Below are 280,348 nucleotides of genomic sequence, written 5' to 3' on the forward strand. Positions count from 1 at the left end.
CTGAAGTGACGCTGTAATCCAATTATAGAGGTCTCATGATTTGGGCACTAAATTTCTGTTTCCATATTTGGCCCAGAGCACTGGGGGATGGTGAGGGCTGGGCTGGGACTAGAGCTGTGTCCGTACTGGGGACACAACTTGCCTTTCGAGGCCCCCCTTGTGGCCTGGCCACCCCTTCTGCCCCCTTGGCCATTGCTACCCTCACCCCTGGCCCGGCCGCACCCCTGCCGCCCTCAGCTTGGCCTGCGCTGCTGGGCCTGGGGAGCCTGTCTGTTTTAGCCGTGGCACCCTTTCCGTCGGAACCAGCACCTTCAAGAGGCCTCGACCCTGCTCTCTGAGGGGTCCCGTCCCAGCTCTAGCAGCACTCCTCCTTGGGAGCCAGGACAGGCGGGTCACAGTGCTGGGGGGTGTGGGCTTTGGGAGCAGTCATCTGTCCATTCCTTCAGCGGGGGCCAGGCCTGGGGTGGGTGCTGGGTGAGGGCGAGAGTGGGCATGCGTCCATCCCAGAGGGGCGCAGGCTGTGGGCTCCACATTCCCCAGCCTCTCCCCCGCTGCTCTCGCCTGCCCAGCAAGGGCTAATCATCAGTCACGTTGGCAAGGGGATGCAGAGGTCACTGGAGACACTGCTCCGAGGGAGAATCGGTGCCTTTCAGGCCCCCTCGGCTGCTCGGGATGTGAGTGGGGCAGGCCCTGTGCTATCCTCAGGCCCTGCAGCTCCAGGGCTGCCCGGTGGCCTCTGAGCTCTGCTCACTATCCCAGACCCCTCAGCCCGCAGTAAGCACCCCTTCTCTCCGGTCCAGTGCAGACAGCCAGACTCTTGGCACTCCACAGCCAAAGTGAGTCTCCAGAAAGAGGGCCCATCCCCGGGGTGGAACTGGAAGGGAGCAGCAGGGTGCCTCCAGAGTGGCTTGTCGGAAGCACAAGCCCTGGTCACCTCGCACCCCGACTTCAGCAAGGGGCAACTGTGGAGCCCTGTGCTTCCACACCGGGTCAGTGGCCCCATCACCGCCCTCCCCAAGGGCCCTGGGAAGAGGCTGCACAGGTCAGAGCCTCCTCTCCCAGCCGCTTGCACGCCGTGTGCTCCGTGCCTTCCTGGTGCTTCTTTCTGGCTATAACCAGCTTTCTCCAAAAACGATCTTGAGATAGCTTGGCAAAAACGTGGAGTATAGGGTATGTCGAGCATAGGTAAGTCAGCAGTGGGAAAAGGCAGGGTAAGATGAGTTCATGTGGGATGGCAGCTGACAGTGATGGGGGAACTCAGACCACCTCAGGTGTGGGCTTGGGGGACCCTTCCTAAACCTAAGCATCTGGTAAAGCCAACCCAAGCCTCAGAAGGAGCCCATGCGCTCCACAAGCAGAACCTGGAGCCCTTGGCGGGGGCGGGGGCGGTCAGAGGGGTAGAGTGAGGGATGAGTGCTCAGGATGCTGTGGTGGTGCAAATTGAGCACACTGTGGGGTGCTCCCTGGCAGGATGCTGTGAATGAACTCAGAGGATGCTGTGGGGTGCTCCTTGACAGGATGCTGTGGGTGTGCTTACTCAGAGGATGCTGTGGGGTGCTCCTTGAGGACGCTGTGGAATGCTCCTTGACAGGATGCTGTGGGTGTGCTCACTCAGAGGATGCTGTGGGGTGCTCCCTGAGGATGCTGTGGGGTGCTCACTGAGAGGATGCTGTGCAGTGCTCTATTAGGATTCTGTAGGGAAACAGAGCAGGTGAGAAATATCTGCAAATACAAGATTTTATAAAATTGTCTCATGCAACTTGGGGATGCATGAGTCCAAATTCCGTAGGGCAGGTTTCAAGCTGAGAACTCCAGTGAAGGTTCTCTATGAATTCCCCAGAAGCTGGTCGGCTGAAGTAGAGATGGAAATTCTCTCTTCTGGCTGTTGAAGTCATCACTTCTCCTTTTAAAGCCTTCAGCTGATTGGATGAAACATCTCTCATTGCTGAAGACATTCTCCTTAGTTGTTAGACATCAACTAAGATGTCATCAGCCATAGATATAATCAACTGGCTGATGATTTAAATCCACAAAATGTCCTCACAATAACAGGTCAGTGCTTGCTTGACCAGACAATCGGGCTCCATCACCTGGCCAAATTGACACACGAACCTAACCATCACAGTCCACCCCTTGTCAACTTGACAGCCATACACATCACCTTAAACTATACTTAATCTCTAAATAAAAAGAATAATAACAGACATATTTTTGCCTAAACATAACCAACTGTTCTGCATACAACCAGAAACGCACTAAATCTTTCCAGAATACGGTGTAAGTCCTTGGGTAATATTCACTCTGGAACTTTATATGCTGTAACTTAAAGAGTACAACATGAAGTAATACAACTTACGTCATAAGATAATGGGATAAGATAGGGAAGAAAACTGAGGTATTTGCTTTATGTACATATGCAAACATATAACAAAACAAGGAAGAAATATGCCATCATGGCTGTCCTTTCTTTTAACTGGTCATGTGCTTGTAGTTCATATTTATCACCACCTTCTTCCACTACCCATTCCATGTTCCCTTTACCCTCAGCAAGCACTTCAGCTGGCCGTGGTTCTTTGCCTGATGGGGTGACCCAGACCTTCATTCCTGAAGTTTCTTGGCCATTGGTAGTCCTGCCTGGATTGGGTTGTTGTAGTTTTCCATTGACTTTAATCACAGGGCATGGTAGTACTAAGAGATGCCCTAGGGGATCTCCTGTATCCCAGGAAAACTCTTCTTTATCTCCACTATGTAGTTGCAGTGCTACAGGATCAATCACCCCAGCCAGTACAGTAATCCCCTTCCTTGCCTGTTGATTCAGAGGCATGAGAAACCCGAAGTGCCCAGGTGGCAGTCTTAACTTCCAGTTCAATGGGATTATTGTTGTTTCTCCTGGTGGGAGCACTCCTCCTTTTGGAACTAAGACTTGGAGACCAGCGGAGCTGAAGGTTGCAGGGATAGAAAGCAAAAATTTTCCTAGTGGATCACTAGGAGTGATAATGAGTGGTGCCACTCCTGTTTCCACCCCTTGATTCCTGGACCCATGAATCCTGGCTATGGGAGAAACAGCACCATAGAGTGGACGCTGATTCAGAGCATACACAGCCTCCTGGAGAACACTGCCCCAACCCTGCAAGGTATTGCCACCTAGTTGGCGCTGTAACTGAGTCTTCAACAGGCCATTCCACCGTTCTATCAACCCAGCTGCCTCTGGATGATGGGGAACATGGTAAGACCACAGAATTCCATGAGCATGTGCCCATCCCCTCACTTCATTTGCTGTGAAGTGTGTTCCTTGGTCTGAAGCAATGCTGTGTGGAATACCATGACGGTGGATGAGGCATTCTGTAAGTCCACGAATGGTAGTTTTGGCAGACGCATGTCGTGCAGGGAAGGCATACGCATATCCGGAGTATGTGTTTATTTCAGTAAGAACAAATCGCTGCCCCTTCCATGATGGAAGTGGTCCAGTGTAATCAACCTGCCACCAGGTAGCAGGCTGATCACCTTGGGGAATGGCGCCATATTGGGGACTGAGTGTGGGTCTTTGCTGCTGGCAGATTGGACACTCAGCAGTGGCTGTGGCCAGGTCAGCCTTGGTGAGTGGAAGTCCATGTTGCTGAGCCCATGCATAACCTCCATCCCTACCACCATGACCACTTTGTTCATGAGCCCATTGGGCAATGACAGGAGTGGCTGGGGAAAGAGGCAGATTGGTATCCACCAAACGGGTCATTTTATCCACTTGGTTATTAAAACCTTCTTCTGCTGAAGTCACCCTCTGGTGAGCATTCACATGGGACACAAATATCTTCATGTTTTTTGCTCACTCAGAAAGGTCTATCCACATACCCCTTCCCCAGACTTCTTTGTCACCAATTTTCCAATCATGTTCCTTCCAAGTCCCTGACCACCGAGCCAAACCATTAGCAACAGCCCATAAATCAGTATTCAAATGCACCTCTGGCCAGTTCTCCTTCCAAGCAAAGTGAACAACCAGGTGCACTGCTCGAAGTTCCGCCCACTGGGAGGATTTCCCCTCACCACTGCCCTTCAGGGACATCCCAGAAAGGGGCTGCAGTGCTGCAGCTGTCCACTTTCAGGTGGTGCCTGCATATCGTGCAGAACCATCTGTAAACCAGACCCGAGTTTTCTCTTCCTCAGTCAACTGATTGTAAGGAACTCCCCAAGACACCATAGCTGTGGGCTGGGAAAGAAAAGGTAAGGTGGAAGGAGTGCGGGCCATGGGCATTTGGGCCACTTCCTCACGTAACTTACTTGTACCTTCAGGACCTGCTTGAGCTCTATCTCGTATATACCATTTCCATTTTATGATGGAGTGCTGCTGTGCACGCCCAACTTTATGGCTTGGTGGGTCAGATAACACCCAGCTCATGATAGGTAACTCAGGTCTCATGGTAACTTGGTGGCCCATGGTTAAGCGTTCTGTCTCTACTAAGGCCCAGTAGCAGGCCAACAGCTGTTTCTCAAATGGATAGTTGTCTGCAGAGGATGGTAAAGCTTTACTCCAAAATCCTAAGGGCCTGCATTGTGATTCTCCTATAGGAGCCTGCCAAAGGCTCCAAACAGCATCTCTATTTGCCACTGACACTTCCAGCACCATTGGATCAGCTGGATCATATGGTCCAAGTGGCAGAGCAGCTTGTACAGCAGCCTGGACCTGTCACAGAGCCTCATCTTGTTCTTATCCCCACTCAAAACTAGAAGCTTTTCTAGTCACTTGGTAAATGGGCCGGAGTAGCACACCCAAATGAGGAATATGTTGTCTCCAAAATCCAAAGAGGCCAACTAAGTGTTGTGCCTCTTTTATGGTCATAGGAGGGGCCAGATGCAACAGTTTATCCTTCACCTTAGAAGGGATATCTCGACAGGCCCCACACGACTGGCCACATAGAAATTTTACTGAGGTGGAAGGCCCCTGTATTTTTGTTGGATTTATCTCCCATCCTCTGCCACGCAAATACTCCTACCAACAAATCTAGAATAGTTGCTACTTCTTGCCCACTAGGTCCAATCAACATGATATCATCGATATAATGGACCAGTGTGATGTCTTGTGGGAGGGAGAAACGATCAAGATCCCTGTGGACAATATTATGACACAGGGCTGGAGAGTTGATATAACCCTGAGATAGCACAGTGAATGTAAACTGCTGGCCTTGCCAGCTGAATGCAAACTGTTTCTGGTGGTCCTTACTAATAGCTATTGAGAAAAAAGCATTTTACAGATCAATAACTGCAAACCAGATACCAGGGGATGTGTTGATTTGCTCAAGCAATGATACCACATCTGGAACAGCAGCTGCAATTGGAGTCACCCCCTGGTTAAGCTTACGATAATCCACTGTCATCCTCCAAGACCCGTCTGTTTTCTGCACAGGCCAAATAGGAGAGTTGAATGGGGATGTGGTGGGAATCACCACCCCTGCATCCTTCAAGTACTGAAGAGTGGCATTAATCTCTGCAATCCCTCCAGGAATCTGATATTGCTTCTGTTTACTATTTTGCCTGGGAGGGGCAGTTCTAGTGGCTTCCACTTGGCCTTTCCCACCATAATAACCCTCACTCCATGAGTCAGGGAACCAATGTGAGGATTCTGCCAGTTGCTGAGTGTGTCTATTCCAATTATGCATTCCAGAACTGGGGAAATAACCACAGAATGGGTCTGGGGACCCACTGGAGCCACTGTGAGACAGACCTGAGTTAAAATTCCATTGATCACCTGACCTCCATAAGCCCCAACTCTGATGGACCAGAGTGATGTTTTGGGTCTCCTGGAACTAATGTCACTACTGAACCAGTGTCTAATAATCCACGAAATATCTGATCATTTCTTTTTCCCCAGTGCACAGTCACCCTGGTAAAAGGCCGTAGGTCCCCCTGGGGAAGGCTGGGAGGAAGATTAACAGTATACATTTTTGGCAGTGTAACAGGGTCCTTCCCCAAGGGTACCTGGCCTTCCCCTCATTCAAGGGGCTCTGGATCTGTAAACTGTCTCAAGTCTGGGAATTGATTGAGGGGCCATGACTCTCTGATTTTGTAATTCAAGGGAGACTTTTGTTCACTTGACCTAGAATTCTTCTGCCTATATAGTTCAAATGAGAATTTAGTCGATTGCCCATCTATTTTACCACCTGGTACTCCATGATCCACTAGCCAACGCCATAAGCCTCTGCGAGTCATATTATTTTGATTGCTGCTTTGAGCCTGTTTTCCATTATGGTAGCCATGCCCACCTTGTCTGTGGCGATTAACTGCAGCCACTTGGCTTCTACCGACTCGGGACCCGATTATCCCCATTGTGTTTAAGGATTCCAGCTCAGTGACAGCAGTTCCTACAGTAATATCTGACCTACAGAGAAGGGCGACTACAGAGCTCTTCAGGGATGATGGAGCTAGTGTCACAAATTTATTCCTTACAGTCCTGGTAAAAGGTGTGTCCTCTGGACATTCCAGGGCTGTGTGAGCAGGTCTTCCATGATAAATCCACTCTAACATTCCAATCTCTCTAAGCCTTTGAATCCCCTCTTCCACATTGTACCAGGGCAGTTCTGGCATTTCAACCTCTGGTAATGCCGGCCACCTTTTGATCCATGTTTCAGCCAGCCACCCAAACAAACTGTTAACACCCTTTCTAAACCCTCGAGCTACAACATTGAATGCAGAATCTCTGCCTAGTGGGCCCATATCAGTAAATTCAGCCTGATCCAACCTTATATTCCTTCCACCATTATCCCACACTCTCAATATCCATTCCCACACATATTCCCCTGGTTTCTGTCTGTATCAGTTGGAAAACTCATACAGTTCCTTTGGAGTATAGCGTACCTCCTCATGGGTCACACTTCGGATCTCACCCTTTGGGGCTTGTTGGGACTTGAGCCTAGTTATAGGTCTTGAAGCAAAGGCTGGTGGTGGGGGTGGGTCATGAAAAGAGTTAGAATTATCCCTCAAGCCATTTACCTCAGGACATTCTGTTGCATTTTCATCTCTTAAAACAGGATTAATCTCTCCAGACAGAGGAGTGAGGGCTGCTTCCTCAGGGGAGGTGATTACAGGGTTAGCAGGCACTGAAGGGTTTATCTCCTTAGGTGGGGGTTGGGTGACAGGCTCCTTAGGGCAGACTGGAGGTGGGGAAGCTGTTTCCTCAGGACAGCCCTCTACAGGTAAATCTAACAATGACCCAGCAGAATCCAGGGTTCCAATGTCCTCACTGCCATTATTATCAATCCATATGTCCCCATCCCAAGTTTTGGGATCCCATTCTTTTCCAATCAATGCCTTTACTTTAACAGCAGACACCCTGAGAGGTTGAGATTTTAGTTTACGTTGTAAATTTGCTACTCGCGCAATGAGAGACTCTGTCTGGTTTTCAGAAATCTCAAGTCTGCGGGCATAGGAAATAAGATTTTCTTTCAAGGCACACAGAAACCTTTACGTCTGTCATACAGTGTTTAAGTTTTAAATTTGAAGCCTTTAGCTTGTCCCTTTCTCTTACAACTTTACCCAGTGTATCTAAGAGCAGCCAGCCAACATCATTATACCTCTTAATTCTGCAAAACTCTGTGAAAGTGTCGAAAACACTGTCACCCAGAGTCTTGCTTCATACAAGAATAGGATTAGGAGAATCAAATGGTGCTATTTTGCATATCTCCTTTGCCAACTCATGCCATGGACTGTCAGTGCCCTCTTGATTATTGGAAATAGAGTCATTAGTGCCTCTGGATCAAATCAGAGTAGAAAACAAATTGTAAAAGCCCATTTTAAGATTCTGTTTCTCAAGAACCACTCCCGGTACCAAGTTGTATTGGTTAGGGTCTCCCCCAGGGCCCCTGACCTGCCCCTCTCCCCTGCAGGTGCTGCCCGGCCCGGGGCCTCTGCCCAGAAGCCCGCAGCCCCTGAGGATCCCGGCACGCCACGCAGCTGTGCCAAGGTAGGGAGCCCCTCCCCGCCCCTTGGCCTGGCTGCTCCTTCCTCATCCTTCGAGCCTCTGACGACGGCGCCTCCAGCCTCCTGGCACTTCCCTGACCCTGACTGCCCAGACGTGCTGCCTGGAGGGTGGGCCCAGGGGAGCCCCTGCCGGCCTGGGCTCTGCTGACTGGTGGGACCAGTGGCAGCAGCCTCAGAGGCACGGGCCTGGCTGCCCTGGGGTCTCCCAGCTTTTCTTGGCGATGTGCCATGTCCTGCCCTCTCTGACATCTCAGAGGATTCGTGGGGTTGGGGGCGGGGAGGGGAGAGGCCCCTAGGAAGTCCCACGGCGTCCCCTCCCTTCCACACCCCCTGCCGGCCAGCCCCAGCCTGGTCAGCTCCTAGTTCCCCACCCAGGTGCTGCTGTCCCACCACAGAGAGGGGGAAACTGAGGCCTGGCAGTGGCCATGCCGAGTCAGCAGAGCCAAGATGCAAAGCCCGGCTGCCTGGACCCCAAGCTGTGCCGTGGCCCGGCCTGGCCTCTCCCCTGCTCTAACCACCTCTTCCTTACAAGGCCCCAGGCCATCCCTGTGAGCTGGGGACATGTCGAGGGAGCCCAGCCTCTGCCCCTGGAGGTGGCGAGTGGGAGAGGGCGGTCAGGCACCCAGCTGAGCCCCGGGGTGCAGGTGGGGCAGAGTCAGCACTGCAGGCTCTTAGCCTGAGGAGCCGGGAGGGCTTCCTGGAGGAGGTGAGCCTTCCAGTCTCTCATTGGTTACACAAGCACCTGGCCCAGTGTGAGCACAGACGGAGTGTGGGTGGCACAGCAGCCATGAGCTTCCCTGGGGCCAGGAAGTGGGGACCCTGAGGCCTGAGAGGAAGGGCTTGGCCAGGGCTCTGCCCAGCCCAGGATCCTGCCCGGCCTCCCTTCTGGAAGCCTGGCAAGCTCCTCTCTCGTCCAGGGCACTCAGTGCCCCAGCCTTGCCCTCCCTCTCCTTCCACTGAGGGCCCGGACCCCACAGCCTTCGCTGGCATAGCAGGAGCCGAGCAGGCCCCCTCTGCACCCCTGCTCAGGGGTCACGTTCAGGCCCTACAGGGTTGCCAGGGGCTGCTGTGCAGAGACTCACCACCCAGTTCCTGACTGCAGACCCCAGCTCAGTGCCTCCCACCCTGGGGTGGCCCGGGAGGGCTGCGGGTGCCTTGCAGCTGCCCGTTGACCGAGTGATTGCAGCCTGGGCACCAGGGGCGACTTTGTCAGTCCTGCCCGATGCTTCAGGGGCGTGTGGCCGGAAGCCTGCGGGACGGAGCTCTGACAGGTGCACAGGGCCGTGGCTGCCAGGGCCAGCTCCTGGGGACAGGGCAGGGCAGCGCTCGTCGCGTCCATCTCGGCGGCCCAATGCAGGCCCGCTGGCAACAGCGTTTGGTTTTTGTCTTTCACGTTGAATCCTGATCCCTTTGGCGGGCACTTTCTCTCCACAGACCCCCAGGCTCCACCAATTCCAGCCCCCAGCCCCACAGCCAATTCCCCTGTGAGACCCTGGCCATCCCGGTGGGCGTTTCAGGCTGTCGCCACAGGGGCAGAGCGGTCAGCAGCCACGCCAGCCTGGGCCTCACGCCCCTTCCCGCTCTCTCCTGCCGCCCCCGCACGCTGCAGGCTGGCCTGGCCTGCTCCCTCGAGGGGAGGCCGTCCCCTCCCCGCTCACCTGGCCGAGGCTCCTCTCCTGCGTCCGCCTCCTGGCACGGCGTCCTCCTTGGTCTCTGGCACTGCCCCGGCCCGAGCAGGCTGGGAGGCCAGCATCTGTGTACTCCCTGCCTGCACCAGGGCAGGGCCCAGCGTCCAGCAAGGCAGGGAGGGGCGAGGCACCCCAGGGACCCCAGGGCACAGTAGGGCAGGCCGCCAGATGCACAGCAGTTTGCCCTGGGGACCTAGTGCAACCCAGCCCATGTGAGCCCGTGTGAGCCCAGCCCATGTGTGCCCAGCTCCTGTGAGCCCCGTGAGCCCGTGTGCCTGGTCTGAAGGAGTGGCCTTCACAGGAGCCTCCCACGTAAGCTTGTTCAGGGCAGTGCAGACAGAGGGGGTGACCAAGGCACCCCAGGTACCCCCAGTGACCCCACGGCCCCTTCCTCCCTGGCAGCCTTGCCTCCAAGAGCCTCCTTTCTCGCCTGTTGAACAACAGCCGTGCCGACCCCCCAGGGCAGTGGGGGGGCTCAGGAGGGCACACGCGTGTTCAGAGCCGTGCCAGGCCCTGGGGGCAGGTCTGGGCGCAGACGTGGGGCTGCAGTGGGGCTCCCCCGGGGGGCATCAGGCCCCTTCCAGGAGGGCAGCCTGGAGACTTGGCCAGGCCAGGGGTGTGCTCCGGGGCCAGAGCCCGGCCCCCGAGCCTGGAGGCTTGTGTGCCTGGATTTCTCATGAAGTGTGACACGTTCGTTGGCTGCGGAAGGCATCATGGTGACCGTGTGTGCGTCGTGTGCACTGGGGCCCCAGGGGCGAGTGTCAGCCTGTGCGTGTGCCCCTGTGGGGACCTGGAGTGTCCTGGTCGCCCCTCTCTCTGCCTCTGCCCTCACATCTGTCCTCTGTCTGTCCGTTCTCCCCTCGCAGTCTCCCTCGGCCTTCCCCTCTGTCCCCCTCTCTCCACAATGCCTCCCACCCCAGCTCCCTGTCTCGGGCCCTCTGTGGGCCTCAGGCCTGAGGGATTGGTGTGGGGTTGAGACCCCCGTCCGGGAGCCAGGCGAGCCCCGCGTGGGTGCCCCCGGCCTGGCTGGGCAGCTGGGTGGGCGGCATGGCCAGGGGGCCACGAGGGCCCCAGGCCACGGGGTCCAGGCCGGCTGTGCTCCCTGTGGGGCTGACGCCCGTCAGGGCTGCCCTGATTTCTGCGCTTTCAGTTAAAAGGTTTCTGTTGTTGTAGCTTATGCAGTTGCTCCGTTGCTATGGCAACATGACATCAAAATGACGTTTCCCGTTTAAAAGCTTTTAACTAAATTCCTGCCTGTCAGATGTAGGCCCCATTTTGAGCGTGGAGCTGCCTTCGAGCCGAGCCGGCCGCCCATGGTGAGCAGAGCCGGCGGTCGGGGCTGGGCCTTGGCCTCGCCTCAGTGACCCCCGGGCCCCGCAGGTGCCCCCGCCATGGCCGCGGCCGAGATGCCCGGCTACCTGGTGTCTGCGCCGACGGAGAAGCACCGGCGGGCCCGCAACTGGACGGACGCCGAGATGCGCGGCCTCATGCTCGTCTGGGAGGAGTTCTTTGACGAGCTCAAGCAGACCAAGCGCAACGCCAAGGTGTACGAGAAGATGGCGAGCAAGCTCTTCGAGATGACCGGCGAGCGCCGGCTGGGCGAGGAGATCAAGATCAAGATCACCAACATGACCTTCCAGTACAGGTGGGCGGCGCGCGGGCCGGGAGGGGTGTGCCGGGGGTGCCCCCAGGAGGGCACGTGCCGTGAGTGTGTGTGCCACGAGGGTGTGAGCCAGGAGAGCAGCCCCCCTGAGAACACCCCCGGCGAGGAGGCCCCCGTGAGGTCACTGCTGTGGGCCCAGCACTGCCCACCACACTGGGCAACCACACGGTCTGAGGTCCGGTAAGCCCTGGGCTGGCAGCCGCCCGCATGGCCATGGGGCCCCACTGAGGACGGACTGGAGCCTGAGGGCAGCTGGGCGGCTCCTGGTCTTCCATGAGCTCTGGATCGGGAATTGTGTGCTGCCCGGGAAGAGCTGGTCCCCCGCCCGTCCGCTGCGGTCACCTGCGGGGCCACCCGTGGGCAGGTGCGGAGGCCGAGGCCAGGGCAGGAACCTGAGCCAGGAGCAGGGCCGGCTCTCGGGGGCTTGGACCTGGGTCTCGCCCTCCCGGCCCCAACCCCAGTCCTGGTGTTGCCCCCCTGGACAGGTGGGGAGGCCGAGGCCCGACGCGAGGAGGAGCTTGGCCCCGGGCCCGGCCCTGGACACACCAGAGGCCCCGGGTTCCGCCGTCAGCTGTGTGGACTCGCCGTGGCCTGACCTCCGAGGGAGAGACCCAGGCCCGGTCCTGAGCGGAAGCCCCTTCTGAAACCCCCACTCCTGGGGCCCTGGGCCTGCCTGGGGAGCTGGACCTGAGGCGGCCGCTGGTGTTGATGGAGCCGCCGGCTTGTCTGGGTACCTCCGGAGGTTCGGTGCCCATGCCCTTGGCGCCCGGCAGGAAGGGGCTGCGGGAGGTGGTGGGCGGCAGCGCCTGGGGGTCGCCTCCCAGCCGCCCCTGGGACTCGGTATTTCGCAGGAGGGGCCTTCCTGGCTGGCTCCCATCGGTGTCCGCCCAGGTTATTCATTATTTACCCTGAAAGCCTTCTTCAGTCCCGGGGGAGGAGTTTCATTTCCATTCTTGGAGACGGGGTGCAGCAGAGCAGGGGCTGGGCCTCTCGGGGTGTCTCCACGGCAGCTGCCCCAATCTTGGGGTGGCCCGAGGGCTGTGGGGAAACCGAGGCTCAGGGCAGCAGAGGGGCTGGCCCACGGCCTCACAGTCCTCGGCCGGCTGGGCTGGTGCCTTCTCCCCCAACGGCAGAGGGTATTCTTCATGTTTTGCAAGGGCTCTTTATATAGTCAGGCCTCTGAGGATGTCCCCCCAGGGAGACCCACCCTGGCCTCCGGGCGTTTCCTCCTGGCCGAGGCAGGCAGTGCCGCGGGGCCTCGGCAGAGCCTCCTGGCAGCGTCCACACCCGCTGGAGCTGGGGCCGCCCCATGGGGCACGGGGACAGGCCACCCTTGCTCTCTCCAACATCAGCGTCCCCAGCCGCCCTGGCCCCTGCGGGCGGATCCACAGCGTAGTTTGCAGCTGGGGGCTGCAGTCTGTGCCTGGTGGCCGGGCCCCGGGCCCCTGCGGCATCGAGCAGCAGCCCCTCCCCACTGTCTGGCTGTGCCTCTTTGCTGGGAGAAATGAGAGGCTGCACCCCGACAGGGACCCCCAGACTGCTGGCTGCTGGCCGCTCTGTAGCTCAGAGCCCCCCAGAGTGGGCAGGGGGATTGCGCAGGAACGTGGGGTGGGGGGAGCAGGCCGAGGCTGGGGTCTGGTCCATGCAAGGGACAGGCTCAAGGGCAGGCCTGGTGTGTCAGGAGGGGCTGGCCGGGTCGGGGGAGCTGGCTGGGGTAGGGGCCGCCAGGCAGCAGCGGGAGGGGGCCAGGGCCTGGGTCCTGTTGTCTTAAATTCTCCTGACAGCCATGGGAGGGGCTTACTTTGCTTCTCGCCCTTTTACTCATGTGGAAACTGAGGCTCAGAGAGGTTCCTGAACTTGCCCAAGGTCACACAGTAAAGTGATGGCAATGAGATTCAGACTCAGATCTGCCGGACGCTAAAGCCCAAGGTCCTCTTTAGAAAATATGCCTACTGTGATGATATTTTTGTCACATTTGCATTATGGTATATAATTTATTATACTATTTTATTATCGCTGTTTAACCTATTAGAAATACAGAATTTGTTCCTTGCAGAGAGTTTAGAAATGCAGATAAGCAGAGAGAAACACAGTGAGACCCCCCTCCGGGAGCTCCCCCATGAGAGACGGGCACCTCGGGAGCCCAGACCCCAGAGCTCTTCTTTCTCAGGGCAGTGTCGCCTTGGCCCCGAGCCTGGCCAGCTTTTCTGGGGGGGCCGGCGCTGCCCGAGAGCGGGAGGCAGTGCCAGGGTGGGCCCGGCCCCCAGGGGCGCCGAGCAGCTGTTCTCACCCTTGGCTCTTGTGTCTCTCGTTTCAGGAAATTAAAATGCCTGACAGATAGCGAGTCCGTCCCTCCCGACTGGCCCTATTACCCGGCCATTGATAGGATCCTGGGCAGGGTCCCCGACTCCGGTGACGGGAAGCTGCCGGACGGCCAGCAGCCGGGGCCCTCCACGTCCCAGACCGAGGCGTCCCTGTCGCCGTCGGCTAAGTCGGCCCCCCTGTACTTACCGTACAACCAGTTCTCCTACGAAGGCCGCTACGAGGACCGCCGCTCCGACAGCTCCTCCAGTTTCCTGTCCCTTAAGTTCAGGTAGAGTGGGCCCCTCTCCTGGGGCCGCGGGCGGGCGGGCGGGGTCCCGTGTCAGCGCAGGGGCCTGGCTCCGGCTCCTTCACTCCCAGCTGTATGGAAAGTTCCTTGACCTCTCTGGGCCTCAGTCTTCCCCCCTGAGATACGGGGTGAACCAGCATCTTCCTCAGGGCTGCTGGGGACATGATGGGGAGAACAACAGAGCAGGGGACAGCTGGGGTCTCCGGGACCACCCTGCACCCTCCCTGGCCTGCCCGCCCCTCAGCTTCCGGCCTCCAGGTGCCCCCTCCCCACCGCAGACCCACCCTGGGCTCCCCGACTCCCCTGCCCTTGCGGGACGAGCTGGTTCTCTCGGCCCTGGGGAGGGGGTGTTGGGCTGAGCGTCCTCCCCAGGCCCCTCTGCCGTCCAGCGCACACTTCGCCCCAGGCCTGTCAGGGCCTCACAGAGAGACAGCCATTGTGGTGTGGCAGGAGGGGACATCTGGGGCAGGCTTTCCAGGGTGAATAGGAGTTGGCCAGCTGGCAGTGAGGAAACAAATAACGAGGATTTGAGTCTCGGCTCTGACTCTCTGACCACTTTGCACAGGCCTCGCCCATCTGTGCCTCAGTTTCCAAGTCTGTCAGAGGGGAGGTGGGGTGAGGAAGGCATCTCTGAGGGGGGTCCCTCCAACTCCCCCTGATGGGGCCCCTGTGCTGGGGGCTGTTGCTTGATTAATCCGGCGCCCCCTTCCCCAGAGGGATTTCACAGCAAAGACAGCGGCGGGAAGTGTGTCTGCTGGCCGGGAGAGCGAATGCGCAGGGCCTGGGTTGAGGCCCCTTGTGCCCGTGGACCAAGCTCGGTCCCCAGGTCCCAGGGCCTTGCACTGCGGGGGTGCGGGGCCCACCCTGTCTGCTCGGGGCCCAGGGTGGGGGTCCGGCAGGCCCTGGGGTCCGCACTCGGGGTTCTGCTGCCAGCACAGCCTTCACTGCTCTGTGGGAGCCAGTGGGGGACAGGATGGACCAGGGATGTCTGCCCTCCAGTAACAGAGCACCTCGAGGCCTCAGGGTGGGAGCCCAGGCCCCCCGCCGGCCCCTGTACCTGGAGGAGCACCCCCCGCCCAAGGCAGGGTGGCCATCGGGGCTCAGGTTCCCCATCAGCCCGAGGCTGGCTGGGACTGGGTGGTCTCTGGCTTCCTTGTGGGATCATATGCTGCCCAGCCCCTGCCCCCAGCATTCCTGGATCCTGGGGGTCAGGGCCTGAGACCCCCACTGGGGCTGGGTGTGAGCTGGGGCTGCCTTCCTCGAGCCCCTGCCCCTGCCCCTCTGGGGCCCAGTCCACCCCACAGGGCTGGGCGCTGTCTTGCCACCAGGCCCCTCGATACCGGGGCAGCTGCCCATCGCTATCTCACTGTCTTGGGTGTACAGGCCCTGGGCCCAGCCGCTCCTCACGCCACGGCCTGTAAACCCTGAGTGTGACTCACCTCCCCGGAGCCTCAGTGTCCCCATTTGCCCAGCAGGAGGGCCAGAAGGAGTGGATGGGGCCTGTGTTCTCGCCACCATGCCCTTCCCGTGAGCCTCGGCCCCTCACCCTCGCCCCCACCCTGTGCCCCCCTGGCGCCCACATGTGCCCTTGTGCCTTATGCGTGCCCTCCTCCGCACCGTGGGCCCCCGCCCTCCTCTCTCCGCACCTCACGCCCCGCATGCCATTGCAGGTCGGAGGAGCGGCCGGTGAAGAAGCGCAAGGTGCAGAGCTGCCACCTGCAGAAGAAGAAGCTGCGGCTGCTGGAGGCCACGCTGGAGGAGCAGCGCCGGCTGAGCCGCGCCGTGGAGGAGGCCTGCCGCGAGGTGCGCCGCGTGCTGGACCAGCAGAACCTGCTGCAGGTGCAGAGCCTGCAGCTGCAGGAGCGCATGATGAGCCTGCTGGAGAAGCTCGTTGCCAAGCCCAGCGCCTAGGCCTGTGTGGGTGGGGACTCGGCGCGGCTGCGGAGACTGGCATGGCTGTGGGGACTCGGCACGGGCACAAGAGCTCGGCACGGCTGTAGGGACTGGCACAACTCGGCACGAGCTCAGGGACTCAGCTAGGCTGCAGGGACTTGGCACGACTCGGCGCAGGTGTGGGGACTCGGCACGGCCTTGGGGACTCGGCACGGCCGCAGGGACTCAGCACAGCTTCATGGTGACCCAGCCCTGCTAGCAAGTGTCCCCGGGAGGGGGGTGGCCGGGAGTCCGGCCTCTGCCAGGGAAAGCCCTTCTGAGGGGCTGTTCGGTGACCCCACGGGCCCTGGGACCCCCATGGCTCCAGCATTAAAGCCCGTCCTTGGACACCAGGCTGGGGACCCCCTGGCCGCTCCCGGGCAATTTCACAGCGAGGTCACTGTGCCCGTCCCCTGAAACGGCTTTGGTGTGGACAGCGCCATTTCCCCGTGGCCACCCAGAGCCTGGTTCACTGCGGGGCTGGGTGGGCATCCGGCAGGCTCTTCTGCTCCGAACGCAAGGAGGTGGAAACCGGCCCGGGGGGCTCGTGCCAGGAGGACCCCTCTTCCGAAGGGGGAGCTGCCGTCCCCTTCCCAGGTCTGCCTTGTGGGCCCGAAAGTGACCCCTGAGAGGGCTCGGGGCTGCCCGGCCTTCCACGACGTTGGGTGTTTGGACGGCACCCCCGGTAATTGCTCTAATAAAAGGGTAACACCTGCTCACGAGCCGCACTTTTCAGTTTTCCAGGCCGAGGGGACATCGCGGTGAGGGGAACAGGGCACAGAGCCCCTGCCCTCCAGGCTCCCTCCCCCGGGGCACCAGACAGACGACCGAGAACGGCCCGGAGCAGGTTGTGGTGGCAGGAGCCAGGGCGGGTGCCGAGGAGGAGCTGGGGAGGGGGCCATGCAGGGACACTGGGGGCACGGATCCTGGGGGGCCGGGCGAGGCAGGGGCAGGGGGTGTCCCAGAAGGACAAGAGAGAGACACAGGGAGCAGAGAAAGTGCTTGGAGAAATAACGGCCCCAAACTTCCTGCATCTGATGAAGGCCGCGGAAGTGAGACCCAGGAGTCCTGTGAGCCCCAGGCAGGACGGCCCCGGACCCTTCGGGAGGACTCACCGCGAACTAGGGGGGTCGGTCAGGGCACCTTCGGCTGGGGTCACCGTTGGCTCAGGGCTTGCCGGTGGGTAGAGGCCGTCCATGGTGTTTGGAGCGGCTGGTACCCCAGAAAGACATGTTCCTAAACCCAATGCCTCCCTGCGGGTGGGGCCCAGCCCAAGCGGGACAGGTCCTTCCCTATTCCCGAAGGCCTCAGAGGGAAGGTCAGAGAGAAAGAAGGAGTCACCAAGGAGCAGCCGGAAGCTGAAGGTCAACGGAGCCCGGACGAGACGGGAGAGCCCGGGAGAGCCGGCCTCGCGCCTCGCGTGTGACAGAGGAGCCGGGACCCGGGACCGCCGGCAGCCAGCCCCGAAGGCCAGTTTGGGAAGACGCCTTGATGGCACCTTCGCACGGACTTCTCCTTAGCCTCCAGACCACGAGCCAGCACGTTCCCGTTCCCGCCGACCCACCGCACGCGTCTGCTCGCGCACCGAGGAAACGAAACCACGTCCCGCTCAGAGGCTCCGGGGGAGAGACACGCGGCGCAGCTGCTCCTAGGGTGACTCGCCTTCCCTCCGTGCCCAGCCCCTGCCGACCGCCAGCGGCCACCACGAGCCGGCAGCCTGGCCTGGGCGCCCCAGCTGCCCCCGCGGGGACACGGCGGCAGGACGTGCCCAGCGGCCACTGTTCCCCGTGCGCCCCGACTCAGCCCACAGCCGCGTCAGGGCCGAGTCGGGATGAACGGCCTGTGCTCGTAATCTCGCCGTGGCCCCGCTTTCCTGACGGAGCCCCAAGGGACGGGTAACTCACCCCACATCCCATCCCAGAGACCCCACCCAACAGCCCCCTTCAGTCACCTGCTCAGGGCCAGCCTCCGGGTGCTGCGTCCCTGCTGCCAAGTTGCTTAGAGCATCCCATAATTTATCCAAATCTGTCATTCAGTGTTCAGGTGGTTTGCACCAAAAGTTGTGCCTCGTGGCAGGGCCTGCTGGAGGCCTAACAATGCCCATTCTTTCCCTCCTTAGTAAGGCAGTGCTTGTTTTTTGCTGGGCAGCAATGTTCCAAACTTAAGTTTGACCGATATCGTTGCAGTTTAGGGTGACAGGTGAGCTGCCTGAGGATGTCGGGTGCACCTTCTGGGAAAGCTGCTTAAGAAAGGGACAAGCAGGTATGCTTTTTTTCCTTGCCATTTCTCCACTTTGTCCAGCTTCCTGCCCATAAAATGGAGGAGAGGGAGATGGCTGGCTCTCCAACAGCCTTCCAGGGCCATGAGGCAGCCTTGAGGAGGAAAGCCGCAAGCCCACCAGAGCAGGCCTGGGGCCGATTTTCCCACAGGGCTGCCGTATGAGCCTGGGACTGCCGAGCCCCTGACTTCTTTTATGTGGGAGAGAAATAAAGTTCACCCCATGCAGGTATCACTTTCTACCAAATGGAATTTTTAACAGAGAATTTAGTGCCAGAAGAGGCTTGCCGAAAACAACAGCTCCTTACACATGCATCAGCCATGGGGGCACCTGAGCGGGGCTGGTGGCTGGTGGGGTCCACCCCTGCAAGCAGGGAAGTCAGTGGCCTGCGTGACGCTGGGGAGACATGCGGTCAGCTGCCTTCCACACAGGCCCCACACAGACCCAGGCTGATGCCTTGGGTGAAAGGGCCAGAAAAGCACTAAGCACTCGGGTGACCCTTGGCCCCTTCTCCCTGCTTTCAGCAAAGTTCTACAAGGAGAAGAGCAGGATGGAGCCAGCCGGGTGCCTGCAGGGACCGTGCCCCTCGAGCTGCAGCAATTCAGGAGGACTCAGTCCTCGGTACTTGCTGTCCATTTATTTCACAAAGCCCCACTGAGCGCCAGCGCAGGGACCCCCGGGGGACATGTGTCAAGCTCCAGCCATTCAGAGCCTGTCCTCCCTGGGCCTCCCAGCTGTGGGCGCCTGCCGGGGGAGCTGGACCTCGGAGGACGAGAGGGGCAGTGGGAGGGCAGGAAAGGGCATCACAGCCAGGCGGACCAGCACCTGTGGCTCCCCGAGCTGCATGAGTACAGGGCACATCGGGCACCAGGGACGCTGGGCACTGAGGATGCCAGGTGCTGAGGAGGCCAGGGATGAGGGACACTGGGCGCTGGGGACACCGGGCACTGAGAACGCTGGGCACCGAGGATGCTGAGCACCGAGGAGGCCAGGCAGGAGGAGGCCAAGCGAAGGGGACACTGGGCGCTAAGGACGCCTGTGCAGTGGCCCCAGTGAGCACGTGAGGGGCCTGAAGGCTGCGGGAGGGAGGCTGTGGCCAGACGCGCCCATGCAGCCAAGGGCCGGCTCTGAGCCCTGAGCCACAGGGTGGTGGGACCAGGTCAGGGTCCAACGTGGAAGGGGAAGCAGGGTCCGGGCACAGCCCCCCATGCCTCATGCCAGGAGAGGCAGCTGGGGGTGCGGAGAAGCCTGGTGGAGGCCCCGGGGCTCCGTACTTGAGCTGCGAGCTGGGGCGCTGGGCACAGAGGCCACACCGGCTGTTAGGCCCCCCCCCACAATCCATGGGAACAAGGGGCACCCCCCTGGGCTCAACTGCTCACCTGGAAAGGGGAGCCTCATGGCATGGAGGTTGCGGGCAGACCCCTTCTATTCCTCCTGCCCCCGCTGCAATCTCTCTCACTTCCAAAAGTCCCCCCAAGGCAGGTCACCCCCAAAAGGGGTCCCCCAAGTAGCCATGTCTCTATCCTGTCCCTCAATCCGCCGCGGGGTAGATTCCTTGTTTACTGAATGGTTTAGTCCTCCTGAGACCACCGGCCAGGCTGGATGACGTCAGGACCCCAGCTTTCCCCTCAGAGCCCCCCGCCCAGGCTGGATGATGTCGGGACCCCAGCCCCCCACCCTGGAGCCCCCCGCCTGCCCGGAGCTGGGCTGCCCGCAGAAGCGCGAGTTCCCAAAAGCCCGTTCACGGTCAAAATTTTCATTCCAACCAAGTGCCTGGCCCCCCACCCCATCATTTTCCAAAACCTCTTCCCCTTTTCCTGTTCAAAGAACTTTCAAGACACTTTCCAAGTTCTGCTCGGGAACAAAGCGGCTCTCCGGGGCGCCATCTGGCATCCCGTGCAATTATCCTTAAATTACAGGGACGATTTTAATTTCACAATAATTAGAAATATCAACTGCAGCTCCAGTCTTCGAAACTAATGGAATTTTAATCGGCAGCTGCTTGGGCTGCAGCTCAGAATGGAAATGCTCCATGGAGAGGGGGAGCTGGGAGCTGGGGCTCAGGGTCCGGAACCAACCGAGGGGGCCCGAGGAGGCCCCCAGCCCCCACCCCACCAGGTGGAAAGTTGAGTGAGGCTCAGAGGGGACGCAAGGCGTCGGGTCAGGTGGGGCGAGACCTCTCTCCCAGACTTTGCACCCCAAGTCCGGTGTATGCCGCCACCTCGAAAACCAGCCCTGCCCAGGTCCCCCGGCCCCGTGGCCTCGATCCTTAGCTCTGAGCTTCTTTCTGCCTGGGGGTGCTGTTTTCACCCCAGCCCCAGGCTTGCTTCTCCTTGGGGGTCTGCGTGATCCAAGATGTGCCCACCAGTTCCAACTGGGGCAGGAAGATCCCCGAGGCTCGTCTCGCAGCCCTTGTAGGAGAGTGACAGTCCTATGTCTGGAAACAGTTGCTTTGTGTATTTTGTCCAGTTTTCCAGTTGTTTAAAGCGAGGGGCTAACTCCAGATCTCAGCCGATGGTGCCTTTGACGAGCATAAGATCAAAATGATCTCTTCTCGTGTGCGTTTGTGTTTTGGCGAGAGCTCTTGGTGTCCTAAGAAATCTTCACCCAGTCCATCTGGAATTTTCTAGACTTAGCTGTTATGTCTGGATCCCTGGTCCATCTCAAATTAGTTGTGTCTATGTGAGTTTGATGTCGGGGGCTTTCCGTCCCACGCGGTGACCCAGCTATTCCAGCAACATTTGTTAGTCTTTCCTGTCCCCCTCGACTATTTCTGGTGCCTTTGTCAAAAATCTGAACGAGAGAGGCTGTTTTTAGACTCGTCACCCACTTCCATTGATCTGCATATCCGCTACATTGTCTTGATTATTTATAGAAAGTTTTCAGGCCACATAGTGGCGTTCTTTTTAAAAACTCCTGTGGCTCTTCTAGATCCTTTTAATTTCCTCACAAATTTTAAATCAGCCAATTTCTACAAAACCAAAAACAAAAATGCTGCTGAAAGTTCGATGAGGATGACCTTGAATCTAGAGATCAACTTGAAGACAATTGAAATGTTTAACATTATCAAATCTTACAATTTGTGGACACGATACTCTCTCCCCTTGGAGAGACCTAGTGTATCTTTTATTAATTTTATTCATCAGTTTATTAATTTCCCAATTGTTTGTTGCTAGTATTTAGATAGGTAATTGATTTTTGTATCTGTAGGCTGCAACTACTTATTAATTCTACCAGCTATTTTTTTGGAGCTCCCATAGGATTTTCTGTGTTCACAATCACATCTTCTGTAAGGACAGCTTGCTTCTTTCTCTCTAATCTGTATGATCATTATGTCTTTTTCTGGCCTTTTTCCTCTGACTAGGAGCTCCAGTGCAAGGTCAAAAAGAAGTTCTGATAGCAGCGTCATTGCCTTATTCTTGATCTTAAGGGGAAAATATTCTGTCTTTTGCCAATGAGTATGATGTTAGCTGCAGGCTTTTCATAGATGCCCGTTGTCACATTAAGGAAGCTCCCTTTTATTTTTAGTTTGCTTAAAGTTGTTATCATAAATGGATGTTGAATTTTGACAAATGCTTCCTCTGCATTGATTGAAATGATCACAAGATTTTTCTCCTTTCTTTTGTTAATGTGGAGAATTACACGGTTTGCTTTCACATGTTAAACTGACCTCACATCCTTTGGATAAACTACACTGGTTCACAGTATGTTATTCAATGTACTAATATTTTGCTGGGGATTTATGTGTCTATGTTCACAAGGGACATTGTTCTGTAATTTCATTTTCTCATGAAGTCCCTTCTCAGGTTTTGGTATCAGGATTTTTCAGGCCTCATAAAATGAGTTCAAGAGAATTCCGTCTTTCTCCGTTTCCCACATTTGTGCTAATGCTCCTTATATGTTTGAGAGTTTTCACTCCAACACTGTTGGTTCTGGAGTTTTATTCATGGGTAGGCTTTTTTGGGTGCAAATGCTGCTTTTTTCCCCTAAAATGTTATCATGAAAAATTTCAACCACTTAGAAAAACTGAAAAATTGTATAATGAACAATTACGCCCATTTCCTAGATTAACATTTTATTTTACTTTCTAAAAATCTTTGGGTGTTCTTTTTTTACTTTTATTTTTTCACTCTTATTCTGATTCTTTCTGATGTAAGGAAAATGTTCAGAAATAGATTGTGGTGATGAACACATAACTATATGATCGTACTGTGAACAGTTGATTGTATACCATGGATGATTGTATGGTATGTGAATATATTTCAATAAAACTGAATTTAAAAAAAATATATATTGGGAAACATTGCCCCAGATCAAAATGACCTCTTAAAAAAAAAATCACGTGTCTATCTATGTATCTATCTATCTATCCATCATTTCACCTTATTTTTTATGCATTTCTAAACAATTTGCAGACATCAGCACACTTCTTCCTAAAGATTTTAAATTATTAACGCAATTTCTTTAACCAATGCAGAGCTATTTAGACTTCCCTCTTCTGTAATTTTTAAGTTGTATTTTTAAAGGAATTTTTCTGTTTCACGTCATCAAATTTTTGTCATAAAATTGTTCAAACTATTCTCTTACTATCTGTGGTACTTTGAAGCTGTGTGTACCCCGGGAAAGCCATGTTCTTCTAATCCATCCCTGGGGTGCAGAGCTGTCGTGGGTGGGAACTTTCAATTAGGTTATTTCAATTGAGATGTGACCCCGCCCATTCAAGGTGGGTCTTAATCCTCTTACTGGAGTCCTTTTTAATAAAGAGGATAAAAGGCAGAAAAAGAGAAAACAGAGAAGCACAGAGAAAAAAGACGGTGTGGGGACCAGAGCCCAGGCCCCCTGCCCGCCTTAGTGAAAGTGAGCTATTTCACGTCACCCTACTTGATGGGACAGACGTGAAAGGCCATCAGACCTCCCCAGCAGGGAAAGGATGTACAAACGGTGTCGTAAACAAAGCATTAAAACCCCCTCCCAATCACTGTTGATAACAAATCTCCACACCCCTGTATAAGACCCTGCTGAAACTCTGTTCTCACACCCCGATGTCCTGGTCCTAACCCTTATAAACCACCCCTGGCAGGCTCTGTTCTTTGTGCAGCGCTAACTTCCATCTCTCCCAGCCGGCCGCCGCCATGGAACCATCTCCTGTTCGTAAGTCCTACTGAACTCACGTCTCACTCCGTGCCTGGCGCGCTCGTTGCTCTTGGGGCTGGGCTGGGTTGGAACAAATGGAGACAAATGGAGAAGCCAGAAGCTGAAGCAATGAAACCCAGGAGAGAAAGACCAGCAGACGCCACCACGTGTATCAGCACGTGACGGAGAGTGCAGGTATCGTCCGATGATGCCTTGAGTTGGACATTTTACACAGCCTCAGAACCATAAACTTGTAAGTTAATAAATCCCTATTGTAAAACCCAACCCATTTCTCGTATATTGCATTTCGCCAGCTTTAGCAAACCCAAACACTATCCTTTTATATCTTTAGGCTTTCTATAATATTCCTGATATCGGCAATTTGTGTTTTCCCTCTATTTTTCATTAATGTTACATTGATGAAAGATTGATACATTTGATCAGTCTTTAAGAAAAACCAACTTTTGTCTCTCTTGTCTTTTCTGCGGTTTGGCTATTTTCTATTTCATTGATTTCCACTTTTATTTTATTATTTCATTCCTTCTATTTACTTTGGGCTTACTTTCTCTTCATTGTCCAGCTTCGTAAGGTGGAAGCTTAGGTCATTCATTTCAAACCGTTTTCTTTTCTAATATAAGCACTTTCAATTTTAAATTTATCTCTATTACAACTTTAGCTATAACCACAAATTATGACATATTCTTCTTTCTTTACTATTTATTTAGAAATGTTTTTCTAATTTCCCTTGTAATTTGTTCTTTGACTTGTAAATTATGTAGAAGTATGTTACTTAGTTGTCAAATATTGGGTGTTTTCTAGGTAGTTATTGATTTCTATTGTTGTCAGAGAATATATGCTATATGTTTTCAATCTTTCAAAATTTAGTAAGAAGTTTTGCAAAATGTTGCCATTGAGGGAAAGTGGTTAGAGGGTAAGAGGGATGTCTCTGTAATATTTCTTACAATGTAAATCTACAAGGATCTCAATAAAAATTCTAATAAAAATATGATAAATTAAAAAAAAATTAGTAAGATTTATTTTATGACCCTGCATATGTTCTCTCTTGGTAAGTGTTCCACGTGCATTTGAAAAGTATATTACTCAGCAGTTGATGGTTGTAGTGTTCTATAAATGTTGAACTTTTTGATGGTGTTGTGCAAATCTTTGATATTCTTACTGATTATTTTGTCTTGTTTTCCCATCAATTTCTCATAGAACAATGTTAAAATGTCCAACAAGTGTGGTTTGTCAATTTATCCTTTTAATTCTCACAATTTTTGCTTCAAATATTTTGAAACTCTGTTGTGAGGCTCAGAAGAATTTAAGATTTTATGTGTTCTTGATAAATTTTATCATTATGAAACACCTCTATTTATTTTCAGTAATATTCTTTGTTTTGAGTCTGTTTTGTTTCATATTAACAGAGCCACTCCAGCTTCCTTATGGTTGCTTCCCATGGTATATCTTTTTATATCCTTTTACTATAAATATAGATGTATTTTTATATTTAAAGTATCTATGTTAAACAGTATATAGCAAGTTTTTTTTTTTTCCTGTCAGACAATGTCTGCTTTTTAGTTTGAATGTTTTTTACCATTTATATTTAATGTAAATATATATATATAGAGTTGGGTTTAAGTCTACCTTTCATCTTACTATTTATTTTCTATTTGTCCCATCTGTTCGTTGATTTTTGTTCCTCCTTTCCTTACTAATTTTGGATTGACTGGTTTTTAAATATTTTTATCTCCTCCTTTGGACTTTTTCTTTAAACTATTTATTTTGAAATTATTTCAGACTTACAGGACTCTTTGAAAATAATATAAACCCCATATAGAGAACTTGAATATACCTCCCTTGCCCAGGTACCAGATCCAAAACTGTTAACACTTTGCCACATTTGCCATGTCGTTCTATCTATCTAGCTACCATTTATCTATTTTCTAAACATTTTGAGAGTAGGTTGCACATATCATGCTCCTTGGACACTTAGTGCTTCCATGAACATTTCCTAAGAACAAGGATATTCACTTATGCTCCCACCTTAAATACAGGTATCAAGTTCAAGAAATTTAATATTGATGTAAAGCTTACAGTCTAAATACCAATATGTTAATTGTCCCAACAATGTTGTTTGGAGTCTTTTCTTCTCCCTTATTAAATCCCATCCTGGATGATGTATTGCATTTAATTATCATTGTCTCTTTTTTATACTTTCTCTCTCTTCTTTTAATTGTGGAAATATATGTACAACATAAACTTTCCTATCCCAAACACTCCAAGCACACCATTCACTGGGATTAAACATATTCGCAATGTTGTGGTACCTTCATCATCCTCCATTTACTACAACTTTCCCATCTCCCCAACCCCAAACCCTGCACCTCTTACGCATTAACTCCCCATTCCCCTTGCCCCCTGCTCCTGGCAACCTGTACCCTATTTTCTGTCTCTATAAGCTTGTGTATTCTCTGACATTTTCTTTGTAGTTACTGTGGGGCTTAAATTTAACATCCTAAATGTATAACAATCATCTTTGCTTTGATACCAACATAACTTCAATAGCGTACATAAACTATGTTCCTATACCTCGCTATCCCCACACCTTTATGAAGTTCTTGTAATAAATTACATACGTATATATTATGAGTCCCAAAATGCTGATTTACCTTTACATTTTATGCATTTGCCTATTAGATCCTGTGGGAAGTAAAAAGTGGAGTTACCCATTTGGTTACACTGACCAGAGATCTTCATTCTTCATGCAGCTGCAATCTGTTGTAGTGTCCTTTCCTTGGAACCTACAGGACTCTCTTTAGCATCTTTTTTACGGCCGGTCTGGTGGTGACTAACTCCTTCAGTTTTTGTTTATCTGGGAATGTCTTAATCTCTCCTTCCTTTATGAAAGATGGTTTTGCTGGATATAGAATTCTTGGGTGGCTATTTTTGCTTCTATTACTTTAAGTATGTCATCCCACTGCCTTCCGGCCTCCATATTTTTCTGATGAGAAACCAACACTAAATCTTACTGAGGCTCATTTGTACGTGTTGCATTACTTCTCTCTTGTGACTCTCAAAATTCTCTCTTTACCTTTGGCATCAACAGTTTGATTATAATATGTTTTGATGGGTGTCTATTTCATTCATTGAGCTTCTTAGATGTATATATTCATGTTTTATGTTAAATACAGGAAATTTTCAGCTATTATTTCTTTGAATATTCCTTCTGCCCTTTTCTCTCTCTCTTTTCCTCTGAGACTCTGACAGTGGGTTTGTTGGTGCTCTTGGTGGTGTCCCATGGGCTCCTCAGGCTCTGTTGACTTTTCTTCATTTCTGTTTCTTCTCCTCAGTGAATAATTCCAACTGTCTTATCTTCAAGTTCACTAATTCTTTCTGCTGCCAGCTCCAATCTGCTGGTGAGCCCCTCTAGGGAATTGAAAAAAAAAAATTTGTTGCTGTGATCACAGCTCTCTTTGGATCCTTTTAATAATTTCTATCTCTTTATAGATATTCTCTTTTTGTTTATCAATTTCCTAATGTCCTTTAGCTCTTTGTCCATATTTTAATTTGGGTCTTTGAGCATCTTTTTCAAGCCTTTGTCTGGAATATACCAAGTCTTGTCTTATTTGTTAATGGTTTCTAATGCTTTACTCTTTCCTTGGCATGGGCCATCACTTCCTATTTCTTTGTATGTTTCATAATCTTTTGTAGCAACCTGGACATTTTGATATTTTAATGTGTTATTGCTGGAATTTAGACTTTGAGGCGTCTATTTCTTAAACTTGTATCCAGCTAGGGTTATGACAGAGACTTCCTTGAATGCCAGGAGCTAACAAAAAAAAAAAAAAAGGAAAGAAAGAAAGAAAAAAGAAAACACCTTTCCCAGCCTTTGTACATTGGCCTGTGCAAGAGTTCTTCTTCAGAGCTTAGCTGTCCTGATAATGAGTTTAGAGAGTAACCTGAGGCAAAAGCATAGGGTCCTCCCTGGTCTTTTCTCTGTATGCTTCTTGTCCTGGGCATGTGCATGTGGCCCCAGAAATTATCCCCTTTACAGGGATATGAATGTCCTCATTCCCCAAGGAAACAGTGTTTCCTCATGATCCTGGGTGCTTCACTTATGTCCCACAATTGGCACCTCTTTGCACCCAGCAGCTGCAATTTGACTGTTCCCCTATGGTATTCTGGAGGGGAACTCTGCGAGCTGCATCTAGAGCAAGGCAAGCTCTGTGACAGTGAGTCTGTGATGCGTGTCCTGGTTCAGTTCTTCAGGCCACCCCCAGACAGACTGGCACAGGCATACAGGCATCCCAGTATGTGCACAAAGGATGCTCTGCTCCCTCCAGAACCAGGACCAGGGACCAGCACCAGGAGCATGCACTCTGCACAGAGCCAGGGAGGGGGTGGGGGAAGGGCCAGCAAGGGCCCCAGGAGATCCCAACATTTTTAAATTGCCTTTTTCTTGATTCAGTGCTCAATCTGGTATTGCAATCTTTTAACTCTTTCTGTAAGTTCTGTTTGTCGTTCAATGCTTCTTTGGGGGGACAGAGCCCTGGAGCATCTCACTCCACCATCTTGATCAGGGCAGGGCCCTTTGGGTTTTTAACTGCACCTCATTATATTACTTTCTGTAGAGGTTGCTTTAGGGATTCCAACATGTATCCTTAATTTATCTCTGTCTACTTTGAAATCATATTATTCTACCTCATGTATAACGTACAGACCTTTCAACATATAATTCCATTTCCTTCCCATCCTTTGTGCTATTGTTGCATATATATTACATCTATTTATGTTGAAAACCTCATAATACAATGTTATTTTTTATTTAGATGTTCAAGTTTTCTTTAAAGAAATGAAACAAAGGAAAGAGTAGTCTTTATATTTACACACATACTTACCATTTCTGTGCTCTTTCTTTGTGTAGATCCAAGTTTCCATCTGGCATCATTTTTCTTCAGCCTAAAGAACTTCTTTTAGCATTTCTTGCAGTGTGAATCTACTAGCAGTGGATTCACTCAGCTTTTGTTTACCTGAAAATGCCTTTATTTTACCTTTGTTTCTCAAAGACATTTTCTCTGGATATAGAATTCTCAGTGGACATTCCCCCCTCACCAGTCTTTTAAACTCATTGTTCCCTGGTGGTTTGGCCTCCACTGTTTCTGACGGGAACTCAACCATTGCTCTTACACGTGTACTAATGTACGTAACGCATCTCTATTCCCTCTGCCTGCTTCTAAGGTATTAGTTTTTTTTTTAAGCAATTTGTACCTAAGGGTGTTTTCTTTGTGTTTATCCTGCTTGGTATTTGTTGAGCTTTTGGGTTCCATGTATCAAATTTTTTAAATCAAATTTGGAAAAACTGTGGCCACTATTTCTTCAAATATATTTCCCCCATTTTATCTCTCCTCTCTTTCTGGTATTCCAATTACACATACCTCACATCGCTTGATATCATCCCACAGGTCACAGATGCTCTTTTCATTTTATTCAATATTTTTCCTCTGTGATTTAGTTTATATAATTCATATTGATGCATTGTAAAGTTCACTGACTTTTTCTTATGCAATGCCCAGAAAGCTAGCCAATACATTTTATTAAAAATTCAGATATAGTGATATTGTAGTTTTCAGTCCTCAAATTTCTTTTTGATATTTTATTTAAAATTTCCATTTTCTTTCAAAATACCCCATCTCTTTATCTATTATATCCACCTTTATCTTCAAATTACTTAACATATTCCTAATAGTTTTAATTATGTGGAATTACTAGAACATCTGGGATCTCCATCTATTAACTATATTTCCTCTTGATCATGGGTCAAATTTTTCTACTTCTTCACACATCTTGTATTTTTTTCCATTCCAGGTATTCCATGTAAATGGAAAATGGAGACTGATTCGTAAAATTTTGTTTTGGTTTGAGTTTATTTTGTTTGTTTCCCACAGAATGCAAACCTTTTCCTAAGTTTGGGTGAGGGATTTATCACTCAGTTGCTACCAAGATCAAGTCGATTTGAGGCTGGGCCACAAATTATATTGATTTTGCCCCCATTTAGCCTCACCCCACCTCCCATTTCATGTCAGCCTTCTTTGATCTTGTCAGTGTTTGGCTGGAAGGGGACTGGGCTACAGCTTCAGGAATTTGGTTCGCCTTAGATTTAACTCTGGCGGAGCCCTGGGATCCCTGTGGGACTGGGCAGGACTAAGTGGTTTCTCTTTTGGTTCTAACTCCACCTCCTTCCCCACTTTCTTGGAAATATCTGAGCCTGGGTGGGGAGGAGTAGACCCGTTGGCTGAATGACTTGTCCTCTGAGAGTTCATTCCCACCATCTCCCATTCTGGGGCAGGCTGCCCTCGGTCCAGGTGTGTGCCCACCGGCTCCTGCCCCAGCGGGAAGCTCCGCCACTCTCTCTTCTTGGTGAAGAGCTCGTCTTTCTCAGGAACTCGGTTCATCAGCTGCCTTGCATCTGCTTGTCTTTCTTAACCCCATAGAAAAACATAAATTTATTTTCTTCTGAGCTTTTCTTATTGTCACTGAAGGAGTGAAGGTCTTTGGCATCCTTCTGCGCCCTTAGTGGACACAGAAGCCCATTCTCCTGCCTCTGTCATGCTCCTCATTGAAAGTGGTGAGGCAGAAGACAAATTATGGAACTTGTCAAATTTCTCCTCTAAGGGGATGTGAATGTCACAGGTTCTTACGTAATGAAGTGCCATTTTCCAATTGTGCTGATGTCCATTTTTCTTGCTTCTCTTCATCTTTCTGTTTGTGACTGTTTCCAGAGGGTCTCACAAATCAGCAGCATTTTCATGACAATTCTGCATGGCAGCTGAAGAGCAACTCACAATCCTAAGCATTCTTATTACTTTTATTTTTTTACATTTATAGGTGTTTGGAGATGGACCTAACATAGGGTAGCGGGACGCCTCTACATCACATTGGTAACAAAAGGGTTTCAAACCCTAGAGCTGTGAATCATTTTACTTAATAAGATCCAATTAAAATTTCAAAAACCAAATAAAACAATTTTAGCTTTATTTAAATAATTAAGAGATTGTTAAGGGCAAGGCTGTGACGATGATGTCACGATAGGGAAAGGAAAGGCTTACAAGCTAACATTTTGGCTGGAAACCCAGAAGGCTTCTCTGTGCTAAGTACAGCATATAGTATGAATTTGTTACTGGGACATGTGGCTTTGAGGATGCCAACAGTGATGACTGCTTAGGAACAATTCAAAGATTATACTGTAGTTGGTGGTTTTTACATCTGCCCAAAGATGAAACCTCTGGATGAATCAGGTATCATATTTGACCTTATAATCACCCTTAGAACCATAAAAAGAATTCCAATTCAATGTATTAGTAGTTAAGTGAAATAGCAGGATATCCTCAGATTGTTGTCTTCAAAGGAAAATGAAATTAATTTAAATTTGCTCTATTCCAGTCATTTGGATGTTGATTGCACTTGATAATATCAGCAAAAGCTTATGTGAGAGAGAGAGAGAGAGAGAGAGAGAGAGAGAGAGAGAGAGAGGAAGGAAGGAAAGAAGGAGGAAAAAAGAAAAAAAATTGGCTATTATATATTTAAAAAATTAAAAATACATTTTTTATTGGAGAAAAAATGGCTTTTCTCTGTCAAAAATGCATGTGAGATAAACAACAAAAATAGTATTCTAATAAAATATAAGGAAATCAGAAAAAGGAAGTGAAAATATTTGCATGATGGTAGAGGTGATGATTTCCAAAAAATTATTTAGATTATTCTGTACAGATTATTTTCTGCCATTATAGATTAAAATAAATCTCACTTAAATAGAGATTTGAATAACTTGAGTAATATTTGGGTATTTAAAAAATATCTCAGCACTGACAAGTTTGGAAGAACTTTGGAAATGCTGTATGAATTTAGATGTTGCTTTAAGAGATGGTGAGAACCTTGATACAAATCTTTGTGATTTCTATGACGAAATCACTTTGTAATATTTTCTGAGACAACAATAATGGATCATACATAACAATGTTTGAACACGATCCATAAACTTTGGGGTTCATTTCTAAATGCAAATAATTTGTTTTGAGAAGAATTTTGACGGTCAGAATTGCTTCTTCCGCTCTCCAAATTGAAAATAGAATGCAAATTATGTGAAAGTCCATAATTAGCAACATGATTAGAGCTTTTGACAAAATAAATGCAGGAGAACTTGTATTTTGGAATCGATATGTAATAATTCATAAATAGCACGTTTCTCTGCTGACCACTGCCAAGCCCCAGACATAGACAATCATGCATTTTTGATACTTTGCTGTCGTTTGCTCCCATAAAAACCAAAGCTTTAGCTATATTTTTCAATTCTGTTGCTTTAAAGGGACTTTTTTGCTGAGGTGGAAGGAGATAAGCTATACTATTTAATATGTTATCAGCTTCATTTATATGTATTAAATATTTGGACTTTTGGTATGCGTGGCCTCCATTTGCGCGCCTACTCTGGGCTCGTGCGTATTGGGATGCGGTCAGAGAGCCGAAGGCTGGCAGGGATCCCACCCCAGAATGCGGAGCTCTTAGCATCACTGCCTGTGTATGAACTGTTGCTGCAGACAGTCGCACAATCCACCTGGAAGGATATGGGCGAGCAGGAGGGTCCACCCAGCTCAGGACGTGGGCTCTATACCCAAGGCAGGGCTGACCAGCAGCTCTAAGAGGGGCAGGAGGAGACTGGGGGAAAGGAAGGTGAGGCTGGGGGCCCCTTGGGGCATGGGTGAGCATTTTTTCCTCACGGGGAAGGGGGAGGCAAAGGCCTCCTGAGACGGGCATGCTTGGAGACCACAGGGTCCAGGAAGAGAATCCTAGAAGAATGTGAGGCAGGTCATCTGTGGTGGGTGGACGGGGAGGGTGTTTCAAACGGCAAATTCTCCAGGAGGCCAGGTCTCTAGGGCAGACCCCAAATGACTCAGGCCTGAGCACACTCCCTGCTTCAAGGAGAAGCTGTGTGGCGTCTACCCTTGTAACACTGGACATGCAATAGGTGAGAGTTACAAGTTTGCTTATCTTTGTCCAATGGCACACTGTAATTTGTACATGGCATAGGGTGGTAGAAAACTGCAGCCTTACTGGTTTGGGGTGTCAGAGGACAGAGTTTGGGTCTAACAAAAGGAGCTGGAAGGATACAGGGAGAGCTCAGAGTGAAGGCAACTTCAGAGGGGTTGAGCCCTAACATCTCTGAGTAAACTCTGCCTCAATCCCTGGCTGTCAAACCACGTGTGCCTGAGGGAGAGCCCAAAAGTCATGGCAAAAAGGCAGGAACTGGAATATGAGAGAACTGAGCAGAGATCTTAATTGCTGCGATTGTAGGGGATAGAAGTGTTTGGAGCTCAAATCTAGTCAAATTAGCCTCCTTCTAAAATAAAATCTATACTTTTCAGAGGAACATAACAGAATCCAGAAACTCCACAACATATCATTCATTATATCCAGTAAAGAGTAAAAATCATTAGGTATGCGAATCAGCAGGGAAATGTGACTTGTGCCCAAGAGTAAATGCAGACAATAGAAAGTGTCCCCAAGATGTTGCAATTAGCATTCAAGTATTTTAAAGCAGCTGTTATAAATATGTTCAAGGACTTAAAAAGAAAAGAATACTCACAATGAATGAATATATGGGGAACTTAAGTAGAAAAATATAAATAACACAAAGAACCAAATGAGGATTGTGAAAAAATGGAGTAAAAAGCTCTGGGAATCAGTCCCACCACCAAAACTATTGAATAGATAGGAGTTGTCTAAATCAACGTTTTTGGAACTGTGGAGTCTAGTGGGACACTGTGCAGCATCCAGAGAAGCACTGGAGGAAGAGACTGGTAAACTGTAACCAGTGAATTTCACCCTCCACGCATGGTTACCGTCCTCCGTTCCTCAGGGCAGGCTGGCAGTGCGGGGGCTGCAGCTGGGCTCCTGGTGGAACTTGCTGGTGCCAGGGTGGGCTGTAAAGACCTCATCCTCCAAGCCCCGGTGTGTGTGTCCTGATCACAGATTATTGCTCTTGATCAGCTACGTAAGCTCCTGGAGGCCCTGCACTAAGTGCAGCCATTGGTTCAACCCCCTCAAGCAAAATGGGCAGAGGGTCCTAAAGAGGCAGTACCCCCCCCACCTTTTCTCCTTCCACTCACTGGGAGCAAAACCAGTTTGGAAAAGTCACAAATTGAAGACTCTAGTCCTCAATAACAATGATGATGACAACAGCAGCAAAAAACTAGCAACCCCAGAGGAGTGGGAAAATTAGATTTCCAGAGTTACAACAATACAATACCCAAAATGTCTAGTTCTCAACAAAAAATTACAAGACACAAAAATAAACAGGAAAGTATGCTGCATTCACAGGATAAAAAGAGAATTTTCCAGAGACTGTCCTTAAGGAAGCTCAGACATTGAATTATTAATCAGAGACTTTAAATGAAATCAACTGTCAAATATGTTCAATGAGATAAAGGAATCCATATACAAAGAACTAAAGAAAATTAGGAAAATGTTGTCTGAACAAAATAAAGAGATAAACCCACACATCTATGGCCAGTTGATTTTCAACAAGGCCACCAAGTCCATTTAATGGGGAAAAAACAGTTTCTTCAACAAATGGCACAGGGATAACTGGAAATCCACATAGAAAAGAATGAAAGTGGACCCCTGCCTCTCACATATGCAAAAATTAATTCAAAATGGACCAGCAACCTAAATAGAAAAGCTAATACTATAAAATGCTTATAAGAAAACATAGGGAAATATCTTCAGGATCTTGTATTTGGCAATGGAGTTTTATATTTTACATCAAAAGCATAACAAACAATAGAAAAAAATAAATAAAATGGACATCAAAATTTAAAACTCTGCATCAAAAGACATTATTAAGAGTGTGAAAAGGCAGCCTACAGAATGGGAGAAAATATTTGGAAACCACATATCCAATAAGTGTTTATTATCCAGAATATATAAAGAATTCCTACAATCAACAACAAAAAGATAAACAACTTAATTGAAAAATGGGCCAAAGATTTGAATAGACATTTCTCCAAAGAAGATATTCAAACGGCCAATAAACATGTAAAGATGCTGAACATCAAAAGCCATTAGAGAAATGCAAATTAAAATTATAAGATAGCTTTTCACACCCACTAGGATGGCTTATTATTTAAAAAAACACTGAAAATGATGTATTGACAAGGATGTGGAGAAACAGAAACCCTTGTACGTTGTTGGTGGGAATGTACGATGGTGCAGCCACTGTGGGAAAAGTCTGGCAGTTCCTCAGAAAGCTAGACTTAGAATTCGTATGACCTGCAATTCCACTGTTCAGCACATGCCCCAGAGCACTGAGAGCAGGGACTCGGACAGACACTTACACGCTAATGTTCACCGCGGCGTTCTTTGCAATCGCCAGATCGGAAGCAACTCAAGTGCCCATCAACAGAGGAATGGATAAGCAAAATGTGGTTTATCCACGCAGCAGAGTATTATTCAGCTATAAAAAGAAACCAAGTGCTGGTGCATTCTGCGACACGAGTGAACCCCGAAGACATCATAATTAGAGACATAAACTAGAAGACACAAAAGGATAAATATATGACTTCTCTTATATAAAATACTTAAGATAAGCGAATTCATAGAGATAGAAAGTAGAATAGTGGTTCCTAGGGGTGCGGGGAGGAAGGAATAGGGTGATTTTGCTTAATAGAGATGAGTTTCTGTTTGGGATGACGTGATGACGTATTCGGGAAACAGGTAGTGGTGAAAGTCACACAACACCGTCAAGGCGGGTAACGTCGTGGGATTGTTCACTTTTGGCCTGGGAGCTTGTGTGTGGGGGGGTGTCCGCTCCCTCAGTGTCCCTCCCTCGTTCTTCTCCCCTCTGCCCCACACTCGCCCAGCCTGGTGGCCGTCTCTGAGTTGGAGTGTGTGCGTATGCGTGCGTGTGTGTGCAGGTGTGTGCATGGGTGTCTGTGCATGTTTATGTGGACCAGGGTCCTGCCCGAGGCTGCGGGGAGCTGGTGTCCTGCTGGCTGGGCCTGGCCGGGGTCAGGGGTCGTCCCTCTGTGGACACTTTCACGGGTCCTGGGACAGCCCAGTGCCCCTCAGAGCTGGGTCCACCCTGGTCCTTGCTGTGGCCTCTGCCCTTGGGGAGGCCAGGGGGAAGGACAATGGCGCCCCGCGTGCTGGCCTCTGCCTGGGCAGCGTCCACACACGCCCCCACAGCACCCCAGCACCCCTCGGCCCCACAGACCCCGGAGCACCGGCCCCTCCCGCCGCAGCCCCTTCCCCGCCCAGGGTGCCCCGTTTGCCAGGAGCTGGCCAGTGCCCTGTGTCCCACCACGGAGATGCCCGACACATCGGAGTGACACCCTGGACTGGCACGGGGCCCTGCTGCAGGATGCCCCGAAGGGTCGCTTGCCAAGTCCTCCCCCGCCTCCCTCCGTGGCCCTCGTTTGTTCTGAAGCCAGGACTTTGCTTTATCGGGACGTGGCCTGCAGGGCCAGATCACACGGAGCCGGGTTCGAATCCTGGCTCTGTCCCTGCTGCTGGCGGGGGGCACGTCACCTCTGGAGCCTCACTTTCCTCACGCTCATGACGCCCCTTTCCTGAGGCTGGGGGACAAGGACGCCACCCACGGAGTCCCCCACCCAGCACCCTTGGGGAGGGGGCGCAGGCGGTGCCCTCCCTGGGCTTGGTCTTCCCGCAGGCTGTCGGTGGGCTGGGGCCCGGGGAGACCGAGTGAGGGGCTGGGGCGCAGTCTGCCCCCCTGGGGCTCCCCCGCGGGAGGGCCCGGGCCGGGCAGGGCGGAGCAAGGGGGAAGCAGAATGGATCCGAGGCAGAGCATGGCGTGTCGGGGCAGGCGGCCTGGGGAGAAGCCCCTGTCACCTGCAGCGCTGGGGGCCTTTACTGGTGTGGGGCTGAGGGGCTCTGGGCCCTTCCATCACCCCTGCCAGCCCCTCCGCCAGCCCCTTCTCTCTCCATCCTGCTCCGGCCCCAGCCTCCTGCTGCTCAAGCCAGGGCTGCGGCTGCCCAGCTCACCCCTGCAGTCCTCCGGGGCCAGTGCACGCTGATGCAACCTGGGGCTCACCTGCCTGCTAAACTGCAGCGGCTCCGCTGCCTTGCCAGGGTGCCGACCGCCCTCAAGCAGCGTGGAAGGCGCTGGACCAGCCTCTCCGGCCACATCCCCTCCTCTGCTCACCCTGGCAGTCACCATGGCCATGAACGTCTCCCCCACTGGACGCGGAGTTCACCTGGGCACAGCTTGGGCCTCAGTGATTTTGGGGTCCTCAGACAGAGGAGCAGACAACAGATGTGCATTGGCTGCAGTGGCTCCATCTGCCGGCCACATGCTGCCCGCAAGCCCTCCAGGACAGCCACGCACACACCGCAGCTCTGACCAGACGCTCCACTCCTGGGGCGCCCGTGGGGCTGAAGCGCACCCTGGAAGCTCAGAGCCCGTGTGGGAGATAATGGTGAGCCCACTGAGGCCAGGCTGGCCTGGGCACCGCACACCTGGAGGCCTCTCCTTTCCCTGCACCTCGGTTTCCACATCTGTAAACGCAGGATGGTGAGGATTAAAAATGCCGAGCTGCATAAAGCCCCTGGTGCCCACGTGGAGCTGGCGGGCACCTAATCCACTGGTCCTGGCCCTGCTACACGGGATCCTGCCCAGGACTGGGGGACCCCTCTTTTTGGGGAGAAGGGTGGGGGCCTCCTGAGGATGTGACTTCAATCTGGGATTTGGTGGGTTCAGCTTTGTGCACACATCAAGGAATTATTAAGAAACAGGAACATCCAGCATTTTAAAGGAAGGAATACTTAGTTATAGTTTGAAACTCTCTTCTAAAGGGTGAGTCTGAGTGCCGCTGGCTCTCCAGCTAGCAGGACAAGTGAAGGGGCTGCCGACAGCGGCCCGCAGCCCGGGAGCAGCCCAGGGCAGGGCACCTGCTCGGGAAGGGCAGTCAGGGGTCGGGGGGTCAAGGAGGGTTCCGAGAGCAGCACGTGACAACATGTGCTGTCCCAACACCCCCTCTGTCTGGCTGGCTTCTGCCCCTGGAGACTCCATCCTCCCTCTCTGGGGGCTGTGCCCTCAAGCCCAGTGAGGCACCCGGGCCTGAGGGGCTCAGGAGTGTTTGATGAGTGACTAAACAATGGTGAGTCTCTGGGTCAGAGTCCTCCATGTCAAGGAGCCAGGGGAGGGTGTCGGGTGTGGACAAACATACACCTGACACCTTTCATTTGATGGGACAGGGATGGGGGTGCATGGGGTCTTGTGCCTGCATGGGAGGGGCTCACTTTCCCCTGGTACAGGGGTGGGGGGACCAGCTCTGGCTCCACAGAGGAGGTGACACCTGAGCTGGGTGTTGGCAGGTGAGGGGGTGGCTGACAGCTGAGGAGGTGACTGAAGGAGTGGCTGATGGGGTGGGGGCAGCATTCCGGGCAGGGGCAGGGGCAGCCAAGGAGGAAGGAGGTGTCCGGCGTGTGGGCAGAGCCTGTTCTCAGGGAGCAGGACTCGCAGGCCCTGACTGGCCCCAGCTGGACCACAAGTCTCCCAGTTGTGGTCTGTCCCCTCAGCGGGCCCCAAGGACCCGACTCTGAGGCCTGAAGGGCCCTTCGCCTTGACTTCCCTGAAAGCAGAGGATCTGGGGCAGCGCCCGGGGCAGGGCTGAGCCAGTGCGAGCCACAGGGGGTAGTGCGGTGGGTTGAGCAGAGGATGCAGGATGGGGCTCACTCTCACCCCGTCCTGCCGCTGTCTTCAGCCAGGCTCAACTCTGCACGGCCATTTGCCGGCATTCGTCCCCTGCTCCCGGAGGTGGGCCAGGTGTTTGGGGAGAGGCAACTGGCAGCGTGTGGGTGGTGGCTGGGCGTGGGCTGGGGTATCGGGGGGCACCCCCTCCCGGGTGATGGGCAGGGTGCGGGAAGGCAGGGCTGCTGGAGGGGCTGCGGCCGGCTTTGGGCTCCCTGGAGAATCGCCCGCCCCGGGCAGATCCCTTCCGTGGGCCCCCGTCGCTCCTGTGCAAAGCGGGGTTGATGGTGGCCGTGCCTTCCCCGAGGGCCAGGAGCCCCTGCCTGCGATGCAGGGCTGCGTGTGGCGCCCGGAGAGCCCCTTAGTGGTGGCTGGTGGCCTGGGGAAGACGTGCCAGAGGCCCCACGTGGAGACGGGTGCTGGAGGGTGACGAGGGTGAGGTGAGCGGAGGTGACGGCAAGCTGGAGTCCAGGAGGGTGTGCCCCGGGGAAGCCCTGGGACGGTCAGCGAGGATGTGCTGTGGGAATCACCTAGATCGAGGGCAGAACACCCCTGTCTCGGGGCGGAGGGGAAGCCCAGCCTCGACGGAGGGCTCAGACCACCCACGGGGACTGCCAGGACACGGCCTGTGGAAGGACAACAGGGAGGCGAGCCCCCTGGGGAGCAGCTGGTGGGCCAGAGGGGCCCCGGAGACCTGCTGCAGCAGTCACCTGGGGACCCCGACCAGTACAGCAGGGGTCCCCGAGCTGTGCCATCTGGGGATCTTGACAGAGAACTGACGTCTGTCTGCCACCCTGGACGCCCCACGGGGTTGGTCAGGGTGTGACCTGGGCACTGCAGTTTCTGCAAGCTTCCAGGGGGCTCTGACGTGAGGCCCGTGTTTTGGAGGTCAAGGGGGGAGTCACCCCACCAACACCGTTCCATCCCAGCTCGACGTCAGGTCCCACTGTGCTCCGGGAGCAGGGGACGAATGCCGGCGAGAGGCCTGGCTGAAGACAGCGGCAGGACGGGGTGCTCTGCTCTCTTCTCTTGGCTTGGCCGAGGCACTGCCTGACTCCAGGGAAGGAGCCCGGCATCAAGCAGCAGCCGGCAGTGTGGACCCCGGAGCAGCAGGCCTGAGAGTGAGCCCGAGTTCCACTGCTCCCGGGCTCCGTGGCCTTGGCAGGTGGCTTCTGCTGGGCTGGAAAAATACCGCTAGTGGTGGCTCACCCTCGTGCAGTGCCTGCTACGCGCCAGGCGGCGTTCTAGCATTTTCTATCATCCAAGGGATCTGAGCTCCATGACAGCCCCACAACTTAAGGGTACTCTTATGACCCCCGTTTACGGAGGAGGAAACCGAGGCACGGAGAGAATACACCCCGCCCAGGGCTAAATCTCCACCTGGTGTCAGTGCTTTGGGGGGACACCTGACCCTCACCATTTGTGGATTCCATCTCTGCAAATTTGCCTCCTTGCTAAGATTTATTCATAACCCCAGATCAGTACTCAGGGCACTTTTGTGGTCAACGCAGAATGGGAAAAAATTTTGAGTTGTCCGACTCCCACGTTCCCAGCCGATGATTGAGCGAGGCGATGATCCTCTGCCTTCTTGTTGCAGCTCTCACAGTGTCCTTTTTGTGGTATATTTAGCACCACGTTTTCTGCGTTTTGGTATTTTTGTAGGTGATTCTGCTGTTTAGAGTGACCCCGAAGTGTGTTGTGAAGCACTGTCCTGTGTTCCTAAGTGCAAGACAGCTGCGGTGTGCCTTATGGAGAAAACACGCGTGTTGGATAAGCTTCATCCAGGTCGGTCCACGTTCCAGGGCTGTTGGCCGACAGTGGACGAATCAACAGTGTAGATGAATGAGGTGTCTCAAGAGAAACACATCACACAAGGTTGTGCATTGATGAGGTGATGAAACGGGACCTGCAGCTTGTGGGAACTGAGCCCTGAATCTCCGGGGGAGATTTTTCCCATTCTGCTTCAGTATCTGCTAATTCAGTGTTTGCGATGCTTTACAGAACGGAACCACGGCGAATAAGGTGCGCCGACGGCATGTCTAAAGCCCACCAACCTGAGAGCCGAGGCCCCGACACAAACCTGCAGCTGTCCGTGCGTGTCACCTCCACTGAAGAGACGCAGGCGGAAGGCGATGTGGGACGGGGCTGGTCCCTGGGGCAGGGGGAGGCCCCAGCATCCGTGCCAAGAGCAGGTTCCGGCGGGGATGGACCTGTGAGGCCATGGCTGGGTGAGGCCACGGAGCCAGGTGACCCGGCTCCCCGAGCCCCAGGCTGACGGCCCCTGAGCTACCCTTTGTCCCCCTGACCCGTGTGAACAAAGCAAGCTCTGGGTTCATCCAACCAGACGACAGGCCCCCGTGCCTCACCCGCTGGCCCGGAGCGGGTTGCAGAGAAGGGAAGCCACGCAGGCTGCTATTGTAGGAAGGGGTTTCTTTTTCTAATTAGCAGGCATTAGGTGAGCTGTAGAATTTCTGGATAGAGCAGAAACTCTCCCTTGGGAGGCAGCACACGTGGGAATTATGAAGCTGGGGGCAACGCAGTCAGATCTGGGGCAGCTCTTGCTGGGGCGCCTCCACCTGGGACCCAGGTGTGCTTCTGACAGACTGTTATACCCAGGGGCTCTCCCACCGTGGGGGGGGGGGTCCTGCCAGCGGCCGAGTCACGTCCCCAGAGGGGGCTCCGCAGGGCCACTCCTGCCCCAGGAGGACTTGGCCAAACTCCATCTCTGACCCATTTGAACCAGACACAGGGTGAGGCGTGGGTTATCCAGGTACCCTAAAACTGGCAACTCTCAGAGAGCGTGGCGACTCCCCCTTCCAGGGCTGCGTTACCCGGCAAACTGCCTGAGATGCCTTGGGAGGAAGAGTGAGGTACTCAGGCATTTATTATACATCCTGAGTGGCATTCCAGGGTCCTGGGTCCAAAGGACAATCTCGCCAAGGGGCTGTGGGCCTTGGAACTAACGGAGATCTGGACACTGGGTGGGGGGTGGGGACAGCTGACAGCAGCCTCCTGCTCCCCAGCTCCCCTGTTTGTTTAGTTGTGGAAAACGACCAGCGCCCAGTGACCGGCTCATTGGCCTCACCCCGAGGAACACGTCGCCCCAGTCCCCGAGGGTTGAGGCCCCTGGCTGCCTTCCCACCACGTGGCTGCCCCTCAGCAACTCTGCCTGCCTTCTCCTGCAGTGGACACGCATGCCCCCCACTTCTGCTCTTCTGGAACCCCCATCCCCACAGCCACTGGGAAGCCCGTTCGTGGCCCCTTCCCCGGGGGAGGCCGGCCCAGCCCGGCTGCAGAGTGGTGTCCAGCAGGCTCCGAGCTGCTTCTTACCCCAATGACCTTTCCAGAACCAGGACCAGGCTTCCCTCTCCGTATTCTCAGCTTGACTCAGGGCATCTCTCCCTCGCTTTCCCTTTCTCCCTCCCTTTCTCTCTCTCTTTGCCACTCAACTGTTTCCAGGGCCCTGAAGTATGTGAGAAGCACATGCTCAGCCCAGAGAAGGCCGCTCCTTCCTCTTCCCGAATTGCCGAGAGTCCCCAAGCCCCACCTCCTACGCCCTAGGTCCTCGTCCTCTGAGGTGTCTCACGGGGATGCCCTCGTGTGTGGCCTCCCTGCAGCAGCTCCGCAGACCCACCTGCGGCCTCCGTCCTCTCCTGCCCCAGGGTCTGCTGACTTCCAGCCACACCCTCAGATGCGCTCGTGTCCCTCCTCTCCCACCCGTGAGGTCCACGATGAGGTACACGGAGGCTGGGCAGTGCGGAGGGAAGAGGGAACGACAAGACCGGAGGGTGCTTCCGTCTGCTCCGAGACCCCCTTTCCCCCCTTCCCTGCTCTGGCGCCCTGGGAGCTGGGCTAGACGGTTGGCTTCTCCCTGCAGATGACAGGGTGACAGGGACGAGAGCGGGAGGGGGGGTTTCTGTCCTGGCTCCTGCTCCGTGGGGCCGTCAGGCCGGCCCATCCCCGTAACCCCTCTCTGCCCTGGCTCCTTGGCCCTGGAGGTGGGAACAGGTCCCCTGCCTGCGGTCACCTGCCCCGGGTTCCTGGCTTCCCTGCTGTTTCCCTACTCCCTGAGCTTACCGATCTCTCCTCAGATTACCCCAGGTGAGGGTGCCATCTGCTTCCCCCTGGGACCTGAACCCATCATCCGAGACCTAACGCTGAGGTGCAAGGAGAGCACTGGGGAGAGAGCCCAACAAGGACGGCGACACAGTTGAAAGGAGACAACTGGAGAGGGGCCCCGTGAGTCTCTAGGGAGCTGGGGCTGGGAGACTTGTCTGGGTTGGGGGGAGACGGGGGAAGCGGGCGGGTGCGGGCAGCGGTCTCCCGGGCAGGAGGCTCCACCCGCCGTGGCAGGCACTCGGGCACTCACACTCACCCGCCCAGGCAGGGTTCAGCCCACAGGGCATCAGCGGCCTGTGTCGGCAAAGAAGATGCGGACTAAGGACACGCCAGGCAGTTAAGGAGCTGCCCTTCACCGCCGTGTCCGCATCGCTGGAGGGAACACGAGGCATCACTCACAGCCCGACTGTTTTTATACAACCAGTGGCGGCCCCGGAACGCTGGCGCTGGTGGATTCCCCGGGTCTGGCTTTCGCCTGCGGAAACCGGTGACTTTCAGACTTGGAGAGCGCGCAGGTGCCCCGGGCGGTCGGGGCGGCGCGGGGACGGAGCTTCCCGAGGAACCGGCGGCCGAGGAGGAGGACAGCTGCAGGCGGGAGCGGGAGCCCCCGGCGCGGACGGAGGGCGGAGCGAGGGCGGACGCGGGCCGGGCAGGCGGCGTCTCCTCCTGGCGGCCCCGGGAGGCGCACGGCGGCACCTGCGACCCAGGGCCCGGGCTGCGGGCGGGGAGGGACCGAGGCGGCTGCACGGCCGCGACGGCAGGAGGCACCCCCGGCGCGGGCAGGACCCGGGAGCCCCGAAGGGCCGCCACGCCAGCCCGACCCGCGGCGCGCGCGGAGGAAGTCCCGCCCCCGGACGCCACGAGGAGCGGCCCCGCCCCGGGCGCCCGAGGCCCCGCCCACCTGGAGGCCACGCCCCGCCCCGTTCGGGCACAGGAGGCCCCGAGCCTGCTTCCCCGGCAGCCCGGCCCCGCCCGCCCCTGGAGCCCCGCCCCGAGCCCCGCCCCGCCCCTTCAGGCCCCGCCCCCGCCCGCTGCCGCCCGCCCCGGCCCGCCCCGACCCCGGAGCCCCGCCCGAGCCCCGCCCCGCCCCGCCCCCTCAGGCCCCGCCCCCGCCCGCTGCCGCCCGCCCCGGCCCGCCCCGACCCCGGAGCCCCGCCCCGAGCCCCGCCCCGCCCCCTCAGGCCCCGCCCCCTCAGGCCCCGCCCCCGCCCGCTGCCGCCCGCCCCGGCCCGCCCCGACCCCGGAGGCGCTGGCGGCTGCCGAGGAGACCGTTGGCGCCGGCGGCGGGGCGCGGGGCGCGGGGCGCGGAGCCGGCGGCCGGGCGAGGCGGGGCAGCGGCGCGGGCCGGTAGGTGCGGGGCCGGGGGCGCGGGGGGCCGCCCCGCCCGGTCCTCTCTTTCTTCTGGGGGCGCGTGCTCGCGCGCGGCGGGGCCCCGGCGGGGCGGGCGGGGGGCGCTCGGCGTCTGGGGTCCCCCTGCCCTCCCCGCGCGCGAGGCCCCCGGGCCGCCCCGCCCCGCGCTTCCCTTTTGTTCCCAACTCCGGGAACTTGTCCGGGACGCTGCGGCCGCCGGGGTCGCCGCGGGGCGCGGGCCTTCCGGGCGGGCCGGGGCCTGGGGACCCCCGTTGTGGACCCCTCCTCCCCACGGCCCGCGCCCCGGGTTGTGCCGGGACGCGGCGGATGTGGGCCTTGCTCCTGTTGTCGGGGAGCGGGGAGGAGAAGCCGAGCCTCGGGGGGGCGGGAAGGGCCGGGGCGGGGGTCGGAGGGAGGCCGCGGAGGGGCGAGGGGCTGCCCGCGGGCTCCGGCCGAGCTCAGTGGCTCCTAGGGCCCGGCTGCCGCAGGGTTTGGGGGGCGCCGAGCCGGACTGCCCCGGGTGGGGAGCCCCGGCGTGGGGAGCCCCTGGCGGTGGGCCCTCCTCGGGCGCCCTGGTGCTCCAAGCTGGAAACGCCTGGAAGCTGGTCCCGACCGCGGTGGGGGTGGGGGCTGGGTTCTGACTTTCTCGGGGGGTCTTAAGCCGCGCCGTTGGCAGAGGCGGCCTCCGGGGTTGGCGCCCGCAGGAGGAGCTGCAGCGCCCGGCCCGCTCGGTGCCCGGTGCCAGGCACCTGCCTGGGCTGTGCGGTGCCCAGAGCCGGCCCAGCGGGGGGCTGGCCCCTCCCTGCCGGCCGCTTGGGGGGTGTGACCTCGGGTTTCCTCACCTGGGACCCTGGGCCTGTCAGACCCACCCAGCACCTGCCAGGTAAGGGGAGGGGGTGTGGGAGCCTGGAGGGGACAGGGAGGTCCTGCAGGAGGGCCTGGGGCAGGGGGCAGAGGGCAGGGCAGCACCCACAGTTCCCAGAGAGGGGCAACCAGGGCAAGCAGGGGGCTTGGCCTAGAGGGGGTGGGAAGGGAGAATTGTCCCCAAACCCTTAGCCCGGACTTAGAAACTGGAGCCTGGGATAGGCAACGTGGGGAGGGCAGAATAGGTTTGGGGTGGGAGAGGATTGTGTGGATGGCAGTCGTGCTTTCAAAGTTCCGGGCCCTGAAACTCCGTCCCACTTTTGGAAGTTTGCAAAAGCCATATGTGGCTCCTGCAGCCCCTGGCACAGGAATCGGGTTCAGAGGCCTCTGCAGAAGGGAGCAGCGAGGGCAGGGGATGGGCAGTGGCCGTGGACGGACAGGGTCTGCAGGAGAGCAACCCACAGGTGTCAGTGCCAGGACTGGGCCCCTGGGGGAGGGAGCTGGGGATGGGGTCCTGCCCCGGGGAGGCTAGACTGTCTCTGTCCTTCAAAGCTGCATGTCCAGCCTTTTCTGTGTAATCTCTTGAGGCTGGACGCTGCCTTCAGGCTGTGATAAGATTTCAGCCTAGGTGACCGCTGAGTGACTGACCGCTGAGTGACCAGGGGACACCCCTGTGATGGGCGGGGCAGAGGGGAGGGGAGACAGGTAGATCTGCTTCTGTCCATCCCCGGGCCTGCCCTCTGGGCTAGCAAGGCCCGGAGAGGTTGAAGCACGGGCCCAGGCCACCCAGATCGGTGGCCGAGCTGGGGCCTCGTCCCTGCAGCTGCCCTCGGCTTCTGCCGGCACTGTTCTGTCACCCTCCTGTCTGTTTTTCACGCAGCAGCAGTGAGTTTTGCAAAGCAGAACTGGGTGGTGCTTCTCCCTGCCCAAAGCCCTCCAGGGATGCCCTGGTGTGGGAGTGAGCCCCCCGTCCCTGAGGGGCTGCAGCCTTCCATGGCCCTTTGTGTGTGGGACGCCCATCTGTCCTCTTCATGGCCTTCACCACTCTGGCCCGTGTCCGCGCTCTGCCCCCGTTCTCCTCTGCCTCCCCGCGAGGGGGCCTCCCACCCTCCCTCTGGGCACTGCCTCTCGCTCACGAGGCGGTGGGCTCCATGAGGTCAGAGGCCCTGGCTGTTTGGCTCCCTGTGGGGTCCTGGACATGGAGGGCAGCCCAGCCGGAGGGGCGACGTGGTCCTGGGCAGCACCTGGCAGCTGACCGCAGGCCCGGGCCCGTAGCTGGGGACAAGGCAGGGGAGTGCCAGGTGGCTTGTGAGTCTGGGGGTGAATCTGGGGGGTGAGTGTGGACTGAGGGGAGGGGGAGATGCCTGCTCAAGAAGGGGGTCACAGGGAACACTGCGGGCAGGAGGTGGTTAAAGAGAGATGGCTGAGGGGGTCAGCACTGAGGATGGGGCCCTGGACGTGCACCTGCAGTGCCCTGGTGACCACGGAGGGAGCCGGGGAGAAGGGCCCATGGCGGGCGGGGGGGCAGCCAGGGGTGGGTTCCCGTAACGTTTTACCTTCTGATTAGCGTTCATATGAACTTCCTCTGGGTTCTATAACAAAGTTCGAAGTGTCAAACAACAGAAACTTAATCTCTTGGGCTTCTGGAGGACGGAAATCCAAGTCACTGGGAGTGCCCAGGAGTTGCCTGGACTGTGCCCCCTCGGGGGGCTGGGAGTCTGCGTGTCCTCACCTGTTGCAGCTTCTGGGGGCTTCTGGGGCCAGTCTTCTGTCTGCAGGCCGATCTCTGCCCCCTCTTCTGAGCACACTTGGTGATGGCGTGGAGCCTACCCGGGACCCCCCTTCGAGAGCGTAGTGGACTCACCTGCAGGGACTCCGTTAGGTGCAGGTAGCAGCCACAGCTCCTGGGGTGCCACCCGGCAGCTCTGGGGCAGCCGTCGAGCCTTCCAGCGGCTACCCCTCTGGGTCCTGCCCCACTGCCCTGGGAGGGGCCCTGTGGCGCCACTGCCCGCCCTCGTGGGGGTGCCCTGGGGAAGGGCGCGAGCCTCGCTTTGGGGACTGGGTCTGAAGCACGAGGGGTTGAGGTAGATCAGCAGGTCTTTAGTTTTTGTGGGGGTTGGGGGGTGGGGTGACCACTGTCCCTGACACTGTCTCCAGAAATATACGTTACACATGCCACACACAGTTATAGCATACTCACAATTTTAGATACGATTTTCAGGAGGGTCACAGTTTCAGAAGTTCACCAGGTTCATCCATGAATGAAAGAACTTTATTTTTTAATTTTAATTTCTTCTCAGATGGGGACCCAGGTATTCTTTAGGGTTTTGGGGACTACTGTTGACTTGGGCTTCTTTCTCATACTGTGGTCATTTGGCATATCTAGCTGAAGCTTGCATAGGAGTAACCTCCAGACAGCTTCTTGACTCTATTTGAATTCTCTTAGCCACTGAAACCTTATTTTGTTGCCTTTCTTTTCCTTCTTTTGGTCAAAAAGGCATTCTCATCCCCTCGATGCCAGGGTCAGGCTCATTCCCAGGATCCAAGTCCTACGTTGCCAGGAAGCCTCATTCATCTTGGGGGTCCTGTCCCACATTAGGGGGAGGGTGATGGATTTATTTGCAGAGTTGGGCTTAGAGAGAGAAAGGCCATATTTGAGCAACAAAAGAGATTCTCTGGAGCTGACTCCTAGGCATAATTATAGGTGGGCTTAGCTTCCCCTTTACAACCATAAGTTTCACAAGAGCAAGCCTCAAGATTGAGGGCTTGACTTACAAAGCAGGGAGTTCCTAAGGTCACATAGCATATGCTCTGTCCGTGGTAATCCATCACTATCTCACATCATCATCACTTAGTTGTACAATCCTCATCACTCTCCATTATAAACAATCCTCATGATCCAAAAAACCTCATAACTCTTGTCATCCCTTAATTATCTGTCCCTAGTATTTGTGTGGTCCCAGTGAGTTATTCCTGTTAATTATAACCCCTAGTATGCATAGGTGAAGAACTCTTTTTTTTTTTTTTTTTTAATCTTCATTTTATTGAGATATATTCACATACCACGCAGTCATACAAAACAAATCGTACTTTCGATTGTTTACAGTTCCATTACATAGTGGTACATTCATCACCCAAATCAATCCCTGACACCTTCATTAGCACACACACAAAAATAACAAGAATAATAATTAGAGTGAAAAAGAGCAATTGAAGTAAAAAAGAACACTGGGTACCTTTGTCTGTTTGTTTCCTTCCCCTATTTTTCTACTCATCCATCCATAAACTAGACAAAGTGGAGTGTGGTCCTTATGGCTTTCCCAATCACATTGTCACCCCTCATAAGCTACATTTTTATACAACTGTCTTCGAGATTCATGGGTTCTGGGTTGTAGTTTGATAGTTTCAGGTATCCACCACCAGCTACCCCAATTCTTTAGAACCTAAAAAGGGTTATCTAAAGTGTGCGTAAGAGTGCCCACCAGAGTGACCTCTCGGCTCCTTTTGGAATCTCTCTGCCACTGAAGCTTATTTCATTTCCTTTCACATCCCCCTTTTGGTCAAGAAGATGTTCTCCATCCCACGATGCCAGGTCTACATTCCTCCCCGGGAGTCGTATTCCACGTTGCCAGGGAGATTCACTCCCCTGGGTGTCTGATCCCACGTAGGGGGGAGGGCAGTGATTAGGTGAAGAACTCTTAAGGTCTTGAATGCAATGGAAGCAAAAAGACAACATGAGTTAGTGCTTTCGGTCTTTCTCGCTCGCTCCCTCCCCATGGCCTTGCGGTCCCCACCCTGTGACAGCCGTGCTCCCCGTGTGCACCTGCTGTCGTTTTCCTTGCTCCCGCAGCCGTCTGCAGATATTCACACACACACCTCACTCTACTTGCATATAATTTTCCTGTATCATATTTTTGTCCCTTCACCAGAGGTTCTGGTTATCTTCACAGAACAACGGACGACAAGCCAGTGCTATTGATTGAGAAATCACGTAGCAGGTGTTCTCCTGCCCTGCTCAGCCCCCTCGTCGCCACCCTAAAGGTGCCCTCCTCTTGTCCTCTTAGGTACTTACGGCTGCATAAGCTGCTCCTTTACAGTTTCCTCACATTCACATCTTAACTGTTTTTTTTTTTTTTTTGGAGTAACCAAGTGTTTTATTATTATTTGTTATTATTGTACAAAATTCAAAAACTAAGTGTGAACAGGCTCACATGTGTGATATAACACAAAAGCCACATTACAAATGATAGTCATTCAAAATTAAGCATTTGCACAATCCAAAAGTATGATTAATCTTATAAGCAATCTATTTCCATCTTTTTTATTCAATTTTGTTGAGATATATTCACACACCATACAATCATCCAAAGTATACAATCAATTGTTCACAGTGCCATCATTCATTCATTACCCCAGTCTATTTTTTGAACATTTTCCTTGTAGCAGAAAAAGTGAAAATAAGAATAAAAAATAAAAGTGAAAAAGAAGACCCAAATCATCCCCCCACCCTATTTTTCATTTAGTTTTTTGTCCCCATTTTTCTACTCATCCATCCATAGACTGGATAAAGGGAGTGTGAGCCACAAGGTTTTCACAATCACACTGTCACCCCTTGTAAGCTACATTGTTATGTAATTGTCTTCAGGAGTCAAGGCTACTGGGTTGGAGTTTGACAGTTTCAGGTATTTACTTCTAGCTATTCCAATACATTAAAACCTAAAAAGCATTATCTATATAGTGCATAAGAATGTCCACCAGAGTGACCTCCCAACTCCATTTGGAATCTCCCAGCCACTGAAGCTGTATTTCGTTTCATTTCACATCCCTCTTTTGGTCAAAGATGTTCTCCATCCTGTGATGCCGGGTCCAGGTTCATCCCCAGGAGTCATATCCTGCATTGCCAGGGAGATTTACACCCCTGGGAGTCAGGTCCCACGTAGGGGGGAGGACAGTGAGATCACCTGCCGAGGTGGCTTAGCTGGAGAGAGAGGGCCACATCTGAGCAACAAAGAGGCACTCAGGGGGAGGCTCTTAGGCACAGTTATAAGCAGGTTTAGCCTCTTCTTGGAGTGACGAGCTTCATAAGGGCAAGTCCTGTGATAGAGGGCTCGGCACACCAAGCTGTCAGTCCTCGATGTTTTCCTCACCCCTTAGCTTTTGATTTCTTACTGAGGTAGAGGGGAGGCCTTAGCTCCCCCCTCTCCCCCCAATTACATTACCTTTCTTTTGTTGTTAAATCATTGGTCTTTCCTTTCTTTTTTTCCCGGTAACCTTTTTTTTTTTTAATTTTTTTAAATTTTATTTATTTATTTTAATTTAGAGAAGCTGTAGGTTTACAGAAAAATCACGTGTAGAATACAGAGTTCCCGTGTCATGCCTATTATTAACACCTTGTGTTAGTGTGGTACATTTCTTACAATTCATGAAAGATCATTTTTGTGATTGTGCTGTTAACTGTGGCCTCTCGTTTACATTGCTGTGACCCTCTAGGGGTGTTTGTTGTGAGACCGCCTGGCTCACCAGCACCCCACTTGCTCTCCCAGTCCTGCGGTTTCACTTGCCCGTCACTCCATCAAAAACACCCACTCCCACACCTCGAGCGCCTGAGTCCCAGGGCCCCCCCCGGCTGGCAGTGGGAGACGGCAGTCTGTTGTTTGCCAGGGAGCCCAGTGGCACGGCTGCCAACCGGAAGTCCCCGTGCCATTCTCTGCCTCGTGTGGTTGAAGTTTGTGCTTGTTTGGTACCCAAAGACCGTGGATTTTGAAGACATCTTTATTTCATGTCACAGTTAAGGTTTAGTTTAGCTGGGTATATGTTCTCGTTTGCTAATGCTGCCATTATGCAATGTACTAGAAATACATTGGCTTTTGTAAAGGGGGTTTATTTGTTTACACAGTCCTGAGGCCATAAAAATGTCCAAACAAAGGCATCAACAAGAGGATACCTTCACTGAAGAAAGGCTGATGGCATCCAGAAAACCTCTGTCAACTGGGAAGGCATGTGGCTGGCATCTGCTCCGGGGTTCTGGTTGCAAAATGGATTTCTCCTGGGACGTTTCTCTGTAGGCGTCTGGGGGTGTTCCCTTAGTTTCTCCCAGGCAAATGCTGGAGTAGCAAAAGTCTGCTTTCAAGGGCAGTCTCCAAAATGTCTCTCTGGGCTGTAGCACTGAGCTCCTTCTGTCTGAGCTCTTATAGGGCTCCAGTGATTTAGTTAAGACCCACACCTCCATGGAAATAATCCAATCAGAGATGTTTCGCACAGTTGATTGAGTCACATCTCCATGGAAACAGCGTAATCCAAAGATTCCAGCCCAATCAACACTAATACGTATGCCCCCACAAGATTGCACTGAAGCATGGTGGCATTTTGGGGGACATAATCCATACAAACTGGCACATATAGAACCCCACCCTGAACTTCATTTTCCCAGAATTCTGAAGATGGTGCCTCAGGGCCTTTCCGTGTCGGTGCTTGAGGAGTCTGGAGCAGTTCTGATCTGGGTTCTGTCTCATGAGTGCGGCCCCTCCCGCCACCCGGCCGCCCGTGGGAGCATCTCTTCACCCCGTGTTCTGCAGTGGCGGGCTCCTTGGCTTTGGGATCGAAGATTTTGTATTTCTTACCAAGATAGTTTTCTTTCTTTCGCTTTTGCTGTCGACACTTTCTGTAACTCCTTTAATTTGGAGGTTGGACCTCCTGGGCCGATCCTCTAATGCTCTTATCTTCTTTCTTCTCCTGTTGATCTCTTAGATGTTTTCTTCTGCTTTTTGGAGATTGCCTTGCTTTATCTTCCATCCCTTCCATTCATTCTTTTATCTTTTTTTTTTCCAAGAGTTCTCTTGTATTTCAATTTTCCTTTTTTATTTTTAAAAATAACATCTTGTTCTTCATTTAGGGATGCAAGATCTTAACTCTGGGAAGGTAGAATTCAGGATATTTTGAATTTTTATTCTATTGTTTTTTTGTTCTTCTTATTTTCGCTAGACTAAATCCTCCATGAGACCAGGGATTTTTTTCATTATTCTTCACGACTAAATTCAAATACTCAATGTAGTACCTGACACATAGAAGGAACACGATATAGTTATTTAGCTATTCTGTATTCTGTATTATTACTGGGTTTATTTACTTATTTTTTTGTCTCGTGTTCCAGCAATTATGGAGAGAGGAGCGTTGAAATCTCCAACTGTGATCATAGGCTTGTCTGTCTCCTTTCTTCAGTTCTTGCAGTTTTTGCTTCATGTATTTTGAAACTCCGTTACTAGGTTCCCACACAATTATGATTATAGTGTCTTCCTGATGAACTGAGCTTTTATCTTGAAGTCTCTTTTGCCCAATATTAAGACAGCTACTCCAGCTTTCTCATGTTTGCTGTTTGCATGGTGGAACTTTTTCCATTCATTTAATCTCAACTTACTAACTTATTGTGCCCTTATAGTTAAATGGCTTCTTATAGACACATGTAGTTGGGGCCTGCATTTTTGTTCAGTCTGATAATTTCTGCTTTTTAATGTGAATGTTTTATCCATTTACATGTTTCAGTGTTTAAATACCTCCCCAATCGGAAGGAAACAAACAGACAAAGGTACCCAGTGTTCTTTTTTACTTCAATTGCTCTTTTTCACTCTAATTATTATTCTTGTTATTTTTGTGTGTGTGCTAATGAAGGTGTCAGGGATTGATTTAGGTGATGAATGTACAACTATGTAATGGTACTGTAAACAATCGAAAGTACAATTTGTTTTGTATGACTGCGTGGTATGTGAATATATCTCAATAAAATGATGACTAAAAAAAAAAAAAAAATAAATACCTCCCCAATCAAAATCCTCTTTATTAGCTAATGAAAAACCAGTAAACACAAATTCTTCCAAAGTATCTTAGGGGTGAGGGTGTTGTATAAATACGACTTGGAATACTCTTAAATCCAGTTTTTAAAAAATGTTCGTTGTGGGAATTTTTGAATATATACAAAGTAAACAAAAATGTAATGTTTACATGGAACCCACATGCACCTTTCATGGAGATCAGTCATTACTAATGTCCTATCATTTTTGTTTCCTCTTTATTCCACCTGCTTTTTACCCTATTTTGTAGTTCTTTAAGTTGTTTATATATAATGTGAATATTAATATAGTTGATTTATGTCTACCGCTTTGTTTTCTGTTTGTCCTTTTTTGTTGTTTTTGCAGTTCTTCAGTTTTTCCTTTCCTGTCTTGAGGGTTAAATGAACGGGTGTGTGTCCTTATAATTCCTTATATGTGTTTATTATATGTAAATATATGTTTATATCTCTGTGTGTATGTAAGTGTGTGAATATGTGTACACATATATATATTCAGTGTTCCATCTTAATTACTCTCTTGGCTTTTCTATTATGCCTCTTTATGTTATTTTAGTAGTCTAAAATGTGTATCTTAACTTACCAGGGTCTATTTAGAATTAATTTTGTAACACTTCACATAACCCGGCAGAATTTGTAATAGTAAGTCCCATTTACCACCAGCCCACTTACTGAGCTGTCCTTGTGTACATATCACATCTAAATATGCTGTAAAACCACACAGCACAGTGTTACAATTTTTGCTTCAAAGAGTCAGATGTATTTTAAATAATTTGAGAGAAGCGGAGCAATGGTGTTTTGTATTTACCCATACGTTTAGTATTTCTGGTACAGTTCATTCCTTCCCGGGGGAGTGCATTTCCAGCTGGTGTCATCTCGGCTTGAAAAACTCCCATTATGATTCCTAATGACACGGTCTCCCAGGCCTCACTTATCTGAAGTGTCTTTATTTCACCTTCCTTTTTTTTTTTCAAATGGTGGAATACAACATATTTACATGGAAGTGATAGCTTTCCAAGTGCAATTTAACAAATAGCGAATTTCAATGAATGTTATGGGTTACATTTCCACAGTTTCAGTTATTTCCTTATTGTGAAATATGTAGGCAAAAAGGTGATAACTTTCAAAGTACAATTTAACGGGTAGTTATATAGGAAATTTCCAAGAATGTTACAGATGTCGGTACTATAGTTTCAGTTCTTTCCTTATTGTGAAATATAAGATATATACAGAAAGGTGACAACTTTCAAATTACAATTTAACAGGTAGCTATAGAACAAATTTCAAAGAGTGTTACGAGTTACAGTTCTACCATTTCAGTTCTTTCCTTCTAGCTATTCTAATACCCTAGCAACTAAGAAAAAGAAAATATATAGAGATTCAGTATTCACAATCCTTTGTTAAATTCCATCTTGTCTGTTGCTGCCCCTTCCTCTAGTTTAATCACTTTCCCGATCTTCAGGGATGTCCAGGCAGTGACCACCCTAACCTGCTCATGTTGGAAAGGGGGGTCAACTTTATGGGAAAAGGGCACACATCAGGTTGATGTTCCTGAAGAGGCTGTTGCCTCTGGGTTTTGGGACTTAGCTGACATAGGAGCTCTCTGGAGGATTTCAGTTTCTGAAGGATAATCTTAGTGAAACTTTTATAGAGTCTCAGATGGGGACCCAGGTATTCTTTAGGGTTTGGGGACTACTGTTGACTTGGGCTTCTTTCTCATAGTGTGGCCATTTCGCGTATCTAGGTGAAGCTTGCATAGGAGTAACCTTCAGGACAGCCTCTTGCCTTCCATTTTTAATATAATTTTTTATTATAAAAGTTATAAGTTTACAGAAAAATCATGCAGAAAATACAGAGTTCCCATATACACTCCCCACCCATTATTTACAGTTTACAATATGGTACCTTTGTTACAAATGGTGAAAGAACATTAATATAGTTGTACTGTTAACAATAGTCTGTAATTTATGAGCATTCATGTTTGTGCTGTACTGTCCTGTGTTTTTTTTTTGAAAAACTTTTAATTCTAGTAACATATATACATATATACGTGTTTTCCCCTTTTAACCGTAATTGAGTGCTGTTCATTGCATTCACAGTACTGTGCTACCGTCACCACCATCTGTTACCAGAGCTTTTCCAAACACCCCAAATAGAATTCTGAAACAGCTAAGCAGTCACTCGTGTTCCCTGTCCCCATCCTGGCCCCTGGTAACCGGTAGTCTGGTTCCTGGCTCTGTGAGTTTGCTTATTCTAATTATTTCATATCGGTGAGATCATACAATATTTGTCCTTTTCCATCTGGCTTATTTCACTCAGCTGATGTCCTCAAGGTTCATCCATGTTGTAGCGTGTATCAGAAAATCATTCCTTTTTATGGCTGAATAATATTCTATTGTATGTGTATACCACAGTTGTTTATTCATCGGCGGATGGACACTTGAGTTGCTTCCGTCTTTTGGCAATTGTGAACAATGCCACTGTGAACATCGGTGTGCAAAGGTCTCTTTAGGTCCCTGCTTTCAGTTCTTTTGGGTGTATTCCTAGAAGGGGGATTGTCGGGTCATAGGGTGATCCTATGTTTATCTTTCTGAGGAAATGCCAAACTGTCCTCTACAGTGGCTGCACTCCGTTACATTCCCACCAGCAATGAGTGAGTGTTCCTACTTCTCTATAGCCTTAGCAACAGTTATTTTCCATTTCTTGAATAGTGTACATTGTAGCATGTGTGAAATGGCATCTCATTGTGGTGCTGATCGCATTTCTTGAATGGCTACTGATGTTGAGCATCTTTTCAAGTGCCTTTCGGTCATTTGTATATCTTTGGAGTTGTATCTGTTCAAAACTTTTGACCATTTTTAAATGGGGTTGTCTTTTATTGTTCTTTATATTTTCTGGATAATAAACCCTTATCGTTTGTGATTTCCAAGTATTTTCTCCCATTCTGTTTGTTGTCTTTTTACTTTTAAGATGAAGTCCTTTGATGCATGTTGTTTTAGATTTTGATGAGGTCACGTTTACCTATTTTATCATTTTTTTGCTCAGGCTCTTGGTATAAAGTCTAAGAAACCATTGCCCAACACAAGGTCCTGAAGAGGTTTTCCTATGTTTTCTTCTAAGGGTTTTATATTTTTGGTTCTCCTGTTTAGGTCTTTCAGCGATTTTGAGTTAATTTTTATGTATGGTGTGAGATAGGGTCCACCTTCATTCTTTTGCATATGGACATCCAGCTTTCCCAGCACCATTCATCGAAAGAACTTTACCAATTGAGAGCACTTGGCACCCTTGTCAAAAATCAGTTGGCCATAGAAGTGAAGGTTTGTTTCTGAACTCACAACTCCATTCCATTCGTCTGTATATCTGTCCTTGTGCCAGTACCATGCTGTTTAGATTGCTGTGGCTTTGTAATATACTTTAGGAACGGGAGGTGTGAGTCCTCCATCTTCATTCTTTTTCAAGGTGGCTTTGGCTCTTTGGGGCCTCTTACCCTTGCATATCAGTCTGATGATTTGGCTTTTCCATTTCTACAAAGAAGGCTGTTGGAATTTTGATTGAGGTTGCACTGAATCTGTAAATCACTTTGGATAGAATTGACATCTTAACAATATTTAGTCTTCCAGTCCATGAACATGGAATGTCCTTCCGTTTATTTAGGTCATCTTTGATTTCTTTTAGCAATGTTTTGTAGTTTTCTGTGTACAAGTCTTTAACTTCCGTGGTTAGATTTATTCCTAGATACTTAATTCTTTTTAGTTATTGTAAATAGATTATTTTTCTTGATTTCCTCTTCTGATTTTCACTACTAGTGTATAGAAACACTACTTATTTTGTACGATGATCTTGTACCATCTTGTGCCAATTTGCTAAATTTGTTTATAAGTTCTATAGCTTTGTTATGGATTTTTCAGGATTTTCTGTAATAGGAGCATGTCATTTGCAAACAGGGAGAGGTTTACTACTTCCTTTCCAATTGGATGCCGTCTGTATCTTTTTCTTGCCTAATTGCTCTGCCTGGGACCTCCAGTACAATGTTGAATGACAGTGGTGACGGTGGGCACCCTTGTCTTGTCTTGTTCCTGATCTTAGACTGATTCAGACACCCCCTTTACTGCCCATGAAGTGTTCTGTAAGCCCCTCCTGGGGGCTCTGTTGTGTGACTTACTGTAGGTAATCCCTGCCCCAGGCCGCTCTCACACCTCTTATTTCCTCAACTGCCTTAGCCGTCTGCAAGGCGCTTCCTCCCACAGGGCACGTTCTTGGAGGGCGAGCCTGGGTCGAGTTTCCTTGTTCAGTCTCAGTTACCTCGGTCTCGCTCACCCTCGGTCAGCCCCCCAGTCTGACCCCCTCGGCCTCCCTCCCTCCCAGCAGGACCCCCCGGGTAATCCAGGGCCGTCTCCCCTCCTGCCTCCCACCCACGCCGGCCTGGGACTGGGGGAGGTGAGGAGCCGTGGGCTTGCGGGGGGACGGGCCCCTGCAGAGGGCCTCCCTGCTGGCCACCCCTCCTCTGCTGCCCGTCCCCCACCTTGCTGGGGCTGCCGCCGCCCACGGCGCTCCATAAGGGTTAAAGACTTTATTGCACCTGAGCTAACCGAGAAGGGCACAGAGAGCAGATGATGCCCTTCGGCCTGAGGACGACACGGGAACAGCAGACAATGACAGAGTGCCCCACCTGCCCATCCTCAGCTCCCGCAGGTGAAGCCGCGCGGGAGGCCTGGAGTGAGACGTGTTTACTGACACCAACCAGGACACTTGTCTCAGCTTTTCCTGGCGTTTTGGGGTGAGGAGAGGAGGCAAGCTCGGGCCAGGGGCTGGGATTGGTGGGGTCCGGAGGCTGAAGAGGGGGCCCTCGGAGCCTTACCTGTCCCCGCCTGCCCTCGTCCTGGCCCGTGAGCTTCCTGCAGGGAGGCCGGTGTGAGTGGCGGCGAGTGGAGGTGACGCTTCCAGACGGGGGCTTGGGGGAAAGGCGTGCAGGGGTCGGCAAGTCAGGGATTTCCGCAGTTGTTAAAAAATATATATATACGGTGAATATGTATCCTTAGGTTTATTGGAATTTCATCAGGTGTTAAACACAGTCTCATGTCTTTACAGTTAATGTTGCCAGATAAAATATAGACGCCCATTAAATTTGAATTTCAGGTAAATAATGAATAATTTTTTAGCATAAGTGTGTCTCAAATATTGCATGGGACATACTGATACTAGAAATGTATCTGCTAAATCTAGCAACACTATTTATAGTCACATTTTGCATAGGTGTAAAAACCACCCACAGAAATAAATATCAAATGTGGATCAACGCGAAAGAAGTTGGGGCACACTGCGTTTATTTGGCCGTCAGTATTTCAAGGATTCCTGAGTTAGTGCTTGTTTCCAGAACCAAGGCTGGCCCCAGGGTTCCATCGGCTGCAGAGCAGGGCGTGTCCTGCGGGCCGGGGCTTCCTCTCCCTCAGCTTCTCCCCGATCCGGCCGCCAGCTGAGCGGCTGCAGGGCAGGCCTGGCCGCCAGGCCGCCGGGGTGGGTCGGCCCCGTGCGCTCTGCTCTGGCCTGGGGTGGCCTGGGTGGTCTGGGTGGGGGCTTGGCCCCTCCAGCCTCGTCTGAGTGTCTGGTTTGGTGTGGGGCTTCTGCACAGTTGGAGTTTCTGTGGTCAGTTAGGGTTCTTCAGAGAAAGAGAACCGACAGAGTGTGTATGAATGTGTATATGTATATGCATGTGTATGTGTGTCCGGCTTGCTAATGCTGCTGTTACGCAAAACACCAGAAAAGGATGGGCTTTTATAAGGAGGTTTATTTGGTTACACAGTTACAATCTTAAGGCCATAAAGCGTCCAAGGTAACACATCAGCAATCAGGTACCTTCACTGGAGGATGGCCAATGGCGTCCAGAAAACCTCTGTTAGCTGGGAAGGCTTGTGGCTGGTGTCTGCTCTGGAGTTCTGGTTTCAAAATGGCTTTCTCCCAGGACGTTCCTCTCCAGACTGCAGCAGTTCTCCAAAATGTCACTCTTAGCTGCTCTCAGGTTGTGTTTCAAAATGGCGCTCTCCAAAATGTCTCTGTGTCAGGTTCTCTGGGCAAACTCTGGGCTAGTACCTCCAAAGCATCAGCAAAACTCTGCTTTCAACGGCGTCTTCAAGATGTCTCTGTAAGTTGCAGCCACAGGCTCCTTCTGTCTGAGCTCTTTTTAAAGTACTCCAGTGAACTAATAAAGACCCATCCTGAATGGGTGGGTAACACCTCCATGGAAGTTATCCAATCAGAGGTCTCGCCCAGTTGATAGAGTCACATCTCCATGGAACCAATCAATAGGTTCCAACCTAGTCAACACTAATACATCTGCCCCTACAAGCTTGTATCAAAGAACATGGCGTTTTGGGGGACATAACACATCCAAACCAGTACACTGTGTATGTGTTTGTGTATATGCCTAAGTGTATATATAAGTACGTGTGTATCTATGTGCATGTTCATGTGTACGCGTACATATGTATATGCTTATTCACGTGTATGTGTGTTACGTATGTGCATATGTATGTATAAATGCATAAGTATACGTGTATAGGTATATGCATATTCATGTATATGTGTATGTGTATATGTGTGTAAATATTAAGAGATTTACTCTAGGAATTGGCTCAGCGTGACCACGTGTATGGCACTTCCAAATTCCGTAGGGCAGGCTGAATGTTAGGAACTCCAGGAGAAGTGACAGTGAATTCCCCAGGAGCAGCTGGCTGGCTGAAGTAGAGATAGAAGATCAGCTCTCCTTCAAGGTCCCCAGCTGATTGGGTGAGATATCTCATTGCTGAAGGCAGTCTCCTCTGTTGACAGTAGATGCAATCAGCCCTAGACGCAATCAACTGACCAATGATTCCAATCCATGAAATACTCTCATAGCAGTCAGGCCAGTGCTTACCTGACAAGACAACTGGACACCGTCACCCAGCCAGGTGGACTCAGCCATTGCGTGTGGCAGTCGTTCCATGCTGGACCAGGCTTTGTGGCTGACAGCCCCATCTGATGCGGCTCTCACACCTGACAGCCCCCCTCCCGCCGTCTCCTCCCCTGCTGCCCACTGTATACCCGGGGGCCGCATCAGGACCTGCGGGATCTGGGGGTGGGGGTGTGAGGTGGTGTCCCTGAATGAGGAGTACGTGGGCCAACATGGCAGCAGCACAGCCCCCCTGGAGAGCCAGAGCTGTGCAGAGTGGGTGCAGCTGGGAGGGCTTCTGGGGCTCCCAGGGAGGAGGTGGGGCTTGGGCTGAGCTGGAGCTGGGGTGGGGGGAGTGGGGGAGGCTGCATTCAGGAGGGGCTGCTTAGGCGGAGTCAGGGCTGTGGCCCCGGGAGGTCGGGAGGTCGGAGGCCAGCCTGGGCTGCCTCGTACAGGTTGTCTACCTGGTGCAGGTAGAGAAGCCACTCACCAGTGAGTGAACGAATGAGTGACTGGCAGGAAAAGACAGGGTGGTGAGGAGGTGGCTCTGGCTGGGGTGGACGTTGAGGTTTGTGGGGGCAGTGAGGGAGGCCCTGGGGGCGAGGTGCTGGTTGAGGAAGACCAGGGTGGTGGCGGTTTGCCAGGAGGAAGCTGAGGGCGGGGCCAGGGGCAGGTGTGGTCCAGCCAGGTGGAGCCGGGCAGGTGGCCGAGCGCTGGACTGCGGCCTCCCCGAACCCTCACGGGGGCTGGGCCTGTGCATCGGCCACCTGCTGTCTGCCCGGCGGCTTCTCTTCAAGCCCGCTGTATGAAACCGTGCCACCTACCTTGGTGACACGGGATGGTGTCCTCAGTGCCTGGGGTGACCCCACGAGGCGGTCAGTCATTGGTGGTTCTCTTTTGGATTTCTAAGCAACCGTTTGAGGTGTTCTGCATTTTACCTTTTAGGGTGGGGAGCACGTGCACACTTGTTCAGCCTGCGAATTTTGTTGGCTGTAAACTTTACCTTATAAAGGGCTAGAATCACTCAGATTTGTGATACATTGGTATTTGAACAGTACAGTGGACCTTGGTAACTTAAAGTCTCTCTCCTACTAAACCTAGAGCTTGTTCTCTGTGTATTAAAAAAAAGACAAAGCCCTGGGTGAGACGTGCTGCTTGGTGCCAGCCTTTTCCTTTAGGCTGAGGACGGCAGGCCCCGGTGGCAGCTGGTGGAGCAGGTGGGGCCCTGCCTGGGGGGTGGGGTGTGTGTGTGTGTACACCTGGGGGATCCCGGCTCCCCGTCCCCTGCGCAGCCTCTGCAGTGTGAGCTCGTGCTCCAGGGGCAGGGAGAGGGGCAGGGGGCTGCTTTCCTCCCCGGGACCGGGATTCTAACCCCCCGGTGGTGCCTCCCTGTTGTAAAAACACTTCTGTAGTGTAGGCTCTGAAAGGAACAAAGAGCTAGATGAAGTGTGAGACCAGGTTATGTAATAAAGTTGGCATTAGCATAACTGTGCTTCAACTTTCAATTATTTTCTGAATTCCATTCCCTTTTAACACAATTGTGTAATAATTGTGTATACATTTTGCTTGAGTGTTCTAGGAAATGAATGTTTTTAAAGTTATCAGTCTTGAATTTATTTTCTACCCCTCTTATCTCTTTCTCCTCTTTCCTAATTATTGGTATTTTCCACACTTCCTGATTCCAAGAACGGCTTTACTCTCCGAGTTGCATTGAGTTGGTTCTTCCCAGTAGATCGACAGGGAAACGGAAGGAGGGAACGAGCTCCTCGAGGCCGGAGCTTGGCGTGCAGGACGTGTGTCCCTCGTGGCTGGCCTCGGTGTCCGTGAGCCCAGTGAAAACTTCCACGCGGCGTCTGCGCGGCAACCAAGTGCTGCTCTCCGGTGTGTCCTCGGTTCTGCTCTTCTGTTGAGCCCATTGCGAATGAGTCAAAGACTATGGATACTAACAATTTTGGCGGCTGCTGACCTGTCTCCTAAAGTTAGGTTATTAATGTCCAAATGTGGGAGATGGAGGTCCCCTGGAATTTAGACGGACTCTTTGGGAAGCAGAGCCGCGGTCCTCCAAGGGAGGCTGTTTCCCACGGGCGTGTGCTGCGGCCGGGCCGGGCGCGGTTCTGCTCCACCTTTAGGGTCGTGTGGTCCTGGGGAGGGGCCTGTGAAGTGGGGCAGTTGTCCTTGGCTCGTGAGGTCGCTGTGAGTAGGTGGTCCTCCAGTGCTGCTCAGCTTTCCAACGCGTTTCCTATTGCACAGTCAGTGGATTTCTTCTGGAATCTGTGACAGGAATTCCTTCCCCGCCTCGTGACGGATTAGATTTGGGGGAGATACCTAAGCCCCCTGCAGTGCTGTCTCAGCGCGACTTCTGCGTATTTATAGTAGATGGTAGCATTCAGGTTCTGCACGATGTGGTGCACTTGTTTTTTGCTGCTGGGTAACAAATTGCCACCACCACGTGGTAGCTCAGAACAACAAACATTAATGTCCCCAGGCCCTGGGGCCGGAAATCCCAGGGGGGTGTCCCCAAGGTGTGACCTCGCGGCCAGCCGGGTGGGGCGCACGCCCAGGCCCCCGGAAGTGCCCCCTGCCAGTGTCAGCGACGTGGCTGCTGTGGGTCCTCGCTGGCTCTCGGCCAGAGCCCTCAGTTCCTCGTCACATGAGCTTCCTGGGGCCCAAAGTGAGCGAGTCGGGGGGAGCCAGCAGGACGAGCCGCTGAATTTCTGTGGCCTCGTCTCGGAAGAGACTGATAGTCGCTTTTGCGTAGTCTGTTCGTCAGAAGTGAGTCACTGTCCAGCCTGCGCCCAGGGAGGGGACCGGAGCACCAGGGGCCGGGGTCCTCGGGGACATCTCGGAGGCTGGGTCTCGCCGTCCGCCCGGTACAGACCGCGTCCTCCCTTCCCCTAGGCCTGGCAGCCCCGAGCCCAAGATCCCAGGCCTGCGTCAGGTCAGGGTGGCCGAGGCTCCTCGGGTCCCTCCCCAGCCCCGACAGTGCTGGAGCAGACACAGGGCGACCGCGGGACACAGCTGTCCTGGGGAGGAGCCGCCGTCTGCTCGGTTCCGAAAGCCGGCCTGGCGGGTGTGGGCGCTTCCGGAGTGGCTCCCGAGGTCTGGGAATCATGGTGCTCGCTCCAGCCCTCTGGGACGGGTCCCCTCTCCAAGTCACCTTCCACTGCATGAACGATGGCTTGTGTTTGCAGTTTCCTTCGCCTGCCTCCTGCCGGAATTTGGAGGGTCCAGTGGCCTCTTCTTTTCAGACGGTTCCTGATCCTTCGAGTCCAGGCCGGCAGTGTTTCCTGTGACGTCGTGTTCTCATTTGGTCGGTCAGACGGGGGCTCCCCTCGGTTCCCTCTGCACTGAGCCCTCTCCACCTGGGGCTCCTGCAGGTTGACCAGCTCCCTGAGGCCGGCTTGTTCCATGGGGGGCTGCAGAGGCACCACTGGTCTCCCCGAGGGGCTCCACCCCCTCGTTAGTGGCTCTGACTGCCTGTCACGGCGCCCAGGGCTGCTCCTGGGTTTTGCGTGGCGGCCGCCTTGCTTGTAAACCTGAGGCACCCTCTGCCCCTGGCCCCGTTACTGGACTTACTGCTGGGAGGCTCTTGGTGCCTTTTTTCTTCCTTAAGTATAAATAGATGTCAGTCTAGATGGGTTTTTACTTTTGTCCACATGGGCCCTAAAGCCCCTCAGATACTTGGAAATGTGTTGGCACTGGTGCAGCCGCAGCCGGCGTTTGTGGGCCCACCTGTGCCAGGCTTTTCACGCCACCCACACAGTCCTCAAGGCCTCAGGAAACACGTCCTGCTGTCTGCTCTGGTGCCTGTGTGGAAATGTGGCTTGGATGTCCCTTGACCAGGGTCACACAAGTGGCAGAGCTGGGCTCCAGCTGTCGGCGTCGCAGTGCAAGGGCCGTGCCGAGAGCTGCTCAGCACCCAGTGGGCTCCGGAGGGCTGCAGGCCCCCAGGCGGGCTCCCCAGGGCACGTCCCCCCAGGCGGTCCCTGCAGTCCCTGTTTCCTTGTGTCTAGAACAGCTCCCGGCACACAGAAGGCACTCGGTGGAGACCTGTGGAATGGATGTGGCCGAACAACCATTTGTGGTTTGCATCAGCAAAACTCTTCTAAGTGCCTCTGGGATTTCGGGGACAGTGTTAAATGCTGTGCCCAGGAGGAGTGCCTGCCCGGAAGCCCTGCAGAGAGGGCACTTGTGCCTACGTAATTCCCAGTGTTCGAAAGGAGGAGCAGGGAGTCTATCCTCCCTGGTGTTTCGTGTTCCCTGCTCATTCTGCTGGGATGTGAGGGAGAGGATGGGGGTGCCCTGTCCAGCCCCCTCACCCTCACCTGAGCTAACCGCAGCTGGGGGCGGTGTGCAGACAGCTGCAGCACTGCTGCCCCCTCGCTGCAGCTGAGCCGTGCCCCCGAGATGGCAGAACTGGAAGTGCCGCCTGGCCTGGCCCCCCTCACCTGGCGTTGCCTCGGTGTCCAAGCTCTGGGGATGGGGTTTCGGAACACGGACTGACGCATACAGGAAAGTGGAGTGTGCAGGGCGCCGGCCGAGTCGTGGCTGGTGCTTTGGGGGTGCAGAAGGGGACCCTGCTGCATTCCCCCACCCCCCGTTGGCATGTCCGTCGGGGTCGGAGCTTGCCCCCTGCATCCTCTCCCGACTGGGGATTCGGTTCCTGGGGGTGCTGGTCCCCGAGCCGACCTGGAAGCAGCCTCGGTGGGGTGAGGAGGCCCAGGTGGTCCCTTCCTGGGTCCCTGTTACAGCCTCGTGGTGACTCTGACCCTTTCTCGGGGTCACTCCCGGATCCCCAATGGCCGTGGGGGGCTCCGTGCTGTCTCCCTGGCGGAGGCTGTGGGGGGCGCGCCCGAGGTGGCCGTGTCACAGGAGGAGCCGCCGGCACCGGGAGAGGCTGCTGGCTTGGCCACGAGCCCCCTAGGGTCCCCTGAGAGTGGGAGGGCGCGGCGAAGGGGCCGCCCGGGCCATGGGGTGGGACTCTCCGGCCTCCTTCCAGTGCTGGGGTCTTCGGGGAAGAGCCTCGGGCAGGGGGTGCTCGGCGGGGGAAGCCCGTGGGCGCAGGAGAGGTTTCCCGGGGCCCCTGGGGCTGCGAGGGGCTTCCGGAAGTTGCCAGCGTGGCCTGGAGGGGCAGGGCTGGGGGGGGCAGGCAGAGGCGAGGGTGGCGAGGCGGGGCCTGGTGGGTGAGGCGGGGGTCTCCGGCGGGGGTGCTGCCCCGGGGGCGGGTGCTGGGAGGGCGGTGCCTGGCGGGGGTCCGCGGTCGGAGGCTCGGAGGGGGGCGGAGCAGCTGCTGGGGGCTCAGCTCCCCGGGCCGCTGCCTGCCGCCCGCGTGGGGGCCGCCGTCACGCGTTGCCCCCCCACCCCCCACCCCCTGCTTTATCCTTGGTGGCGGCCGCTCCCGCGCCCCCTTCCCCCTTGCCCCGCGACCCCGTGCTGGGCGCCCCAGATCGTTTCGTGCCCCAGGGTGGTCTCCGTCCCGTCTGTCCGGAGCGCCCGAGTTGGGGGCCGCTGCGAGGTCTGCCTGCCCGCCGGCCTTGCCCCCCCGGCCCCGGCTGCCCAGGGCAGCGTCCACTCCCCGCCCGGCCCGCAGAGCAAGCAGCACGCCATTGCGTTTAGGCCAAATGTAAATTTCGCGAAGGACGGGGTGTCGGGCCTGCCTGCCCATTGCCGAGGGTCCTGGTTCCAGATGACGGCGAGGAGCAGAGGACCGAGTACTTGGGTGGGCTCTCGGGGGTCTTCTCTGCAGGCCGCGGTGGTGGGGGTGCTGGCAAGTGGGTGGGCAGCGGGGTACCCCCTCTTGGTCCTGTCTGGGCCAGTGGGAGCTTGGTGACTGCTCTCTGGGGCCTCCTTACTTTTCCACAAAAAGAGGGGGTGGGTTGGGGGTCTCACCTCAGTGCTCCACGAGTCACGCAGGCGGAGAGGGGGCTGGTAAAACGGCAGGTTCTGCGCCTCTCCCCAGACCTGCTCGGTGGAGCCTCGGGAAGTGAGGAGGGGGCCCAGGGCCCGGCCTTTTAACCAGGAGCCCAAAGTTATGCAAATCCGGTGGGAAAGCAGCACCTGAATTTCTGCATTTAGTATTAATTGCTCTAATTTAAGGAAAAGTTAACTGATAGGATGAAATTATAAGACATGATGATGTGCGCTGAGATATTACTTATATGAATTAGGAGCAGTTTGCTTCTGATTTCCTGCAGAAGGTGACACTGAGCCTGGCTGAGTGTTGGGGGAACCACACAGAAGACGGCTTTGGTGCTGTGGCACTTCGTGCCGTGGCTCCGTGGTGGGCAGGTGATGTCCCAACTGATTCTGCACATCACGCTAGGAAATCATTTCTTCCGTGGGGCCGCTCCTGTTGCTGTTTGGAAGCGAGAGCTGGCAGTGTTTCTGACCCTGGGGCAGCCGAGCGGGCATCACTGACCTGCCCGGCACAGCCCACGGCAGTGGCTGGCACATGTGGGGACGTTGGTGACAGCAGCAGCTGGGACGGGCTGTGCCTGCCATGGCAGAGACCTTCTGAGCAAACCCCACCAACGTGGTGCCTCAAAACAATCTGATTCTCCCCAGCTCTGCAGGCCAGGAGTCCGAGTCAGTTTCACAGGGTGTCTCGGTTGCAGGCTGCTGACAGTGCCACACGGTGGGTCGGCTGGAACGACAGGCATTTATCGGCTCACAGTCCCGGATCCTGGCAGGCTGGCTTCCTCCCGGGGCCGGCTGTTGTCGGGGTTCACTGGCTCCCCCATCACATGCGATGTCCCCTCCTTTCTCTTCCGGGCTCCCCTGACTCCCACCTTCCGGCTTTCCCTCCTGCTCTGTCTGAATTTCTTCTGCTTGTAGAGGACCCCAGTGACCAGGTCCAGGCCCCTCACCCAGCTGGGCCACCCCTAACGAAACAAGGTCGTCGGGAGGTGCTGTGTGCAGTGGGTGCCCACCCGCAGGGAGCAGATCAGGACGAGTGAGTGTAAACTGGGAACACGGTTCCCCCACCGGCCAGGGCTGAAGCTGCGTCCTGCTGGAGGCTCCAGGGCGGTCCGTTCCTGCCTGTCCAGCTGCAGGGCCGCTGCCTGCCCCCCGTGGTACGCGGCCCCTTCCTCCACCTTCCAAGCATGGCCCCCCGCCCCTGCCTTCAGGTTGCCTCTTCCTCCTCCTGCTTCTCCCCGTGAGGACCTCGTGGTTTCTGTGGCCCCCGCATGGTCCAGGATGATCCGCGAAGTCGCCGTGACACAAACGTTGCATTCACGGGTCCGGGACGAGCCCCCACCCCCGTAGGCAGAGCCAGTGAGAAGATCCAGAGACGGGCATCTGGGCTAGTGTTAGTTTATACGTTTTTAAGGGTAGACGATAAATAAATGTCCTGTCGTAACATTTAAAGTATCGATTGAGCACCCCTTGGATATGAAATAACATTGCAATTTAGAAATAAATTGGTCTTTTATCACTCTTGCATATCAAAAATAAAAATAATTCACACAAATCTTCGCCCTGAGCAGTCTCCATCATTCCTGAAGCTGCCCTGGGAGTGACGTGAGAACGTCCTTCCCAGCTTGTCCACGTCTTCAGATTTTTTTTTTTGCATTTAAATTACTTTGAATCTATTTATGATTCTGTTACTGGAAATTTTGTGCCAAGACATGAGAATTTCTTCTAATAACTTTAGAACAATTATTTTAAAAGTGCATCCTCTTTAAAAAACATACTCGCTGCATTTGGGATCATCACAGCAAAATCACTTCCTGTGCTGCTTTATAAAGTGAATTTTAAAGGTTTCACGTAGAAAGGAGTTGGCACGGCCTGCCTGTCACCCAAGGAAGGCCTGCTTGCCAGCGGCCCTTGGCCAGTGTCTGGGGCCCTGGGTTTGGGGTCTCCCTTGTCCCTAATGGGTAAGGCCCCCGTGTGCCAAGACTCTGGCCCTCAGTGGGGTTTGTGCCCACACCTGCTGTCCTCTGGCGGCTGGAACTCAGCACGTGCCAGGCAGAGGGTCCTGGGTCTGACGAGCTTCCCCGGGAGATGGCAGCTGACACGTGGGACACTCGCTGCTGGGGGACGTCGGCACGTCCTGCCTGGCTGCGTGGAGAGAGCCCTGGGGACTCGGGCCTGGTTCCCCAGACTTGGCCCTGGGAGCCTTTTCCCTCCTGTGACATCTCAGCCAGGAGGACAGGTGTCAGCTGTGCCCCGTGAGCCCTCCAGCCAGCCGCTGACCCTGGGGTGGTCTTGGGGGGCCCCGACACGAGTGTGTTTCTAACGACGCCCAGTACTCCCCAGCATCGTGAGTGCGCGTTAACTGTCTTGACTTTCTCTTCGTTTCTCTTGGGCGGCCTCGACAGCGTCGCTGGAGCTTGGTTTCGGAGGCTCGGGTCTCCCTCACACCACGTTGTTCCCAGTAAATAGAGGGGGGAAAAGCTTTTGAGGAGGGGCTTTGGGACCACCTGAGGGGTTGGCGGGTGGCCCTTCGGGGGCCTGTCAGCCCACTGCCACCGTGCTCTGCGCCTTTTGGGCTGCCCTGGGGCCTGAGTCTGTGTTCCCATCGGTCCTGGGCCAGGCCCCCGGCTGGTCTGGGGGCCCCACTCGGAGACGGCATGGCGGCAGTGCTGGGAAGCAGATGGCGGGGGTCCTGTGCCCCCTAAGCCCCAGGGCCGCTTCGCCGGTGGGACGGAGGCGCGGCTGGGCGCCGTCCTGGGAAATGTTTCCTACTTGGACAGGAGTGTCTTGGCACGACTTGAAGATCTGTTGTGTCCGGGTACTGCCTCCTTCACTGCGACGTGCGGGGGTAGCGGGAGGCTCCTTCTGTGGTGGATTTTACTAGGGACGATCTTGGTACGTCGGGTTGTGTGAGTAAGCCCTAGAGTCCACACTCCTGAATGGTGAGCTTGTCCTCTTTCCTCCCCAGGCCGCTGCTTCCGGAGAGAGCGTGGTGTGTCCGCATCCGGAGCTGCAGCCTGCTGGCATGACTGAGCACGTCCCTGGGCTCGCCAGCGCGTCGCCATGCACCGGGTGGCCGAGGCGGGGAAGCGTGCGCCCCGCGTGCGCAGCGTGGAGGTGGCCAGGGGCCGCGCGGGCTACGGGTTCACCCTCGCGGGGCAGGCGCCCTGCGTGCTCAGCGGCGTCCTGCGCGGGAGCCCGGCCGACCTCGTGGGCCTGCGCGCCGGCGACCAGCTCCTTGCGGTCAACGAGATCAACGTGAGGACGGCGGCGCACGAGGACGTGGTGAAGCTGGTCGGGAGGTGCTCCGGCATCCTGCGCATGGTGGTGGGCGACGGCCTTGGCCACGGGGAGCCCTGCTCCAGCGACGACGAAGGGGGGCTCCACGAAGGCAGAGGCTGGCGGAGGCCCAGGCTCGATTCCAAAGCCTTGGGCATAAACCGGGCGGAGCGGGTCGTGGAGGACATGCAGTCGGGGGGGATCTTCAACATGATTTTTGAAAATCCCAGTCTCTGCGCAGGGGGTTCGGAGCCCCTGAAATTGAAACAAAGATCCCTTTCGGAGTCAGCTGCGTCTAGATTTGACGTGGGACACGAAAGCCCGAGCGGTGGGAACCCCAGCGTGCTTTCTAAGGAGGAGACATCGAACGCGCTGAGCAATGGCTCGGTGTTCGGCGCCGGACTGGAGGAGGACGCGGACTTCGCAGTCGACGCGAGCATCCTGAACGTCGCCATGGTCGTTGGCTACCTGGGCTCCATCGAGCTCCCTTCCACAAGCGCCAGCCTCGAGTCTGACAGCCTGCAGGCCATCCGCGGCTGCATGCGGCGCCTGCGGGCCGAGCAGAAGATCCACTCGCTGGTGGCCATGAAGGTCATGCACGACTGCGTGCAGCTGTGCGCCGACAGGGCGGGCGTCGTGGCCGAGTACCCCTCGGAGAAGCTTGCCTTCAGCGCCGTGTGCCCCGACGACAGGAGGTTCTTTGGGCTCGTGACCATGCAGGCCGGCGATGACGGCAGCCTGGCCGGGGATGACGAGGGGGCCCTGCGGACGTCCTGCCACGTCTTCATGGTGGACCCGGACCTGTTCCACCACAGGATCCACCAGGGCATCGCCAGGCGGTTCGGGTTCGAGTGCACGGCGGACCCCGACACCAGCGGCTGCCTGGAGTTCCCCGCGTCCTCCCTGCCCGTGCTGCAGTTCGTGTCCGTCCTGTACCGGGACATGGGCGAGCTCATCGAGGGTGTGCGGGCCCGGGCCTTCCTGGACGGCGAGGCGGACGCCCACCACACCAGCACCAGCAGCACCAGCGACAGTGGCATCGGCAACTTCAGCCAGGAGGACCGGGGCGGCCGGGTCCTGGTGGTGGACCTGGGCGGGGGCGCGGGCGGGAGGGGCCCGCATCCCCGGGGCGCCCCCCGCAATGGCACCCGCTGTCCCGGGCCGGAGGGGAGCCCCCCGCGTGCGGCCGCCCCGCCGGCCGACAGTCTCCGCGACTGGAGCGCGCACTCGGGCCCGACCTCGCACGCCGAGGGGCCCCCGGCGTCCTCCCCGTGGGGCTCTGTGCCTCCTCCCACCAGGGGCGCCCTGGGCGCCGGCTGCGGCCCCGGTCAGAGGTGGCTCCCGGGCCGTGTGCTGCAGGAGTGGCCGTGCGGGCTCGCCAGTGACCAGGAGTCGCACACGGACTCCACCGACGGCTGGTCCAGCGTCAACTGCGGCACGCTGCCGCCACCCATGAGCAAGATCCCTGCCGACCGCTACCGGGTGGAGGGCCCCTTCGCACAGCCCCCGCTGGGCGCCCCCAAGGGCGAGTGGGCCAGGAAGGCGTTCGGAATGCACAGCTTTTTTGGGCCTCATCGCACTGTAAGAAAGACTAAAGAAGACAAAAAGGTAAGCGTCTCATGGGTAGTTAAAGATAAACTTGGTTTCGCAGCTTAGCCGGTTACTGAGGAACTGCTGCAGCCTGGTTACCTCGTCCCCGGGCGTCCGCTCTGCCTCTGGGCCGGTCCCGGGCAGGGCGTCGAGCGACGGCTGGGGGAAGGGAGCTGGCTTCCCGCTGCCCGCGTGGGGCCGTCCGCCTCCTTCGGGCTCCTTCCGACCGCCGGGGGCCGGGGCGGTGCTTCCTCCCAGCCCCTTAGCCCAGTTCTGACCCACAGTCTTCACCCTTGTGCCCTCATCCTTTTGAGGAGAGAGAGTTCTAGAAGCACAGAGGGCTGGGCTGCTCGGGGGTCCTTCAGGAGGAGGGTTTGCACCTTTGCAGTTTCCTTCGCGAGGAAGTCCTGCAGGGGGACGGTGCAGCGGGGGCAACGGCGGGCGTGGTGGCCGGGCTCCTGCCCTGGGGGTGGCCCCGCTCGGAGCGGCCCTGCCCCGAGAACCCGGTCTGGTCCACCAAGGTCCCTGCGGGCCTCTGCCTTCCACACAGGGGCTGAGTTTGGAAAAGGAGGAAAAGAAGAACCAACAGTAGAGGCCATCGTAAAGGACTTTGTTTAGGCAAAGGAGGGCCCAGGATGCGAGGCCGGGGCTGTGGGTGGGGACAGGGATGCATTGGCCGTGGGGTGAGGTGAGAGTTGGCACTTGGCGAACTTGCCTCAGAGAAACTTCTCTCAGGGGACGTTTAAAATGTTAAAACGCTCTGTGTGTGTTCATGTTCTTGTTTTTGAAAATAATATCTTGAGAAAACCCTCGAAGGACCTCTGGAGGGTGGGGCAGGGCCGCAGGGCATGAGCAGAGGCTTTGTTCCACGTTCCCCGTCCTAATGTTCGTTATTTTTCATCGTAAGACACGTTAAAGAAAATTAAAAGCTGGAGGAAAGGGCAGGTCTCCCCAAATACCACTGAGAACATGTTCACGTATCTAACTGCATTTCTGCTTCTTCAAACCTGTTGTCATCGTACAGGTTTCAACCAAACTCTCACAGTGGAGGCTGCAGCAGGAGCTGGGCTGGGGCCTGGGCTGCCCGTCTTGTCGGGGTGCCCGTGTCTGTACCCGGCAAGCCCTCCTGTGGCGCAGTCGGGACCCCTGCTGGCTGTGGAGCCCTGGGAGCTCGTCGCAGCCTCTGCTTTCATTATCGGGGTGTGTGTGGGGTGCTTCCACTTTGCTAATGCTGCCGTTTTGCAAAACACCAGAGATGGATTGGCTTTTATAAAAGGGGGTTTATTTGGTTACACAGTTACAGTCTTAAGGCCATAAAGCATCCAAGGTAATGCATCAGCAATTGGGTACCTTCCCTGGAGGATGGCCAATGGTGTCCGGGAAACCTCTGTTAGCTGGGAAGGCACGTGGCTGGCGTCTGCTGATCCCAGGTTGTGTTCTAGCTCCTCTGTCAGCTCCTGTGCGTTCTTCCAAGTGTCCCTCTTGGCTGTAGCACCTCCTTCTGCTTGTGAACACTTTTATAGGACTCCGGTGATTCAATTAAGACCCACCCTGGATGGGTGGGGTAACACCTCCATGGAAATTATCCAGTCAAAGGTCTTGCCCATGGTTGATTGAGTCACATCTCCATGGAAACAATCAAAGGATTCCAACCTAATCAATACTAACACGTCTACCCCCACAAGATTGCATCAAAGAGCATGGCGTTTTGGGGGACATAATGCATCCAAACTGGCACAGGGGTGCAGGAGGGGGATTGTCTGGAGGCCAAGGGCCCTGGAAAGTTGCTAAAATGTTATTTGAAATTGGGAAATTGACCATCTCCTTGCCTGTGTATTTTAAAGGCTTGTTTTACCCATTGCGGCTGGTAAGTGAATAACTGAGTTGATGGGACTGAAGTGTCTGCAGGGCGCTTATGGATACGGTGCACCTGCCCACGCTCATCCAGGTTGAAGGTGATTGTGGACTGTGGAGCTCATCCTGCTCAGATGGCTAACAGTGGGTTCTGATCCTCACAAAGCCCCGAGGCAGATGATGTGACGGTGGTCACGGTCGGTCAGAGGAGACGCCCAAAGCTGTCAGTGCCTCGGGACAGGTGTTGGTCACCAGCCAAAGCCTGATCCCAAGCTCGGATGGAAAGACGTGCTACTCCCGAGAGGACAGACCGAGCAGGCCAGCGGCACCGGGGGGCTCAGCTCCATTGAGGCCAGGACCAGGGGATGTTCTGCCCCCGGCCCCCCTCCCTCCACCAGGGACAGATGGACCACCCGGTGTGGGCGGGCACCCTAAAACCTCCCGCCGGGGTCAGGTGGTTGCTGGTGAAGGTTCTGTATGCCTGGGAGATGGGGAAGATCTGCACCGTGTCCCCTTAACCTCCCAGGCCAGCCGACACCCTGGCCTGAGCCCAGGGCGTGTCTGCGGGTCCCAGGGAAAGGCAGCAGGCCGCGCCAGAACTGACGACCACAGCCTTGTGGGTGGGGTCTTCGGGGAACCCCGAGACGGGTCAAAGGAGACCCTCTTCTGGGTTCCGGGCAGGGGCCTTTGACAGAGCTCTGGCCGTGCCTTCTGCGGGCTGCCAGCTCTGGGTCTCGGGCCTCCGTGGGCTGGGGTGCAGGGAGCACCAGGCTCCAGCTCCTTTCCTGGAACAAACACCCGTGGGGCTGCCGGAGCCTCTGGTTGACTCCGAGTCCTGGAAAAGTGGATTCTGATCGTCTCTGCCCGTGTTCTCATTGCTTTTGTGGAGGAGAGAATTTTGGAGGTCCGTAGCCCACCCGTGGATGGGACCTTATTTGGAAATGGGGTCTTTGAAGATGGAGTCAAGTTAAGACGAGGCCGCACTGGATGGGGGGCCTGAGTTCAGTGACCATTGTCTCTCTGAGAGAAAGGAGGGGGATTTGGACGCAGAGCGACAGAGCGCGGGGCACACACGGAGGGGCGGCCTGTGAGGACAGGGGCAGAGAGCGGGCGAGGCAGTGCCAGCCGGGGTGCCCAGGATGGCCGTCACTGCTGGTGCCGGGACCGCCGAGCGCAGTCCTCCCCCAGCCTGCGAGGGAGCAGGCCCTGGCGGCACCGGGAGCCAGTGTGCGTACCTTTTACGACAGTCCCAGGAAAGTAGTGTAATCCCTAGCAAACTTCTACAAAGGTAATAAGAGGAAGGAGGCGAGAGAAGAATTAATAGTTAAGTACATACGCATAACCAACGAGGAGGGAAGACGAAAGCCACCGTGGTCCAGGTTCTCTAATGAGCAGCGACACCACTCGCACCACTTCGCCCCCCACGGGACCTCAGCTTCTCGGGGTTCTCAGTACGGTGACCTGAACGTTCTTTCTGGAAGGGCCCAAGTCTTTAGTGGTCCTGACATTTTTGTTTGCTGCAGTTCTCCATTGGTCTTTGCTGTTGATCATGGAATCACCAAGAGGCGCTCCAGGGAGGCCCCCGGGGTCCGGATAAAGCCCCCTCCCCCCATCGTGTGGCAGCCGCCCAATTTCTCTTTGGTAGAGCGACCCCCCTTCCTGCCTTTGGTTCGGTGGCCAGAGGAGCCCACGGTGGCCGGATAGCCGTATCGTCACCAGTTCGGAGAAGCTGTCACTGGGTCCCCCGGTGGGAACGAAGACCTGCAAACCAGCAGAGCTCGAAGCTGCCACTTCTGCAGGTGGGTTCCCAGGTGGACGAGTGAGGGGAGCTGGCCCTTTCCCACCCCTCGATTCCGAGACCCACACGTTCTAGCTGCGAGAGGGGCAGCACCCGATGGAGATCTTTTGACTCAAATCATATAGAATCCTCTAGGACACAACCCCGTTCTGGCAGGGTGCCGTCTGCCCCCCGGTGCTGTAACCGAGTCTCCCAGAGGCTGTCTGCTTTTATTTGAGGCCAGCAGTTTTTGGTTTTGGGGGTATGTGGTGGGACCGGTTACTCCCATAGGCCTGAGGGAGGCCTTCGCTGCCCGTCTGTGCTGGGAAATGGCTTCTCGATCGGAAGCCACGCTGTGCAGAAAGCCGTGATGGTGGGTGAGCTGTTCCGCAAGTCTGTGGACGGTGAGCTGGCAGAGCATTCCAGGCAGGGAAGGCCAACTCCTTCCCTGAGGCTGCATCTCTGCTCCCTCCTGGTGGCAAAGGTCCAAAGCAATCAGCCTGCCCCCAGAGGCCGGCCGTGCCCCTGCAGCCGTCTGAAGGAATGGGGCCACACCGGGGTTCAGGGTGGGTCTCTGCGGCTGGCAGGTTGGGCACGAGCAGTCGTGGTGGCTGGGGCAGGACTGGGAGGCAGACGTCCGCGTCGGCGGGTCAGTGCCTGGCCTCCGTCCACAGCGTCACGTCCACGTGGCTCACAGGCCCGTGGAGCAGACAGTGCGGTTGCTGGGGTGAGAGACCGATGACCTCCATGCGCACCAGGTGCCGTCTGGTTCACCCGACTACTGAGAATCTTCTCTGCAGGTAGGTGCTCTTTAGTGAGCAGTCACAGGGCACTCACGTGTCTCCACGTTTCCCAGGAGGCCATCCACGTGCGTCTTCCCCAGACTTTCTCGTCCCCAGACTTCCAGTCGTGTTTCTTCCAAGTCTCTGATCGTCCAGCCAAACCACCAGCAACCACCAGGAACCAGGGTAGAGCCACACTTCTGTTCTCTCAGAGCAGACGAAGGGGACAGCCAGCCGTACTGCTGGCAGGGTTTTCCTTCACCGCTGCCCTGCAGGGCCCCACCCGAGTGGAGCGTTGCAGCTGCAGCTGTGCAGTTTCAGATAGTGCAGCACATTGTGTGGAACCATCTGTAATCCAGAGCCCAGGTTTTTCCTCTGTCAGCCAGCGGATTGAAAGAACTCCCTGTGGGCCCACAGGTGAGGACTGAGTGAGGAGGCCACGCGGTAGGATTTGGTTTGGAAGGAGTCTTGGCCTTCCCCTCCTGGGCTTGCCTGAGGCTGGTTTCTGATTTACCCGTTCTCACTCGAGGACAGACAGCTGCTGCACGTGCTCAGCCTTAAGGCTCGGTGGATCAGATTATTGTTGAACTCTTGGTTCATTGTGGGAACTCAGCCCCCACGGTCCCCTGATGTCCCATAGCTGTGGATTCTGTCTCTACCAAGGCCTGGGAGCAGCCAGAAAGTGTTTCTTAAAAGGAGAGTAGTTGTCTGTAGAAGAGGGCACAGATTTACCACAAACCCTACTGCTTTGCACTGTGAGTCTCCAGTTGGTGCTGGCTGGAAGCTTCATACGGCACCCCAAAATAGCCGTAGACCCTTCAAGTGTCATTAGATCCGCCAGATTATGCTAGCCCGGTGCCAAGCAGCCCGGACTCGCCACAGAGCCTTCCCTGTCTCTGGTCTCACTTGGCTTTGGCAGGCTTTTAGGTGACTTAGCAGATGGTTGAAGTAACATACTCAAATTTTGCTTCCAAAATCCAGAAAGTCCTACCAAGTTTGGTGCCTCTTTCTTCTAGTAAGGTGGTGTGACGCGGAGCCTCCTGTCTGTCACCTTAGAGGGAACACGCTCAGAATCATCGGGCCTCTGGAGACTTTGCTGGGCTGGTGGATCCCAAAGTTCTGGGGGGTTTTTCTCCCACTGTCTGGTTGGCTTATGTCTTATGAGGCATTTAAGAGCTCTTGATGTTTCCCGCATGTCAGATCAGATCAGGGTGGTGTTATCGACGTGGCGGGCCAGTGTGATGTCTTCTGGAATGTCGAGATGATAAGATCTCTCTGGACTTCGCAATGGCAGAGAGCAGCGGGGAGAGTGGACGTGGCCTCGAGGCAGGACTGAGACCCGTCTGCTTCTGAATGAGCCGAACTGGCGGGACGAGTGGGCAGGGGTGGGTCTTTGCCTAGGGAGCTGCGCTCCGATTCCTTTAGGGATGAGGACTTGCTTCCAGTTGAGGCTCTCGGCAGGGGGCGTGCCGGGGCTTCCACTCCACGTGGAGCCCGAGTGTGCCGGGCACTCTCTGCTGGTCATGGGTCCAGGAGTGCGGAAGGAACCAGATGGGTCTGAGCGCCACCCGGGCCCTCTGTGAGTCGAACTTGGGCTGATCCCACCTGTGACATGACCCCAGCTGGCTGGTGGAACACGGTGGTGTTTGGATCTCTAGGAACTGGCATCCATTCAGAGTGAATGTTTGATAACCCCCCGAAAGTTTTGGTATTTCTAGTAAACGCATAGGTTCCTGTGGGGGGGGCATTGAGTGTATGCTTGTGCCAGTTCTGTATCAAGGGTTCTGGCTTTGTCTTCAGTGCAGGGAGTCTGGATCTGTGAACTGGCTTACGTGTGGGCACTGGGTGAGAGGCTCTTCCCCATCGTGACAGCTCAGGTCGGGTGTTTGGCCTCTGACCCGTCAGTCTTTCTGTGACATGATCATTACGCGGGAGGCTGGGATCGATGTCACTCCCAGAGACATGCACCCAGCAGTCACGGCAGAGGCTGCCGCTGGCCACGCGTTCCGATGGAGGGCACAGCCCTCCGGCCCCTTGTGGTGAGCTGACCACCTCGTCCTCAGCAGTTAAGTGCTGCCATTTGTCTTTCGCTTTTCAGGGGTCTTGGGATTCGGGTTCCCGTTACCAGTCCCAGAGGCACCCTCCATCGCCGGCTCCTGACGCCTTCTTACAGTGAGCCCCCATGAAGCTGTCAGTGGAGGGCGCCGCAGGGGACATGGGCTGGCCGCTCCCAGAGGCCGCTGCTGGCGGGTCCTTCCTTCCCCCTTCCCGAAGGCTGCTAGCTGTCCCGTGGAGAACACCCAGCGGCACTTCTCTCAGTCCTCGGCGAGTGTCCAGCTTAGTGCCTCGGCCAGCTGGCAGCCTCAGCCCCAGCCTAGTGGCCACGTGGCTGGGACCCAGGCCTCTCACTGGCGAGGGGGCTCCTGAAGCCCAGTTCCCACTGAGCGCCCCAGAGGCTGCCCCCTGAGGCCCCCCGACACTGACACCGTGTGCCAGGCCTGTCCTGCCCTGCGGCAGGTGGACACCCCACCCTCGGGCCCCTGCAGGCCCATCTGCCAGCCATGGCTCAGCGCACAGGGAGGGTGTTTCCTGGCGTGGAGCAGCTCTGGCCGGGGACACGCGAAGTGCCTGCCTCCCTTGCGTGGGCTGCACGTGCTCCTGCTCCGGAGAGGCGAGTCCTGGGCTTGGGGAGGGTCTCCCAGACAAGGCCCCCGTGTCCTCAGGTGCTGCTCTAAGCCCCAGGGTCCTCTCAGAGCTCTTTACACACTTTAGTAATTACGTCCACATTTCTCTCAACTCTTTATACTGAGCGTTCCCTTTTCACGCTACTGGCACAGCCTTCCTTCATCCGGCATGCAGAAGAGAAAGCCGGCTGTTGGCAGAGCATTTTGCTGAATTTAGCCACTGTTGGTCTCTGCGTCCAATCAGTTCTGTGTCCAAACCAGCAATGGGCTCGCCCTTTCTTTACTTTTCTTTACCAGTGTTTTTGTCACTGCCTCGTTGACCCCTGTGTGCCCCAAGCTCAATCCAGCTCTTGGCTTTCTGTATCCGGGGAGCGGGCCAAGGAGGATCCACAAACACAGGGAGGAGGGAGGGAAACAGAACTCAAGAGGGCCTTAGTGTGGACTGGTGGAATTATTAAAGGGCAGACTGGACTGAGAAATCAGTTAATTTGACTTTATTTGTAAATACTGGGTTAAGTTTCTGCATCAGATGGAATTCAGGCTTAGGTTAGAGAATGAAATTGGGTTGTATAAAATCAGAGTACATTTTAAAGTTAAATTTCCTGCATATCTGAGTTTATGAACGTAAGCATTGCATTTCTGACATTTAGTTGAGGAAAGAGTAAGAATGTTTGTTTCCTTGCCTCTTTTTTTTTTTTAATTCCCCTTGAAAGAACGCAAATGATAGGGTTGTTAAGTCAGTTTCCTGAGAATTGAAGACCCTGCTGAGGAGAAGGATGTGGGAAGATGACGCGGTAGAAGCTCGCGGAATCTCCCCCCCGCCAGAACCACTGCTGAACCTCAGGAACTGTCCGAATCGAGTATTTTGAAACTGGAGTCCAGTGGTCTGTAACTTTCTTTTCTTGTAGGACCTTCATCTGGCTTTGGTGTTAAGGTGATGCTGGCCTCATAGAATGAGTAGGGAGCGTTCCCTCCTGTTTGATTTTTTTGGAAGAGTTGGAGCAGGATTGGTGTTAATTCTTCTTGGAATGTGTGGTAGAATTCACCTGTGAAGCCATCTGGTCCTGGGCTTTTATTTGTTGGGAGGTTTTCGATGACTGAGTCAATCTCTTTACTTACAATTGGTGTGTTGAGATCATCTGTTTCTTCTTGAGTCAGTGTAGCTGTTCGTGTTTTCTAGGAATTTGCCCAATTCATCTAGGTTGTCTAATTTGTTGGCAGGCAGTTGTTCATAGTATCCTCTTATGATCCTTTTTATTTCTCCGGGGTCAGTAGTAATGCGCTCCCCCACCCCGCCTTTCTGATTTTATTTATTTACATCTCTCTTTTTTTTGTCATTCTAGCTTAAGGTTTCTCAATTTTATTGATCTTCTCAAAGAACCAAATTTTGGTTTTGTGAATGCTCTCTATTTTTTTAATTCTCAATTTCATTTATTTGCTCTAATCTTTGTTATTTCTTTCTGCTTGCTTTCAGTTTAGTTTGCTATTCTTTTTCTATTTCCTCCAAGTGTGCAGTTAGGTCTTTGATTTTGGAGCTTTCTTCTTTTTTAGTGTAAGCATTTAAGGCTATAAATTTCCCTCTTAGCACTGCCGTTGCTGCATCCCATTGGTTTTGGTCTGTTGTGTTCTCGTTTTTGTCTGTCTCATAATATTTACTGATTTCCCCTGTGATTTCCTCTTTGATACATTGATTGTTTAAGAGTGTATTATTTAACTTCTATATATTTGTGGATTTTTCAGTTCTGCACCTGTTATTGATTTCCAGCTTCATTCCATTATGGTAAGAGAAGATGCTTTGTATAATTTCACCCTCTTTAAATTTATTGAGACTTGTTTTGTGACCCAACATGTGGTCTATCCTGGAGAGTGGTCCATGTGCACTTGAGAAGAATGTATATCTGCCATATTATGTCTTTTAGGTCTAGTTCATTTATCATATTATTCAAGGTCTCTGTTTCCTGTTTGATATTCTGTCTAGGTGTTCTGTGTTCTATCTATTGACGGGAGGGGTGTATTGAAGTTTTCAGCTATTATTATAGAGGTTTCTTTTCCTTCCTTCAGTTTCGCCAGTGTTTGTTTCATGTATTTTGGGGCCCTGTGGTTAGCAGCATAAATATTTATGATTGTTATTTCTTCCTGATTGATATTTCTTTCTTCCTTGGCTCTTTTATTACTATATAGTGTCTCTTGTAACAGCTTGTGACTTAAAGTTTATTTTGTCTGATGTCAGTAAAACTATCCCAGCTTACTTTTGGTTATTATTTGCATGGATTATCTTTTCCATCCTTTCGCTTTCAATCTATTTGTGTCTTTGGGTCTAAGGTGAGTCTCTTGTAAACAATGTATTGTTGGCTCACACTTTTTTATACATTGTAACTCCCTGTGTCTTTTCATTGGGGAGTTTAGTCTATTAACATTCAGTGCTGTTACGGTAAAGGCAGTACTTGCCTTAGCCATTCTGTCCTTTCTTTTTTGTATGTCGTATCTTTTTTTGCCTCTCTTTTCCTTTATTGCAACCTCCTTTTCTTTATAGTTGACCTATTTTGATGTATCTGATTGATCCCTTTCTCATTTCTGTTTCTGTGTATTTTAAAGTACGTTCTTTTTGTTTATCCTGGTGTTTGTATAACATAACCTACATCTATAATCTACTAATATGGAATGATATCAACTTAGCTTCAATAGCGTACGCATTCTCTGCTCCCATATCGCTGTTTTCCCTCTCTATGTTGTTTTTGTCCCAATTACCTTTTTATATTTTGTGTGTCCATCATCAGGAAATATGCCTTTTTCTTGTTCAATTGTATTCTGACTCTTAGAGGAATTACAGACTAGAGTTGTATATTGAGGATATGGTACTATTGGGTTTTGCATTTCCCTTTTTAGTTACCTTTACTGACAGCAATCTTCACGTCTTCACACTGTTCCAAGCCTCTCTCTCCCGTCTTTTCCTTCCAACCTGCAGAACTGCCTTTAGTAATTCTTGTAGGGCAGGCCTTTTGTTGACAGACTCTCAGTTTCTATTGATCTGTGAATATTTTACACTCTTCCTCATTTTTTAAGGAGAGTTTTGGCTAGCAGTTTTTCTTTTTCAGCACCTTAAGTACATCGTATGACTGCCTTCTTGCCTCCCTGCCTTCTGTTGAGAAGTTGGCACTTAGTCTTATTGTGTGTCACTTGAATGTGACGAATCACTTTTCTCTTGCTGTTTTCAGGATACTCTCTGTCTTTGGTATTTGACTTTCTTTGTGTGTGTCTTGGATTAGGTCTATTAAGGTTTATTCTATTAGGAGTGCATTGCCCTTCTTTACATGTATATTTATGTCTTTCATGAGAGTTTGTAAATTTTTGGCCACTATTTCCTCAAATATTCTTTCTTTCCTTTGCTCTTCCTTTGTCTTTTGAGAAACCCACGAAGGTGGGTATGTGTGTTTGTGCGCTTCATGCTGTCACACAAATTTCTTAGATACTGCTCAATATTTGCTTTTCTCTTTTCTATCTGTTGTGATTCATGATTTCGATTTGCCTTGTCTTCCAGTTCACTGGTTCTGTCTTCTGCCCATTCAAATCTGCTGTTGTGTGCCTCTAGTGTATTTTAAATCTCCATTATTGTACCTTTCATACTCATAATTTCTGTTATATTTCTTTTTAACTTTCAAATTCTTCTTTATGGTTACACATTGTCTTCTATCTGTTCCAGTTTGCTAAAGCTGCTGGAAATGCAATATACCAGAAATAGGTTGGCTTTTATAATGGGGGTTTATTTTCACAAATTTACAGTTCTAAGGCCATGAAAATGTCCAGATTAAGGCATCAAGAGGTAGATATCTTCTCTGAGGAAAAGGCTGACGGCATCTGGATGCCTCTGTCAGCTGGGAAGGCAGGTGGCTGGCATCTGCTGGTCCTTTGCTCCCGGGTGGCATTGCTTTCAGCCTCTGATTCCAGTGGCTTTCTCTCTAAGCATCTGTGTGTTCTCAGCTTCTCTGGGGCAAACTCTGGGCTTCATCTCTTAGCTTAGATTTAAACCAGCACACTGTCCTTTAGCTCTATATCCATATTTTCCTTCAATTCCTTGAAGTGATTTAGGAGATTTGTTTGATTAGTTATTCCAAATTCTGTGTCTCCTCCGAAGTTTTAATTTATTCCCTTGCCTGAGCCATAGCTTCCTTTTTCTTAGTATGGCTTGTAAGTTTTTGCTGATGTCTGGGCATCTGATTATTTTCATTTGCTAACTCTGAAGGTCAGTTTCTCCCTCTTGTCTAGGGTTTTATTAATGGTTGGCTTTGTGTAAAGGCTCTTCTGTGATTCTTGGTCCAATTTATTCCAGACCTTTAGAACAATCCATGCTTAACTGTTTGAATTTTCTTGTCTCTTCTTCGTCTGTTGTTTGCCTTGGATATGCAGTATAATTTTTAAGATAGCACGTTTTGTGCAATTGCTTCACCTCCAGGAGAAAGCTTCCTTTCCTCTCTTCCTTTTCTGGGAATCTTGATCTGTTTGGTTTGTTTTTGTGCAGATTTTTCTCCCCAGGCCCTACGATTTGTTTAACTTCTCCCCCCTCACCCAGTGCCCCCCTTCCTGGCACTTTTCAGTTCTGGGACCCTCCTGTCTTGCAGCAGTTCAGTTTAAACCCCTCCCTCACCCCTTTTTCTTTCTGGAGGCTTTTCTGCCTCCAGTTTCTTCCCTGTTAGGGTCTCCCGCTCCGGGAGCCAGATGGGGTCAATCCACAGAAGGTGGTCCAGCCAGCAGAGACCGGGTTTAAGCAGCGCATCTCTTACCAACAGTTCTCCAGTTTCCCTCCCCCCTCCACCCGCCTGTGCTCTCTTTGTATAGGGCACTGCTCGGTGATTTGTGGTATGCCTGGGGTCTCCGTGGACCTGGGTCCCTGTGCGGGACGAGCATGGGGTTCTGACTTGCTGCTGTGAGTGGCTCCAGGGTCTTGCGTCTGTGCAGGAGGGTCCTGGGCCATTGCCTCTGTGCGACGATCAGGCTGCGCAGGACGAGTGAGGGGAGGGGTCTCAGGAGGGCAGAAATGGAGTAACGGGGGAGAAAAAAACATATAAGTCATACAGAAAACAAATAGCTAAAAGGCAGAAGTAGGTCCGTCCTTCTCATTTATGACCTTAAATGTCAATGGATTAAACTCCCCTATTAAAAGGCAGGGATTGGTGGTTTGGATGACAAAACCTGATCCATCTGTACACTGTCTACAGGAGACACACTTCAGCCACAGAGACACAAAGAGGTTGAAAAGAAAAGGGTGGACAAAGATATTCCATGCAAAAAGTAATGAAATGAGATCTGGAGTTGTCTATATTTTTATCACCCAAAATAGAATTTGAATTAAAAAAAGATTACAGGAGACAAAGAATGATATTATGTATTGATAAAACCCAGCAAGAAGATACAATGATTATAAACATATATGTAACTCACAACAGATCCCCAAATATATGAAGCAAAAATTGACAGAATTGGAGGGAGAAATAGTTCAACAATCAAAATTAGAGACTTCAATACACCACTTTCAGTAGTTGATTGAACATGTAAACAGAAGATCAATGAGGAAATAGGGGACTTGAACAATACTATTAACCAATAGGACCTAAGTAGGCATATTTGAACACTACACCCAACAAGAGCAGAATACACATTCTTCTCAGGTGCACAGAGAACATTTTCCAGGATAGACCATATGTTAGGCCACAAATTGACACTAAATAAATGTTAAAATATTGAAATTATCTGCTCAGATCACAGTGGAATAAAGCTAGAAATCAATAACAGAAGGAAAAGTGGAAAATTTGAAATATGTGTGTGTCGGTTTGAATGTATTGTGTCCCCCAAATGCCATTATCTTTGATGTAATCTTGTGTGGGCAGATGTTATCAGTGTTGATTAGATTGTATTTCTTTGAGTGTTTCTTTGGAATGCGACCCACCCAGCTGTGGGTGATGACTCTGATTGGATGATTTCCATGGAGGTGTTGCTCCGCCCATTTGGGGTGGGTCTAAGTTGAGTCACTGGAGCCATATAAATGAGCTGATGGACAGAAGGAACTCAGTGCAGCTGAGACTGACGTTTTGAAGAGGAGCCAGAGTCAAGAGGGACACTTTGAAGAAAGCACAGGAGCTGCAGATGAGAGACAGTTTGAAGATGGCCGTTGAAAGCAGACTCTTGCTCCGGAGAAGCTGATAGAGGGCAAATATCCCAAGTGCAACTAAGAGTGACATTTTTGAAGAACTGTAGCCTAGAGAGGAACATCCTGGGAGAAAGCCATTTTGAAACCAGAACTTTGGAGCAGACGCCAGCCACGTGCCTTCCCAGCTAACAGAGGTTTAGTGGGCACCATTGGCCATTCTCCAGTGAAGGTACCCGATTGCTGATGTATTACCTTGGACACTTTATGGCCTTAAGACTGTAACTGTGTAACCAAATAAACCACCTTTTATAAAAGCCAATCCTTGGCTGGTGTTTGCATTCCTGCAGCATTAGCAAACTAGAACAATGTGGAAATTAAACAATGCACTATTAAAGAACCAGTGAGTCAAAGAAGAAACCACAAGGGAAATTAAGAAATATTTTGAGATGAATGCAAATGAAAAACACAACATACCAACACTTATAGGGTGCAGTAAAGGTGGTGCTTACAAGAAAATTTACAGCTCTAATTACCTATATGTTCTGGTTTGCTAATGCAGCCGGGATGCAAAACACGAGAAATGGATTGGCTTTTATAAAGGGGGGTTATTTGGTTATACAGTTACAGTCTTAAGGCCATAAAATGTCCAAGGTTAACACATCAGCAATCGGATACCTTCACTGGAGGATGGCCAATGGTGTCCAGAAAACCTCTGTTAGCTGGGAAGACACATGGCTAGTGTCTGCTTGCTCCCAGGTTGCATTTCAAAGTGGCATTCTCCAAAATGTCAGTGTCAGCTTTCAATGGTTGTCTTCAAAAGGTGTCCCTCAGCTGCAGCTAGCAGTGTGCTCCTTCTGTCTGAGCGTTTCTAGGGCTCCAGTGAACTAATCAAGGACCACACTGAATGGGCAGGGCTACACCTCCATGGAAACATTCAATCAGAGGTCACACCCTAATCAAAAGTGTCACTCACAGTTGGGTGGGTCACATCTCCATGGAAACAACCTAATCCAAAGGTTCCAACCTAATCAACACTAATACATCTGCCCCCAACAAGATTGCATCAGAGAACATGGAATTTTGGGGGATATAAACCATCCAAACAGGCACACTATATTAAAAAAGAAGAAAGATCACAAATCAGTAAGCTGACTTCACACCTAAAGAAACTAGAACAAGAAGGGCAAACTGAACCAAAGTTAGTAGACGGAAGGAAATAGGAAAGAGCAGAACAGAGAACAATGAAATAAAGAATAGAAAAACAATAAAGAGTATCAACAAAACCCAAAGTTGGAATTTTGACAAGTTTGATAAAATCAACAAACCTTTAGCCAAACAAAGAAGAAGAGAGAGAGAGCAGAAATAACTGAAGTCAGGTAGTGGGGACATTACTACTGACCTTATTCAATAACCAGGATTATAAGGGGGTACTATGAACAATTATATGCCAAGAAATTAGAAAGTCTAGATGAAATGGACAAATACAAATTACCTAATCTGATGCAAGAAAAAATAGAAACTTTCCACAGACCTATAACAAGCAAAGAGAATGATTTAGTATATAAAAACTTCCCAACAAATAGAAGTCCAAGACTGCCTGGCTTCATTGCTGAATTCTGCCAAACATTCAAAGAAGGTTTAACACCAAACCTTCTCAAATGTTTCCAGAAAACAGGAGAGGAGGGATTACTTCTTAATTTGTTCTGTGAGGCAAGCATTACCCTGTACCAGAGCAAGATAAAGGCAGCGCAAGAAAAGAACACGATAGGCCAATATCCCTTATGAATATAGATGCAACAATTTTCAACAGAATACAAACTGAATCCAACGGTAAATGAGAAGGATTATACACCAAGAGCAAGTGGGTCTATTCCAGGAATGCAAGGTGGTTCAGCATAAGAAAATCAATTTAATTTACTACATTAGCAGGATGGAGGAAAATACCATGTGATCATCTCAATTGATACAGAAATGGCATTTGACAACATCCTTTCATGATAAAAAAAATTCAGAAAACTGGGAATAGAAGGGAACTTTGTCAACATGATAAAGGGCATTTATGAACAACCCACAGCAAATATCATTCTCAGCTGTGAAAGACTGAAAGCTTCCCCCTGAAGGACAAGGAGGGCACTGTCGCCACTCTCCTTCGACATTGTGCTGGAAGTGGTGTCCAGGGCGAGCAGGCAGGAGAGAAAGGAAAGGCGTCTGAATTGGAATGGAGAAGTCGGATCATCCCAGTCTGCATATGACATGATCCTAGGTGTAGTAAATCCCAAAGAATCTGCAAGATAGGTCCTAGAACTCATCCATGAATTCAGAAAAGTTGCAGCATATAAGATAAACACACAGAAGTCAGCTGGGTTTCTACCAGTCACGAATGATCTAAATAGGAGATCAAGAAAGAATTCCATTTATAGTAGTATCTAAAAGAAGAAAATACCTGGGAATAAATTTAACTAAGGAGGTGAAATACTTGTATCCTGAAAACTACAAAATATTGCTGAAAGAAATTAAGGAAGACCTACATAAATAGACATCTCATGTTCATGGAATGGAAGACTTAATATTGTTAAGATGTCAATACTGCCAGAAGTGATGTACAGATTCAGTGCAATCCCTCTCAAAACTCCAGTCGTCTTTTTTTTCCAGAACTGGAAAAACTGATCTTCAAATTTATATGGGATTGCAAAGGGCCCAGAATAGCTGAAACAATCTTGAAGAAGTAGGATGAATTTTGAGGACTCTCACTTCTGATTTCAAAACTCAGTATAAAGCTACAGTAATTAAAACAGTAGTTTAATACAGGAATTTAATTACAGTAATTAAAACAGTGTGGTACTGGCAAAAGAATATATATACACAGACCGTATTAGTCAGAGTTCTCTAGGGAAACAGAACCTACAGGAGATGTCTGTAAATATTATGAGATTTTTATTAAAAATGTCTCGTACAGCTGTGGGGATGCAGAAGTCCAAACTCTGTAGGGCAGGCTGCAAGCTGGGAACGTCGATGAAGATTTTGGATGATTTCCCCAGCAGAGGCTGGCTGGCTGAAGTTGAGATGGAAATTCTCCCTTCTGACTGCTGAAGCCATCACTTCTCCTTTTAAAGCCTTCAACTGACTGGATGAGAGGTCTCTCATTGCTGAAGGCCATCTCCTTGGTTGACTGTAGGCATCATCAGCCATAGATGCAATCAGTTGATAATTTAAGTCCATGAAATGTCCTCACAGCAACAGTCAGGCCAGTGCTTGCTTGACCAGACAACTGGACACCATCACCTGGCTAAGTTGACACATGAACCGAACCATTACACAGACCAATGGAATAGAATTGAGATTCAGGGATAAACCCACAGATCTATGGCCAGTTGAGTTTTGACAAGGGTGTCATATTCTGTTATATGGAGAAATAATGGTCTTTTCAACAAATGGTGCAGGGACAACTGAAAAGCCACGTGGAAAAGAATGAGTGTGGGCTCCTACCTCCTGCCATATAATTCACAGTGGATCAGTGACCTAAAAATAATGGCCAATATCATAAAACTCTTACAAGGAATCATAGGGAAATATCCTTAGGACCTTGTATTTGGCATTGGAGTTTTAAATTTTACCCCAAAAGCACAAGCGATAAAATGGACTTCATCAAAATTAAAAACTTTGCGCATCAAAGTACATCATTAAGAAAGTGAAAAGACAGCCTTCAGATTTGGAGAAAATGTTTATCCAGAGAATATAAAGAAAAGATAAAGAAACTACAACTCAACCACAAAGAGACAGAAAATAATAAGTGTTGGCGAGGATGTGGAGAAATAAGACGCATTGTGCCTTGTAGATGGAGTGTGCCATGGTGCAGCCAATGCGGAAAACAGTTCGGTGGTTTCTCAGAAAGTTAAACATAGAATTACCATAACCCAGCAATTCCACTCCTAGGCATGTATCCCAAAGAATTGCAAGCAAGGAATTGGACTGGTATTTGTATCCCCATGTTCACCACAGCTTTATTTACAGCTGCCACCAGGTGGAAGCAACCAGGTGCCCATCAGCAGATGAGTGGGTAAACAATTGCGGTCTAGCCATACAGTGGAATATTATTCAGCTGTGAAAAAAAGTGACCTGTTGGTACTTGCTACAACGGGGATGAACCTTAAGGAACCATGTTTGCTGACATATTCCAGACAGAAAAGGACAAATATCATATGCTTTCTCTTCTATGAAATACTTATAAGTAAATTCATATAGACAGAAAGCAGGTAGTGGTTACCAGGAGTGAGGGGAGTGGGGAGTGGGGAGTTATTGCTAAATGAGTTTGGGTTTTGGTTTGGCATGATGAAAATAGTCTGAAAATAGGTGGTAGAGACTGTCCACAGTATTGCCAATGCACTCAGTGTCAAAGAATTGTCCACCTAAAATGGTAAAAGTGATTTTTATGTGATGTATATTTTACTGCAATTTAAAGTAAGCTAATTATTTCAAAAGATCTATTGAGGATCAAGCTTTCCTAAAAATGTGTAGGAACCGCGAGGCCCTGCAGAAGCAGGGAGAGGTCCACTTTGGCCCCGGTTCCCTCTTGCCGCGCTTGGATGTGCCGCGGCCCAGGTTTAGCAAGGGAGGTCTCGAGGTGGGGTGGGTGCTCCCGTCACTCATGTCAGCGAGCCCCGTGGGTTGTGAAGCATTTCCATTTTATACCTGCCATTGTCAAGGGTGCATATCCCATAAATGTCAAGATTCCAGGCTTATTTCCCGGAAGCAGTCCTAGACACGCCAGAGAGGCCCTGCGGAAAGCGTTCCATAGGGCAGCGCTCGCCCTCGGGCAGTTTCCGTCATTGTGCTCGCCGGGAGGTCTGTCGTTAGCAAGGTCCCGTGCACATTTCCTCAGCTCAACTTTGGTTTCTGTGGCAACTTAGGGGGATTAAGGGAGAGAGTGGGTTTCAGGGGACCCCAGACTCCCCTGCCCTCCCTTCTGCTCAGCGGCTCTGCTCTTCTAGATGTCAATCCCAGAGAGTCCAGACTCACGATAAAGGGTATTTAGTGGAGCTTCGTTTGCAATAAGAGCACTTAGAACAGTGCTTGGCATTTAGCAGGCTTTAGTACATGTTTCTTGAGTGAATATATAATTGTTATTGACAATTGAGTGAAAAAACAAAAGGTATTTCCACGCTATAGCATACATGTACTCATTAAAAGGTGATGAGTTTCGATGCTGTGTTAGCTTCCCAGCTGCTAGAACAAACACCATGCAGCGGGGTGGCATCAGGGCAGGGATTTGGGGGCTTGCTGTTTCAGGGGTTAGAGGCTGGCTTCCTCCCGGGTTGGTGTCCTCTTGCCGCCCAGCGTCCTTGGGGTTCCTGGGCCTCCCCATCACCTGGTGATGCGCCTGGTGGCGCACATGGTGCATCGTCTCCCTTCTCTGCCGGGTTCTGTTGTCTCCAGCTCCTGGCTGCTCCCTGGGGCCTCTCCTTCTGGGTCCAGTTTCCTCTGCTCATAAGGGCTTCAGCCCTCGGACTCATTCATTTGGGCCACGTGGGCACTGAAGTAACCTCACCAAAAGGTCCTGTTTATAAGGGCTCACGCCCACAGGCATGGCTCCAGATGGGGCACGTGCTTTTCTGGGGTACGCAACTCCGAGCCACTCACGTGCTTTAGCAGCATGGCCTGAACAAGATAGAGGTAACTTTCTTGCTCACATAAGAGTTTGGGGAGGCCATCCAGTGTCACGTGCACGGGGAAGCCAGGCTCCTCCCTTTGGGTCATGGCATCCTCTTTTCTAGCCGCCCTCACTGCCACATTCCAGCTGGCAGAATGTGCGCATCCCATTGGCCACAACCCGTCATGTGGCTGCACCTCGCTGCAAGGGAGGCTGGGAAATGTAGTCTTTAGCTGGACAGCCATGTGCTAGGTAAAAATTCTAGATTCAAAGGGGAGAGTGGTTACTGCACACTGAGGCCGGCCAATATGTTACTGATGAGGAAAGTTCCCCAGGCATGTTAAGTGCAAAGAGCAGGTCATGATCCTGTTTTCAACACCCTCAAATAAACCCATCCAATGTAAAGTGTACATATGTTTCTCTGCAAATACATAGCAAAAATACAAATAGTTACTGACAGTTACCACAGGAGTGGGAAGTGAAGACTGGGAAGGAGGCAGGACATTTTTGTTTTGTTTTCTTTTCATTTGTTACCATGGGAATATGAATGTATTTTATTTACTAAAAGTTAAAATTCTTTTGGAGAAAAAAATAAAAACATTAAAAGGCTGCAGTGAGTGAGGCATAGCGTTGGAAACCGTGGGCTGAGTTTGGCACGGCGAGTTAGCCGTGCATTGCGTCAAGCCAGGAGAGTTCTGGATTCAACAGACATATTTTGTGCAGTTTTTCCAGTACAATGAGGGGAAGTTTTAAAATAGATTATGAAACAAACCCCAAACATCTGAAGAATTCTGAAAGGCCACAATTAACGTCCCGTGATTTAAATCCCTCTCTAGGAACGGCTGCGTGTTGCCCTGTGTCGACCGCGCCGCCCACTGCCCCAGGTAAGAAGGAAAGGAAGCAGACAGAAGGCTGGGGTCACGCTGGCACACGAAGACAAGCACCTGCCAGTTAGGGGCCTCGCCAGGGTCATGACCTCACCGGGAAATGCCGGGCACAGGCGTGCGGAGCCCTTGGGGGGCGGAGGGCAGCCACGGGGCAGAGGCACGGGCTTGGCAGAGGTCATGCCGGTTTGAATGTATTATGTCCCCCAGAAAAAGCCATATTCTTTGATGCAAACTTGTGGGGCAGACATATTAGTGGGGATTAACTTGAAACATTTGGATTAGGTTGTTTCCATGGAGATGCGCCCCACCCAACTGTGGGTGATGACTCTAATTGGATAATTTCCATGGAAGTGTGGCCCCGCTCGTTCAGGGTGGGCCTTGATGAGTTCACTGGAGCACTGTATAAGCTCAGACAGAAGGAGCGAGCTTGCTACAGCCAAGAGGGACACTTTGAAGAATGCACAGGAGCTGAGAGAGGAGCTTCAGCTTACAGAGACATTTTGGAGATGGCCTTTGAAAGCAGACTCTTGCTCTGGAGAAGCTAAGAGAGGAAAAACACCCCAAGAGCAACTAAGAGTGACATTTTTGAGGAACTGCAGCTTAGAGAGGAACGTCCTGGGAGAAAGCCATTTTGAAACCAGAACTCTGGAGCAGACACCAGCCACGTGCCTTCCCAGCTAACAGAGGTTTTCCGGACGCCATTGGCCATCCTCCAGTGAAGGTACCCGATTGCTGATGCGTTACCTTGGACACTTTATGGCTTTAAGACTGTAACTGTGTAACCAAATAAACCCCCTTTATAAAAGCCAATCCATTTCTGGTGTTTTGCATTCCGGCAGCATTGGCAAACTAAAAGAGAGGTCTTGTTCTTTTTTTGCCTCGTTTTGTTTCTAGAAAAAGTGGGAGTCTTCAGGGCTAAGCCGCCCCCATGTTCCTGCCAGAACCAGAAGTGTGTGAAGTGTTTCAATCCAATAACATTATATTGGTTAGTTTGCTTTGTTTTTAGCTTTATAAAAGTGGCTTTGTAGCTCCATCATCTGCAACTTGTTTTTTAATCATTCAACATGAAAAGAAAAGTCATTTCGAAGATTTATCCATGATGTTATGTGTAGTTGTTGCAGTTCATTTAAACTGTGTCTACTATTCCATTGTGTGAACACACCACTAGATACACGGCTGTCTATTATCTACCTACCTGTCTACCTGTTTGTCTGTCTATCATCTATCTGTCCATCATCATCTCACTCTCTCTCCCCACCCCCCTCTTTAGCTGTCTCCACTTTAGAAAGGGTTAGTCATATTCTGGTGAACATTCTTGTGTATGTCTTCACACGTGTGCAGGAAAGAATTTCTCTATGGGCATCACCAAGAAGTGGGATGGCTGGTGTGTAGCTGTATTCAGCTTTACAGGTAATGACGAGGGTTCAGTTTTTAGTGTCCTGAAAGCAGACCCAAGGCCGGGGGGCACGGAGAGATTTCATGATTGCTCACTTATAACAGCCACCCCGGTTTCCCACGCCGCAGCTCCCCCCCCGGGGTGCTGCCGTGAGAGGGAGGTCACCTGTCACCCTGTGTGAATGTACAGGAGGAGCCGTGAACTGGGATTCTGGGAGCTGGTACACATGCCGTGCCCCCCCCCCCCCGAGACGGGGAGAAGCTTTCGCTCTTGGGACAGAAGGGGAGGCCCCGGCTCCGCTCGCGCCCTGCTGCACACACACGTGCCTCTGGGACGGGCCTGCCAGGGGTGCCCAGCACCTGGGTCTCACCCCCCCCCACAGAATGTGAAATCACATCCCCTCGGGTTTTCACTTCTGTTCAGACGTTTTACATTAAACCTGCTCAGAATGCCCCAACTGTGCAGAAACAAACATTTTCTTTAGTCCCATACTAGGCATGAGTTCAGATTGTTCCTCATTCTTGCCCGAGCTTGGTATTGTCAGACTTCTTTATCTTTTGCTAATCCGATAGTTGAAATATGCTGTTTCATCGTGACTTTAATTTGCATTCCCTTGCTTTTTGAGATGCCCACTCAAACCTTCTGCTCGTTCCCCTGCTGGGTTGTCTTTTTCTCATTGGTTTGTAGGAATTATAGACACTGGCTCTTATTTCTTTGCTGATTATTTGTAATGCACGTATTTCTCTTCCCAGTTTGTGTCTTGATTTTTCATTTTCTTTCTGATGTCTTTTGACAAACAGAAGTTCTTAACCTAAGTGTCGTCAAGCCTGTCATTCTTTCATGGTTTCTGTTTCTGTGTCTTAGGTAATAAATCCGTATTACTGTGAGGTCAGAAATTTTTTCTCCTTTTTCTTTTTCTAAAAGTTGTTTGGAGTTGCTGTTTACGACTGGAGTAGAGTGGGACGCATGGTAACTTTTTCTGCGTGTGACCAGCTGTTCTGCCACTGGTGACTCAGTTCATCCTTCCCCGTGGTGGCCTCCCTTAGCACGGCAGCTGCTGTGCACTGATGGATTCGGGTCGATGGTATTTGTGTGGAATTATTGAATCTGTACCCATGGGTGAGACTTGTGTCGTTTTCCCTGCTCTAATTGTCTTTGTCTGGTTTTGGTATCAAGGTTATGCTAGCCTCATAAAATTATAAAATTAATGTGAGCTTTCCTCCCTTCCTCTTCCACTTCTCCCTTTTCTTCTTTTCTTTCTAGTATATTGAATCTAATACACACACACACATATGCACACATACGCGCACACATGCACACATACACACGCACACACATACGCGCACACATGCACACATATGTGCACACACATACACATGCACACACACATACACACACGCACACGCATGCACACACGCACACATGCATACACACATGCACACACACGCACACACATGCATGCACACGTGCACACACGCACGCACACACACGCGTGCTTTTTAGGGATACATTCATTTTGTTTTGTTTGTTACTGATACAGCTATACCAGCTTTCTGAGTCAGCGTTTTCCATCTTTTTATTTAACTTTTCCACATCTCTGTGCTTTAGGATTGTTTCTATAAGTGGCAGAAAGTTGGATTTTTTTCCCTAATCCAGTCTGACATTCTTCGTACAGCTCAAGCATAAGATCAGAATAAATTTACAGATTTAGTCTGTTTATATTTATTGGGATTGCTGGTATATTGAGTATTCGTTCCACGATATTACTTTGCACTCTTTGTAAACTTACTTTTTCTAGTCATTTTCTCCCTGCTTTCTTGCCTTGGTTTGTTTTTTGTTTCTTTTTGAGGCTATTTCTTGGTTGGATTCCTTGCTTCATTTCCATCCTTTATTGGTTTGGAAGCTGTGTGATTTGTTTTCACCTTAGAAAGGTTCTAGTCATAGCTGATTGCCTGGCTCTTGGGTATTTGTTGAGTAAAAATGTTTTCCTTGATTTTTCTGTCTCTTCTTACATGGCCTTTACTGCATATTCACTTCTCCTTCCTTTAATAGGAGACCCCATACGTGTGCGCATGTTTCTCTGGGGACCCCAGAAGGTGATTCGCTCTGCCCCGGAAACCCTTCTGCAGCTCCTCACACATCTCCCCCATGGCCATCTTGGCAAATTTGCTGTTTTATGTTTGAAATAGAGTTTTGTTGATTCTGAAATCATTTATATTTGGGGCTGAGAATTCCTCCTGGTGTGGAGGATTTAACCAGGCGTGCGTTCTTCGGCCTGTCCCTCTGTGCGGCGGTGCTGGGCCCCTTCCCGCGGCTCGTGTTCAGCCGCGGTTGGGAATTCTTATTTCTCAGTGGACTTTCTGCCCGTCGTGGGCCTCGAGGCACAGAAGCGACCCTCCCCTTGCCCGCTCCCTGCTCCCCGCGTGTCCCCGCGAGCGCCTCACCCCGGCAGAGGCAGGGCCTTCCCTCGCGGCCCTGGAGTCCAGTTTGCAGCTGTCCTGACCTGGCGGGGCCGGCCCAGGCCCCCGCAGGACCCAGTGCTTCGGCCCAGCACCCCAGGGCGCGCCTCCAGCTACGAAGGCTTTACAGTTGCAGCTTCCTCGTTGTGTCCTTCCGACTGCTGGGTGACGGCTCCTCGAAGTGGCTGCCTGTGCGCCACCTCAGAGTTTGTTTTTGTCTTTTCAGTTCTCCAATTCCTGGTGTCTCAGTTCCTAAAGCTTCCGGAATGCAACATGCCAGAAATGGACTGGCTTTTACAGTGGGGATTTATTAGCTTACAATTACAGTTCTAAGGCCACGAAAATGTCCAGCGCAGGCACCAGTGGGACGACACCTGGACTCTGGAGACAGGCTGCCGGCGTCCGGGCTCCTCTGTCGCGTGGGAAGGCTCAGGGCGGCGTCTGCTGGGCCTTCGCTCCCGGGTTCCGTTGCTGCCAGCTTCCGGCTTCCGTGGCCTCTTCTCTCAGCGTCTGTGGGTGTGTCCTCGTCTCTCAGCTTCTCAGGGCTTCTCTGGGCTGTTTCCTTCTGTCCTTTATCCTCTCATAGAGGGCTCCAGTGAAGGATTAAGACCCGCCTTGAATGGGTGGGTCACATCTCAACTGACACAACCTAATCAGAAGGTCCCACCCGCACTAGGTCTGCCCCAACAAGAGTGGATTAAAAGAACATGGATTCTGTGGGGTACATACAGCTTCAAACCACCACCTGGTCAATAATTCTTTACACGAAATTCTCTCTGTTACAACAAGCGATGTGGTTTTGGTTTCTGAGCAGACCCTGCCTGGTGCCCCAGGAGAAGCGTGTGTCAGCTAGAAATCTTCCTCATGGCTCTGCCAGCTCTCCTTGGAAAACCCTTCCGATGATCTGGTCTGTTTGACACTAAGTGTCTCTCTGCTCAGTGTTTGCGTGCACCGTCAGCATTTACTGAGCATCTGCTACATGCAGCACTGCGGTGGGTGGGGCAGCGGAGGAGAAGGCCCCGGCCCAGCCCACCGGGGTTTATTGGCTCGTGTTCAGGCTGAGGGTTGGGAATTCTTGGTTCTAAGTGGACTTTCAAGAGTTGCAGAGCAGTAGGAGAGCTGCGTCCCGTCCTAGGCCTGCCGCCAGCTGTGTGACCTTGGGAAGTCCTCTGCCGGCTTCACTGTTCTCATCTGTAATCGAGGCGATCAGACGGGCAGGTTTCCAGGTCACATCTTGGGCTAAAATTAGTCGTGTCCCTGGGCTGGGGTGGGGGGTGGCACAGCGTTGGCGCAGAGGGGAGCCAGGCGGCCGGATGCAGGGGGCGGCGGGGGGGCGGGGGTGGCAGACCTGGGTCTCACCCCCGCCCCATTGCAGAGAACCCGGAGCCCCTCTGGGCCCGCTCCGTGGACGGATAACACCAGGGCTGCTTGAAGGCAGTGGCCCCCCCACCCCCACGAGCCGGGGTTACGGCACCAGGTGGGCTGGTTCTCCTGGTCCTGCAGGGCCATGGCATGGGAGGGCCTGTTTCTCGCTAGAGCCCCCCAGCCCCCGCCAAGGTGAAATCATGGACGTTGAGGCCAGCAGTCAGGCCGTGCGGTCCGAGCCTGAGCAGGGCTTTGCGGGGGGAAGGTTGGTGGGGCAGTGACAGCCAAGTGCTGGGGACGCTGCGGCCTGGAGGGGGCCTGCAGACCCCTCACCTTCTGCAGCAGTTGTGATGCGTCACTTTCAGTTTTAAAAACTGGAGTTGGCTTTGACGAAAGGAGTGTGTGGTTCTGCCACGTCTGTTGTCCACCCGTGGCGCGTCTTTGTCAGGGGCAGTGGCCAGCGGTGATTTTCTAGCAGGGTGAAAAGCTTTCCTTTCCTTCTGATGCTGGGTGGCAGTGGGCTGTCAGCCCCAGAAAGACGAACTTGCCGAAGTTTCTCTGCTGGTGAGGTGTGGCCTTAGCCATTTGTGTTCATTGCACTGAACTGCTATAGTTCTTTGTGGGGACTTTTTCTGCCTGATGCTTGTTCAAGTTTTCCTTTCTCCTTCAAATTTCGAAATCTCACCACAATATTTGTCATAGCTCGGTGTTGAGCTAGGTGTTAGGCTTGGTCCTGTATTTGCCTGTGATGGGCCACGCGTCACAAAGCTAATTGTGTAGGAGTGTTTAAGGTGATCCGTGACGTGCCCATCTTCTCCAGATCTTTCTGTCGCCGCCTGAGTTCTAAACATAGGTCTTTTTTCTTATCACAAAGCCATGTGCTCATGACCTCCCCCCCAAGTAGAAATATAGAATGACAAAGCTATCAAGTAGCCCCATTTGTACATATTTTGTGTCCTTCTTTGGTTGAGCAATAGACTGTGAACGATTTCCATTTGATTGATTGCGCCGCAACAAAAGCCCGAGGGTGGAGGGTCCCCGAGCGCCCTCCTGCCGTGCGTCTGTCCTTCGCCCTCACCGAGGCCGTCCCTGTTCTTCCGGGAAATGGTCACTGGCTTCTGCGCTGGCCGCGGGGGGCGTGCCCCGAGGAGGAGGGAAAGGACGCGGAGCTGGCAGAGGGGGCCCCGGGGAGTGGGGGCGCTCTTGGGAAGGGGGACACTGAGGCTGCGGCTGAGGCCCGGCGAGGACGAAGGCAGCGCGGCGGGCAAGGCCGGGGGCGCGGCAGGGACAGCGGGGAGGGCGGCCGTGGGGGGCCTGGAGGGACATCGCTGCCCCCAGGTCCAGGTACGGGTAGAGCCAGCTCTGGGCCAGCAGCCGCCCGCTGCACCCCGCTTCTGTGCACCCCACATAGCGCCCCGCTGGCAGGCCAGCCCCCCAGCACACACCTGTCCCTGCAGGTATTCGGGAAGGGAGATTGGAAGAGCGAGAAACGTTTACCACGATGTTATTTGAACAGCTTTGTCTTGGAATTCTTGTTGGGATGTTAGGGTTTGATGAGCCTGAGTGTGATGTTTCTTCATTGTTCCCAAGGCCCCATTTCTGTTTGTGACAATGCTGTTCTGTGATGACAAACCTTGATTTATGTCTTTTTCTTCCAATGTACTGTTTATTCTCCCATTATCCCTCCCTCCCTCCTTCTGTCTTCCTTCTTCCCTCCCTCCCTCCCTCCCTTCCTTTCCTCCCTCCCTCCCTTCCTTCCTTCCCTCCCTCCCTCCCTTCCTTCCTTCCCTCCTTCCTTCCCTCTGTGCCCTCTTTTTACTGCTCTGCGGTTCTGGTTCTGTTGCTCACGGCTCCCTAACGTGGTCCCGTTCACTCCGGCTTGCACACTGTATTTCTGGTGACTTTCTAGAACAGCACAGACTCTTTATTATTTGTTACCATGGCAAACGCAGGCTCCCCCTGGCTCCCAGCAGCCTCTGCAGGTGGCCTCGCATCCACTCTCCTGCTGAGCGTGTGGAGGGCCAGTGCCCTTGGTGCCGTGGGCTGGAGCAGCCCTCCCTGAGCAGGGGACGCCGGGACGAGAAGTGGGGGCAGGAGAAGTGGGGGGTTTGCTTTGGGGTGTGGTGAGTCTGAATTGTCTACTAGACACCTGGCTTCTGGGTTGAGATGGGAACCTGGAGCTCAGGGGCAAACTCAGGGCTGGTGACAGAAATTCAGGGGTTGCTGGTGTACAGGAGGGGCTGGGAGGGTCCCCAGGAGAGAGCACAGGTGGAAAAAAGAAGTGCAAGGCCACGTCCTCCAGCAAGGAGAGGGGCAGGAGTGTGGGGTGGGGTGGCCAGTGGGGCCACCTGAGGACTGAGCCCCACCTCTGGAGGTCACTCGGGGAGGATGGGGGTTGGGGGTGAGGTGGGTCTGAGGGAGCTGGGAGGGGGCAAGTGGGGACCCTGGGCCAGCCCCTCTTTGAGGGATTACTTTGCTCTTTCGAGGGGTGGAGAAGTGGCCCTGGAGAGTGGATCCTCAGGAGGGAGTGCCCTCCTCCCTCCCTGGGGGTGTCACAGCCTCCCCATGCTATTGGGGTACTCCCAGGGAGGGTGAACCCGCTGGCACCGTGCTCCTGGGCAGGTGTTGGGTGAGGGGCCCTAATGGGGGACAATGTGAGGGTCTTTTCCTGAGGAGGAGTAGGGGGGCTTTGGAGGGGGCAGGGGGATGGGGTGAAATGGCCCCATGGGTTGGGAGAGAAGGGGTGGTGGGACCACGCCAGGGCCTGTGACAGGAACTTACGGCAAGACCTGGGCCAGGCCCGTCTTTCCCCGCAGACTCTGGGGAGGCTTGGGCAGGTGGTGAGTGGGTGCTGAGTGAGTGCCGCGGGGGTGGCGAGTGGGTGCCACGTGGGTGGCGAGTGGAGGCTGAGTGAGTGCTGAGGGGATGCCAAGTGGGTGCCGAGCTGGCTGAGGGCAGGAGGACGAGGGGCTTAAGGGCCGGAGGTGCTGTGCAGGGCAATGTTAACCACAGCCCCTGGCTCCCAGGCCACTGAGGACAGTGGAGGGGACTGTGACGCTGGGTTGGAGCAGGGGATCCTCGCGGCAGTAGGGTGGGGGTGAGGGGAGGTGTGTGGAGAGGATGGAGGGGCCCAGGCCCTGAGGAGGGCTGGGGAATGACGGGGCCCTGGGCTAATGGGGGGCAGAAGGAAAGAAGGTTGAAGTTGAGATGGTCAGAGAAATGACAGGCCCAGGGCTGGGCTGGGGGCTGTGCCAAGGCCACGGAGCCAGGAGGAACGCAGGAAGACGGCAGGGAGGGGCTGGTGACCTGCCCGAGGGCAGTGAGCAGGCCCAGCCATTCCTTCCGCCGTGACCCTGAAGGGCAGTCATGTTCTTGAACGGTGAGCCGGCAGGGCAAGTTGGTGGAGCATCACCTGTGTCCAGGTGTGGGGTGGCCGGGCCTCTCCGTGAGGGTCGGCATTGGCTCCCCTGGTGCAGGTGGAGGCGGGGGCATGTCCTGGAGGGGAGAGCAACCTGCAGCTGAAAACGTCCCGGCAGAGCTTTGACAACAAACTGCACCGTCTTCTCTTCGTACACGGTGCACATATGCCTGCACAGTGGGGGGACAGGAAACTCTGAAGAGCCTCAATGTCTTTACCAAAAAATGTGAACTTCCTTTATGCCAGAAACTGGTCCCTCAGGATTCAAGGCATCCGGGAAACCAGCTGGCACCCACATCACATCCGGGCACGTGTCCGGCCTGACGGTGGCCCGGGAAGGGCTCGCTGAGCCGGTGGGTCCTGCGGTTCCCGAGGGAGCCTGCGTGGCTGGAGAGCGCCGCGTTCCTGCACCTGCTGCACCAGCAGAGTCCAGGGCTCTTAAATCCCGCAGTGACTAGAAGATCAAGTGGGAGCGTGACCTGGCTGAAAGCCAGCCTTTTATGGACTTCACGCTTTACAGAGCGCTCACGCGTTCTTCCACTGATTTCGCCTTTTTTTTTTTCCATTTAAACCATTTTAAGGTAGATGGTTTAGGATGACACTGAGAACCCTGACAACGCTGTGCAACTTCCACCACTATCTATTTCCAGGCTGTTCTATCATCGTAAAGCAAAGCTCATGCCCATTTAGCAGTAACTCCCCTTCCCTCTCCTGCCACCCTGGGGAGCCCCTATTTCTGTTTGTGCCTCTGTGTGTGGCTTCTGTCACTCTGCATGAAGGCTTCGGGCCCCTGCGTCTAGTGGCGGGAAGCACCTTCTCCTGACGGCTGGGCCCTGTTCCCTCCCCTGGACACACCGTCCTCTGTCACTGGACACGTGGGTGCTGCCACCTTTGGCGGCTCTGAATAATCCTGCGGTGACACTGGTGTTCAGATCTCTGCCCGAGTCCTTTTTCGATTCTTCTGGGCATACACTTCGGAGTGGAATTGCCAGGTCCTACGGTAATTCCATGTTTAATTTCCCGAGGAAACGCCAAACGGGTCTCCACAGCGGCTGCACCGCCTGCGTTCCCCCAACAACTAGGAAGGTTCCTGTCTCCACACCCTCACCTACGCTTGTTATTCTCAGGTTTCTTTTTAAATAACAGCCGTCCTAGTGGGTGTGAAGTGGTTTTAATTTGCATTTCTATAATGGCTAGTGATATTGAACATCTTTTCATGTGCTTATTGGCCATTTCTGTGTCTTCTTTGAGGGAATGTCTATTCAAGTTCTTTGCCCATTTCCTAATTGGGTTGTTTGTCCTTTCATTGTTGAGTTGTAGGAGTTCTTTCTGGATTCTGAGTATTAAACCTTTATCAGACATGTGGTTTCCAAATATTTTTTCCCATTTTGTAGGTTGTCTTTTCACTTTCATGCTAATGTCCTTTGATGCACAAAGTTGTTAATTTTGATGAAGTCCCATTGATGTGTTTTTTCTTTTGTTGCTCATGCTTTTGATACTAAATCTAAAAATCCACAGCCAAATTTGAGGCCCTGAAGATATTTCCCTATGATTTCTTGTAAGACTTTTATCGTATTAGCTCTTATATTTAGGTCTTTGATCCATTTTGAATTAAATTTTGTTTATGGTGAGAGGTAGGGGTCCATATTCATTCTTTTGCTTGGGGGTTTCCAGTTGTCCCAGTACCATCCGTTGAAGAGACCAGTCCTTCCCCACTGAATGGACTTGGGGGAAAAATATCAGCTTCTCACACGTATGTGGATTTGTCTCAATTCTATTCCACTGAGCTCTATGTCTATCCTTATGCCAGGACCATGCTGTTTTAATGACTATAGCTTTGTTTTGAAATCAAGAAGTGTGAGTCTGCCAACTTTGTTCTTTTTTCAAAATTGTTTTGGCTATTTTGGGCCACGTGCAATTCTATATAATTTTGAGAATAAGCTTTTCCGTTTCTGCAAAAAAAGGCTCCTGGAATTTTAATAGAGATTGCACTGAATTTGTAGATCACTTCAGGCAGTGTTGACATCTTAACAATATTAAGTCTTTCAATCCATGAACAAAAGGAATGTGTTTCCATTTATTTAGGTCTTCTTTAATTTCTTTCAGCAATGTTTTGTGGTTTTCAGGGTACAGGTTTTTAACCTCCTTGATTAAATTTATTCCCAGGTATTCTAGTTTGCTAGAGCTGCCATTATGCAAAATACCAGAAATGGATTGGCTTTTATGAAGGGGTTTTTGTTAGGTTACAAATTACAGTTCAAAGTCCATGAAAGTGTCCAAACTAAGGCATCAAAAAAGAGGCTACCTTCACTGAAGAAAGGCCGATGGCATCCAGAACACCTCTGTCAGCTGGGAAGGCTCGTGGCTTGTGTCTGCTAGTCCTTTGTTCCTGGGTTCTAGTTTCCAAATGGCTTTCTCCAAATTGTCTCTGGGTTCTGTCTCTCTTAGCTTCTCTCTCAACTCCTGTGCATCCTTGCTTGTTCTCCCAGGGTGTTTCTCTCTAATCATCTGGGGGCCCTCTCTTAGCTTTTCCAGGGCAAACTCTGGGCTTGTGTCTATTAGCTTAGCATCTTCAAACATCCTTCTGTCTGCTTCTCCAAGCATCTCCAAGTGTCAACATCTGTGACAGCTCTTGAGCTCTCTTAAGTACTCCAGTGAACCAATCAAGACCTACCCTAAATGGGTGGGGTCCACACCTCATGGAAATAACCCCATTGAAGATCTCACCCACAGTTGGGTGAGTCATATCTCCATGGAAACACTCAATCAAAAGGTTCTGCCCTAATCAAAAGATTAATAAGTCTGCCCCCACAAGATGGCATCAAAAAACATGACTTTTTTGGGGGACACAATATATTCAAACCAACACACCAAGTATTTTATTCATTTAGAAGCTACTGTAAATGGAATTGTTTTCTTGATTTCCTTTTAAAATTGTGCTTTACTGGTGAAACCAACTGACTTCCGCGTGTTTATCTTATATCCTGCAAGTTTGCTGAATTATTTTATTAGTTCTAATAGCTTTCATGTGGATTCTTTGGGATTTTCTATATATGGGATCACATCATCTGCAAATAGGGAGATTTTACTTTTTCCTTTCCTGTTTGGATGCCTTTTATTTATTTTTCTTGGTAATTTCTCAGATTAGAACTTCTAGTGCCACCGTGAATAACAGTGGTGACAGTGGTCATCCTTGTCTTGTTCCTGATCTTAGATGGAAAGCTTTCAGTCTTTCACCATTGAGTATGGTGTTAGATGTGGGTTGTTCATAAATGCTCTTTACCATGTTGAGAAAGTTCCCTTCTATTCCTAGTTTTCTGAGGGTTTTTATCATGAAAGGATGGTGGATTTTGTCTAATACCTTTTCTGCATCATGTGTTTTTTTTTTTCTTTCATTATATTAATGTTTTGTATGACATTGATTTTCTTATGTTGAACCATAACTGTATTCCTGGAATAAATTCCCACTTGGTCATGGATTCAGTTTGCCAGTATTTCGTTGTGGAGTTTTGCATCTATATTCATAAGGGATATTGGTCTAAATTTTTTCTCCTGTCCTTTTTTTATCTGGTTTTGGTATCAGGGTAATGCCGGTCTCATAGAATGAGTTAGGAAGTAATCCTTCCCCTTGTCTTTTTTGGAAGAGTTTGAGAAGGACTGGTATTAAATCTTCTTTAAATGTTTGGTAGAAGTCAACGGTGAAATCTCCTGCTTCTGAACTTTTCTTTATTGGGAAGTTATTGTTTATGGATTCAATCTCTACTTTTTATAGGTCTGTTGAGATTTTCTAATTCTTCTTGCATCAGATTAGATGATTGGTATGTCTCTAAGAATTTGTCCATTTCATCTAGGTTTTCTAATTTCTTGGCATATAATTGTTCATTGTACCCTCTTATAATCCTTTTTATTGATTAGATCAGTCCCCACTTACATTACTCATTTTAGTCGTGTTCCCTCTCTCTTCTTTGTTAGTCTGTCTAAGAGTTTGTTGGTTTTATTGATCTTCTCAAAAAACCAACTTTTGGTTTTGTGGTTACTCTATTGTTTTTCTGTTGTGTATATCATTTTTCTCTGTCTACTCTTTCTTATTTCCTTCATTCTACTAACTTTGGGTTTAGTTTGCTTTTCTTGTTCTAGTTTCTTTAGGTGTGAAGTTAGCTTATTGATTTGTGATCTTTCTTCTTTTTAATGTAGGCACTTAGAGCTGCAAATTTCTCTGCGAGCACTGTCTTCTCTGCAGCCCATATGCTTTGGTATGTTGTGTTTTCATTCACATTCATTTCTAGATATTTCCTAATTTCCCTTGTGATTTCTTCTTTTACTCATTGGTTGTTTAATAGTGTGTTGTTTAATTTCTACGTATTTGTAAATTTTCCAGTTTTCCTTCTATTATTGATTTCTAGTTTTATTCAGTTGTTCCATTGTGGTCTGAGAAGATACTTTGTATGCTTTCAAATATTTTAAAATTTATTAAGATTTATTTGTGGCCTAACATTATGGTCTATCCTGGAAAAGGTTCCATGTGCACTTGAGAAGAATGTGTCTTCTGCTGCTGTTGGGTGGAGCGTTCTGTATGTCCGTGCCCGTTGGGTCTGATTGCTAATAGTGTTGTCCAAGTCCTCCGTGTCCTTACGGACCTTCTGTTGAGAGGGTCTGTCAGTTATTGAGAGTGGTGTATTGAAGTCTCCAACTGTTACCGTAGAGCTGCTTATTTCTCTCCAGTTCTGTTAGTTTTTGTTTCATATATTCTGGGGCTCTGTTGTGAGTTGCATATATATTTATAATCATTATAACTTCTTGTTGGATTGAATCTTTTATCAATGTTTCATATTCTTTCTTATCTCTTGTAATCTTTTTGACTTAAATCTATTTTCTCTGACAATAATACAGCCACTCCAGCTCTCTTTGATTACTGTTTATATGGAATATCTATCCCACCCTTTTACCTTCAACCTCTCTGTGCCTTTGTAATGAGAGTGAGTCTCTTCTAGGCAGCACACAGCAGATCAGGCTTTGTCACCCAGGCTGCCAGGCCCTGCCTTGTAATAGGGGACTTTAATCCATTGACATTTGAGGTGATCACTGAGAAGAAACAATTTACTTCTGCCGTTCGCTATTTGTCTTCGTGTGGTTTGTAGATTTTGTTACTGCCTTTTTTTGTATTTAGTTGCTTTTTGTAATGTACCATTTTGTTTTCCTTCTTATTTCCTTTTCTCTGTATTTTTTGTTATTTTCTTGGTGGTTACCTTTGTAAATGCAATGAATATCTTAAACTAAAGAAAACCTAGTTCTATGAGTATCGATGTAGTTTCAGTAGCATACAAACACTACTCCTGTATATCTCTGTACCTCCCCCTTCACATTGTTGTCTCAGATTACATCTTTATGTGTTGTCTATATAATGTCAATTAATATTGGTTTATAATGTTACTTTACGCATTTGCTTGTTAAGTAATGTGGGGGAGGGGGGATAGTTTCAAACCAAAAGTACAATAATACAAGATTTTGTATTTTCCTATGTAGTTATCTTTACCAGTGTTCTTTATTTCTCTATGGCTTCGAGTTCCTGTCTATTGTCCTTTAGTTCAGCCCGAAGGACTCCCTTTAGCATTTCTTGTAATGAACCCTTTCAGCTTTTGTTTCTCTGTAAATGTCTTAATTTCGCCTACATTTTGGAAAGATATAACTTTGCCAGATACAGAATTCTTGGATGACAGTCTTTTCCTTTAAGGACGTTGAACGTGCCGCCCTGCTGTCTTCTGGCTCCAGGGTTTCTAATGGGGAGTCCTGTCTGTCTTATTGGGGATCCCCTGGATGGGACGGTTCTCTGCTGCTCTCAGAATCCCGTTTGTCTTTGGACTTGGGCAGTTTCCATCTCAGGTGCCACGGTGTGGCTCTCTTGGAGTTTGTTGAGCTTCCTGGACGTGTATATTCATGTCTTTCCTTGGATCTGCGACACTTCCAGCCGACCTTCCTTCTTTCTCCGTCTCGTCCTTCTGGGACTCCAGTGACGCGTGTGCTGGTTTGCCTGATGGTGTCCCACAGGTCCCTTGGGCTCTGTTCAATTTCCTTCATTATTTTTCCTTCTGCTCCTCATGCTGGATAATTTTTCTTGTTTTATCTTCAGGTTCACTGGTCCTTTCTTCTGACTGTTCAAATCGGCTGTTGAATCATCTAATGAGTTTTTCATTTCAATTACTGTACTCCACAGCTCCAAACTTTCTGTATGATTTCTTTTATGATTTCCATCTCTTTATTTTGTTCTGATGTTGTTTTCCTAATTTCCTTTAGTTTTTTGTACGTGGATTCCTTGGGCTCACAGAGCTTATTTAGGCTGGCTGATTTAACGTCTGTGACTAATGGTTCCAGTGTATGAGCGTCCTTGGGAATAGTTCCTGGCACATTCCTTTTTTTCCTGTGAATAGGCCATAGTTTCCTGTTTCTTTGTGTGTTTTGTGATTTTTGTTGTGATCTGGACATTCTGAGTGTCATGTTGACATGACTGGAAATCTAGCTCCCCCACTCCTCTGGGCCTGCAGTGGTCTTGTTGTGTTACTGAGGACTGGAGCCGTCAACTTGTGACTTTTCCATACTATTCTTGTTTCCAAATAAATGGAGAAGGAAAAAGAAACAGTTACTGTCTCTAGCCTCCTCTGCCGCTTCAGCCCCGCAGAGCCGCCTCCCGCACCTGCAGTGGCTGACCGGGCAGGGATCGGCCGTCGGACCTCACACCCCGGATTTGGAGGCCGAGGTCCTTGTGTCCCAGCCAGCACCAGCCATGCTCCGGGAACCCAGGCTGCAGCCCCCGTGGCTGCCCACCATGCGGCTGGGGACTGGGGTGAGCGCTGCAGGCAGGGGGCACGCAGCTCTTCTCCAGAGCTCCCCCTGCTCCTCCCTGGAGGCTGCACCGTGCTCCACTGGGCTCCAGAACAGCCGACTCAGTCCCTGCAGTACAGTGGGTTTGCTTGTGGAGGGACTGGTTCGCAGAGCTGCCCACGGTCCTGCAGCAGGAACAGCCGTGGAGGGCAGTGAGGCTGGGGCTGTGGAGCAGGCACGTGAGGGCCCAGCCGGCTTCCCTGGCCCCTGCTCCCCCGCTGCCCGGGCAGTGCGTCGGGACAGAACGAAGCCTCTTTTTCCAAGAGGATAACTTGATTCTTTCTGCTTTTCTTTGTGCTTAGGCCTCCAGATTTGGGCGTGGACTTGGCCTCATTCAGACTTCTCAGCGTCCTTCTGCTCGGAGATCATTTGGAAGATCCAGGAGGTTTAGTGTCACTCGCTCGCTCGACGATCTCGAGGTACCTGTATGTCGGGTGTTCTTCAGGTTTTCAGAAGTGCAAATCACCCTTGCAGACCTGTCAGAAGCCTCGTTCCTTCCTTCCCCTCTCCAGCGGCCGCCGGGGCTCCGTCCCTCATCACTTCCCGTCCGTCCTGCCACCCTGGGTATCTGGGAACCACGGTGCCTTTCCGAGTCTCCGTCCGTGTTCTCAGCCCTTCCTGGACGTGACTGTGTGTGGTCTCCAGGCAGCCGCGGAGGGGGCGGCTCACCCCCTTTAAGGACAGGCCACCGATCCGCAGACCGGGGTGGAGGCCCGTTTGCCTCCATTTGTTGGTAAACTTTACATAGATGCAGCCACACTCCCCATGGCTTATTCTGCCACTTCTTTTAAACTTTGCCTGTTTCCACACTGTATCTGTGTAGTTTGGTCGCTCATGTGCCTTGCCGTGAGCCGCTTCTTTACAAACGTGCCTTGTGCTGCTCTCCATTCTCCTGACGTGCTCAGGGAAGCCTGGGAATGTTTTCCTGTGAAATGAGCTTCTGGGAGCCTCTCATAGGAGCCCCCTGCTGCCCACCCGTGAGTCTGAGAGGCGGCCCCTGGATGTTGAGGGGCTGGGCAGCGGCCACGAGGCTGACCATGGCTCGTTCCCGCGTGCTGTCCCCAGCCGGCACACGTCCCCCTCCTGGATTCCTGTAGGCTGCCTCGACGGAACGGCCTCTGCTCTCAGGGAGGCTGAGCATCTCTTGGTTTCCCCCACTTAAATTAATTGCCTACTCGTATTCTTTTTCTATTGGGTTGTTTCTTTTAGAGATTTTGTAGTGGTTTTTTTATATGTTCTGGATATGAGTCCTTTGTCAGACAAAGATTTTGAAAATATCTTCTTTGTGGCTTATTTCTAACTTTGCTTATGGTGTTGTTAGTAATATTTTTCAAATTAACCCGACATAAGATAACCTCCCTGCTGAACGTGAGTAAACACTTCTTTGTAAGGCAGCTTCCTGGGGGTACAGCACTGTCTGGGTTCGTGCTCAGGCCCAAGAATTAAAAGGGAGGTGTGCCCCCGAGGCAGCAGGAGGGGCCAGTTGTGGTTATGGGGGGCCTTGGGGGAAAGGAGCCACTTCTAGGAGCGTCTCCCTGCAGCGTCCCCCACTGTGGGCCGTGGGCTGAGGGTCCTCTGTGCAGACCCCCCGTCAAGGGCAGCACCGTGAGGGGATGGGGGTGGGGGGGACGGTGACTGACGGGGAGCAAGGCAGGAGTGGGCAGGGCCAGGCCAGTGGAGCCTGACTTCCTGGCTGTGTTAACCAGTGCTAGAAGACACATGTGATGAATCGTCTGTGAGAGTGCATGTGTGTGTGTGTGAGCATGTGTGTGTGAGAATGTATATGTATGTGTGAGCATGAGTGTGAGTGCACATGCAGGTGAGCACATGTGAGCATGTGTGTGCATATGTGAGTGCAAGTGACCGCACAAATGTGTATGAGTGCTGTATGAGCATTGTGTGCATGAGCATTGAGTGTGTATGAGTGCATGTGTGTGTGCATTAGCGTGTGAATGCGAGTGAGTGCATGAGTGTGTGAGCATGTATGCGTGCACGTGAGTGTGCGTGAGAACGTGTGTGAGTGCGTATGGAAGCACGTGTGTGAGCGTGCATGAGTGCACGTGCGTGTCCATGAGCGTGCGTGAGAACATGTGAGCGTGTATGGGAGCGCGTGTGAGCGTGCATGAGTGCACATGTGTGTGCACGAGCATGCGTTAGAACGTGTGTGAGCGCGTATGGGGTCATGTGTGTGTGAGTGCGTATGGGGCATGTGTGTGTGAGTGTGCATGAGTGCACGTGCGTGTGCATGAGCGTGTGTGAGAACGTGTGTGAGCATGTGTGAGAGCATGTGTGTGTGTGTGTGAGCGTGCATGAGTGTTTGCGAGGATGCTGGGAGCCAGCAGCTCTCTCCTGACCTCCCTGTCCCCCTCCTTTTCCTACTGCTAAATCTGCTTGTGGAAGGGAATATCCCCGTGGATTTACATCACATTAAAATGGAAAGGGTGGATGGTAATTAATATGTCCTACTCCCTCCGTCATAATAGAGCTTTAGCTATTTGAAAGAGAAATTATAAGAAAAAATAACTCCAGTGTGAGACTGACCTGTGGTTCTATCCCTTGGCTTATGTCCCAAGAACCTCAGTCCCCAGTCCCCAGGAGCCCTGAGTCTTGGGCGGCCTGACGCCTGGAAGAGCCCCCACGGCAGCAGTGGCAGCCGGCCTGTCGGTGGGAAGATCCACCCGCGGTGCTCCGGAGAGACTGACCTCAGGCCTCAGGGGTGCTGGGGGTCTGCTCCATGTCTGAAGATGTCACCGTCACCTCTGGGCTCGTCCTTCCTGCTTAGAGGGTCCATTGTCATCCAAGCAGACCGGGATGCAGGTCTGGTCCGGTCCAGCTGCTCCTTTGCTTGTGCCGGAGACTTGCCGGCACCCCCTGTGACATGGGTATTGATCAGGCTGCCAGTATTTTTATGCCCTTCCTGCTTTCTGAAAGAGAGAGGGAGAGAGAAAAGAAAGATCTAAGGCAGCACAGGTAAAGCAAGACCCAAACCATTACAAGAACCACCACAACATGTGAGAGCTGCGCTGTGGAGGGAGAGGTGGAGAGCGCGTCTCGGGGAGACCCGGTAGAGGAGAACCCTAACCGGGCGCAGGGCTCGCCCTGAGCTCCACGCCGCCTGGGGGCAAAGCACTCCCACCCCCAACGGCGCCGTCTCAGTGCTGGGTTTAATCACAATTTTGCTCGAATTTCAAATCAGAACAGGATGATTCACTTTTTTGTTGCTGTGTGTTTCTTTGTAGACATTTTCAGTCATTTAGAATCTGTTTTTATATCCGCATACATTTTAGAGCTCACCATCAGGTATTTGGCTAACAGATTTGCTTCCGCTAAGAAAACTTCTGGAAGTTTCACAGAGATGACCGTTGACAACAGGCAGGCCCCTTGGAGCCGTGGAATTGCACACATGTTCTTCGGCAAACATGCAGGGTCTCTAGGTGCACAAGGAGGGGGTTGCTGCCCATCCGTACCCTCCAGGCCCAGGAGGGACCACCCCAAGGCCCAGCCGGGCTTGGCACTCGCACTCAGAGAGGCCGGGGAGGGGGCTGGGGTCACGCGGGTGAAAGGTCCCAACCTCTGGGGACCTGGGGAGACGCACGGCGTGGTGCCCAATGGAGAGCTGGAGGGGCCAGGGTGGGCTGAGGGGAGGGGGTGTCCCGGAAGCCGGGAGAAGGGCCGTGCAGCCTGGGGGACCGCTTCGGGGTGAGGGAAGGGGGCCGCCAGGTGGCAGAGGTGCTCCACCCGGGAAGCTGGGGCAGGCCCTGGAGTCTCAGCTCAGGTTTTGCTTGATCTCGTTGTCCTGGTTTGGAGTGGTGTATTCCCGGATTCTGCTGTGCCTTCGCTGTTTTTGCAGAGAGGGAAGGCCCTGGGAGGGCCAGGAACCCTGCTTTATTGGCGAATTCTCTTGAGGAGCAGGCTGCACTCTGCACCCTCGGTTCAGCCCTGCAGCCGTCTGGAGAGTGTGGGCCCAAGCCCAGGAGCCCACCTGGCACAAGTGCTGCAGGGTTGCTGGGCCTGGGGGCTGTCCTCGGCCCCCGGGGCAATGCCCACTGGGTGTCCGGGTCGCCTCCACTTCACACTCGCCCAAATGAACACACTGGAGACCGCGGGCTGCAGCAGGCACCACATGTCCATCCGGGTCTGAAACCTGGCCCTGCTGTGGTTATAACACAAGGACAACAAGCCCCGTGCGGGAGGCACTGCTCTCGTTCTGATTTACCGAGAGGGAAGCCGAGGCACGAGAGGGTGGGTGTGGGCCCCGGGCTGGTGCAGGATGCACCACTGCACAGACGGCTCCCGGGAGACTCTGGGCTCCGCTCAGGGGGCGTCTGTCCCTCCGACTTCTGTCCCTTGCTGTTCCCCAGAGGGACCCTGGGAAGCCAGGCCAGTGTGGGCGCATCTGGGCTGCGGAGAGCTCCCTGTGGGGGCTCCTGGGGCTGGGCACTCCTGTCTTCCTGCTTCTGGGGCCAGCACTGTGCTGGGCGTGTGGCGAGGAGGGTGATGGGGGTGCCCTGTGTGGCTGCCCCTGGGGAGGGGCCTCACGTTTCCATGCCACATGGTGGGCCGCGGGGCCATCTGGTCAGAGAATTGGGGGCCCTCAGCTTTGGGGGCATGGCTCGGCTGACAGGAGACCTGGGGTCTCGGCGAGGTCTGCCCTCCGTGGGCCCCAGTGCAGGCTGGCACTGGGAGCGGGAGAGTCGCGTCAGCCGTGCAGGGAGCCATGTGCCTGGGGCCGGGGCTCTCGGATCCACTCTTGGATCCCCCCTGGGTCAGGTGAGCCGGGCCGTGGGAGGTGGGAGAGGCCAGCGGGAGAGGGCTCCATGGGATCCGGCAGGGCACCCCCGATGGCAGAGGCCGGTGTGCAGGGTGGTGAGTGGCTGGCTGTGGGGTGGGCTGTGGGGCTGCCTGGGCCCGGGTAAGCCTCCTGGGTGAGCCTCCCAGGGCAGCAGCCATGGGTGCGTCGGCCTCAGCAGGGAGCTCGGCTCGGGGTCGCCCGAATTTCCTTCTCTTATAAGGACCCTGGTAGGAGGATGCAACCTGCCCTGCCTGAGGTGGGCCTCATCCAAAGGTCCCGGGACACTCACCTGGGTGCACAGCAGCAGGACGGCGTGAGACCCGCCCTTCTGGGGTGCACAGCTCCTGACCAACCGCTGCAGGAGAGGGCAGCGGTGTCTGCTAAAGCCGGGCTTGGCCGGGCCCCCTGCTGGCCCCGGGATACAGGGTGTCGGCCCCGCTGCCCCGTCCACGCCCGCCCCCACCCCAGCAGAGACCGCGGCCCTGGGCTGCCAGCCGGCCTGGTGGCGAGGGCGGGCGGACCCGGGGCCTCCCGCGACCGCTCTCTAGAAGGTTCTGTGGACCACGGGTGTCCTTTAGCGCCCGCCTGCCAGCCCTCTGGCCTCTCTCCGAGGGTGGTGAGGCGCCATCCCGGCTTTAAAGAGGAGGAGCAGAGAAGGGGCCCTGGCCGTCGGCCCCTCCAGGGAGAGGGCATGCACGAGTTGCTTTAATCCCCCTCAGGACGGTCCCCGGTTCCGGCTCATCCTGAGACCCTGCCCTCCACCTGTGCCCCGGGGGAGGCGGCCATTGCCCATCTCGGGCGCTCTCGACCCGTGGCCTGGCACGTTCCCGGGGGTCGGAATCCATGCAGACCTTTCTAGACAAGCTTTTTCACCTCAAATATGCTGCTCTGCTGTTTCCAGGGGAGTTGGACATAGACGCTATTGCGTATTTTCGTCTTTTGTACCCTTGTTTAGTCTTTAGACTGTATATTCAGGAAATCATCTTATTAACTCTTAAAGCTCCTGTTAGCTTGGGGACATACACTGGGATTTCTTAGTGCCCTGGGCACTCGCTCATTCCTTCTGTGAATATTGGTCGACCACCCACTACGCACAGGCTTTATTTTGGGTCTGGGGAGACAGCCATGCGAGCCCCCTGGGAGCTGGGCAGCTGGCTGGGGTTCCAGACAGACGCAGGTGGAGACGGTGCTGCGGGGTGGAGAGGGGAGGGGGTGCTCGTGTGCTCCGGGGGCCCCGGTGGGAGGCTGGGCAGGGGCACTGGGAGCCAGCTCCTGCGAGGGGGCCTGGTGAAGGAGACCCGCGGGAGCCCCTGGCCTCGTGGTCCCTGTGGGGTTCTGTCTGGTGGTGGTTGCCCACGGGATGCTGGGTCACGGGAGCAGAGAGCAAGCGGGCAGGCCAGGGTAGGGGCAGAGCAGTGGGGTTCTGTGATCAGATCAGCTCCCCTGGGGAGCCCCCTGCAGGGGTCCTGGCGTGGCCCTGGGCCTGGCGGCTGGAGGATGCTGAGTTCGGGGGCAGGAGAGCCCCAGGGCTGCTCTCCACCTGGATGCAGTGTGGCCGGGGCCACTGGCTACCGGTGTCACCCCCCACGGACCCCTCCTCACCTCCTGCCTTGGACTCTTGCTTCGCAAAGTCTTCAGCGTGCCTGAGTGGGCAGGTGGTCCAACTCTTGCCTGCAAGGAGGCCTGGGGGCTGCTTCACTCTGTTTCACCAGACCTCCTTTCGGTACTGGGGACCGCTTTAGAGGGTGCCCGCCTTGCCCCTGGGCTCAGCCCCTATTCCCACCGGGGACACCGTCCGCTCTCCCTCTCCTCCCTGGGGGTCAGTCTGGAAGCTCCCCTGCCCTCGGCAGCTGGTGCGGTGCCTCCTGAGCCCCTGACCCAGCTGTCGTTCACACGGCGTCGTGCCCGGCCTCTGTAGGCCCTTCCTGCCCAGTGACCCTGCTAGGCACTGAGCACCCAGCAAGCCCCCTGCCGTCCCACCGGCCTAGCATTCCAGGAGCTGCCAGGACCAGAGCGAGGCCAGTGCGTGTTCCTTGGGGCTCGCTGCCGTGTGGCTTCCCCGTCTCGTGGGATCCCAGGGAGCTCACTGGGAGGCTGGGTGGGTGGCCCTGTTGGAGCCGGCAGCCCTCCCGCTTGCTCCGTTGAGCACTGCCTGCGGCTGGCTCTGCCTCGCCCTGCGCGCTGTGCCCTCTTGTCCTCACCTGGCTGCGCTGGGCGTCGTGGCACAGGGTCCGACCCCGACCCTCACGTGGCCCCAGGACACACATCCCTCAACACAAGGAAGGGCAAGTGCAAGGCCGCGGCGCGTCCCCAAGGCCCCTGGTCCTCGGATGTCCGGCCACCCAGTGCCCTCTCCTCTCCTGAGTGCATCCTCTCGGGCCCCGCAGTCCCGGGAGCTCGTCATCTGCCTCCTCGCAGGCTGGCAAGCTCGTTCTTGCCCCGTTCTTCCCCTCCTTGCCCCTCCCGGGAGAGGAGAAGGGCTGAGCGAGGCCAATGAGCTCACAGCCTGATGGCAGCAGAGGAGGCGGGGACAGGTTCTCACAAGCTCGGAGGTGGGAGAAGGGATCCACATCTAAGGCCCCATCAGGGCCAGGTAGACGGACACACGTCAGACGCGTGCACTCCCAGTGAAACTTGGCCACCGCCCCTCCAGGCACAAGCCCTTGGCAGTGGGGAGGGAAGTGACCATCACAGGCTCAACTGACCGTGGAGAGTCAGGCAGTTTTTCCCTGGAAGTGTGTGTGCATGAGCGTGTGTGTTTGTGCATGTACGTGCATGCGTGAGTGCATGCGTAGGTGTGCGAGTGTGCGTGGGTGCATGAGTGTGTAGGTGTGCGAGTGTGTAATGAGTGGGTAAGTGTGTGTGTGTACCATGTGCATGTAGGTGCATGTGTGTGTGTATGGGTATGTGCACGAGCGTGTGTAGGTCCGTGCGTGTTACGCATGTGTGGATGGGTGTGCATTTGTGTGTATGGATATGCATGTGTGTGTAGGTGCACAAGTGTGTGCATGTGTGCATCAGTGGGGGTGACAGCTGGGCCCGAGGGGTGGAGGTGAGGGGAGCTGGTCCGGGCCTCCTTGGAACCGCGCAGCCGCACCGTGATAAGGGAGGTGTGTGGCTGGCTTTGTCTGACCCACAGGGTCAGTCCCAGGAAAGGTGACGCTGCGCGGAGGCCCTGGCATGTACGTGCGGGGGTCTCAGAGACACTCGCCCTACACTGCCGACCGCCAGGTTGACTTGGGCAGACGAGCCCTCGTCTTCTGCTCTGGAGGTGGGTGAAGCGGATGGGGGCAGCATGCGAAGCGGAAGTCAGGCCAGAGGGACGGGGCCTCTAGGCCGTGCCAGGCTGGGGTAATCATGACCCTGTGCAGGTTGCTGGCAGAGCAGAGCCGCCCCCTCCAGCAGAGGGCAGGGTGGGCTGCCCCCGGCGATTCTACCCCAAGTGCCCTAGGGGTGTCTGGTGGAAACCCCCACGGAGCCTCAGAGACTGGAGGGACAGGCGGGCTGTGCTGGCTGCTCCCACCCCTGCCTCTCCACCAGTCTCTGCTCAAATGCCGCTTCCTCCAGGCAGCCCTCCTGGCTGCTGCCCGTGGGGTGAAAAGGTCCCACTCGTGCCTCAGATCTTCCCGAACACCTGCCGGGCTCCATGAGGAGTGAGGATGGTGATGGCGAGCTTCTGCCCATCCCTCTTCTTGCTTTGACATAATTCTACCTTTTATTTTGTGCAGATATTTGAAAAGAGCTGTGTCAGGAAGCTTGAGCGGGCACCTGTTATTTATCTGTACAATTCGCACTGCAGCAGGCAGGCACCATGGTTTGTCATTAAACTCAGTACCAGGAGCCTGGGAAGCAAGAGGCCCCCCCACGTGGACCAGGCCTGACCCCCAAGCCGAGGGTCCTCACCCCAGCCCCACTCGGCCAGTGGGCAGTGAGTTTGCAGTCCCCGGGCAAGGCGCTCCCTGGGGCCAGACCCCGCTCGGGTTAGGCTCCTGATGCCAAATGCTCTGAGATTCACCAGGCAAAGGAGTCCAGGGGCATTGGGGGTGAGCCCTCCACCCCCAGATCCCCAGAAATTTAACAGCGTGAAATGGTAGCCCAGCCCTAGAAGCTGTTTTCTCTTCCTTCCTTTGTTAAACTCAGATTGCTCTGGGTTTACTCACTTTCAGGTTGGGTCAGAGTTTGGAGGGCAGACAAAGCGGCCTGGAGCACGTGAGGGGCACGGCTAGGGTTTTGGGGCGGGCAGAGCCCGCAGGCTGGCGCCAGGCACACCCGCAGAGGGAGGCTGACAATAGCATGGCAGCCGCTGTAATTAGGGCTGCAACTGCACCAGCCACTGCTGTCTCGGCCGAGAAATTATCCCTCAGCTGAAGTTGGATTTGTTAGAGGAAATACTTTAAAAATGATCTCACGGCGTGATGTATGTAAGCGGCTTTTTTTCCCTCCATGAGAGACCATCGAGACACCGCCTGAATCCCTGGCAAACCGCAGCTTCCTGCAGTGTCCGGTTGCCATGGGTTACCGCGGGGAGCAGCGGAACTCCTTCTGAAAGGGCTTTCAACTTTTCCGACATGCACGGGCTCGCCGGGGTGCGAGATGGTGCCGCGTAGCGCCGGCCCTGGCACCGGGCAGGGTTTCCGGCGCTGAGATGGATTTGGGAAAAGGGCTGTCAAATGAAACCCATGTTCTAAACGATCAGCAGGTAAGCGCGTCCGGCTGCATCTTGTCACTTCCAGGGAATCACTGTTGGAGCACTCGGCAGCTGGGCTTCTGCTGCATTTTCAGCCTGTTTTGCAAAAGGGAGCTATGGAACCGGCACATGCTTTAAAGTGTAAACTTTGACGGAGCTTGTCTTGTGCTTGTGCCGCAGAGCACGAAGCGAGTGCCAGGGACGCCAGGCATGCGGGGCCCCCAGCACCAACCGTGCAGACTGGGGCGGGTGGGGGTCCATCGGCGGGCACAGCCTCAGCCTGGGGTCCGAGCCGCTGACGATCTAGTCGGCCCCACAAGAAGCTCTGGATGTTTTCCTTTTCCTAACCATAGCTATTCTAATGGGTTTTTAAGACATGGGTGAATGAATTGTGTTGAAATGTTAAATTTGAAATAGATAAATGTAGTAAACTCTATCCTGCTGTTTCAGTCACTACTTTATATTTTACATTTTAAAATGTGATGAATTGGTTCTGCCATATGTACATTCATCTATAACTACTAGCCATCATTTAGTGATTGATTAGTATATGAGTTTATAAAGTCAAGCTTAGTATAAAATGTTTAAGGTTTGAGATTGAATAGAAAGAATAATTTTTTGTTCCTTTTATGGCTGTGCCACATTGACGTAGAGGTAAAATAAATTTAAATTATGTACAAAAGATTGTCACTAATTACCGGGTACAAATTTTGTATTCATTCTTTTATGGGGATTGTTTCATCTTATAAGTTTCCCCATTGTCTACTTAAATGAAACATTTTGTCAAGAACTGAAGGAAAAACTCTTAGTTTGCAAGGGACTGGTTTGGACTTGGTGTAGGACAGTGAGCTGCACCCTTCCTCTCAGAAATAAAAGGTGAATTGAAATAGGTGTGCTCACAGGCCAGGGTGTCCTTCGGAAGTGAGTGCCAGCCGCCACGTCCGGTTCAAACGTGCCAGCATCTGCCTCGGCAGCTCCCGGGGCCCGCGGGGCCGCGTCTGATCTTTACGGGCGTCATGCCGCGGAGCCGCCTGGCCCTGTGCGGGGGGACGTGCTCCCGGACAGTCCCCGGCTCCCGGCTCCGCCCAGACCCGCCGACCCACCGGCCCCCTGCCCGCGGTGCGTTAAGCTTTAGAAGATTGCATTTTCATTCTGAGTAAGAAGGACGCTGGAGTCCGCCTTGCTCTTGCCAGTAGGATGTTCTGGACTTCATCCAAAATGCACATGCTCAGCCGGGCAAGTGAGCTGTTCACGCGTGTGTTAACAGCCCCGTCTGCAGCGTCGCGGCCGGGCCGTGGGGAGTGGGTGGTCCCGGGTGGAGCGGGGGTCCCAGCCTGCCTGGCTCGGCCCCTGCCGTGGGGGGAGGGCAGTGCGGCCGCGGCAGGTGCCAGGGCCAGCGCCGCGCTCGCCAGTTTGTGCGGCTGTAGGTGAACCCCTTCCCCTCTGAGCTGCAGGTTCTTCGTCTTTGAAGTGGGGGTGTCAGGAGGACGAGACCCCACTTGTCAGGGCTTCGTGCGTAGTCTATACACCTAGAAAAGCTGTGTTTTTAGAGTTTTCAAGCCCGGGTGCTGCGTCTAAGTTTCCTTCCTCCTGACGGGGGCTCGGGAGCCTTTATGGAGAGCTTCCCGGCACGCCGACGCCGGTCACAGCCTCCCCGTCTTCTCAGACGTGACATCTGACACTAGTAGACTGGAAATCTATGTGCTCCTTTAGCAAAACAAGGCCGTCCGTCATATTTAAGCCATGCCATGATTAGATCCGATGGTCTTAGGTGCTGGTAAGACAGTAATTGATAAGACACAAAAGCCCACAGCCTGAGAAGTGTGACTGTCACCAGAAGAAAGCTCGAGTGCGTTAGCAGCGCCGGTGCCTCTCGGCGGCACCCAGGCCGGCCCCGCAGCCACAGAAGCCGGGACGGGGCGGCCGCTGGTGCTCCCAGCGCACCTGTGACGGGAGCTGGCAGGTGCGGCGCAGCCGGGGCCTCTGCCGTGGGGTCCCCGCGGATGGGAAGCCGAGGCAGCCGCCGTTTGCTGAGGCTCCTCTGTGAGGTTTTACTCGGTGAGTCGTCCTGGGAGCCCGTCCCACGCCCCGGGCCAGCCCCCGGGGAGCCGGGCTACGCTGCAGCATGTCCCCTGCTCTCCCTGGGGAGAGTGACGCCGGGAGTTGGTCGCTTTGTGGCTCGCAGGTGTCTCAGAATTGTCCTTCCCTGCCTCGTCCACGGAATCAAGCTGGGCCGTGCGGGTGCGTGGCAGGAGGTTTCGCTCCCAAGGCAAAGCCCTCGGGCCTGCTGGGACCCCCGCCGCCGGGGAGGGCCCTGGAGGAGGGAGGGAGCTGGCCGCTGCCGCACTGGGCTCCGTCTGAGATTTAAAAATAAAGGGGGTTTCATGGTACAAAAGTGAAAGTTGACTGTCCTTTTCTAGGCAGCGTGGCCCCCACATTGTGGTTAGGAAGCCGGTGGGGCACGATTTTGGGGCGCGGCTGCTGGCGAGTGCAGTGGGGGTCGCTGGCCGTCCCCCCCACACGGCTCCCAGGGGCAGAGGATGGGGCCAGTGTGTGCCCCACAGAGGAAGGCCAGTCACGCTCGCCCCGTCTTTGACGGGGGCCCCCACCCAGCCCCTCTGAAGGGGTCTGCCGAGGGTGGGGTGGTGGGGGGCTGCAGGGAGGGAGAGGGGCCAGCAAGGGGCTCAGGGGAGCCTCGGGGGAGTCTGGGGCCAGGTGGCCGGGGTGGCTGGTGGCTGTCCTGGAGCACTGCCGCGTCTCCTCTGGGGCCCAGGGTGGCTGAGCTCTGCTCCTCGTGCGCCCAGCGGCCCTGCCCAGCACTGACCCTCTCCTGACTTGCTCCCCCGGACCCCGGCCCGGCCTCCATGTCCCTTCCAGCCTGCTTGGCCCCGGCTCACCGCCATCCGTGGGGGTTGGCACGTATTGTGCCCTGAGACCTCCTTCGGCCTTAAGAGTGGGCGCCCGTGTTTGGGACGGTCAGGGCATGTCGCCAGCGGGGGGCCGCTCTCCTGCAGCCTCTGATTCTTGTTATCTTACGAGAAGACCCCTCGGCTCTGCCCGAGGGAGACTGACCCCATTCTGATTTTCAACCCCTTCCCCTTCTTCCCATGAAGGGGTCGGACCCCTGCCTGGCCGTGTGCCTTCCGCATTCGAGGCGTGACGGGTCATTCTGTCGTCCTCCTTCCCGTTGGCCGATGGCACCCCGGGGTTTTGAGAGCGGGAGGACAGCTCGCGGGTGTCGCTGCCTTCTACGCCCTCCTCCCGCCCCGACGCCTCTGAGAAGCAGGTGTTCTCCTGCAGCTTTACAGCCGCGAGCTCAGGGCTCCTCCTCGTGCTTCTCGTCCCAGCTCGTGGCCAGCCCTGGTGACAGCTCCCGTCCCTGGCACCTCCCCAGCCGCCTCCTCCCCCGGGTGTCCGGGAGGCGACCTCGAGTCCTGCTCGCCGGCCCCAGCGCAGGAGGGACAGCGCTGTCCTCTCACGCAGCCTGGAGCCCGGGAGGCAGTGGCTACCCCAGGCCGGCCTCTGCCGCCACATCTCCCCCTGCAGACGCCAGCCCCCGGCTCCCAGTGCCTGTCCCTGCCCCCCGGTCTCCCCAGCTTCCGCTCACACCGAGGAAAAACCTGGCCTTGACCGTGGCGCTCACACCCCTCCGGCCCCCGGCCCCCTGCCGCGTGCTGGGCCTGGGGTGCTGGTGCCTGTGCCTCTGCCTGCCGTGGCCTCCTCCCCCTCCCCTTTTGTAGGCTGCCCCTCCACTGCTCGGTGCCCCTTCCCCTGGAGCTGTCCCCACCACCAGCCCGACGTGGCTCCCCTGACCAGCCGAGGAGACCCAGCCTTTCCGGCCCACCTCTCCCTGACCAGCGTCCTGCAGGGGTGGACCCATCGTGGGGCGTCCGGGGCGGCCATCTGGGAGGGCCCGGCCGGGGCAGGAGCTCGGAGAACACGGCATCGGGGACGTGGACGCCTCCTGTCATGGTCCCCTGCACTGTGTGACCCGCCAGGGCCATGCTGCTCCCACACGCCCACCCACCCCGCGAAAGCCCCCCAGGCTGACTTCAGCCCTGGAGGAGAGGCTGGGCCACAAATCCCACTCTCCAGCCAGAGTGGGAGTTACTGTTCATTCCAGAAAAGCCCACCGGCCTGGCTCACACCGTGAGCTCTGCTGGAGCCATTTCCTGCACAGGGGCCTTTTCCGGAAGGTCACCGGTTCTGTTAGCAAATGCCCTGTGACTCGCAGAGGCTGAGTTGTCCTGTTGGGATCTGAGGTTTTTAACACCGGGATGTTCACAGACTCTCGCTTTCCTCAGTCGGGGAGGCCGGTTAGGAAAAAGGACTTGGCAGGTTCCTTTCAGCAGTAAGATCTGAGAACTGTTGTGTAAAGTAGACGTTTAACCGTTTTAAAGTCTTGTGTCTAACTTGAGTGTCTGGTGTTTGTGGAGTTCCTGGTGCCATGTTGGACTTTCAGGTTTTTTTTAATGAATTACGGTGGGATTCGCCGAGGCTGTTCTCTGGAGGAGGTTCTCGTGGCTTTGCCCGACTCGGTTTCTTCTGACTTTATTGAAGGTTGAAAAGCTCGTCTGTTGGGGTTACACACACACACACGTGCGCACAGATGCACACATGCTTTGAAGAGAAGCACAGGGCCTTTTCCACGCTTTGGCCGTTTTCACCTCATCGGCTTTCGCCCACTTGCTTGCTCACAGTTGCCGCCCACTCGGGCTGGGCCGACCCTGCGCAGTGCGGGGAAACACCTCCCCCGGCCTCCCACCCCTCCACCTCCGCCTCATGCCCACCAGCCTCCTGTCTGTGGACGGCCGCATCCTGGGTCCCTCAGGGTGCACTCGAGGTGGTGGCCGGTCCAGCTGGGGCTCTGGGCCTCAGTTTGGAAAAGGCAGGATGGGGTGAGCAGCCCAGGCCGTGCAGCCCCCTCCCCACCCCGCCCCCCACCCTCACTGGGCCTGGGCACTGGGTGGAGTGAGGGGTGGCGCCAGGACCAGTGATGGCTGCGGCCGGGAGGTCTGGGTGAGGGGTGTGGCCTGGGAGAGCTGGGAGAGGGGCTGCAGGGCACGGGCCTTGGGAGCATGAGGGCGGGCGCTCCAGGGTCGGGCAGCTAGGGCTGCAGTGTCCTGGTCGTTCCTGGAGACCCTCGGGCTGCAGAGGACGGGAGCTGCAATCCGGCACGTCCACCAGGAGGGCAGCCGGGAGCCAGGGCCTGAAGGGGCACCTCCCACAATGTGTGCATCTCCTCACTCGCCGTTGCTGGCACGGCTGGGGGGTGGGAGGCCACAGGCAAGGGGGCCAGTGTGCAGGTGAGGCTGCAGGTGAGGCTGCAGGTGAGGCTGCAGGTGAGAGCCAGAGCAGAGCCAGTGCTGCTCCCAGCCCAGAGGTGGAGCTCTCCCACATGGACACGTGCACACACACATGCTCACACATACACGTGTGCACACACACTTAGACATGCACTCACTTCACAGACGCGTGCCACATCACACACCCTGACACACACGCACACGCACTCACACCGCGCAGCTCCGAGACAGGGTTCGGGCCCCGCTCGTGCCCTCCTGACTGAGGTGCACTGGACGTTTTCTTAACTTTGTTATTCTCTTCCAGATTGTTTCACCAAAAATTAACTGCTGGTCGCAAGCCCCCAGGCTGAGGGGGCTGTTCCTAGCAGACCGCGGCTTGCGTTTGCCGTGCCCGGTGCTGGTGGGCAGCACAGGGCCTGGGGGAGTGTGGCAGGCGGGGGCCAGGGCCAGGGCGCTGACGGGCGCTTGCAGACCCCACCCCTTAGGGTGCGTCCTTTGGGGACCACAGCTCCCGGGGGTCCCCGCTGTGTCCTGGGGCCCACAGGGAACTGCCTCAACAGGGACATCATCGTGTTTTAAAAAAAGAGTAAAGTAAATATGTAGTTGGTGCAAATTGGACTGTTAAATTTTAAGGTTTTCCATCATTTGGGTTATTTATCTTTCTTCTTGTCATATTCCAAACAGTACATTTGGGTAACTTTCATGCTTGTGGTCTCTTATGGAGGAATCGTGATTATTTTGTATTTTTTATGTCCAAGGGAGCAAATTTTGTCTGTGGCTCAAAATTGAAACATTATATTACTGTATTTTAGTGTATACGAAAATAATTTGGAAATTATAATCCTTTTGTCTAGTGTTAAGGTTAGAGTCATCATATAATTCTCTTCATGGAAATCATCCAAAGCTTTCAAAATCATTAATTCAAAATAAAATATTCATACAAAGTGTGAAGTCCAGAACAATTTCCTGCCAAGGACAAATCCAAAGAAATTTCCCCATATCAAATTTAAGAGTTCAACTTTTTGAGGAATGAGGATTGTTTACACATATATTACATATCTAAAATGCTTCCTAAGTTTCTTTGAACAGAAATATTTTTACTTTAGTGTAAGTTCCAATCTTGGAGGCTCATTTTAGAAATTTCTAGAGCCGTTTAATTTTATAGTCTTCAGTGTTATGTAGGTTGAAATTGACAGCCCAGAAAAATGCTAACTTGTGAGGACCTTTTTCACTGCCAGCTTTGTTTCTGTGGCTGAACTTTTTTGGAAAGTATAACATGTAGACATGGGAGTTTGACAAGAATCCAAGAATAGGCTAATGAAAACAAGTTATTAACACACACATACACTGTATCAGCTATCAGAAGAAGTTACGAATGTTTAGTTTCAATTTATAAGATTTCTTATAGTGGTCACAGTTTGCCAAGAAATTTGGGCATGCCTAACTGTAAGTCACGTTGGGCTGCGGTACATTCGCTTATCGTTTGTGGCGAGGTGTTTTGGGAATTCTCCAGGGTAGTTCTGAATCCTTCCTTGCTGTCTTGGATGGTTCCTCCACTCTGTCAGTGCACACTCCACAGATGCACACCGAGCTGGGCCGCCTGCATCCCCCAGGTCCCCAGCCTCAGGCAGGTCAGCCCCGCACCCCCTCACCGTGCACCCCGACACCAAATGGTTGCCGCCAGGAAACACGGGACACCCCGCTCCTTCGATCCTTCCCTGGCGGCTGGAGCCAGGGCCCGTGCTGCTCCTCTGCCCTCTCGCCCGTGCCCCCCAGCCTTAGATGAAGTCTCCGTGAGGACGGGCCCCCACCTGGCTTCCACCCTTCTCCAGAGGCCGAGGGGCCCCGGGAGGACGAGCGGCTGGGCCCGCGGGACCCCACACAGAGAACGGACATTAGGATGTGACTTACAGTGGGCCTACACTGCAGGAATGGATCAGGCTTCAGAACCTGCTTTTCTGGGGTCTTTGCAGCTCCAAACCGCCACGCCTCCCGTCTCCTAGGGTTCTGATTAGACGTACATTATTTCTGGTCTTCTGTTCTCTGTCCCTTGGTCTCCACTTCTGATTTTCTGTGTCTGTGTCTCTGTGCTGCAGACAGTGTGACTCTTTCAGCTTTGTCTTCTTATTCCTAAATTCTCTCATCAGGCATCTAATCTGTTTAACCTCTTTATTGAATCTTTAATTTCAACAATTGTATTTTTATTGCCAAACATGCTATATGGCTGTTTTTCAAGTCTACCTGGCAATTTAAATAGTCTCCTATTACTTGCTTGTTTTTATTGCAACTTTTTTAATGATTTTGTAGTTATTGGACATTCCGTGTTAGATTTTTCCAATAGCCAAGATTTTGTTAATTCTTCCTTCTGCCGACTCCCTTGCTCTTGGTGGGTTTTTGATGATTTTTGTTTGTGAACTTACATTGGGGTGGGCTCACTCTTAGGAGCTCCTGAGGGCCTCAGCTGGGACGCTTCTGCCCCAAAGGATCTGGGTTTGCTGCTGCCTGGAGTCAGGGCTTCTCTGGCCCAGGAGCCGTGGCTGCCTCCGGGGAACTTGGCTTGGCCCTGTCTCTGATCTGGGGACCCCCACCACGTCCGGGCTTGGCCTCTGCATTGCAGGGTGACTGCAGATCCCCTCCCCTCCTCTCTGCCCTTCCTCCCTCTCCCCTCCCCTTCCTCTGCCTCCCCTCCCCCCTCCCCCTCCCCCTCCCTTACTTTTTGCAGACCAGCTGTATATTAAAAAACATGTTTGTCTCTGTACTTCCTTTGCCATTTTTCTGTAAATCTAAATCTGTTCTAAACAACAAACGGCACGTTTGTGGGATGGTAACTGTGCCCTGGGTGTCGTCTTGCTGTGTCGAGAGGCCTCCCCGGGGTGGCAGCCCCTCAACCGGCACCCTCCCTGGGCAGCTGACCCGGCCCCCACCCCTCGCCCCCGCAGCCTCTCTGCCCGCTCACTCCCAACGGCCCCTTCTTCTTCACTCTCTTCTTGGCCTATGGCGGGCATCCCTCTCTCTCCTGCTGCCTGAGTTTCGGTTAATTTTGGGGTGTAAATGCTATGTGCATAGAGAGTTTCTATGCGCTTTGCTCAATCTGCTCCATGTTGAGGATTTGGTTTTAATGATTGTAGCATGATGTGAACCACCTCCTTCATCTTTACAAAGGTTACACTTATGATTTATTTTCAGAAATTATTGCTGACAGTATTTCTGATTTTGTGTATGGCTTTGCAGATTTTCTTATAACCTCAAGGGAATAATTTGCCTTGATACTGTTTAGATTTACATGATCATAGATGACATTGTGAGCATGGAGGAGAGCGACGGCTTCCCAAGCTGTCAGCAGCCCCCTCAGCCTCCCGCACGCTGAGCTGCGAGGGCGGGGCCTGGGGTTGTTGGCTCTCTGCCCTGTGACCTTCCTGTCCGCCAACTGGACATACAACTGCTTGTGTTGTCACTACTGAGAAGCGGATTGATGAGGTGGTGCCAGGATGCTCTGAAACTGGAGTTATATTTCTGAACCTGGGACCCACGATGGCTTGAAACAGAGGCAAAGCTCTGTTCTAAATCCGCTGGGGGCTGGCTTCCCAGGGGGTGCATGGTGGGCTCCCCTAGTCCTGCAGGTGGAGGTCACACGAGGTAAGGTTGAGGGCCCTACTGTACACCAAGTCTGCTTGAAGAGCAAGGGGGTCAGGCCAGGAGGCAGGATTTGGGGGGCTCTGGAACTGGGGGACAGGACCATCTGACAGCAAGTACCATATAGCCGCGGACTTGTGCATGTCCACGTTCTTAAACCCCCACTGGTGGGGCCATGAGGTGGCTCTGTCTTGGGAAAGGGGGACTTAAACCAGAAGCCCTGGCTCCTTTCCTCTGGGGAGCTGTTTGGATGGCTTTGGGGGGTCTACCCCTCGGCATCTGCCAGCATGTAGAGAGGCCTCGGGGTGCGGCCGTAAGCTGAAGGGGCACTGCTCTGATTTGAGGTGATTGTGTTTCCCAGCTCTCTTCTTGTTTGCCTTCTTCCTGCCACCTGTGCCTGTGGCAAAGCCTTCTTCAGGTCCCCCCGCCTGGTCTCACCTGTGAGCTCCAGAGAGAGGACAGGTGTGCGAGCCCTTTGTCAGGCCCAGGCCCAAGGGGTCCAAGCAAGGAGAGGGTCCCCAGGAGGCCTCCAGGAAAGGAGCCTTGGCCTGGTGAGGGGACTCCCTGTGCTCGGGGAGGAGGCAGGTTTCTTTTTATTGCGGGGGCTGCCGTCCCCTTACCTCCTGGCCCTGCCGTGTACTGAGGCTTTAAAAGGTAGCACAGGTGCTAGTAAACACCTGTCTGTCCAGTGTGGTGGCAATTTGTCCTTGCAGCGCTCTCGTTCTGCTCCTAAGCCCACTCCCTGGACCTTGGCCTGTCCCAGGATTGGGGACATCCCAAGAGGGTCACATGTGGACACTGGCCGCTGACACACTGCACCCGGAACCCCCAGCCCCCTCCTTGCCCCGCCCCGGTGGGAGGGGCCTTTTCCCTGTCCGTGGCCCTGGCTGTCCCCCACACCTGCCGTGGGTGTCTCCTCTGAGCTCACCTCTACCTTCCTGACATCCTGGGGGCCACGTCCTCCCAAGCCCTCCCCGGTGCTTCTCGGATCCCAGAAGTCACTCGGTCCAGGACCCCGGTCAACCCGCTGTCCCCTCCTCGGGGTCAGTGCCCTGCACCCCTGGACCAGTCCACCCTCCCCAGTGCCTTCAGACAGCTGCTGCCGTCCACCAACTGCTGCCCTCTCCCAAGCGTCCTCCTTGGAAGTGGCCTGGCGGGTGGTCCCGGTTGGGGGTCTCTGCTGCCTACCAGCTGGGCCCTCTTGGGGAGGGTCTCAGCTCCCTGAGCCCCAGGTTCTGCCTCTGTGAAATGGGGGTGACAGCAGTAAACCTGGCTCCCCCGGGTGTGAGTGTGTGGGGAGGGGAGGGGGATGGTGAGGGCCTGGGAGGGGGCGTGGGGGAGGGGGAGGGGCGCTGGGAGGGGCGTGGGTGCCGCGGTGGGGTCGCAGCCCCCTCCTGCGGGGCCGGGGCGGGCCGGGGCGGGCCGGGGCGGGGCTCGGGGCAGGTGGGGCGGCCCTGCGCTCACCGGCCTGGCCCCGCCCGTGCTCACCTGGGGAGCCTTCCAGCCTGGCCGAGCAGGGACGCGCCTTCTCCGGGCTCTGCCATGAGGCCTCGTTAACCCATGTCTCTCTCTCTTTTCTTGCAGTCTGCCACCGTGTCCGACGGAGGTGAGTCTCGACCCCCGACGGCCCCTTTCCTCTTGGCGGCAGCGTTCCCAGGGGACCCGGGCTGGGCCAGCTCACTGGAGGGGACGGCGCGGCCCGAGCCCCGGGCGCCTCCCCCTGTCCTCCTGTCCCCCTGTCCCCCTGTCCTCTTGTCCCCCTGTCCCCCTGTCCCCGGGCGGCCGCGGCGCTGGCCTGGGGGTGCTCACCCTAGAAGGGCACCGACGCGGCGCCAGCACCAGACGCCTCTGCGGCTCTGTGACGGGGCGTGGCTGCTCCAGCTCCCACCTGGGCTTACCTGGGCTTGGCGAGCCCGGGCGTGTCCCTGCGCCCCGCTGCTGTAAAACCAGCTTCTGAAGCAGCCGGCGAGGAGTGACTTCAGAGTTCCTGCTCATTTGAGCAATTCTGGAAATTTGGATGAGCCTTTCAGTTGTTAAATGTCCTTTTCTCAGGGAAGGCAGAGCAGGTGAATTGATTTGTTGAGAATCGGAGGTGAATCAAAACTTCTTGCCTTTAATGAGCTGATGAGCTGAATTCTTTTCATGGGCCTGATCCAGAAGGGAAACAACAGAGGTATCTGATTTCACCTTGGAGTCCTCCGATGCACTCCTTACTTCAGCTGTGGGATTTTTTTAAACTAGGAAAGTGTTGCTTCTAGGTTCTTTGTTTCTATACTCACAAGACTTTTATGTGTCTTTAACTGGTTTTTCTGTCTATGAGAGCTGAGTTATACAATTTGTCAAACGGCCCCATTTAGCACTTTTTTTTTTTTCATTTAATATCTGGACGATGAAAGCAGGGGATGCTGGAACGGGGCAGGTGGCGGGCAGCCCCCTCATGGTTGCAGAGGAACTGAGTGTAGCTTCTTGGAACTTTCTGTAGTCCCACACCTGCTGACGCTGGTCGCTGGCCTCAGAAGGGGCTGTTTTTAAGTGGAGGGGGACACTTAGAGACCCCCTCCAGGATGGGAGGCCACGGTTCATCGTCTGCCCACGGCGGGGGGGCCAGGAGAGATGCTTCTCCAGTTACACGCTGCTCCCACAAGAACGCACAGATCCCCAAGTCTGTATGCTTCGGGTTTATTTCTTTAAATAAAGGGAATTATGTTACCTACTTTATATACAATACTGATCATGTCATCTAATCAGTCTTAATCTGGGAGTGGGAAAAATGTTCCTTTTTGAAAAGAAATAGGACCTGTAACGAAATCCAGGTAGAAGCCAGTGGTTTGTATAATACTCTCTTCATGCTTACCATTTCTTCTGTGCTCTAACTGATCTTTTCTGGCAGAAGCCACTCATTTTGGCAGGAAATTGGTGAATTTGAGAGACTTATTTAGTATATTCATGTAACCATGAATATTAATAATGTATTCATCTCTAAAATGTTTTTAACTGTCAGCAATAGATGGAGGAACTCCAGGGGCTTCCTCGTATGGGTCATTCTGTGACTTTTTAAAAGCCAAACGTCCCAAGTGTGGGCACTCCTGACAGCCCCACCCACCCCTTGAGTGTCCTTTCTGGAAGAAGTGGTGTCTTGCTGGGGGCAGTGGATTTCCCTCCCCTGTGGGGGTTTCCCGCCCCCCCCGGGTTCCCCTTCTCTGTCTCCACTTCAGACCCTGGTGCCAGCGGGGCTGCCCCCTCCTCTCAAGGGGAAGGAGGGAGGGAAAAGAGAGGCTGGCTATTTCACGGGCACCCCCTGAAATTCAGGAACTGCGCCAGGCAGCTCACATGTGTTTTACTTATTCACATTTCTAGGCTTTTTATTACTTTTCTGTCTTGAATGTCTTTTCTGATTATGAGCCTAAAACGAGTTAAGAAATTTGCATCTTCATTCTAAGAGGTGCGTATTATTTTCTGCTGTTTTTTACAGGGAAGGCACTGAAGCAGCGGAGGGTAAACAGCTCAAGGTTGTGTAGATACTAGATACTAAGTTCAGTATGTGGGGTCCCGGCCCAGCTGTCTGCCTGCCCCAGAGCCCAGGGCAGGGCGGCTGCTGGCCACTGATGCTACACCCCCCACCCACCCCCGCTCCCTGCTCTCTTATCCTTCTAGCCCCGTCTTACTCAAGAACCCCAGCTTCTGCCCTGGCCCCACATTCCTGGCCCCACCCCAACTCTTCTGGCCTCCCCACTTGCCCCGTGAGGGCTGGAGCTCCCGCTGCCTCTGACCAAAGGAGGAGGACTTCCCTGCCTGTCCCCCATGGCAGCGGCCAGGAGCTTGGCTGAGAGCATCCAGCTGGAAACTCTGAAAGTGTTTCCACACCGAGATGGTTTTATATTCTTGGTGAGGCCCTGTGGCGCTCTCAGGACCGTATTCAGGGTTGCCGAGGGTGGCCTGGGAACTCAGCGCCATCCTGTGTCTGTGGGAAAATTGTGTTCCGAGCTCTGAGCAATGGCTTAGAAGCCAAGCTGGGGTAGCAGCCTGTCCACACTTTGGGGGCTGACCCTACCTAGCTGTCCAGTCACATTCTAGTGGCTAATAATTCACTCATATTTTGTGTCCACTCAGCCACATCACTGAGATAATTTGGACTCTAACCTCTTTGGTCCGCGTCACGTATTATCCATTCGTTGTATATACTCCCATTGTGTGGTTTTGTGGCTTTCTTTTCATGGCGGTTGGGCGGTGCTATTTCTGATTGTTTGTCAACTTGAAGCATAGTTTTTCAGTTTCTCAGAATGAGAGCGGCCTGAGCGGCTGCTCTCCATGGCCAGAGATGATCATGTGCAAGAAGGATGAGAGGTTTGTCACTGGGGAGAGTTCTGGGGAGACTGGCTCTGGCTCAGGTAAAGGAGGAACCTTCTAGCAGTTACAGAGAGGCTGAAAACTGTCACACTCTGCTTGTGGGAAACTATCCACATGGCTGTTTACACGGAAGCCTGAGGTTGGCCTGGAAAGGGATTATAGCATCAGTTGGGGAGGTGACTTTCCAGTCGTTGATGGAAGAAAGAACCTTCCGTTTCTCTGCTTCTGGGGTTTCGCACAGTGCTGCTTCATTGTAATACAAGCTTATTCCCACATGTTACTTCTTTGTGTTTTCACTCTACCAAGCAGCTTTGCCAGAACCTTCCACCCCAATGCAGACACCCTCGAAGGGTGGACTGCTTTTTGCCAGTCTTCTGAAGTTGAGAAATTAAGATTATCAACAAGAAGGGTTCCTGGAACGTTCCACATGTACGTGCTATCTTGGTCTGGGATCGCGGACCAGTGAAAGAGAGGGCTCTGGCTTTGGGGGGATCTCGCACTTAGATGTGACACCTCCAGCTTGGCTGCTTCATAAACGCCCCAAATTTAACTCGGGTTTCCCCTCCAAGCATGCTCGTCCCCCAGTCTTCTGTAAAGGCCCTTGTGAAGCCACACTTGCAGCTCCAACCCTTGCACCCCAAAACTGAGCTCAGTCTGCGCCTTTCTGCCTCCCCACTGGCTCCACCCCCTCCTGCTGGTCCTGCCCCTTTCTGCCAGGCCCACCCCCTGCTGGCCCCGCCCACAGCCTGTCAGTTCCTCCCACAGCTCTGGTGGTCCCGCCCCCTCCTGCCAGCCCTGCCTCTTTCTGCCAGGCCCACCCCTGCTGGCCCCGCCCACAGCCTGTCAGTTCCTCCCACAGCTCTGGTGGCCCCGCCCCCTCCTGCCAGCCCTGCCTCTTTCTGCCAGGCCCACCCCTGCTGGCCCCACCCACAGCCTGTCAGTTCCTCCCACAGCTCTGGTGGTCCCGCCCCCTCCTGCCAGCCCTGCCTCTTTCTGCCAGGCCCACCCCTGCTGGCCCCGCCCACAGCCTGTCAGTTCCTCCCACAGTTCTGGTAGCCCCGCCCCCTCCTGTCAGTCCTGCCCCTTCTTTGGGCTCCGCCCACAGCCTGCCCTGCCTCTACCTGCCTGAACCTGCCCTTTTGCGGAATAGTCCCCGCTCAGCCGCAACAGTGATCTGCTCAGAGCTTTCGGTAGTGTTCTGTGTCCCTCAGAACCAGTCAGATGCTCTCTGGAACCTGGTAGTCTTCCCACTTGGTTTCCAGGGGGCCCTCAGGTGGGTGGTAGCACACGCTGTTCCCGCTGCCCACCCTTGTCCTGTGTCCTTGTACTTCCAACACTATTTTCAGCTGTCCTGGGTTCAGTTATCCACTGTGTCACTGGACTTTGTCTGCCAGCCCCCTAGGCTAGAAAGGGGTCTCCATGTGGGCTAGAAAGGGGCTTCCGTGTTTGCAATGGCTGGTGCTTCTAGAAAGGGCCTCCAGCAGGCAGTGGCTGGTGCTTCTAGGGTGTCCCCTTGTGGGCAATGGCTGGTGCTTCTAGAAAGGGCCTCCAGTAGGCAGTGGCTGGTGCTTCCCGTGTAGCCCTGTCCCCAGCACAGCGCCTAGCCAGCTGAGAAATATTTGTTGACCGGATGATTGCATTATGGCATTTATGATATGTGGGAGACATCAGCCAGAGCAGAGAGTGAGACTTGGGTTAAAAAGATTTTCAAAGGTTTTTCTTTTTACTAATGAAACCCCCTCAAAGAACAATCGAAGTTAGCAGAATCCCATTAAACAAAATGCAAAAGCTGGAATGTCCTGGTTGAAGGTGAGGGTGGGTGGGGACTGAGCTGCGGCCTCCCACAGTCCTGCTGAGGGACCGCAGGGTGTCCCAGGGACCCAGGGTTCCGAAGAACTGGGCTTGGGCAAACCCGAGCCTGGAGATGGTGCTGGGCAGAAACGCAATGTGTGCCCGACCCTCTCCTACAGGGGGGCTCCAGGCTGCCCAGGTCTGTGTGGTGCGTGCGGGCCAGTCCTGCTCCTGAACGGGAAGCCGTGTGACCTGGATCCCCACTGGCCAGTGGGAGGGACGTCCCACAGCCCTGGGTGGTGCCCGGGCCTGGGCTCTTGACCTCCGTCTGCCACATGCTGGTGTGGGGGGGGCTCCCCCAGAAGTGTCTGGTGGGGGGTCCACGTGCTGAGCTTCTCTTGAAGACGTGGCCTCTTGATGTGTTCACAGATACTTCCTGGCAGTAAACCAGAGACTCATCCTATGGAGAGAGAAATTCTGGTTATTTTTATAGGTCCCAAAGCATGGTGATCTTTGCATCAGAATCTCTGGGGCTGGAGTACAAGTTGTGCCCCCCACCCCAAGCTCGCAGTCAGGGTTCTGCATTTTACCTCCATCCCAGGGGCTGCTTCTGCTTCCAGCGTTGGGGCCAGGGCTGGCCTGGGCTGTACCTCCCTCCCAGGGCGACATGTGACCTGTCCAGCCAGGGCTTCACGCGCCTTTGTCCAGAAGCTCCTCTCACTAATTCTCATGCAGCAGAGACGGAGAGTTTTGAAGTAGATTACAAACCCTTTACCATAAACTAATAAGTAGCAATTCCTAATATTTCTGATTATTGTTTTAATTCAGAAACTGGGGCCTTTTTGAAATAAATACTATATGAGATAAAAGATGCATATCCTTTAATTCTTGTTTGTTTTCTGAATGGATCTCTCCTTTATAAAATTTCATTAGTACGCCTTATTTTTTAGAGCAGTTTTAGGTTAACAGAAAAACTGATCAGCAAGTACTGAGCGCTCTCGTATGGCCCCCCTTCCCCGGCACGGTGTCCCCGAGGAGTGACATGTTGCATTAGTGCGGCGCCTGAGTTACAGTTGAACCGGTGTCCGTGTGTTAGTTCCATTAGGGTCCGCACTTGGTGTTATACGGTTCTGGGAGTTCTGACGAATGCATGATGTCATGTTCTCACCGTCACAGTATCCCTCTGAGTGGTTCCCTGCTCCTGAAAGCCCTCTGCGCTCCACCTGTTCATCCCTTGTTCCCCCGAACTCCTGGCCACCTCTGATTTTTATTCTAAAAACATATATACAACTTAACATCCCCCCCCTTAGCCACATTCAGATTTGTAAGTCAGTGGTGTTAATGACACTCACGACACTCGCGATGTGCGTCTGTCAGCATCACCCGGCACCACAGCCGGTCCATTGCCGCCAGCAGAGGCTGGTACCAGTTAAGCTTTAACTCCCACTGATTCTTGAGCCCTCGCCAGCCCCTGGTAACGTGTTCTGGATTCCGACTCTACGGTTTGCTTATTCCGATTGTTTCTTATCAGTGAGATCATATAGTACGTGTCCTTTTGGGTCTGGCTTATTTCAGTCAACACGATGCCTTCAAGGTCTCTCCGTGTTGGAGCACGTATCAGCAGCTCACTCCTGTCTCACCACGTTTTATTTATCCTTTCATCTGTCGGGCACCTGGGCTCCTCCGTCTCTTGGGAATTGGGAATAATGCCACTTTGAACATGCGTGTGCAAATACTTGTTTGAGCCCTGCTTTCGGTGCTTTTGGGTCTATACCTGGTAGGAGGACTGCCGGGTCCTGTGGGATTCTGCGCTTAGCTTCCCGAGGACCCGCCGCACCATCTGGCACAGCAGCCGCGCCGTTTCACATTCCCACCAGCCGCGAGTGAGTGTCCTGTTTCTCTGCATCTTCTGCAGCGCTCGTTATTTTCCGTTTTTAAAATAGTAGCCATTCTAGTGGGTGTGAAATGGTATCTCATTGTAGTTTCACCTTTTATTTCCCTAATGAGTAATGAGGTTGAGCAACTTTTCAAGTGTTCATTGACCATTTTTATATTTTCTCTGGAGAAATATCTATTCAAGTCTTTTGCCCAGTTTTAAACTGGGTTGTCTTTCGGTTGTTGAGTTGGAGGATTTCTTTACATATTCTGGATATTAAACCCTTTGGATATGTGGTTCCCAAATATTTCCCCCTATTCTGTAGGTTGTCTTTTTACTCTCATGGTAAGGTCCTTTGATGCAAAATGGTTTTTAATTTTGTTGCGGTCCCTTTTATTTATTTTTAGTTTTGCTTATCCTGCTTCTTTGTTTTTTATAGGGTTTTTGTAGTTTTGGTTCTTATATTTAGATTTTTGATTCATTTTGAGTTAATTTGTGTGTCCTTTGTGAGATAGGGGTCCACCTCCATTCTTTTGCATATGAATACCCAGTTTTCGCAGCACGTTTTGTTGAAGAGACTATTGAGTGGACTTGGCCCGCTGGTCCAAAATCAATTGGTCATAAATTTGAGGGTTTATTTCCAAACTCTCCATTTGATTCCATTGGTCTCTGTGTCTGTCCTTGTTCTAGTTCCATGCTGTTTTGATTACTGTAGCTTTGTAATAAGTTTCAAAATCGGGAAGCATGAGTTCTCCAACTTTTTCTTCTTTTTCAAGATGTTTTTGGCTATTTGGGGTCCCTTATCCACCCATGTAAATTTGATGATTGGTATTTCCATTTTTGAAAAGAAAGCTGCTGGAATTTTTATTAAGATCGTGTTAAATCTGTAAATCATTTTGGGTAGACTTGACATCCTAACATTATTTGGTCTTCCCATCCACAAACATGGAATGTATAGCAATTTATTTATGTTTTCTTTATGTTCTTTCAGCAATGTTTTGTATTTTTCTGTGTACAAGACCTTCATATCTTTGATGAAATATTTTCCTGTTAAATATTTTGAAGTTAAATATTTTCTTTCACATGTTATGATTTATGGATTTTTTTTTCCTGATTTCCTCTTCAGATTGTCCATTCCTAATATACAGAAACACCACTGATTTTTGTGTGTTGACTTGTACCCTACCCCTTTGCTGGCTTCTTCTATTAGTTCTGGTAGGTTTTTGTGGATTTCTCAGGATTTTCTCTATATGGAATTGTTTCTGTTTGCTAATGCTGCTGTTATGCAAAATACCAGAAGTGGATTGGCTTTTATAAAGGGGGTTTATTTGGCTACAGATTTACAGTCCTAAGTGTCCAAACTATAAGGCATCAGCAAGGTGACACCTTCACTGAAGAGCGGCCGATGGTGTCCAGAACACCTCTGTCAGCTGGGAAGGCACGTGGCTGGCGACTGCTTGTCTTTTGCTCCCACATGGTATTTCAAAATGGCTTTTTCCAGAATATCTCTGGAATTCTGTCTTCACTTAGCTTCTCCAAACGTCCTTCTGTCTGTACCCCCAAGCGTCTCCAAGCATCAGCAAGCATCTGGGTCTTGGTTTAGCATATCCCAGGGTGTTTTCATCTCTCTGCTTTCTGTGTGAGCTCCCTTTAAAGGTACTCCAGTTATTTTATTAGGACCCACCCTGAAAGGGCTGGGTCCATATCTCCATGAAGATCATTTAATCAAAGGTCTAGCCCACAGTTGATTGAGTCACATCTCCATGGAAACACTCAATCAAAAGATTAATGTCTGCCCTCGCAAGATTGCATTAGGGAGACATAATATATCCACACCAGCACAAGGATCATGTCATATGCAAGCAGGGAAAATTCTATTCTTCTTTCCCAATTTGGATGCCTTTTATTTCTTTTTCTTGCCTTATTGCTCCAGCTAGAACTTCCAGAGCAATGTTGGATAACAGTGGTTATGGTGGGCACCCTTGTCTTGTTTCAGGTCTTTGAGGGAAAGCTTTCAGTCCTTCACAATTGAGTATGACGTTAGCTCTGGGTTTTTCATATATGCTCTTTGTCATGTTGAGAAGGTGTCCTATGCCTAGTTTTATAGGTGTTTTTATCAAAAGGAGTGTTGGATTTTGTCATATCTTTTCTGCATCAATTGAGATGATCATGTGATTTTTTCCTTTGTTTTGTTAATGTGGTGTATGCAACTGATTGATTTTCTTGTGTTGAACCCCCCTTGCATACCTGGGATAAATCTCACTTGATCATGGTGTGTAATTCTTTTCAAGTGTTGTTGGATTCAGTTTACTAGTATTTTGTTGAGGATTTTTATGTATGCTCAAAGGGTGTGTGATTTTCTTCCTTCTGATATCTTTATCTGGCTTTGGAATTTTTGCTAGTGTTTGAGCAGGATTAGAAGTCAATTTTCTTTTACTGTTTGGTGAAATTCACCAGTGAGGACATCTGGTCCTGAGCTTTTCTTTGTTCGGATTTATACTACTACTAATAATAATAACAACAACAACAACAACAACAATAATAATAACAACAACAGCAACAACAACTTTACTTGTTACTTTACTTGTTATTGGTCAGTTAAGATCTTCTGTGTCCTCTTCAGGAAGTGTAAGTGGTTTGTGTGCTTCTAGGGATTTGTCCCCTTCTTTTTGATCTTCTAATTTGTTGGCATACAATTGTTCCTAATATCATCCTATAGCCCTTTTTATTTCTGTGGGGTTGGTAGTAATAAACCCTTTTCATTTTTTATTTTTTTTATATATTTTCTCATCCTTTTTTTTCTTAGTCTAGCTGAAGATTTATCAATTTATTTTCTCAAAAAATCAACTTTTGAGTTCATTGCTTCGCTTTATTGTTTTCTTCTTTTAAATTCTCTATTTCATTTATTTCCACTCTAATCTTGATTATTTCCTTCCTTCTGCTCACTTTTGGTTTAGCTTGATATTCTTTCTATAAATCTTCCAGTTTTGAGGTTAGGTCTTTTTTAATATAAGCATTTAGAGCTATACATTTCTCTCTCACCACTGCCTTTTCCGCAGCCCATAAATTTTGATATGTTGTCCCTTGAAATATTTCCTCATTTCCCTTCTGATTTCTTCTTTTACCCATTGGTTGTTTAATAGTGTTATTTAATTTCCACATATTTGTGAATTTTCCAGTTTTCCCACTGTGTATTAATCTCTAGCTTCATTCTGTTATGGTCAGAGAAGATACATTGTATGATTTCAAATATTTTCAAATTTATTGATCTTGTTTTGTTTCTAACATATGGTCTATCCTGTAAAATGACCCGTGTGCGCTAGAGAAGAGTGTGTACTGTTCTATTGTTGGGGAGCACGTTCTATATAAGTTCGTTGGTCTAGTTGATTTACAAATATTATTCAGGTTTTCTATTTCCTTATTGATCTACTGTGTCAATGTTCTATCCATTATCGAAAGTGGTGTAATGATGTCTCCTATATTGATATAGAAGCATCTATCTATCCCTTCAGTTCTGTCAATATCTTTATGTATGTTGGGGCTCTGTCTTTAGGTGCATATATATTTATAACTGTTGTATCTTGTTGAATTGACCCCTTTATTGCTGTATGATGGTCTTCTTTGTCCTTCATAACAGTTGTTGACTTCAAGTCTATTCTATCTTATACTAGTCTAGCTAGGACTCAACTAACTTGTATCTTTGAATTTAAGGGAAATCTCTTTTAAACAGCATGTAGTTAGGCTATGCTTTTTTATGCATTCTGCCAATCTCTGCCTTTCAGCTGGAGAGTTTAATTCATGTACCTTTAAAGAAAGTAACTACTTCTACCAGTTTGCTCTTTGGCCTTTGTAAGTCTTACACCCTTTCTGCCCCTCAGTTCTACCATTGCTGCCTCTTTTCATATTTGGTTCTGTAGTATACCAATTTGAATCATGTCCCATTTATTTCTGTGTATATTTTTTAGATATTCTCTTTGTGGTTATCATAAGGCTTAATTTTATCACCCTAATTCTGTAACAATCATGTTTGACTTGATGCCAACTTAACCGCAGTAGCATGTGCAGTGTTCCTGTACCCCATGCATCTCCCTCCCTTTTTGTTGTACTTGCTATAAATTACATCTTTATTCATTGTATGTCAAAACCATAGATATATCATGACTTTTTATGCATTTGCATTTTAGTAGCTGTAAGAAGTAAAACAGGGGTTACATACCAAAAAATACAATATAGAATTACTGGCATTTATAATTACCCATATGGTTATCTTTGTTTCTTTATGCTTCCTTGCTCCCCTGTCCAGTGTCCTTTCCTTGCAGTCTGAGGAACTCCATTTAGTGTTGCCTGTCGGGCAGCTCTAGTGGTCGCAAGCTCCCTTGGCTTTCGTTTGTCTGGGAATTTGCTAAGCTCTCCCTAATTTTTTTTATTTTTTTTTATTTTGCCATTTTAATTCCTTTTGAATACAAGTCACTTTTTGCAGGCTAGGAAACAGAATCACACTAAGCCAGTTTAGTCCTCTAGTGCTCTAGACCCAGTCTTTCCATCTTCAGCAGAAGCCCATAATAGTACAAGGGACTAACAATGGGGTTGAAAAACTCAAAGTAACCACTTTTCTACATTTTTCATTAGGAAACAACCAAAATTCCAGTCCTTAAAAGCATGATATAAATATCTTGATTTACAAAAGGACAGAATGACCCAAATTATATGTGGCCACCCTTTTGGTAAACCGTATCAGAACTGCTCAAGGACTGGTGGAGAGGGAAAGCGTTTACGTTTTGAAAACCTGCTCTGAGGTTTTAAAATTTCCCGGCTGCTGTCAATAAGAAATTAAGTAAATATGCTACAGATGCACCCACATTAATATTTGATTTTACCAAGGTCTTTCTTGGAATACAAAGTTAAAGATAAGTGTAGGGGATAATAAATTACTTAGTAATAAGAAATTATACATACTGTGATTTTCCATTTGTCACAAGAACAATTTGAGAATGAGGACTATTTAAAAGAAACACTCAGCTCTAAAAAGGGTGGTGGTGGTAACACTTTCCACTACAGAATAACTTCCTGCGTCCCTGTACAGTTAGCACTGCTGTTCAAGTGGAAAAACTCATCAGGAGCTTTTGCCAGTGCCAGGAGATGGAAAATAAAGCATGCCCTAGTTAGCTAATTGTAAAGCTCAGTTAACATCTTTGGGATGGACCCATAAAATCTGGCCAGAGTTTTGTTAAACATCTGCACACTGCAGAATTCCTTAGCCCATCGCCAGTTTCTGCCCATCGTCTATAAGCTGGGCTCAGTCCCATCAGTGACTCTTCTGTGGGCTGAGATGGGTGCTAGTCATCAGTGTCTGGAATGTCATCACGGGAGTAACCCTGGTAGCCTTTGGATGTGCATTTGGTTAAAAACCCGGCAGGAACACCAGATGCCAGTGATCAGGACGGAAACGGCCCACTCTGCCCCCCCTTTGCTGATGTCTCCAGCCAGCAGGAGGGAGCCTATGATAATGAGAAAGCTGCCAATCAAAAACAGCACGATGGCAAGTGCAATGGCCTTATAAGACACTTAGGAGGGTGCGGTCGCAGTTGACTCGTCTGGGGGGGGGGTGGCGGCCGGTTGCTAAATCCTAGGCTCCCAGGCTTGCTCTGAGGGTACCGGCGGCGGGGGCTCTTTCCCGGAGGCGAAGGCGAGGCGGGGGACTTGGCCAGGTCCCCGGCGGGGGGGCGTGCAAGGTGTGGAGGGCGGCGAAAAAGAACAGGCAGGACACGGTTCTTTTAGGGTAATAGAAGAAAACTAAGAGAGCTTTATTAGGCGAGAGCACAAGCTTATATTGGGCGATTAGAGGGCGGGGTAGCTGTAGAGGTCGAAGGCTTGGATTGGTTCGGAGAGGGCGCGGAGGTTGATAGACAAGGGGCGGGAGTTGTTCTGGTAACTGCGCATGCGCACTGACGGTGGGGGGAGTTGCTCTGGCAATGGGGAGTGTCAGGGGCAAGATAAGGGGGTGGGGAAAAGGCGGTTCCCTCCGGCAAGCCTCCCCTAATGGTGGTATTTTGGGTGAGGAAATGGGGCCTGCCTCCGGCTCCACTTTCCCAGGCCCGGGGGGCTGTGGAGGGCGCTGTCGCCCGTGCCCACCACCCTCCCCAGGGGCTGATCAGGTCCCCCAGCCCAGGCCCGCCAAGTCGAAGCACGTGATCAGTATCCCGCAGGAGGGCTTTTCTTAAACTGAAGGTCAGTGTAGCCATCGTCGGTGCTGGAGAGCCTTGAGTATTTCACTTCACTCCTGGGGATTCCAGTAGCCAGGTTGGTACGAGACAGCATCATAACAAGCTGACACAGCTCCAGTCGGAGCGCTGTGCCAGGCCCCCACGCGGAGATCTCGCCCACGGTTGGCAGCCGAGGCCTCCGAGGCTGCATGGCACGCTCCACCTAACTGCCGTCCAGCCCATCCCCTCCCTAATTTTTGAAAGGCAGTCTCGCCAGATAAATTCTTAGTGGACAATTATTTTCTTTCAGCACCTTAAATATTTTGTCCCACTGCCTGCCTGCCTCCCTGGCTTCCGATGAGAAATGGCCCCGAGGCCCCCTGTGTATGACACGTTCCTTTAATCTTGCAGCTTCCAGAGTTCTCTTTGTCCTTGGCATTTGACAGTTTCACTGCTATTTGCCTGGGCATGTTTCTCTTCGAGTTTATCCTGTTTGAGGTTCATTGGGCTTCTTGAATGTACATATCTGTGTCTTTCGTTAATTGGGGGAGTTCACTGCCATTATTTCTTTGAGTTCATCTTCTACCCCTTTCTCTCTTTCTTCTCCTTTTGGGACTCCTGTAGCACATATGTGGGTGTGCTGGATGGTGTCCCACAGGTCTCTTAGGCTGTTTCCCCTTTTTTTCCCATTCTTTTTCATTTCTGTTCCTCGGCCTGAATCATTTCAATTGTCTTGTCTTTGAGTTCACTGATTCTTTCTTTGCCAGCTCCAACCTGCTATTGAAACCCTCTAGGAAATTTTTCATTCATTTTTATTGTCTTAAACTCCAGTATTTCTGTTTGGTCCTTTTTAAATTTTCTCTCTCTTCATTGAGAGTCTCATATTGTTCATTCATTGTTTTCCTGATATCCTTTTCCGTGTTTCCCTTTGTCTCTCTGAGCATTTTGAAGATCATTTTTTAAGAGTCTTTGTCCATTATGTCAAAAGTCAGCTCTTCTTCATTGATGATTTCTGGATTTTTATCTTCTTCCTTTGGATTGGCCATCACTTCCTGTTTCTTTGTTTGCCTTGTAATCTTTTGTTACACACTCTTCCTTTTAATATTTTAATATGCTAATTCTGGGAATTGTTCCTGAAGTTTGTATCCAGCTACTGACATGACCGAGATTTCCTTGAGGGCCAGGAGCTAACACAACCACCCAGTGCAAGCAATACCTTTCACAGCCTTTGCAAACTGGCTCTGCGTTGGCTCGTGGTCTCCCTCGGAGCTTAGCCCTTCTATCAAGAAGATTATCCTGATGCAGAAGTGAAATTCAGGGTCCTCCCTGTCTTTTTGGAGCCTGTGTCTTGTCCTGGGCTTATGCTTGCTTGTGTCCTTAGGAGATCCCCCCCTTACAGGATTCCTGATGTCTGCTGTCCAACCTGTGGAATGGGCCCCCTGCCTCTGGTCTAAGGTACATCTCAAAGCTGGTGATCCTGTGCCCCTGGCCGCTTTTACTTGTTTCTTGCGTGCTTTAGCCGGCCACAAGCTGCCTCTGCCTGAGGGCAAGTTCTGGGAGGGTGAGTCGTAGACAAGCATCCCGGTTTGGTCTTTCAGGCTGGCACCTGACAGACTAGCGCTGACACAGAGGCACCCGCTATGCGCGTGGGGGTGACTCTGCTCCCTCTGGAACGGGGCCCACGATGGGCTGCAGGACGGCTCCACTCCATGCTGGGGAGGGGCAGGGGGGCAGCCAGTGCACCATGAGCCTCTCCTACCATTTTTAAAGCTCTGTTTTCTTGATTTGCTACTTACCCAATTACTGTAGTCCTTTAACTGTTTTCTGGAATTTTGAGGAAGTTGGATTGGGCAGTATCTGCTAGTTGTTCAAAGATTCTGTGGGGAATGGGCACCCTGCGGCATCCTGTGCCGCCATCTTGGCCCTGGGTTTCCTCATCCGGTTGCTCTTGTTGAGGTTTGGCCCCACGTTCAGTGCCCGCCCCCGCCACACCCCCACCCCGCCCCACCACCCACGCCCCGGCGGCACACCCCTCCCCAACCATACACGCCCCGGAACCCCTCCCCACTCCTCCCACACCCCACCCCCCACCCAGCCCCATCACACCCCCTCCCCCCCTACCACGCCCCCGGCACGCCCTACCACGCCCCCGCACACCCTCCCCCCCCCACCACCCCTCCGCCCCCCAGCACACCACCTCCCACCCTCCCCCCCCCGCACACCCCCCCACCCTACCACGCCCCCCGCACACCCCTCCCCACCCCCCCCACCCTCCCCCCCACCCCTCCACGCCCCCAGCCCACCCCCTCCCCACCCTACCACGCCCCTGCCACCCCTACATGCCCCCGCTGCACCCCTCTCCCACCTATACCACACCCCGCCACGCCCATACCATGCCCCGCTGCCACCCCCTCCCCTACCCTCTACCAGCCCCGGCACACCCCTCACCACCTACACACCCCCAGCACCCACCTCCACCCTAACGCCCCCGGCACACCCCTCCCCACCCTACCACGCCCCCGGCACACCACCTCCCAACCCTACCACGCCCCCGGCACACCCCTCCCCACCCTACCACGCCCCCGGCACACCCCTCCCCACCCTACCACACCCCACCACGCCCTACCACGCCCCCCGCACACCCCCCCCCCACTCTACACACCCCCTCCCCCTCCCGTACTACCACACCCCCTCCCCACTCTACCACGCCCCACCACGCCCTACCACGCCCCCAGCACACCCCCTCCCTGCCCTACCACGCCCCCAGCACACCCACTCCCCACCCTACCACGCCCCACCACGCCCCCAGCAACCCCCTCCCCACCCTACCACGCCCCCAGCACACCCCTCCCCACCTGCCACGCCCCCACCACGCCCTACCACGCCCCCAGCACACCCCCTCCCCACCCTACCACGCCCCCAGCACACCCCCTCCCCACCCTGCCACGCCCCCACCACTATGTCCCCGCCACACCCCCACCCCACCCCACCACCCACGCCCCCGGCACACCCCTCCCCACCTGCCACACCCCCGCCACGCCCTACCATGCCCCCGCTGCACCCCCTCCCCACCCTACCACGCCCCCGGCACACCCCTCCCCACCCTACCACGCCCCCCGCCACGCCCCCGCCTGATTGGGCATTGGGAAGGGGAGTTGGTGGCCCGTCTTCACTTGCCTGTGTCACCTGTGCAGGCTGCTTTGTTTTAAAATAGAACTTTTATCCTGCAAGGAAAGAAGAAAACGACAGGCATCTCCGAGAGGCCAGACCATGGATTTTCAATCCTCACTTTAACTTGGTCGGCCGGGCGCTGGGTGATGCGCACGCTCTGGTCCAGCTGCCCCTCTCCAAGCCCAGCACAGCGCTCGGCTCCCCAGGGCTCGGACTCGCCTGGCCGGGAATGAGCACAGCTGCCCTCCTGGGGGCTGCCCACTTCAGGTGTCTGCCCCCTCTTAACCCCAACCGGACGGTGGCCGCGCTGTAAGATCAGCTGTGGTGGGAAACCCTCATCCCTGCTTCCAGGCTTGGGGCCCTCCCTCCTGAATCCAGTCCACAGCTCTAGGCCTGGCTCTGCCCTGGGCTCTCTTTCCATGCACCTTACATTTCATATTAAATTTTGGTTTTTAGAAGTGATTCTTATTATTTCAGGTGCTCTTCTTTAGCCTCCATCTGAGTATGCAAAAGGAAATTCAAATTACGAGGAAACTCATTGCTCCTTTTGGGTGTGCATTAGAGATTAATCTTCTGTACAGGTTCACACTCGTCACTGTTCCTTAACTGCTTTTACACCTGGGCTCATGTTTACCTGGCCAGGCAGTGAAAAGAGTCAGGTTCCGACTCCCAACTCCACAGCTGACCCACTGGCCTCCCTGGGCGAGTGGATTTCTCCTTCTCCGTCTGGGTCGGGCGTCTTCCCACCCATCGGACAGCAGCTGCTCGTTCTGCAGGGGCCGGTGAGGGTGCGAGGCCCCGAGTGCTCCCTTGGGGGGTGTCCTGATGAGGGGCTGCTGTTCTCGTTAGAGTGACGGGGGCTGGACTGCATTCCTCTTCAGAATATAAGGTACTAGAAGCATCGATGGTTTTGGCCAGTGTGTTTGCATTTTGTAAAATTCTGAAGGAGAAGAGGAAATGTAAAAACTCGAGACCATCCCTGGGTATTTATAGAGAATTATTTAGTGAATTCACATTTTCCTCATCAGAACAACAGAACAGCCTTGTTGCACATTTTTCAAAACCGTTTGCTGAATACCTGAAATGGAATGTTCATTTATTATTTACTGCGTGAGAGGGATTGTTTTAACCAAAGCCCAGTTATTTAGGTTTAATGCATTGCATTCTTTATGATTTGCTTTTGGGATTTAAAAATTATGCCCAGAATACCCTAGTACATTTATGGGGTATGAAGTACGAAGCATTTGAAGCACTGGGCAGACTGTAGTGTTAGTTTTTGGAAGCAGGGTTGCCTGGGGACTTGTGCCAGGAGGCCGTCCAGCGTACTTCTTCTCTTTAGTTCTTACAAGCTATGTGGAGAGATCTTTATTAGTAATGATTTACATTCTGAATCCAGCAGTTGTTCAAAAGTGATAAAACCAGTGCCTACGAACCTCCCTCCCAGAAGTGCCGCACGTTGACATTTGGGCGTGTTCGCTCCAGACCCCTTTTTTAAGAAGACTAAAGCGATGTGGCGGGACCAGAAGTCCCCTTCGCCTCCTCTGAATCTTCCCCGAGACCCAGCTTGGAGGGAGTTTAGAGGCTGATTCTTGGAAAACGTCCCTCCGCTGGCCTGGGAGCTGCCCGCTTGCGAGACCCGTCGCCACACTCGGGAGGTGAGCGTGCTCCCAAAAGCAAAGTTTCCCAGAATGATTAATCCTGTTTATACGTTCGATCCTTTTCACTTAAGGACTTTCAAAATGGTCTGAAAACGTTACTAGATTCCCTCTCAGCAGAATGCGTGTAACACTGCTGAAAGAAAGCGTTACAGAGATTGGGGTGAAAATCTGGTTGCCCAAAATAATTTAGGGAGAGGAGTAATTTAGACACAGCTCCCGAGGGTCGGAGGGAGGGCGGCTTTCTCGAGGCTCCCTCAGCGGCTTTGGCGTAAGCTGGAGGACCTGTGAAAAGGTGTCCCCTCTAGGAGGAGGGCCTTTCGGGGTCCGTCCTGAGTTTCCAGGACTTGATTGTGGTGGCTCAGGTTGGTTTTCTGTGGGCCCCATTGGGGTGTGTTGAGGTTCAGATATTTTTTCACCCCTCCTTGCATTTGGAACTTGGATTACAAGTCCCACAGACCACGGAGGCTTGTTCATTTTTAGTCTTTTCTCTCTGTTTGCTTCATTTTTCATAGTTTCCTCTGCTTTGTCGTTAAGTTCACTGATGTGTTCTTCACTATGCCCGTGGATTTTCATTTCAGAGGCTGTACTTTTTATCTCTAGCACTCCCTTTTCTTTCTTTCTTTAGTATCTTTCATTTTTCTCCTTGTTGTAGTCCCGGTTTCCTGTAAACTCTTGACTGTGTTTATTTATTCATTGTTTCAAAGTCCTTGTCTGCCGATTCCATCATCTCTGTCATATCTGGGTGTTTCCATTGACAGATTTTTCCTGGTTATGGATCACATTTTCTGTGTCTTCATGTGTCCAGCCATTAAGTTAAAAAATAAGCAAAAGTACCCGAGGCCAGCGATCACCTGTGGGTGCAGTGGCTGGAAGGGGGCATGAGGGGGTTCCTGTGTCATCTTCAGCTTCTTTTCTGCAGCACCAGGCTGTGCACTTGCACGTGCGTGTGTCACCAGCTGCTGAGTCATTGCCGTGAGCTACTCCCCTGGACAAACGTGTTAGTATGGATTTATCTGATACTGCAGATGACGCTGCCGGGCCTGCTTGCGCAGGCCTTTTGGTGCACATCGCGTGCGTTTCTGTTGTGATGTACCCAGGAGAGGGGTGCCTGGGCCGTGACCCCCACCCATCGTGGTGTGAGGGGTCTGGCTGCCCCCACCCAGTGCACCGCGTCGTCCGTCTTCACTGGCGCCGACAGCTGGCTGTCAGGGGTTGAGGTTTTGACTTGCAGCCTTACCATGACTAACAGATCAACCTTTTCATGTTTATTGGCTGTTTGAACATCTTCTTTTATGAGGTGCCTGCTCCAGTGTTTTGCTCATTTTTCTATTAGATCATCTGCCTTTTCCTTATGGATTTGTAGGAATTTTTAAGAATATATTCTGGAAATGGTTCTTTTGTTGGATTTATGTATGCGAATACCTTTTCCCTCTCTGCAGCTTATTTCTTCATTCTCCTAAGACAGTTTTTTGATGACCAGAAACTTATTGTTAATATAATCCCGTTATCATCATTTCCTTTATGGTGACACTCTTCGTGTCCTTTTAGGGACTCTTTGCCCTTCCTGAGACCACGACAGCAAAGCTGTTACTGTTCAGGTTTTCACATTTGCGTCTCTGATCTGCCTGGAATTGTTTTTTGTGCTCCTGATGTGAGGTGGGGTCAAGGTTCGCTTTCCCCAGATGATCTTCCGTTGGCCCAGCTCCGTCGGCCGGAACGACGATCCTTTTCCCATGGAACGGGAGCAGTACGTCTGTCGGGCCATCCTGTGTTTGCGCATCTGTTTCTGGCCTCTGTTCTCTGCCCCTCTGGTCGGTCTGTCTGTCCTCCGCCAGGGCTCGCATCGTGATTACTGTGGCTTTGCAGTGCGCGTGGATGGCTGGTGGCTTAAGTTCTCCAGCTTTGTCCTCGGCTACCCCTGGCCCTTTGCGTTTCCTACACATTTTAGAGCCAACTCTTAAGGCATCAGCAGTTCTCCAGAGTCATCGTCACTTGGTCTAAACTCGTTGAGAAATAGCACCTTGGGGATCTGTGTGAGGTTCCACTGGAAATGTTACCGCCAGCCACAAATAGCTGCTGGCATTCCAGGAGGGCAGTCGGGTGTTAAAAATTGTTCTGTGATGTACATTTGTGATCTCCATTACATAACCCCCAGAAATAAACACTAAATCTTGGTTAGTTTGTTTGCTTTTTAAAAAATCATTTCTTTTCTGTAATTGTCTAAAACCAGCATTAATTGAGGTTAATTCAGGCTAATGTCTCCCTAACATAGGCTGTTTTCTGAGGAGGTGAGAGGGAAGCCTGTAACGTACGAGGCTTTCAAGGGTTGTGTGTGAGGTGACATGCTGCGTCCGAGAGCAGCCAGTGGGCAAGGCCTCGCCTGACTCTGGGGAAGTGGGGTGAGCTGCCCGCTGTGGTGGAGAAATAAGGGCTGTAGGAGAGTACAGCCGGGCCTGATCTGGCCCAGGGATCAGGGTGGCAGAGGAAAGCTGAGGCCTGAGGCATGGGTCAGGTGGACACCAACGTGGAACCAGGAAAACCTGGGCAGGAGCGGCCAGCGGGTAGCAGCAGGCCCGAGGGAGAGTGGCCAAGCCTGTGTGTGCACACGGGAGAGCAGCTGGAGCGAGGGTCAGAGAGGACCCCAAGCCGACTCGGGTGATTGGCTGGAGCAGCAGGGGACGGTCATGGCGTTTGCGGAGGTGGAGAAGTCCAGGGTGGGAGAAGAGCCAGCGGTGCAGTAAGGAGACTTCTGCCTCGGGCGCGTTGCTTCTGAGATGCTTGCTCCTTGTGCAAGAGGAGATGTGTACATGGTTGGGTAAATGAGCATGGAGTGCAGGAGGGTGGTGGGGCTGGAGGTTTAAATGTGGGAGTCATCAATGTAATCTGATGCCCTGGTAAATTTGAATGATTAGGGGTCATGCAGAAAAGGTGACTCCCAAAGAAGACTGAGCGGGAGTGACCTGTGAGATAAGTGGGAAACCAGAAGCCATCCTGGCTGGAGATACTGACTCGCGAGGGAATAGGACATGTGTTAGGTGAGGGAAGGACGCTGGGGCCAGACTGGATTGATTTAGGTCACCTGTAAATGGGCACAGTAATAGGACCCTCTGGTTGAGTTACGTGAGAGTGAAAGATGAATCTGCACGTGCGATGCACTTAGAACGATGCCCGGCACGTGATGGCGGCCGTTATGGGGTTGCTGCCGCTGTTCTAACTGCATTACCAGCGTGCATGGGACTGGCAGAGCTGCCTCATGGACTGCGTAGAGATGACGAGATCAGGGAAGGGGACAAACTCGTAGTTTAGTTTGATGAAGATCCAACTTTAAAGCAAAGCAACACAGGAAGGTTGAAATAATTAAATGAAAGAAGCTCTATCAGGCAGATACTAAGAAAAGAGAAAGCTGGCATAGCAATATTAATAGCAGACAAAATAATTCAAAGTTAAAAGGCAATAAAGAATGAAGAAAGAGGGTGACATTCACCAAAAATATAGTATCACATTTATAAAGCAAAATGATATGGATAAGTACTAGTGGAGACTATGATATATATTTTTCAGAAACTGAGAGATCAAGCTAATAAAAAATTAGTAAGAGGATTTGAATGACAAAATAAATTAAATCTAACACACACACACACACACACACACACACACGTATATATACGTATATATTGAGAGAGAGCGAGAACTTTATACCAGCAGAGAACACACTTTATCTCAAAGGGACATGGAATACTTACAAAACTTGACTATATCCTGGCCCACAAGTGTGGTTGCTACAAATTAAAATATTTGTTGTATACAGATCACATCTTCTGCCCACCAATCACAAAAGAAACCAAAAAAAATTCATACGTTTGAAAATTTAACATCATACTTCAAAGTAATCCATGGGTCAAGGAAAAAATTCAAATGGAAATTATAATACAATATAGAACTACTTGGCAATTATTGTACTGCACATCAATACCAGTTGTATATAGCCACAGATGTTTCTGGAGGAAAATGTGTAGCATTAAATGTATATATTAGAAAAAAGAAAAGTTTGAAAATGTAAGAAATAAGCTTTCAACATAATAGGAAGGAAAAATCCCAACAAAATAAATGCAAATTAAGATTCAGGAAATAATAAGGGTAAAGGCAGAAATTAACAAAATAGAAAACAAAATAAATGGTGTATAACTGACTAATAAAACGAAAGTAAATATTTGGGGAGAATAATCAAGAAAAGGAGGGAGAAGACAAAAATAACATCAAGAATGAAAAAGGGATGCTAACTACAGTTAGAGGATAAAAAAAGTTATAGGAAAATTCTGTGATGAACTTTAATATAATACACTTGATTACCCATATCAGTTGGACAAATTTTAGGAAAATATAAATCATCAAAGTTGCCCTTAGAAGAAGTAAAAATTTTGATGAGATAAATCAACACAGCAGAAATGATTTAGGATTCAAAGATCTACCTCTCAAAAGGCACTATGCCCAAACCAATTTATAGATGAATATAGCAGTCAGCTCAGGTAAAGTAATGTTAAGACAATGAATGACCCCAAAATCTTAGTGGTTTTTAAAAAGCCAAACTTTATTGCTTACCTTACATGTCTATTGCAATTAAGTGTTTTCACTCTAGGAGTTGGGATGTTGGAACAGTTCCTATATGGTACGGTTCCTATAAGTATCACTTTTTTAAAAACTGGATGTGTACTGAATTTTAAAGATACTTATTTGGCCTCTATTGTGATAACCATTTGGTTTCACTTTTTTAATCTATTAATGTAACATAATCTGTTTATGTGACTGTAATATTCCTCCACTGAAATGTAAATTCCGTGAAGGCAAGGACTTTGCTTTGTTCACCAATATATCCCCATTGCCGGGAACAGTGTTTGGAATAAAGTAGATTAAAACATTGAGGTAGACTTGTCCAGTAAGTTGGCAGAGTGAGGGGCTCTAGGGCGAATGCCAAATCAAGAAAAAGGCAATGTAAAATGGTAGGAAAACCACATGGCACCTCCACCGGCCCTCCCCGACCCGGAGCAGTGCCAGCCCACCCTCCCGGGGTAGGTTCTTGGACTGGGTTCTGGAGGGAGCAGAACAACCCTCATGCACATATTGGGGTTCTATCTGCCTATCATTCCGTTGGCTGACAGCCTGGAGGGCTGATTCAGGATGCTCGTCTTTGACTTGCTGGCCCCAGAACTTGCCCTAGATAGTAGAAGTGGCTGCTAAAGCTAAAACATTCTTAAAAAACAAGCAACCACAGCTGCCGGGGGCAAAAGATTACTGATTGGGACATTAAGTAGCACCCAGGACCAGGAGATGGGAGGAAAGACTGTAAATTTTCTGGATGCAACTGGGGAAGTATCTGTGTAAATGAGGGAATTGCTAAGGCCACCAGTGCATACCCAGGTGCATGCTCAGACACAAGCTCAGAAGACATGTGAGAGGACCCGGTGATTTTACCTTGGGCTGTTCTTTAGGTCCACTCTAAGGCTGGCTAGATGCTGAAGGAGAGTGTTCTCTTTTGGGTGTTTGTAGTTGTTCTCATTAGCTCTTGGCATTCGAGGAAGTCTCTGTCATTACACAAGCTGAATACGAGCTGGAGGAACAGAGGCTTCAGTAAACAAATGGACCACCAAAGCCTTCAATGATGAGAACAGAGAGAATAAAAACACAGCAAATCCTGGGTGATCTCTGATTTCCAAAAAGGGGAGAATCTAATTTCCGGGGTTAACTCAAATGTCCAGATATCAACTAAAACCACAAGGCATACAAAGAAACAGGAGAAGACGGCCCATTCAAAGGAAGAAAACCAAGCAACAGAAACAATCAGTGAGGAGTAATAGACATTGGACTTTAAAAAACTGTCTTAAATATGCTCAAGGAACTAAAGGAAACCATGGACAAAGAGCTCAAGAAAATCAGGAAATATATTTGAACAAAATAAGAATTTCAATATAGAGACAGAAATTATAAAAAGAAACTAAATAGAAATTCTAAAACTGAAAGTATAGCAGCTAACATAAAAAAAAAAAATCCCCTAGAGGGGTTCAATGGCAGAATTGGAGCTGGCAGAAGAAAGAATTAGCAAACTTCTAATAGCACAGGTGAAATTATCCAGTCTCAGAAGTGGAAAGAAAAAAGAATGAAAAGAAGAGAACCTAAGAGACCTGTGGGACACCACTAAGTATACCAACAGATGCATTATTGGAGTCCCAGAAGAAGAGAGGAAGGAGCAGAAAGAATATTGGAGGAAATATTGGCTGAAAACTTCCCAAACTTAACAAAAGACATGAATATACAAACTCAAGAAGTTCAAATAACTCCAAATAGGATAAACTCAAAGAGATTCGTACCAAGACACATAATCAAACTGTTGAATGTCAAAGACAAAGACAAAGTCCTGAAAGCAGCAAAAGAGAAGTGGCTCGCCATGTAGAAGGGAGCCTCCATAAGATTAAGTGCTGATTTATCAGCAGAAACCATGAAGGCAAGACAGCACTATTTAAAGTGCCAAAAAAAAAAAAATCTTATCAATTGAGAGTGTTTTATATCCTGCAAAACTGTCCTTCAAAAATGAGGGAGAGATTAAGACATTCCTGGATAAGTAAGAGCTGAGAGAGTTCGTCACCACTACACCCTCCCTACAAGCGGTGCTAGAGGAAGTTCTCCAGAGAGAAAGGAAGGACAGTATACAGCAGCTCGAAGCCATACAGAGGAATAAAGACCTCCGGGAAAGGTACCTACAAGTGTAAATGTAATTGCCAGTATTTTTGGATTGTAACTCCTGTACTTCTTACAGGATGTAAAGTTCAGATGTATAAAAAGTAATTATAAAACTATGATGTTGGGCACACACAGTATAAAGATGTAATTTGTGACAAAAACAACATAAAGAGAGGAAGTTGGAGGGGTACAGGAGAATAGTTTGTGCATGCTATGGAAGTTAAGTTGTTATCAAATCAAAGGAGATTGTTACAGGTTTAGGAAGATAACCACAAAGAAAATATCTAAAAATATATACAAAAAATGAAGATGAGAAGAGATTTTAAATGAGTCATTACAAAAGGTTAGCTAAACACAAAAGTAGGCAGTAATGGAAGAATTAAGAGATGAAAAAAGTATAAGACTTAGAAAAGCCAAATAGAATGGCACAAGTAAGTCCTGCGATATTAGTAGTTACTTTAAATGTAAGTGGATTAAACTCCAATCAAAAGGCAGAGATTGGCAGAATGGATTTTTTTTAAAAAGCATGACCCAACTAACTATATACTGTTTACAAGAGACTTACTTTAAATTCAAAGACTCAAATTAGTTTAAAGAGAAAGTGTGGAAAAGATATTCCATGCCAATGCTAACGAAAAGACAGCTGGGGTGGCTATATGAGTATTAGGTAAAATAGACTTTAAGTCAAAAACTGTTACAAGGGACAGTGATGGATATTATTATATATTGATAAAAGGGTCAATTCAGCAAGAAAAAGTAATGTTTATAAACATATTTGCACCTAACAACAGAGCATCCAAATATATGAAGCAAATATTGACAAAATTGAAAGGAGAAATAGTTCTCCATTGATAGTGGGAGCTGCCATACAGCACTCTCCATAATGGATAAAACATCTAGGCAGAAGGTCCTTAAGGAAGTGGGAGGCTTGAACAAGATTATAAACCAGCTAGATCTTGCAGACATATCTGGAACACGGCGCCGATTCAAATCCCAGTAGTTTAACTCCAAGACCCACCGTACGAACCACCACGTTCTGTGCCAGGTACACTGGGCTGGAGAACCCAGCTCCTAGGACAGAGCTGGCTGTGGGGTAGGCCTTCAGTAAAGATGTGTTGCATAAGTGAGAATGAGGGTTGGTCCCTTTTACCTCTTACTTACCTCAAACTTCCCCACCTGATTTTAGGAAGAAAACGTGGAGAAAGGCCGACCTCCCCCCCGAGTCCTGCCTCGTCTGTTTCTTCCGTGGAGGGGTCCTGGCTTCACGGGGGCCTGAGGCAAGCAGGAGGGGCGGGCACAAGCCCTGGGGCCTTAGCCCACCTGGGCAGGGGGCTCTCCCCTCAGTGTGGCCACACCGCCTGCTGTGGGAGGGGCCAGTGGGGGGTCTTTGCTACTCAAGGATCTCCTTACCTGGGGGTGGGGACCCCAGGACCAAGCATGGGGCCAGATTCGCAGAGCCCCGATTTGGAGAAATGACCTTTTAAACTTGATCATTTCTTGTTGAAAGTCATGAAAGGTGCAAACATTACACGGTGTTTAGTTACGCATCTGACGTATCATTGTTGGTTAAATGATGAGAAATAATGACTGTCCTAGAATATCCAGGTTGTGTGGTCGCCATAGTCGAGAAATTTCATGGTTTATTCCTGGCATATGAAGTAGATCTGTCTTGTGCTTTCTCTCAGTTTTGCCCGTTTTCAACTCTAGGGATGGCCTGGCCTCTGTCATCCCTGACGAAGGGGCACCTTGTCGCCGTGTGTCCTTTGTGATGTGGGGTCCTGGGGTCCCTTGTCCTTTCCCCGGTGTCCCATCGCTGCTGGGGGAGGCACCTCTGCCCGGTCCCCAACCTGCTCTGTCTCGGTTAGTTGCATCTTGACTTTCAGGTGCTGGTGGCCCCACCTGGCTTTGGGGTCCCTGGGACCTTACGTCCTGGCTTTGCACTGACCAGTGCCCTCCAGACTGGGACGGGCCCCAGCAGCAGGATGCGAGCTTCAGGTGTGGCCCTGGGCACTGGGATGAAAGAGAAGAGTGTAAACATTTCATTCATTAAAGTGAAAAAAGAAAAACAAAAAACAGTTTCACAAAGAAGTTAATCAGTAAGTGAATAATGTAATTTACCTTTGAGTTCAAGTCAGCACAATAAACGAATTCTACTAGGACTAATCCTTGAGAAAGTGCTGGGTCCCTCGTGGGGTACGGGGGCTCTCTGGTTGGATGCCACCCCCGGCTGCCAGCACCCCGCTCTGAGCCTAGAATTCCGAACACGCCGCGTGGCTTTCACGCGTCTCCGCGTGTCACCTAACACTTCCCACACTGACCCTGTCCTGCCCACTCCGCCGGCCTCGTGCGACCTCCTAGCGTGTCACCATCTGCCTGGCATTTCACACTCCAGAAGGACCGTGTCATTTCAGACACGGCAGCTGCGTTTTGCTCTGCTCTGCCAGAACATTTAGAAATGAGCCTTTTCTGGTGCTGACGCCCAGCAAGATGAGAGTGAGAGTTCTGTTTGGGCCCCGCATTCCCTCCAGCCTCTGAAGGGCACAGAAGGACGCTGTCCCCTGTGGGCTCCTCAGGCCTGGGGAGGTGTTCTGCCTGCTTTTCAGAGCCACGAGACCCGGCTGTGGAGGATGAAGAACCATGAGCACACGGCAATGCCGAGAAGTAACTGGAAGCCACGTCGGCCGCGCGTCGGCCGTAGAATGGCCTTGCCTCAGCCACTCCCTTTGCAAAACGGGCCGACCGATTAGATCACAGCTTATCATCTCTCTTCTGAGGAGTGTGCCAGGGCCCTGTGACTGGCCAGCGGTGCAGTTTGCCCGAAGGGGCTCTGACTCGGCTCCCCGTGGGCCAGCACTGGGGCAGAGGCTGAGCCACCTGTCACGGTCCTTGTGCCCTCTTCCTTCCAGCCGACCCCGCTGCGTCCCTGGGGTTCCGTGTACGGCTTCCCGGGGGAAAGGCCTCCTGCTTTGAATTTGAAAAAGCACCTCCCGATCAGTAACCGGGGAATGACGCAGGTGCTGTGAGGCCGAGGGGGCTGAGTGTGTGCAGCGGATGATGGGGAGGCCCGGAGTGGCTGGTGAGGACGGAGCCGGTGGGAAGAGAAGGTGCTGGGCTGCGGGCCAGGGGCCAGCCCTCCCTGCACGGCCACGTTTCAGGGCAAACTCGGACAGGTTCCAGTTTTCTAAATTCAAGCCTGGCCTTCCAGGCTGTGTGTAGTGGGAGGACAGAACATATTTCATTTAACAGACATAAGGTAGAGATCCTTCCTTCGTACTCCCGCCCCAGGCCCTGCAGATGTTAGCTTCTCCCCAATGAGAAAACGGAGGCGCAAGGGAGATTCACGCCCATGTGGCTTGTCACATCACTTTGGACCCAGAACCAGGACGACTGTCATGGGGTGCACGGTGTCCACCTGAGCTTTGCCCCAGAGCTGAATGTTTCCATGACAGTGACCTTAAGGCAGGTGTGTTCACACCTGGTTGCTTTTAAGGGAAGAGATATTGGTGGACAAATACAGACTTTTTAAAGAAAGAGGATATGGATTTCACTTCATGTAAACTACCCAAAACAAGAAGTGTGATAAATATTAATAGTAATAAAATATTAGTGTAATAAAAATAGTTCTTGGTTTGCTTTTTGCTGTTGTAAACAACTCATACTGATACTACCTTCTGTGGATTCTAGGCTTCAGCAAATGAGTTAACCCGTTAAGGAAAATGGGAGCCGAGTCCTCCTCTGGTGGAACAAATATGGGAGAGGAGAAGACTCTGGGGGTGGCCTTGGGGTGTTGGATTGAAGTTGAAGGGATCACTATGAAGTCCAATGTATAGATGTGAAATCAATGAAGAGATGTGTGTGTATGTATTCACATGTGCATATGGTTAATGTGAATGCATGTACCCCAGCAAGGTCCACTGAGAAGCCAGGACGCAGTGAAACCCCGTGGCAGTGAGCACAGCTCATGACCAGCTCTCGGTTTCTAAACTCCATTCCTTACTAAAAGGAATCAAGGCTTCTTGGAGCAGGGACATGGAAGATGAGCATGCATCCCTTTTCTTAAACACTAGAAAATAAGGCAGTGCTCTATCCATGGTGAGGACACATCAGGAAGACACCTGCCAGCTTGAAGGGGCTGAGCATTAAAAAAAGATACCATGATTATAAGTCATTGAATGAAATAAATATCCATTGAGTCCACTCAGATATAAATAAATGAATTAATATTCAATAGGGAAGAGAAAGCACTTTCTTACAGTAGAATGTCCAATGAAAATAGAAGAGAAATAATGGAGTTAGAAAATCATCGATGGATAAAAGTTTGATGAACAAGATAGCAGTGTGTGACACTCCAGGGTTCTGTTCCCCCACAGAATCTTAGAACAACTAGCAAAAACTGGCAGCACCATCTTCCTTGGAGCTCCAGAAAATAGAAACCAAGAAAAAGACAATTCTAAAGCAATAGGGAAAGCTTGTGGAGCCTGTGCTGGCCCCTCCCTGGCCCCCTTCCTGGCTGTGTATGGCTGGTATGGAGCCAGTCTGTGCTCTCAGTCCAGGTCCCTGGCCCCATTCCAGAGGGAGCAGAGTAACCCCTATATGCACGCTGGGGCGCACGTATGCCGTTGCCAGGCTACCTGGTGGCAGCCTGAAGGACTGAACCAGGACACTCATCTCTGGCTTTAAGACATACAATAGAGCACCCATGATGGGGAAAGATGGCTTCAGAGGGAGAAGAGGGGCCACTCAGATCCCTGTAAATAGGGAGAATTCCTAAACCGACAGCGCATGCCCAGGAAAAGACATGTGTTCAGAAAAGACCAGAGAGGACCATGCGCTTTGCCTCAGACTGATCTTCAGGTTCATTGGTAGGAGGGCTGAGCTCCAAAGGAGAGCACCAGCCAACACGAACTCAATTTGCAAACTCTGTATCAGGTGATTTTTGGTACTTGATTGTTTGTTTTTGATAGCAACGCATATTCAAATAAATCTCTGTCATATGGCTGTATGGCTACAGACTGAAGGAACAAACAGCCCAGGGACTAAATTCCAGAGTTAACAAATTAAATATGAAAATTTACAGTGTGCAATAAATGAGTACAAGGTTCAAGATAAGACATCAGAAACCATCAATGAAAAACACCAGAATTTTGACATACCAGATAAAGACTTTTAAAAAATGTCTTAAATATGGTCAAAGAGCTAAGAAAAACAAACGACAAAGAACTAAAGTTCATCAAGGAAACAATAGATGAATACAGAGAAAATATCAGCAAAGAGAGAGAAATGTTGAAAAGGAACCAAACAGAGGTGAACACCATAGTAACAGAATTTTTTTTAATTCTCTAAAAGAGTTCAAAAGCAGATTGGAGCTGACAGAAGAAAAAAATCAGTGAACTCAAAGATAAGACTATTGAAATAATTCAGGCTGAGGAGCAAAAATAAGAAAGATGGAGAAAAATGAACAGAGCCTTAGAGACCTGTGGGACACCATCAGGCGTACCAAGATGTGCATAATGGGAGTCCTGGAAGAAGAAGAAAGAGAAAGGGGCAGAAGGAATATTTGAAGAAATAATGGCTGAAAACTACCCAAATTTACTAAAAGACATGAATATGCACATCCAAGATATGGCTTCATTCAAAGAGATTCACGCCCAGACACATTATGCTCAAAATGTCAAATACCAGAGACAAAGAGAGGATCCTGAAAGCTGCACGACATGAGCAGCCTGTCACGTACAAGGTCACGTACAAGGTCGCCTTGGTGAGATCACGTGCCAATTTCTCGTCAGCAACCATGGCAGCAAGAAAGCAGCGGGATAACATTTTTAAAGTACTGAAGAAAATAATTGCCCACCAGAAATTTTATTTCTGGCAATACTTTTTTTTTTTTTTTTTTTCCAAAAATGAAGGAGCAGTTAAGATGTCCCCAGATGTTCCTGCCTTAGAAGCGATGCTAAAGGGATTTCTTCAGAGTGAAGGGAAAGGCCCTCTGGTGACGGTAGCCACGTGCCAATACTGGTGTGTTATGTTTTCGGTGTGTCACTACACTTTTCACTATTTGGGGGATCTAAAATGCAAGGGCATAAAAAGCAATGATGAATCTGGGTTTGGACACCATGTATAAAGGTATAATTTTTTGTGATAAGAACAACAAAATGGGGGAACAAAGGAGTTCAGGAACATAGTTGGTGTATGCTACTCAAGTTGATTTCAAATCAAAGGAGATTGTTACAAGTTTAGGATGTTAAGTTTAAGCCCCCATGATATCCACAAAGAACTGTCTGAAATACTTACTTAGAGGAAAGTGAGAAAGGACTCAAAATGGTTCACTTACATATGATCAAATAAATATGAAAGTAGGAAGCAATGGAAGAATTGAGTGACAAAAAAGAAAAAAGCCTTCCAAAAACCAAACAGCAGAATGGCAGAAGCAAATCCAACATTATCAGTAGTTACTTATATGTAAATGGATTAAACTGTCCAATCAGTAGTTATTTTTATGTAAATGGATTAAACTGTCCAATCAAAATGCAGAGATTGGCATAATGGATAAAAATGCATGACCAATTATATGCTGTTTATGAGAAACTCACCTTAAATTCAAAGACACAAGCAGATAGAAAGTGACAAGAGGGAAAAAATAGTCCATGCAAATAGTAACCAAAAGAGTGCTGGTGTGGCTATGTTAATATCAGATAAAATAGTCTCTAAGTCAAAAAACTATTACAAGGTCAAAGAAGGACTCTATATACGGAAAATGGGTCAATTAACCAAGAAAATCTAGCAGTGTTATTAATATAGATAAATCTTACAGCAGAGCCCCAAATTATAAGAAGCAAATATGGACAGATTTGAATGGAGGAACAGACAATTCTCATTAATATAGGAGATTTCATTACAACACTTTCAATAAAGGACAGAACATTATTCAGAAGACCAGTAAGGAAACAGGACTGCAATAATACTCTAAACCAACCAGACCCAACAGACATATACAGAACACTCAACCGAACGGCACCAGAGCACATGTTCTCTACTGCACGTGGATAATTCTCCAGGATAGGCCATTTGATAAGTTACAAAACACGGCACAATAAATTTCAAAAGACTGGACTCTTGCATTGTATATTCTCCAACCACAGTGGAATGAAGCTAGAAATCAGTAACCTGAGGGAGAACTGGAAAATTCACAGATATGTAGAAATTAAACAGTACATTCCTAAACAACCAGTGGTTGTAGAGGAAATCACACAGGAAATTAGGAAATATCTAGAGGTAAATGAAAATGAAAACACCACATATCAAAACTTACGGGATGCAGTAGAGGTGGTGGTGAGGGGGGAGTTTACAGCTCTAAATGTTTACATTAACAAAGAAGAAAGCTGTCATACATGACTGAGCCTCACACCTGGAGGAGCTGGAAAAAGAAGAGCAAACTAAATGCAAAGTGTGTAGAAGGAAGGAAATGAAGAGTACAGCCATGATAAATGAAATAAAGAATATAAAACAATAGGGGGAATCAATGGAAACAAAAGTTGGTTCTTTGAAAAAGATGAATAAAATTGGCAAACCTTTAGCTAGACTAAGAGAAAAAGAGAAGATTCAAAAAACACAAAAATCAGAAATGAAGGGGGGGGGACATTACTGCTGACCGCGCAGAAATAAAATGATCATAAGAGGTACTGTGAACATCTGTTGCCAACAGAGTACACAACCTAGATGAAATGGACAAATTCCTAGAAACATGCAAACCTACACTGACTGAAGAGAGAATAGAAGATCTCAACCAACCAATAACAGGTAAAGAGATTGACTCAGTCATCAAAAATCTCCCAAGAAAGAAAAGTCCAGGACCAGAAGGCTTCACGGGTGAATTCTGCTGATCATTCCAAGAACAGTTAACACCCATCCTGCTCAAACTCTTCCAAAATATTGAAGAGGAGGGAACACTTCTAAGTCATTCTATGAGGCCAGCATCACACTAATTCCAATGCCAGATAAAAATGTCAGAAAAAAAGAAAATTGGAGGACAATATTCCTTTTGAATATAGATGCAAAAATCCTCAACAAAATCGTAGGAAACTGAATCTAACAGCATACTAAATGGATTATACACCATAAGCAGATGGGATTGTTCCCAGGAGTGCAAGGGCCATTCCACATAAGAAAGTCCATAAATGTAACATACTACATTCATAGAACAAAGGAAAAACACACATGGTCGTTTCATTTGAAGCAGAAAAGCTATCTGACAAATTCCAGCCCTGCTTCTGGATAAAAAACACTCAGCTCAGAAAGCTAGTAATGGATGTAATCTTCCTCAACATGAGAAAGGACATATATGGAAAACCCAGAGCTAACTATTCTCAATGGCGAAAGATTGAATGCTTTCCCTCAGGTCTAGAACAAAACAAGCATGCCCACTGTCACCACTGTTTTTCAGTATTGTACTGGAAGTTCTAATCAGAGAAATTAGGAAGAAAAAGAAAGACAAGACATCCAAACTGGAAAGGAAGAAGGAAAACTTTTCCTATTTGCAGATCACGTGATCCTATATGTAAGAAATCCCCCTCAAAATCCTCAACAAAGCTACTAGAGCTAGTCAAGGCATCCAGTGAAGTGTGGGGTAAGAGATCGACATGCAAAAATCAGTGGTGTTTCTATACCTTAGTAATGAGCAATCTGAAAAGGAAATCAGGATACCAATTCCATTGACCATAACAAGTAAAAAAATAAAAGATCTAGGAATACATTTAGCCAAGGTAAAGGTCTTATACAAAACATGGCTGAAAAAAATTAAAGCCCTAAGTAGATGGCAAGATGTTCTATGTTAATGGATTGTAATACTTAATATTGTTAAGAGGTCAATCCTACACAAAGCAGTCCCAACCAAAATTCCAGTAGGCTTAACTGTGGAAATGAAAACGCCAATCGTCAGGTGCATATGGAAGGGTCAGGCGGCCCAAAAAAACAAAAACATCTTGAAAAAGAAGAACAGAGTTGGAGGATTCCCACTTCCCAACTTTAAAACTTATTACAAATCTACAGTAATCAAAGCAACATGGATCTGGCCCAAGGACAGACATATAGACCAATGGAATCGAATTAAGAGTTCAGAAATAAATTCTCACATTTGGCCAACTGATTTTCTATCATGGTGCCAACTCCACTTAATGGGGAAAGAAGAGCCTCTTCAACAAATGGTACTGGAGAAAACTGTATAGCCACAGGCAAAAGAATGACAGTGGACCCCTACCTCACACCACATACCAAAATTAACTCAAAATGGATCAAATAAATAAATATAAGGACTAAAACCATGAAACTCCTAGAAGAAAACATAGGGAAATATCTTCAGGTCATTGTATCCGGAACTGGTTTCTTAGACCTTACTCCAAAAGCACGAGCAACAAAAGAAAAAATAAATAAATGGGACTTCATCAAAATTAAAAAGTTTTTTTTGTTTTTTGTTTTTTTTTTGCATCAAAGGATGCTATCAAGAAATTGAATGGGAGAAATTATTTGGAAACCATATATCTGATAAGGGTTTACTGTCCATAATTATATGTGCAAAGAAATCATACAACTGAGCAAGACAAAGACAATCCAATTTAAAAATTGGTAAAGGACAACTTGAATATACATCTCTCCAGAAAGATAAAGAAATGGTCAAAAAGCACGTGTAAAGAGGCTCAAAATCATTTGTCATTTTTTTTATTAAATTCAGTTTTATTGAAATACATTCACACACCAATCATCCATGATATACAATCCACTGTCCACAGTATGATAACATAGTTATGCATTCATCACCACAATCTATCTCTGAACATTTTCCTTATATCAGAAAGAACCAGAACAAGAATAAAAAATAAAAGTGAAAAAAGAACACCCAAATCATCCCCCCATCCCACCCCATTTGTCCTTTAGTTTTTATCCCCATTCCTCCACTCATCCATACACTAGATAAAGGGGGTGTGAGCCACAAGGTCTTCACAGTCACACTGTCACCCCTTGTAATCTACATTATTATATAATTGTCTTCAGGAGTCCGGACTGCTGGGTTGGAGTTTGGTAGTTTCAGGTATTTACTTCTAGCTATTCCAATACATTAAAGCCTAAGAGGTGTTATGCGGTCGCAGTTGACTCGTCTGGGGGGGGGAGGTGGCGGCCGGTTACCAAATCCTAGGCTCTCAGGATTGCTCCGAGGGTACCGGCGGCGGGGGCTCTTTCCCGGAGGCGAGGGCAAGGCGGGGGACTGGGCCCGGTCCCCGGCGTAGGCGTGCAAAGTATGGAGGGCGGCGAGAAAGGAACAGGCGGGACACGGTTCTTTTAGGGTGAAGAAGCCAAGAGAGTTTATTAGGGGAGAGTACAAGCTTATATCGGGCGTTTAGAGGGCGGGGTAGCTGTAGAGGTTAAAGGCTTGGATTGGTTCTGAGAGGGCGCGGAGGTTGATTGAAAAGGGGCGAGAGTTGCTCCGGTAACGGTGTCTGGCAACAATGTATGCGCACTGGTGGTGATGGGAGTTGCACTGGCAACGGGGAGTGTCCGGGCAAGATAAGGGGGTGGGGAAAAGGCGGTTCCCTCCGGCAAGCCTCCCCTAACAGTGGTATTTTGGGTGAGGAAATGGGGCCTGCCTCCGGCCTCACTTTCCCAGGCCCGGGGGGCTGCGGAGGGCGCTGTCGCCCGTGCCCACCACCCTCCCCAGGGGCTGATCAGGTCCCCCAGCCCAGGCCCGCCAAGTTGAAGCACGTAATCAGTGTCCCGCATTTCCCCCTTCTTTTCTAATTAAAGGAAGAAGCTTACTGGAGAGGCCCGCTAAGGGATGAGGGAAGGGGGAGGCCGGGGAGGGGAAAAAGGGGTTGACGGTGGCTCAGCGAGGCTGGAGCTCGGCGTTGGTGTGGCGCCCGGGCGCTCGACAGGGGTCTTGCTGCTTGCGGGATGGACGAGGGTGGGGGGTTTAAAGTTGGAGGTTCAGAGAAGCTGGAGCTCGAGGTTGGTGCGATGTTCAGGCGATCGAGAAGGGCCTCGCGGTCGGCGGGTTGACCGGTGGCGGTGAGGTCGCGGAGGGTTGGTTGTCATCTCGGAGTAGGGAGTGTCAGAGGTGGCGAGTCGCTGGTACTGGACTTGCACGAACGAGGAGAAAATAGCATCCGTTTGTTTCCTTACAAGCTGGACAATTCTGCGGATAATGCAGGGTCCTAAGGTGAGAGCTAGAATAATCATTAGTAGGGGGCCGAGGAGAGGGAGGAGGTAAGGGAGGAGGGGGGTAAAGATGTGGGACCAATAGCTGGTGGCTTCACGGTCCCTTTTGCGTTGTTCTAGTCCTTCCCGGACCTTCTTTAGGCTGTCTTCGGCGAGACCTGTGGAATTGGCATATACACAGCACTCTTCTCCTAGGGCGGCGCAGAGGCCTCCTTCTTTGAGGAGGAGAAGGTCGAGACCTCGGCGGTTTTGGAGCACTACCTCAGAGAGGGAATTGACAGAATTTTTAAGATGGGAAATAGCGTCTTGTAGGTGACGAATGTCCTCGTCAACAGCCGCCCGGAGGTGAGTTAGGGCGGAGCCTTGACTGGCTAATGCAGCGATTCCGGTGCCAGCGCCTGCAAGACCTAGGAGGGAGGCAATCGTGAGGGCGGTGATGGGCTCTCGCTTTTGCAGTGGGGCAGAAGCTGCAGTTGTTTCCAGGCGGAGGAAGAAGTCTTCCTCGCTGTGGTATAGGACCCTAGGGATGAGGACAATTAGGAGGCAAGTTTCATTAGTTGTATTGAGGGTTTGCACGTTAAGGCAGGGGGTAAGCCCTGTAGAGGAGCAGAGCCATTGGGAGGAGTTATGAGGGATGAGAAATTTTGTAGAGCTGCTGGGAGATGAGTAGTCGGCGCAAGCTGTGAGGTTGGGAGAGTTACTTGAGCGAGGGCGGATGTACTTTCCTGTAAAGGAGACTGAATGAAAGGTTAGGGGGACGGCAGAGGTATTCCAATTGCATTCCGAGGGGCTGTCCTCTGTGTTTTCTGAAAAGGAGAGGTTGGAGGCAACTGGCTCATACAGGGGGGAGGAAGTGGAGAGGCAAAGCCAACAAGAGGAGGTAAGATTGGGATAGGAGACATTTAGTGAGGTGAAGGTTGCTTGGATAAGGCTGAAGAGGGGAGAGGAGTAATGAGAGGGGGGTAGAAAAGGTTGGGGTGGTGGGGTTGGCGATGCGCTGTTTGTAGCTGAGGTGCGGTTTCCGGATGCGCTGCTTGTACTTGAAGTGCGGCTGGAGGGCTTTCGAGCGCAGGTTTCTTCGACTCTGGAGACAAAGGTGGCGAAAGGCTTACTCGGCTCCTGGAAGAGCTTGGTGAATTTATTAGGCCGACAGGCAGAGCAGTTGGCAAACGCTCGTAAGGCGATTCCCCAAAGGATAGGCCAAAAGGTGGCAGGTGCATTAATATAAGCAGACGCATTTAGAAACGCTCCCGTGCCTAGATAGGCTTCGGGGTGATGATAGACTCCAGTGGCTGCGTCTTGCTCACTTTGCTTAGCTGCTTCCGCCTGGAAGTGAGCACGCCAATCAACAAACTGGCCGGGGTTAAGAATGGAACGGGCAAGCGAGGCCCAGTCTTGGGGGAGGCAAAAGTCCATGGCGAGATCCTGCAGTATTTGGGAAGCGTATGGGCTACCTAACCCGTCCTCCTTGACGGCCCTGCGAAGCTGCTTAATAGTATCTGAGTCAATGGGATACCAGTCATACGGTTTCTGTGGGGTGGGGGCAAGGTTAAGAGGAAAGCAGCGAAAAGCACGAGAGAAAGGAGGACGCGCTTGCAGAGGGCTTGGCGCGGGAGTGGGGGTAGGGGGAGCGTTGCCCCAAGGGTTGCCTTGAGGTGCAGAAGGCAGCCAGGGGTTGTTAGTCGGCAGGGTGGGAGGAGCGGCGGCAGCTGCCGGTAGCGGCTCCGAGGGGGAGCTCGCCAGAGGGGGAGGCGGGAGTGGGAGGCCCCAAGCGTCGCAAGACGGCGGCGCGGTGGGCGTGGCTAAGGCATAGGATGGTGGACTAGCTCCGCCCTGTGAAAGGGCGGGGCCCAAGGCGTAAGATGGCGGACTAGCTCCGCCCTGTGAAAGGGCGGGGTAAAGCGCTTGCGGTTTCCGGCCCAGCTTAGGGCTGACATCATCGCCGGAGCACTTCCTCCCCTCGATGGAAGAAGAAGGAGGAAGTTAGCCATCTTGGCGAGGCTCAGTGTTATTTTGTTTTTTGGGAGTCACTTCGAGCGCGTTGTTAATCTGCTCGACTAAGGACTCTGTGTCCGAATCGTGGTCTACATTAGTATCGCTATCTGAATCTGTTGACTGGGTTGATAGGGCCTCCTTGGATTTAATGGGGCCTCGATTAGGGGGGAGGGAGCCTTGAAGGCAGGAGCGGACGGTTATTAAGGTGGGGAGCAAGCCGGGAGGGAAGCGCTTGCTCTCATGTTCCATGGCGTTGGTGACCCGATCAATAAGGCGATCATAAGTAACAGGGTCCCAAAGATGGCAAGTGGTGAGCCATGGGTTAAAGGGCAGCAGGAGGTCCCAGTATACTTGCAGCTGCCGGACGACACCTTACAGCGATGTGTGTCTAGGAGACCAGCCAGAGCACGAACTTGGGGTGCTTGGCATGCAGATAGACGATTACCCATAGCGGAGTGAGAAAAGAAAAAAGGGGGGTTGATTATTGAGTAAAGAAAATGAGGTAAACCGTGGTCGCGAGGCCGAAGGAGACGGCGAGAATAGAAGGCAGGAGCCTCTAGTAGCGAGAGCAGTTTGGGGGGGCGGTCGCAAAGAGGCACACCGCGCGAAACAAAGAAACAAAGACACAAAGGACCACAGCAAAGTAATGGAGGGGAAGAGGGAAAGCTACTGGAGGAAGAGTGTTAGGAGGAATGGGGGGACATAGGAAGAGAAGACGAAAGGTAATCGGGGGTAAGAGTTAGGTTAACGCGGGAAAGGAAGAGCGGCCCGGGCGCGGAGCGGCGTGGGAGAGGCGGCTCCGGACGTGGAGCGGCGAGGGAGAGGCGGCTCCGCGGGGCGGCGAGGGAGAGGCGGCCCTTACTTTGCAGGCGAGGAGAAGGGGAGCTGGAGAGGCGTCCGGGCGAGCGGGTGGTTTTACTGGACCGCTGCGTGGAGAGGACTTTTAATTCCAGGGGCCCCACGTTGGGCACCAGTTGCGGTCACAGTTGACTCGTCTGGGGGGGGAGGTGGCGGCCGGTTACCAAATCCTAGGCTCTCAGGATTGCTTGGAGGGTACCGGCGGCGGGGGCTCTTTCCCGGAGGCGAGGGCGAGGCGGGGGACTGGGCCTGGTCCCCGGCGTAGGCGTGCAAAGTATGGAGGGCGGCGAGAAAGGAACAGGCGGGACACGGTTCTTTTAGGGTGAAGAAGCCAAGAGAGTTTATTAGGGGAGAGTACAAGCTTATATCGGGCGTTTAGAGGGCGGGGTAGCTGTAGAGGTTAAAGGCTTGGATTGGTTCTGAGAGGGCGCGGAGGTTGATTGAAAAGGGGCGAGAGTTGCTCCCGTAACGGTGTCTGGCAACAATGTATGCGCACTGGTGGTGATGGGAGTTGCACTGGCAACGGGGAGTGTCCGGGCAAGATAAGGGGGTGGGGAAAAGGCGGTTCCCTCCGGCAAGCCTCCCCTAACAGTGTTATTTTGGGTGAGGAAATGGGGCCTGCCTCCGGCCTCACTTTCCCAGGCCCGGGGGGCTGCGGAGGGCGCTGTCGCCCGTGCCCACCACCCTCCCCAGGGGCTGATCAGGTCCCCCAGCCCAGGCCCGCCAAGTTGAAGCACGTAATCAGTGTCCCGCAGTGTTATCTATATAGTGCATAAGAATGTCCACCAGAGTGACCTCTCGACTCCATTTGGAATCTCTCAGCCACTGAAACTATTTCGTCTCATTTTGCAGCCCCCTTTTGGTCAAGAAGATACTCTGAGTCCCACGATGTCGGGTCCACATTCATCCCCGGGAGTCATATTCTGCATTGCCAGGGAGATTTGCACCCCTGGGAGTCGGGTCCCACGTAGGGGGGAGGGCAGCGAGTTCACCTGTCGAGATGGCTCAGTTAGAGAGAGAGAGGGCCACATCTGAGCAACCAAGAGGTACTCGGGGGGAGACTCTTAGGCAAAATCATTTGTCATTAAGGAAATAAAATCAAAACCATAATGAGATACCACTTCATGCCCACTCGAATGGCTCCTATTTTAAAAATGAAAAATAACGTGTTGGCAAGGGTGTGGAGAAATGAAACCTTTGCACGTTGTTGGTGGGAATGTAACATAGGGGCAGCTGCTGTGGGAAAGTTTTTCAGTTTCCCAGAAAGTTACGTTAGAATTACCACATGACCCAACAATCCCACTTTAAGGTATATACCCCCCAAAATTGAGAGTAGGGACTTGACAGACATTCGCACACTGATGTCCATAGCAGCATTGTTCACAATTGCCAAAAAGATGGAACAACCCGAGTGTCACTGACAGATAAATGGATAAACAAAATGCGGTTTATGCATACAATGGAATATTATTCAGCCATGAAAAGGAGCAAGTTTCTGATACATGTGACAACAAGGATGAACCTTGGAGCCTCATGTTGAGTGAAATAAACCAGACACAAAAGGACAAGTATTGTGTGATCTCACTTCCATGAAGTGATTAGAGAATACGGATTCATCGGGTTGGAACTGGGGTGATGGAGAGGCTTTGGTAACGGCTGGTGTTGGTAGGAGCCTGGCATTGTGAGTGTACGCAACACCCCCAAACTGTATACTTGAGAGTGGTTCAAATGGGAAATTTTAGGTTGTATATATGTCACCAGAATGAATTTTCTAAAAAAAAAATCACAGAACTGTACAACTCGGTGAATGTGCCCTGAGGTAAACTAGTGACTGTTTAGTGCCACACTTGTGATAACGCTGTTTCATCAGTTGTAACGATGGTGCCGCACTAATGCAAAGTGTGAATAGGGAAAAATGGGGGTGGGGGTGGGGGACTTGGGAACTCTACCTTCTACCTGACTTTTCTGTAAACCTAAAACTGCTGTAATTTAACACAAAAAAGAACTTTGATGAGGAACAGGCTAAGATACCTGGTCTCAAAGTCCCTCCCCACAGATCTTAGCACCGAGGGGCAGGTGCGGCTCTAACCCCGTCCACAGGCTCAGAGCGCACATCGCTGCCCTCAGGTGACTCCCATGCGCCTCTCACATGCCCCCCGCCCTGTGCTTCTGAAACCTTCCTCCTGATCATGAGGAAGCTTCAGGCTGGCCCAAGGTCTGGGGACCCCGAGGCAGGGTGGAGATATTCCAGGGTGAAGGGGACTGGAGAGATGTGGCCCGTGTCCCCGTGTGGGTCCATGGAAGGGGAGGCTCATCTCAGTCCTTCACAGGCACTTTTTCCTGGAAAATGTTGGGGTGAACCGAATGCCTTGTGAACCCCGCCCAGGAGGCTATCGGGGTTCCACAGCGGCCCGGCTGCCCCCAGCGTCCACTAGCTTCGGAAAAGGAGGTTCACTGGCTCGCGGGTGCCCCTCCTTCGCCATGGCCCCCGCTGTCCTGTGCCACGTGGCCACCGGGTCGTGGACACGACAGCAGTGACCCCAGAGCCGAAACGCACAGGTCACCCCGGAGGGGAGAACAGGCGGCCCCTCTCCCGGGTGGGGAGGGCGAGCTCGACTGGCTCCTGCCCAGGACCCCAAAGGCTCCAGGATTCAAAGTGGTGCCGTCGCTTATTTCCTGGTGAAATATGTTCTCCGATACCAGCCGGTTTTGGTGATGAGCTTCTCATCTGAAAAATAGTTTTTCATTTATGTGGTTTTTGAAAATTTGGAAAGAAGAGCTCAGCAACCACATAATTATAATTAAAAGCCCCAAGTATTTCTTTTTTCCCAGCCCTGCTGCTAGTTTAATAAAAAGTCAAATTGTTGCTCTTGAGTGCAGCGGGCTTCTCCTGGCGCTCCCTGCCTGGGCCCCGCCTGGCCTAAATAATTCACGTTCCTTTAGCAGCGCGGCCCACAGGTCCCGTGAATTATGCATGCGGCCTCCGAGGAGCTCGGTGGCAGACGCCCGCTCTCCTCTCCCTGGGACCGGGGAGAAGCCGTGGGCAGCCTGTGTGCCCGGGTCGCTGGCCAGCCGCAGTGTCTGCCTGCTGGGGAGCATGAGCTCGGGAGCGATGCCACCCGCCACGGCCAGGGCCTGTCCCCGGGGTGCCCCTGGCCAGGCCGGCTGACCTGGGCATGGGCTCGGAGGGGTGGCTGGCAGCAAGTGCTTGGCGGTACCTGGCCAGGTGGCACCACAGCGGCTCTTACCAGCTCTGCCCAGGTAAGGCCCGTGCTGGCCCTTGGACCTCGCTGCAGCTGTCAGGAGCACTGCCCTGCACAGCGCTGGGGTGTGGGTTCCTCGGGAGCCACCTGCTGCCGGGAGGCTCTTGGGCGTTTCTGGGGGTAATTGGCTTCATGACTGACTCTGAGTTGTGGTTTAAATATTTAAAGTACACCAGGTTATGGTTTGGGGGGTTATGCTGGTGATCTAATGTTGGCATGAGCCCATGTTTTGCGGAATTATCTGCAGATGTGTCATGGCACAGTGGCACATGTGGGCTCTTTGTAGCACGTAACCTGCATGTTTAACCAGCCAGTGTTGGGCAAATCCGAAACGGACTCTAAAATCATTCTCGCCAGGGAAGCATTTCCTTGACTCCAACCGGTCGATCACCGACCTCCATCATGCAGCAAAATCTAGAGAGTGTCCGCAAGCGGCGACGCGGTGTGGGGTGTGGCCGTGCCGGGAGCACGTGCTCTCACCCGGTCCCCGGGAACCGGCCGGCAGCTCGGAGCAGGCGGGGGGCCCCGCGCCCGAGTCCTCCGTCTTTTGTTCTGCCGCGAAGCCGGGGTGAGAAGTGGGACATTTGCAGGGAGTTTCATTTCTGGCAAGTGCTGCTGAACCGCTCGAGGTGGACTCTTCTGTGAGCGTGCACCAGTCCCGCTGAGACTAGGGCAGTTCCGGAGCAAGTCGGGAGGTGCTGTGAACGATGGGCTCCATCACTCGGAAGCGGCCCTCGGAGAGGGGGTGGCTCTCCGGGCCAGCGGGCCACGCGTGGAAGAACGGGACTCGGGTTTGGGGTTGCGTCGGCGTCTCCTGATCGGGCTTGGCCGGGCAGGGGTCTGCGCTCCCCACGTGCGGACCCTTGGCGGGGCTTCTGCAAGTCTTGTGTGTGTGTTTTGTCCACATAGAATCGTGGCAGTTCACCCGGGGGGCTGCTGATCGAGAGACTTCTGTGTCGACGTGGTGTGAGGCGTCGTGGGAGCCTGTGTGTGTCTCTTAAAGTGAGGTGGGTGGGGTCAGATGGAGGGAGGCGCGGGCACCCCAGGCTCCCTGGGATCCCGGACCGGGCCCACGCTCCCTGCTCGCTCGGGGGTCACATCTCAGTGACGGGGCACCTGGTTGTAGAATCGAGAGGGGCCTGAGCTTTCTGCCCGTCTTCCTGGGGCAGCTTGGAGCTGTCGCCCGGGGCATCCTCTTGCCATCCCCTTCTGTGTCTTCTCCCGTTGGCTCTTCCCACCCCACAGTGCTGGGGTTGGCACCCAGCCGTGGGTGGTCTCCTGTCAGCAGACAGGGGTTCCCGGCACCGTACCCTGGGTCGTTCGAGTCTAAACCCGACAGCCTGCTGCGGTGTTGCCTTTTCTTGTGCACCGACTTAAGGAAACGAAGCCGCCCCCGCCTCCAGCAGGCAGAGGGCCGGCGAGGTGACTTCCCGTTCAGGGAGAGCCCATGTCTCCGGGGTGGGGCCGCGGCAGGGACCCAGGGCCTCCCGTCCTTTCGGCCTCCTGCGTGGAGATGGGCTGTGTGCTGCTGGAGTCACCCGAGTGTCTCACCTGAGCGTCTCACCTGGGCTGGGGTGAGGCGGGTGCCTGCTGCCCCCCAGGCCCTCCCGGGGTCTGCTTTCTGCTGGCTCCTCGCCACGCGTAGCAGCACCTTCACGGACTTCAATCAAAGTTGGTGAGACTCGAAGGGGCCGATAGGCACTGGGGGATGAGCGTGGACCGCAGCGTGCGCAGCCTCCATTCGAGACGATGCAGCGTGACACACAGGGCAGGGCGTCAATATTTTCCTCTTTTTTTGTATTGTATAGTTTCCTTCTGAATTAGAAATTTTAAGCATCATTTGTTGATTTATGAGCCCTAGAAATTAATTTGTATTTGCTGACTCTTCTAAAAATGAGTTTGTCCATATATGGGTCACCTTTCACTTCCAATAACATTCCTCTGGCATTCGTTCACTCATTCCACAAATAAACAGCCCCTTGGACTTGCCTGGCACTGGGGGAGCAGCCGGGCCCCTCTGCCCTTGGGGGGCCTTTCAGTGAAGCCAGGCCGACTGGGCACAGTGAGTACGGAAGGTTCTGGAGGGCCGTGGTGGGAAAGAGAAGGTGGCAAGAAGGATGGTAATAGTGGGGGTGGGCAGCTAGGAGGGGAGGGTTGCAGCTGTGAAACAGGGCGGCCCGGGTCTCCTCTGGGTGGTTGGTGGGCACGGGCAGCAAGGGGGTCAGATGTCTTTTGGTTGCTCTGCCTGGGACAGTGCTGAACCCCAAACCCCGTTCCCTGAGGAATAAAAGCCCAGCGCCCCTGATCAGTTTTCCTGCCTGGTCTTCCAGCCAAGCTCACCAGACCACGTGAAGCCCTCTGCAGTTTGCAGGCAGACCCCCTCCTCTTTGCCTCCTGCCCTCCTCCCCCAGCCCACCAGCACCCCGGAGCTGGGCCCCCTCTGAACTGGCCTTGGGGACCTCCACCCTGCATCCAGTGGGACCCTAAAGTCCTGTCAGTCCCATCTTGTTGCTGTCCCCTAGGATAAGCCATAAATGCTCGGGTGGCCCACCAGGCCCAGCCCCCCGGCCCCGAGGTGGGCCAGCTTCTGTTCATCCTTCACTTCTCAGTGGACACATCATTCCTTCAAGGAAAAATAGCTGGAGGAAAAGTCTTACGGTGTTTGTACTTTACAGAGCATTTAAAAACACCTGGTTTCATTTGGTGAAGATTGTCTCATCAAAATCAAAGTCAAATTTATTAAGATTGGTGGTGCCATCACCCCTATTTTACACGGGGAGAAACTGTACTGCCGAAGGCCACCCACCCGGGAAAAACCAGATGGTTTAATCTCCGGTCCTCGGCTCTGGACTCTGCTCCCATCCTCCACCACTGCCTCCCTCCCGGGGGCTCTCCTCCGGCCGAGCCCTAGTCTTCCTTTAGTCTCTTGCATCTTTGTATTTTTGATAGTTGGGAGTCGGTTACGAGGGGTCTCTCCTGGATTAGCTGCAGAAACAAGGGCCAGACGCAGTGGGGTAACGTGATCAAGTGCTCAAAACGTTTACCCACACACCCCCAAAATACCTGTCAACTACTGCTCAAAAAAGAAGGCAAAATGCAGACTTTCCCAGGTACACAAAAAACGGGGAGCGTTTGTTGCTAGCAGACCAGTTCTAGTTCCCTGGCTGCTCAGGCAGATGCTGTGAAGTGGGTGGAGGTTGACGGTGGGCTCTGCCCGGCTCAGGGTTCCCAGGCTCGGGAGAAGTCCACATCGAGGCGTCAGCGCGGCGTCAGGGCGATCGATCGTGAAGGCTGGGTGCCGGGGCTGCCGCGGGTCCGGCTGGGCTCCTCCGCCACACGGGCACGTGCCCACCGGCCGCCCGGGCCTCTCCGCTCCCTGCTGGGTTCTGCTGCCCTTCGGCTCCTGGCGTCTGGGGCTTTCTCTCTGAACTTCCTTCTCTTATAAAGGACCCGGGTAGGAGGATGCGACCCGCCCTGCCTGAGGTAACTCCTTAAAGTGAATTTTAACTTCGGATCATCCTAACTGAAACTGCTCTCATTTCCAAACCAGGCTGGAACTAGCATTTTTCCCCCTTTGGGAAAACTTGAAGCAGGGTGGTGTTTGGTGTCACTCTGTTACCTGGGCTTCCACTCTGTTCCTCATTCCTTTCTTACTGACTTACTGCTTTAAAGGAAAACAGAAACCATAGAAGCCCAGCATTATCAAGGTCTCTGCACTTGGGAGTGGGGGACACTTCTAAATTAAGCCTGTAACTTTTGCAGTAGTTTCTTAACTTTCCTTTGATTGAAATGTAACTAAATTGTGCAAGCGAATAATCAGGCTGCACCAGTGGTGAAACTTTGACTTTGTCCCTAATACAATTTTGCATTGAAACACTTTGAAATAAAACAGTTCTGACCAAACCTGTTAGCACATTTCCCTGAGCAAAACCATCACACTGACGCTTCTGAGTTGCTCACGGGGCTGAAGGACCCCAAGTTTTCTTCAGCTAAAAGCGTTTTGTCCCTGTTAAAGCTCTGTGTGTAAGGTCCTGCCACGCTGTGGTCCAAACTGGATGGAAAGATGGAAAATTGTCCATCCATATCCGGGAAACACCACCTGGAGCGGAAGATGAGATCCGAGCTTCCCCGAGTCACACCAATCAATCAAGGGCCAAACAGCAGGGAAAAGAAATCCGCAGATCTCTGATTCTTGTCTCAAAATGAGGTGAAAACAAAAATCCCTCCACAGGCTTCATAACCGCCTCCTCAGCTACTAAATGAAATAGTAGACTCATTTGCCTCAGAGGAAATGAAGGTATAGATCAGAAATGGAATCTGTCTTAAAACTTTTACTAATGATCACATTTCACAAGAACGCTGCTGGATGTAGCGCTCTGGACGTTTTGTTCAGCCCACATTTCCGTGTTGCCTGCGCCGTGTGGAAGGTGGTAGATCTCCGGTCCTCGGGCTTCCTAAAGCAGTGCAGTCCTGCTGCGTGCAGCTCACCGTGTACACTCACTCGGTGCCGCCGGGGTCTCGGGATATGGACTCCGCTTGGGATGTATTTGATTTCCTTTCAGAGTCTCCCGACCGTCACCCCAGGAAGAATAAAAACAAATGGGACCCCCTGGGGCTGTCGCCTCACCAGCCAGTGTCGCGGCTGTGGAGCACGCCAGGTCTCTCTGCCGTGTTCCAGAACACTGTAATGCTCCTGCACTGACCCGGGAAAGGTTTAAATGTCCAAGTCACTTCAGTTGTGGAATCTCGATTTGCATGATAGTGGTAGTAGACTCCAAGGTGTAGAAAAACTTGTGTCTTGGATAGTGCACCGTTTCATCCTCAGACTTGTAGGAGTACGTTTCTCAGTCTTGAGACCAGTATTTTTTAGTTATGTGTTCAACTGCCTTTATTACACCTGGTTATCACAATTCAATGCTCAGGTGCTTCAGAAGAATCTACCTCTTTTAGACAGTAGATGGAAAAACTGTAAAAAAAAAACAAAATAGACGCAGATGTCTTCTAGTTTGTGCTAAACACAACGCTTTATTTTTACAGTCCACATCTTTCATGAGGATACAAATTGTTAAGAGACAATTCAAAGAAATTTTGCAGAGATTTTTCACTGATGTGAACTTGATTTTATCTATTCAATTCTGCATAGATTAAGTAAATATGTATGATTTAAAAAAGCAATAGGTAAGTAATGTATGGTAGGCCTGTAGCTTCTAAAAAGGGAACGTGTTTGCTAGGAACATCCCAAAGGAGGTGGGTGGAGAAAATCTTTACTTGGCTACAGAAATGGCTACAGATGGTGAAGTAATGATTATAATAATGTGTTGTTGGGCCGACAGCATTAATAGATGTGATATGCAGAACAATCATAACACAAAACGGGGACGAGGGAGTGGAGCCACGTAGGAGTAACATTTCTGTATATCACTGGTATGAAGCTAGTATAGATCTGAACCCAATTTTGTTAAGAGGTATATGGTAAATCATAGAGCAGTAACTAAAAAAAACTGAAAAATATAGTGAAATTGAAACAACACATTAGAAAATATTCACATGATATGAAAGAAAGCAGAAAAGGTGGAAGAACAAAAAAGACACGAGACACATAGAAAACAAAAAATGAAATGGCCGATGTAAATCCAACTACCTCAATAATATTAAAAGTCGATTGACTAAACCTTCGAGTTGGAAGGCAGGGATTGCCAAACTGGATAAAATGAAAAAACACAGAAAACATGCTCCAACTACATGCTTTCTATAGGAGATGGTCTTTGGCTTCAAAGACACAAATAATGAAAAACAAACAAATGGAAAAAGATGTACCATGCAAACAGCAAAAACAAAAACAAAGCAAAGCCAGGAAGGGTGGAGGGGCCATACTCACATCAGACAAAATACAAGTTATAAATATACGTGTGCCTGAGAGCACAGCACATGAAGAACAAGCTGGTGGCAGTGAAGGGAGAACTGGCCAGTGCAGCTGTGGTAGCTGGAGACTGAGCAACCCACTCACGGTAACGTACAGAGCCGCTCGACCGGAGACCAGCCGGGGGATGGGGGCCCCCGCTATCAACCGACTGGGGGGATGGGGGCCCCCGCTATCAACCAACCGGGGGGATGGGGCCCCCACTATCAACTGATGGGGGCCCCGCTATCAACCGACCAGGGGGATGGGGCCCCCGCTACCTGAACAGCCCTATCAGATGGTGTGGAACATGTCTGTGGTCAGGCCACAGAGGGGCCAGGAATGGGTGGACAGCGGTGACTGCTGAGGACACGGGGTTTCAGGGTTTCTTTTTGAGATGACGAAAATGTTCTAAAGTTGTCCGATGTGATGTTTGCATGTACCTGGGAATCTACCAGAAACCATTGAATGGTACTTTTAAATTGGTGAGTTATATGTGCCATTTTGGATGTACTATATCCCCCAAAATGCCATTATCTTTAATGCTATCTTGTAGGGGCAGACATATTAGTGTTGATTAGATTGGAACCTATTGGTTCAGTGTTTCCATGGAGATGTGACTCAATCAGCTGTGGGCAAGACCTTTCATTGGATAATTTCCATGGAAGTGTGGCCCCACCCATTCAGGGTGGGTCTTTATTGGATCACTGGAGTCCTTTAAAAGAGCCACATGGGCCCAGATGCAGAGCAGCTGTGAGTGACATCTTGGAGAGCAACTAACAGTGACATTTTGGAGGAGCTGCAGCTGAAAGACACATTTGGAAGACAGCCATTGGAAGCTGATGCAGACATTTTGGAGAACGCCATTTTGAAACACAACCTGGGAGTAAGTAGACACCAGCCACGTCCTTCCCAGCTAACAGAGGTTTTCCGGACACCACTGGCCATCCTCCAGTGAAGGTACCTTGGACACTTTATGGTCTTAAGACTGTAACTTTGTAACCAAATAAACCCCCTTTATAAAAGCCAATCCATTTCTGGTGTTTTGCAAAAGGGCAGCATTAGCAAAACAGAACATATGGTATGTGAATTTTATCCCAATAAAGCTGTTTAAAAAAAGTACGTACTCCCAGACCGGAGTTCAGACGGGGCAGGCAGAGCTGTGGCGCGTGCTTCGGGGCGGGCTCCCAGGGCACGGGCCACCGCGGCGTGTGCAGCCGTCAGGAGGCCCAGGAGGGCTGGCCCTGGGCGTCGGTGTCCGGCTGCGCAGTCCTGGGCAGCCCTGGCCCGTCCCCCCTGCCCACAGGCCCGCACGCCTCGGGGTGAGCGGCTGGGACTGGCGGGGGGCTCAGGGTTGGTCCCGTGCTGCTGCCCTCGCCCCCTCCTCCAGGCAGTCCGGGCGCAGGGAGGTGGGCGGGAGGCCGCCCCATGGCCAGACCCGCACGGATCCGACTGCGGGTGAAGGGGGACGTGTCCTCTCGGGGCACGGGCTGTTGACCACAGTTTCTTGGTGACTGGCCGTGCGTGCCCCTTTCCTGTTTTCCTTTCGGCTCGTCGCACTCTTTGCTCGTGCGGGGTGGCCGCTCTTACGTGGGAACACGGTGAGTCCCTCGTCTTTGCGACGCGGCGTCTTCCTGCGGCTTGTGCTGACTCCTGCAGGTGGAGGGCTCAAAAGTCTCCGTGTTGTCCGGCCCGTCAGTCTTGTCTCGGACGGATCTGGGCTTCATATCCTCCTTTAAAGGCTTTCCTTACTCGGGTATCTTTAAAAATGTGGCCCGTGTTTTCTCTAATTTAACTTTTTACACTTTAATTGTGGGTCCATGTGGGGTTTATTTTAGTGTCTGTTGGAAGGAAGGGATCCAGCTTGGTTATGTTGGAGTTGATGATCCGATTTCCCTCTTCCATTCCTTGACTGGTCCGTGCCTAGCCCCCAGATGGAACCCTCGGAATCACGAGGTGGGGGCGCTGGCCCTGTGTCTGGGCTCTTCTTCTGTGCCCTGAGGAGTCTGGCTGTGTCTCCACCAGCACCCCCACCCAGCACCCCCACCCGGGACTGTGGGTTTCTCACGTGCGCCAAGCTAGTGCTGAATCACTGCTCTTTTCTGTTTCCTTCTTCAGAATTTTCATGTTTATTTTACACCAGAACTTTTAAACTTGGATTGTCTGGTTCTAATAAATACTCTGTTGGGAAGTATATTGGGATTAAATATTTTTAAGGAGAACTGTTGTGTTTATAATACATCCCCCTCCTCGCTCCCACTGCTGGACACAAGTCAAGCATAAAGACCCCAGCCCCAGGCAGGGAGAATGTGTGCGTGTGTTTGTGTGTGTCTGTGTGTGTGCACGTGTGCGTGTGTGTGTGTGTCCTCCGTGTACACATAAAATGGAAATGGGAATGGAGAGGAGAGTCCTCTGGGTTGGAACATTAGCTGTGTGGGAGTTCTTTTCTTTTCTTTTCTTTTTTTGTTACAATGTAGTCTTTTACTCAGCTTTTCCGTAATGGCAGAGTAGAGGAAATTTTGCCTACAAACAGGCAGAAAAAAGTAATATCTAACTTTTCAAAGTAAGAATGAGGAAGACGTCAGGTCTACAACTTGGAGTTCAGAGTTTGAGAGATTTATTTTTTCATTTACACTGTTCAGGAAGTTCACATTAGTGGTAACATACAATCTCTCTCCTTTTGCGTCTGAGTTATTTCGCTCAGCATTATGTCCTCAGGGTTCATCCATGTTGACGTGTGTTTCATGACCTCGTTCCCTCTCACGGCCGCGTAGTATTCCATCGTGTGTATGTACCACATTTTCTTTATCCACTCATCTGTTGAAGGACATTTGGGTTGTTTCCATCTCTTGGCAATTGTGAACAATGCTGCTATGAACATTGGCGTGCAAATGTCTATTCGTGTCACTGCTTTCCGATCTTCCAGATATATACTGACAAGTGAAATTGCTGAATCATAGGGTAACTCGAGATCTAGTTTTCTGAGGAGCTGCCAAGCTGTTTTCCACAGAGGCTGTACCGTTACACAGTCCCACCAGCAATGAATAAGAGTTCCAATTTCTCCACATCCCCTCCAGCATTTGTAGTTTCCTGTATGTTTAATGGCAGCCACTCTAATTGGTGTGAGATGATATCTCGTTGTGGTCTTGATCTGCATCTCTAGTGAAGATGAACATTTTATCATGTGTTTTTTAGCCATTTGTATTTCCTTTTTGGAAAAATGCCTTTTCATATCTTTTGCCCATTTTATAATTGAGCTGTTTGTATTACTGTTGTTGAGTTGTAAGATTTCTTTATATATGCAAGATATCAGTCTCTTATCAGATATATGGTTTCCAAATATTTTCTCCCACTGAGTTGGCTGCCTCTTCACCTTTTTGACAAAGCCTTTTGAAGCACAGAAGCTTTGATTTTGAGGAGTTTCCATTTATGTATTTTTTCTTTCATTGCTTGTGCTTTGGGTGTAAGGTCTAAGAAGTGACCTCCTAATTCAAGGTCTTGAAGATGTTTCCCTAAAGTATCTTCTAGGAGTTGTATTGTGCTTTCTCTTATATTGAGGTCTTTGATCCACTTTGACTTAATTTTTGTGTAGAGTGTGTGGTGGGGGTCCTCTTTCATTCTTATGAATATGGATATCCTGTTCTCCCAGCACCATTTGTTGAAGAGACTGTTCTGTCCCAGTTCAGTGGATTTGGGGGCCTTACAAAAAATCAGTTGACCGTAGATCTGGGGGTCTATTTCTGAATTCTCAATTTGATTCTACTGATCAATATGTCTGTCTTTATGCCAATACCATGCTTTTTGACCCCTGTAGCTTTTAGTTTCAAAGTCAGGAAGTGTAAGTCTTCTCACTTTTTTCTTCTTTTTTTAGGATGTTTTTGGCAATTCGAGACCCCTTTCCCTTCCAAATAAATATGATAACTACCTTTCCAAGTCTGCTAAGTAGATTGTTAGAATTTGGGGTGGAATTAGATCAGTTTGGGTAGAATTGGCATCTTAATGATGTTTAGCCTTCCTATCCATGGGAACAGAATGTTTTCCCACCTACATTTCTTTTAGAAAAGTTTTGTGATTTTCTGTGAAGAGGTCTTTTACGTCCTTGGTTAAGTTTATTCCGATGTACTTGATTTTTTTAGTTGCTATTGTGAATGGAATTTTTATTTCAGTTGCCTCTTCAATTAGGTCATTACTAGTATATAGGAACATTACTGACTTCTGTGCATTAATCTTATATCCAGCTACTCTGCTGAATTTGTTATTAGCTCAAGTAGCTTTGTGGTTGAATTCTCAGGAGTTTCCAAATATAAGATCATATCATCTGCAAATAATGAACAGTTCTATTTCTTCTTTCCAATTTGGGCACCTTTTATTTCTTTGTCTTGGGGAATTGCTCTGGCCAGAACTTCTAGCACATGTTGAGTAAGAAGCGGGCGCCCTTGTCTCATTCCTGACCTTAGAGGGAGGGCTTTCAGCCTCTCGCCACTGCATACTATGCTGGCTGTGGGTTTTTCATACGCGCCCTTTATCGTTTGGAGGAAGGATCCCTCAACTCTTACCTTTTGAAGTGTTTTTATGAAAAAGGGATGTTGAGTTTCGTCAGATGCTTCTTCAGCGTCTGTCGAGATGGTATGTTGGGGTTCTTTAAGCGAGGCGTTTCCGGGCGCCTCTGCGTGGCTTACTTGCTGGGGCACTGCTGCTGTACCTGCCTGGCTTGGGGTGAGCTCCTTACGGGGGGCCTGTGTCTTCCAGCAAAGGGTGGGGAGCTGCCGTGCAGTGTCTTCTCCCAAAAGCAGCATTTACGCCCTGGTGGCTTCCAACGACCCCAAAGGAAAACTAAAACTGTCCTTTTCTGGTCTTATCATGCAACTTCTCTTGACTCTTGTTTTAATATTTTTGTAGGTCCTAAGTTATTTGATGACTCCTTGCTCTGCTATATTCTAATCTCTTTTCTACTCTAAATGCTTGTTGAGCTTTTAGTCTTTCACCCTAAGCTGAAAGGAGCCTTAGGGAAGGATGTTGGCTTGGATTCCTGGGCCCCAAAATCTCCTCCATGGCCCCCGGCTCCGGATCAGCTCAGCACAGGGTCGCGGGCCGAGGGGACACAGCGAGGCCTCCGCCTGCCGTCCTCGGCACGTCACCCTGCCCCGTTGGCACTGCCGCCAGTCCTCTCCCACCAAATCGATAGATGGTTTTATCATATTCAGTGGGTGACCTAGAGCTGGAGCAAAGTGGACCCGTCCACTGGGAATCATCCTGTGCCTTGACCTTCCACGTGACCTGCCCAAGGCCAAGCGGGCAGAGTTAGGTCCACTCAGGGCTCGGACAGGGTTACAGAGCAGCAGAGGAACCTAAAATATCAGTAGTGTTCTGTTGGACTGTTTCAGTATTGAAACCCTGCTGTTGAACTGGAAACACTACGGAGTTCTTGCATTCGCCTTCCTTACCTAAAGCTGGGGTAACCCTGGTCTCAGCGGCTTCTCCTCAAAATACTTGCAAAAAATATCTGTGTTGTTACATGTGGGAGTCATGGTTCATTCACATGCACCGATGGCTCCAGGTGTGTGGACGTTGTGTGTACACCGATGACTCCATGTGTGAGGGTGTGTTTTGTGCACTGACAGCTCCGTGTGTGCGCACTTTGTTTTTGCATCAGTGGCTCTGCTTGTATCTTGTTTGTGCACTGATGGCTCCATGTGTGTATCTTGTTTGTGCACTGACAGCTCTGCGTGTGAGGATGTTGTTTGTACACTGACAACTCTGCTTGTGTGGACATTGTGCACTGACAGCTCCGCGTATGTGCACATTGTTTGTGCATCGACGGCTCTGTGTGTATCTTGTGGTGCACTGATGGCCCCACATGTGTGGATGTTGTTTGTGCACTGAAGCCTCCGTGTGTGTGTATCTCGTTTGTGCACTCACAGCCTCATGTGTGTGGATTTGTTTGTGCAGTGACGGCTTCACATGTGTGGACCTTGTGCGCTGACGGCTCCATGTGTGTGTATCTTGTTTGTGCACTGACAGCCTCGTGTGTGTTGACGTTTATGCACTGATGGCTCCACACATGTGGATGTTGTTTGTGCACTGATAGCTCTGCATGTATGGGCATAGTTTGTGCATTGAAGGCTCCATGTGGGTGTATCTTGTTTATGCACAGACAGCTCCAGTGTGTGGACATTGTGCACCAACAGCTCCACGTGTGTGAATGTTGTTTATGCACAGACAGCTCCAGTGTGTGGACATTGTGCACCAACAGCTCCACGTGTGTGGACATTGTGTATTGATGGCTCCATGTGTGTCTCTCGTTTGTGAACTGACGGCCTCGTGTGTGTGGACATTGTTTGTGCACCGATGGCTCCACATGTGTGGATGTTGTTTGTGCATTGACGGCCCCATGTGTGTGGATGTTGTTTATGCAGTGATGGCTCCATGTGTGTCTCTCGTTTGTGAACTGACGGCCTCGTGTGTGTGGACATTGTTTGTGCACCGAGGGCTCCACGTGTGTGGATGTTGTTTATGCACTGATGGCTCCGCATTTGTGGAAATTTGGGCATTGATGTCTCCACATGTGTGGACATGGTGCACTGACAGCTCCGTGTGTATCTCGTTTGTGCACTGACAGCCCCACGTGTGTGGATGTTTGTGCACTGACAGCTCAGAGTATGTGTATCTTGTTTGTGCACTAACAGCTCCGCATGTGTGGACATTGTACACTGATGGCTCCGTGTGTGTATCTTGTTTGTACACTGACAGCCTCACGTGTGTGGATATTGTTTATGAACCGACGGCTCCGTGTGTGTGGATGTTGTTTGTGCACCGATGGCTCCCTGTGTGGACGTTGTTTGTTTATCGACGGCCCCGTGTTGTATATGTGGTTTGTTGAAGGTCAGTTGCTTCTGTCCATTGCTGTGACTCTGGCTTGTTACTGGAGTGTGCAGGGGTGCTCTGCATGCACATGTGCGTGTGTGTGGCCACATTAGATGGCACTCGTGCACACAGTGTGTGTGGTGTTCACTGCTGAGCTTGTACCTGGAACAGCACCTGGCTTCAGAGGCTCAGTACGTTTGGTGGTGGTGGTGGTTTAAAATAATTATTTATTTTTAGTTGTGCTAAAATAGACATAAAAATCATTTCAGCCATTTTAAGTGGAGAATTCTTTGACATTAAGTACATTGACAATACTGTGTAGCTTCCACTATTTATTTCCAGACTCATCTCATCGTTCCAAACCAACACTCCCACTCATTTAGCAGTATCTCCCCCTTTCCCCCTCCCGGAGCCCTGATAATCACTGTTCTGCCTTCTGCCTCTAAGAATTTGCTTATTCGGAGTATTTCGTGTGAGAGGAATCACACGTTTGTCCTTTGGTGTCCGACTTGCGTCACCCCACATGACGTCTTCAGGGTCACGGTGCTGCAGCGTGTGCCGGGCTCCCCCTCCCCGGCTGAGCGGTTCATCCGTCATCTGCCCGTGGACACCTGGGTTGCTTCCGCCTCTCGGCGACTGAGGATAGCGCTGCGGTGACACTGGTGTGCACGTGTCTGTCCGAGTCCTGCGCGCGGTTCTCTGGGGGTGTGCCGGGAGGGGACTTGCCGGGTCACGCGGTAAATGTGCGTTTACCTTTCTGAGGAGCCGCCACGCTGATGTCCACGGCAGCTGCTTACCCTGCATCCCCGCCAGCCTGCTCCCGTTTCCCCGCGTCCTCACCCACACTGCTGTTTTCAGTTTTCTGAACAATAGCCGTCCTAGAGGGTGTGCAGTGGTGTCTCATAGCTTCAATTCGCATTTCTCAAATGGCTAATGATGTCGAACATCTTTTCATGTACTTATTGGCCATCTGAATATCTTCTTTGGAGAGATGTCTGTTTAAATCCTTGGCCCTTTTCCAATTGGATTGTTTGCCTTTTTGTTGTTGAGTTGTAGGAGTTCATTCTGTATTCTGGATATTAAACCCTTATCAGATTTATGGTTTCCAAATATTTTCTCCCATTCTGTAGGTTGTCTTTTCACTTTCTTCCTGTGTCCTTTGATGCACAAACGTTTATAATTTTGATGAAGTCCCATTTTATCTGTTTTTTTTCTTTTGTTGCTTGTTCTTTTGGTGTCAAATCTAAAAATCCATTGCCTGCCACAAGGCCCTGAAGAGATTTATCTGTGTTTTCTTATAAGAGTCATCTGTTAGCTCTTATATTTAGGTCCTTGGTCCATGTTGAATTGATTTTTGTGTATGGCATGAGGTAGGGGTCCTCTTTCATTCTTTTGCATGTGGGTTTCCCATTTTCCTAGCACCAGTTATTTGAAGAGACTATTCTTTTCCTCACTGAATGGACTTGGTGCCCTTGTCGAAAATCAACTGTCTTTAGATGTGTGAACTTATCTCTGGGCTCTCAACTATATTCCGTTTGTCTGTATGTCTTTCCTTATGCCACTGCCACACTGTTTTAATTACTTTAGCTTTGTAGTAAGTTTTTAAATGAGGAAGTGTGGACCCACCAATTTTGTTCTTCTTTTTCAAGGTTATTTTGGCTATTCGGTGCTCCTTGTAGTTCCATATGAATTTGAGGACCAGCTTTTCCGTTTCTGCAAAAAATGTCTGCTGGAATTTTAATAGAGATTGCACTGAATTTTTGATCACTTTAGGGGGTATTGCCATCTTAACAATATACAGTCTTCCAATCAATAAACATGGGGTGTCTTTCCATTTATTTAGGTCTTCTTTAATTTCTTTCAGCAGTGTTTCACAGTTTTCAGTGTAAACGTTTTTTACCTCCTTGGTTAAGTGTATCCCTAGGTATATTATTTTATTTTATTATTTTTAGATGTTATTATAAATGAATTTGTTTTGTTGATTTCCTTTCCAGATTGTTGAATATTGATGCGTAAACACCCAACTGACTTCTGCATGTTTACCTTGGTATCCTGAACATTTGCTGAATGTATTTATTAGTTTTAGTAGCTTTCTTGTATATACCTTGGTACTTTCTGTATATAGGATCATGCCGTCTGCTAATAGGGGTAATTTGACTTCTTCCTATCCACTTTGGATACATTTTATTTCCTTCTCTTGCCCGGTTGCTCTTGCTATGGTGTTGAATAACAGTGGTAGCCGTAGGCATCTTTTCTTGTTCCTGAGCTTGGGGGAAAGCTTTCACTTTCATCATTAAGTGTGATATTTGCTGTGGGAGTCTCATAAATGCCCTTTGTCATGTTGAGAAATTTCCATTCTATTCTGAGTTTTCTGAGTGTTTTTATGATTAAAAAATGTTGGATTTTTCATATGTTTTTACTGCATGAGTTGAGATGATCATGTGGTTTTTCCCCTCAATTCTACTAATGTGGTATACGCATCAATTGATTTTCTCATTGAGCCGTTCTTGCCTTCCTGGAATAAATCCCACTTGGTCATGGTAAATAATCCTTTTAAAATCCTATTGGATTCAATTTTCCAGTATTTTGTTGAGGATTTTTACATCTATATTCATGAGGGATATTGGTCTGTAATTTTCTGTTCTGGTGCTGTCTTTACCTGGCTTTGGTATCAGGGTAATGCTAGCCATAAGGGTTTAGGAAATAATCCTTCCTATTTTGGGACGAGTTTGAGAAGGATTGGTGTTAAATCATCTTTAAATGTTCGTAAATCCAGTAATGAAACCATCTCATCTTGGACTTTTCTTTATTGGGAGGGTTTACTGATTCAATCTCTTTACTTGTTATAGGTATGTTGAGATTTTCTATATCTTCTTGCATCAGATAAGGTAATTTGTATATTTTTAGGAATTCTCCATTTCATCTAGGTTTTCTAATTTATTGGCATATAATTGTTCACAATACACTCTCATAATTCTGTCTTTCTCTGTAAGGTCGGTAGTCATGTCTCCCACTTTCATCTCTGATTTTAGTTGTGTCTTTTCTCTGTTATTCTTTGTTAGTGGAAAGGTTTGTCAGTTATATTTATCTCTTCAAAACCCAACTTTTGGTTTTGTTGATTCTTTTGCTTGTTTTTCTGTTCTCTATTTCATTTATCTCTGCTCTAATATTTGTGATCTCCTTCCTTTTACTAACTTTTGGTGTAGTTTGCTCTTCTTGTTGTAATTTCTTTAGGTGTGAAATTAGGTTACTGATTTGTGATATTTTTTCTTTTTTACTTTTGGCATTTAGAGATATAAATTTCCCTGTGAATACTGCTTTCACTGCATCCCGTAAGTTTTGGTATGTTCTGTTTTCATTTTCATTTGTCTGAAGATATTTCCTAATTTCCCTTGTGATTCCTTCTTTGAACAACTGGTTGTTCAATACTGCAATGTTTGATTTCCACATATTTGTAAATTTTCCAATTATCCTTCTCTTATTGATTTCTAGCTTCATAACATTGCAGTCCAAGAGAATATTTTGTATCATTTCCATCTTTTAAAATTTATTGAGATCTGAATTGTGGCCGGACATATGGTCTATCCTAGAAAATGTTCCATGTGCACTTGAGAAGAATGTTATTCTGCTCCTGTTGAAAGGAGTTTTCTATATGTGTCCATTAGGTCTGATTGGTTAATAGTGTTGTTCAAGTCCTCTGTTTCCTTACTGATCTTCTACTGAGATGTTCTGGCAGTTATTGAAAGTGGTGTATTGAAAACTCCCATTATTATTTTAGAACTGGTTATTTCTCTGTTCAATTCTGTCATATTTTGCTTCATATATTTTGGGCTCTGTTGTGAGGTGGATATATGTATGTTATTGTTATTCTTTGGCTGGATTGAAACTTTTATCAATATATAATATCCTTCTTTGTCTCTTTTAGTCATTTTTTACTTAAACTCTATTGTGTCTGGCTCTCTTTTGATTACTGTTTGCATGGAATTTTGTGCTCCACCCTTTGACGTTCAGCCTCTTTGTATCTTTGTTCCTGAAGTGAGTCTCTTGTAGACACAATATGGACGGATCAGGCTTTTATATCCAGTTGGCCAGTCTCTGCCTTTTAATAGGGAGCTTGATTCCTTGACACTTAAGGTCATCACTGAGAAAGGAGGATTTACTTCTTCCATTTAGCTATTTGTTTTCTTTATGTCTTGGATTTTTTTTCTCAATTACTCCATTACTGCCTTTTTAAAGTTTTTTATTGCTTCTTTTGCAATGTATACCAATTTGATTCCCCTTCTTCTTTCCTTTTCTCTGTATTTTTAGTTATATCCTTAGGGGTTACCAGTGTAATTACATCTTAAATTAATAACAATCTAGTTCAACTTGTACCAACCTATACAAACTCTCTCCTCCTATATATCTCCATTCCTTCCCCTTTTATTCTTATTGTCTCAGATTACATCTTTATACATCATGTGCCCATTCACACAGATTTACATGTTATTTTACATATTTGCCTAAGTCATATAAAGAGGAAAAAGTAGTTACAAACCAAAATTGTAACAATGCAGGATTTTATATGTACCTATGTAGTTACCTTTATCCGTGTTCTGTATTTCTTCTTATGGCTTCAAGTTACTGTCTAGTTTCCTTTTATTTCAGCCTGGTCTTCTAGTAATGAACCCTTTCAGTTTTGTTTATCTGTAAATGTCTTAATTTCTCCCTCATTTATGAAATATAATTTTCCCAGAGAAACGATTCTTGGTTGACAGTTTTGTTTTGTTTTTTCTTCATAGTTGACAGTTTTTTCCTTTAAGGACTTTAAATACGCCATCCCACTGCCTTCTGGCCTCCAAGGTTTCTGATGAGGAATCCACCACTGATCTTATCGGGGATCCATATATGCTGCGAGTCTCTTTTCTCTTGATGCTTTCAAATTGCTCTCTTTGTCTTGGATTTTGACCGTTGGACTCTCATGTGTCCTGGTGTGGATCTCTTTGAGTCTGTCTCTGCTTGTGTTCGCAGAGCTTCCTGGATGTGAATATTCACGTCTTCCATAGATCGGGGAAATTTCAGCCGTTATTTCTTCAAACACTTTTTCCACCCCTTTCTTTCTTCTCTTGTTCTTCTGGGATTCAACTGTGCATTTGTCGAGACTTGCTGGTGTCCCACAGCCCGCGGGCTCTGTTAATTTCCCCTCATTTCTTTTCCCTACTGCTCCTCACATTGGATAAACTCAGTTGTCTTGACCTTTTGTTCGTTAATCTTTTCTTTTGCCTGTTGAAATCTGCTGTTGAATCTGTCTAATGAATTTTCATTTCAATTATTGTATTTGCAGCACCCAAATTTCTATTTAGTTCCTTTTTATAATTGGCATCTTTTTATTTTGTTCAGATGGCATTTTCCTAATTTCCTTTAATTCTTTGTATGTGGATTCCTTTAACTCATTGAACATATATAAGGCGGTTGATTCAAAGTCTCTGACTAATAGTTCCAGTGTTTGAGCTTCCTCAGGGACGGTTTCTGGCAAATTCTTCTCTCCTGTGAATTTGCCGTACTTTCCTGTTTCTTTGTGTGCTTTGTAAATTTTTTGTTGAGAGCTGGAGATTCTGAGTATTGTGTTGTTATAACTCTGGAATTCTAGCTTACTACTGCTTTGGGATTGCTAGGGTGTTTGTTGTGGCTGTTTTTGTGAGCTGGAGCTGTCAATTTGTGACTTTTCCAAACTGGTTTTGCTCCCAAATAGAGAACGGAAAGAGAAAAGAGGGAAGAAGGGAGGGGGTGTCCCACCTCTTTCAGGCTCCTTGGCTGCTTTTCCCTGGGGGTGGGGGGGGCTGGGCCTGTGGCTGCCCTCGGAGCCGGCCCCCACCCATCTGAAGTGGTTCCCACGGCAGGGGTCAGACCACACCCCTGGATTTGGAGGATGGGGTCCCGAGGAGCCCAGGTGGGGGCCCCTGTGGGGGATGAAATTCCCCAGCCCTTCCTCCTGCCACTCGCCGGATGCGGCACCGTGTCCCTCTTGAGCCCCGAGTTCCGGGATGGTTGGTCTGCAGCCCCAGCCGGCCAGTCGTTGTCTGGGTGAGGGTCAGACTCCCGGGTGTCCTTCCTGCGCTCTCCCCGGCCTCTCCTGGCTGCGTCTGGTCAGAGGAAGGTGTGTTTGGAGGAAGTAGAGTGGAGGCCCTCTCGGGCTGCAGGCCCTCCTCCCCGGGGCCGGGCGAGGGCCGTGTGTGACTGCATGTGGGGCGAGGCCCGTGGTGAGAGTGCCTGTCGGCCCACAGAGCTCAACGGCGCCGACCTACAGGACGGCGCGAGTAGCAACAGCCTGAGCAGCAACGCCAGCCTCCCGAGCGTGCAGAGCTGCCGGCGCCTCCGCGAGCGGAGGGTGGCCAGCTGGGCCGTGTCCTTTGAGCGCCTGCTGCAGGATCCCGTTGGCGTTAAGTACTTCTCTGTGAGTAAGCGGCTGGCTCAGCCGGCAGTGCCACCTGCCCCTGTGCAAAGAGGGTCCTGGGCTGGGAGATGCCGCCCGTTCCTCGGATCCTGGAGTGGGCCCAGGACCAGCTCCCTGCCCCCGTGTCCAGAAAGCTTCGGCCACCGTGCCCGGAGACAGGGCCCCCGGCAGCCCCCTGTGCGGCGCCCCTTCTCCAGGCTCCACACCCTGGGCCGTGCCACCCACACCCCACCCCTCTCCCCGAGCTCGCAGCCTTGCCTCCCACCCTCGCTGCCGGACGTTCCACCGCACAGAGCATCCCCAGAGCCTCTCGTAAATGCTGGTGCCACAGAGGTGGCCACGTACGGCCACTAAAGAGGGTGCTTGAAATCCCAGGCGGTGGAACTTAAAGATTGGGGAGCTGTGAAGTACATCCTTCAAGGCCCCAGGATAAATTATAGGGAGGCTGTCACTCCAGTTTCTGTAAAAGGTAAATCTAAGACAAAAGCAGGAGTGAAGAAAATAATCAGAGCTCAAGCTGAGGACAGATGACTTTAGCAACTACCCCCTCACCATTATGTGCATGTTAATTGATGATATTTTTCTTAGGATTTTCTAAGGAAGGAATTCAGTGAAGAAAACATTTTATTCTGGCAGGCCTGCGAATATTTTAATCATGTTCCTGCACATGACAAAAAAGAGGTAAATTTCTTTGCCCCCAGGGAGTGGAAATTACTAGAGAGCATGTGGTTGCATTCTGGGTGAGTTTAGCAGACTGCTAATGTCTAGTTCATTTTGAGAAGTTGATTTAAAAATATTTCCACACGATTTTTAAAAATCACATCTCTTACAGAACAAATTTCTTAATATGCCTGGTATTTAACTTGGCTCAGACACACTTGTGCGAAGGCCTCGAGCCGTAAACTGCGGGCCAGCAGGTGCAGGGCCATCGAGTGGGTTTATGTAAGGGGGAAACTGTGCTGCAAAGGGCATTGAGAGGAGCCCGTAGGTGGGAGAGCAGCCTGAGAATGTCGCTTTTCACAGCTCAGCGCCTCGGGGCTGTGTGCACATCTGAAAAGGATCCTCCCACCGCCCAGCCAGGAGCCGGGTGCAGGGACACCGGGAGGGGCCCAAGGCTGGAAGGCTTCACTGCGCCCTCCTCCTCCAGGCAGCCCAGCCCCCTCGACCACCGCACTGAGGGGGTCACAGGTCCCGGCTGGCACCTCCCCAGCCTGCTGGGCAAACTCGGGGCGCCTGTGTCCAGTGTTCCCCCTTTCCCGAGAACACGCCGGGACAAACCCCTGCCCCGGGTGCCTTGCAGCAGTGGTAGAAGCACCGCGTCTTGGGAACACTTCAGTTGGCCCTTTACAGATTTCAGTGACACTTTTAGGACGGGCCGGCCGTTTGATGTGTGTTGGGCCCCGTGAAAATGCATCCCTGGTGCCCGGCGCTGTGCTGACCCCCGATTCCCGTGCGTTTTCCCTGCAGCTCTCCTCCAGGGCCCGGGAGATCTTCAGCAGGTTTCTGTGCAGCAAAGCCACCACCCCCGTCAACATCGACAGCCAGGCCCAGCTGGCGGACGACATCCTCAGTGCCCCGCACCCCGACATGTTCAAGGAGCAGCAGCTGCAGGTGACGGTCTCGCGGCGCCGGCCGGGCCCCGGGCTCCGCGTCTGAGAGCTGGCTTGGGAGGACCCGGGCCGACGGGGAGGCAGCGGGTCCGTAGGATTCAGGGGGGCCGGGAAGTGGGGAGCCCTCGCACCACCGCAGGTTAATCCAGAGGTGGCGCTGCCCGTGCCACGAATTCGTGGGCGATGGTCCGTGTGTGCTTGGATTTATTATTTTAGTTTTAGGGCACCACAGTGATGAAAAAAGTACATCAGAATGAACCTTAGCCCCAGCACCTGTTTGAAAAGGCTCCCCCCACCTGGTCAGAGCCCCACTCTGTTGCTAAGTCAGGTGAATAATGTACAAAAAACAAAACGGAGGAAGACGTTTTCAAGGCAGTTCCCTCTTCCTCCGGATCTCTGGCGGTTTTGGTTTCGGTCTCCCTTAGCGAAGTTGAGGACCTCGAAGAGCGCACGCACGTGGGTTGTCCCCAGGCTGCTCCACGGCGTCATGTGGATCACCAGGGTGCTGATTTCAGAGGCGACACCCGAAAGGCTGGCTCGCTGGGGGAGTCGGGCAGCGAGCAGCAGGAGCGGGGGGCTGCGGGGGGCAGGCTGCACCCCACCACCGGCCCCTGCAGGCGGCCCCTGCAGTCCCTCTGTGCCGTGTCCCCCCCAGATCTTCAACCTGATGAAGTTCGACAGCTACACGCGCTTCCTGAAGTCACCGCTGTACCAGGCGTGCGTCCTGGCGGAGGTGGAGGGCCGCTCTCTGCCCGACTCCCAGCGCGTGCCCAGCAGCCCGGCTTCCAAGCACAGCGTCGGCTCCGACCACTCCAGCGTCTCCACGCCCAAGAAGGTGCCCCCCGGCGGGAAGCGGGGCTCGGGCCCGGGTCGCGGCTGCTCCCGCCGAGGCCACGGGAGGGGCACCGAGGCCGCGGGGAACAGCTTCTCGGCCGCTGCCCCATGGCCGCCAGGGCTGCCGTCTGGGGAGGACGTCCAGGCTCAGTTCCTGGGAATGTGCTCAGTCCAAGGGAGCACTCAAGTCATTCCACATTATTTTAACACAGTTTTCCTTTTGATGACAGTTAAGTGGAAAATCAAAATCTGGACGGTCCCTGAACGAGGAGCTGGGAGAAGAGGACAGTGAGAAGAAGCGGAAAGGGGCGTTTTTCTCCTGGTCGAGGAGCAGGAGCACTGGGCGGTCCCAGAAGAAGAAGGACCACGGCGAGCGTGCCCATGGTGGGTGCGGGCAGGCCGACGGGCCGCGGTGGGGACGGGGCCGCTGCTGTGCCCTGCGGCCGTGGGAGGCAGCTCCGCGTGAGCCAACAGGAGATGCGATGACTGTCGGGGAGCCCGGCCCCCGAAAGGTGGGCCTGCTGGCGTGAGACAGAAGGCTTTAGACTCTTCCAGAGGAAGGAGTGAGGGTGCGCTCCGACCCCCTCCCCAGCCCGTCAGGCCACGGCACCCCCAGGGGTGGACCGAAGCGTCTGTTTTCTTCTGCTTTTTTTTCTTGTTATAAAAATAATAGGTGCTTATTGAGGGAAACTTGGAAAGTACAAGCAAATAAAAAGAAGAAAACAAACTTTTTTTTACAATTTCTCATCCAATTAGGATCTTGTTTTTCAGGCCAGGCTTTTTTCTAGGCGTGTGTAGGTTTGATAAAATGCAGTTTCTCTGAGCGTTTTCCAGATTGCAGCTTTCGTTACCGTGAATCTTTCAGGCTGCCCGGTCCCCCGGTCCTGTCTCACACATAACGGAGATGTCCTGTGACAAAAGCGAGTGCCCCTGGCAGCGGGGGGCTGGAGCGGGGCCCCCATGGTCCCGGGCGGGCAGGTGCTCGGACACCTGTGGCCACGCAGGGCCCGAGGCCGTGGATGCCCCTTCCCTGTGCAGGGGACGAGCAGGCAGCTCAGACCAGGGACCAGGTCAGGGAGGGCGGGGCCTGGGGTGTCCTCTCTGGAGATTTCCAAGGAAGGAACGAAAATCCTTTACTTTCTGGGGAATGAAGGTCCTGCTGGAGGGCTCTGCCTGTGGTCCCCCGGCTGAAGTAGGGAGGCGACTGGAATCGGAAGGTCACAGGTCCCGCCGGCTGCTTTCAGAGAGCGACGGGCCGCCTGGGGGCAGCTGGGGGTGCCGACTGCCCACCCAGCCTGTCCCTGTGGGCAGGCACCCCTGAGGCCAGGGCCCCAAATCCGGCACATCTTCAGGAAGGACTTGGAGAGCTGAGGCCAGGCCTCCTGCCCGCACCCCGGAAACTGCCGGGTCAGCTTGGGGAGCGGCCTAGGAAGTCCCAAGGTCACAGGGTTGGGGCTCTGCTGGCTGATGCCCCCACCCCTGACGTCCCCCAGAGCCCACAGTTTGGAAGTGGGCCCTGCTCTGAAAGTCTCCATGTCCGAGTCTTCATGGGTTTCAGATGAGCCTGAGACTAGTTAGGCCGGGTTAGTGGCACTCGCTGGTGTGCTGGCCGGCTTGCCCCAGGACCTCTCGGGAGAAAGCTGTGGAAGGCCATTCGCAAGGACGCAGCTCCAGGCGGGAGCGCGGCCCGCTGCCCACAGGGGCTCGCCTTGGGCCCAGAAACCCCATGTTGATGAGAAAGCCCAGGTTAGATGGCGGGAAGTAGACGCCATCTGTCAGTGAGGCCCTGGGCAGGCATTGACCGGAGCTCTTGCTCTGTCCCTCGAGCCACGAGTGGGTTCTGCGGCCGGGGCACAGTGAGCTGAGCAGGGGCCAGCGGGCACCCAGGGACCCAGAGCCCACGGCGGGGGACACCCTTGCCACTCCCTCCAGCAGCTGGTGCCTGGGGGGGGCTTCTGACAAACCCTCTGCCCTTTACATATGTCTGTCCCCTGAAAGAGGGGATGTGGGAGGTGTGGTTAATTAGTGGGGTTCTATATTACTTGAGGCGGCAGTGCTGTCACTTTTCGATCCCTCTGAGCCTCACTGTGTTTCCCCTAAAGACGCCGTCGCTGCCAACGGAGGCCTGCGCCGCAGGGAGTCCCAGGGCTCCGCGTCCTCGGCAGGGAGCCTGGACCTGGTGAGTGGCGCTGACCGGCTCACACAGAAACCACCTCGCGGGGTGTCCAGTCACGACAAACCCGAGTCCGCAGAAACCGACCTTCTGTAGAAAACCGCAAGGGGCGTGACGTGTGCGCTCGGTGCAGGTAGCACGGCTTCGCTGTTACGTGCTCGTGCCTGCAGCTCCCGCCTGCGAGCGGCCTCCAGGCTGCCCCTCAGCCACCACGGGGAGCAGCGGGTGGCGGGCAGGACTCCCGTTGGGGGCCAGTCCCGAGGTGACTTAGCGGCCACGGCCACGCAGGGTCAAGTGGTGGCATCAGAGCCCAGAGGCCGGCCCGTGCGTGTCCTGCTGGGCTGCCCGCCCGCGCAGCCTGCTGGGGGACGGGAGGGGGCAAGAGCTGGGCTGGGGGGCGCTGGGCTGGGTGGTCGCTGGGCTGGACTCAGTGGTGAGAGCGACAGGACTGAGGGTGGGCGGAGTGTTCCGGAAGGTGAGTCACCTGGAGAAGGCTGGAAGGTGGGCCTCGCCGAGATGGCCGAGGCGCTCGGCTGGCGACTCAGAGGCAGAGGGGCACCGCAGGTCCTTGCCGGGAGGGATGTGCCCCAGCGTTGCCCCAGCGTGGCTCCGTTGACAGCTGCATTCAGAGGAGGGAGGAGGATGCAGAGGGAAGTGACCGCATGGGGAAGCGGGGACAGCCCGAGTGTCCAGGGAGTGGGAAGGAAGAGGGGGCGTGGGTGGGCCTGCACCCCCCGTGGACACCCTTAGAAGGAGGGGAGGCGAGGGGCCTGGTGCGTGTGGGGGGCCCTGAAGGAGGGAGGATGGGCAGGGCACGGGCCGCGGAGGCTGAGCTGGCCCAGGGCCCGGTGACGGCCGCCAAGGGCAGGGCTGAGGCGCCCGCCCGGCCAGTGGCAGCCCAGGGCCCCTGAGCCGGCGGGAGAGGCGCTCTGACATCTGGTGGGCGAGGCGGCGTTCCTTCAGGACTAAAAATATGTCTTTCCTCAAATGACATGAATTTATTGTGCAAGGCTTTTTGTTCTTTGTTAACGTTTTTGGAACTCCCACTAAGCGCAAACAAAATGATTCGCAGCCAGGTGCTTTCCCTTTGTCTCTCCACCTGGATCTCCCTTTAACTCAAGCCCCCGGTGTCTGTGCGCCTCCCCCCGGAGCCCCCAGCCTGGGAGCCGGGCCACGGGCCTTGCAGCTCGGTTCTCTCCCTCGCACCCAGCTCCGAGCGTGTCCGGTTCCTCGTTCTGACTCCGGTTTCCAGAAGGTGGCGGGAGAAGGCGAGGCTCTGGGTGGCCCTGGCTAGCGGATGTGGCTTCCAGAAGACCTCACCGATTCAGCTTCCTGGTGGTTGGACAGTGTGGGGCAGCAGTGTTAGCGCGGAATAGTATTTCTTCATCAATTATACCAAGTAGCACTTTTAAGGATTTGCCACAGTCAGTGAGCTACCATCGCCTAGCAGAGCACCCCGGGCCCCACAGGTTGTAAGCAAGGCTGTCACTGCTCTAGGGTCCAGGGCCGGGCTGGCCTCGGCGGGCCAGGGGCGGGGGCGGCTGGACCATGAGGGTGCAGCCAGCCGTGCAGCTGGGCTCGTTCCCGCAGCGTCGGAGTCCACAAGAGCGCGGTGGACCTGCCACACGGCCACTTCCGCCTCGTCCTGCTGGTGCGGAGATGGACCCCTCCTCCCTGGGCAGGGGCTGAGGAGCTTCACCGGGAGGGGCACAGAGATGGGCTCCGCCGGGCATCAGGCCCCCAGCCTGCCGCCAAAGGCCCTTGAGCACAGCCACGGTGCACCGTCGCCCCTCGGCGGGCAGAGCCCCCACACTCAGCTTGCCTTCCTCCCCCCTGTCCCCAGGCGGAGCCCTGCCGGACCCCAGTGCCTGAGAAGGAGAAGGCATCCAAGCACTGCTGCGTCCACCTGCCTGATGGCACGTCCTGCGTGGTGGCTGTGAAGGCGGGCTTCTCCGTCAAGGAGATCCTGTCGGGGCTCTGCGAGAGACACGGCATCAACGGGGCAGCTGTTGACCTCTTCCTGGTGGGCGGGGACAAGGTGCGAGCCGCGCTGCATCCCGGGCATCCCAGGGCCCTGTGGCCCCTCCCCGGGGCTGCCAGACCTGCCATTGCGGCAGCATCCCCATGCATCCCTGTGTGTTCAGCACAGCCACGCGTCCCTGTGCGTTCCCAAGAGTCCCCATCCGTGCAGCACAGCCATGCGTCCCTGTGTGTCCCCGTGCATCCAGCACAGCCACACATCCCTGTGCGTTCCTGTGTGTCCAGCACAGCCGTGCATCCCTGTGCGTTCCTGTGTGTCCAGCACAGCCGTGCATCCCTGTGCGTTCCTGTGTGTCCAGCATAGCCGCGCGTCCCTGTGCGTTCCTGCACATCCCCATCCATCCAGCACAGCCGCGCGTCCCTATGTGTCCCTGTGCATCCAGCACAGCTACACGTCCCTGTGCGTTCCTGTATGTCCAGCACAGCCGTGCATCCCTGTGCGTTCCTGCACATCCCCATCCGTCCAGCACAGCCGCGCGTCCCTATGTGTCCCTGTGCATCCAGCACAGCTACGCGTCCCTGTGCGTTCCTGTGTGTCCCTGCACGTCCCCATCCGTCCAGCACAGCCGTGCGTCCCTGTGTGTCCCTGTGCGTCCCCGCACTGCCACTCAGCCCGTCCTCTGCTCCACGTTTACTTTGCTCTCTGTGTCCCTCTCCCGTGTTCTGAAGCCTTTAGTGCTGCACCAGGACAGCAGCATCTTGGAGTCCAGGGACCTGCGCCTGGAGAAGCGGACTTTGTTTCGGTAAGAGAAAGAGAAAGGTGCTGTCGCCCGTTGTGGGAGGACCCCCGAAGCCATGTGCTGGGCGACTCCTGGCTTCCCCGTGCCCCCAGCACCCTGCGGTCACCTCTGCTTTTTCCAGGCAGACATGCGCGCCCCACGAGCGGTTAAAGGACTGCCAGAGGTGCCCCGGATGAGCTGGGCAGTGGGGTGGGGGAGGGCAGCCCCCCGGAGTCCCCCAGAGCCTGCAGGCTGGAGTGGTGCTCCTCTCGGCCTCAGGCACAGGGCCCCCCTGGCGGCTGCGTGGAAACCACCCCCAAACCACAGTCGGCCCCGAGGGGGCTCAGGCAGGAGGAGCCGCTCAGCCCTTTTGTGGATAGTAGGAAAGCCGCTTCCAGGCGTGCCCCTCCGCCCAGAAGAAGAGGTTCAGCATTCAGAGATGGCACCAGGGGGCAAAGGGTCCCCCTTGCTCCTGTGGATATGTCAGCAAAGACCGACATGTTTGTGGTGAATGTCAGTGTCCCCTTCCCCACCCAGGCTGGACCTCGTCCCGATTAACCGCTCGGTGGGACTCAAGGCCAAACCCACCAAGCCCGTCACGGAGGTTCTGCGGCCCGTGGTGGCCAAGTACGGGCTGGACCTGAGCGAGCTGGTGGTGAGACTGGTGAGTGGCTGCATCCCTCCCCGGGCACCCTCCTGGGGCGCGTCCTCCCCGGGAAGCTGACTGCCCACTGGACGTTTCCGAGGGGTTCCTGGTCGTGTGGCCTCTGTCCCCCTCTGACAAGGCTGTGTTGTACCCCGCGGTCCGGCCAGGAAGAGGCGCTTGTGCCGCTAGTTTTCCTCCTTAAGTTAGTGCCCTCGGTCAGGAGGTGCCGGCTGCTTCCCCACTTTTCATTCTACTGCCTGAAAATGGTTATTATTTATTTACACTTGGTCATTCCAGAAAGGATTTGGAGTTGGCAGTTGAGATGAGGTTTTAGTCCAGGAAAACAAAAATGAGAAAAACTTATCAAATAAGAACCCACGTGGCCAGGTGACAGGTGGCTCTCGCAGGTGCCACCACGTGGTCACGTCCCTTGCCGTCTGCCTTCATCATCGTTGCTCGAGTTTTTGTAACTCCCGTCCACACTTCCCGGACTTAGCACAGCTCCCTGGCACTTCCAGGCTGGGCAGCCCCATTAGCACAGGGGACGGGAATAAAGGGGTAAAGCCCCGTGTGGGGCAGGGGGAGACAGAGCCCAGGGGCAGGCGGTTTTGTGAGCAGATGTCTTGGGCCGGCGAGCTGGGGACACGAGCCCTGGTTGAGGTGGACACGGCTGCTGACCCCGCCCTGCCCTGTGTCTTTTCTTTGAAATTCGGCGAGGGGTGCTACACTGTTCGCCGTGTGTTTTCCTTTCTTTGTAAACCTTATCAGAGCTGTGATTCCAAGTATGTTAGGGTTTTAATTTTCTCTGAAAGCAGCCCCTGAGTTGTTCCTGAGCTGGGAGGGGGACGAGAGGACGGTGTGGCCCGCGGGGCCCCTGCAGCTCTCTTCCCACACGGAGCCCCTGCCGGCCGGGCCCCGCTGAGACCAGGCCCCCTGCCCTCACGATGTTGCCACCCCAGACTCGCTGCACCCCGCTGGGCCTCAGTTTCCCACCTGTGAAGTAGGGAAGTCGTGGTCACCTGCTCAGTCTGCTACTGAAGGATGGCGGGGTCAGCGCCCTCACGGGTGGGCTGCTCCTCGCTCGGGGGGAGCCGTCGAGCATGTGAAATGGGCGTTGGGGCAGGGTGGCTTTCCCGTGGGCGAGCCCTCCTGGCCCTCCGCCATGAATCGGGGTCCGGCCGAGCCAGGTGTATCGGGAACCAGGGAGGCCCCACAGCGGTTCGTTTCCTCCCTCGGCCGGGGCTGGCCACCCCTGCCAGGGCCCAGCTCGGACAGAGTGTCGGGGCAGGCGCAACCCACCGACCCTCCCTGAGGGGCCCACGGTCACGCCAAGGGCGAGGGCTCCGGTTTTGTGGCCCCTAGACCTGCTCCTAGAATTGTCTGTCTGTCCTTCTTGGCTGAGAAAACGAGAACATCCTGCTTTCAACACTGGCCTCATACAAACGTCTGAGGGTCAGTGAAGGGGCTTGTGTTTAGGCCACGAGACAGGTTACAAGCCGCACGGAGCTCTCTGCCAACTTCAGTGACTGTTTAGCAGTATGTTTGCATACACGTCACAGCATTAAACGTGTGGATTAGTAGTTCTCGGTGCTTACCAAGTGCTGGCCGTCCACCCGTAAGACCGTCCAGCCAGCCTGCAGCTGTCACTCAGGCACCTGATGGAGCAACGCTGCCCACACCGGTCCCCTCGTGCCCTCAGAGCCTGCGGACTGAGGCCCCCCACGCCCATGGGTGGCCTGCTGCGGAGACCCCGGGGTGGCGGGACCTGGGGCCCCAAGCCTGGGGTGGCCCTGCTGTCAGAGTCCAGTCCCAGGCGCTGTTGGGGTGCCCTGACCCGGGGCTTACCGCAGCCCCATCTGACCCTAGAGTGGAGAGAAGCAGCTCCTGGACCTCGGCGTCCCCATTGCGAGCCTCGACGGACAGCGGGTCGTCCTGGAGGAGAAGGACCGCCCCAAGGGAAAAGGTGAGTGTGTCCTGCCTCCCCCCGGCCCCCCATACGCTCGGGGGCCTCTTGTTCTGATGCATGGCTGCTGCTGGTGCCCCCAGCCTCCTGCCCCTCGTGGCACCGAGGCCAGCGGTGCTTGCTGCAGGCTCACCTGTGTGCAGGTGAGTTTCCCAGGGGGGCTTTAGGTAGGCGGGGGCTGTGGTAGAAAGTCTTGTCACACACACACACATACACACCACGTTGTGTCTGTGCCAGCGAAGTGGCTTTTAGAGCCTTGACGCCCAGTGGGAGGTGAGCCTGTGGCTCTGCTTTGTGACAAAGGCTATATTTGAAAATAAATATGCCATAAACATAAGACGCTTCTGTCTAAAAAACAGTCACCCCAAAGAGCCCGAGTTAAGCTTTTCATCTTCACTCCCTCTGAAGGCCCCCAGCTGGTGGGGAGCGGGTGCCCGTCCTGCTCAGCACTGTGGGAAGGGACGTACATTTGGGCCCAGACTCGTGTTTTAGATAAGGATGGTTCATAGTTTTTGGCTTCTCCAAGCTTTGCTCTCAGAAACAACATGCACACGATCGCGTTGAAACGTTGGCATGAAGTCGCGAGTCACCACAAGGCTCGTCTCGTTATGTTTAGTACCCGCAGATAAACAGAAGGGTGCCGCAGCCAAGCAGCATGTAGCTGGGAAGCCCACTTCCAGAAGTCACGCGGCTACGGTAATGCCCCCACGCCTGCCCGCGCGGTGCCCGCTCGAGGGGGTGCGGCCCGGACCCGCTGCGTGCCGAGGTGACGCCGCGTCCCCCGTGCCTGCTGGGCTCCCTCGGGCGTCTTCTTCCCCGGGTGGAGGGTCGCACCCACCTGCCTTCTCTGCAGGGTGGTGGGGAGGCTGTGTTCTGCAGTCCTTATCGTCACACTTGCTTTTTTCTGCAACTCCTGTAATTGTGAACTGATGTGATCTGTGTTTCACACATTCTGTTTATCTGAAAATTGGTTGATTATGTGTTGTCGTGTGCCTGCTCTGTGAGTAGAACTTTGACTTTCCTTCTGATACAGGGAGAGGAAAGAACGCTAGGCAAGTCTAATTCTATTAAAATAAAAGGAGAAAATGGAAAAAATGCTAGGGAGCCCCGGCTTTCAAAGAGAGAAGAATCTATTGCAAAGATTGGGAAAAAAAAATATCAGAAAATTAATTTGGACGAAGCAGAGGGTATGTGCACTTTTTAAAACTTCCACGGTTTTTAGTAAATGCAATTTCAGTTTTTAAGCACAGTCCTTAAAACGTATCCTGCTGTGCCCGTCACACCAAGAGGGGCGTCCCCCGTGTTCCCTGGGTGGGCAGCTGGCGAGGAGCCAGGTGCCGTCCCCTTGTTCTGTCTCAGCCCCCACGGCCCTGCCCCCCGACACGGCCCCGAGTCCCCAGCTCAGTGGCACAGGGTCCAGGAGGAGGGCGAGGCCCCGAGGAGAGGCTGGGGGACCCCTGGGGGCCGGAACACTGTCCCCCGTCCAGCTTCCAGGAGAGGTGTGGGGTGCTCCGAGCAGACCCGGGTGGGGGGAGGCCTTCTTTGTGGGGCTCCTTTTTCCCCTGAGAGCTGATGACAAGGAGAGGCCTCACACACGGATCACAGCCAGCAGCTGCTCCTGGGGCCCGAGTCTGAGTCGGGGTGGGGGGCCACCGCCGGCCAGCTGGCTCGTGGCAGCTCAGGCCCTGCCCTGCGGTACAGCTCTGGGGGCCGCTGGGAGCAGAGTCAGCCAGGCCCTCCGGCAAGTCTGAGGGCACCTTTCTGGGAACCGTCAGAAGGGGAGACCGTAGACTCCTAGTAGTTCTGTAAAAGTGGCAAGATTTTAATTTAAATGCTGGTGAAAACCCAGTTCAGGGGCATTCGCTGTGAACTTGCGTTTCAGTTGAAAATCCAGCCCGGGTAGGAAAAGGGAGGGCCTGGAGCAGCCCCCCGAGAGGCTGGGGGTCCCGCAGGCTGTCCGAGGAGGCCCTGGGAAGTGGGGAGGCCTGGGGGGGTCCCTTGCTGCCGAGTGGGGTAGAGGGCCAGATGGTGCTGGCCACGGGTGCTCACGGCGTGCAGAGACAGGACCCGAGTGGCAGGTGGACCGAGAGGCCGCGACCAAGGCCTCCCCACAGGCACCCCGCTTCGGGGCCTTCTCCCCAGCCCCAGCACCAGCTTGCACCTGCCGGGCTCTGCGGGGAGGGGTGGAGAGGGAGGGCTGGGGCCCTGCGGCCACACCTCCGGGCACTGCTGCCTGCTCCTGAGGGCGTCTGCCCATCCGGGGCCCTGACGCCAGTGGGGAGCCAGCCCTCGCCTGCCTAAGAGCACCCAGGGTTTCAATAGAAAACAGGCCGCAGTTTACAGCTGCACCTTCCTGACTCAGCATCAGAGCATGGCTGGGTGAAGTTGAGGCGTTCCATTTTCTCAAGTCAGGACTTCACAAAATTCCATTTTCAGGTTGATTTATAGCTGTTAGAGCCTCTGGGGAAAATTGGTTGTGCTAGCAGCCCTGAGGCGTTCACCCCAGCTCTGTGCAGGAAATGTAGTGCAGGGTGCACGTGCCCACCGAGCTCCAGCCTAGCGCCGGGCACAGGTCAGCCCTCGCCCAGAGCCGCTCGGACGGTAAACGTGCTGCTGGGTCCGCGTCCGTGCGAGACCCTCAGACGTGGCCCCTGTGCCTTTTCTTCCTCTAGAGTTTTTTGAGCTCATTTCCAAAGCTCAGAGCAGCAGAGCCGACGACCAGCGGGGCCTGCTGAGGAAGGAAGACCTGGTGCTCCCCGAGTTTCTCCGCTTACCTGCCGGCTCCTCGGGGCTCGCCGCCACCCCAGCCTCAGCCAAGGGACTCGCGAAGAACAGCGGCAAGGAGAGAGCGCCCCAGCTCCATGAAAAGCGGGGCTCGGCCCAGGACTCTGTCGAAAGCCCAGCGGCCAGCTCCAGCTCGGCCGACAGCCAGCCCTGGTCCCCGGCCACCACCCCGCCCGGGCCTCCTGCGCAGGAAGGAGCCGCGCCGATGGGGGCCGGGGCCGCGGGCATCGAGATGGAGGAGGACGGTCCCACGGCCGACCTGACCTTGGTGGGGGAGGGGGACATCAGCAGCCCCAACAGCACCCTGCTGCCGTCGCCCCCCGGCCCGCGAGCTGAAGCCCACCGCCCGCCCCCAGCCCCTCTGCCGGACGCGCAGGACACACCAGGACCTCCGAGACCAGGTACCTGCAGCTTCTGACCCCTCCACCCCTGAGCTCTTTTCTGCTGAACCCCCCATCCGTGCTGCCACCCGGTTTTCAATAAAACACAGACACAGGTCCGGTAAGTCACCTCCAGCCCAGTGGCGCCGTGTCACCAGGCGCTCAGCGTGATGTTCCGGTCACTCGTTTGGGGTTGTGCGCTCCCCCTGCCTTCCCCGAACATCAGAGCGGTCTGCAGCCGAGGCCGGAGTCGGGTAAAGGTGGACCCTGGAGAGCCGGCACACGGACCGGTGTCGGCGACGGTTCTGGAACGGCGTCTCTGGGCGCCATCCCCGGCCTGCAGCGTCCACTTCCCTCACCTGCCTCTTTCCACAGGTCCTAGTTTCAGTCACGCACTGGCACGGCCTGGGGATTCCCCAAAAGTGAACGTCACCTTTGAAATTCAGACACTAGCATGTTCAGTGTTTCGGTCTCAGACTAAAAAACAAAAGGTCTCTCACTGGGACAATGAAGTATGAATACGAAATACAGTCACATGTGGTTTGGGGCAAGAGTGGCCTGTGCCCCACCCTTGCCAGGAGCCCCTTGGCCGCGAGAGGTTCAGCTCTGTGTGTCCAGCGGCGAGCGTGGTGGCCCCTGTGTGCCCGGCAGCGTCCTGAGGGTTAGGGACCCGAGAGGTGGGAGCGTGTCCCTGGCCTCCGATGAGCTGCTGGACGCAGTGTGGGGTGTGCGCGGTGCAGACTCCCCCCAGAGACTTGCTGCAAGTGCCAGGCCCTGGAGCGGGGCTCGTGGACCCCGTGGTCTGGTGCGTCCCTCAGGCCGTGGCCCGTCCACCTCCCCTGACCCTTCCACGCTTGCCGTTCCTTTGAGTGGACAAGGAGGTGCCCCCTTGCCGTGGGTTTTGCTGGAGCACCTGGGGGCTGGTGAAGCGGGGTGCCCCTGGTGAGGATCTGCCTTCTGGGGTGCGCGGAGGCCACCCCGTCTGCCCCGGCCCAGCTGCCGACGGGGGGCTCCGCGCTCTGCCCGGGAGCCAAGGGAGGGTGTTTCTGTGCTCCCTGGCTCACATGTGCGTTCCCGGGCGCTCTCCCAGTGGAAAACGCAAACATGGAGCCTCGAAAGCCACAGCCCCCCGTGCACGTCCTGCCTGAAGCCTGGAGCTTTCTGCCTGCTCTCCCTGTCGCTTGTAGACGCCTGTATGTAGCCTGCACTGCACTGTCTTTCCAAGAGTAATAAACTCTGCAGCTTGGCACTGGACTGGCCTAAAACTCTTTTCTTTCTCCTTTAAATACTTGTCTCCATTTCTGAAAACTATAGATCTATTTTAATTCAGGAAAAACCGGGACGTATTTTGAGGGAACACTCTGGATTTAGTGTAGTGGACTCACTCTAAACCTCAACCATCCACTCCGTGGCCAGCTTCGAGCACTCCGGTGCACCTGGCCGCAGGACCCCCATGCACCCCGACTCCGTGCTCATGGTCTCCCCTCCCCTGGCCACACCCACCCCCGGCCACTGCCTGTTCTCTGGCTCCCACTGCTCTGAGAAGAGCTGGGGGTCCCACCGGGGTTGGGGGGAAAAGAAAGGCAGCCGTGTGTCTCTCTCTGTCCTTCCCACAGGGCCCATGGGGGCGTTTGCACCCTCGCTGACGGCCCAGGTGCCCTGCAGGAGGCCCTCACCTGGCCGGACACGTCCCTGGGAGCCCAGGCCTCAGCGCCAGGCCTCACCCTTCCTGCCAGGCTGTGGGGTCCCGGCTTGATCATCAGTTCCTGGGGTCTCCCTTGTCCACCTCCCTCTGACCCAGGTCAGCCTGCCCCCAAGTCCTCCACTCAGCCTGAGTGGGTCCCCAGGATGCCACTGCTGTAGAGCCCTTCCTGGCATCTGCTGTCTGCCCCCTGCCCTTCCAGGGACAGGCTCCGGGCCCCTGTTCACCCAGCCGCTCGCTCAGCCAGGCCACCACCACGCAGGCCTGCCCTCCCCTCCTCTCTCACCTCTCCCTTCCCCTTTCTCCCCTCTTTCCCTGTCTGCTCACCCCTTCCTTCCCCTCCTCCCCACTCCTGCTCCTCCTCAGGGTTGGGGGAGGTTCTCCTCAAGCAGCCTGTACCCGCTTTGTGCCTCCCCCCATGCCGCCACAGCCCTCTGCCCCAGCCCAGGTGCTTCCCCAGGTATGCCCCCCCCCCACCCCGCCAGGCCTGGAGCCCTGGGAGCCCCCTCCCCTCAGGGCGGAAGCAGCAGGCCTGGAGAGAGGCCCGTGGAGGGGAGGGGGCTTGGGGAGGGTCCCGGGCCGCAGAGCCAGGCGTGTTCCCTCTGGGGTGCACTGGGCGCGGGGGTCTCAGCCACCCCAGAAAGCAATTACTCGGTGGAGTAGGGGCGAGGAGGGGCGCTGCCATAGGGGGTGTGGGGTGAGGCTGGCGCGTGGGACCCGCAGGGTCGGGGAGGGCGGCGGGGCGCCTGGGGGCTGTGCCGTGGGTGGGGCTGCGCGGGTCTCGGGGGCGGCGGGAGGGTCCTGCCCGCCCCCACCTCCCGGCCCGGGGAGGCCACGGCCACGGGGCGCCTGCTCTGGGGTCAGCAGCGGCACCCCGAGTGAGCCCCGGGGGTGGAGATGCAGAGGCCGGAGGTGCCTGCAGCCGAGGGGACGGGGCGGGCGTGGGGCTGTGGGCCACGCTGCAGTCGCACCTCCCCGCTCGTGGTGGCCGTGAGGCGCACAGGAGCAGATGCTCAGGCCCGCTGGACGCACAGACCTGGACATTCTCCCGGACAGACAGACGTGGATATGAGGACAGATACACTGACGCTCACAGCTGCCCAGAAGCGTGCGCACCCGGCGATGGGCGCTGCAGCAGGCCTGGCTCGGGGGTCCCCGCCGGAGCCCCTGCCAGCCCCATCCGGGGACCCCGAGCGTGGCCCTCGGCAACCCGCGTCCTCGCAGGGGTCCCGCCCCGCTCGGCTCCAGGCGCCTCAGGGCCTGGTGAGGCCGCTGCCCGCGGGGTCCTCCAGCCACTGAGCTGGTCCTGGGGCACCCGGGGTCAGGGGCTCCCGACCAGTGGGCGGGCCCTGTCCAGAGGGAGACCCCAGGGGGCCCGGAAGCGGCTTCTGGTCCAGCGCTGGGCTCCGCACCAGGGCTAGGGCTGCCTGGTCTGGACAGACAGACAGACAGATGGCTGGGCCGCTCCCCACGGCAGCTGTGTCACTCAGGGCTCCCCCTCGCTGACAGCACTGGCCTCTCACCCAAAGTGCCCCTCCCTGTCGCCGTCTCCCCGGATGTCTGCGCCCCTCTGCCCTCGGGGCCTCTGGGAGAGGCAGCCAGAGACCCCCGCCCGTACACGTCCCCACCACGGCCTTTTTCCCCTGCCACAGGCCACCCCATACCCGGGGCTCCTGGGGTCTCCTCCATTGGGACCCCCCAACCTGAGGCCTCCCCACCACAGGCTGTGACCCTAACTCTTGCACAAGAGACCAGAGCCCGGGGGGCCTCAGTTTTATCACTTAACCCATGGCTGCCTGGCTGTGCTACCCCCCTCTCCGCCTGGCCTCGCACCCTGAGCTGTCCCCACCCAACTGTCCAAGTGGGGACTTCCCACAGGCCTTACAGTGACGCCAGCGACCCCCTGCACCCCTCACCTCCATCCCCCACTTCCCCCTCACCTCCCCCTTCTGTCCCCTCACCTCCCCCCCTTGTCATCTACTCTCTGTGGCCCCGAGTGCCTGGTGCCCGTTCTCTCAGGGCTGCTGAGGAGGGACTTTTAATCCAGCCCCCGCCCCTGCCCCCACCCCACCCAGCAGCACCGCACAGTGAGGGTCGTGGGCTGGGACTGGGGGGCAGCCACGCGACGGGAGCTGGAGTCTGGCTCGCAGCAGGGGTCCCAGCCTTCCCTACGGGTCTGGACCGGGGCCAGTGGGGCCTGCAGGAGGGGGCAGGGCCCCAGGCCGGGTAGTGACCCCCCTCCCCACCCCCCTTCCTCCCCCCCCCCGCCGCCACCCAGCCACTGCGGGGCCACTTTGAGGGAGGGGGCCGGAGGTGGTGACCCCGGTTCTAGGCCTCCCTGCTGTTGAGCATCTTCAGCCCGGGCTGCTCTAGGCCGGTGGTGGCTCCTGTGCCGGGCAAGTGGGGTGACCGGAGGGTGGCAGGGAAACGTCCCTGAGGGGGGCCAGGTGGCCTCCCCGTCATGCAGGCCCCCTGCCGGCTACCAGCATGGGGGGTGCAGGTGTCACAGCAAAGGGGGCAGGACTCAGGGTACCCGGAGGACAGGAATGGAGTGGAGAGGCCACTGGGGAGGTCCAGCAAGGGGTCTCTGTGTTGTCCCCACCACCACAGGCTTGTGTCCACCGTCCCCACAAAGAGGTCCGGGGGTCCTGGGTCGGGGTGGGGAGGTTTAGCTGGATGGGTTGCAGCCAATGCCAGACAGTGTCCAGCAGAGGAGGAGGGACGGCCTGAGGGACGGACGGCAGGTGCCGGCGAGGGCCAGGCCACTGAGCCGAGGCAGGCCCCCAGGCCCCCGGGAGGACCCCCGTGCAGCTTGCAGGCCCCGGTGGGGTGGGATGGGGGACCCTGGCGGCTGCGGGGCCCTGGAACGGACAGTTGGCAGGAGGCTTGTGGCCCGGGGAGGGGAGACGTCGCGGTGGGCGGGCTTGGGGTCAGCATTTGGGAGCATGGGGAAGGGAAGTGCCGGGAGGCCATGAGCTCTGCCTAGGAGCCAGGCCCAGCAGGGTTCCTGCAGGTGACCCTGGGGCTCCCCTGACCCCCGCGTCGCCGTCCCTGTGAGACGGAGACCCCTGCCTGCCCGTGGCTGTGCCACAGGCCTGGGCGTCACTTACTCAGAAAGCGAGTCTGGGCTGGGCAGGCGAGGGGGACGGGCGGCCACCCGTCTCAGGGCACGCAGGGACCTGGCCGGTGCCCCCCACCCGAGCTGCCCCGGGCCCTGTGGCCAAGGCAGCCCCCTCCTCAGGCCCATTTTCCCATTTGGCCACGTGTGGCTGGACGAGGGGTCAGGATGCCTGGGGCTCCCGTGGGTCACAGATGAACGCTCCAGACCCGAGCCCCGGGGTGGCGGATGGACAGATGATTTGGGAGTGCAAGCACTTCATGGCCCGAGTCCAAGGGGAAGCCGGGCTGCACCCTGACCCCTCCCAGCCCTGCAGCCTGGCTTGTGGAGACACGTGGTCAGGGGCCAAGCAGGGGTGCAGCTGTCCCCTCCTGAGGGGCAGGGCCAGCTCCCAGAGCACCCTCAGGGGTTGCTTGTTGAGCAGCCAAAGGCCTGACTGGGAGAAGCTTCTAGTAATCGCCGCTCCTTGTGGCCCCTGGCTGGCCTGGGTGGGGTCAGTTCAGGAGGCATCAGGAGGGCCCTGGTAGCATGATCTCCTACCCCCAGAGTGGATTTGCCTGCGAGACCCTTGCAGACAGCACTGGGCCCTGGCCTGCACATCTGCCCCCGTGGCCCCTCCACCCTCCGTGGCCCCCACCCTGCCCCTGTCTGCAGATGAGGGCGACGTGCGGCGGGTTGGGGTGGGGGTTGGGGGGGCTGCCCCTCCCTGTGGGTCCCTGGGCTCCCCCCACCCTGGGTTCGGAGCTGACGTGGCCTCGGAGCTGGGCGAGGCCCCCCGCCCACTGCCTGGACTTGTCAGTGGTGAGGATGGCTCGGGCGCCCTGCGGAGGGGACGCTGCCCTCGGTCCCCAGGCTGGGCCTTTCCGGGGGCTGCATGGAGGCCACTCACTGCATCCCGGGGGTGCTTGGGGGCCACAGGGCCAGGGCGCTCTCCCTGCAGACCTCACTCTGACGGCCTCCCTGCTACAGCTGGGGAAACTGAGGCCCAGGGAGGGGCAGTCCAGAGCGGGGCCCCATGTCCGAATGGGCCCTAGCTTGGGGCTCCCTGCTTCCCACTGGCACCTTGGGCCCCTGCTCCAGACTCCCCAAGGCTTCCCTGGCCCGTGGCCCTGGGCACCTCGACCTGAGCTGGCAAGACCTGGGAGCCCCCTCAGGGAGGTCAAGAATGCCCCCCATCTCTCCTTTAATGCTCCCCCCATTTCCCGACGGGGAAAGGGGCTTGCCAGGATCCCCAGTGAGAGGACTCGCCCGCAGAGCCCAGAGGTGGGGGACACCCCAGGGCCACGCCAGGGGAGGGAGTGGAGGCTGCACCTCGTGTGCCCACCCATGCCACCGCCTGCCCCCAAGGGTCCCCCTCCCCCAGCTGGACCACTGGGAGACGTTGGCCTGGGCGAGCAGGCCTCTCGGGGCAGCGGGCAGGGCAGGGAGGGGGCCCTGCATGTCCCAGGGTCCAGAAGCTTCCAGGCAGGTTGGGGATGGCCTGGGAACTCCTTGTGGGTGTGTGTGTTTGGGGGGATTGGAGCCAGACCTGCTCCGAGCAGCCCGGAGAGGATGCTGGGACTGCTGGGGGGTGGGGAGGGCGGGCTCAGGCAAGGGAGGGGTGCAGGCGACTCAAAGACCACAGGCCGAGCTGGTCCAGTGGGGCCACTGCACCTGCCCCCTGCGGGTCCCCTGTGGCTCCTCCTCCCCCTGCAGCCCCCTCTTCACACCCAGCCCTCAGCCTCCCCTCCCCTCCGTGTCCCCCCACCCTCCCCAGTCGGCCCTGGCTGCTCGGGGCCTGTTCTGCGTCCAGGTGTGCAGCGCGGCCCGTGAGTATTGGGGTGTCAGGGCCTAACAGGTGGGTCCACGGCTCGGCTGTTCCACGAGGTTCTGTCGGTGCCTGCACACGGGCCCTGGGGAACGATTCTGGATGTTTCCACTGGCGGCCAGCCCTCCCCGGGGTGCATTTGGTTGTCTGCGCCCCCGTGTCTGGGAGGCCCAGGCCCCGGCAGGCGAGTGACGCTGCTCTCTCCCGCGCAGGTGGGGCCCGTGGCCACCGAGGCCCCCCGGTCAGCAGGACCATTGACGTGGACCGCGTCGCGGGCTCGGCCCCCGGGCTGGACGGCAGCGCCCCAGGGGTGCGGACGGGCCGGGGGAAGTCGCGGGCCGGCGTGCCCCCAACACAGGGTCTCCCCAGCCACTCCCCCGCCCCAGGAGAGCCCGCCAAGGCCGGTCGGCACCGCGCCACCTTCGTCTGAGCTGCCAGCCCTCCGACGGCCAGCACCTCTGACCCGCAGGGCAGCCGCTCCCTGGCCTGGCCTCCTTGTGACAAGTGTGTGGAGGCTGTGGCCTCGGGGGCCGTCCTGGGGTCCCCAGGGAGCACCCTCGAGAGCCCTGCGGAGCCGTCGACACGCCTGGGAGCCACAGCAGGAGGGGATGGCCCGGGGCGGAGTCGACTGTCCACGGACAGAGGGGACGGCCCGGGGAGGAGGACCCGACCCCCGTCGGAGTCATGACCCTGGGGGAGGCCACAGCTTCCGACCCCACAGGGCTGCTGGACACTGCCCACCAGCCCCTTGGCACCCAGCTCTCCTCAATAAAGCATCCTGAGCCCTGCCGAGTGTCAGCCTCTTGCTGGGAGCTGCGGACAGCCCCCCCAGGGGTCCTTCCAGGAGGTGGGGGGCTGGAGGAAGCAGCTCTCAGGGTGGATTGAGGGGGGTTGCTGGGATGGGGCGGGGGGCTTGGCCCGGGAGCACGTGGGGGTCGGAATCCCCCTGCCACCCCAGATGGTGGCGAGCAGAGCACATGCGAGGGCCTTGGGGCTGCTGGAGCCCGAGCAGGTTCCCATCTGCTGCCCTTGGCGCAGCTTGCCCTGGCAGGACCCCCGACACTGGGCCGCTGAGCGCAGCGGGGGTCCCTCCGTGCCCTCTTGTCTCAAAGGCAGGGGCAGGGTGGGGGCGTCCCAGCAGGCTTGTCAGGACAAGGGAGCCCAGGGTCACACAGCCTCTGACCTGGACCCTGTACAGTGCGAGGAGTTGGGGGCACCAAGAAGGGGTAGCCCACCCTGCCTCAGCCCCCCTCCAAGGCCCAGTCCCACCACTGGGACCCGGGACGGGCCTCTGATAGAGAAGTCCCTCGTGCACCCCAAGAACATAGGGGTGGGGGCTCCTTCCAGGGCCTGGAGCATTTGACCAGCTGGCAGCTGGCAGCGCCGGGAAATCGGACTCTGCTGGAGACCTGGGGTGACCGGACAGGGGGACGTGGGGGCTGGGATGTGCCCCACCAGGATTCTGAGAGCTTCAGGGACAAACGTGGGCCGCACGGGACGGTGGGGTTGTGAGGGGTCCCCTCCAGAGTCCAGGTGGCTGGCAGGGGGCAGGAAGGTGGCCCCTGCCCAGCGGGAACCCCGAGACCCTGTGGGGCTCCCGGGCTCGCCCCTCCTGCTCAGAGCCGAGCTGGAGCAGGACGGGACGCTCCGCTGAATTCCGAGCGTCAGCCAACCCCTCTGGTTTCTAAGCAGAGGCTGTCCCGGCCCAGGGAGTGGGCATCAGCGTCAGGGACCCCGGGGAAGAAGGTGCTGCTGCTGATGGGGGGACGGGGGACGGGGGGGGTGAAAGTGAAGCTGGTCCAGGCCCTGGCCTCAGGCACTCCCCATCCGGGGGCCCAGGCAAGCAAGGGCCCCATGCCGAGGGGGCCCCAGGACGAGAGCACAGAGCAAGGCCGCTGGGGTCATTCTGGAAGCTTCCGGGGAGCCGCCCCAGAGCGCCCATGTGGGTCACTCTGGGCAGGGGCTTGGGGAGGGGTAGGGATGGAAAATGGGGGGGGCACTCAGTCTGCATTCCCTCCCTCCGTGTAGATGGGAAAGCGGGAACCCGAAATGGTGGAGTGCAGGGGTGCCCAGCAAAGTCCCCATGCCCCAGCCCAGGCCCGCACGGAGCCCCCTGTCCCCACGTCCACCCTCCATGTACCGTGGCCGCTGGGGGCTGACGCACGGCCCGGGAGCGCCCCAAGGTGGCTCAGAAACTGCAGGAGCGCTTCCCCCGGCCGCCCTGCCCGCAGCCCCGAGTCACGCCTGGGGGGTGAGCACACGGACTGGGCAGGACCGATCGGGTCTCCATGGCCCAGCAGGTGCCTGTCCCAGGACTGTGCGGGACCAGAGACACCCACAGACAGTGTGACCTGCCAGGGCTCAGCCGGGGGGCGGAGGGGGAACGGCCAGGGCAGGGTTGGTGACAGCAGAGGGGCGTGCAGCTGCAGCGGGGAAAGCCCGGGGCTGGGGAAGGCTTCCCGGTGGGGGCTCCGGGTCTGGGAGAGGCGGGGGAGGGGCCCCGGGTCCTGGAGAGATGGGGGAGGGGCCCCGGGTCGCGGAGAGGCATGTCTCTGTTGGGGGGCGGTTCCTGGATGGAGAAAGCATGCATCCACAGGGTGCTGGGGATCCAGGCACCCTGAGCTAGGACAGGCTGGTGGGGCAGCTCTGGGTACCACCCACCTTTCCCAGCGCCTCCCGAGGGACCCCCACCCCATGCCCAGGGAAGGTTCCGACTGCAGTATTGGGCAGCGAGAGTCCCCACGGGGGGTCACTGTTGGTACCCTTGACCCAGTGCCTGCGCCCTCTCTTATCTGTCCCTAGTCTTTCGCTGACCACAGGGCCACCAAGAGGAGGCACCGCTGCCCCCCGGGAGCCCCAGTTCTGCCCCCACAGCTGGGACCATGGCAGGACACACCAGCTACTCTTGTGATGTGGCCAGGCAGGACTGGAGCATGCATCAGGGAAGGCTTCCTGGAGGAGGCCCTCTAAGGAGGGACAGAGAGAGTGGGCAGGGGCCAGGCCAGCACGGCCAGGGTGGGACAGCTGCCCCCCAGGCAGGGACAGGGGAGCTGGGTCCGGGGTCACCCGGCCTGGGGCAGCCTGGGAGGCAGCGGGTTAATCATTAGCAGGCGGCCCTGACCCCGGCCTGCCCCGGCTGCTCCCGCCTCCCGCCGCCCCGCGCCAGCCCAGGAGCCATGGGGCGCTGGGCCTGGGTCCCCAGCCCCTGCCCCCCGCCGGGGCTGCACCTGCTCCTGCTGCTGCTGCTGTCGGCTCCCCGCGGGGCCCAGCCCCGGGCCGCCAGGGTGAGCCCTCACCCCCACCGCTGCCCCTGCCCGCTCAGGCCAAAGTCCCCACGGGTCCTCGGGCTGCGGCCAGAGGGGGTCCCCATCCAGGCAGGAGTGGGGAGTGGGCTGAGTCCCCAAGTGGGCAGCTCAGGGAGGCACAGCTGGCCTTCTGGGGGGAGGCGGGTGTGCTGGCTGGGGAGAGGGGCCGGGGGCCTGTGGCCTTGCCTGGGCCCGCCGTGGGTGGGGGCCGCTCCCTCTCTCTCAGCCTCCCCTGGGCCGGAATGACTGAAGTGATGGGGTGGGAAGCCCAGAACTGACCCCCAGAATTGGACCCTGGAGGGGCAGTGGTGCCTCTGGCTAGGAGGGACCCTGGGGACATCCAGAGCCCCCGCCCAGGCACAGCCCTCTCGCTCCTCCCAGAACCTTACAGAACCTCCAGGGCCTAACGCCACGGTGGCCCCTGGGGCCCTCTCGACGTCAGTGACCCCTGCGACCCTGGTGACACCTGTGACCCCAGCCACACTCTCTCCAGGGGCCGAGGTGGGGGGTCCTCAGCCCAGGCCGGCTTCCACAGGCAGCCTGGGGGGCCAAGGTGGGCCGGGAGGCTCTCGGGAGGAGGCGGTGAGGTGGTCAGGAGGGCCCAGCATGGGCACCCCCTGACCCCTGCCCCCCGCAGTGCTCACGGAGGATGGGCGGCCCTGCCGGTTCCCCTTCCGCTATGGCGGCCGCATGCGCCACACCTGCACCTCGGACGGGAGCAGCCACAGGAAGTGGTGGGTCCTGGGCCAGGGGACCCCAGCCAGACCCCCACTCCAGACCGAGAGCCTGTGTGTGTGCAGTAAGGAACAGGCCCCTGGGTGGGCGCGCGTGTGTGCACAGAACGGGAGAGAGCGCCAGGGGGTCAGGGGCTCCCCGGGGCTGGGCCCCCCGTCACGGCCCGCGTCGCCCCCATCCCACCCAGGTGCGCCACGACTCACAACTACGACCGGGACAGAGCCTGGGGTTACTGCTCAGCAGTCACCACGCCTCAGGGGGGGCCAGGTGGGTGTCTGGGGTGTGTGGGCCGCCTGTGCCCCAGGTGGGAGGGGTGGGGCCTGGGTACCTGCCTGGACAGCCCGGGGTGAGTGAGCTGGTGGGGGGCTGTCAGGGGAGGCAGACTGGGTGGGGTGGGGGCTGGAGGAGAGAGCAGAGCTGAGCACGTGGGCTGGGGTGGGTGGGGGCTCCAGGTTGACCCACAGCAGGTCCAGGGCCAGTGGGGACCAGAGGAGGGTAGGAGCTGGGAAACCCCCTTCCCCTCCCGGCAGGACCCTACCCTGGGTCCCCGCAGGGCCTCCGTGGGGCCATTGCTGGGCCCCGCGCGCCCCCCGGTGGTCACGCCAGGCCCTGCGGCCACGGTGGAGCCCTGGACAGGGCTGCCCCAGACGGGGTCCCCGAGGGGCCCGGGGCTGAGAGGTGGGTGCCCGCCTGGCCAGGCACGCTGGACCCCTGCGCCTCCGGGCCCTGCCTCCACGGGGGCTCCTGCTCCAACGCCCCGGACCACGGGTCCTACCACTGCGCCTGCCCCGAGGCCTTCACCGGCAAGGACTGCGGCACCGGTGAGTGGGGCCGCGGGTTGCGGGGCGGCGGGGCGCCGTCGGGGGGCGCCCGGAGCCGAGGCCGGGGTGCAGGGGCAGAGGGTCCGGGGTGTCGGGGCGGGGTCTCACTGGGCGTCCCCCAGAGAAATGCTTCGACGAGACGCGCTACGAGTACCTGGAGCGGGGGCGACCGCTGGGCCCGCGTGCACCAGGGCCGCGTGGAGCAGTGCGTCTGCGAGGGCGGCAGGCCCGGTGCCAGAGCGCCCGCCACACAGGTGAGGGCCGCGGGGTGGGGGCGGGGGTCCCCTCGGGCCGCCCCTCCCCCGCGCCTAGCGCCCCGGCCCTCCCCGCAGCCTGCCTGAGCGACCCCTGCCTGCACGGGGGCGCCTGCCACCTGGTCGTGGCCACGGCTCCACCGTCTGCGCCTGTCCGCCGGGCCGCGCCGGGCGCCTCTGCAAACATCGGTGAGTCCGCGGCTCGCGCCCGCCCGCGGGGGACCCCCCGGAGGACCGCGCGGCGCCGGCTCATGGCGCCCCCGCGCCCTCCCGCAGTGCCCGCCGAGCGCTGCTTTCGTGGGGAACGGCTCCGAGTACCGCGGGCGTGGCCCGCACGGCGCCTCGGGCCTGGGCTGCCTGCCCTGGAACTCCGACCTGCTCTACCAGGGCTGCACGTGGACTCGGTGGGCGCCGCCCGCGCTGCTGGCCTGGGCCGCACCCCTACTGCCGGTCAGCCCCCGCGCGCCCCAGCGCCGGGCCGGGAGAGGCCGCCGCAGGACGGGAGGGGCGCGGTCTGCAGGGGGAGCCCCCGGGCTGTGCGCCCCCCTCGGGGTCCCGGTTCCGCCCACCCCCGGGCGTTTGAGCCGGCTCTGCGCCCCACCTCGGGGTCCCGGTTTCCGCCATCCCCGGGACTTGCGCCCCCGTCGGGGGTTCTCTTCTCCCCCCCCCGGGGCTCTGCGCCCCCCTCGGGTCCCGGTTTCCGCCCATCCCCGGACTTGCGCCCCCGTCGGGGGTCCTCTGCTCCGCCACCCCGGGGCTCTGCGCCCCTCCTCGGGGGTCCCAGTTCCACCCACCCCCGGGACTTGCGCCCCTGTCCGGGGTCTCCACTAACCCCCCCGCTTGCTGTAACCCCCTCCGCGAGCTGCGCCCACTGAAGGACACTGGCGACCCCCCGCGCTTCCCTGCCCCCCAGGAACCCCGACAAGGACGAGCGACCGTGGTGCTACGTGGTGAAGGACAACACGCTGTCCTGGGAGTATTGCCGCCTGGCCCCTGCGGTGCGCGGGGTCGGTGGGCGGGTTGCCGGGGGTGGGCGCGGCTGGGGGTTGCCCGGGTGAGCCGGTCCCCAGGCGACCTGACCCAGCGGGACCCACTCATCACCCTAGATGGGGGCAGCGGCGTCCCAGGCGCTGGGCGAGGTGGGCCGGAGGCGCCGGGTGGGCCGGGGCGGGAGGCATATGGGGACCCCGATGGGCCGTCTCTGCCTCTTGGACCCTGGCCCAGCCACGACGGGCTGGGGGGGGGGTGACCGCGCGGCCTTTGCTCCCAGAAACCCTTGCCAGGGCCCATCCCCCGCCCACCGAGGTCCTGCTGGCCCAGGCCGAGCCCACCCCCGTCGTCCCCCGCACCTGCGGCCGGAGACACAAGAAGCGGAGCTTCCTGCGGCCGCGCATCATCGGCGGCTCTCTCCGCCCGGCTCCATCCCTGGCTCGCCGCGCTCTACATCGGGAACAACTTCTGCGCCGGGACCCTCATCCACACTTGCTGGGTGGTGTCTGCCGCCCACTGCTTCTCCAACAGGTGAGCCCGCCCCTCCCTGGCATGCACCCCACCTTTCCTGCCCCCCATCTGCGCATCCCACCACCCACTCACCCGGCCACCTAGCCCTTCCGTCCTCTCTCCGAGGGCACCCCTGCAGCACTGGACCCCCACAAGCCCATCCTCCAGCCACCCACCTCACCCACACACCCAGCCTTCATCTAACCACCCAGACACCCCCCCACCCCCATCCACCTGTCAACTCATCAACCTTCCTCACCTATCCCCCACCCACGTGCTCACAGCCCCCACCCCGTCTGCCCGTCCTCACACATGCTTACTTAACTACTCACCTGTGTGGCTCCCAGATCTGTCCCCCCAACTGTTTAACCCCCCATTTTTTGGTGCCTGTTCACCCCTTCCTGCTCCCCACCCATCCCTCTTTGACCTAGCTGGGGCTCAGCACTCAGCCTGGGGCTCCGTCCTGTCCCTGGGAGCTCACGGCCCTCGGGGATGGGGGGTCGGACGCTCGGACGCTTGGACGCTGGATGCTTGGACGCTGTGCTTGGGCGGGGCTGGGGGAGGGGGCGGTGCCAGGCAGCGGCCATGGGGGCGTTTGACTCGTCCACCCGCCTGACACCTCCCAGCATCCACCGGGACCCTCCCTGCTGGGCACCAGGGCGTAGGGACAAGGCTCGCAGCTTTGGGAGGGGGTTGGCAGAGCCCTGGGGGCTCCTGAGTCCAACTCTCTGCACAGCTGGGGAAACTGAGGCCCAGCCCACAGCCAGGTCCTGCAGGTCAGGGTGTTCACCCTGGTGGGAGGCAGGCTTGGGGTGGCAGCTAAAGGTGGGGGCAGGGTGGGGCGAGACGCTCTGGGCACCCAGTGGAGGAGGAGAGCCCACTGGGGCCCCAGGGGGACGGGGGGTTCTGGGCATCAGGACAGCCCGGGAGAGGTGGGCTGGGGCACCCCAGAGTGTCAGGCCCTGCCCTTGCCAGGCCCACTTCCCTTCTGTGAAGGGACCACCATGCTGGTGGTCCCCAGGGCCTCTCCCAGGGGAGGCTGGGCTCGGAGCAAGGTGGGTGGGTGGGGTGGAGGATGTGGACAGGGTGAGGACGGTGGGGGCCGGGGCAGGCTCCTGGGTGGGCTGGGGCCGGATTCACCCTTCAGCAGGGGAGGCCGGGCACCAGTCACCCCCCACTCCAGGCCGCTGTTTCAGGACTGGGAGGCCCACCCCCTCATACCCACAAGGGCCTGGACAGGTCGGGGGGGTCCCAGACTGCGGTCTCGGGCTGGGGAGCTGAGGGGGGCTGAGGGGGACTGAGGCATGGGGGGGACCCACCCCCAGCAGATGGGAAAATGGAGGCGGATCAGTCCCCAGGAGCTGATCCAGGCAAGTCCTGCCAGGTGCTGGATTTAGGGACCCCAGCAGCCAGAAGGGGCTGGGGCAGGGTCTCCACCCACCATGGCCCAATTTCAGCAGATTCTGCCTGGACCTGGCATGAGGACCCCTGGGGTCCATTAACACGGTGTCATTAGAAAGGTGTCCAGTGTGGCTCCTCCGGGAGCCCCCCCCCCCCCCCCCCCCACCCCTGTGCTGGGTCCCCATCCCCCTCCGGGCTCTGCTCAGGCTGCTTCTCAGGACCGCCCTGCACAGCCCCGGGCCTCCAGGGGCGTCTGTGGGGGGCTCTGCTCCTGGGTGGGCTGCTGGGGGGCAGGAGGAGCACCCCATGGCCCAGGGGAGTCTGGGGTCCTGCTGCTGCCAGCCCCCCTGCTCAGCCCCTCCAGGGAAAGCGTCTTGGTGGTGCTGGGCCAGCACTTCTTCAACCGCACCACGGACGTGACGCAGGCGTTTGGCATCGAGAAGTACATCCCGTACCCCATGTACTCCGTGTACAACCCCCGCAACCACGACCTTGGTGAGCGCAGCCTGTCATGGGGGCATGGAGGGCAGGGCGGCGGGATGTGCTCTGTGCACCCCAAAGCTGAGACGGCTCGGGGCAGGGCAGTGGGCCCAGGCAGGCCCGGCTGAGTCCTCAGACGTGTGGGGCAGGGAGGGAGGGGAAGGCCGGGAGGAGGGACGGAGGGGGCCAGGGCCGGCCGGGCGGGCCTGGTGTGGACAGACAGTCTCCGCTCCCCTGTGGCTCTCCCGGGCCACGGCCCCCTGTCCTCGGGCTGCTCTGCGTGAGGCCTCGGCGGCCCTCCGGCCATCCCGGGCCCAGGACAGCCCCCCCCACCCCCGACTGAGCCCTCCCCCGCTCCCGCCCAGCCCTGATCCGGCTGAAGAAGAAGGGGGAGCGCTGCGCCGTCCGCTCCCAGTTCGTCCAGCCCATCTGCCTGCCCGAGCCGGGCAGCTCCTTCCCCACTGGGCACAAGTGCCAGATTGCAGGCTGGGGCCACATGGACGAGAGTGAGCGGGGGCAGAGCGCGGGGACGGGCGTGAGACGGGGCGCAGGGCCACGGGGACGGCGTGAGGTGGGGGTGGGCTCCCCCGTCACCCCGGGTGGGGCAGTGAGCCGGGCCGGCCGCTCACCCCTCCGGGCGCCCGCAGACGCCGAGGACTACGCCAGCCTCCTGCGCGAGGCGCTGGTGCCACTCGTGGCCGACCACAAGTGCAGCAGCCCCGAGGTGTACGGCGCCGACGTCAGCGCCAACATGCTGTGCGCCGGCTACTTCGACTGCAAGTCGGACGCCTGCCAGGTGAGCCCGCCGGGCCCCACGGGGACCACGCAGGTGCGACCGCTCACCCGGGAATCTCAGAGCTGGAAGGGACCCCCACCCCGGGGCCCATCCAGGGACCCCAGGGCCGAGAGTGCCCCTGCCGCCCTGCAGACCACACCCGGGCCGCTGCCCGGGCCACTGCGGGAGGATCTTCCTCGAAGTTGGGGGGAGAGACCCCTCCTCCCTCAGATGGGGAAACCAAGGCACCGAAAAGGCCCAGTGAGTCCCCCAAGGCCACCCAGCCTAGCAGGAGCCAAGCCAGGTGGCACGATGGGGTGGTCGAGGATGGCCTCCTGGGGGAGTGGCCTTCACATCTGTCCTGAGGGATGGCCAGGTGTTTCCCAGGTGGCAAAGAAGGCTTTTCAGGCGTCAGGAAGAACATGTGCAGAATTGGGGTGTCTGGGTGGTGGGGTGCATGCCGGGAGGGAGGACGGTGGAGCAGGAGAGGTAGCTGTGGGTCGAGAGGGGCTGCTCGGAGCACGCCTTCCCGCTCCTTCCGGGACGGCACCTGGGAACGAGGTGGCATCTGCCCGGTGGCTCTCACTGGCAGCGCCCAGCTCCCTTCCCCAGCCTGTGTCACCGGCCCCCCACGGTCTGACCGTCCACCACCACAGCCATGGAGGACGCCGGGCTAGAGGGGAGCATGGGAATTGCTTCCAGGCTTCTGGCTCCTCTGCGGGTCCTTGTGGGGTTGGGGTGAGGGGGCAGTGAGGGCGGGGAGGGGGTGCAGGAGCCGTTTCCAGGGTGCTGGGCCTCTGGGCACCTGTGGGGCGGCTCTGACTGTGTGTCCCCGCGGCAGGGGGACTCGGGCGGGCCCCTGGCTTGCGAGAAGAACGGCGTGGCTTACCTGTACGGCATCATCAGCTGGGGCGACGGCTGCGGGCGGCTCAACAAGCCGGGCGTCTACACCCGCGTGGCCAACTATGTGGACTGGCTCAACGACCGCATGCGGCTCCCCAAGCGGCTCACAGCCCCCTCCTGAGACCCCGGGGTGGGCAGTGGCTTCCCGCTGTTTCCTCCTTCCTGGCTGTGCCGACAATAAAGTTGTCCCGGGGCCGGGCCGTGCCCGCTCTGTCTGCCGCTCCCTCCCCAGCCGCACCTGGGCCCACGGGTGGGTGATGTGGCCTCAGGCCGGGAGGCCTGGACCCGGCGTCCCAGCCATTTTCTGCGGTGGAGACAGGACCCTGGGACCCCAGGGAGTCGAGCCAGGCGATGGGGTCGGCCTCCCTGTAGCCTGAGCCGTTTCCTGCTCTCACCCCTCCAGGGCTCTGGTCATCACGGCCCGACGTCAGGGGTGGGTGGGAGTCCGGGCACCTGCGCCCCCCAGGGCAGGGAGGAAACCAGGCAGCACCCAGAATATGAGCCCCCAGAGAAGATGGCTGTCAGGGACCCCCACCACATCCTGGGCCTCTTTGCTTCCAAATGGAGCACCCTTCTGTTTTCTAGGAGAGAGAAAACCAGAGGCTTCCTTCACTGGAACTGGGGGAGCAGAGAGCCCGCATGCCGGGTGGGTCGCGGCGGGTGGGCCACTGCTGGTTCTGAGCCCATTGGAGCCATCCCCCTGCATCTAACCAAGCAGAATACATGGGGGCCTCAGAAGGGCCAAGAATTCCAGGCCGAGGGGCGGCGTGTGCTAAAGCCCTGAGGGCAGCAGGAGGGCGGCTTATGGGGGCCAGGGGAAGGTGGAGGGGCTAGAGGCAGAGGGGGAAGGGGAGAGTGGGGGGTGCAGGGTGGGGGTATCGGGGCAGAGCAGGCCTAGAGGCTGCAGTGGGAGCTGGGTGTACCCCAAGGCATGGGAAGGCCTGATGGGTTTCAGAAGGAGAAGGTGCATGGCATTTGTCTCGGGAAAAGAGGCTTCAGTGTGGGGGTGGGGGGTGTTGGGACAGAGAGGGGCCGAGGAGAGAGTCGGGGGCAGGGGTGACGTGGGGAGCCGGACGGGCCAGCAGCAGAGCAGGTGGCAGTGCCAGTGCCGAGGGAGACACCACAGTTCCCACCCCGGGAGCCCGCGGACCCAGGGAGGGCACCTCACCCGGTGCACCCAGACCCAAACCTACCCATCCGGCTCTGCAAAGGGGGTCCCTCCCCGCCACGCAGCCCCGAAGCCTGGGGGTCCTGCCCCATTCGGTCTCTGCCTCCTGCCAGCTCCCCCCCAGCAGACCGCGAGCCTCCCTCCGGCTCTCCATTCTCGCTTGCCAAGGTTGGCGAGGGGCTTTCTCCAAAGGCATCTGCCCACGGTGCCCCATGTTCTCCTGAGAGCCTCCCCCGAACCTCTGAGAGGTCCACCCACCTACCTCCACACTGGGCTCCCTTCGGGTCCTGGAAACCGCCCCAGGGCCTTTGCATGTGTTGTTCCTGCTGTCTGGAAGTTCCCCTCCCCAGGCCTCCCCTCCTCCCGTTCACCATCCTCTGGAGCGTGGCCACCATGGGGAGCTCGGGCCCTCCTCAGTGCCCCTTCCAGGTCTCCCAATCACATGTCTCCATCATCACACGCACCCCAGTTGTGACTTCCTGGTATCGACCGGTCCCTGGTCCTGCTGCCCGCCTCCCCCTGTGAGCCCTGTGAGGACAGGGACTGCTTCTGGTTGGTGCTCACTTCCGTGTCCTGGGGGCTGGCACGGGTGAGCCCACCACCCCTGCTGAATGAGTGCACGCACGGAAGGGCGCAGACTTTGTCCGACACCTCATTGTTGGTCCTGTTTCAGCAGGACTGTGTTCAGAAACCCTTAAACAGTTTTGTTAATAAAACACTTAGGAATACATTTAATAAAAGAAGTGCAAAATTTATGTTTTGAAAGCTACAAAACATTCTTGAAAGAAATTAAAGAAGATCTAAGTAAATGTAAAAACAGCCTGTGTTCATGGATAAAAGACTTAACATTGTTGAGATGGCAACTGCTCCCGCCATTGATCTACAGATTCAACACAGTCTCAATCAAAATTCCAGCAGCCTATCTGCAGAAATGGAAAAGCCTCTTCTCCAATTCATATGGATTACAAGGGACCCAGAATAGCCAAAACCATCTTGAAAAAGAACAAAGGAGGTGGACTCGCCCTGCACGATTTCAAAACTTACTACAAAGCAGTGGCCGTCGGGCAGTGGGCCTGGTGTCAGGACAGATGTGTCAGTCAATGGAATAGAACTGAGAGTCCAGAAACAAACCCATGTATCCATAGTCAACCGATTTTCAACAAGGTGCCAAGACCACTCAATTGGGAAAAAATAGCCTTTTCAACAAACGGTGCTGGGACAACTGGATAGCCACGTGTGATAGAATGAAGCCGGACCCCTACCTCACACCATACACAAACATTAACTCAAAATGGATCAGAAACCTAAATGTAAGAGCTAAAACTCTAAAACCGTTAGGGGAAAATGTTCATGGCTTTGGATTTTGCCAAAAGCATGAGCAGCAAAAGAAAAAATTTGGGCTTTGTCAAAATTAAAAAGTTTTGTGCTTCAAAGAACACTATCTTATATCTGATGAAGGTTTAATATCCAGAGTATATAAAAAACTCTTACAACTCAGTCAGAAATAATGCGGGACACTGATTACGTGCTTCAACTTGGCGGGCCTGGGCTGGGGGACCGGATCCACCCCTGGGGAGGGTAGTGGGCACGGGCGACAGCGCCCTCTACAGCCCCCCGGGCCTGGGAAAGTGAGGCCGGAGGCAGGCCCCATTTCCTCACCCAAAATACACCACTGTTAGGGGAGGCTTGCCGGAGGGAACCGCCTTTTCCCCACCCCCTTATCTTGCCCGGACACTCCCCGTTGCCAGTGCAACTCCCATCACCACCGGTGCGCATACATTGTTGCCAGACACCGTTACCGGAGCAACTCTCGCCCCTTTTCAATCAACCTCCGCGCCCTCTCAAAACCAATCCAAGCCTTTAACCTCTACAGCTACCCCGCCCTCTAAACGCCCGATATAAGCTTGTACTCTCCCCTAATAAACGCTCTCTCTTGGTTTCTTCACCCTAAAAGAACCGTGTCCCGCCTTGTTCCTTTCTCGCCGCCCTCCATACTTTGCACGCCTCCCGCCGGGGACCTGGCCAAGTCCCCCGCCTCGCCCTCGCCTCCGGGAAAGAGCCCCCGCCGCCGGTACCCTCGGAGCAATCCTGAGAGCCTAGGATTTAGCAACCGGCCGCCACCCTCCCCCAGATGAGTCAACTGCGACCGCAAAATAAGACAAATGATCTTATTTAAAAATGGGCCAAGGATCTAAATAGACATATCCAGGAAGATAACAAATGGCCAATAAGCACATGCAGAGAGGCTCAGCATCATCAGTCATCAGGGAAATGCCAATCAGAGGCACAACGAGATCCCACTCACACCCACCACGATGGTGGAAACAAAAGGCCAGATGATAATAGTGTTGACGAGGACGTGGAGAAATCGGACCCCTCGTGCATTGCTGCTGGGAGTGTAAAGTGGTGCAGCCGCTTGGGAGACAGGCTGGCGTTCCCCCGACAATGAAGCACGGAGTTACCAGCTCCGCTTCTAGATATAGGACCAAGAGCAGTGCAGGCGCATTTCCACGCAAAAACTTACACACAGATGTTTACAGCAGCATTATTCATAACGACCAAAAGGTGGAACTAGCTTTTCAGCCAGGAGCAGAGACACCTAGTCCACCCCCAGGGACGGGGTCTCACTGCCCGAGGGTGGCAAGGCGCACACCGAGGGCTGCACCAGGTACGGCAGGCTGGGGTCCCGGCCCACTCCCTGGTTTGCAGGTGTCAGAGTCACCAGCAAAAGCACGACTCCCTCAGGGACCGAGGGATGAGCGTTTCACTCACACAGGGGAGCCAGTCAAGGTCAGCTTCCCCAGGGGCATCGGTCCCGGCATCGGTCCCCCGTGGCCAGCAGGGCTCAATCTGTGGCCGAGGCAGAGCCCCCTCGGGTGTGAGTTTGTGCCACAGTTGAGGAAAACCCTGCTCCCTCCACAGATTTACCACCGGGGGTGAGCCGGGTGTCTAAACTTGCCCACCTGAGCCAGGCTGTCTCCAGCGAATATTAACTGGGCAATTGGGGAAGGAATGTGCCGGCAGCCCGCTGTCTGCTAGGGGACCTGTCTGTCTCTAGGCTCTCCAGGCACTTCTGGTCCCAAGCACAGGATTGATTCGTGGGTCCCAGGGAAAGGCCATCCCAGACCACAGAGCCCAAAGGTCCACCAACTCAGGCATGGATAAACCAAATGTGGAAAAGCCACGCAATGGAATATTATTCAGCCATAAAAAGGGATGAAGTGCTGATACATGCCACAGTATGGACACATCCGGGAGTAGCCTTCAGTCATGGGCTGTGGCCAACCTGGGGTGACCCCACGAGGGGGGAACCGGGGAAATACATAGCAAGCACCCACTCTCCTCCTTCCCTCTGACCTCCTGCTCATCTCCCCAGGGGCCACTGGAAACCCAAAGGGCACAGAAGACCACTGATGAAAACAGGCAGCTCAGCCTCCTGTGGTAGAGCTCACGTGGAGAAAGCGGGTGAATGAATCTGGAGAGGCAAATGGGAGATGCCTGGCTCACGTTCAACTGAACATGGTTCACTGCAGAAATACAAGATTGGCTTGATATTAGACAATCTAAACAGGCCAGCCGTCTCGTTACCGTAGTCAAGGAGAAAATTCATATGCTCACCTCAACAGCTACAGAGAAATCATTTGAAAACATTCAGTATCATGGGGGAGAAGTATTGGGAGTGGGTTGTGGCTGGAGTGAAGCTGACACTGGCTGTGTTTTATGGTTGAGCTGACGCTGACACTGGGCGTGGGTCATGGCTGGATGATGCTCGCACCGGGCATGGGTCGCAGCTGGAGCGAAGCTCTCGCAGGGTGTGATTTATGGCTGACCGGAGCAGGGCAGTTGTCTGATGCCCAGCAAGCAGCCACTCGTCTCCCGAGGCAGGGCGCCAGCCTCTGTCCCCACGATTACTCCCCTGGACTGTGAGCAGCATGGCTGGGGGGCTGTCTTTGGGGGTTTCAGTCAGCCTGAGGGCTCCGATCCTGTCTACAGCATCCTGGACCCCCGGGAGAAGGGCCCGGCACAGCCTGCGGGTTCCCCACCCGGAGCCCAGCTCCCTGTTCGCTGGCTTTGCTTGGACCAGCAGACGCCTGGCCCTGGGTGATGGATCGGGGTTCCTCCCAGACCTCAGGGCAGCCCTGTTCCCGCCCTCCCAGCCTCCTTTGCAGCCAGGACGGCAACGTGAACCATTCAGACCAATCTAGAAAAGAGCGTTCTGGGGGAAACCTTTGCTTTCCTGTTAAAAGGGAGACGATAGAACTGGAGAACCAGTGCAGCAAATACCCAAATCGATGTCGGCAAATGGCTGCTCGCTGGACTTCTTGTTATGTGATAACAGCATGTAACCCTTTTAATACACTGTGGGATTTGGTTTGCTAGTATTTTGTTAAGGATTTTTGCATCCATATTCTCAAGAGGTAGGGTCTGTAGTTTTCTTTTCTGTGAGGCCTTTATCCAGCTTTGGTATTGAGGTAATGCTGTCCTTATAGAATGAGCTAGGAAGTGTTCCCCCTTCTATTTTGGGGGAAGATTTTGAGTAGGATTGGTGTAAATCCTTTAGATGCTTTGTAGATGAGCAGTGAAGCCATCGGGTCCTGGACTTCTCTTCCTTGGGAATTTTTTGACGACTGAGTCAATCTCTTTACCTGTTACAGGTCTATTGAGATTTTCTATTTCTTCTTGAGTCTGTTTAGGTAATTTGTATGCTTCTAGGCATTTCACCTAGAAATTCAAACCATTTCACCTAGGTTTTCTAATTTGTTGACATAATTGTTCATAATACCCTCTTATAATCTTTTTATTTCTGTAAGGTTGGTAGTAAGTACCCACTTTCATTCCTGATTTCACTTGTGTTCTCTCTCTTTTTTTCTTTGTCAGTGTGGCTAAGGGTCAGTAGATTTTCTTGATTTTTTAATCATATTTTTTATTGTAGAATATAACATATACATAAAAGTGATAACTTTCCAAATGCAATTTAATAAGTAGTTGTTCAAAGAATATTATAGATTATAATTCCACAGTTTCAGTTATTTCCTTATTATGAAATATAACATATATACAAAAAGGTAATATCTTTCAAAGTATGATTTAACCGGTAGATGTATAGGATATTTCAAAAGTGATTATGAGTTATAGTACCATAGTTTCAGTCATTTCCTTATTGTGAAATCTAACATACATACACAAAGGTATAGCTTTCAAATTACAATTTAACAAGTAGCTATACAACAAATTTCAAAAGATGCTATGGGTTACAGTTCCACCATTTCAATTTTTACCTTCTATCTATTCTAATATCCTAGCAACTAAGGAAAAGAAAATTATATAAAAATTCAGTATTCATAATCCTTTGATAAATTCCATCTTGTCTGTTGCTACCCCTCCTCTAGTTTAATCACTTTCCCGATCTTCAGGGATGTCTAGGCAGTTTCTTGATCTTTTAAAAAAACCAACTTTCAGTTTTGTTGATTCTCTCAATTGTTCTTATATTCTCTATCTCATTTATCTGTACTCTAATCTTTACTTTTTTTATTCCTTTAGTAGATGTAGGTTTAGTTTGTTCTTTTTCTAATTCCTCTTGATGTGAAGCTAGATTACTGATTTATGATTTCTCTTATTTTTTAATGTAGGCAGTTAGAGCTTTAAACTTCCCTCGAGCACTTCTGCTGCTGCATCCCATAAGTTTTAGTATGTGGTGTTTTTTTTTTTTTTTTTCATTTTTATTGAGATTGTTCAGATACCATACAATTATCCAAAGATCCAAAGTGTACAATCACTTGCCCCTGGGTACCCTCATACAGCTGTGCATCCATCACCACACTTAATTTTTGTTCAATTTTTAGAAACTTTTCATTACTCCAGACAAGAAATAAAGTGAAAGATGAAAAAAGAAAAAAAGAAAAGGAAACTCTAAACCTCCCCTATCCCTAACTAACCCCCCTGAATTGTTGACTCCTAGTATTGATACAGTACGTTTGTTACTGTTTATGAAAAAATGTTGAAATACTACTAACTGTAGTATATAGTTTGTAATAGGTATATAGTTCTTCCCTATATGCCCCTCTATTATTAACTTCTAATTGTATTGTCATACATTTGTTCTGGTTCATGAAGTGATTTCTAGTATTTGTACAGTTGATCATGGACATTGCCCACCATAGGATTCAGTTTTATACATACATTTCCATCTTTTGACCTCCAACTTTCCTTCTGGTGACATATATGACTCTGAGCTTCCCCTTTCCACCTCATTCACACACCATTCGGCGCTGTTAGTTATTCTCACATCTTGCTACCAACACCCCTGTTCATTTCCAAACATTTAAGTTCATCCTAATTGAACATTCGGCTCATATTAAGCAAGAGCATCTACATTTCTTCCACAAGGCAGGAGGGAGAGTCAAAGAAGGTAGAGAGGCAAAAGGAAGAGGAAACAAAAAAAAAATGACAGCTAGGAAGCAGCAAAAGGAAAAATAACCTTAAATCAAAGTAGAATAAAGAATCAGACAATACCACCAATGTCAAGTGTCTAACATGCCTCCCCTATCCCCACCTCTTATCTGCATTCACCTTGGTATATCACCTTTGTTACATTAAAGGAAGCATAATGCAATGATTCTATTAGTTACAGTCTCTAGTTTATGCTGATTGCATCCCTCCCCCAATGCCTCCCCATTTTTAACACCTTGCAAGGTTGACATTTGCTTGCTCTCCCTCGTAAAACAACATATTTGTACATTTTATCACAATTGTTGAATACTCTAGATTTCACCAAGTTACACAGTCCCAGTCGTTATCTTTCCTCCTTTCTTGTGGTGTTTCACATGCTCCCCATCTTTCTCTCCCAACCGTATTCATAGTTACCTTTGTTCAGTGTACTTACATTGCTACCATCTCCCAAAATTGTGTTCCAAACCATGCACTCCTGTCTTCTATCACCCTGTAGTGCTCCCTTTAGTATTTCCTGTAGGGTGGGTGTCTTGTTCACAAAGTCTCTCATTGTCTGTTTGTCAGAAAATATTTTGAGCTCTCCCTCATATTTGAAGGACAGCTTTGCTGGATACAGGATTCTTGGTTGGTGGTTTTTCTCTTTCAGTATCTTAAATATATCACACCACTTCCTTCTTACCTCCATGGTTTCTGCTGAGAGATCCGCACATAGTCTTATTAAGCTTCCTTTGTATGTAATGGATTGCTTTTCTCTTGCTGCTTTCAGGATTCTCTCTTTGTCTTTGACGTTTGATAATCTGATTATTAAGTGTCTTGGCGTAGGCTTATTCATATCTCTTCTGTTTGGAGTACGCTGCGCTTCTTGGATCTGCAATTTTATGTCTTTCATAAGAGATGGGAAATTTTCATTGATTATTTCCTCTATTATTGCTTCTGCCCCCTTTCCCTTCTCTTCTTCTGGGACACCAATGATACGTACATTACTGTACTTTGTTTCATCCTTGAGTTCCCAGAGACGTTGCTCATATTTTTTCATTCTTTTCTCCATCTGCTCCTTTGCATGTAGGCTTTCAGGTGTTTTGTTCTCCAGTTCCTGGGTGTTTTCTTCTGCCTCTTGAGATCTGCTGTTGTATGTTTCCATTGTGTCTTTCATCTCTTGCGTTGTGCCTTTCATTTCCATAGATTCTACTAGTAGGTTTTTTGAACTTTTGATTTCTGCCGTATACATGTCCAGTGCTTCCTTTTCAGCCTCTATCTCTTTTGCGATATCTTCTCTAAACTTTTTGAATTGATTTAGTATTAGTTGTTTAAATTCCTGTACCTCAGTTGAAGTGTATGTTTGTTCCTTTGACTGGGCCATAACTTTGTTTTTCTTAGTGTAGGTTGTAATTTTCTGTTGTCTAGGCATGGTTTCCTTGGTTATCCAAATCAGGTTTTCCCAGACCAGAACAGGCTCAGGTCCCAGAGGGAAGAAATATTCAGTATCTGGTTTCCCTGAGGGTGTGTCTTAGAAAATTGCTCCACCCTGTGATGCCTCAGGTCACTGTGCTTTTCTGCCCAGCAGGTGACGCCTGTTAGCCTATAATTCTTGCCTGGTGTGAGGAGGTATGGCCGTGTTCCCCCAGGCTCTGGGGTCTGGTTCTGAATGGAAAGGGCCCCACCCCTTTCCTCCTAGAGAAGACAGACCCCCCAGGTGGAGGTTATTAGCATTTCAATGGTCTCTCTCTCTGCTTGTGCTGTCTCCGCCCTTCCCCGAGTCACAGCCCTGGAAACTGAAAATGACTGGGGCTTTCTCCACTGAGCCGAAAAAGAAACAGATAGTCCCCTTCAGACCCAGTCAAGGCGACCCTCCGGCTCTCCCAGGTCAGTCATCACCCAAAGCCTCTGTCTGTTTTTTGGGGCTGCGTACCTGTAGTGAGCAGTTCACACTCGCTACTTAAAACCCCAGCTGGAGCTCAGCTGAGCTGTATTCTCTTGCTGGGAGAGAGCTTCTCTCTGGCACCACGTGGCTCTGCAGCTCGGGCTATGGGGGAGGGGGTCTCCCGACCTGGTTCTGCAGGTTTTACTTACAGATTTTATGCTGCGTTCTCGGGCATTCCTCCCAATTCAGGTTGGTGTATGATGAGTGGATGGTCTTGTTTGTCCCCCCGCAGTTATTCTGGATTATTTACTAGTTGTTTCTGGTTTTTTGTAGTTGTTCCAGGGGGACTACTTAGCTTCCACTCCTCTCTATGCCGCCATCTTGCCCGAGTCCCAGTAGGTGGTGTTTTTGTTTTCATTTGTCTCTAGGTATTTTCTAACTTACCTTGTGACTTCTCTTTTGACCCATTGCTTGTTTGAGTGTGTTGTTTAATTTTCACATATTTGTTAATTTACCAGTTTTATTTCTGTTCTTAAATTTTAGTTTCATTTCCTTGTGGTCAGAGAAAATATTTTGTATGATTTCAATATTTTAAAATTTATTGAGATTGTATTTATGCCATGTTACATTGCCTATTCTGGAGAACATTCTTTGTGTTCTTGAGAATGATGTGTGATCTGCTCTCGTTGGTTGAGTGCTCTCTGTATGTCCATTAGGTATAGTTGGTTACTGTAGTGTTGTCCACCTCTTTTTCCCTGTTTTGTCTTCTGTCTGGATGGTCTATCAATTAGTGAAAGTGGCATATTGAAGTCTTCGAATATTGTTGTAGAACCATCTATTTCTCCCTTCAATTCTGTCAGGTTTTCTTCCTATACTTTGGGGCTCTGTTGTGAGATGCATATATGTTTATAATTGTTTCTTCTTACAGGATTGAGCCCTTGGTGAATAAATGCTGTCCTTCCTTGTCTCTTGTAAACCTTTTTGACTCAGAGCCTTTTACTGGACAATGAATGATTTAGCCCCTCCCGTGGCCGAGATCCCCTATCCCGGCAGCAGCCAAGCCAGCAGCACCATGTCTGTGTGGTCAGTGGTGGTGGCAGCCGTGACCCGCAGCCGTGCTGTCCAGCAGTGCAGTGGCCCGGGGCTGGATGACGTCCTGTCTCGGGAACGTGACTCGCTTCCCCGCTGCCCCACCTCCCAAGGCCCCGCTGGCTCTCCAGCTTTCCCCTTGATTCCTCCAGAGGCCTGCCCCTCTTCCAACAAATTCCTCCCTGCTTTAGTGGCCAAGGTCAGTTTCTCCTCCCTGCAACCAGTCACCGTTGCCGTGACAGTTGGGGAGACTGAGGGTCAGAGAAGGCAGGAGCCGACCCAAGGCCCCAGAGTGAGTTCCCAGCCAATCTGCGGTGGAGCCTCCTCCTCCTCCTCCTGGCAGGACACTCCTCGGCCTCTCATCAGTCCTGGCTGCCGCGGGCCACATGGGTGGAGGGGGGGAGGCGTCTGTGCCTTGCAGCCCGCATTTTCCGGGGCCCGCGTGGGAGCAGGTGCAGCTGCCAGGCGTGGCAGGAGCCTGGGCCGGGGCCAGCGCAGGAATGCAGTGGGGCACCGCCCCTCCCCGCAAGGACGGCCAAGTGCCGCCCCCACCGCCGCCCGCCTGCACTCCGGCTGTGCCGGGCCGGCCCGCGGGGCCCGTGGGGGGAAACATGAATGGGGCTGTGTGGGTGGCAGCTGTTGTGCGGAAGGGCCGCTGGCCGTGGCACAGGTGACGGGGAGGAGGGAGGGGCGAGGAGGCACAGCGAGCAGCTCCGGGCCCTGGAGCGACCCTGCTCTACGTCAGCCCCCCGGGAAGGCATCACCCTCCGGCCCTGTCTTGGATCTGCTCTCAGGGATCCTTGGGGACGGGGGGAAGGGGGCTCGCAGAGGGGGCCGATCAAGCATGCCAGTGTGACCCCCGGCCGTGAGCCCCCGCCACCCGGGCTGTGCATGGCCTCCTCCTTCAGGAAGGGGAGTCAGACGTGCCCCGAGGCTCTGGGCTCGTGCTGCATAAACCCCAGCTCTTCCTTCACGCCAGGGGGCTTCAGGGTCCCACGACACTGATTAACCCTTTCCTTTTGTCCCCACCAGAATCACAAGGTCCTTGAAGATGGGACCTGCCTCACGTAGACGGAGCAGAAGTACGTACTGGACGGCCGATAGCACGCGCTTTCCTAGGGCCCTCATTTTGCTGGTTTCAGGCTGCCACCAGCCCCCCGTCGTCGTTTTCTTGTCTCATTGGGTGTACCTAATGGGATGGGTGGTGGAGGCCACTTTACAGAGAGGGGACTGATGCCGGGGAGCAGGCCTGCCAGGTCCCCAAAGCACAGTGGACTCTGGAAGCACCTGGAGCTGGCGTCCGAACCTCAGGCCCCGGGGGGCGGCTGGACTAGAGCCACCGGCTGCAGGGGTGCTCCCTGGGGGGCCAGACAAGGGGGCCCAGGGCCCCCTCCCATCACCTGCAGCACCTGCTCTGGGGCCCCTGCGGCCAGGAGCTCACAGTGTGACAGACATGCAAATAGACAGGTGACCTGGGGCCCCACGGCGTGGACCCCCACAGCCAGGGGGAGCCGCCATTTCTGCGAGTGGAAGAAGCTGGGGGGAGGGGACGGAGGTGTCCTGGGCCGAGGCTGGCCACTGGTCAGTCTGTGACAGGATTGGCCCTGGGATGGCGAGACGGGGCAGAGGCCGGAGACTCAGCCGGGGTGGTGGATGGAAAACCTTAAAACTGGGGAGAGCCCTCCTGCGAGTGCCCCCTCGCTGGGCCGCTCCTTCGCTCTGGGCAGGGCGGCTGCCCCTTCACCCGCCTTAGGGACCCGCGGACTGGGGTGGACGGCAGGGGTGCCAGCCTCGGGGGCCGCAGGTACCCTCGCAGGGCAAGAGGACGCCCCAGCCCCCTCGGGACAGCTGGAGAGGCCCCCGGGGCGCCGGGCCGCGCGCCCTCCCCCACCTCTCCACGACACGGGGCCTCTGGCGACCCCGCCCCCCGCGGCCCGGCGCCCCAGGACAGACGCGCGGTGGCCCCGGGCCCAGCCGCCCCGCCCGCCCCGGGCCCGCCCTCCGCTGGCCCAGCCCCGGCGGCGGCGGCTGAAAGTGACCCTGGGCCCGGGCGCCCGGCGGAGAGGGCGCCGCCCGGCACGATGCCTGAAGATGAGCGAGGCGGCGCTGGTGGAGGGCCAGGCCAAGCTGCGCGACGGCAAGAAGGTCGGGGCGCGCGGCGGGCGGGCCGGGGGCGGCGGGCCGGGGCGCGGCTGACCCCCCTCTCCCCGCAGTGGAAGACTAGGTGGCTGGTGCTGCGCAGGCCGTCGCCGGTGGCAGGTGAGCGCCGCGGGCCGGGGGCGGCCGGGCGGTGGGGGACCGAGCCCCGGGGGCGCCTCCCGCGCGCTGCGCCCCGAGCGCCGCCAGCTCGCCCGAAATAGCCGCGGTCACCCGGCTCCGCGGCCGAAACCCGAGAGGCTGCGGCCGCGCGTCCCGACCCAGGCCTGGGGCGGCCGGGAGAGCGGGGAGCGGGTGCGGGGCCCCCTCGGTGGGAACGGAACCCCAGGAAGTGGGCTCCTGGGCGGCTGGGGGGCTGGGGAGTGTGAATTGTGTTTGTGGGGGCGCTGGGAGGTGGAGCCCAGAACCGGGTGCTGCCCCCGTGGGTGCTGAGCCCGGAGAGCCCTTCCCACCTTCCCCAGGTGGGACACACACTGGGTTGTCAGGTAGCAGTGGGGGGGGCTGCTGCTGGTTTTCTGAGAAAAGGAAATCCACATTGTTCTGGGGGGGACGGTCCTCCAGGAGGAGGGGATGGTACTCTCAAGCCACCACCCCTCCCCAGCTGCTGCCCCCCAGCCCAGGAGCCCCCCGCCAGCAGCCCCGGAAGTCTGGCGCCCAGCGTCAGCTCTCCGGACACACTTGGGAGCCTTGCGCTCGCAGCCCTGCAGCTGTCCCAGACGACAGGTGCCTGGGAGCTGGCCCGGGGCCCCGGGGGTCTGTGTGGGACGTTGGGGTGTGTGTGTGTGTGAGTGTGGGTGCCACCTCACACGTGCGGGGCTGCCTGTGTGTTTTCCAGGTCACCTGGGGTGTCTGTAATTCCCCAGGAATGGGGCGGGGGGGCTGCCTGTGCGTGTCCCCCCAGGTCCTCAGGATCCTCGTCCACCAGGCCCAGGCCCCACGAGTCAGCCCTCGGACCCTTGGGGAGGGTCCTTGTCCTTAGGAACTCAGGGCAGACCCGGGAGAGGAGAAAGGGCCTGGGGAGGTGGGGAGCCCTGGCGAACAGGAAGGGGAGAGGCCCTGACCCGGGGTGGGGGGCAGCAGGGGGATGGGACGTGCAGGAGGGCTGTGGTCTGGTGTGGCTGGAGGCTGGGGTGGGGGTCAGGGTGGGGGTGTCATTTGGCGATTCCCTGGTGAGCTGGAGGCCAGGGGGCCGGGAGAGACGCCTGGGAGGGCACCACCCTCAAGAGCTGCCCTGCTGTGTGCTCTGTGTCCATCTTGGAAGGGCGGAAAGACCGGCCGGTTTTTTGAAGCCCCAGTGACAGGATTTCATCTCAGTGCCACCGAGAACTTCCTGAGGGGCTGAGTGGCCAGCACTGGGTGGGGAGCGGGGCTGGGGCCCCCTGTCCCCGGAGGCTGGCTGAGGAGGGAGTTGGGGATGGGCCTTCGATGCTGCACTCTGAGAATCTGGGCGTCCGCACGTGGACGTGACCGTTATCAAGCGCTGACCAGGTTTTGCCAGGTGCCCCAGGAAGCACCTGGAGAAGGTGGGAGATCTAGGGTTCGCACTCGTCTTTGGGGTAGAGACAGCACTGGGTGAGGGAGTCGGGGGGAGTGGAGCCCCTCCCCAGGCCGGACGCTGGAGCTGGCTTTGGAGAATTGGTGGGGACGAGGTGGTGACAACCCGGAAGGGGCCTTGTATGCGCAAAGCCACGGGGGCAGGGTGGGAGGTGAGCTGGGGGTCTCAGCAGGCGTGCCCACGCCCCCCTGGGGTGGACATCCGCTTGAGCCTGCAGCCACAGCGCTCCCTTCATGCTCCGTCTCACTGTCCCAGTGCCCAACCTTTGGGGACCCCCCCCCCTGCTTTCGGGATGAGCGCTTTAGCCTCTCCAGCCCATTTCCTCCCCCAGCGCTGTGTGGCTGAGCCTGTGGCTGTCCCCCTCCTACAGCCGAGCTCGGCCGCCGTGTCCAGTCCCGGAGCCTCCACTCCTGCCCCCGCGCTCCCCACACTCCCCACGCTTGTTGGGGACCAGGTTGGCAGGTGGGGCTCCTGCTGGGGGCTCAGCTGAGCTTCTCCGTCGCCCCAGCGCCTCCTTCCACCCTTGGCATTGACAAGCGAGTGAGCGGTGTCTCCTTTGAGGACGGATCCCACCGGGGAGAAGCTACGCCCCGTGACCCCTTCTGCTGGAGGGAGTTTAACCCCGAGTGCGCGTTCTTTCACCACGAAGCATAGTTGGAGAAGAGGATGGGGGAGTTTGGGGGACAGTGGTGACAGTGGCACAACGTGGCACATGTAATTGACCCCGCTGAATGGTGGACTCGCAAGTGGTGAGAATGGGAGCTGTTCTGTTGTTTATGTGTGTATGTGGATGTGTTTGTCAGCCCAAGGCCCGCTGAAGCTTGTCCTTCTGCCCACCGGGCTCGGTGCAGGCATCCTGGGGGTTGGTCAGAGGAGTGTGCCCTCAGCGTGGTGGCCGGAGGACACGTGTCCGCTCACCGGGGAGGGCTGGGGCCAGGGCCTGAGTCCTCCCTTCCCCACTGTGCCGGGAGGGTGGGGAGCACCATCTGCAACCCAGGGAGGGTGCAGCCTTTGGGGGGCCCTTGAGCTGTACCCAGCTGTGCTAGAGGGCCCTGGGCATGTGTCTGCCCTGCCCCATGGCTTCCCGTGGGGGCTGCCCCTGCTGGCCTCCTCCAGCCCTGGAAGGCCACCAGAGAAACCCTGAGCCGCAGGGGCCATCAGGGCCCTTGGGGTTGTCACACCAGGAGGCTGAGGCCAGGAGACTCCGGGGCCCCTGCCCATAGCCCCACACTGCCACCCGTGCAGGCCGGTCAGCCCGCCTCTGGCCTCTGAGTGTCTGCCTGCTGAGGGTCCCGCCGTGCCTGCTCTGGGCGCCAGTGCTGAGGTCCTGGAGGGCCAGGGTCCCCCACATAGCCTCCTCACTCCCAGGCAGCCAGGCAGGGCCTGAGACTTGCCCAGGGAGGGGGCTGTGCACCCCACTCATCCCAAGGTGGCTACGGTCACTCCATGAGCCCCTGCACACAGCCACGCAAAGGTGAGCTCATGGTGCATGTCCTGACGAGATGCCCGCATGGCGTGGCCCGCTGTGAGGACACCTCCCCAACCGCAGATGCCCCAGCTCGGATGCCAGGGCCGCTCTGAGCATGAGGAGGCGGTGATGGCTGCTCAGCAGGAATCTGGGCAGTGACTTGGGGCTGAGGCCAGTGTCCACCAGGAAGAAGGGAGCATGTCACAAGCAGTGTCCTCCCCCTGGATGTGGCCGTATTTCAAAAAGAAACCAATGGCCTCCTGCAGCAGGAGTCTCGGGCCTCCTTAGAGTGGACAGTGTGAACATGCCTTTGCAGAGACAGATCCAAAAGCTCCGACAGGCTGTGGTGGGCATCAGGGCATCAGGAAAAGGAGCTCAGCGTCCCACACCCAGATCCCCCAAACCGGCTGTGTAAGCCCCCATGGCCCGGGGTGGGGGACCTGCCTGGAGGAGGAGGTACAAGCAGGCATCAGGAACTGGAGGGCGAGACCGTGTCCAGTGCAGCAAACTTAACTCCAGGCCAGGAGCTGGCAAACTGGAGCCCGGGGGCTGAATCCAGCTCACTGCTTGGTTTTGTAAATAAAGCTTTATTGGAATGCAGCCACGGCCATTTGTTCACATGTTTTCTGTGGCTGGTTTCAAGTTAAGTTGTTGTAACAGAGACCACACATCCCCTAAAGCCAAAAATGTTTGCAGTCCGGCCCTTTGCAGAAAAGTTTGCTGACTGCTGCTCTCGGCTGTGTTTTTGGGAGTGTAATTCCCGGAACAGAGGGGAGGCAGGCCTGCCCTCCCTGGGCTCTCCTTCTGAAGGCAGACAGCAGCCAGGAAGGGGACGGGCGGCTACTTGGGAAAATCGCCGTGAGGGAGGCCGGAGTGTGCTACAGCAGAGAGGGGGGGGACGGGAGGTGGCCATGAGGTGGACGGTCTGAAGGGACATCTCTGTGGGTGACCTTGCAGATGTTGGCGGGGGTGGGGCAAGCCTCTCAGCGGGTGGGTGGGCAGTGGCTGGGGCAGGGGCATCCTGAGAGAAGGGCCGTGCAGCTGGGCACCTGGGGAGGGTGGGCCGGGAGGCGGGCCGGGGCCTGTGGGGGAGGAGGGGGCAGTGCGGCCGGGCATGGGGACTGGCCAGGGGAGACCCCCCAGGGCTCTGTGGGCTGAAGGCTTTGGCTCTGGGTGGGAAGGACGTCTCGGAGGGCCTTGGCAGGACATGACTCACATCTTTAACATCCTGCTGCTGCCCCATGGGGTGCCAGGAAGGGGCTTCTGGGGGTCAGGAGAGACATGGAGGGAAAAGTGGGGGGATGGGATGCCCAGGGTGGAACCGAGGTCCCCCGACCCCTGCTTTGAGAAGGGCTGGATGGGCGAGGCGTGGACCAGCCGGAGCCCCGGTGCAGGGCAGCCTGGTGGGGTAGCTGAGGGGTGAGTCCCGGATTGGCCGGAGCCCTGGTGCAGGGCAGCCTGGCGGGGCAGCCGGCTGGCGCCGAGTCCACGGGCAGCATGGGGGTGCTTGCTGGTGCACAATCCTCCCAGCATTGTGGGGTGGGGGTGGGAGTCATGGTTGGGAAACTGAGGCTGGGGTGCTCAAGCGGCCTCTACCAGGTCACCCGGCCAGGGAGGGGCCGAGGGGAGGGCCTGCGTGGTGGGGCCCAGTGTGCTCTGCATGGACCTCTTGAGCTTCTGAGTCGCTGCAGCCACCTCCGGAGGGGCCTGGCACATGGGGCTGAGGTGCGGGGGCGGCCGAGGGTGTCTTCCGTGGTGCTGTCCCAGGGCTGCCACCACCCGGGGCTCGGCGTGAGCCCCTCGGTGCCCCACACCCACCCGAGTCTGTTGCAAGAGGCCGTTTGGGAGGGGGGTGTAAAATCCGTGCATTCTTTTATGACCCCCGTTCCATTCATCGCTCTCTGGGCCCGGCTTCTGGTTTTTGGCTTAAAACCTGCACAGGGACCCTGTCTAAGGCCTGCAGCCCCTTCGAATGAGCCCGTGCTGTCGTCCTTGGACGGGCAGAGCCGGCTGCAGGTTTCCTCGGGGTCTGTTTATCTGTGTGCATGTTTTTAAGCTCAACGTGGGCACGACTTTGCTTTTTCCTGGTTATGAACATCGAACTACGGGCAGGTTCTCAAATAGGATGTGAAACCCCCCTTTGCAGCCCCCTCCGTAGAGACACCACGGTTTCCTGGCTCCGCGGCCGCCGGAGTTTTTCCACGTGTCGCGATGTGCTCACAGCTTCTCTGCATGTCATGACGTGCTCAGGGCCTCTCCACATGTCGCGACGTGCTCACGGCTCGCACGGCAGGTGTCTTCACGCATCTGGGTGGGGTCCCAGGCCTGCGGCTCCCGCTTGGCCTGGGAGGGGGGCTGGTTCTGGGGCCAAGCGGGCTTTGTCCTGCTGTCCCGAGTGGGAGATGGCACCGGCTTCCCTAAGGCCTGGGTCATGCTTCTCCACCGAGGAGGCCCAGTCCGGGTGGGGGGCGGGGGTCCGGGACAGAGCAGGGGGCCTCAGGGTCTGTCTACTCCTGGTGTGGGACTTGAGCCACCCCCAGTGTTCACACACTTTGATATCACGACGGGGGTGCCACGCCACAGCCCCCCAAATCCGGCCCTCACCTGCTTTTGTAAATTAAGTTTCATTGGCACACGGCCACACCCATTTGCGAGCATCCCGACTGGCGGTGTTTGTGTTATGGTGGAGGCGTGAGCTGCTGCGACAGAGACCGTGCGGCCCCAGAAACCAAAGGTGTTCAGCGTCTGCCCTGTGCGGGGACAACACACCGGCCCCTGGCCTGGACAGTCACTTGGGCCCCTCCAGCCTGGCCTGGCTGTGACCCCCGGGACCTGGCTGGATGGCTGCCTGGGGGACCAGATCTTTGGGGGGCCGCAGCTCTGATCTTGACTGAGCCGCAGTAACGCGCGTTTGCGGCAAGCTCGTTTGGGGCTTTGGTTCTTCCTGGGCTCACTGGGCCGATTCTGAGGGTCGAGCGTCTGCTTTTCAGAGGAGGGAAGTGGGCACATCGTCCTCCTGCCCTTTCTTCTCCCTCTTCCTTCTGCATTTCGACAAGGGGACGTGGTCTCTCCACCTTTCGCTGGGGCTCGGGTTGTCTCACACTTCAAAGGGTTTAAGAGTTTACGTTAGGCCCCCAAACCTACTCTGTGATCACAAACATGGGGTGTCCTGTGGGCCAGACGCTGCTGGGGGTTGGGGGGGCACAAACCTGCAAGGTCGGGCCAGGGCGTCCGTCCGCGCCAGCACACCTGCCCCTCGAGGCGGACCTGTGCCCACCTGCAGGGGAGACGGGGCGGGCAGGGGATGTGCCCCCCCCGCACGGTGGGAATGGCCTGCCTGGGAAAGCACTGCGGCATCGGGGGCCCTGCCTGCCTGGCCACGCCGGGGGAGCAAGATGGAAACAGAACCGAGGCTCAGGGAGGCGAGCCCCAGGCCCAGGGACCCCCTCCTCCTCCTAGGGCTGGAGTTCACGGCCAACCCTGGAAACCGAGAAACGAGAAACGAATTAGGGCTCGTGTGCCAGGAGCGGGCATGGGGCAGGGCCCAGCGCAGGGCCAAGGGGGGAGGTCCGAGCCGCCCAGACGGCCCCACACCTGCTCCCCAAGCCCCGACTGCAGCTCTTGGTGGCCCCTGGGGTGTGACCAGGTTGGCTCAGGGATGGGAGTGGGCAGGACCCAGCCGCGGGGTGCAGAGTCGGGTGGGGGTCTGTCCCGTGACGCGGCCTGCAGGCTTCTGGACTTTTCCACAGGCGCGGCCGGGTGGGCTGACCCTGCCCCGCTGTCCGTCCGCAGACTGCCTGCTGATGCTGGCCTACAAGGACAAGGCGGAGCGCGCCAAGGGCCTGCGGGAGCGCAGCAGCCTGACGCTGGAGGGCATCTGCGGCCTGGAGCCGGGGCTGCCCTACGAGGGCCTGGCCCACACGCTGGCCATCGTCTGCCTGTCGCAGGCCGTCATGCTGGGCTTCGAGAGCCGTGAGGCCATGTGTGCCTGGGATGCACAGATCCGCTACGCACTCGGCGAGGGTGAGTGGCCGGCACTGACCTCGGAACAGGATGGGGTGCAGGGTGGTGGTGCCCCAGGGACGGGGGTGGGCACCCCGGGGATGGGGCGGGTGCTTAAGTTGGGGGCAGCACCTGCCATGGGCTGCGAGGGCAGGTGTGTCCCCGGGGCAGTGCATGACGGCGGCATCAGCAGAGGCTCCGGGGCCTCCTGGGGGCTCGGGCTCGAGAGTGGTGCTGGGGAAGGCAGCACAGGCTGGGGGTAGCGGGGTCCCCACATCCCCTGCACCCACCCGTCCAACTCCGGGCATCAGAACTGGCACCTTTCACCCAGGCAGGAGCAGCCAAGGGCACTGGCTCTCATGGCCGCCCCACGTGCCCCACGGGTGCCAGCTGAGGCGTACACAAAAGTCAGGGGAATCAGAGCAGGCCCGGCTGGACCCCAGGCCGGGGCATTGAGGGGCATGGCTGCCCTCCTGGAGAGGGCGGTGCTGGAGGGGGCAGCCGAGGGGAGGGACAGGCTCCCTGCACCCCATCTCTGCAAGGCACCCTGGTAGAGGTGCGGTGAGCCCCCCACCTGCCTCCCAGATGAGGTGAGGGCTTGATCGGGGCCATTGAGGCAGCTCTGGACCAGCCGTGAGGATGGAAATGGGGCAGCAGGACTGGGACTCGGCCTGGTTACAAAATTCAAGATAAATGATACTTTAATCCAGTGCCACAGGAGCTCAAAATCAATGCCAGGAATCCACGGTGAAGACAGGATCACCATTTCCAGCAAGAGCGCCCCACCCCACGCCCGCCCACCTTCGCCTGCCCCACCCCAGGCTCCCTGCCTCGTCCAAAATTTGATATTTTGTTCATCGTGGTTGTTTTGCATTAATTTAATTTTTGAATCATTGCACTGAAATGCTGTTTTGATCACTGAGTCTTTTGGCGTCTGAGGTGCCTGCCTCGCTCGCTTCACCCTAGTGCCACCCCCAGGGCCCTCCCTCCATCCGTCTGTCCGTCTGTCCATCTGTCCAGCCACCTGGGAGGTGAGGGAGGCAGACGCAGGGGCTCAGGGCAGGTGTCCTGGGGCAGCGCAGCGGGGGCGGGTGCCGGGGTGGAGGAGGCACCAGGGAGAGAAGGAAGAGCCCTGCCTTTCCAGAAGGCTCTCCTGTCCAGCCTCCTGGTGGTCCCGGCGCTCCAGGGGGCGGCAGGGCTGGGAGGGGACCCCGGGGGCGTCCAGCCTGGGAGGGGCGGGGTGGCGAGCCCCTTGGAGCTGCCTTAGGGACCATGCTTCATGGTTGGTGAGGGCCTCCCCCTGTGGCCCGGTGCTGGGCCTGGTGGTGCCCCTGAGGGGTGGGGTTGGAGGCACCCCTGGGGGCTCATGGGGTGACGCCTGACCCTATGGGAAAGTCAGGGCCCGGCTCCCCTTCCCACATCCTTTTTATTGAAGGGCTGGGGTTGGGCCAGAGCAGGGGATCAGGGCCAGCGGAACCGGCTACGGCCGACGTGTTTATGGAGGCGGCTGGATGAGGTGAAGGTGAGGGTCTGTACCCTGTGTGCCAGGCACTTAGGAAGTTGATCTGACATCCTCACCCCATAGCCCTGCAGTGTGGGCACAGCATTCCCCACTGTGGGGCGGGCGTGGGGCTCAGCGAGGCCGTGCCCAGGCCCCCCAGCTCGTGGGGGAGGAGGGGGTGGCTGGGAGCTGGGCCGGGCATCAGGGGCGGGCGGCCGTCCTCATTCAGGGAGGGGGCCTCTTGGCTGAGCACCCCTCCGAGGTGGGGCGATCTGGGGAGAGGAGCTGGGGGCTCCGGGGCACAGGGTCAGGCCAAGTTAGTGCACAGAACCCTGGAAATAGGAGGCCGGGCCCCAGGGTCCCCAAGCGCCCTGCAGCAGGGCTGAGCTGTTGACCCAGGATGGACTGTGAGGCACACCAGGCTCCCCAGGGCCTCACTGGGGCCTCCCTGGTCCTCGGTTTCCCCAGGGGCCTCGCTACCCTGAGAGGCTGGGGGACAGGCCCGGGCGGCCAGCCTCCAGGAGCCCTGCTGGGAGGGACATCATTTCTCTCCTTTACAATCACGGGTGAGGGTGGCACCCGGGGGGCCAGGCTGCCCACCTGCCCACCTTCCCACCCCCCCACCCCACCATGGCTGGGCACCAGTGACGCCCTGTCCTCTGCCCCCCCAGTGCACAGGTTCCCCGTGTCGGTGGCCCCCGGCACGAAGCTGGAGAGCGGCCCGGCCACGCTGCACCTGTGCAATGACATGCTGGTGCTGGCGCGGGACGTGCCCCCGGCCGTCGCGGGGCAGTGGAAGCTGTCGGACCTGCGCCGCTACGGGGCCGTGCCCAACGGCTTCATCTTCGAAGGCGGGACCAGGTGTGGCTACTGTGAGTATGGGAGGGCGTCCTGGGGCCGGCCCAGCTCTAGAGCTTCTGCTCCCCCCAGGGCTTGGCTCCAAGCCAGCGGGCCCTGGGCTGGAGGGACACGGGGGGCTGGGCCGGGAGAGGGGTGCTGGCCAATGTGGGTGCTGCGTCCTGCTGTCCAGGCTGGGCCCTGGGAACCCGGCAGTGAGTCCTGCTTCTCCCAGGGGGGCCCACAGCTGGGCTGTGGCCTTGTCTGAGCCAGGAGGATGCAGGACATGGGAGCAAAGAGCCAGACGCCGCGGTGAGGGTCAGGCCCATGGTGGAGCCTCGGGGAGAACGTCCTGGTGCCCAGACTTGTAGGAAGTTATGAGTCTGGGGCACAAATGGGCACCAGGGAGCGGGCAGACTTAGGGGGGCAGCCAGGAGCATGAGCGGGGTGCCGGGACAGGCCCGGTTCGCAGCTCCCACAGCTCAGGGTGGCCCAGCTGGGGCGATGACCCTCAACGCTGGGTGAGTCAAGGGCCACAGCTTTCCGAGGTGCTGCGCTCGGCTGCCTTTCCAATCCTGTCTGGGGCTGGCGTTCCGGGGGCCGGCGGGCCACGATGGGACACCGGCCAGCGTCCCCCTGTGGGCGAGCCTGGGGCCACCTCCTTTTCTGCAGATTTGGCAATTGCAGGACTTGGGGTGTCTGGAGTGGGGAGGGAAGCTGCAGGGACCATTGGGAGCCCCAGGCCACAGGGGAGTTTGGGGAGAGAGCCCCATATCCCTGCTCCTCTGTTCTTCCCTGGAATTGTGGGTTCCAGGGCACACGTGCTCCGTGGGCGGACTCGGAGACAGGGCTGCTAGGGGAGCAGCGCCTGTGTCCCGCAGACCTGTGTGTGGCCTGGACACGGCAGGGCCCACGGGTGTGCTTGCTGGGCCTTGGTGGGGTGCACCCCTCTGCTGCACGCAGTGACTGGCCTGGGGGTGGGGGGAGAGGCTGGAGGCTGCTGCTGGGTTCTCCTGGGGGCTGGAACACCGGAGCACACCCCTGGGGGCCCGAGTGCCCTGGGTGGCTCCATCCTGCAGGCTCAGGGCTTCCGGCACTATCCATGGGCCTCTCAGTGTGACTCTCCGGCGCCCGATACGATCGTCCTGCCTGCCCTGCAAAGCCCGCAAGGGTGGACTTGCTTTCAGGACATCTCTGTTGGGGCCTGTGCCAACTCTGAGCCCTCTTGGGTCTGAGCTGCGATGGGCCCTTTCCTCTGCCTTCCGGAAGGTCCCCTGGGCTCTCCTCTCCGCCTGAGCAGGGCTGGTGACGGCTCCTGCTGATGTCGGCTGGATTTTAGACTGACGAGCGAGCAGGCCTTGGAGCAGCCTGGGCAGTGGGCTCGGGAGAGCTGGGCTGTGCAGACAGAGGATGGAGCGTCCCTTCTGGTGGCCAGACCCTCCAGCCATGCAGGATCGGGGCCTGTCCCGGGAGGGGCTGGTGGTTCAGCACGACTGGTGAACGTGCTGTGATGCGTCACCACAAACGGGCTTCAAACAGCAGAAGTCGACTCCCCCGGTCCTGGAGGTGCAGGCCCAAACCCAGAAGCCAGGGAGTGTCCACGGCTGGCGACTGCGATCTCTGCTCTCCGTCCCCCAGCGCCTTCTGTGTCTGTGTGTCTGTCCTCTCTCCGTCTTCTAAGGACCCCAGTCTTACTGGAGAGGGATCCCCTTCTCCAGTTGGCCTCATTGTCACTAATCACATCTTCAGACTCTGTTTCCAAATGGGTCACATCCCAGATGTGAATGCATCTTTTTGGGGGACACAGTTCAGCCCATGAGAGGCCCCATCTGTTTCTCCGGGGGTCACTGGCTCACAGTGTCCCAGCCACGCGGCCTTCGGTGATCCGCGGACAGCTCAGGGCTGGGGCCCAGGCGGAGCCACGTGCAGGAGGGGCCAGCCGTGGCCAGCATGGGAGGGTGAGTGGTGGAGTGCCAGCGCAGGGGGACACTGCCCGGGACATGTGGGGGGCCCTGGAGTCAGGGCAGCAGGGATGTGGGCTGGGCCATAAAGGATGGACAGGACTTTTTAGGTGGAGATGGGAGTGGCGCGGAGCCCGGAGAGGGTTACAGCCCCTTCCCTTCGCACATCCTCCCAGCAAGCTTGTTTCAGGGATGTGTCCCCATCCACCTGCATCCACTCGGACTCTCGCCGCCAGGCCGTGGGGATCCGGAGGAGAAACGGGCCCTTAGTGGGACCCCAGGGCTGCTCCGACGGCTCAGCACTGCCCACCCAGGGCTTGACGGTGCCGGGGCCACCCCAGGCCTTCCTGCCCCGGGGGTGGCCTGGCCAGTGAGCAGGAGGCTGGGCCCCTCAGGGGCGCCGGGGACCCTTCACCTCCGGTGCCCGAACACGTCTGAGCCCTGCAGATTCCAGCTCAATCCTCCCCTGCGCTGTGGACGTAGAAGGGCCTCCTCCTGGCCCCTCAGCCCCCACCATGCGTGTCCCCTGTGCCGTGTCCTCTCCTCCTGTCCCCTCCGGCTGGCCCATCACTTCTGGCTGCTCCTTGTCTGTGACTTCTCTCTGGCCAGGTCGGGTCTGGGGATCGTGTCCTCACTTTCTTCTGGCCACTTGAGTGCCCAGGGACCCTGTGAAATTCCATCTTTTTGGAGAGTAAAGGACAACAACACGAGATTAGAGGATTTTCTCGTTGCATTTTTAACCCCTGGCATCTGCTCCTCTTGGACTTTGTGCCTGGCTGCGTGGTCTCGGTGGAGATGGCTGAGATGGCCGAGGTCTGGCCTCTGTCCCCGGGGAGCAGGGGAGATGAGGGATGAGTTTGGGACCCCCCAAGAGGTTCTGAGGCTCAGGGAGCAGAGCCTGCGGCCAGGCCAGGGGCTCAGAGCCTTGTGTGAGACGGACCTGACGAGGCGTTTAGTCTTCACGCTGATGCTGGGGGTGAGGGGACCCCCAAAGGGAATGTATTCCCCAGCCTGGGGGCATCCGGGAGGCTGCCTGGAGGGGGTGAGGCTGAAGGGTGAAGGGAGCTCGCACAGCCATCGTAGAGTATGGAGGGGTACCTAAAGCAAGGAGAGGTGACCCCAAGGTGCACACAGGGCCCCGTGGGGTGCGGACTGCAGAGCTGAGGTGGGAGAAGGAGAAAGCTGCACCCGCTTTCTGCAGGCCAGGCCAAGGTTCGCATGACAACCCAAGAGTAGCGGGGAGCCATCGAAGGTGCTCGAGCAGGGGAGTGACACAAACATCTGCGTTTAGGATGACGTTGGTCCCAGGGAGCAGCTGGGACTGGAGGAAGGGGCCGAGGCCGGGGGCCAGGAGAAGGTTCCGGTTGAGGCCCAGCTGAGAGAGGGCGAGGCAGGGGCCGGGCTGGCCCGAGGCAGCAGCTGTGCGGGGGGGATGGAGCCTGCGGATTCCGGAAATATTAATGCGGTGGTGATTGACGGGGGAGGAGAGAGGGTCCCGGTAGGCAGCCCCCCTGTCTGGGCCGCCAAGGAGAGGGGAGCCCGGCGGGTGGTGAGAAATGAGGGGCAGACAGCAGGGGTGGCGGGCGTCAGAGCACACACCTGGCAGCAGAGAGCGAGGGTCCTGGGGGGCTGGGGGTGTCGGGGGTCGTGGGGGAGGCTCTGGGGTGGGGTGACTTGTGAGCAGACCCCTGGTGTAAGAGGGAGGGGACTGGGGGTCCTGGGGGCGGTCGTTCCCTCACCCTGGCAGCAGCCGAGAGCCATTTATAAGCCGCCAGGTGCCCTACATCAGCCTTGTCGGGGGACCTTACATGGACCCCACGTTCTAATCGCCTCTTCATCGACTGAAGGCCCCCTCGGGTTGGTGACCAGTCTGTGCAGTGGGTTTTCCAACAGGTCCAGGGTTTGCTCCACTCCGTGGGCTCGGGTTTCTGCCAGGAACTGGTTCTGGGGGTGGCGTTGGACTCGGGAGCCATCACCTGTGTACTTACCCAAGGGGACACCCCACAGCCCCCTGAGAGGCATCTATTTTTCAGGTGAGGAAACTGAGGCCCGGGGCATGCAGCAACCCGTCGGGCCAAGCCAGATCTGACGCGAGGTCCCTGGGACAGTGCCGCCCCCATGGCTGCCCGCCACGTCTGTCCTCACCCACGGCCGCCCCGCAGTGACCTGGCACTGTCCCTTCCCCTCGGTGGCCCGGCCTGGGCACCCTCACAGCTCCGGCTGCCCTGCCCCGGGCCGGCACAGGAGGACCCCCTTTCTCTGCTCAAATAACCAAGCCCCTTCCTGGCGATGTCCGATCAGGCAGGGGTGCGCTCAGCCGAGGGGCGCCTGGTGGGAGGTGCCCCGGCCCTTCAGGGGCCCCCCACTTCCTCCTGGGTGCGTGACTCCAGCCCGAGGGGCAGGCAGGCGCCCGGCCCCCGAGACGTGCCCTGAGAAGGCAGGTCCTTGGGCTGAAGCCCCCTTCCCTCGGGCCGTGGTGACAACTGACGGCCGCACGTTCCTCGGGCCGTGGCCGAGCCTCTTGGTCTCGTGGGGCCTCAGTTTCCCCATTTGTGCCACGGGGAGCACTTGGCATGGGCACACGTGCCAGCCTGACCTCGGCATCCCCGGGAAGACCCCAAACCTCGGCGCCAAGACCCTCGGTCTCCTGCGGCCCCTTTGGGCAGCCCCCGTTTCTGAGTTTTGCAGCTGCTTGTGCATCGGGTGTGACCCCCACCGGGCTGGCACTGGGGCAGCAAGGGCCGTGGGGGATTACATCCCCCAGAAATGTCCATGGGGCCCCGCTCCCTGGCCAGCTGGTGGACTCAGCCGCACAGTCTGCGATGCCTCTGGATGGGAGGCCGGGTTTCCGGAATTATTTGGGTGGTGCCGAGTTCATCTCAGCAGGGCCATCCTCTCAATGTTTGGGTCCCGCCTTGGCATGGTGCTGGGGGGTGTGGGAGGGTCAGGGCCTGGGTGCCGGGGGCCTGGGCGCCAAGTCCCTCTTCTGCTTGCCAGCTCCAGCCCGGCCTGGGCATCAGGAAGCAGGGCTGGGGGACAGTGGCTGGCACGAGCCGAGTGTGTGCTCTCACATCTGCCCACATCCCTGCAGCTCCTGCTCCGCCCCCCCAAGAGGCCCGGCACGCCTGCCGGTGCGACAGCCCAGTCCTGCCCTCACTATGCTGAGTGAGGGGCCATTCAGGGGTCCGTTCTAGGGCAGGGCCCTTGGCCAGTGCTCGGGAGAAGCAGAGCAACGTGCCCTCCTCCCCTTGGGAGCCTCTGCCCCTTGCAGGCTGTGCCTGGGGGAGCAGGTGACCCCTGCAGCCGTGAGAGGTGGGCAGTGTGGCGGAGGTGGGGGAGAATGGCAGTCGCCGAGGAGCGGCCTTGGCTGGGCCTCACGGAATGCGGGTGGTGGGGAGATGGGGACTCCCCACCCATCTCCCGGGGACGTCACAGTGGCACTTTGGCCTCTGCTCCTATACGCTGTCAGGGTGGTGTTGCAGTGCCCACAGAGCATGTGAAGGTGCGTGCATGTGTGTGTCAGTGGAGTAAGTGCGTGAGTGTGGACGTCTGTGCATGAACCTGTGGTATATGCATGTGTGTGTGTGTGCATGTGTGTGTGAACATCTGTTCATGCACGTATGTGAGTGTTATATGTGGACGTCTGTGCAGGAACGTGTGGTAGGTGTGTGTGTGTGCATATGTGTGGACACCTGGTTGTGCATATGTGGACATCTATGTGTGCACATATGCGAGTGTGAGTGCAGTATGTACATGTGTGTGTGTGGGCCTGGAGTGTGCATGCATGTATGTGGATGTTTGTGTATGAACGTGTGGTAGGTGTGTGTGGTGTGTGTGTGTGTGCATGTGAGCCTGGAGTGTGTGCATGTGTGGGTGTGCACTGAGTGGGTGGGGGTGTGCATGTGTGTATGGAAGTGTGTGTGTGCATGTGTGCACATGTGCATAAGCGTGAATGCACAAGTGTGTGCATGTGTGGGTGTGCACGTGGATTGTGTGGCCTGTGCGTGCACGAGCATGTGGCGCGGTCATTGTCCCAGCGGTGGGGGTGCACCTGGTATTGAGGGGTAGCGGGCAGGATGTTAGATGTGCTGCGGCTGGCGGTGCTGTCCCCAGATGCCTGAGACACCCGTGAGAGGCTCGGGCTGCAGAGTGGAGCACCGCCTGCATGTGGATGGGGGTCACACAACCTGCTTCTGGGAGGAGAGGGTTTTTAAAACCTAATTTTGAATATGAATTTGAGTCATTGAATATTGATTCCTTTCTCCAAAATGAGAGAGCAGAGAAAAAAATCTACTTGGTAAATGACTTATCTATGAGGAACCCTGGGCTTAGCAGCAGCCCATTGGCCTCTAGTGGCTGGGTGACTTTTTTATTTTTATAAATGGCACAGCTATTTATTTATTTTTGAAAAATTATTTATTTAATTGTGGTAACAATAAAAATCATTGATTGTGGTAACATAAAAATCATTTTAACCATTTTAAGTGGACTATCCTTTGACACTAAGTACTGCTTTAGTGTCTCTGTTGTTAAAACAAATACTCTGCAGTGGGTTGGCTTAAATTACAGGATTTTATTGGCTCACAGTTTCGAGGCTGGGAGAAGTCCAAAACTGAGGCACCAGCCAGGCGATGCTTTCTCCCCAAAGACGGTGGCGCCCTGGGGCCGGCTGCCGGCGATCCGGGGTCCTGGGCTTTTCCGTCAGGTCGTAGTGCACATGGCCGCGTCTCTTTCCTCTTCGGGTTCTGTTGACTTCCAGCTCCTTCCTGTGGTGCTCTCCCTCTCTCCCTCTCTCTCTCTCTCCTGCTCTCTCTCTCTCTCTGTCCAAATGTCATTCTGCTTTCAAAGGACTCCAGGAATAGGATTAAGTCCCATCCTGATTGAGCTGGGCCCCACCTTAATTGAAATCACCTCATCAAAGGTCCTGCTTACAATGGGTTCACGCCCGCAGGAATGGATTAGGTTTAAGAACACGTTTTTCTGGGGTACATGGTGCCAAGTCACCACAAGAACATGGAAAATACTGGGTAACTTTTACTACCATCTGTGCCAGACTATTTTCATCATCCCTGCGGTCGCAGTTGATTCGTCTGGGGGGGGGGTGGCGGCCGGTAGCTAAATCCTAGGCTCCCAGGCTTGCTCTGAAGGTACCGGCGGCGGGGGCTCTTTCCCGGAGGCGAAGGCGAGGCGGGGGATTTGGCCTGGTCCCCGGCGGGGGGGGTGTGCAAGGTGTGGAGGGCGGCGAGAAGGAACAGGCAGGACACGGTACTTGAGGGATGATGAAACCAAGAGAGAGAGACTTTATTAGGCGAGAACACAAGCTTATATTGGGCGATTAGAGGGCGGGGTAGCTATAGAGGTCGAAGGCTTGGATTGGTTCAGAGAGGGCGCGGAGGTTGAATGACAAGGGGCGGGAGTAGTTTTGGTAACTGCGCATGCGCACTGACGGTGGGGGAGTTGCTCTGGCAATGGGGAGTGTCAGGGGCAAGATAAGGGGGTGGGGAAAAGGCGGTTCCCTCCGGCAAGCCTCCCCTACGGTGGTATTTTGGGTGAGGAAATGGGGCCTGCCTCCGGCCTCACTTTCCCAGGCCTGGGGGGCAGTGGAGGGCGCTGTCGCCCGTGCCCACCACCCTCCCCAGGGGCTGATCAGGTCCCCCAGCCCAGGCCCGCCAAGTCGAAGCACGTGATCAGTATCCCGCAATCCCAAACCCAAACTCAAATTCCTTTAGCAATAACTCCCCATTTGCCCCAGCCGGTAACCTCTATTCTGCTTTCTGCATCTGTGAATTTGCTTATTCTAAGTATTCCATGTAAGAGAAACCATGCAATGTGTGTCCTTTTGTATCTGGCTCGTTTCACTCATCGTGATGTCTCCAAGGTTCATCCATGTACGAGCACTTCTTTTTACAGCAGAATACTTGTCCATCGCATGGCTAGTCCACATTTGTTCATCCGTTCATCTGCTGGGGACACTTGGCTGGCCTCCACCTCTTGGCTGTTGTGGATAATGCTTCAGTGAACGCTGGTGTGCAGTCATCTGTCTGACTCTCTGCTTCCAGTTCTCTTGGTTCTATACCTAGGCGTGGAATCACCAGGTCGTATGGTAATTTTATGTCTAGTTTTCTGAGGAACTGCCAAACTCTTTCCCACAGCAGCTGCACTATTTTACATTCCTACCAGCAATGAATAAGTGTTCCTATTTCTCCACATCCTCTCCCACACTTGCTATTGTCAGTTTTTTAAAAATACCAGCCATCCTAGTGAATGTGAAGTGGTATCTTGTAGCTCTAATATGCATTTCTCTGATGTCTAATGATGAGCATGTTTTCTTTCATACACTTACTGGCCACTTAAACATCTTTTTTGGAGAAATGTTTACTCAAATCCTTAGCCATTTAAAAACTGAGTTGTTGGTCTTTCTGGTGTTGGGTTGTAGGAGTTGTTTATATATTCTGGATGTAATCCTTTATCAGATATACAAATCCCAAATATTTTCTCCCATTCTTTAAATTATCCTTTAACTCTCTTGTTAATGTCCTCTGACACCCCAAAGTTTTTAATTTTGATGAAGTTCATTTTATTTACTTATTTTATTTTACTGCTTGTGCTTTTGGTGTAAAATCTAAAAATTGATGGCCTTCTACAAGGTCTTAAAGATACTTCCCTATTTTTTTCTTGTAAGAGTTTTATAGTGTTAGCTCTTAAATTTAGGTCATTGGTCCCTTTTGAATACATTTTTTATAGGGTGAGAGTTTGGAGTCCACATTCATTCTTCTGCATGTGGATTTCCAGTTGTCTCAGCACCATTTGTTGAAGAGACCACTCTTTCCCCATTGATGGACTTGGTTCCCTTGTTGAAAATCAACTGGCCTCAGACATGTAGATTTATCTCTGGACTCTCAATTGTGTTCCATTGGTCTATGTCTATCTTTATGCCAGTACCATACTGTTTTAATTACTGTAGCTTTGTAGTAAGTTTTGATATCAGGAAGCGCAAGTTCTCCAACCTCGTTCTTCTTTTCCAAGATTGTTTTGGCAATTTTGGACCCCTTGCAATTCCATATGAATTTGAGGATCAGCTTTTCCATTTCTGAAAAAAAAAAGGTTGCTGGAATTTTGATAGGGATTGCGTTGGATTTGTAAATTGCTTTAGGCAGAATTGACATTTTAGCAATAGTAAGTCTTCAAATTCATGAACATGGGATGTCTTTCCGTTTATTTAGGTCTTCCTTAAACTCTTTCAGCAATGTTTTGTAGGTTTTGTTGTACTAGTCCTTCACTTCCTCAGTTACATTTACTCCTAGGCATTTTGTTCTTTTTGATGCTACTATAAATGGAATTGTTTTCTTGATTTCCTTTTCAGTTTGTTTGTTACTGGTGCATAGGAACCCAAGTGACTTCTGTGTGTTCATCTTGCATCCTTGCAGATTTGCTGAATTTATTAGTTCTAGTAGCTTTTTTGTGGATTCTTTGAGAATGTGTGGTGTGTGTGTGTGTGTGTGTGTGTGTGTTATTTGTGAATAAGGATAATTTGACTTCTTGTCCAATTTGGGTGCCTTGTATTTCTTTCTCTTGCCTGACTGCTCTGGCTAGACCTTCCAGTAAATGTTGAATAATGGTGGTGATGGTGGGCATCTTTGATTTAAGGGGAAAGCTTTCAGTCTTTCACCATTGAGTATGATTTTTACCATGAGCTTTTCATAAATGCCCTTTATCATGTTGAGAAAGTTCCCTTTCGTGCCTAGTTTTCTGACTGATATTATCATGAAAGTATGTTGAATTTTGTCAAATGCCTTTTCTGCATCAATTGAGATCATTTGGGTTTTTTTGCCCTTTAATGTGGTGTACCTTACATTCCTGGAATAAACCTTGGTCATGGTGTATGATCCTTTTAATATACTCTTGGACTTTGTTTGCCAGTATTTTGTTGATGATTTTTGTATCTCTATTCATAAGGGATATTGGTCTGTAATTTCCCTTTATTATAAAGCTTTCTCTGGCTTTGGGATCACATGAGAGTTAGGAAGTAATCCCTCCTTTTCTATTTTCTTTCTGTGAAAGAATTTGAGAAGGACTGGTGTTAAATCTTCCTTAAACATTTGGTAGAATTCAGCAGTGAAACCATCTAGTCCTGAACTTGTCTTTTAATTACTGATTCAATCTCTTATTATAAGTTTGTTGAGATTTACTTCTGGTGTCAGATCAGATAATTTGTATGTTTCAAATTTGTCCATTTCAAGCAGCTTTTCTAATTTGTTGGCATATAATTTTTCATAGTACCCTCTTATAATCCTTTTTACTTCTGTAAATAAATGTCCCACTTTCATTCCTGATTTTAGTTATTTGTGCCCTCTCTGTTTCTTTGTCAGGCTGGCTAACAGATTGTCTATTTTATTGACCTTTAACAAAACCAACTGGTTTAAAAAAAAAACAACAACAACAAAAAACTTTGGGATTAAAAAAAACCCCTCTATTGTTTCTCTATTCTCTATTTCATTTATCTCTGCTCTAATATTACTATTTCCTTCCTTCTTCTGACTTTAGATTCAGCTCGCTCTTCTTGTTCTAGTTTCTTTAGGTGTGGAGTTAGGCTATTGATCTGAGATCTTTCTTCTTTTTTAATGTTGCCAGTTAGAAAGATATACTTTTCTCTAAGCACTGCCTTTGTTGCATTCCATGAGTTTTAGTGTGTTGTTTTCATTTTCATTTGTCTCTAAGTATATTCTAACATCCCTGTGATTTCTTATATGACCCATTTGTTACTTGAGAATGTGTTGTTTAATTTCCACATATTTGTAAAATTTCCAGTTATCCTTCTATTATTGATTTCTAGCTTTATTCTGTTGTGGTCCAAGAAGATACTTTGTATGATCTCAATGTTTTTTATTTATTAAGAGTTGCTTGTGGCATAACATGAAGTCTATCCCGGAAATGTTCCATGTGCACTTGAGAAGAATGCCTCCTCTGCTGCTCTTGGGTGGGGTGTTCTGTACGTGTCCATTAGGTGTAATTGCTAATAGTGTTGTTCAAGCCCCCGTGTCCTTACTGACCTTCTGTTTAGATGTTCCATCAATTATTGAAAATGGTGCATTTACATATTGGACTCTTATTGTAGAAGTATTTATTTGCCCATTCAATTCTGTTAATTTTGCTTCATATATTTTGGGTCTCTGTTGTGAGGTGCATATATGTTTAAATTCATTATATCTTATCAAATTAAGACTTCGATCAGTGTATAATCTTTCTTTGTCTCATGTAACCTTTCTGTTTTACTTAAATTCCATTTTGTTTGACAATAATATAGCCACTCTAGCTCATTTTTGCTTATTGTTTGCATGGAATATCTTTTTCAACTCTTTTTCTTTTGATCTCTTTGTGTCTTTGTAGTTATGTCTCCTGTAGACAGCAGAGATGAATCATGCTTTTTCACCCAGTCTGACAATCTCTGCCTTTTAATAGGGGAGTTTAATCCTTTGACATTTAAGGTCATATCTGAGAAGGAAGGATTTACTTCTATCGTTTATCTATTTGTTGTCTGTATGTCTTTTTTTCCCCCAGTTACTTCATTTTGTAGAGTACCAGTTTGAGTCCCTTCTTCTTTCCAATATTCTGTAATTTTTAGTTATTTTTTGGTGGTTACCAGTGTAATTACAATGATCATCTTAAACTAGTAACAATCTAGTTCAGCTGATACCAGCCAAGTTTCGGTGATACCCAAACTCTCTACACCCGCGTATCCACATCCCTCCCACTTTACATTGTTATTACCCCAGATTACATCTTTATACATTGTATGCCCATTAACAAAAATTGAAAGTCTCTGACTAATACTTCCATTGTCTGAGCTTCCTCTGGGATGGTGTCTGTCAAATTCTCTTTTCCTCATGAATGGGCCGAACTTTCCTGTTTCTTCATGTGTTTTGTAATTTGTTGTTGAGAACTAGACCTTCTGCATATTATATTTTTTTTATTGTGACTATCTAGTTCTCCCACCATTCTGGGATTGTTTGTTTTAGGTTGTTGTTGTTGAGGGCTGGAACCATAGTTTGTGTCTTTTCCAAACTATTTTTGCTCCCAAATGGGGAATGGAAAGAGGAGGAGGGGGTGTCCTGCCGCTTTAAGCCCCCTCTGCCACTTTCCCTGCTCTGTTGGAACCGTGGCTGTGCTCAGAGCTGTCCCTCCAGCGATCTGAAGTAGCTGATCAAAAGCAGGGATCAGTGCTCAGACCCCACACCCTGGGTTTTGGGGGGCTGGGTCTTTGTGTCCCACCCTGCCACCTGGCAGCTGACAGGCGGCGGGGGCTGGGGCTGGTAGCCCCTGCTTGGAGGGTAAAATTCACCGGTATTTGCGGCAGTTCACCAGCCTCTTCCTTCTGCTCTTCCCCGGATGCTGCCCAGTGCTCCATTAGACCTCACAGCTCCAAAACAGTTGATGCAGACGGTCCCTGCCCGTTCAGTAGTCGTTTTGCTGGAGGAACTGCTTCCTGGAGCTTCCTACGCCGCCATCTTTGCCGTGCCAAATTTTTGATTGAAAGTCTAAGATGAGCCAAATCAGTGCTGTCTGGACACAAGCTTTGTGAAACCTCAGCAGGAAAATACTCCAGATGCCTTCAGACCCTCACCAACAGTGCTTGGCATGTGTGGGCTTTGTCAACAGAGGGTGATGCAGCAGCACTGTCCTCCAGGCGCTGGGAGCCTGAGCGCTTCATTCAGTTGAACGGCAAAGACCAGGGCCCAAAACTTCCCTGCAGGACTCACCTCGGGGAGGTGGAAGAGTCGTCCTGGATCTAGCTCTGCTTGTTAACATTGGGGTTGGAGCCTTTCTCCTTGGCTTTTCTCTGGGTTTTATTTAGCCTATATGTTACATAGTCTATTTTTGGCTTTATATTTTTTATGGGCTGTGAACCTTTGAGTTGAATGCAACAGCTTTCTCAGCTGAGAAATGTTTCCTCGGACATAATTGCTTTTAGGGAGTGGCTGAGGCCTGCCTGCACCCCCGAGACCCACAGCTTCTGCCCGGGGTGAATGTTTTCTGTAGCGCCGGCAGCTGCTGCTTTCTGCAGCTCTCTCTCTCCTCCTCCCATCTTCCTCCCCCCCATGCTGTGTAACATGCACCCCAAAGCCTAGTGGCTTAAAACAAGGGCTGCTTCATTGCCGTTCATTGCTGATCCTGTGCACTGGGGTTCCATGGGGACAGCATGTCTCTGCTGTATGTGGGGTGTACTGGGGCTGCTCGGGCGATGGGGTCAGTGGGTGGAAGGGAAGCCTCAGTCTTCCAGGAGGAGACCCGGCTTCTGGACGTGGGTTAGGGGCCCATGAGCCACCAGCCCCAACCTGCTCGGCCTGCCTCCTGCCGAATGCCACGGGCCGAAGCGAGCCCAGCCTGGCCAGAGCCCGGGGGAGGGCACGGACCTGCTCGGGGAGAAGTGGCCTGCGTGGGCTGTGCCGGCACATTGTGACCTCATGCACATGATGAGGCAAACCGGGCCAGGTGCCCTCCTGCCCTCCCTCCCCGAAGCAAACAAGGTGCCCGAGCAGCACTTCCTGGGGTTCCCGCTGCTCCGGCAGCCACCGCCCGCCCTGAGGGCCTCGTGGGTGTGGGCCCCGGGGGGGCACCAGACGCCGCGGATGACCCAGGACTGCAGCCAGATAGGAGGGGGCATACGGGGTCAAGGGTCCCAGGGCCTTCCTGAAGGGGAGGTCGGGGCTGGGAAAGGTGTCCTAAAAGGTGGGACTAGGTGAACCATGACCCGGAGGTGAACGGACATTTGAGGTGGACGAGGCGCCCGAGGAGGCCATTGGCAGGCTGGGCATGTTTAGGGAACGTGGGGACTCAGCAAAGCCTGGAGTGGGAGTGGGGTGGTAAGAGGGGAACTGGGGGGCTGCTGAGGGTTGGCTGGGCCAGCCCCGGGACACCCGCCCTCCTCCCAGCGGCCACCCCACTGTTGGCTCCCCTGGGTAAGTGCAGTGGCTGCTAGGGAGGCCGCTCTGGCACTCGGGGCTCAGGCTTGCCAGGGGGCTGTGTCCAAAGTCCAGGCATGGCCACCAGTCTTCCGGGACCGTGACACGGCCGCAGACGCCGGGCAGAATGCCGGCCGGCTCCACCGCCTTGGGTAATGTGGTTTTTTATAGTCGAGGGACTAGCTGTCCCGCAGCCCCTGCCAGCTGTCTGGAGCTCGGGATTAGAGGCCCGGCCTTCTGAGAGAGCAGGGGCTGCAGTGGCTGACCCTTCATCCAGGGATGGCGGCAGACGGGGCAGTGGTGTGCGCTCAGTGGCCGGCCGAGGTCTGGGGTGCGAGCGCTCGCTCACCCCCAGGCTCAGAGCCTCCCTGCCCGAGACCCTGTGGGGTGTTCTCCTGGGCAGCAGTGGGCAGTGGCTAGTAGCAGCCTCTCCCCCAGAGCAAGACTGGAGTTGGGGTCCCAGAAATGCCCAGATGGACACTTGGGGGCCAGCGTGCACCCCTTCTTGGCCATGCGGCTGTGGACAGGCAGCTCCCAGCTCTGAATCCAAGCAGGTGCTCCCCTCCTCCTCCCACTGCCGCCTGGGGTGGCCGCAGCCCCGGGGTGCACGGCTGGCGCCACGTGTCAGGGTTGGCGTCGGGCCCCGGCCGTGGCCGAGGCGGCGCCGTGAGGATTCCAGGGCAGTGACAACCGTGGTGTCTGGCCCCATGTGACCTGCCAGCAGCCGCCTGGCGCCCATGGGGCTCCATCCAGCCCGGCGGGGGTCCGGGCCCAGGCACTGGGCGCCTAGGGGGCATGCAGGCTGGTAGGTGCCAGCTCCTGCAGACCCCTGGGGCTCTGGGCTTTTCCTTGGTGGCCCCCCCTGACTTGCCCTCAGGTGGCCCCGGCCTGGGCCCTTCCTTTGGGCAGATGAGTGGGGTGTGGAGTGGGGAGTGGGGCTGGGGGGTCTGCCATCCCGGGGTGGGGGCTGGCTCTGCGGGGCTGCAGTGTGGCTTCTCTACAGGCTGGAGGGGCTCTGCCAGGTGGGGAGGGGGCAGCCCTCCATCTGCACATTTTAACCCTTGCTGGGGGGGGTCATGTGAGGTTTGACCCCACCTGGGGTGGGTGATGGGTGCCAGGCTCCGTGGTTTGTCTGCAGCCTCCCTGGAGCCACCCTGAGAGCAGGTGATGGAGCCCATGGCCAGGACCGGAGCGTCTCCCCACAGCCACAGGGTGGGGGCTGGAGGGGCTGTGGGCATGTGGGGGGCTGTGCAGGGCGGGGGATGGGGGCAGGGGGAGCAGGTGTGTGGGGGTGTGCGGGGCTGCTGGTGGGAGGTTGCAGGGGCTGGGGGTGTGGGGATGGGGGCTGCAAGTGGGGAGGGCTGAGGTGGGGGGGTTATGTGGGGCAAGCAGTGGTGCCAGGAGGGCTGGGGGGGAGGGGACTGTGTGGTGGGGGTACAGAGCCCATGGTGGGCGCCGGGTCTCCCCTCAGCGGCGGTGCCCTCTGACCCTGTGGCCAGGCGTCCCGGAGGATGGAGCTGAGTGTCCCTGTGCTCCTTGCGGTGCCTGGTGTGCTGGGGACCCACTGGGGTTCCTGGTGTGGGGTTCCTGGCCGGAGTCCTGGGGGGCCTGCCCTGGGGCCCGGGCTGACCGCGGCCTCTTCCTCGCAGGGGCTGGCGTCTTCTTCCTGTCCTCGGCCGAGGGCGAGCAGATCAGCTTCCTGTTCGACTGCATCGTCCGCGGAGTCTCGCCCACCAAGGGCCCCTTCGGGGTGCGGCCGGTTCTCCCTGGTGCGTGCGGGCTGGGGGGTGGGGGTCAGGGCAGGGAGGGGCCAGGCCGGCTGCCCGCGTCCAGGGTGGCCGTCCAGTCAGCGATGTGGGTGCCCCTTGCCCCCGGCCGGCTCGGCCCGTCCTCTTCGCCCGCCGTGTCGGAGCTGGAGGATCTTGGGGCCTTCCGTGCTGCCCCCATGGCCGGGCAGGTGGTCTGGCCGCAGCGGTCAGGCCAGGAGCCCCTCGTGGAGCTGGCTGTGGGGTGTCCTGTCACAGGGCGGGGGGGCTGCCCCTCCTCGTCCCCGGCCAGGGCGTTGCCCTCAGCCCCTGGGCTGTGGGCTCGGGCAGGGCTGGCTCCTCCAGGTTCCGCCCCATCCTCCAGGCCTGGGGTCTACCCTCGGGGCTGGCGGGGGACAGCGAGGAAGGTGCACTGGCCACTGTCTGGGGGCGACGGTCAGAGGCCAGCCTGGGTCGGGTCCCGCCTCCCGCCCCACAGCCCCAACCCCAATGCTGAATGTCACCAAAGCTGGGGGAGAATGGAGGTGGTTGGCGTGCTGGGCGCAGGCCCCACGCGGACACCCAGGCCCCCCATTCCCCACCATGGCCGCCACCGGAGGGAGAGGAGCAGGGGAGGAGGGGTGGGGAGGAGGGGCAGCCGGGGAGGAGGGACTGGGAGGAGGGGAGGGGAGGAGGCGCCCGGCTGCGCTGTGCCCCCGGCCCTGCTGGGCGGTGTGGTGGTGCCCTCTGCTGGCGCCCTCTGGCCCTGCAGCCACCGACGCGGGTGGACGGTGAGTCCCGAGGTGAGGCCCTGCTCCATCGGCCGCTGCCCCTGGGGCCCACCTGCCCCACGACCTGCTCGGCCAGTGTCCAGAGGAAACAAGATGCCCTTGAGTGAGGGAGGAGCCACGGCCTGTAAATGAGCCCAGCCCCGGGGGCGGCCAGTACCTGCGCGTCCCGCCTGGGGGCACCCCGGGAACAGAGGGGCTTCTCCTGTGCTTGGGGGCTCAGCCACACGGAGGAGAAACAGCCTACAGAGCCCCGGTTCGAGTGGCAGGCCCCCTCGGCCCTGGCCCAGGATTGGGGGGCTCCTGTGGCAGGGACGCACAGGCTGCACCCCGGGGGGGACAGGGTGTGGACCAGGCAGGGGTCCTGAGGGGGGAGGGTGTGGAGCGGCCAGCACCCGCTCGCAGCCTGGGTGCCCCGTGATGCTCCATCCCGGGGTGCTGGGGAGGGGTGGGGCACGTGGAGCCACCTGGCCAGACTGGGCACGAACCCCTCCAGAATCGGGGGGCGTGGTGGGGACCCACTTCTCTGGGAGACAGAACGTAAGACTTGTGGGTGCAGGGAAAGGGGGAGCCGGGGCTGGAGGCATGGGGCGCCCCCTCCGCTGACTCTCTCCATGCAGACCCCAGCCCCGGGGGGCCCTCGGCCCTGGAGGAGCGTGCGGCCCACGAGGCCCTGCAGCTGGAGAAGCGCCTCAGCCTCCTGGCGCACGCGGCCTGGCCGGGCAGCGCAGGTAGGGCCGGGGTGGGCCGGGGGTCAGGTGGGGCGGGCTCGGGGGGCGGCTGTCTCAGCATGGGGGGGGTGCTGACCGCTGGCCTGGGGTCGCTGCCGCGGGTGCCAGCACTTTCCCACCTGCCAGCTGCGACTTGCCTCGACTTGCCTGAAGGAAGGTTCTGTGCCTTGGCCCGCGCAGCTCACTGGAAGGCGGTGGGGCCCCCCGTGGGGGTGATGGTGCAGGAGGGGTCTCTCCCTGGGGTCTCCCAGGCCACGCCCGCACCTCCTTTCCACCCAGGGGCAGGGGGCCTCAAGTCTGCCTTGTGCTGTCACTTTTTGGGGGGCTTCACATTGTTGCTTCCCTCGGGACCTCTGGAAGGCAGGAGGGAGAGTGGAGTGTGGAAGGGGCTTTTCCGGGGGCCGTGGGAGGGGGCGGGAGGGGGCAGGACAGAGGGCCCAGCATGGTTCTCTCCTTGGGGGCCTAGAATCCAGTAGGGGTGCAGTGGGGGGCAGTGCTGAGGGCCGGGGGGGGGGGGGAAGAATCAACACCCAAGGCCGCCGCCCCCCAGCTCCGCCAGCGCCCTCGGTCCAGGCTGGAAGGGCTGGGGGACATGTCCCAGAGGAAGGGGCACCCCAGCTGTGTCCTGGGGGGATGCCGGGAGGCAGGCTGCTCCAGGCCTCAAGGGGGACGAGGAGCCGGAAGGGGGTCGGGATGGCCGGATGCCGCGTGGGGGAGGGGCAGAGAGGAAAGGAGAGGGGAGCCCAGGAGCCGGGTTGGGGGCTCGGGACAGAGGGACCTGAGGCAAGGAGAAGAGTCTGGGCCGCGTCCTGGCTGCGGGGGAGGTGGGGGCGGGCGACACTCCAGCCACGTCTGGTGGGAGAGGATGGGCAGGGACCAGGGCAGCCGCCAAGGGGGAGGCCTGGGGGGGTGCTGGGCAGGAGGGGGCGGGGCTGTGGTGGTGCTGGGTGTGGGCTCCAGCCTCCCGGGGAGTGGGGCACCGTTTGTGGGGGCTCTGTGGAGGTAGTGGGGGTGAGACGTCCACACTGGGCCTCACTAACTGGCCTCCCGAGTCCACCTGAGCCCATCCCAAACCCACCCAAGCCCTCCCAGGGTCCATCCAACCCACTGGGCCCACCCCAAAGCCCTCTTGGCCAACCCCAGAACCCCCAGGCCCCCCTGAACCCCCAGATCCCTGAGCCCACATGAGTCGTCTCTGAGGTCTCGGAGCCCATCTGCCCCGGACCACCCCACAGCCGACTCTCAGGCCCCCGCTCTCCTCCAGGGGACGACCGCAGCCTGTCCAGCTCATCGTCTGAGGCCAGCCACTCGGACGTCAGTGCCAGCAGCCGGCTGACCGCGTGGCCCGAGCAGTCCTCTTCTGAGGCCAGCACGTCCCAGGAGGGGCTAGGCCTGGCTGCCGCCCGGGCCCTGCACCTGGGGGAGGGCGAGGCCCCTGGGGAGGCCGTGCCGGGCCCCTCCCGGCTGCCCCCCAAGCCGCTGCGGCCACGGCAGCTGCAGGACGTCGGCCGCCAGGGCTCCTCGGACAGCGGCATCGCCACCGGCAGCCACTCTTCCTGCTCGGGCAGCAGCCTGGACGTGTGGCGGGTGGCCGAGGAGCTGGGCTCGCTGCTCAGCCTGCCGGGGCCCGGCGTGTGCTGCTGCCTGCCTGGGGCGGCCCCGCGGGCCGAGTACCAGGTGCCAGGGCCCCCGCGGCACCACTACGACACGCCGCGCAGCCTGCGCCCCGCGCTCAGAGACCAGGGGCCCGCCCCGCAGGCCAGCTCCGAGGGCGCCGCCGAGGACTTGGGGGGCCCAGGCCCCTGCGGCTGGCTGGGCGTGAGGTGGCGGGGACCGGCCAGCGAGGCACCCAGTGGCGAGGCCTGGGCGGCGGGCGGCCCGGTGGCTGTCCCCTCCGCCTGTCCAGTCTGTGGAGGACTGAAGGTAAAGTCCCCTCCCTGAGAACCGCAGACACGGCCCCTCTGGATGACAGAGGAGGGGGCACAGCCTCCTTCCGGGGGCTGCTCTTTGTGCCCCTTGCCCACCCTGGGCGGCCCAGTGGGGTGGGTGTGGGTCCACAACCCCATGGCAGCTTCTGGAGGGGCGCTGCGGCCCAGCAGTGGGCAGGTGCCCACGGGGAGGGCTGTGGTAGATGGAGCGGACATGTGTCCTGGGTGGAGTAACCAGCTGTGGCAGTCCCCAGGGCCCACTGCTCCTGCCACCCTGAGGACCAGGGGCTGGCGGGCACCTGCAGGGCTCAGGGGGCTCCCAGCGCACGGCCTAGGGGTGCAGAGGCAGAGCTCAACCGCAGCCAGCCCTGGGCCTCCCCCGTCCCACTCGCCTGCCCACCTCATGGGCTCACACCGCATTCCTGGCTCCTCGGACGTGGAAATTAAATCCACCTGCAGCGGCAGCTGGCACCCCGAGTCCCATGAACGCCGGCTTGGAGACTGGCCCCCCAGGGCCCCCGGTTCCGCGGCGGCCTGTGTGGTTTTGTGCATGTGATTGATGGCTGGCCCCTGACGGGGGCAAAGCGGAAGGTCTGCCTGGCTCACCCCACCCCAGCCCTTCTCTGAGCCCCCATAGGGGGTCCCGGCAGGGTGGGGGCGGTGGGGAGGAGGCGCCGAGCGGCAGCTCTGGGGCAGAGCTGGTTTTCTCCGCTCTACGGGTGTATTGTAGGCTGGGTTGAGAGGGGCTTCTGGTGACACCGTGGACGGTCATACCGGCCATTGCCTGCTGCCCCTTTGCTGGGACCAGGAGCCGGGGGTCCCCAGGAGGGCGTTTGGAAGCCGGGGACCCTGGCCCAGCCCTGCGCAGGTCCGTCTGCTCACGTGCTGCATGGCCGCGTGTCGTTTTTGAACTTCGTCGGCGACTTCAGAGGCCTGGAGGGGTGGCCTGTCCGGCGCGGGCTCCGTCCCTGTCCGGGGGGCAGAGCGCGCCTGTAGGTCTGCGGCCTGGTACCTCCCTGCTGGCAACGATGTTACTCTTCTGCACTCTTTGTAACACCTTCTTAGACTGGAAATAAAATGCTCTTTTCGTACAGCTTGTCCTTTTCCGTGGGGCCTCCCTGGCCACCCTCCCGGCCTGTCCTGCCAAGTGACTCCCGTCCCCAGGCCCCTCGGTTTCCCGCAGCCTCAGGCCTGAGCGCCCCGATGGCGTGAGGAAGGGGGCGGCTTCGGACAGCCCCGGGGGTCAGGGCTGAGCGTGCATGCGTGTATGCGTGTTCATGTGAATGTGTATGAGTGTGTCTGTGTGTATGTGAAGGTGTGTCTGTGTACGGGAGCATGGTGACGTGAATCAGTTTGAGTGTGCATGAGTGTATCTGTGTGTGAGCACACGTGCACGACTTCATGTGAATGTGCGTGTGTGTGTACGGGAGCATGGTGACGTGAGTCAGTTTGAGTGTGCATGAGTGTATCTGTGTGTGAGCACACGTGCACGAGTTCATGTGAATGTGCGTGTGTGTCTGTGTACGGGAGCATGGTGACGTGAATCAGTTGGTCACCCCGGACCCCAGGCCGCCCGATGGTGCCGGCTTCCTGGGCGGCCCCGCAGCTTCGCCAGATGCAGCCGTCCCGTCCTGCGGCGGTGCGGCTGCCTCCCTCCCCTGCCCCCACGGCCCGAGGGACACACCGGACAGCACCTCCTACCTCTCGAAGATGGGGGGGGGGACTCTGCCAGGCAGGGGCTGCTCATGCGGCCCACTGGGGTGCCCCTCCCTCCCTCCTTTCCATCTATCAGCCCACCCACCCCACCACCCACCCATGCACACGTTGATCTATCCACCCACCCTCCCACCCCACCTCCCTCCTTGCCTGGCCAGCCCCACCCTCAGGGTCTTCTGAGCTGGCTCTGCTTGGCTGACATCTGCTGAGGAAGCTTCTAATAAAAACAGCAGGAAGCAAGGGGACCACCCTGCACCAGTTGGGGAGACAGGGGAAGGTCCTCAGCTCGGAAGCAAAGGTCCTGGGGTTTTTCCAGTAACCGTGGATGAGGTCAGCTTCTGGTTTAGAGGCCCCCCTGGTACCACCCTCTGGACAATTCTATGGTAGCAGGACCTCTCCTTCCAACTGTTTCAACTGCAAGTGGTGGGCGCTGTGGCTGGCATGCCCCGCCCAGGGCGCCCCTCCGGGCAGAAGCAGGATGTGCATGGCCGGAGGCAACCCCCACGGCCCCTCCAGCTGTGGGCAGCTCAGACGGGCCCTGGCCAGCGCAGAGGGGTGAACGGGACGCCCTCCCTCCTGCGGTTCCGGGAACGCTGGGGCAACCTGGAGACATACAGGTCCCTGGGAAGGTTTGGTGCTTGGACTCGGGGCTGCACGGGAGCTGGGGCCCACTCCCCTGCGAGTTCCTGCTCACTCTGCTGCATTATGAGGTGGCTGAGGCGTCTCCTGGGGAAACCGATGTCCACCCGATGACGTGTGGGGTGGGGCAGGGCTGGGAAGCCAGAGCAGGGTCCCGCAGTTTGGGTGACACACATGCACTTTGGGGGGCTGTGAGCAGAGACGAAGGAGCAGCCAGGCTCCAGTCCATCACCTGTGGGGCCAGACCATGGAGGGTGGCCCATGGGGGGCAGACAGTGGGAAGGAGCGAAGCCACTGCCGAGAAGTGGCAGCCCAGGGTGCCTCGGGGAGGGGAGGGGGTGCTGGGGGCTCTGCCAGGGCCACTCCCAGCCTGGGCGGCCCCTAGTCACCAGCTTGACCTTCCTCACCAAGCCGAGGGTGGACGGGCTGGCAGCTGGCAGGAGGCGTGAGTGGGTGGCCCCGTCCTTCCAAAGCTGAGCCTAGGTGTGGCTGTGACTCAGAGAACTAGCATCGGGCAGGACATGTTACCTTGAGATGCCAACAGAACAGAAACGACGCGAGGGCCATCGACAGGTCACTCTCACGTCGGCTGTGGTGCATCCACGGGCTCAGGCAGTGTCCACCGGGGCGATCGGCAGCACCATGGGCATCTGTACCCGAGGCCTCTCGGGAGGGGACACGGGAGCAGGGCACAGAGGCTGCCCCAGGGACAGGCTGGGCAGGCGGAGGGGGCGTCCCTCAAGTGCTCACTGTCCGACACGGCGACACCCTGACCGGGAGAGACCAGCACCAGGCCCCGCTTGATCCCCGGCCAGCGGAAGCAGCAGAGTGGGGTCTGCAGACTGACTGGGTCCAGCCCTTGCCCCCTTGGGGTCACCGCCCGCACGGGTGGGTGTGGCTCACGTGCACGCACTTGTCCGGCCTGGGTTCAAGTTCACGTAACTGGTCTCGCGCGGTATCATCTCCCGCTTGGTTCCCCCTGCCCAGCACCACGTACTGAGCTCGCCTGTGTGATGAGCACCCCTGGCCCCCCGCGGTCCCGCTTTCTGAGGCACACCTGTACCTTGGCCCCTATACCCATCAGCCGACTGACCACTTAGATGAAATTCCCCAACAAACGCAGCTTTTAAAAAAAACGATGCAGGAAGAAATAGAAAATCAAAATTGCCTTTTACCTACTTTACAAAACTGAGTTTTTAATTAAAAACCCTGGGCACCAAGAAAACTGCAGGCCCAGATGGTTTTGCCCATAAATTCTATCACATATTTCCAAAAGAAACAATACCAATCCTACACAAACCACCGCCGAGAACAGAAAGGAACGTTTCCCAACTTGTTCTAGGAGACACTTTAATGTCAATACCAAAGTATGACAGAAACATCATGTAAGAAAATAAAATGCACAGACCAATGCCCCCCACGAACAAACAAACACACGCCCAGGTCCTCGCCAAGTGCTGGCAAACCCCACCGAATACCCACAGGGAACTCCGGCCAGCCCAGCTCGGTCAGTGGGTTTCTCCGGAAATGCAGGACTGTTTTAATGTGAATGTCCCCCACTGTGACTCACTAAAGAAGGAAAGCCTTACAGTCACCTGGACAGACACAGAAAAGCATGTGATGACACACAATACCCATTCACGAAAAGACTTGGCAAACTGGAAGGGAATCTCTTCAACCTGATAGAAGCATCTGCCAAACACACAGCTGACGTCCTACTTAAGGGTGTAAGATGAGGACATCCCTGCTTAGCAAACAGGCCCAGAAACAGACCACAAGCGGCCAATGGCTCTTAGACAAAGGGACAAATCAACGTGGCCACGTCTACAAAACAAACAGTGCAGGGACGTGAGGACAAGCCTGAGCCGGAATCCAGCCCCAAAGGTGGACGGCTGATGAGGGACCCTGCCCACCACCTCAGGGTCATGGAGGTCGTGGGAAGGAAACCAGGCGCATGGAGCAGCCCACTCTAACATGCCACCCGGAAGGGGCAAACGTGGGCGTGGTGAGGGGGCCGAGGGGGCCGAGTTTTGCAGGGATGGAAACGTCTTGTTTGAATGGTGGCTGCACAGGCATGCGTGGCGGTCAGCGCTCGGTCACACATACAGTCCGGGCTTTGCTGTGTGTGTCACACGCCCTCCAACGTTCTCCCCTCCCCCCACACAAAATAACCCAACGCCAAAGAGCAACCTCCACCGCGAGATACTGCCAAATATAGTAACGTCTAAGCAGACTGGAAACCAAGTCGAGGCCGTCAACCAGCGCCCGCGTCTCACGCTGCTGGTGCGCGTGTGGATCAGCACCGACCGCTGTGCGAAACGGGCGGAATCATCGACTGCATCTGAGCGTATGCACGGCAGAGCACCCGGCCAACTCACGCCCGGGAGCCGGGGGTGTGTGCACGAACGCATGCCCAAGGTGTTATGACCCCAAACTGGAAACAACTCAAACATTTGCTGACAGCAGGATGGGCTGCAAATACGGTATGGGATGTTCATCTGCTGGAAAACGACACTGTGGTGAAAACTGCCACAGGCCACCTGGCTGAATCTCACCGACACTGCAGGAAGTCAGGCCCGACAGCCTAATTTCATTTCCGTTCAAACAGGAAGGACCCTCCCTGGGTGTTAAGAGGTCAAGAGTGATGGGCCCCTTGGGAGCGTGGCCTGTGGCCTGGGGCCTGGGCTGGGCTCTGGGGACGTCCGCCTGGCCTGCCCCATTGGTCTTCGCTTTGGGGTGACTCACTGCACTGGGTTTGTGGCTCTTGTGTGAAGGTGTGTTTGTATTGCTTCAACACAATCGTTTGGAAGTCAGGGGAAGAGGTGTCCCTGGCCCATCTTGGGGTGCTTCTACCCCCGCCACCCATCTGTCAGCCCCGTCACTGGACTCTCCAGCCCTCCAGGGGTGGGGGTGATGACAGCCCCGTGGAGACACCTCTCTCGCACACACCTGGGGACTGGGTGCCCCGGCTTCCGCCGCTCCCACCGGGGGCTGCTGCCTTTCCCGACCGCAGGCCGCGCCGACGCCCACGTCTGTCCATCACCCCGATGCCAGAGCCCCCCTGGCAGTGGACAGCGACAGCTGCACCCTGGAGGGGCATGAGTCGGGGGCAGGGCACGAAAGGCAGCAGTAAGATGAGGGGAAGCATTTCAGGCGGTCGCAGAGTAACCCGGACCCTCCTCCTTCCTCTGCGATTTACTCATCCTCAGGCCAGAACAGGCCCCAGGACGTCGGCGGCGCAGGCAGCAGACGCAGCAGATGGGTTAGATACCACACTGTATTTTTGAGGGCTTATGTACACGGTGCCTCCAGCGGCACATTTAAAGGCTTCTGACACAAACTGTGCAGCTGCAGCACAAGGGGCCGCGGGACTCGCTGGCGGCTGGAAACCACATTCTCCCTGGAGAGGAGGCTTCCCTGCTCCCCCGGGGGCAAGGCCCGGCCCGGCCGCTCCGACAGGCCTCGGTCTGCACGGCTGGGAGTGGAGCCGGCCTCCCTTGGAACCGTGCCACGGCGGCAGCCAGAGCCGTTTGGAATCGTCCTTCCCTCAGAGGCCGTCCGCCGTCAGCCCCTGCAGATGCCTCGGTTCTGGTCACTTCCTGTGCCACCCCCAGGGCGCCCCGTCCTGCTGCCCGCGAGGCCGTCAGAGCTCATTGTGCTGGAGGCCCCGGGAGATTCTGCTGGAGAGGTCCTGCAGGTGCTTCTTCACCTGGAGAGGAAAAGCATTTCATCAGCTGGGCAGGCACTGCAGGAATTCCGTTTGCCACTCAAGACCGAGAGACGTGCAACCTGGAGACAAAAACTCATGAGCTCTCTGTTGACCTTACTTTGCCATCATCCACCCATCCAGAAACTGCCATAAATAAACCAAAAAGGCAGCTCATCGTTGACTTGAAAAGCACCACCAAATATTAAAGCCAGGTGGTCTCGGTGTATCCACACATCATCGCTTCCGGAAGCAGTGGACGGAGAGCCTGCAGCAGCAGCCTGGAGAAGGGCCCTCCTCCGGGCCGGGCTGGGGGCTAAGTTTGGACCCTCTGACGACTCTGCCGCTGGGGGCACAGCTGCAGGTGCAACGACCCCGGGTCCCCGTCAGTACAGCCTGTGGCTGGCACCCCCCAAGGCCTCACTGCCTCCTTGGACACGCGGAGCCTGGGGCGCGAGGGGATAAGGAGCTCGATGCTGCCTCTCCACTGCCCACGGCCCCCTGCAGATGCAGACAGGCCCAGCCCTGCTCCGCCCCCTCATACCCAAGATGGCATCTTTCCAGTGCTACCTCAGGACGGGCTTCCCTGCGGCGGCCACCGGGCTGGCCTCTGCCTGTGCAGGGCCCCTCCCCTCCCAGACGGACGTGCAAAGCCCCCTGCCCCTGCCAACTCTCAACTCTTCATTTTTTTTCAGGGTTCACCGATTTTCAATCGGTGAGGCGGCCATGCAGCTCAAAGCCCAGAGCCCCCTTGCATCCTGGCCCTGAGTCCCCCCAAGCCCCCCGGCTCCTCTGCAGGTAGCTGATGTCACCAATTTCCAGACTTCTCTACACACTTGTGAGCAAACTCTCAAGCCCCAGCCCCTCCGGCTACTTCTTAGTGTTTCCAGCTGCTTTGCCCTCACTTCTTTCACTTGTCTACACTGGAGACTGCTCCATGCACTCTGTTATGTATCTCAATTTGAGGATTTGCCCAAATCACTCAGCCGGTGCTCCCAAAGAGCGAGGAGGCCACTGTGCCCCTTGCTGTTGCCCGTGGCAAAGCAGGGGACAGCCTGGTGCCCGTCACTCACAGACACACGTGGCACCAAGACCCGCCCGCTAGACTCCGCGGGGACATATCCCGCCAGGGGCCCTTGGCTGCTTTCTCAGCTCTGACCAAAGCAGCTCAGGCACGGGTGGAAAGTTCCTGCTGTGACGCACGGGCTGTTGGGAGCACAAGATCCCGCGTGCAGGGGTGACTCGGCAGGTGCCTGGCTCAGCTGGCCCAGGGGACCCAGGTACCCACTGGGTCCTCCCGCTGCCCTCTGGACAGGGGCCTGGAGCTCTGTGAACGTCCGAGAGGTCAACTGGCCCCCACCCCATCACCCTGCGGTAAACAGAGCCCGGCACCTACGCACTGCTTCTGACCTGAGCCAAACAGTTTCCACCGCTGCCGGCGAAAGAGCATCTCACACGTATCAGAAGGAAAGGAAAGCCAATGAGGAAGGGGCACGAGCCAGCCCTGTCTAGAGGCACTGTCCCTGTGTATGACAGTCCACTGCGAATAGGAGGCGACAGTGACCTGCACGTCTTGACACCCGGGCCAGAGAGAGAAATGCCAGCCAGGCCAGCGTGGGACAGCACAAGGGGCGCCTGTGGGCAAGACCCCTCTCCTGTCCCGTCGGTGCCCCCCACCCCTCGCTGACTACAGCCCATCTGCGGCTCCTGCCCTAAGACGTGCCTGAGGGCAGGGTGAAGGAGGGCAAAGAAAGAGTAGAAGGCAGGAGTTACATCCCGAGACACAGGCGAGGCGCCCACAAGCCCAGCGGCCCTAGGCTCCGTCTTCATCTGTCCGAGGCCCTTCGCCAACTGCCATGTGGCCTCCACCTGGATTCTGCTAGGGCACCTGACCGCCCTCCTCTGACCTCACGTTCAACTCCGTAGGAGACGCAGAGGCTGAGAGCAGTGGAGGCTGCCCGTGGCAGTGGGAGGGGGCTGGAGGCAGACGCCCCTTCCGGAAGGCTCGAGCACAGCTCAGTGCGGCCGTGGCCTCCAGCCGAGGGGCTGCGGCTCACCGCTCGGGCCAGTCTGCTCGGCCACGAGTGCAGCCCGTGTAACGCCCGCCCCCAGGCCCCGCCCCCACCTTGTAGCCCAGCTCCTTGGTCTTCTCCTCCAGCAGGGCGTACTTCTCCTTTTTCCGCGTCAGGTGCTCTCTGTCCCCAAAGTTCTCCACGTGCTTCAGCTTCTCATGGGAAATCTCCAGCTCCTTCTGGTAGTGGTTGTGCTTTTCAATTTTGGCTTCAAAGTGCTTGAGCTCCTCCTGCAACGAAACGAGTCACTCAGTCTTCCTCTAACATGTTCTCACTGCCACTTTAGGGTCCCTGGTGAAGCCTCAAAACCACCCCGGGGGCACCCTGGCTTCCATGCAAGGGCAGGTCCTGCCAGGCGGCCTGGCGTCCGTGTGGACGGCTGCCCAGTGCGGCGCCAGGGAAGCTGCGCCCTCGCACACAGAAACCACGGGGGTTGGGGGCCCTGCCACAGTTTTCATTGCTAGACAATTACAAAGACGCACGTTCAGACGGAAAGCACAGGGACTCACCTCCTGAAGCTTTTTAAACAGAATGGGTGACCCGTCCCAGTCTGAGGCCTCTGGGGCTCCCAATACCAAGCAGCCCCTGCTGGCAGCCTGTGCCCTCCTCCCTCACCGTCTCCTGAACCGGGGCGGGGTGGGGGGGCTCTGGTCTGGCCGTCCACCAGGGAGGCACCCGCAGCGTCCTCTCTCCTTCCCGTGGTGGGACCACCGCCCAAGACCCCCACCGCCCAGCCCAGCCTCCTGAGCCCCCAGCACACCTCTCAGTGCGATCTCAACCCACATGCCCCACGAGCTCACCCACAAACACAAGCTCAGGGCCTGCCCCTGGTCCCGGGGTGTGGGGTCATTTATTAGCAGGACTGCACAGGCGTCATTGGTTAAGGGGCCCGGAATGGACGGGGCCTTACTCCACCCAATAGGGAGCACTGTCTGCTCTCCCCGCTCGCAGGAGAGAGGAGCTGGCGGGTGGCAGAGGCGGAGAACAGCTGCCAGCAGCCTGTCGGCTCCCTGATGTTCAACTTCCAGCCCCAACAACTGTCAACAATAAACTCCTGCCGCTGATGTCAAACCAGTGCGAGGGATTTGTCACGAGTCCTGGCAAACTAAGGCAGGTTTTGGTGCCTGACGGTGGGTGCTGCTACGGCAAATACCTAAACGTGCGGAAGTGATTCTGGAATTGGATCTTTAGGAGACGCGGACATCAGTAGTGAGGCTCAGAGAGGAGAGGGGAGGTTCAGAGAAAGTTCCCATCAGCTCAGAGAACACACGCCGCCATGGACAGAAAGTCGACAGGTGTGGAGGTGCGTCCGGGAGGCCTTAGAGGGACGTGGCAAATGTGTCCGGGAGCTGGGAGAGGGAGCCTGGTCTAAAGCGGCAGAGAGCGTGGAGGGATTGTGTTCTGCCATAGGATGGAGGCAGGACTGGCAAGCGATGAACCTGGATCTTCAGCTGAGGACGTTTCCAAGCTGCGTGAGGAAGGAGCAGCCTGGGCTCCTCGCTGCTTAGAGCAACACGTGGGAGGAGAGGGTGAGTGAGGACGGAGCCGGGACGCACACGGGGACCAGCGCGTGGTGAGCTGGGAAACCCTCAGCCTGTCCCCACAGCGAGCTCGGATGGGGCCACAGCTGCCCCCAAAGTGCCCTCCCCGGGGTCCCGGGAGGCGAGTCCCAGATACCAGGCTCTGTGTGTGGGAGGCCGGACGGGGATTTGCTGAAGAGATTGGGCGGAAGCCTCGGGGCTCCAATCGCCCGTCCCAGAGGAGGTCAGGAGCAGAAACGCGATTATCCAAACATTCCAGGAAGTGTCTGTGGAAGACCTTTGGGCTGACGGTTTGGACCCCCTAGAGCTGCATGCAAAATGGACAAGGTTTTTGAGAATGTTGCATGAGCAGAAGCACAGCGAGCCTGGACCGAAAGGGATGGAGACGGGGGAGATGAAGGAAGGATGACGTCAAGGGCTGTGCCGTGGAGGCCGAGTCTGCACAGGGGAGCTCTCCCCAGGCCAGGGGAGTGGGGCCCCCGCCCGGCCTCCTGGGGTGCGGGGAGAGGGGATGATGCTCCAGCAGGTCCGGAGGTCTCGGGGTCGGCCCTGCTGGGTCTCAGACGTGCTCAGGACCCAGGACCCTTTTTCCTTCCGACTTCTCCCTCCTGGAAGGGGAATTCCTGTCCCACGCCTGTCCCACCACTGTAATCTGGAAGCCAATGATTTGTTTTCTAAGTTTCACAGGCCTACAGACAGGAAGAAATTCTGCCCCAGAACGGACCTTACCCAGAACTACTTTTAAGGAGATTCTGGAGCTGGAGTTGTTACTGAGATGGCTCGAGGCTTTGGGGCTGTCAGGATGGACCAATGTATCCACAAGGTGGGAAGAACCTGTCTCCTGGGGGTCCAGGGGGCAGACTGTGGGGATTGAGTCATGACCCCCTGGAAGACACATTCGAGCCCTAACCCTGTCCGTGGGTGAGAACCCTCCATGGACAGGGCCTCCAGAAACATCACTAGTTAAGGTGAGGCCAAGCTCCCACTACCCCGTGTGGCTGGTGTCCTTATAAGCAAAGAGAAGTGGACCCAGGAGACATCAGAGGAGACAGACACACACAGACGGCCACCAGACGGAGGCCACGAGCGGGCAGCACGAGATGCTATGCCTCCGGAGAAGCACGGCTGCCAGCGCCGCAGGGTGGGCCTCCTGGCCCTGAGAACGGTGAGGTGACAATGGGCTGGGTGAGCCACCCAGCTGTGGGCACTGGCCGCAGCACCCCCGGCACCCCATGCCTACTTTCTCCGCATCTCCCCTCCCTGGGCTGTTCCCTGTATTATGAAACGGTGACACGTCTACAAACTCGGTCGCCCATGACACCCACCCCCCACGGTCCCGCGTCCTGGCTCCCCTGCTGTCCCGTGACCCACTACCTGGAACAGGACCTGCAGGTGCTGCTCACAGGTCACGTCCACGGCCCCGGTGCCGCTCTGACATCTCTCCTCCGAAATCCCTCCCCTCCCGCACTCCGCCACCCTTCCCACCCACTCCCCTCGCCCTCTCCCACCTCCCCACGCCCAGCACACCAAAGCGACACGGACTCCCCCTCCCCAAAAGCAGACGCCTCGTCTCAGAGGGTGGAGGCTCCAGGGCACAGAGCCGCCAGGCCGGGGCCGCCCGTGAGCAGGCAGGCGCAGCCCTCTGTGGTCGCCCGTGCGGGTGACCAGGACAGGAGAACGCACAAGAGGGCAAGAAGGAAAAAGGCCCAGTGGAAACAGAAGCCTGCTGTCCCCTGCACGCGCCAAGGGAAAAAGCAAGAGAACCTGCCTGCGTCGTCTTGAGTTCAGCAGGGCAGATGTTTGCCAAACGCTGTTGCATGTCCTTACCCGAAATGATTCCAGCTCCTTCTCGGTGAAGTTGGCCGACTTCGCCATGTCCCACAGATCGATCACCCGGGGTTCTTCGAATTCTAGAGGACGAGCACAGGCAGGGTCAGTGACGCCCCAGGGTGCCGACTCTGTCCACTGGGCACCACGCAAACGATGTGTGTGTTCAGTGCCCTCTTTCCCCAAACACGCTGATCTGCAGCTCGCAGGACCCCGTGGAAACGTGGCCTCTGCGACGAGGCCCCCACCCGCCCCCATCAGCACACCTGCCTCTCCCTGCCCCAAACGTCGACCACGCAGCCAGCAGAGCCTCCCACGTGCACCAGCACAGCCTTCACAGGCAGCACACGAGCACGAGGCGAGGGGAGGAGAGGACGGAGGGCAAGAGACAAGGCACACGGCAGCTCCTCAGGGGCTCCAGGGAAGACCCCACACCCACTGCCACTTCCAGCACTCGACTTTCTCCAAGCTCGGCCTTCTGCCGCCAACCCAGGGGGCCCCACTTTTCCTTCCCTCCACTGCTCCTGCTCAATCTCTCCACTGACCCCTTCTCCTGCCTGACCCCAATGGACAGGGGTCTTGAAGGGAGAATTACTGGGAGAACCAGGCAGACTGGGGTGGAGAAACTGAGGATCTGGCTGGGAAGGAGAAAGTCCAAGGCCAGGAGGGGTGGAGCGGGGGCCGGGGAGCCTGGTGGGGAGGGGCAGAGGCGGGCCGAGGGGCCCTTTCACCTCCACGCTGGGGCGGCCCTCGGGAGGTGCAGGTTCTGCGAGGACAGGGGAGAAGCCACCCGAGCACCGCATGGAGGGAGCAGGGCCCTCTCGCCTTCTGCTGCCCACCCTGCATCTAGAGCAGCTTCTGGTCATCAGCGCTTAGCAAACATTTATTGGATGAACAAATGAAAGGAACAATTAGGAGCTGGTGAAAAACAATGGTGCGATGGACTCCTTGAAACCCTTGCCCAAGCCTGGGTCAGCCCGGGTCGGCCTGGGTCCCTGGGCGAGGGGAACGGCCCACCCTCGGAGGCCCTGTGTGAGGGAGAAAGACGCCTGGCGATAAGCCACCAAGACGGTGGAGTGCGTGTTCCTGCAGCAGAACCCGGCTACCCCGATGCAGGGGTTGAGGGAGAGTCATTAAACCTGCATCTATAAACATTACAGGGAAGGCGTGAGACTGACAATAAGACTGCTCAGCTACCAACAAGGAGTACGTGAATAAACAAATAAATGAAAAAGAGAAACAGAAAAGGCAAACTGAAAAGGAAGGAGGGAGGGAGGGGAGACCCCCACACGTGCTGCCCGGGCACAGGGAGGCCGATGGGGAGGGGCCCACCCAGCCGGGCCACGGGAACAGGGGGCCAAGGGGACGACCCCCACCCACGGGGTGCCTGCTGGAGGCCAGGCCCAGGGCAGCCCTTCTCCAACATCAGGGACAGGTGCCCAGCAGCACCCAGTCCTCCCCCTCCCCGGCTGTCCCCCCACCACCCCACTCACCCCGCTCACCCCACAGCGCCCACCCAGGCCCGGCCCTGAGAGGAGCGAGAGCACAAAGGCCTGCAGACCCCGACCCGCCTGCAAGGAGCCGACTGTCTGGTGTGGGAGACGCAAGGTGGGCACGTGGCACCCCCAAACTACAGCTGGTGACAGCCACCCTGAGGGGTGACCGAGGGCGAGGTCCCACACGCTCCAGGAAGCTTGCACACACACACACGGAGCGTGGGGCTCTCTCTCTCACACACACACTCATACACACACACGCACGGGTTTGGGACTCACCCACATGGGGCGTGGGGCTCCCACACACACGGGTGGGGCTCTCCCTCTCTCTCTCTCACACACACACACACAGGTATGGGGCTCACCCACATGGGGCATGGGCTTGTGCATGCACACGCACAAACACACATGGGGCGTGGACAGCCTGCTGCTGTGCCCGGAGCTCACCGCTGTCCGCCTCGTAGCCCCTGTGGCTGACCCTCCTCAGGCGGTCGAAGCCCTGGTTGATGGCGCGCAGCCTGTCCTTGAGCTCGGCGTGCTTGCTGTGCAGCACCGCTTCCTTGGCAGGGCCCGTCTCGGAGGGGCTGATGACGTTCTCGTGTGTCTCTGTGGAGACAGACCCCTCAGAAGCTCAGGGCTGGCACCCTTGGTGCCCGACACGCCGAGCCCCTGCAGTGTTTCCTAAACAATCACATCACAGATGAGTCGGAAAACTCGCATTTTCTCCTCCAAAAGGCCTCTGCAGATCTCTAATGGTGGTCATTTGTTCTTGCTCGTGTTTTCTTCCAAATGTGGGAACGTGGGAGGTGCAGGTTCTCGGGTGGCTCACTCCAGACTCAAGGCCACTCCCAAGGAGCCCCTCCCCTCCACGTCTCTCAGTTTCTAGTCTCAACAACCTGCTCGCTCTCAGGGCAGGAAAATCGCAGACTCGGGAGAGGTCCCGAGTTCAAAACAGCAGTCTTACCAGGCCAAGGCTGCACTGCTGGTGCTGCTGCGGAGAGACAGCCAGGGGTGAGGACAGAGCTCTCCAAGCTCTAAGGGGGATTCACGGACCCAGTACACCCCGGCTGCGTCCCTAACAGGGAACTCTGGAAAACTAAGGGGCCAGGAAGGGAGGGGAGCAGAGGGGCGCCCGTGTGGGGCCGGGCCCAGGGGTGCAGCGGCACCTTCAGTCCTGCTCACGGTCTCCATCAGGACGTTGTACTCGTGAACTTTTTCTTTATGATGCTTCAACTCCCGCCAGAGCTTCTCCAATTCTTCACTGGAGAACTTCCCGGAGGTCTTGGCCTAAGGAGAGCAAGGCGTCCTGAGTGAGCTCCTGAGGCCAGGCTCTGCCTGCACCCTCTCCAGGAGGGACCCTGGGCCTTTCCCATCCTCGTGTGTGGGGACCGAGGGGCAGCCGCCCAGCACCCAGCCCTCAGCATGGCGCTCCCTCCCTCCCCTTCCTCCCACTGGCTCGTGCTCCCTCCCTCAGGCCCAGGAACCAGGCTGGGATGAGAGTCCCAGTTTTCTGATCCCAAATCAATGTGATCCCAACAGGCTGTTCTGGACCAGGTGAGCCCTGGCCACAGGCAGGTCCCCATCTGACGTGCAGGTGACAGGCCGGGCACGGCGCCCCCCAGGACTCAAAAACGCATGAATTAAGAGTAACGCCCTCCCCCCAGCACCTCTCCCAGCCATGAGCAGGTGGGTCCCAGCAAAGGCCCCGAAGCAGACAGCTTCAGACTAAAGCATGGGCTTCGTCCCGGCTCCCGGGGGCCCCGCCCTGCTCAGCACCTACAGAGCACATGACAACCCCACAGCAGGCGCCAAGCAGCACCTCTCCGCGGAGACAGCAAACACCCGCTGCGAGAGCGAGGCTGCTCCCCGCAGGAGAGGAGAGCATGTTCTCAGGAAAGGCCAGCACCGTTTCACCAGCAGACCCCGGCACGCCCAGGTCCCCCCGACGGGGCGGAGACGGTGCCCACCTTGTGCCACAGCTTCTCCAGCCTCGGGTCCTCCAGTCTGTCCTCATCGCCGCTGACGGAATTGCTGCTCCCCACCTGCGCATCCTTCTTCCCGTCCAGCCCGTACTTGGCCAAGATCACTAGGGGAAACGGAAGGTTCTGCCAAAGGGACTCCAGTCGGAGACAGCCGGGTGCGCTGGTGAAGAGGCAGGCCTGCACCTCACTTTCCCCTCCTCGCACCCCATGTCTAGGGGAGCATGTGAGATCGGGCGAGAACAAGGACTTCGACACACTCAGAGGCCCTGGCTGCTGGGTTTACCAGTGTGTCCAGTGGGCTACAGGGCACAGGCCGCGCCCCACGCCACAGGCCGCCCGGTCCTCCTGCCCCTGGGTCCTGCTTGGCTCCTCCCCGGGCTGTGCCCTCTGCAGTCGGAGGAAAGGCTGTGCACGGGCTCGTGTGGCCAAGGCGCCCACCCACGGGCTCTACAGACCAGTTCCCAGCCCTGCGTTCTGAGGAAGGACAAGTTCCAGTGAGAACGGCAGAGCGGGGCGCCCGGGGGTGAAGTGGGGCACCTTTTGGAAAATCAGATTGTTATTTTCAGGAAAACATTTCTCTAGAGGGACATCGTCAGTGCCAGCTGCTTCCAGTCAAGCGGCAGGAACGTGAGCCAGGTGCAGCCTGCCGAGCCCACAACGGAGGCTGCCGGACCTCGATGTGACGCGGCAGCAGGTGGCTCAGCTGCAATGAGCACCGAGCTCAGGGCCAGAGCTCAGGGGACACAGTAACTGAGGCTGACGCGGGTCCCAGCCCATGTGGGCTGGAAGTGGGACCTCAGGTCCTGGCCCAGCACCCCCTGGGGGGTCCTCCCTGGAAGCTGGGACCCGCCTGCTCTGTCCCTGCACCTTTCAGCATTTCCTTCATGCCCCCAGGTCCGTCCAACTGCAGCATCCCCCACCACACACACACAGCCAGGGCCCCTCTGCCCCAGTGCTCGGGAGGCCACTGTCAGCTCCCCGGCTGTCTCCAGTCCCGCTGCGTCTTCCACTGAGTCACCTCAGTGCCAACCAAGAAGCCAAGGCCGCTCCCGCAGAAGACAGTGCCGGCTCCAGAGGGGACATGACTGCACCCTTTCTCCAGGCTGGAAGTCGCTCCCTAGCAGGACGCTGAGTCCAGCCAATGGGACCCAGGTCAGGGCACCCCCGTGTCCTCCCGCTCAGCCCAGGCCGCCCTCCTGGGCCATGAGAATTAGCAGAAATGAGAGCAGATCTAGTTTTTCAGCACAGACACCAGGGAACGTCGCATGACTTGATGGTGGAGTCAGGAAATCCCAGGTGCCCTTGGCTGCGTTACTCATGAGCTGTGTGAATGTGGACAAGTTTCTGACCCTCTCTGAGCATCAGTCTCCTCATCTGTAAATGAGGGTGACGGTGAGCACCTCAGATGTCCCTCGATTTCCTGTCATAGAGTTTGCCCAAGACAAGGGCTCTGCCAGCAATTCTGGTTCCCACAGACTAGTGTGGTGATGCAGCACGGTGCTGGAGAAGTGCAGCACCTGGGCCTGGAGTGGCACCGGAGCTTCTGTGAGCTGGTGCATGAGAGCACAGACCAGCGGCGCCACCAGGGCTTTGTAACCACACGTGTGACAACCAGAAGCCCTGAAGTAAGCCGCCTGGAACATTCCACCCAGCTCTCAGCCGCCACTCTGTGAGAGGGCAGGATGGCAAACAGGCCAAGCAGTGAGGGGTGAGGCCTAGGAGGTGAGGGAGGCCCCAGAGGGGCGATGGCAAACCAGGAGGCGAGACCGGAGCTCTAGAGGGGGACAGGGGGCTCAGGAGGCCAGGATGTGCTCTGGAGATGAGGTGGTTTACGAGGGGTGAGCCCCAGGGTGCAGGGGCAGGGGAAGGCCAGGCTACACCATGGGGCAGGGCAGAGCTGGGCTGGGCCCTACCTCCCGCTCATCTGCTGTCTGCACCCCAGCACGGGGGAAAACCAGCTCGTGGAGTCGGCTCAGAAAATGCTCCCAGCCCCGAGATGCCACCTAGTTCCCTGAGCTGCACAGCGGCTGGTGTGCCTGGTGCCCAAGGGGCAGACGGGCAGGAGGGGTCTGATGGGAGCATCTCCAACCTCCTGGCCTTGGAACACGGTCTCCAGTATACTGGACAGTCTCTTCTTGGATACCCACAGGAATGAGCAGCTCACTCCCTCATACCACACGGCTTTTCTCACCACTAGAGAGCTGTTTCCTTAACAGGTCTGAAACCTGCTGCCTGAGACCTCCCGACCCTGGATGTGCCTGCTTCCTGATGGTGTGGGCGTCCCGGGCACCTGCAGCCACCTGGGCACGTCTGGAGCCCACAGATCATAAGTGAGAAGCCGCTGCTGCCGGGCTGGGCGCCTGCTTCGCTTCCCGTCAAGAAATGACGCAAACCCGTACCGCTGAGACTGTGCACGAGCTTCGCTTCCTTCTCCCCGTCTTCGTCCAACCCTTCAGCCTTCATTTTCTTCCAGCTGAGCTCATCCCGTTCTTGCATCTTCAGGTCGACGTGGAGTTCGGACAGTTTCACCGGAGAGAGCTGCAGCTGTGGAGCAGAGAGGTCTGAGAGCCGGCACCAGGGACGGGGTGAGGCGGCGGGAGGCGCGGGCCCTGTCATCCGGCCCAGGCGCTCACCCCGCGCGAGCGAGGGAACCTCGAGGGCCAAGCAGCCGCAGGGCAGACGGCTTCCTCGGGCTCTCCTGAGGCACTTCCCTGAGAACTGGCTGCAGCCCGGCCCCCGGCAGCGGGCACCCACCTCTCCCACCACGGGACACGGCGCCAGTAAACAGGTGGGGGGCCCAGGGGTGTCCCTGAGGGCTGGGTGAGCAAGGGCGTGACATCTCCCTGACAGCAGGAGAAGAGCAAATTAAAAACACGAGAGGACAGAGGCATTGAACTGGCAGAAAACTCACCAATAAAATCTTCAAAACAAACAAAGACACCCATAGCCTCCTGCGGCACGCTGGGTGGCCGTCTGTCCCTGTGGGAGGCGCAGTGACCTGCCTCTGCCACCGGGGAGCAGTGTGTGCCCAGAGGCTGCCAGCCTGGGGCTGCTCAGTTCCGCCCGGCTTCCCGGGGGGTCGGGAGGGGCTGTGCCGTGGGGTGTGAAGGCCGGGGCGCCCACCCTGAGCCTGGGTGTGACGTGCTGGTGGGAGATCACAAGGGACATCCCTGCTCCTTCCCGGCTCCTTGGCGGCGGGGCTGCCCTGCCCTTTTGGTGACGGTGGTGATGGGAGCACGTGTAATTCCCACCGCTGAGCTGCATTCCCAAAAGGGGCTCAGGCGGGGATTGTAGCTTGTACAGATGTTACCAGAATTAACATCAAAAAAACCAACTCATGGAACTGTACCCCGCTGACCGTGAACCCCAATGTAAACCGAGGACTTGGTAGTGACGAAGCATTGCCTCACCAGCTGTGGAAGCAGCCCACAACGCAGAGTACACGGGGGGGAGAACTCGGGAGAGGAAATGTGGGAACGCCACTTTCCGGGTGACGTTTCTGTAAACCTACAGGTGCTCCAGTAATTTTTAAGAGCCAGTATTCACAGAACACAGCAAATGGTGGAGGTGGGTGCCTTCCCCACGCTCCACAAGCCAACGCGCCCACGTGTGGTTGGGGGGTGCCCACAGACCGTCCAGGGATCGCAGATTCCTTCCGAGACTCTGTCCGCCAGGCGCACCCCACACCCCTGGGCCCCCGTGCACCTCCCCACCCAGCCTGCAGCTGAAGTGTCTCCTGGGAGCTCGGGGCTGAGCCAGGCCTGGGGACGGCGAGATCCCCAGAGCCCAGCTGTGACCCGGACGACCGGGTGCTGCCCGCCCTTCTTCCAGATGCACACCCGCCCGCACGGCTGTCCCGGCCACGGGGACCAGCTCGCCTGCCTCTAACTCAACGCTGCCCAGGGGAGGGAGCGGGCTGTGCAAACGCAGGCGCTAGGCCCGGAGCGCAGGGAAAGCTGATGGAAGGGACGCCGCCATGGCGGCCCCGAGGGCTCCCAGGTGAGGCAGAAGTGTCTCGGCTCTTTGCCCTACCCCAAGCCTGGAGCTGGGCAGTGTCGCAGGGGTGGGGGGCCCTGCCCCGGGCCCGATGGACTGGGTGAGAACAAATGGCTCCACCTGCGGCTGCCTGTTACACCTGGAGGCCGAGGAGAGACTGGGAGGCCTGGCGCCAGCCTGACCCCTGCCAGCCTTTCCCGTGTGAGACCGGGGACACTGACCTTGGCCCCAGACAGCAGGGCCCAGATCCACCAGGACACCCCACAGGGGCTCTGCCCTGAGGCTGTCGTGGCCGAGCCTTCCTGTCCAGCCCCCCGTCCCCAGGATAAGCCCTGCCTGCAGCCGCCGGGAGCAGTGTCCCTCCATCCCGTCCACCCTAGAGCCCGAGCCTCGCCCAGCGCCTGGCTGGGCACTGAGGACAGCTCTGGAGGGTCACCAGGACGAAAGCCTCGGGCCCGACCACAGCCAAGGCTGACGCGGGGTCAGGCCTCCCTGGGCCCTGCAGGCCACGGAAACCAACCCGGGGCCCTGCCCAGAAGGTCGGGAGGAGCCACAAACCCAGGGCGGCATCTGGGGAAAAGGACAGTCGGGGGAGCCAGGGCAGCGGAGACGCAGAGCTTAGACGCCCCTGACCCTGTTGCCCCCTGACCCTGCTCTTTCTCCGCCTCCTGTGCTGGCCCTGGGCAGGCTGGTGGGGGTCCCCTCACTCCAGGATTCTCAGGCAATCTCCCACCCCACCCCTGGCCCCCCGGAGGTGAGGACCATGCCTCACCTGCTCGGTGCCCTCTGGGGGCCGACAGGAAGCCCACACTCCCCTCTTCCCTGCGTGTGGCCCGGGCTTAGCACCCGCCTGGGCTGTGCTCCGCTCCAGGGTGCCGAGGACATGGGACACCAAGGCCCAGGGGCCAGGACCAAGGGTACGTCCTGTGGGAACCACATCCAGGGGCAGGGAGGGCCCAGGCCGTGCAGCCCCTGGCTGTGTTCTGTGGGGTTGACAACAACCCGGGGGGGTGCAGGGGGAGGGGAAGGACACAGGTCTCCCCGAAGCCCTCGGGCCTCGCTCCCATGTATTGATGGTGACCCTCACAGACATGCCTCCTGGCCCTCAGTGTCCCCACCTGGGTGAGAGGCACCACCCCAGCCTGGTCACCCCCTGGGATGGGAGGAGCAAGCAGGACGGGGAAGGCAGCCTGGGAGCTGGACCACGAGCTGCAACCAGAGTGGGTGCCAGCAACTCTTGGGCCTGGGGGGCTTGCTGCAGGCCCTACCCGTCACAGGAGCCCCCCTGCTGCCTCGCACCCTGACGTCTGGACCTCAGCACTCAGCACCGAAGACGCCCGCCCGGCAACTCACCCCGAAGACAGTGACTGACTGAGGCTGAGGGCAGGGTCTGCAGTCATATGGAAACCCTGGCACCCACCCTCGGGGTCCCTGTCATCTCTTCAACATAAAGTTAAGTTGTCACCTTAGGGTGGTCACTGCTTGGACACCCCTGAAGATCAGGGAAGTGATTAAACTAGAGGAAGGGGTAGCAACAGACAAGACAGAATTTAACAAAGGATTGTGAATACTGAATCTCTGTATAATTTTCTTCTTAGTTGCTAGGGTGCTAGAATAGAAGGAAAGAACAGAAATTTGCTATATAGCTACTTGTTAAATTGTACTTTGAAAGTTATCACGTTATCACTTTTTTGCATATATATTTCTCAGTAAAAAAATAACTGAAACTGTTGAGCTGTAACCTATAATATTCTTTGAAATTTATTCTTCACTTGTTAAATTTCACTTGGAAAGATATCACTTCTATGTATACATGTTATATTCTACAATAAAAAATATGATTTAAGAAGAAAAAAAAGCTCACTGTATATCAGCTATGGTTTTAGGCAAAAGAAAAAAAAACAAACGTTAAGTCGTCACGCTCCAGGCTTAGAATTAAAGAAACCAGACGTGAAAAACTATCTACCAAAGGTTAATCAGTGAAGCAGCCACGGGTCGTTACCGGATGAGCAGAGGTGCAGACAGCTCTCCTGGACAAGGAACATTCCTCCTAGTGCCTGGAAACAAGCGGATCTGCATCTTCAGGAATCTCATTCCGGAAGCTTCCGTGGAGCTGCACATCGGCTGACTGACCTGCTGGCTGACCTGCCCCCCTCCCTGCTGCCCAAAGGCCAGGGTCCAGCCCCGCCCTAGGCCCACCACCCTGCTGGGGCTTGTCCTCACTGGGCAGCGAACAGGCCCGGGGAGGCTGAGGAGCTGGCTGGGACGTGCAGCTAACACGACAGAGCCGCACGGCCTCCCTGGGCCAAGGTGTCCTGCTTCCGCTGGGCAGTGGCCTCCAGAGCAAATCTGGGAGACGGCGGCTCTCGGTGGCCAGGGCCCGGTGTCCACACACTTCAGGACAAGCACGCGGATGTCCTCCCAAGGCTACGTGGCAAGGAGCCCATGAGCAGGCCACACGGCCTCGGCCACGCACAGTGGGGTGGGGGTGTGCTGCACAGCGCCCCTCCCAGCTGAGTGACCTCCAGAGCACCAAGGGCAAAGACACCTGCCCACCCACCTCAGGCTGCTGGGAGGAGCAGGAAGGTCCGCCCTGGCCACGCCTGGCCTGCTCTGAAGCTCTGCCTGGAGGTGAGAAGGCGCAGCAGGGACAGAGGCGGAGAAAATGGTGCACAGAGAACAAGATGGGGGCCCTGCAGAGCAGGGGCCAACTGATCCCGAGGTCAGAGCTCTCCCCCACTCCCTCTGCCTTCACACCCAAGCCCTGGAAAGGACACCACGCCCTAATCCCCCGTAGGAGATGGGAGTCACACAGCCGGGGGCCCTGGGCCCCAGGCCAGGGAGCAGCAGTGGCCGGCCTGGGACAGCCCCCCGGATCTCGCGTAAAGCACGGCACCTCTGAAGACGGAGAGAGCCAAGTGTGAAGTCTCCACGGCGCACGGGCGGCACCCACGGAAGTGGCCTCACCAGGACTCTCCGCAGCCTCGCCCTGTCCCCCAGCCCCGAGGGGCCCGTCCTGCGCCCCCAGGCTCGACAGTCTTGCAACACACCAGGCGATGTCTCAACACCGCGATGCGGGGCAGAAGTAGCCCACGATCCTAGCGTGCGCTCTTCTAGGCACTTCCGAGAAACAGGAAGTAGATGATTCCCCAGAAAGTGAAGATTGCAGATGCCAAGACTCAACAAAGCAGGGCCAGTGGTCTCCCGGCCCGGCCTCTCACGACGCGGAGCGGGCTCCAGTGCCGTCCAGAGCTGCACCACGGGCGGCTGTGGGTCGAGGTCAGGAACTCACACACCCCCCAAATCCCACAGAGGTGGAGAGAGGAGGCGGCCAAACAATCTCGTCTTGCCTCTCCTCTTACTCTATGTGCTCAGATATCAATTTACATTTAGAAGACAAAACAAACATTTAAAGTCTCCATAGAGCAAGTTATAAAAAAGAGAAACCTCTCTGAGCTGGTGAACGAGGGTTGAGGACGCCAGCTCACAAGGTACGCTCGGGAAGTGCTTCCTTGTAAAAAGCATCGGCCTTGGGTGCTGCCCGCAGCCAGTTCCCTCCAAGGAGACCACCGCTCTGAAGGCCTCAGCTTCTTTCATCTCCACCTAGAGCGGCCTCTCTTATCCTGAGTGACCCCAGCCCTGCCTCCCGTCCACACTGGGATGGGGCCCTGCGCCCAGGACCCTGGGGCTCCAAGAGCAAGAAAAGAAGCACCAGGACCATCCCAGGCGAGGAACAGCTCCGCTGGCAGTGTGTACTGTAAGGACAGCGACAGGGACGGTCTGACTGTGCACCAGCTCACCTGAGATGGCACAGCACCTGGGGCACAGCTCTAACCACCACTGTCTAGAAGGAAAACCAGGATGAATCTGCCCACAGGGCTCCACAACATCAGAAATAGTGTGACACAGAACCCCCAGCCTGCAGAAACTTCCAGTCCACTTAGGACAGTAGAATGTCAGGGCCACGGGGACTGGAAACATGTTGTCCATGGAGCAGAGGCCTGCGGGCAGCAGCATCTGGGCAGGCAAGATGGGGCTGACAGAGGGTCTGCAGATCGGGGGGGCTCGGGACCAGATTCGAAAAGCAGAGGGGAGCCATGCAGGGTCTTGGGCACAGAGAGCATTTCCCCATGGAGCCCCCACCCCCGCTCAGCCAGTCAGTCTCTCCCCAGTTCTCAAGTCCTCACCCTACTGGGGCCCCCAACCCGGTCTTTCAACAGATGCAAGGTACACTGACACCAGGGGAGATACAGGCGAACGAGGACAGGCCTGCTCCCTGCTGCTTGCAAGGCTCCCGCCCTCTTCACG

At 54.7% G+C, this 280,348-nt stretch overlaps 5 protein-coding genes and 1 pseudogene across 9 annotated transcripts in view; 4 read left to right on the forward strand and 2 right to left on the reverse strand.

Annotated features, from left to right (window-relative positions):
- Positions 1-10,885: 10,885 nt before the first annotated feature.
- Positions 10,886-16,743, forward strand: MSANTD1 (Myb/SANT DNA binding domain containing 1). Its single transcript, XM_037828875.1, has 3 exons — positions 10,886-11,301; positions 13,637-13,912; positions 15,601-16,743. Exons 1-3 carry the CDS (start codon positions 11,048-11,050, stop codon positions 15,839-15,841), a joined length of 771 nt encoding a protein of 256 aa, XP_037684803.1. The 5' UTR covers positions 10,886-11,047; the 3' UTR covers positions 15,842-16,743.
- Positions 16,744-43,359: 26,616 nt separating this feature from the next.
- On the forward strand, positions 43,360-206,477 carry RGS12 (regulator of G protein signaling 12). 4 transcript variants are annotated; one of them, XM_037829306.1, is made up of 19 exons: positions 43,360-43,500; positions 68,017-69,935; positions 105,507-105,623; positions 125,207-125,228; positions 185,745-185,914; positions 186,503-186,595; positions 187,382-187,525; positions 188,180-188,359; positions 188,589-188,742; positions 190,461-190,537; positions 192,375-192,569; positions 193,241-193,314; positions 193,828-193,954; positions 195,803-195,899; positions 196,516-196,595; positions 196,933-197,086; positions 198,572-199,084; positions 200,680-200,864; positions 205,903-206,001. In XM_037829306.1, exons 2-18 carry the CDS (start codon positions 68,112-68,114, stop codon positions 200,817-200,819), a joined length of 4,161 nt encoding a protein of 1,386 aa, XP_037685234.1. In that variant the 5' UTR covers positions 43,360-43,500; positions 68,017-68,111; the 3' UTR covers positions 200,820-200,864; positions 205,903-206,001. The 4 variants fall into 4 exon arrangements, with proteins under 4 accessions (XP_037685234.1, XP_037685235.1, XP_037685233.1 ...); XM_037829307.1 differs by lacking the exon at positions 205,903-206,001 and adding an exon at positions 201,132-201,148; XM_037829305.1 differs by lacking the exon at positions 200,680-200,864 and having other exon boundaries at positions 205,903-206,477.
- LOC119529182 lies at positions 136,973-137,957 on the reverse strand (annotated as a pseudogene).
- A 2,339-nt stretch (positions 206,478-208,816) lies between the features above and the next one.
- Positions 208,817-216,071, forward strand: HGFAC (HGF activator). Its single transcript, XM_037829309.1, is given in 15 exon segments — positions 208,817-208,974; positions 209,377-209,548; positions 209,633-209,729; positions 209,918-209,997; positions 210,429-210,551; positions 210,674-210,805; positions 210,884-210,994; positions 211,082-211,209; positions 211,719-211,803; positions 212,076-212,223; positions 212,225-212,326; positions 214,062-214,201; positions 214,552-214,692; positions 214,834-214,982; positions 215,803-216,071. Coding segments are annotated over 15 exon segments (1,899 nt in total). The 5' UTR covers positions 208,817-208,866; the 3' UTR covers positions 215,986-216,071.
- Positions 216,072-228,466: 12,395 nt separating this feature from the next.
- Positions 228,467-258,199, forward strand: DOK7 (docking protein 7). Of its 2 annotated transcripts, XR_005215821.1 has the most exons (8): positions 228,467-228,577; positions 228,646-228,691; positions 235,405-235,635; positions 237,787-237,987; positions 253,523-253,642; positions 255,027-255,137; positions 256,402-257,656; positions 257,874-258,199. XR_005215821.1 is itself a non-coding variant. In XM_037829310.1 (7 exons), the coding sequence occupies exons 1-7, from the start codon at positions 228,524-228,526 to the stop codon at positions 257,076-257,078; spliced, it is 1,440 nt and encodes a 479-aa protein (XP_037685238.1). In that variant the 5' UTR covers positions 228,467-228,523; the 3' UTR covers positions 257,079-258,199. The 2 variants fall into 2 exon arrangements, 1 of the variants encoding a protein (XP_037685238.1); XM_037829310.1 differs by having other exon boundaries at positions 256,402-258,199.
- A 4,480-nt stretch (positions 258,200-262,679) lies between these two features.
- The window catches only part of LRPAP1 (LDL receptor related protein associated protein 1), a 19,230-nt gene continuing 1,561 nt past the window's right edge, over positions 262,680-280,348 (reverse strand). Inside the window, exons 2-8 of the mRNA XM_037829311.1 lie at positions 274,444-274,588; positions 272,030-272,148; positions 271,229-271,349; positions 270,510-270,668; positions 268,567-268,649; positions 265,252-265,428; positions 262,680-263,129 (exon numbers count right to left, since the gene is read on the reverse strand). Of these exons, the coding sequence (XP_037685239.1) occupies positions 263,064-263,129; positions 265,252-265,428; positions 268,567-268,649; positions 270,510-270,668; positions 271,229-271,349; positions 272,030-272,148; positions 274,444-274,588 (870 nt within the window). The 3' untranslated portion in view covers positions 262,680-263,063. The remainder of the gene's footprint in view (positions 263,130-265,251; positions 265,429-268,566; positions 268,650-270,509; positions 270,669-271,228; positions 271,350-272,029; positions 272,149-274,443; positions 274,589-280,348) is intronic.

This window comes from Choloepus didactylus, chromosome 3 (genome assembly GCF_015220235.1).
Source record: "Choloepus didactylus isolate mChoDid1 chromosome 3, mChoDid1.pri, whole genome shotgun sequence".
NCBI classification, from domain to species: domain Eukaryota; kingdom Metazoa; phylum Chordata; class Mammalia; order Pilosa; family Megalonychidae; genus Choloepus; species Choloepus didactylus.

Coding starts and splice junctions, on each gene's coding strand:
- DOK7 (XM_037829310.1), top strand. CDS start 228,524: ATGAGCGAGGCGGCGCTGGTGGAGGGCCAGGCCAAGCTGCGCGACGGC. Junction 228,692..235,404: donor CAGGCCGTCGCCGGTGGCAG/GTGAGCGCCGCG, acceptor GTCCGTCCGCAG/ACTGCCTGCTGATGCTGGCC. Junction 235,636..237,786: donor CCGCTACGCACTCGGCGAGG/GTGAGTGGCCGG, acceptor CTGCCCCCCCAG/TGCACAGGTTCCCCGTGTCG.
- RGS12 (XM_037829305.1), top strand. CDS start 68,112: ATGCACCGGGTGGCCGAGGCGGGGAAGCGTGCGCCCCGCGTGCGCAGC. Junction 125,229..185,744: donor TGCCACCGTGTCCGACGGAG/GTGAGTCTCGAC, acceptor GTCGGCCCACAG/AGCTCAACGGCGCCGACCTA. Junction 186,596..187,381: donor CTGCACATGACAAAAAAGAG/GTAAATTTCTTT, acceptor TTTTCCCTGCAG/CTCTCCTCCAGGGCCCGGGA.
- MSANTD1 (XM_037828875.1), top strand. CDS start 11,048: ATGGCCGCGGCCGAGATGCCCGGCTACCTGGTGTCTGCGCCGACGGAG. Junction 11,302..13,636: donor AACATGACCTTCCAGTACAG/GTGGGCGGCGCG, acceptor CTCTCGTTTCAG/GAAATTAAAATGCCTGACAG. Junction 13,913..15,600: donor TTCCTGTCCCTTAAGTTCAG/GTAGAGTGGGCC, acceptor ATGCCATTGCAG/GTCGGAGGAGCGGCCGGTGA.